General features: G+C 37.3%; 4 protein-coding genes across 9 annotated transcripts; 3 read left to right on the forward strand and 1 right to left on the reverse strand.

Annotated features, from left to right (window-relative positions):
* Positions 1-29,920: 29,920 nt before the first annotated feature.
* IL17RD (interleukin 17 receptor D) lies at positions 29,921-52,486 on the forward strand. Its single transcript, XM_074152185.1, has 12 exons — positions 29,921-29,972; positions 33,356-33,481; positions 37,239-37,357; positions 37,810-37,930; positions 38,713-38,757; positions 38,856-39,007; positions 39,626-39,691; positions 40,285-40,339; positions 41,294-41,404; positions 43,059-43,243; positions 45,962-46,901; positions 49,174-52,486. Exons 3-12 carry the CDS (start codon positions 37,310-37,312, stop codon positions 49,287-49,289), a joined length of 1,839 nt encoding a protein of 612 aa, XP_074008286.1. The 5' UTR covers positions 29,921-29,972; positions 33,356-33,481; positions 37,239-37,309; the 3' UTR covers positions 49,290-52,486.
* A 19,484-nt stretch (positions 52,487-71,970) lies between these two features.
* On the forward strand, positions 71,971-194,102 carry ARHGEF3 (Rho guanine nucleotide exchange factor 3). Of its 3 annotated transcripts, XM_074151445.1 has the most exons (12): positions 71,971-72,059; positions 102,955-103,021; positions 128,110-128,172; positions 174,142-174,249; positions 181,099-181,269; positions 182,836-182,898; positions 183,246-183,342; positions 183,445-183,521; positions 185,073-185,330; positions 187,322-187,492; positions 190,682-190,868; positions 191,824-194,102. In XM_074151445.1, the coding sequence occupies exons 1-12, from the start codon at positions 71,971-71,973 to the stop codon at positions 192,168-192,170; spliced, it is 1,698 nt and encodes a 565-aa protein (XP_074007546.1). In that variant the 3' UTR covers positions 192,171-194,102. The 3 variants fall into 3 exon arrangements, with proteins under 3 accessions (XP_074007546.1, XP_074007547.1, XP_074007548.1); XM_074151446.1 differs by lacking the exons at positions 71,971-72,059; positions 102,955-103,021; positions 128,110-128,172 and adding an exon at positions 161,443-161,770; XM_074151447.1 differs by lacking the exons at positions 71,971-72,059; positions 102,955-103,021; positions 128,110-128,172 and adding an exon at positions 161,675-161,770 and having other exon boundaries at positions 190,682-190,819; positions 191,824-192,827.
* Positions 194,103-202,140: 8,038 nt separating this feature from the next.
* On the forward strand, positions 202,141-235,491 carry TASOR (transcription activation suppressor). Of its 3 annotated transcripts, none has more exons than XM_074151481.1 (23): positions 202,141-202,647; positions 209,994-210,139; positions 211,271-211,363; positions 212,298-212,370; positions 213,716-213,807; positions 214,161-214,319; positions 215,488-215,615; positions 216,283-216,314; positions 217,015-217,120; positions 217,523-217,626; positions 217,739-217,842; positions 218,080-218,152; positions 218,281-218,359; positions 219,946-220,661; positions 222,377-222,780; positions 225,228-225,372; positions 229,609-230,426; positions 231,125-231,247; positions 231,809-231,968; positions 232,684-232,792; positions 232,966-233,144; positions 233,229-233,387; positions 234,033-235,491. In XM_074151481.1, exons 1-23 carry the CDS (start codon positions 202,263-202,265, stop codon positions 234,593-234,595), a joined length of 4,950 nt encoding a protein of 1,649 aa, XP_074007582.1. In that variant the 5' UTR covers positions 202,141-202,262; the 3' UTR covers positions 234,596-235,491. The 3 variants fall into 3 exon arrangements, with proteins under 3 accessions (XP_074007582.1, XP_074007581.1, XP_074007583.1); XM_074151480.1 differs by having other exon boundaries at positions 218,281-218,355; positions 219,936-220,652; positions 222,338-222,780; positions 229,486-230,426; XM_074151482.1 differs by lacking the exon at positions 234,033-235,491 and adding an exon at positions 233,752-233,807.
* A 1,156-nt stretch (positions 235,492-236,647) lies between these two features.
* On the reverse strand, positions 236,648-261,868 carry CCDC66 (coiled-coil domain containing 66). Of its 2 annotated transcripts, XM_074151383.1 has the most exons (19): positions 261,772-261,868; positions 260,142-260,206; positions 257,881-257,903; positions 256,595-257,015; positions 255,590-255,725; positions 255,317-255,420; positions 254,215-254,339; positions 253,280-253,438; positions 252,306-252,437; positions 249,381-249,634; positions 248,938-249,022; positions 248,024-248,185; positions 246,370-246,517; positions 245,789-245,911; positions 243,882-244,360; positions 242,039-242,076; positions 241,498-241,781; positions 240,910-241,037; positions 236,648-237,049 (listed from the first exon to the last, which is right to left on the reverse strand). In XM_074151383.1, exons 1-19 carry the CDS (start codon positions 261,780-261,782, stop codon positions 236,966-236,968), a joined length of 2,961 nt encoding a protein of 986 aa, XP_074007484.1. In that variant the 5' UTR covers positions 261,783-261,868; the 3' UTR covers positions 236,648-236,965. The 2 variants fall into 2 exon arrangements, with proteins under 2 accessions (XP_074007484.1, XP_074007485.1); XM_074151384.1 differs by lacking the exon at positions 253,280-253,438.
* Between the last annotated feature and the right edge of the window lie 1,484 nt (positions 261,869-263,352).

The following is a 263,352-nucleotide window of genomic DNA, read 5'->3' on the forward strand; positions in this document are numbered from 1 at the left end:
ATATAATCCTTTGTTTATATAATCCTTGTAGACTAATGCATCAATAGTACAGATAATGCTAATTTTTCTCTTAGTTCTCACTTAAAAACTTCAGCTTCCCCAGCAGTCTAGAGCTCTGTTAACAGAAAATGCTGGACAGATTTCCCTGTAGCTGAGAAGGAGATCTGTTTGCAGATCAATGGAGATGTGTTCAACGGGGAGTCGTTGCTTGTCGTAGGTGGTTATGGGCAACAGAGACATTGTTGTCCTGTAAATGTTGTACATGTTTTCCTTTCTTTAGCCATGATGTTGTGTCGCTGTATGTCCTTTGTAATGCATTAAAGCATAAAAGGACTTATTTATTTACAGATTTTATACAGCCTGACTTGATTTTAAAAAATAAAAAAAAAAAAAAAAAGGTTTATATAGTTTTCCATCCTGTTTGGTCACTTCTGAGTAATGCAGGGAGAGAGCACAGCAGGAATACCCAGATGGGAGTGCGTGGTGTGCAGTCAAAAAACATGTGCTAGACTTTAATTCTGGTCTGGGATATACTTGACCTTAGCAAACATCATAAAATCAGTAAAATTCCACCTATAGAATGAGTAGTCTTAATTTTCCCTTTGTCCGAATTCCAGCCTGCAGGGGAAATGGAGATCGAAAGTGAGCATCATTTCTTCCCAGAGCCTTAAAAGGACTATGCCCTAATCTCCAATTTGTGCTAAAAAATGTTTAATGGCAAAAATCTAACTCCTGTTCACGTCACAGTGAAGGGCTATGACTGTCCTGAAGTCACAAACCTGTTTTCAAAGGTAGCTGTGAGTGCAGGGACTGTGATTCATCAATTTAAGCAAACAGTTTAAGAGAGTTTTGTTGTATTGTTTTTGCCGATAGTCACAAAGGCTGGAAAGGCCTATTACCGGGGTAAAACCAGCACTAGTTTAAAAACTACCAACTGGTCATAGTTTCCTTTCAACTGACTGGGTTAGTGCTGGTTTTGCATACTATTTTAATCCAAACCATAATGTCTTCTATAATACTGACGGGTTTGTCTATTCCATTAGGATTGTGGTTTTGTCCAATATTAGTCATAGCAACGGAATATACTGAAATCAAAATTTTCAAAAATAATTAAGTGATGCGTGAAAGTGATGTGTGAGAAGGCCCCGAGCTACCTCATCCAAGACTGAGGTTAGGACTCCTTGGAGCAGATCCTTAGACCTAATGACCCCTGAGGTCCCTTCCGAACTCCGTTATACTGCGGTTCTGTGCTTCGGAGGAGCCCTGGGCTTCTGTATCTCTCACAGGATTTTGAGAATTTTGGGCAAGGGGTTTCTAATTGCTATAATTCACTGATATATCAGAGCATCTTGCGTTTGAGATTTATTAGCAACGTGATTTATTTTCTTTTAAAGAAAAATGTTTTGGTCAAAGCACGTCATACCAAAATTAACTGTAGAGACTCCAGTGGAAAAAAGCTGAAATATTTATTGCTACCTACAACTTTTAGTGCATTTTCTGCAGTTGAAGTGCTGTGACAGTCTGTTCCTCCCGCTTGTCTGTCTTAGCGTTTCACGCCTTACTCTTCAATGGGTAACGACGCCTGATTGATTTTTGGCCCGTGGCCCTCATCTTGCAAAGCGGTTCCAGGAGGCTCAGCGCTGTCACCTCACTTCCATTGTTACCGCTCCCGCAGGCGGCCAGTCCCCGCCGCCCGGTGTCGTCCCCCACTTCCCCTCCCCGGCCGGGGCCCGGCCGAGCCCCCTCCCCGCCCGCCCCCGCCCCCGGCCCGGCGGCGCGCATGCACACAGCGGCGGCGGCAGCAGCCCCTCCGCCCCCGGTGCTGCCGGGCTCGCTGCAGACCATGGCACCTGGGCTGAAGCTCGGCTCCCTCCTCTTGGCGCTCGTCGCCTCTTTCGGCGGCCGGCGGCTGGCCGGAGGAGCGGGCGGCAGGAGGGGGGGCGCGGCGGCCGATGCTTGCGGAGGGAGGGTGAGTAGAGCGCGGCGTCGCGGCCGGGCTCCCCTGGCGGGCGTGTGCGGGGAGCGGGGCTTTCTGCGAACGGCAGCCTGTGAGGGGAGATGCCGAGAGGTTCCCAGCCGCGGGTCCGGGGCGCTGGCCCGCGGGCGAGCGGCGGGGCCAGCAGCGCAGGTGGGACGGGAGCTTCCCCGGGGCGGGCTGGCAGCGGGGGGAAGGCGGCTCGTAAGGCTGCTCTACCGCATCTAGGGGTGAATTTGCGGGCGGGAAAGAGGGTGGCATTTCCCGGGAAGGAGTATTTACTAGTTCCTCGCCTGGGGGAGGGAGGCATCTTGTGAGCAGCGAGTGTGAAGAAGTCACTCAACAGGTCTTTCACCGCCAGCGCTCCCCTTCCTGAGCGCGACCTGCGCTGCCAGGAGGATAAAAGCCATCACTTGGGCTTTGTTATTTTAATGATCCGAGGCCGGCTTGGGGTCTTAGCTTCAGGCCTGGTCATTATACAGAGGATGTAGGAAATTTACGGGAGGGGGAAGGGGGGAGGAAGGTGATAAACATTGTGTTACTGCGCTTTGCCTTTTGTTCCTGTTTCTGGTGTGTTTCGCCGTCAGACTTTTCTTGATTGCTTTTCCTTTTTTCCTACTTTTAAAAAACTTTTGAGTTGTGTGGTTTGTTTTGTCTTTTCCCTTTCTCCCGATGTGTAGTTACAGATGTAGTTGAAGCGTGGTGATCCAGGAACACCGCGGGGAACACAACTGACTTTCATTGCTTTTCTTTTTTGTTAGGCTGTCACTAAGGATTTTCTTGGTTTCAGATCAGATCTTTTGAGAACGTTACTGCAACACACAGTGCAGAAGTTTGCAGGGCATAGTTTAGAAAGGTGAAAGCGTTGGAAAATATGTAAAAGACGACTGTGGAAAAACAAACTTCAAACCCTAATGAAGCTTAAGAGCTAAATCTCTATGTTAGATGGAACTGTTGAAGGTTTAAATTCCCCTGTTAGGTCTTTTTAACTGAAAATTAGGAATAAAATGTTTTGGCTCAGTATGTCTATTGTATGTTTCACCAGAAGTAGGCAGGATACTCCACATGCTCATAAAGACCACAGTGTATATTTCTGTCAAGTTTTGCATGTTATTAAGTAAATTATCATTATTAAAAGTCATAACACTTGATTAGTGTATTTTGATATTCATAGAAATACGCAGATGCAGTTTGTATATTGGATTGATTTTTGCTTACGTGATTAATGTCATTCTGTGTATTAAACCTGAATGTACCACAATATAACTCTTTTAATATGATTATTTTGGCTGGCTTTTAGATCAGTAAAAATTACTCTTTCCAATTAGCATAACCCTCCCTTTGTCTTTACTGCTCACAACAAATGTAACATTTTAGCTTATTAAATATTTGTATTAGTTTCTGGTTTCATTGTATTTTCAGCTTCAAGTTCAGACTTCCCTAGCCAATTTATTAGATAGCTTGTCTGACTGCTTAGTTGTAATTTCATAGTCTGGTTTTGTAATACCAGTCTTGCTCATGATTGCTTACAGAATCCAGGCAGGGCAGCATTTATTAGAGTAATGACTGCAGGATGGTACCCATTGTCTCAGTTATGTGGTATTTATCTTGGTCTACATGTAAGTTTTGAGTAGACTTGACATACTATTAAATGACTGATGGCCCCTCTAACACATTGTCTGCTCTGGAGCAGAGCTGCCTTTGAAGTAGTACCCTGTAGGAAGTAAAGAGACTATTTGCTCTATTAAAATTCCTTGGTATTTCCTCTGTTTAACCACAGGCCACTTCCCCTCTGCCACTCTAAACACTGCAGGGACACTGACTGATTGAAAAGACACAAGCCCTGAAGTAATTGTATCCTATTCAAATAGATACTCTTATTGCAGGTTATTTATAAGTAGTGTCTAATTAATGTATGTTAAGGGCATGAATAAATCTTAACATTTGTCCCGGTTTGAAGTAAAATCGAACCAATTTTCTGTTCTGTAACTTTAACGACAACATTCTATATAAAGAAAGTAAAAATGTCTAGTATGCATTAAATGAAGCAGTTGAATTTAGTAATTCTTAATGGCATGAATAAACAATCTAGAAAAATATCAGTTAACTTTTAATAGTTGTTTAAGGAGAAATAAAATGTAGATAGCTGTGTGTTTGTATGTACATTTAGATAAACACACGTGTTGGTTTTTTTCCTCTGCTAAAACTGTGAATGTGTGGTGCACTTCCCACCCCTCATGAATATTTTTTTTTATTGTTTGAGTGTTGGTTTTGAAAATCTGCATTCCATCTTGGTACATTTATACAAGTAATGCTCATTTTCCTTTCACTCTACAAAATATAGTTTTAAGTTTCCTCAATATTTTGTGGCAGTAAAAGCTTGACTTAATGAAAGCATATTACTGGAGTATGGTTAAAAGAATGTGATGAGGAAGTATTTGGTGTTTTGATTCATAGCTCCTGAAACTATTCTTAATAGCTAGTGTTTTCAAAACGAGAGTCTTTAGATGTGATTTTTTTTTTTTTTTTTACAACTTTTATTACAAAATATATGCCTGTATTAATCACCTTCTCTAGTAATACTTTGACATTTGTCTTGCAAGCTCAACATATGTCTGCAGCAGGAAAGCAGTTAATATCAGGACAAGTAACTTAATGTTACTGTTGCTAAGAAGTACCAGTGATTTCAGTGGATCCAGGATTTTAGAATCTGGATTGACTTTACTAAGTCTAGGATTTCTTTCATTGATGTTTAACAAAAATTTTAATGTGTTCCTACACTTAATGTTATTTCAGATTAAGGTAGAACGTTTGCTTAAAGCAGAATAGTATTGCAAAGTAGCTTTCCATATGGATGGCCTTTCCATATGGACTGTCTTACTACATCATATGAATACCTTTATCCAGAAAAAATAAGTCAGGAAAGGGCCTCTTTTGATCTAGAATAAGTATGTCCACATGGGGAGCTATTCTGGAAAAGTAGTCTCTGAATTTATTTCATCCTATAAACAAGCCATGAGGTGTACAGGGAAGACAGGCTTGTGCTCTGATGATGATTAGAATATATTTCAGATTCATTTATTCAGTGTTAAACACATGAGCAACTTTATTCTCAAGTTGTTTTGTAGATTCTAATGGGACTACACACATGAGTAATTTTTTTCATATGTTTAATTCCTCTGAAGTTCCTGGCACTGAACCGTGTTCAGTATAAAGCTTAAATTTAATGAGGCTGTATGATGAGAAAGAATAAATAATACAGCATTTTAGCAAAGCTCTTTTTCTTTTTTTTTTTTTTCCCTCTTGTTAGCAGGGAGTTGTACCTTCCTTTGCTCTGCTAAGCAAAGCTTATCAGACATACTAGAGGTCTCTGTTTCCGTGCATTCTCCCCTGAAACTCTCCCTGTGTCATCTTCTATGGTCTTTATTTAAGGAGTTTTCTATTTCCTTTTCTCTTTCATAGCAGAGACTCTAAAGATCCCCATTTCCTACCGTTCCACTATCAGAAGCTCTGCCTGTCTCATTATTCCTTAGGCTCATGCTGCTATGTCCCTACATTTATCTCCTCAAGCATCCCTCCCAACACACACTCATTCTTCTCTACAGCTAGGATTTTTCTAAGCACAGAGCTAAGTCATACTGAAATAATTTTCCCAGCTAAATACATGTTTTGGGAACTTTATTTAGGAGGAAGAATACCTTGTAAAATGGTAAGAAATAATTTACTGGAGTTTAAATTCACCCTTTATTTCTTATTATTTTCCAACAGTTAAAAGTCAGATTTTCTCTTGCAGAGTATTTAAAAATTTTAAAGGGTATTGGGCGGAAGACAAACCTGAGATGAAGCACCGTGGAAGGTGTTAGTGTTTGCCATTGGGGGGTTCTTTAATCTATAGACGGTTCCAGAGTTGGTGGAAAGCTCTGCAGACCAGATGTCAGATCCTCCATATTTTTTTTTGGGGGGGGTGTGGGGTGTGTGGGGGGGATTTTTAGAATCAATAGATTACTCTCCACTGGCATATAGAACAATGTGGTAGCATTTTAAAATTGATTAGATGTGTCATTTTGTCATTTAAAGCTTAGTGCATGTCTCTGATTAGATATAATGCAACATGTTGAGTGCAAGGCTTTGCAAGCGTGATCAGTCATGCAGGTAGGCATCTGTGTTACTCTTGTTTAGCTTAGAATGTGGCTTCAGGATCACTCCAGGATTTTTTTTGAGTTTCATTTATCAAGTAACGTAGCAGAGAATGTGACCCCATTTTTAGTCCAGTGTCAAAAAGTGTTGATGACCATCTGCCTATTGAAGTTAATTTAAAATGCACAAAGTAGCCGAAGTATGTTAGTGTTTAAATAAACAGATGAATCTTTCTTCAGGAACTATGATGCTGTACACTTTAAATGCTGTGTTTTCAGCAGATGAACATTCAAACACACAACCTAGAGAACAAAATAATGGAAACATCAGCCTGCTTATGTAATTGAAACTAACATTCAGTATTAACATCAAAAAGGTATATTACCTTGTATGTTTGTGTGAAATTGGGAAATTTGAATATGATGCTATTCATAAGCTGTTTACCTAAGGTTTCTGTTAGCTGAAGTCTCGTAGGATTGTTACAGATTTGATGAACTTCCTCTCTAGATCATATCCCTTAGCTTAGATCTTGAACCCCACTCCCTGCCTTATTCCCCCTCAAAACCTGCTTTTGAGTAAGTTGAAGTGCAAGTAACTACTGTATCAGACTTGTTAATGTAAAATCTCGAGACACTTACTTAAGAACAAGTTCTGCTTTAATAGATTAATACTTCGTAGTCCACTGGTGAAAAGATGTTAAGCAGTCATGATTAGACGATACTAGCTTTTCTTTAGTTAATTATTTGGCAACGTTAATATAACATGGATGTTACTTAATTAAAACTGCAACATTTAAGGGGTGTTTAATGAGGACCAGCTGTCTTTTCCAACAGATCAGTCTGAAGATGATGAAACAAAGCTTTGATGTGAGCTTGCCTGCTTAATTCTGCTCAAAGGCTGAATTTTACCCATAAATTTAGTATGCTTTTTAGAAGTAAGCAAGATAAGAGAAGTGTGAATTATTAGCGGACAACTGAGTATATTGCTTTGTTTTTATATATGCTGTTACCACTATAATAGAGTGTATTTGAAATACATCTTTTTTTTTCTGAAACGTTAGGATAATGCTGATGTTTCTAGACCATGTGTTGTTTTTACGTTGAAAAATGAACATTATGCATAAATACATCACACCTAGAAAAACACATACAAATTATATCAAATATATGGATACTTATTTGTTATATCCTTCTCCCTGTATTAATCATGAAAAATTACTTTATGGAAGTGCAAGTTACAGCAACTTAAAATAAGGAACTATGGCTAGATTGGTGCATTTTAAGTACTTAATTTTAGGTTATGATAATGTGAGACTAAGTATCAAAATTTAAGTGCAAACTTGAAAAAGCATTTTTTCCTTTTATGCATATAGTATTTTACTATTGTTACATTGTCCAGCTATTTGTCTTTTCCAGCTCTTCTCAGTAGGAGTCACCCATCTTCACACCCAAAGCTTCTACATGATTTTCCCATAGAGACTTTAACCAGATACATACTTAACAAGGTAGAGAATACAGACTTATGCCAGGAATGGACAGACTAATTTCTATAGTTTTACTGCAGTATTTAACAGAAACATAGATGTTATCGCTTTGATTATCCAAAATTCTGCCATTCAAGCCAGGGTATAAATGTGTATTTTAAGGTGCTTGAACCTATTTTACTTAATAAATTGTACTTTCAAGATCATATCTAAGACATCATTTCTAGGTTTATAAAAAAGTATTGGTGACTTTCATGGATTGGAGAAGATGCCCCTTATCAAATGGGTGTACTGGTATAGAACAAGCAGGTGTAATTTTTGGAAGTGATCAAACTGTGTAGACAATAAATATCAAGGAACAGAGGAAAGTACAATTAAGAAATGTTTCTTAATAAACTTCACTGGCTGTCCAGTTTTCTCTTGGTATATGTATATCAAGTGTTCTATCTTACAAATTGCTTCTTGTTTGCCACCAAAACTCAGAAAACATAGATACTTAATATGGTATTTTCTAAAGCTCGTAGATACTTTATAACTGCAGGTTTTTAACAGGTTTTGTTTTTAGCTGATCAGCAGTGTTTTTACATCTAGTTTAAAAACACTTTGAACACAGACTTTCTTGGTTGGCTGTGTGTTTTGTTTTTGAAAAGGGCTTGAAGTAACCTACTTTACAGTAAAGATGCATCTGATGATTCTGTATCGGTGTTTGAGTTTTGGTAAGTCTTCTAATAACACCAGCTTTCCATGGGTCTCTGCTTGCCAAGTTTTCTGTCTTACAAATTGCTTCTTGTTTGCCACCAACACTCAGAAGGCCAGCTGGTACCCAGTGTGTTAGCCCTTCTGTTTGTGGGGCCTCTTCTGTCTGCTTGTATCAGTTAAATACCCCTATGAGATATTGTCCAATGCACTGTTTCTTGCCTGAAGTATAGCAGTGGCCTTGTGGTTAATTTATATTGTTACTGCAATGAAGAACATGATTCTGAGGAAACAAACTTCCTGTGATCTAACAGTACCTCAGAGAAGTTGTTGAAAGTCAGTTTAGCTGGAGCCCATCAACTAGAAAGAGCACTAAGTGCAACACTTAACGACAAGGTGAATTACAGCAGCTGCCAGTCCAGCAGAAACTATCAGTCTTACCCGTGCACTTTGACTAAATTCTTACCCCTGCCCAAATTGCAGTCTTTAGACTTCCAAACAGAGCAGAGCTAGAGGCAGAAGAGATGGAAGCAGCAACAGAGGAGCCCCTTATGATAAAAACAGAACAGGATGAGGACAGCTGATGGTTCTGGAATAAGTTCTAGAACAAGTCACTTGGACGGGTCAACTAGAGGATGTTCTAAGAACACCTTTCAGAGATTTGCTTTTAAAAATACAACCCACAACAACAAACTTCTGGAACCCACTGAGGAAGCCTCACAGAAGCTGATTCCAGATCAAGATGAAATTGTAGATTAAGAAGAGTGTTTCACATTAATGTCAATGTTTTAAAAGATAGTATAGGCAAGAGTATATGAAGCCAGGTGTACAAGTTACACCATTGTTGTAGTCCTCCTGTCACCTCTCACCACTGTATGGATGGATTACAAGAGTGTGAGGGAAATTAAATGTGCAGGTAGGGATTTGTTCTCTCTAAATCTGAATTATTAGAAATAATTAAAGCTTGGATTAGAGGGCTCACAATCATCAGCACGTGTTTCAGGATATATTGTATTCTTTGGAATTCTGTCTCACTTGAGAGCTGTTACAGTGTTATATCACCATTGGCTTTGAAGAATCATTCCAGACATCCTGTTTTATTATTCCTTGTGCTGATAAAGGTGCAAAAGTCCCCTGGGTATGCCAGGACGCTGCCTCTTGGTGCTCTGTTCTCGGTGCATCATTCAGGTGGTAAGGGGATAGCAAAACGAAGCTAATTCTGTGGCTAAGAAGTGTCTGCATCCTAATTTTGTATCCTGTTCAATGGTCACCCACATTTTTACTCATTTTTTGGCTATTCATGAGGATTTTTCCCATTTCAAACTCAAAATGGACACATAGTAAGTGTCTGTTCCTGTACTTTTTAAGGCCCCTCCGTTCCTCGGTAGGATTTTAGGCAGTAGGTGATGGATGTCTTCGAACAGGTGGATGAATTCCTTCTGTTGGCTTAGAAAAGTAGTTCTCTGTTCCTGCCAGAACTATCCGGTACATTAAACTCCTCTGCTCCTCCTTCAACCTGAGTTAAATAGTCCATTACTGACCCTAAATGATTACCTTAATCTATAATGATGAGGTTAAAAGAGTTAAGTATGAAAATCCTTTTCCTAATATGTTGTCAATAACTAAGGCTGGAATCGTGGCTAGCAAAACCTTCTGAATAGGTTTATGTAGAGATTAATGAAGGAGTACAACAAGATTAATTTAATTTAGGGATTGCTTTCTTTTAGATGACCAAAGAATCTATGCCCCTTTCATTTCACTGGTAGGACACTGCTCCTCTGAATAGCCATCAAGACCTTTTGGGACAGGGCCATGCACTTCTAGGGCAGGTAGGATGAAAAAGCTGGATAGCTCACCTACTGCATGAAAAACACATTGATGATCGATCAGTAGTACATAAAGGGATATTGAACATATGGAATGTGTCATAGCAATCTGTTAAATGCATGTTGTGCTCTTTTTTCACGTTGCCTCTTAAGTTTAAAGCTGTAAATGCATGAGCATCCTTTATTTTTCTTATGGATCTGGTCTTGGCCTGTTATTCAGCAAGACCGTAAACCTGGTTTTGGGGCACATCACTCATGATGCTTATTCTAATCTGCCCAAACAAATGTGACAGGTGGCTGCGTCCTAGGAGATTTCATGCTAGATCAGGTATCATAGCTCTTCTTGCAGGCCAGAAAGCATAAACTCTGAAATGTATGTTCAGAATTTGTAAATACAATAGAATTGAAGTTGTGTGCCCGTGGTGGATCTGAATCAAATTTATACCGCTTGGTGATCTGGCAGGGTGCAGAGGTGGCTGTGAAGTGATGACCTCTGTGTTAATGGACGCACATTCTTGTTGGCAGCATGGAGTCTGCAAGCCAGCAGTCTTTGAGTCTGTACCTGCCCTTTTCCTTTACCAACGTTGTGCAGAGCATAACGTGTCACAGCAATGCGGAGATCATCGTCATGTCTACAAGGGAAGTGCTGCTGAAACGTGCTCTTCTGTTTTCTGTAGCCTTTGTATTCTGATGATCTAACATTGGAAGTACAAGCTCCTTCTGTGCTGGAACCCTGGGTTGGCAGAGACTATGAGGGACAAATGAGGAGCGTGCAGAGTTCAAAGGGCTCTTGCTAAATGTGCTTATCGGGTCGTAAGTTGCTATGAGCTGTGGGTATTACACTACCAACTAGACAGAATCTAAATCTTGAGGCTGCTAAGTGCAGGAGATGATAGGCATGCGGTTCTGCTTGGAACTGCACGTTCTATGCTTAAAGGTTTCTAAATAATGGATTTCTATCTATCTATATGATTCTCTTACCTCACATAATTCTATGTAAAAACGATTTCTGTACCTCCTGTGATATGGCAGTGCTGGATTTTGCTCGTGGTTGGTGGGCACACTTGGATTTTAATTTCTGACCTTCCCAATGTTCTTCGCTCTTATATCAGTGGGAGGGACTAGATATTTCTGATCTTACCTCTGACTACATTCAAATCCAACCAAGCAATCAGTGACTTCTCTGACTTTTTTTGTATACGGCTGTGGGAAAATTCCTGGTTGGCTGGCTATGAATTAATGAAAATCCTTAGAATGCTTCACTAATGATAGCTCCTGTGGCTTTAAAAATGCTATTCCCTTTTTTAATTTGAGGGAGGTCACAGAGGTTTACAGAAACTAAGAAAAGAAAACTTAACATCTGGTTGTGCTCTGTTGATGACTGCTTTTGTGTGAAGAAAAGTTATGGCGGCGCCTCAGCATCAAACGCATTCAAGGTGATCCTTTCTAAGAACGTTTTGCAAGAATACTTTTCACTCAAACTGTGTTTTCTAATTAATTTTGCTTTGTGTTTTCAAATGGAGGATTTTGGTCCTCCATGGGAATCCCAAACATAATATTGACATTTATAATACACCCTACCTTTATAAAATAAACTTACTTTCTTGAGTTTTGTATTTATAACATAAAAATATTTATGTAAGTTTCTAATATTTTCCTTTAAAGTTGTAGAATTCCAAGATTAAAACAAGCTGTTGGGTGAGATTCTGGGGTTCATGAGCTGAAATTTTTTTTGTAGTTTGCATATCCATAGTTTTTCATCTATTTGCATATAAAGTTCCAAAGAATAATCTGATTTGTTAAAGTCCCCTCTTTATAATTTTAATTTTACAGACTAAAAGAGAATGATATCTTTTTTTTTAAATAATGCAGGGTAAAATTATGTGTGAGTTTAATTTAGCTAGTAGGAAGGCATCATATGAGAATATTTAGGTCCGAACAGTAGACCTTCTAAACTGTTAAAACTAGAAGCTATCAGCTGCTCAGTTAAACATATGTATTCCAGGTGTGACCGGCTTGGAATCAGAAAGCATAAAAAAAATACAACTTTAGAGACTTCTAATAGTCACATTATCTTTTTATTTTATACAATGATTTAAACAAACTCTACGCAAGCCTCACCTACTTGTGGAAACAACAACCCAATCTGTTTTCCTTTTAAACACAAATACTGAAGATTTTGTTGAGTGATTTTTTTCTGTTGTTTGTTGGGGTTTTGTTTTGTTTAAAGGCTAAAATCCTACCTGTTAAAATCAGTGGCAAAACTTCTACTTCCATTTTGATAGGATTTTGTCTTTTGTACCTCAAGGGGTTTGATGTTTGAAATTACCTGGCACTAACCAGCTGTGGCTGCCTTCAGTGCCAAAGCTGGGTGCTTTGCACACTTGGAAAACAAGCCTCTCACCTGGCTGCTGGCATGGCCATTTCTGATGCTCAGGCTTTCTTGGTACTAGCCATCTTCAATCTCAGTGAAGGTACATCTTAGTTTATCACACAGTAATAATGTCCTTTACAAACAGGACCTTAGGGATAAATATGTTTGTTTATATGTCCCAGAGTAACTTTGGGTACAGCTGCCCAGACAGTGAAGAATCTGCCCCTTTCCCCTGTCTGAGCTATTCAGGTGTCAGTCTGTACCTTGTCTCAAAGCCCTTGGAAAGCCCATGCGCTCTGCTTCATATTCCTCTAATTTCTGTGGGGATCAATGTTATCTCCTTGTCCGGGCTTGCCCCTAATTATAGGCAGTAGTAACAAAATGAGGATGGAAGCTGGAACTGGTAAATTGTGCAATTTACTCTGAGCATAAAGACTGCTCTGTCTGGGTGAGCTTTAAATATGGTGTGGGAAGGGGGCGTTGCTGAATTTCAAACCTTCTTAGCAAAGTTTTCAAGCTTGTGCTGGACTTCCCTTGAAGTCTTAGAGATATGGGGTATAAACGGGTGATTTAAGCTTCACCCTGTAAGTATGAGCAGATCCTTAGAAGATTGGAGTGGGATTCTGAAAAAGAATAGAGTGCCCGAACTCCTTTTAACTTTCAATGGGATTTGTTCTCTTTTGTGGCTCAGGGTGTAGTTACTTTTTATATTGACTCAGCAGTGAAGCTGGTGAGTGAAATTTTCGCTCCCGTCTGCTTTCTCCCACTTACGTGTTGCCCTTCCCTCCCCACCTGCTTAATGCACCTGTTTGTGCACTACATTGTAAACCATATTATTAAAACGGTTTGAATTGAAAGTATGCCTATGTTTTTCTTCTTCTTCTTTTCACAACTGGGGTCATTTCAATGACATGGATAAAGTGAGGTCCCCATCCAGTTATGTTAAGTGTATGTTCAGAAGTGGTGAGCTACAGCGTGAATGAAGGAAGAGCCAAGGACTGGACAGGGGAGTTGGGAAATCCCTAAGGTAACTTTGTGACTAAAGTCAATGTTCCATGTGACTATTCAGGTACTTTTAAAATTCCCACTCTTGAGGTGTGTTAATTTAGATACATTTAAAAAAGTGTCTCATCAAAGAGTTTGAGGTTAGTTCGTGTACTGAGCATATAAAGTCCAAATTACGTAAAATTTTTCATGTGAACATTTGTTAAACAGTGAATTTTTCACAAGCAAGAAGATGATAATGTTTCAGAAATCACTTTGGTGCTGTTGAAATGCAGCCAGCTCTGGTGGAATACAGCAGTTGCCTGCGAGTGCATGGTGATGCTATACAACCCTTCCTGCCAGGAAATGAAGAGTTCTGTATTCCTTTGTAACCCGGGGGGGGACACTTCGCTGTACAGCCTACATTTTGTGAATGGAATTTGGGCAGTTTACTGCTAAAATTACAGAATGACCCACGAGGTCTTGTATAACTCTATTTCTTACCTTGGTCTGAAGACAGCACCTCTTATTAGTACAGTATCTCTGAGTAAATTTGTGTAGTTATGGAGTACAGTTAAGGATCATTCCTCATTATGAAGAGCTTTGACTTTATTTACTGCATCAGAATGTTATCTGAGGCTTCCTGATACCACTTCACAAGGCAGGTATTAACAGCCCCAAAAGCAGAAAGGGCCAGATGCACAGCCTGATTCTTTTGTTATAAAAGAGTATCTAATGTTTTGCTTTTTCCATTGTATAATACAAAATATTTACTAAGATACTTTTCAAAGAATCAGTAACATAATCTATTCCAAAGTGGTTACAGCTTTGCTTTATTGTTGACATTTTTCTAGCGAATTATGTTGGTGATGTCTGATAATTATCTTTACATTAATTTACCTTCTGGCAAGAGTGATAGGTTAACCACAAAAAAAGTTAAAATAAGAATCAAAAAGACAAAACAAACACCTAACTCAGCCTGACCAGTAACAGGTGAAAAGTTATTATTCCATGCTGCTTCAGAACATCAATGGAAACAAAACCTTTATCTTTTATTCATTAGTTAGGAATAATGCAAGTTGGGATAGCTTAGGTTTCTCCATATAGTTGCATTTGCAAGAGTAATTCACTAATCATGCCATTCACTTTTGGGGTCCTTTTTCAATAAGGATCATTAGCCGTGAAATGTCATGCAGAGGTTTGAAAATGGGACATTCAGCTCACTAAAGAATGAGCTGCAAGGACAGAAGTTTCTTTTTATTACTTTCTGGCAGTAAATGTAGGAATCAAAGCCACAAAATAAGTGATAGAATAATGCCCAGTATCGCTTACCAATGCTGATAGATATGGGTGACCGCTGTTCCATGTCACCACGTTACATTTGGTATATACATTTTAGTTATTGTTTATTATATTCCATTCAACCGCAGAAGTTGGCGATATGTAAACTCCAATAGTTTATTTGCATGCTGTGTGTGGAAAGTTGATTTGTAGTTATAGGTATTATTCCCCTTCCCTCCTCCCCCTCCAATATGGTTAGGTTTTGTTGCAACAGAGAAAATAATTGTTTCCATGTTTATATTTCACAATCACATCCAAGTAGTATTGGAAGTGAAACTTGCTGGTCTTTGGATTTACTTCTCGATTTACTGCAATAACATAATTTTATTTAATAGAGGTGAAGGTTTAAACTGAAAGGGGTTTATATTCTGTATTGTATTTATCTTCCTGTTCAATTTTTTAGGATTAACTATTTAAATATTCAGTTTAACTTAGATAAAAGAAAGTCAAGTAAAAGTGTGACAGAAATACAGGTTCTGTTTAACTTTTTAATCTGTGTATTTAATTGCTTAAGCTCTTAAAACTTACATTGACGTTCTGGCTTCTAAAATAAGATGACTACTAGAAGGAAACTCGTTCATGGTATTGAGTTTCTATACAGAGACTTTTTTGTTAGAAGTGATTGTTTCCGACAGAAAAAAAGATCAGTTAGTTTGCATAGCTCTAAAAACAATAGGTTAAAAATGATTGTAAATGCTTTTTCAAATATTTTTAAATTCAAAAGAGTTTTTTTGATAGTTTGATCAAAGTCACATAACCTGTGGCTCTGTTTTTGTTACACATGCTGATGGTCTGTGGATAACATTACATTTTTTCAGCATGAAACTGAACACTTCAAATCCCTAAAGCAGTCTCAAATTTATGGTTAATAAAAGAATTTATTGTACTGGATGTCATCTGTTATATCACTCTGGGAACAGAAACTGGCAGTGAGTGGACAGGAAATATTTCCATTTCAAATCACTTGAATCTTATGGTTAGGGTGAAAGTGTCTGATTTCAGAAAAATCACTGTGAATATCAATGTAATAGACGTATTTTATTTAAGAAGTGTATCATCTTTTTCAAATACTCCTTCTTGCTTTATAGTATTTTATGTAAAGATACTACTTATATTATTAATGTCTCGTACTTTCTGTATTTCAGTATTGGTCCCTTAATTTTTTCAAGGCAGAAGGAATAGTAGTAATGTATTTTCAGGTAAATATCTATACATGCCAAGGGAATGGCAATTTGATGAGTTACCGTACAGCGGCCAATCTGCTTCAGTCTCAGACCTTTGTATTTGTAATTGGTGGGGTTTTTAAGAGTGTGAGCTCCTATGTGATGATTAGGTTCTTCCAGCTTAATGGATTTCTTCAAGTTGTCTCCTTTTCAAACGTATTATAAAGTGAGGTCTGTGGATTGTAACTTTATTAATGGGAACTTCAAGCAGTCAGATTGAAGTTCTTGGATATTTTTCATGTGTTAAGTAGTATTTGAACAACTCTACATTTTAAAGTATTTAAAGCATTTCAAATAATTATACATATTAAATGGATGTGTTTGTCTAGGGGACATTATAACCAGGGGGAAAAAAGTTTTACATTTTGATCTTCAGCATGTATTAGCATCCTGAAATACTCCACTTTTCATTTTCATACTGTTGTGCATTAATGTGGTTATAAAAGGTTGGAATCAGCTGTGTATTTCCTTCTTTAAAAGATGTGTAGCAGAGGCACGTGTTCATTTTTTTTTACAGATACTGTATGGGACTGGCTAAAGTTAATTTATTGAAAGATGAGTGTTAGTTTAACTTTTTTGGTGCAAACCAGCTTATCTGGCGTTATTTTGAGGAAAATTGTGAGAAGAGCATGTGAAAAGAAAACACTACCATGTAGCAGCCATGTGAACACTAAATCTGATTGATAGTTTTCATACGAGTCCTTTCTCTTTCAACTAATTGATTTGATTTTATGCTTTGACTAAGTTAGAGGTGTAAGGGAAAAGGAATTAATGGTATTGTTCAAAAGAAAGTAATAAAAATCTAGTATGTTTGCTTTCCTTCTGGGAGTGCGTATACCTTGATGTGACATGGGTGTATTTGTAAATAGAGAAATCAGTTCTGAAGGTTTTTATTCATTATTTTACTGAACATGGGTAAGCAGTGAATTTGGTGTGTCTCATGCCTTGGAGGATCTTGGCTGGAGTAATGAAGATCATCAGATTAAGCAGAGATTAAATAGGTTTCAGATAATACTTGCTGTATTTGCTTGGTTGGTTTCTGTCCAATCATGGTAAAATTATTACACAAAGCTAACTATTTACTTAACAATCAAGGGAAAAGTTAATATACCCTGTCACTAAAATCAGAGCTGTTGATTATTTTACCTGACTGGACATCCTGTTTCTGTTAGATTGTAATGTAGTGTCTTCAGCATCACCTTGTGGAAAGCTCAGCATATTGTCATTGAAAATGTGACCTTTGTTCATCCTTATATGTTTTACATATTAACTCAAATTATTCTTGTCAAATTTATGTCAGCACTTATTACCAGTTACCCTGATTATACTATTACAATACCTTAACTTCCCACCTTGTTACTAATCAAAACAATTAAAGCAAATAATCCACAAATTATAATGTGGAAAACTGTGGGTCTAGTTTCTTTTATAGTCAAGCTTTAGCTTCTGTATATCAACTCTGCATCAAGTAAGTTATTTAGGTGAACGGCATTTTTTCTTTTTTACGTTTCTGCAAAGCTGAAAACCAAACCTTAATAGGGTCAAGATTTATTGCTTTACTTGGGCAGTTTGGAAAAGTTTTATTATCTGAGGTGTAGACTAAAAAAAAATAATTACATCTACATGTAAAAAAACCCCAAAGAACTCCCCCTTTCGAGAGAGGAAAAGTTTAAACTACGGATTTGTTGTAAAACTTATTAGCTACTGTGAAAACACCAAAGGACAGGAACTGAAATCTGCGTCTCCTTATGGTGAGTGCACGGGGTGTGTGTACACAGTGTAAATGGAAGTCTTTGCTCCGAGTACTTCACTATCTGAAATTATTTCATACACAACCAGAGGAAAGGAAATTCTGTCATCCCATTTTACAGATGAGAAGCCAAGGCAGAAAAGGTATTAAATGACTTCCTCTAAGTTGTAGGTATAGAGTATGGATAAAGCTGGAAATGAGTCTATGTTTCCCAAGTCTCTGAGCAGGGAGAAATCACAAGGTGATTCTTGTGTTCAAAATACAGTGCAAAAGATGTTTGTGCATTTTTTGTTTTTTGATGGTCAGTGCTTCATGCCTAAGGCATTACATATGAGGTGAGATGGAAAGTGAGACTGAGAATCTTTTTTCAGTCTTAAGGCATAAGGATTGTCCCCATCCTCCTGATGGGTATTTGCAACACCGCAGGAACGTGCTGGTCTGTGAGTGGACACTATAAAATCTGCCACGGTGATAATCAGTTACAGCCCCTTGCAAACAGGCACCGAGCCTACCTTGACCTTATGAGTGTTACCATGATAGAAATGCTATGCAAGGAAACGTGTCTTCGCTGATTTCCTCCCCCACCTCCTTGAACAGCGTACGTGTTTGATGTAGTATTCTGAAATGATTTTTTTATTCCTGGCCATTTTAGTGTGGTAGGTAAAATTAGCTTAGGATACTGAGGATACTTAGGAGCTTAGGGTACCTTCTCATCAGGTTCCTTTTGCTTGTAAGGGCTTAGTGTGGAATGAGTCTGGATCTTATTGGTGGTGCTTATGTGGAAACGAGAGGAATTTCTTTAGAGCAGCACAGCGGTAGTATTTTTCCTGAGGCTACATGCGCTGTGTATGGCTCCTGCCTTTGTCCGAGTAGGCTGGGAGAGAGCAGACCCTTTGGCCAAGCCTGCGTTTGTGCAGCAGGCGTTTGATTTTAGGGTTCTTTCCCAGGGTGTGATTTCATATTATTTATTAGTGAGTTATGTAAATATATCATTTAAAATAAAGCTGCTTTGACAGAAAACCTGAATGTTATCAAGATGTAGATTTTTCTCCACCATTTTTTTTTTTTTAAATGGATAACCAATTTTAACTGATAAGAACAAAAAGTCTTCTAAGGCTCTAGGAACTGGGTAAGAGCAATCTGTCAGGAAAAAGATTTAGAATGAAAATATTGCAAGACCTTAAGTAGTAGTTAAACAAATGGCACCAATGAATTAATAGGTAGGCTGTGATATCGGTTGTGTCAGTGTTCTAGCAGATAGCACTTTTCATGTTAAGTAGTGTATTAATTAGTATGAAAATGGCAGTTATGAACTAACTGTGTACTGTACAGCTAGAACGTGTAACCTTTGCTTTGGACTACTTTCAAAAGCACTTAACATTAAATATGTAGGAAAAATGCATCTCTTAAACTGTTTTACTTCTTCAAGTGTATTATAAAGTGTGACATCCATAGGGTGTGACTTTTATTAGTGGAAACTGAATGCAGTCCGACTGGAGTTTCAATACCCTTCCAAACATTAAATCTCTTTAAAAAATTGTATTTAGGATCCCTTTTTTAGTAGTTAAAAACCTCATGGGACTTGATAGCGCATAATGCCTAAAGAGTTTGCCAGTACAGATATACTTAAAACACACACATTTCCTTGTTTTTTTTTCCAACAGTAAGATTTAGCAATACTTAATGGTTTTCAAATCCAAGTACTGAAGAGAGATGAGCACACAGGAATATTTGAATGTGTTCTGTCTCCTGTTCATCTTTTTTTTTATTTATTTGAGTGGCACAATTAGGGACAAAATATATGTGTTTGCAGAATGTGAAAATCAAAACTCTAGGAGAAGAAAGTGAGCCTTGATGATCAGGTGAATTCTGAGGTATACTTTATTCAAGACTGGCAGTTTGTCTTTAGAATGTCTCCTCAGAAAACTGTGCTTTTTATGGCTTTACTGTGTTGTGTTCAAATTCCTGGTGTTGATCATTTGTCAAAGCTTTTCCTACTTAAATTGCTGTAATAGGGGAAGGTCCACTTTGCTTGTAGAGAGGGGCCAGTATAGTTGGAATATTTTAATACTATTTCCTCCAAGTATCCTTCAGGTGGACCAGAAGTGTTTGTGCAGCTTTGTGTATCATTCTGACACATTCCAAATTTTTGGCTGCATATGTGATGGCTGACTCCATAGAGGGTAACCAGGAGTGTATAAATTCCCTGGCAGCTGAAGCTTTAAATCTGCAGCCACCAAATGTGTCTGCCTGTGTCTGAAGTTCAACCATGTGGATCATCAGTACGTAGTAAGCACTGGACCTTCTAATCCTCACTGCTGATTGTGTTACTGCTTAAGCTGTGGGAGTAATTTTCATCTTCTCTGTGGACCAGGACTAGACAGAGGCTCTAAGAAGAAATTTACTTGCTAAAAGTGCATAGTTCAGCAGTAAGAATCTCTGTTTGCATGCTTGGCTCAGGGAGGTGGAAGTAACAATGCGTAGCAGGGAAGGAACCAAAGCCTGTACCTTTCACATGCTTAGAAGGAAGCAGCGTAGCTGAGGCTTGTTTCTAACTCTGCAGGAAGCCAATTTATGCAGCTTGTCCATTAGCTTTGTGAATGGAAGAAAGGGAGGAATTCTTGATTGCTTTTTAGGGGAAGATTTATAGAGAAAGGTAACTTATTTTATTAGCATAGTTTGATGTAGAAGAACTTTTACTTCTAAGCAAAAAGTATTTTTAGCCACTGTGTTTGACATAATGGTCTGTCCATTTTTGCTGGTGGTGTTTTGTTTTTTTCCATCTAGATTAAAAAAGTCTGATACAGTCATTATGCCAATTTGTTCTGAAACTATATAACATGGCTGTATATGGAATAAACGTGGGGCTTCTTGATATGTTGTTGTTGTTCTTATTGTCCTTCATGATATTGACCTTAATGCCAAAGTTCAAATGCAAAGCATTTGCATTGCTACTGAGTAGATGCCTGTCACATTTAAAGTCCTGGCTTCTCACTGCCTGAGCCTTTTTAAGTTATGTACCTCACAAGGATGGTAACTTTGGGAAGGGATGCCTGTATAATTTTAAAGAAAGTTGTTTGGTTTTTGTTTTTTACTTAGTCTCCTGCAAAACAAGTTTCATGTGAGGTATTAAAAATACTGTTGGGGGAATGGTGAAAGATTCTTTAAAGCTGGAACATGGGATTTTGGCAAGCAAATAATTGATCGTTCCTGGAATTGAACCATACTGCTTAGAAATTCTCAGTTTTAAAATCCTGTGGATGAGTACAGTTGTGTGTTTCTAAATCCCCAAGAATAGGTTTTTATGTCCAAAATAATTGCATTACTTCAAAGGCAGGGATTAAGATGGAACAATCCCAAATCCTATCTACTTTAAAAGTTTTATGAGTTCTATGGCACTCTAATCAGTAAAGTGAAGTTATTGCTAAATTACCTTGCCTCCATATCCTCTTTTTATATGTTTGTCCTACAAAACCTATGTGAATTAATTTTCTTTAAAGTCATGAGCTCCTGTGAATATGTAATACTTTCCTTAGTTGTGCCTGTATGTTTCGTTTGTGTAAATAAGAACTTAAATTGAGTTTCTAAGAATATGCATTTCATATTTTCTGACTGCAAAGCTCTTAAAGAATTTCAGTGACTTTGTCAAATAATATAGAAGAAGGATCGGAACTGGGGAAAGACATTGTGTGAACATACACAAAACAAAATAGATGTGCTATGTCAAATTTTTCACATTGCAGCCTTTATGTGATGTTCTGCTTTAAAGATTTCCTTGCAAGCAGCTGTTCTTATCATTTTCAAAAGTTACAAATCAGATAAACTCACTCTGTACTACACATGGAGTATCTCCAGTCTGCTTGCTCTAAGTTTGTTTGCAATGGAAATATCCAACAATACAGTAAATTTCAGATTTGAATTTTTTAGGTTATGAATAAAGCAGTTAATCCACATTTGATGACAGTTTCCCTCGGAGTTTTTAGGGTTTTTTATGTGCACTCTGGCATTAGATTGAGAAGCAGAGAGCAAAAGAACCCACCCTGAAATAGTCATAATTGTGAATTGTGTTCTGGCTGAAGCTTAAAACTGAATCTATGAAGTCAATCCTAGTTACTTTTACAGATTTTCTATTTCTTTGGATGAAACCTGGGAGCAAACGAAGAGCTCGTGCTAGGAATTTCCAATTTGAAAAGTAAGAATCTGGCAGCTGAATGTTATTAGTGAACCATTTATGATTTTGGAAATAAGTTTCTTTAGTTGTTCTCCGGGTGCCACTACATATGCTCAGCTTTAAAGGAGAAAACTTTCTTTTTGGATCTGGCTGGCTTAGAAATACTTACTGATTTAGGAGAAGCAGCAAACCTTTATGTGCATAAAATCTTAAAAGATACAATTGATCTATTTGCTTTGTAGCTCTGAAGTATTGTTGTTCTTTGCTTTCCTTTTTCCCCTGATGTTCTCTCCTCTGAAAGCTATATAATTTCTTAATGTAGTAAGAAAAATGAATGAATGAACATATCTATATATTATATATACGGATTAATATAAAAAATGCGTATCCATTGTTCTCTCATGCTCCTCAGTCACCTCTTGAAACTTTTTCTTGATTGTATTCTGACTCTTTGAACATCTTCAGGAGAGAAAGACTGTGTCTCAGCTTATGGCTCAGCATGTTTGCATGTTAAATTGAAAGTCAGTTAAATGAATGAAAATATATTGTGTAATTGCTTCCTGAACAGGTTAGCTTAGAAGTGCTTGGGCATAATTGAAAGTTCAGTCCTTATGTAATTGTTTCTCTAAGTGTGAAGGACCCTGTAGGCTTATTGAGATTCTGGCTAACTTCCCACAATAGGAAGAAATATATTCTTTAATTTGAGTGGAATAATTAGCTAGCTTACTTGTTTTATAGTATGCTGTGCTGTATATTAAGCAGTAAGCATGCATAGCAGGCTTCAATAATTTCTCCACCTCCGTTATTTCAGATGTGAGTTATTCTGTGTATTTGTTGTTTATAATCCAAGTCAGAGTTTCTCAAACTAATTTGTCTTGGGTCCCTCTAAAAACTACTTTACCATTTGCACCCCCTTCCTTCCCGGTCACAGTCACCCTGCGAGCACCTGCCTTGGCCTTGCTCTTTCCCCCTCCCCTCCTCTCCCCAAACACCTCCTCTTTTCCCCCAACTCTCCTGCTGGGGGTCGTGTCCCACAGTTAAGAGAACACGGGTTTAACTACAGACTTTTGGCGTTTGTCCAAGTATCCTTAGACTCACACATTTCAGTAATGTTTGTGGGAAATGTGCATTGTTTGAAAATATTTCTTCAGCTGATTTTTTGGGAGAGGTTTTTGTTTGGGTTTTTTTTTAAGGCTTTTAATTTACAAAACATTCACACAACAAAGTTGGAAAAAAATTAGGTGTGACAGGGCAAACTATAGTGAGCTTCTTAGGCAAACTTGCAAATTGCATGAGAGAAATAAGAGCTGGTACCCTTCTTCTGCCATGCTTTGCTGCACTGAATTCCTGGGCTTGACTCAGGAGATTAAAGATTTTCACAGTAGGCGGCAAACAGTATAGATTAAACTTGCTCCTATTGTTGTAAAATTGTGGCTTTGAGAACTGTCTGGTCTTTAAAGTAAACCAGTTGACATACATTGAGCGAACAGCTGCGTGGAGCCCTGTTGCATACTGAAGAGTCGTGCTGTAACGTCTTCTGTGGTGTTTCTTCCTTACGATGATTTCTTACCTCTCTATCAGACTGACTAATGTGTAATGTAACCTTCCATATTGCCTTTTTAAACAGAAGCTCAAATCGCCTGGAATGAGGCATAAAGAAAACACATTCTTATTGTATTTTTTTTTTTAAATTATTATTTTTATTTTTTTTTTGGATAGGGTATGCTGCAATTAGTGACCTTCATTCAGCATGTTTCACCCCCAAAATCCAAGAAGACCCCCATGAAGCTAGCTGGCATAGGAGCACACATGCGGAGGTTTAGGGACCACCTCATCCTCTGACAAGGTTTAAGTCAGCAGCTGTTCAGTTCAATATCCTCCCGTGATAGCAGGAACTTGAGAAAACCGTATCTGGCTGAAATGGCAGAAGAATTTGTTCAGACAAAATGTAATTACCTATGTGGGAAGTCAACCATAAAACCATGGATAATGTCATGGTTCTGTGAAAAATGAGATATTTAATGATCACAAAAGGTCAGGAAAATTCTTATACAAAAGAAATATGAGTTCCTTATGTTTGGTTTAGGAAAATAAGTATTACATGTTACTCTTAAAAGAAAGTTTAATTTCTCAGATTTTTATGTAGCTTCCCTCCTGGTTGTACCTGGATCACAACTCCCAGCGTCGGGGCCATCTACACAGTCCCTGGTTTTGAATTTTTTTACTTCTTAGAGGGTTCTGATAGTTGGTTAAGTTAGCACATTTTAAAAAAAAAGCTACTATGGATGCTTCATAATATTTTTTCCATGCTGAAGGACTTAAATTGGGGTGAAAAGCTGTATTTTGGGAGATGGAGAAGGAATATGCTAAATGTGAATATGCCTGACAGTTTTAAACAAAGGGAGGTGTATTGTGCCTGCCTCAGGTCACCGGGCATCTGCTCCCTGGAAGGCTGAGCTGTGCTGAGAAACTCAAAGCATTAAGTATGTTCACATGAAACACGGGTTCTTCCAGTTCAGAGGAAGGGCCTAATTGATCTACCAGACAACCTAATGCTCTCTCTGAAAGGGACAATTGTGTAAAAGTAATGTGCTAACACCTGGAGATCGACCATTGGGTTTTCACAAGTAACATGGAAGAAAAATCGGGATCTTTGAACATGACAGGCTGTTCTTGACAAGGATGTGTTAGGGAAGAGCCAGCTGAGCAGCCTGGAGAGCAAGAGGATAATCAGGGGTTGGATGGAGCATGAAGTTCCTTCATGCTCAAAAATGATGGTTTTCTTTCTCCTCCAGTACATAGTTTATAATTGAATTAAAAACAATGCTTTGCCTTTCTATATCTCAGGCCAAATTCAAGAGGCGAATGCTGTGGAGACACATTCAGCTTCTCTGCTGCTGGACTCGTGAGCTGTGGCTCTTAAGATGAAGCAGTGAAGCAGTAAATAACTCACCACAAAAAAACAACCAAAATCTGGCAATTTCTTGTAAATCATTATATTGCTTACATAAGAAGAAACACAAAATATGCCAACTTATTAAAAGAAGTTAAAAAAAAAAAAGTTTTGAAGAATCTATGTAATAGATACAGGCACTGAGAAGCCTGTTGCTCCATGAATTCACTTTTAATAAAACTTACTTCTCCAATGTCACTGAGGTGTTTTTTAAAAAGTTGTTCCCACAATGCAATGCAGAACACACGCACACACACAAATATATATTTAAGGCAAATTTGAACAATATTTATGGCTGGAATTGTCAGTTACACCAAGGATATAGTAATAACTGTTCTACTGTTTGTAATAACAGTACAAACCCATCCACCCAGGGCTTTGAATTCATTCTGCAGTCAGGGGAGTACACACAAGTTACACAGCAAACGTGAGCACGGATTATAGATTTTGTTATATTCTGGTGGAAGCAATCCAAAATGCAGACGTATAAATAGTACAGATTATTCATCTTTTTACTGATGACTGTAGAAAATAGCTTAACTTGGTTGAAAGCATCGAGAAAGCTCTAAAAAGAAAAGAGCAGATGTCAAATATAAAGCTTTTAGTTTACTGAGCAATGAGTATGATAAACATTGATTATTCATCTTGATGTTAGAGTTCAAAAACAATTGTCCTTTCAGTTTGCCTCATGGGAGCATGAAATTAGGACCATGTGTGCGTTGATTAACAACATATGAAAGATGAATCGTGATTACTGTTTTGGTCTGGTGCACAAGGCTATGCTTGAGGGGTAGTGATTTCCTACCTCCTTTACCAGATCTCTGTAATTAGTGCTAGCATCTCGCTCTGTTTCCTGGTATTGATGTTGAAGTGGCTGCCTGACAGTGCCTATTCACAGGCGTAAATTGCTCTCACTGAATGAAAGAGTGTTTGCTCAACAAAACTTGAATGTTGCAGTATATTTCAATATTATTTGTAAAAATGGTTAGTCATAGGACAATTCTGAACTCACCAGTGCCATCTCTGGCAGGAGTTGTCAAATATGAAAAATAGATGTTACTTTCAAATATGAAACACTATATGCTCTAGATTAAAAGCAAGAGAGAAAATTCAACAATAAGGATTAAGCAGATTTTTTATTTCTTTCCATTGTATTTAATTTATGCCTCTGATGGCAGACATTAGTTAAATTTAACTTCTTTTGGAGGCACAATTAGTTCCTGTGGTTAAAATTTATTTTAAGCTTTATTTCTGGAAATGTAATTCTAACTGTTCCTCTCTGGCCTAGTAATGGGTGGAAAAAGCTGTCATAAATGCATTTCATTAATAAGATGTTACCATAAATGAGGGGTAGGTATTAGAAAAATATAAACAAATGGAAATACAGGTTAACTTCTTCATTTAATAGTCTTTGGCTCTTGTTAATTAACTTAATTAATTAACTTTTTCCATGTTGAAAGATGGATATTTAAATAAAATCAAATGCGTGCACATCCCTTGAACATCCAAATGAATTATTCATTCTTCAGGAGATGATGTGTATTAGTGTTACTCAGATTTAAGGTATCTTGGGATCTTAACCTTAACTATTGCGGGTGTTCATGTGGACTGAGGAACAGATCCAACACTGATCTCTGTGATTTGAGGTATGTGATAAGTAATGGAAATTCTTTCTGGCTTGCTTGCCCAATACAGATGCATTTGGATCCATAAATATGGATTTGGATCCAAGCTTATAATGGTTTCTGTAGAGTTGTGGATAAACACCACCCATCCACCCACCCCACCCACTTTTTGACAAACAAGATTATTTGTAATTTAATCTGTGTACATTTCAACTTTGATTATCTGTTTGAAGATCAGTTGTCTATAGTTCTTCATAGAAGATGTTTTGGCTGTTTTCTTTCCTATTTATTCCTTCTCAGTCAGCATGTGAAGAAGTTTGTGGACCAAATGGATTTTGTAGACAAAGCTCCAGGCAATGGAGACTTTCTTTCTGGTAAAGTTCAGAATAAATTAAAAGCTGCATGTAAATTCAACAAATGCTAGTGGTTAATTAACTAAGAATGTAGAGCCCTAAGGCCATAGCATTAGTATTTATAGTTTTAAAACAAGATGCTCTAAACAAGTTGTCTTAGCTGTAGGCCATTTAAATAGCACAATTACTTTATGGCTTCACAACAAGGGAATGTTTCCTGGAAGAAGAAATTTTTAAACTCACAGTAATAAGTTCTTGGAGGATTATTAGCAAAGTTTAGCACAGTGAAATTGTCTGTGTGGCTTACATGTTTTAACCTATAACTAATATGGCAGTTATCTAGTTCAATACTTTCAGGTAACCCTAATTCTCTCACAAATTACTGCAGTTTTTTTGCACCTTTTATACACTTGAGAGAAAATTTTTACAACCAGTAAGTCTCATGTGCTGCTGAAGTTCAGCAGTTTGGCTTATGGTTATGTTTACTTTTTGCATCTATTTTATAGTATAGTATATTGATTTATACTTCTACTGTTACATCTTTTGTGATGTCACCATAATCCCAGTGGAAGTGCAATTAAAGGTGACGTGAAAAGAGTTGCTATATTATATTTTTTTAAATATAGGATATAAAAGATCCTATTTAATGAATTAAAATACTTGTGCTAATTTTCTTTGTGGTTTGGTGAAATGTATGTCTCTCAAAACTTCAGCTCTAGGACACAAAAGGAGGACAGGTAACAATTAATGAATTTGGTGGTTTGTCTGCCCTTATTTATAAATATGAAAAGTCAATAGTTTCTTTTTTGTATTTTTTTAATCAAACACATAATGTCTTTATTTTGCTATAGTAGTAAGTTAAATGACATTTTTTATAGTTTAAGAGAAACAGAAAATGAGTCAGAATAGAATAGGTATTAATAGAAAAGTTAAGACTGAAAAAAAATAATTGATGCCTTCCTGTTTCAGGAAACCTTTTTGTATAACAGCTTGTTTAACGCCAACCTATATCAAAGTTAAACAAATAAAAAGCCACCTAAGAAGAAAGTGAGATTGCAAGTTTAACTTCTAACGATGCTATCAAGATCTGATTTGCTTTCATCCTTTATGTAGTATTTTACTTTTTTTCTTTAAAGGTAATTTAACTCATACCTTGTTTTTTCTTTCTAAGCACCTGTGTCTGACTATTAAGTGACACACAGTGAATGCTATGTGTTATCCTGACAACATCTAATTACTGTTGGAGTCCTTTTTTACTGTTAATTTCTGTTCTTTACATTGTAGCCGTAAACCCAGATTAAAAAAACACTGCTCATTTACACAGAATTTTAAGATAATGGTAAACATTATGTTACTTGCTTCTCAGGGAATGATATTACTCCATAACTATCATTGTTCCAATTTTCAACTTTGTGTCTAGTAAGGGTGAGGGTGATGCTACATTTTGTGTTTCAAAAAGAATTTTGGTGCTTTCTGAAGGGAAAGGTGTTGCATCTCTGAAGTTCAAAGTTCTTTTCTGTAAGTGTGGAAGAGACACCTGACTCACCAGCCTGCGCATGTGTCTGGATTCAGGGCAATAGTTCTCTGGTTGGTCCTCACTTTCAGCAAGGATGGTGGTATGGATTTCTACAGTATGCATTTCTACTGGAAAAGTTATGGGATACAATTATCTGTATTATTCCAGTGAGAAGTCCACTGTTTCATTTGTTCTCCTTTAACTTTGTTGATGTTAGCCAATAATCAAAGGGAAGATTGAAATTTAAATTATCCATCTGTGGTTTAGTCTAATTAAGTTCTTCTTAGCAAGAATTTCTTTAAAATGTTTACACTACATGTTAAAATGATTGGGGCCTTTATATGGGAGCCTCTCCCATAAAAAAAGTACAACAGAAAAGTAATCCAGTGCATAAAACACATAAGACTCAAAGCACATGGAAATACAAATTCTGCAAGAATGATGTCAGGCACGGAAGCATAAATTACATACAAATATATCTGTATAAAATAATTTAATGAAGGATAGATTTGGGCACATATCTAGACGCTGGACATTGATACTCCCTCTGTAGTAAGTTTCTCCCGTATACAATTCAGGCACATGGATGAATCAGGCCATGGGTTTTGTGTCCTGGCTTATTATACCTCAGTTTATGTTAAGCTTTGAGTTCTGTGTAGTTTTTGTGAGCATTGAATAATATTAGACTTAAGAAAAAAAGATGACTTGATTATAGGTGGATTCTGAGTGTGCTGAATATTTGGTGGGTTAGTTTGCCCAACTGACAAATAGGTAACAGAGCCCTTCAGGCACCTCTTCTGAGGTAGTTAATGAGATGAGGAACATCTGGGAGGTGATGAGTGCTCTTTAATCAGTTCTTCTGCTGTTTTTCTCCTACCTTTAATTTCTTTCCTGAAAATGGCCTTCACCAAGAAAATAGAGCTGAAGTGCTATGACCGCAGTGCTTAGCGGTGACATTCCTTCTTCTCTCTGTTTGAATTTCTGATACTCTTTTTCATGACTGTGGAGTTGAGATCAGCTTTTTCAGACTCACATTCCTTCTTCTCTTCTGTTACACTTTGTTTGCCCTGGAGAACCCAATTTAATTTGTTATTAAACCTTGATTAAAGGTGTGTATGGGCACGATTACCCTAGATGGTGGAAGCCGAGAACATCAGATAACTTTCTTTCAAAAATAAACTTCTATGATTCACATCTACTGAGCAAGTCATATTACTTGAATCACAATTTCATGTCTTTGTGCAAATATTATATCCAGACTTTCATTTCTCTTTGCTTTCACTTCTTTGAATATTACATTTGGAAAGTGGATGACAGGTGAGCGCACGTAGGTGGATGCAATCTGTTCTGCCATTGCTTGTGTTCAGATTGATGGATGGTGTGCCTAAACAGAAGGAAAAAAATCATGGGTTCTGTTGTCCTCCAACAAACTACTACAAATTAAAAATCTACCTAAGTTCAAAGTAGCTCTCTTTATTAAAATTATTTTCCTGGTATTTCTCTACAGGGGCTGTCATCAGTCACCAAGAACAATGGCCTACTCAATATCACCTTTAAATACGACAGTAAGTTGAAAATTTGCGCTATATTCACAAAACTCAAGGACTCCTTCACAGTTGTGAGTTTATAGCAATATGTCTCTTAAAAACTGCTTGAAGAATAGCATGAGCTCATATATATTGGCATAATTTTAAATTCTAGATTTGTTTCTTCTGGGTCTGGTGGATCTTCTCCTTCCTGTGTTTCACTGATAATAAAACTAATAATTTTTAGTAGTTTCACTTTCAGATTGGCCTACACCATCTGCCCAGTATTTGGCTGGAAAATTGTAGACAATGTTTTTATTCTGTGAAAGAATGTAGTCATTGAAAGGTTCACTACACACAAAGTTGTAGGAAAGGATTATTTCAAGCTTTATACATCTTTTCTCTGATGTGTAATTTTGGGGGAAGATGGCGTGGAGTGTATCTCAAGGTAGAAAACGTGTAGTTTGTATTTGTATACAGGGAAAATATTAAATAGGTGTCTTTGCAAGGATTGATACTGAATATGAACATTGAAGATGAACTTTTCATCTAGTTGAAGTAGTTAGAACTTTTCATCAGCTACAGTGTTAAAGCACCCGGTTGGGGGAAAACTGCTGTCTATATTTTCAGTGAAGACAGATGGTTTTAGTACCGTAGCAGATGTGATCTGTTTTGCAGCTAAACTAAGCAGAAAGTAATCTCTAGCATAACAACAGTAATAAGCAAGTTGCAGCAATAATAATTCAAACCTCTTCAAATGTCTAGGAAATGGCTGTGTCTTATTGTTTTCATTTTTTAAAGGTTTTTGTCATCTGTGTTGTCTAGTCAGTAAAGTATGACTATTGACTACATTGAGAATTTATCCTTATTTGGGCAGTTCGTGGCCATCATCAATATAAACTCAATGTACAATCAAATGAAGCTCCTAATTTACTGCAGTAACGGTTGTATTAATGCCAGTAGAAGTCACAGGTTGGGTTTTTTGCCTACCCCAAAGAAATTACCTCAGATGCTGAATGTGGGTAGAATTTCATCATTGAGAGCGTGCATCAGGTAACCTAACACTGGTGCTTTTGTTTCATTCTGATCGTCCCTTTGTTCCTCTATTTTTATGTTAATTTCTGAATTTTCGATCCTTCACTGTGATTTTTTTAAAATATAATTTGATGTTAATATTTAAAATAAGCAAAATTTATGTATGTCAGATCGTACAAGAGGTAAGTGGTCGCTACAAAAATTATGATTTTATTTTTTATCTGCATAAAGAAAAACAGGAAATAATATCAGTCAGAACAGAGATCCCCACATTTAATTAACACAATGGAGTCTGTTTAAGTTCCAGTATCTGTCATGTTTTTTCCATTAATTCTGGCACTAGGAGCTGTGTTTAACCAATGACAAGTGTTGATTCAAAATTCTGCTGGCACTGTGTGTTTCCTGCACAAAGGAGTTATTTGACTTCTGCAGTACTAGGAAAAGAGTTCCCTGATAGCGAGGCTAAAGAGTTCATACTGTGGAAACATACTTACTGTGAATAAACCAGCACAAAAGAGAATTTGGCGTGCTGGCTGTGATTTAAAGGCTTTTATTTTGCCACACAGCAACTCTAGCAAACTGTGTTTTATGTTGTTAAATTAGTTGGATAGATTATTTATTCGGGTGAAGAACAAATGTTTGTATGTTTTAGTATTTCACTTGTATTCAAGTAAAAGAAGTGGGTTCCTCAAAAGTGCAGTTTTCCCCTGCTGTTTTCTTCCTAAATCTGTTGTTCTTTAAAAACGTAAATCAGTGACTCGCAGTCAAACTTGAGACATTTGTGCTATATTCCATTTTGGCAAATTGTCATTTGACCATAAAATTTTAGTAACCAGGATCCAAAATCTTGGGCTTGCTATTAATTAGATCCAGACAGCAAAAAAACTGTTACTTCAAACTTTCCATTGAAAGAGATACTCTATTCTCCTAAGAGGAAGTTCATGCTGTCATTGAGTTCACTCATAGCAACAGAATTCTACAAACAGCAGAGTAAGTACCAACTGCCTGGCTTTTGTGAAAGGCCATGTTGTACAAACTGTTCTATTCTTATTTGTGTGACAGTTACATAAAAGACTCTTTACCATTGTTATTCATAGTAAAAAGCCATTTTCTAAAAGTGCTTTTCAGTTAATAATTTTTCTTTCCTTGCCTTTAAGATCGCACCTCTGAATTAAATTCAAAATTCTTGCCTTGGCTTATTGATAACACTTGATTTTTCACGTTTCTTTTCTACAAACTCTTTATAGACAAATACGTAGCATATAGATTATCTCAGGTTTTTAGAATTATTCATCAGTCAGTAATATATGGCCTACTGGTCAACTTTTTCTGCGTTTTGTTGGCTTCACTAGTTCAAAAGCAGAATGTTTGTGCATACGTGTCTTCATATATACTGTGCTCCGGAACTATTGAATTGTCTGGCTGCTACTTCTCTTCCTGCCACAAAACATGAGCCTAAACATTGCAAGGCTTTAAAAGTAATAAAATTTGGCATTATTTGTTTTCTTGTTTTGAATGCATAAAGACATGGTCAAGTTCAACAGCAAAGTCAAGAATATTTTTCTTACATTTTCTTTTCGGAATGAAAGCTGAGGTTTCCTATGTTTGCAGAGCTGTAGCTTTAGGGAATACAGTGTATTTTGTGAGGATAACAAGACAAAACCAGTTCTGACTGGATCCAGTGGCAGTAAAATGGTCTACCGGGATGTGGCTACTGAACGGATAACAGAGATGAGCTGGATTTAGGCAGTAGGATCTTTGTGGTCAGGATCAAGCAGTATCGTGGTTAAAAAGCACTTCTTGAGCACCAGTTCTAAAGCTTCCCAGTGTTCATTGTTCTCATACGTGCCTCCTCATCGACCAACATTCTCTTGCTCTAACCGTTGTACATGCACAAAATTAATGTCAGTCCTCATATTGTTTTGGGTGAGGAAAAGTTGTTCTCTTTGGGGAGTCCCAACACGTGTCCTCATACTGTGGTACAGGCTACACTGGTATTATAAACTGGTAATTTCCTTAGGGGTCCTGTGAACTAGGGGTTTACAACTGGTGAAAGTGTTTGAGCTCAATGATCTGTAAAGTTCTGTGTTTTTCAGTGTCCTGAGACAAAAACTTCATCTAGATTTACTATTTATTCTATATTTTGTAGAATAAATACTGCACGTGTATGTTTACTTTGCTCTATCTTGAAGAAATTTTAGGAAAATAACTTAATTCTTTATTGAATTCTTTATGTGGGAAGATGCAGATTATGTTAGAAACTGGCTGCTTGAATAGATCTTTAAGATTAGGTGCTGTTGGCAGATTATGATTTACTCGCTCTGGTATGGCACAAGAACATCAGATAGAATGTTTTTCTTAAAGCGTTTATTTCTCCATATTTTTAGACTGCACGCCTTATCTGAATTCGGTGGGAAAACACGTGATTGGAGATGTGCAGAATATAACTCTCAGTCAGTATGCGTGTTACGAACAGGTTGCAGTGACGATACTTTGGACAGCAAATGCCATCGGTAAGTAGCAGAGGGAAATGCACTAATTCATCATGTCTTTGGCAGTAACTTCTTGGTGATCGGTATTAAGTAAAATAATTAAATTATGCTTGGAATCATTGAAGCAAACTGCTTAAGAAGAAAGGAATTCTTAATGGCTTTGCAAAGCTGCAATTTTTACTAGCTCGCTTGAAATACCATTAAAACTAGGATGCTCTCTGCAGCTATACGCTGCTTTTTCCTATTCCAGTTTGTTGAATTTTTCCTGCTCTTCAGAACTGCAATAGCCCTGATTTTGTTCTCTGCTTCAAGGCATTGGTGCATTTCAGTGGCATTGATTGAGTTTAATTGCCAGTGCACTTAAAGATTCTTTAGGATGCAAATTGTCTTACAGGTGGAAGACATTATTTAATTGTAGCTATACAATTTTAATGTGTTTCCTTGTCAGGTCTGGTCACTAAGAATATTCCTCATTCACTTAAATGTCATTGCAAGTACCTTGTTGCCCACTAGAGCAGTTGTCTCCAAAGTGGGGGGTGCGCAAGATGATCCATTGGGGCATGTGAAGAAAACTTTAGAACTTCTATATACATATTTTTTAGATATTGAAAAGAAAAACTAAGCTTTACTAATATTTAATATATGGATTAACTCTGGCACTCTTACTCAGTCTCTACGTCAGATGTTCGTTTCACATGTGGTACATGAGGTATCCTGAAGGAGGAGCAAGTGTGGAGGGGGTCACAGTGGTGCCCTCGCTCTTTCATTTGCTTCCAGCATATTGCGATGTATTGCAGTGTATGTGTGCCAGGCTAAGTGGACTTACTGACTATATTACCTACTTTTAACTGAACCAACCATCGTGAAATGGACAGGAGGGTTAAGAGAATCAAAGATAATACTAATAATGCGACCACATGCAAACAACAAGAAAATAGTAGAGCTGACAACTCCACTCCTAGTACAGGCTCTTCATCAGCCACATTAGAAGGTAAAAGCAATGACTGTCTAATCAGTTCTGATAAAATGTTGGCCAAAATTATCAAGACCATTTGAAATACAGATTTATACCTGCCATTGTTAACGATGAACCTTGCCCTAAGCATATAGTGTGGCTTGAGATATTAGCTAATACTGTGAAGCCATCACGATTAGCGAGATATTTGAACACTAAGCATCTGGAACATGAAGACAAACCTCTCTAATTTTTTCAGCAAAGTTTGAAGCCATGCAATACTCAATAAAGTGAAAAATTTGTCTAAACATAACAATAAATCTTCAGAAGCCTCTTTTTGTGAAATCTCTTCTGAAATTTCTTACTCAATACTGAAGGACAAAGGCCACATGCTGCTGGGGAAGCACTTGTTCTTCCTGCCACAGTAAAACTGGCTGAACTAATACAGGGAAATACTGGAATGAAAAAAAGGATTCCTAGTGTAAGGTTACAGAGATAGCACCACACATGAAGTTCAGTCATTGCATCATTCATAGGAAAATTATTGCAGCAATGAAGTTGCAGCTAGAAGTACACAGGATGTCATCAAGTGGTTAGTTTTATAAAAGCAAGACATTTAAATAGCAGAATCTTTACAATACTTTGTAATGAGATGGAGAGTGACCATGAAAATCTTTTGTGCCCCACAGAGGTTCACTGGTTGTTTTTTGGCAAAGTTCTTAAGAGTTGTCAAACTCAAATCTTTGAGTTAAGCATTCTTGTTTCACAAAAAGGCAAGTGTTCCAAATTTCCTGACCTTTTCTGTGATGACAAGTGGCTGTCAGTAGTATGCTACACAGGTATTTTAAAAAGACCAAACAAACCAACCCATACTTAATGTGTCTAATCAAGCTAAAGGTGACATTTTAATGAGTGAGAAAGTAACTGCTTTTCGGAAATGGATGTTAGGAAATGTTTCCTTTATTATGTGATTTTGGCCTTTTTAGCAGAGCCTGTTGTGATAGGACAAGGGGTGATGGCTTTAATCTAAAAGAGGGTAGCTTCAGACTAGATATAAGGAAGAAATTTTTTTACAATAAGGGTGGTGAAACAGTGGTCCAGGTTGCCCAGAGAGGTGGGAGATGCCCCATCCCTGGAAGCGTTCAAGGGCAGGTTGGACGGGGCTCTAAGCAACCTGAGCTAGTAAAGATGTCGCAGGGCAGCTGGACTGGGTGACCTTTAAAGATCCCTTCCAACCCAAACTATTCTATGATTTAGTAAGAGCTGGAAGTTCCCATTAATGTGGTAGGATTAGATCCTAAATGATGAGATACGGCTAATAATGCAAATGTGTATTTATTAAACTTGATATAAACTTTTTAGCCTAGATCTGCATTTATTAAATCAAACATTTTAGATAAGAAAAAATTGTGATTTTTTTTTTTGTGGCCCCCCCAGTATTAAATCATGCTTTCATAATTTTTTTGATAAAAAATAATGATTAATTTCTGAGGTTTAAAAGAGTATATGAAAATTACACTTAATTCTGCAAAAATGTGCAGTTGAAAGCATTTGGTAATCTTCAGCTGCAGACTGGATGAACCAAATCTCTCTGGGAAACAAAGCTTGGTTTTCTTTCTTTTTTCTTTCTTGTAATCATCAGAGGTTAATCCTTTGGAAATTGTGAGGACAGAACTGCTGTTGAAACATCTCGGGTAATATGGAGACTGGACACTCTCTCTTTCATGGTCTTCATGTGAGCATAAATAGTGCTTTTATTCCATGAAATATTAAGAACACATTGGGCAACTCATGGTCTTTATCTTCTACAAAATTATAAAACATTAAAAAAACTCCGCAAAACCGTGAAAACAACTGAAATGGAGGAGTCCATGGAAAATCACACATTTGGGATTTTTTTTTTTAATTTGACAAGCATAGCATAAACTCAAATCAGTTTTGATTTATGTAGCATTTAGCTTCCAAAGGCTGTGGCTGTGTCTTTGATAAATATGTATTCTGCCATATGTAATGCTGTTGAAAAGATGCAATTAGATGGAGTAGTGGTAGTTAGTCTTGAAGAACTGTGCAGTGACTTTGATACCCGAGCCACAAAAGTATCACAGGGTAACACTCTGGCATTGCCCTGTGATATTCACATCGCTGTGACTCAATTTAGTCATGTAATGAAGTAATTCCATGATGAGAACATTGCAAAGAAATGTAAAGACACTGTGCTGGGAGTTAGTTTTGTTAGAGTAACTTGAAAAAAAAATGGGTGTAGTTCTGGCATCAGTTATAAATAACTGGAAGTATTCACGCACTGGAATAAATTCCATTCCATTTAAGTCAAGTTCTCTGTCACCCCGTGCTGTACTAGAACTAAAGAAGTTGTAACAACCACTATCACTTTAATCTGGTAATCTCAGAAATGATGGGAAGATGTTATAAAGGAGTATTTCTATAATTTGCTAGCAAAATATTGTTTCATTGCTAATAATGGTAATGTGAAGTTACCGTAAAGTATTCCTGAGGCTGATGAAGGTAACGATAACTTATATTGCAGTGATAGTTTGGAAGCCCCAGCTGAGATGTGGGCCCCTCTGCTCTAAGCATTACACAAGTATGTAGTAATTGCAGCCTTTGCCAAAGATTGAATTCTAAATAGGCAAGATAGAAAATGCAGGAAGAACTGACAACTGCAGGTCTTAAAACACAAACATATTTCATACAACTGGTAAGTTTTATTTTTAAAGACAAATGAAATATATTCAAATTACATAAAATACCACATTATGCATTTTGAAATATCAGTCTTCTATTTAAATGCCCTGCTGTTTGCAGGGATTGAATACCTGAAAGGATTTCGAGTAATACTTGAAGAGTTAAAATCAGAGGGAAGACAATGCCAGCAGATGGTTTTAAAAGATCCAAAGCAGCTCAGCCCCAGTTTTAAACGAACAGTAAGTGCTTTGTTTCAAGAAAAGTTTCATTGTCATTTGATTGTGTGAGTAGTATTGAAAGTGTTTATATGCTGCATATAAATCTAAACATATCTCTAACTAAATATATACACAATGTGCTGTTTACTAGGAGGCAGGTTGCTTTCTGAAAGTATTATTCCTTAAACTAATGATAGTTGTTGCTCTAGAGACAGATCTAGTCCCTTCTATAGAAGCTTTCCTGAAGCTGGAAGCTGTCATTTGGGTGCCTGTGGTACAGGTGCACGTCTGTGCTAGTCCCCATCCAGATCTGTATTGAGATTCCTCATGTCAGTGTATAATGGAGGGGTAGATAAAGGATTCTAAATGTATTAATTTCTGCTTGTATTTGCAAAAGTGTGGGCCTGTTTTGAAAGATAGTTTCAGTTATAATAGTTGATTTTAAAATATATTGCAATCTTGTCTTTTTGTAGGGAATGGAATCCCAGCCCTTTATAAATCTGAAGTTTGAAACAGATTACTTTGTAAAGATTGTTCCTTTTCCTTCCATTAAAAATGAAAGTAATTATCACCCATTTTTCTTCCGAACTAGACGTAAGTATTGCATAAAATACAGTATTGTATATCATCTCTCTTTGCCAATGACTGCACTGCCCCCCCCCGCCCCCTGCCCACAGTTGGCTCGTGAAGACGGTTTGTTCCGTCTCTTCTCCAGACATTGTGAAGAAGTTCAGGTTGTTTTTGGTTTTGAGATCACAGTTTCAAAACCAGATCTAGAGATAGATATGGATGAGTACATATGAAATTAGATAGCAACAAATCCAGCTGAATTTCTCAAAATTACTTAGCGATCCTCATTGGAGTTAGAGACAAGAAACTTGAAGAAGCTCCTCAGTGTATGATGAGAAACTGCAAGTACCCCTTGGGGTGAAATGTTTATATTTGTCTTGCTTAGGTGTTTTTTGCCCTATAAAACTTTCTTAAAATAATTTCAGTTCTGTCTGTTGAAGCAGACAGCAGTAACATTGTCGTTGTAATAGCGCTCAGCATACTTACCTACTCCGCGTAAATGTCTCTAAGTCTAGTTTCAACTTCCTCTCCTGCTGTGCTGCGCCTGGTGCTATCCCTTTTGTCACACTAAGGAATGCTGTTTTCAAACGAATGAACCTGAGTTTCTCATACAAAGATGAGAAGGGACTTGAAACCATAACAAAGAAACATAACAAATTTACTCCAGGCATATTAGAGACTGGGAACGAATTGGGGGTATTGTCTTCAAAATGATGAACTCCCTTCTTTTGCCCTCATTCTCTTTCTATTTAAATAGCATAGCATTTTGATACTGTATCATTAATAACTCTTCTGTGTATTTGTAGCATGTGAATTGTTGCTACAGCCAGAAAACCTTGTCTGCAAACCCTGTAAGTAAAACGTAATACTTTCTGTATATTCATCTTCCAAAAAGCTACTGTACTTGAAGAGTCACTTTTTTCCAATTCATGAATATCTCCTCTGACAGACTGGAAGCCAAGGAATCTGAATGTTACCCAGCAGGGTTTTAACATGCAAGTGTCCTTTGATCATGCACCTCACAACTTTGGGTTTAGATATTACTTTCTTCACTACAAACTTAAGCATGAAGGGCCATTTAAGCAAAAGACCTGCAAACAGGTACGTCGCTGAGTTCTGCAACTCTTAAAAGCACAATGCCTATTAACATTAGATGTTCTATGGTTTAACAGAAACTTTAAAAACTTGATATAATACAGGATACTATCAGTTTTAAAATTTTTAAACCATTTGGTATTATTTATGTAAATAATAATTGTATTGTGATAGTACTTGTTGGTCAAAACCAGGCTTGAGGCCTCCCTTGGAGCTGGATAGTATAAGCAAATGGGAAGAGACTGTTCTCTCTCTTGAAGACTCTACAACTAACTAGTACTTCAAACTGCACTTTTATTATGTTTGTTATACATATTATTTCCTACTTTTTTTTCTCTCACCTTTGCACCAAATTTGCAAAGCTAGGGAGCTTAAGGGCATAATGTGGAATTCATGTATTAGACCAAACTTTTAAGATCTTTTTGGATAATTAATCATATTTTAGTTCTGCAGGCAGAGGGTTGTTGTCCTTGCATATTTGAGTGGAGAGACTTAGCTTTGCTGGTTTAAGGTGTCTTAATACAGGAAGGCACTGCATATTTCTAAATCAATGCAAATGTAATTTTTTATTAGGTTTTAAAAGTGTTTGAATGGCTTGCAAACTATTCTCCTTCTTTGATGTAGGAGCAAAACACAGATACTACAAGTTGTGTTCTTCAGAATGTATCTCCAGGGGATTATATAATTGAGGTAATATTTATAAATAGTCATTTGTACAACAGCTAAATGAGTATGTTAATGGAGAAATTAACTGAAATGAAAGTATTTCAAGTCACACTCTGGTAAAATTGGATTTCGGGCATCCCTACCGAAGTACTTGGGGCAAGTAAAGGTTTTTAGACAGATTGTTATTGACCTTTCCATAGCTTTGCTTCCCTGAATGCATAACAGTTTCATCTGTGCCTTCAAGTAAAGTTGTGGGCCTGCATAATTCTTGGACTTTGATTTTTTTTTTTTTTTTTTTTAATTGGAATCCTGTAGTTTACTGTAGTATTTTTTACTATACTTAATTTCATAGTTTTTACTATAAATAAAGCCTGTGTATTTCTCTTGATGATGACAGTATGTGAACTCTGAAAGTTAATATTACAGTAGTAAACTATGTACCAACAAAGACAAGGGATTTCACTAATTACTACTTTGTGGTGCTCTGTAATTTTAACTTTTTGAACAGTAAGTTTCTTCATGTTTGGTCATGAAAGCTGTTATAGTTGTTTACATATTGCAGAAAATAAATAAAATCAAATTTCCACAAAATAAAATCTATCTTTTACATTTTAAAGCTGGTTGATGACACTAATACAACAAGGAAAACAATGCACTATGCGCTAAAACCAGGTATGAATTTTGTTTTTTAAACAGTATACAGTATTTACCTTATTAAGTTAGATTCAGTCTTAATTATGTTGGAAGTAAATCTTGATTTGACCGGTGTCTGCTATAATCAAGACTCCTGAGGCAATTGTGCTGTGACTTTTTAAATCTTTTTTTACCTAATAAAATGAGTAGACGTGCACAGTTGTACATACACAGCTGCATCTCTGTACATTTATATTTAGTACAGGTTAGGTCAATATATCACTGGTAGTCTTTGTGGGAGAGTAAGTAAATGTATATATACTTTTTTTTTTGTGTATATGGATATGAAGAATCATAGCCTGTGTCTTAATTGCATACAGCTGATGCATGCAGTAGTGTGGAAATAATGTAATTAAACTGTGAGAGCAGCCTAAACACCTTACCTGCCTGTGTACCTCAGCCCTGAAATGAAATCAAGCAGGCTGGGACACCTGGCAGGTGAATGCTTAGCATGTCTATGTGTCAGACCAGTTACTGAGAGGCTAAATTGGGCTTTCAGAATGTAACTGCAGACACAAAACAGCCGCAGATGAAGGCAACGGGGAAAACGGACTGAATCCTAATGCACATTGCTAATGGTGATCTGTGCAGGAAGGCAGTTCTAAGTGGCTACTTCAGCACCCTGGAACAAAATTTGTGGGGTCCAAACGACTATTGTGTATCTTATGTAAAGTTCCTCTCCTGGGGGGAGGTGTGAGTTGGCATGTAGTGCTTGTTACTGATGTTGGTCTCTCTAATGCTGTGGTGATGGGGACCATCAGCATAAAACCTATGTAAAATGGAGCGGAACATGATGTTTGATTCTATTGTATATTTGAGAATTACCTGATAATAGTGTATTGCAGCAGTTTTACATTCCCAGTGTGAAAATTTGATTAGATAATTATAATATAGCTTATTTGCATATGGCTAATTCTGCTTTATTTTTCAAAGTACATTCTCCATGGGCTGGACCGATAAGAGCTATTGCCATTACAGTCCCCTTAGTTGTCATTTCAGCATTTGCAACACTTTTCACAGTGATGTGTCGCAAGAAACAGCAAGGTAAGAGGTTTTATTCAATATAGAGTTCCATGTAAAGGTACACTTTTGCAACCAGAACAGTCTTAACTGGTAGGCTTATTCCAGAAATACCTTTATCTGAAGAGCTTTCTTTTCTTTTCTGTTTCTTTCTCCTTCCTCCCCACAGCTTTTTTGTGTATTGAAACTTGTAGCAAATTCTTAATCAGTGCTTGATGGTTTTTGTTACTATAGAAAGTGTTGTATCACAAATCAAGACTTTGCTGTAGAAAGGAGAGAACAAAATTGCTGTTGGGAAATATTTTTGGGTTTGAATTTCTTCTTATTTCTAAAACTACTCCATGACCATGTAGAATACAAATAGATCTGTAAATTGATATATTGTAAACATTCCCTTATTTCATTCAGAGATGTCTAATTCTTATTTATTTTAAACCAGAAGGAAAGTAAACCCATGTGATACCAGTACAAACTCTCAGCACTGTCTGGAACACTACCTGTATCTATTATTCCAGATTTTCTCACTTTCCTGGAAGTTGCCTTTACCACTTCATCCTAAGCCATCTTCCTAAATATACTCTTTCTAAGACTTACTTGCAGATGTTTCTCTAAATTAGATTCCATCCCTCTCTACTGACTTTTCTTTCCTCTGTGTCCAGGAGCTGGCAAGCCACGCTTGATACATTGAGATGTTAAAAATCAATTGGCATTTTTTGTAGAATCTAGGGAATCATGCGGTTTCGTGAATATGGAAAAAGAGATTATGTCCCCAAACCTCACATATCTGTGTTATCCATCTGAATTTTGGCAGTGAGGTATATTGCAAGTGCTATGTGCCATCTGGGTTAAATCCTTTTACCTTCTGGTCTTCTGTAGCTATCCTTTTGCTCACAGCTAGCATGGTTCCAACAAAAAAACCCAGACAAAATCACAAAGGATTTGTCTACAGAGAGTTGTTCCAGAATAGTTATTCCTGATGAATTGTTCTAAATTAAATCCCTAGATGGATATTTGTATTTTGAAATACTCATGCTTTATTCCAAATTAGCTTAATCAGCTGTAGAACTAGATTGAATGTCTGGCGTAAGACCAGACTTTTATGTTGCAGCATAAAAGCATCTATACAAGGGAAGAAACACTAACAGCTATTTTGCTTTAAATTAATCATATCTTAATTCAAATTAATGTCCAAACATATGTGTGTGTGTATATATATGCAGAGAGATACTGTATGATATTCTGAAGGGATCTGTGTACCTGGAGTTTAATATTATCTGGCTTGTGTTGTGTTTTTTTTTAAAACAAAACACTTGGTTATACAGGAAACTCTTGATGACAATACATCTTTAATGCTTATATTTTCAGCAAGGTGAAGACTGTTGAAACTGGATAGAGGTGAAACAACCTCGTTCTATTTATAAAATAAGCCTTTCTTAAGTTTTCTGAGTTGTACAGTAACGACTGCACATTTCACTTTCCAAGTGTATTCCACGTACATAGCAAGTCATAAGCTGGATAAATAGAGCACATGTAACTTTTCTTTTTCAGGCTGGAAAAGACAGAAATATATTTTGAAAAAAGTCATTACTGTATGCATTAGTAATGAGCCTACAAAAGTTTAAAAAAAAACAAAGCAAAACCAAGCTTTATAGTGTGAACTCTTTCTCTTCCAATTTAGAAAATATATATTCCCATCTAGATGAGGAGAGCTCAGAATCTTCAGCATATGCTGCCGGTCTCCATGTGGAAAGACTTCATCCCCGGCCAAAAGTGTTCATCTGCTATTCCAACAAAGATTGCCAGAAACACATTAACGTCATCCAATGCTTTGCTTATTTTCTTCAGGACTTTTGTGGCTGTGAGGTAAACTCAACATTTCTTCTATAAATGGTTTCCTTAACTGAAACAGCATCCCCAAAACTCATAATAATATATGCTTGAAAATTAGTTATTTCAGTCTCTCCTTTCCACAGAGATAACTTCCATTATTCTTCTAAATATTGGCTATATAGGTTTTCTTTACTTTGGGAAAGGAACAGATTGTAGCCCGTGTGAAAGAACAGAATGGTGGAAAAAGTGTACCGCGTTGATTCCAGGACTTTCATTCAGCCGTGTTTAGCTTGTTTTGTATTAACTGCTTTTCTTTTGGTAGGTCTTGTATCTTTATAGTCGGCAGCCACAAGGATGTATTGGTGTCTACCTGATATACTTCAGTATTCCTGAAGGAGGTTATGTATTGGAATTTTAAAGTAGCAGAATCTATTAGAGCAAAATCTGTGTAATTAGGATAAATTGTTGACACTATGTATTAATTTTTATTGATTTTGATTTTTTTCCTTCCCTTCTGTTCCATTAATGTTGTACGATCAGCATATCTTTTTCTTGGTTTTGATTTAAAGCTATGAGAAAGACATTGTTAATTTGAACGACTAGTGTTAGAATCCCAGACTGCTTGCTAAAATATAATCAATATGTGGCCACACCTTCACTTTTCAACTGTAAAAAGGCAAGACAATAGTGAGTCTCTTTTTGCTGCGTTTTAATGCTGCCGCTGGGATTTGAAATGTATGAAGGGAACTGATTTTTCAACCACGCAACAAGTCTGACCTCTAGTGGGCAAACACAGTAGCGTGATCGATGACTCACGTTTGGAGGGCTTGGTCACAATTTATTAATGTTTAAAATACTTCAGGTAAGGTGTTTTATAAGGAACTTATTTGAATCCTCTTTTTAGAGATGTACTTTAGTCATGCTACACCATACCTCTTTGGAATAACGCTCAGGTGAGCTGTTACTGCTGTAACTATGTACCATGCAACATATGGTATCAGGCATCATTTAAGATTTTTTATAGAATCATAGAATGGTTTAGGTTGGAAGGGACCTTAAAGATCATCGAGTTCCAACCCCCCTGCCATGGGCAGGGACACCTCCCACTGGAGCAGGTTACTCAAAGCCCCATCCAACCTGGCCTGAACACCTCCAGGGATGAGACATCCACAACTTCTCTGGGCAACCTATTCCAGTGTCTCACCACTCTCGGGGTAAAGAATTTCATCCTAATAGCTAATCTAAATTTCCCCTCTTTCAATTTAAAACCATTACCCCTCATCCTATCCCTACAATCCCTGATCCCATCTCTTCCAGGTACTGGAAGGGGCTATAAGGTCTCCCTGGAGCCTTCTCTTCTCCAGGCTGAACAACCCCAACTCTCTCAGCCTGTCTTCATAGGAGAGGTTATATCAGTAACAAAATATTGATAGGATCTATATACAGAAGTAATATGTGTTGTTATTAAAGCTGTGGAAAGTAATATAAAAAGTGATGCTTGATGCATAATGGAACAGTTCCACAAGTATTTTTCATATGTGATCAGAATATTTTCTCATAAAGGACAAAACTAGTGGCATTTAATAGCCATTTAAAATAATAACGACCATATAAAAATTCCTTTCTCTCAGACAGCAGATCAGACACTATTTTGAAGAACAGAAACAAAAAACAGATTCAAGAAAAACTTGCCTGCATTGTGCCTTTCTAAGCTTATCTCCCAAGGAGCTGTAAAATGACTTCTCTTCCCCCTGCGTGGAATGGAGCAGTTCACTTGGAAGTGACCTACAGTGGTCATCTGGTCCAACTGCCTGAGCGTTTCAGTACAAAATAAAACAACTCCTGTGACAAAATTTTCAGAGCTTTCTTATCAGAGATAAGCTGCATCCTAACTGAAAGGATTCAGTGTTACAGGCACTAATTATGTTTGTATCTAGATATGAAAATTCTTGGCATCAGATTTCATTAATATGCAAAGGATGATAAATGAATATGGATTTCCATTACATTCAGCACATTATGGACCCACATATACAATGGTTAAATTGTTTGAGGCAGGCACAACACACTGTTTACACACACAAAACACACATTGTTTATTGTGGATTAATGATATCTAGTTTGATCAGATAAGGAAACAGCAATTTACTTGGTCCAACCACATTTTCTATGTTCTTTTTATTCCCCAAGAATTATTGTGATTTATCAAATCCATAGTGCTTTTATTTTTTAAGGAACTACCCAGTTTACATTCAGCTACTTGGCTTTGCACTCTTACTTGTTGATTCCATACATTTATATGTAATACAGGTATAATTAGGTATGTTTTTCTTTTATAAATAAGCAGCAAAATGGGTTTATATAATAACTAGCATTCTCGTTTAAAAAAATAAAAAAAGTCTGGAAGATTTTCCTCTTTATATTAGCAATTCACCCACTTCCTTCGCCCAGAGAAATATCCAACCCACAAGCAAAGTTTAGAATGAATGTGAGGCCGTGCTTATTTTGGTGAATAACTACTGACATATTTGATACCACTGATTCCAGTCTGTCAATGCTATGTTAATTATTACTCTTTTAAAACAGCTTGCATTTGCCTCAAGAACAAGCTATAGTTAAACTCATCATTAATTCTCAATTGTCAGATAAATACAAGCTGATTCACTGAATGTAACTCACTTATATTTTATTAGCAAATACATCTAATAATCTAATAATGAGTATCAACCAGAATGTTCTTTTCTTTTCCAGGTGGCTCTAGATTTGTGGGAAGATCTAAAAATTTGTAAAGAAGGTCAGAAAGAGTGGCTTATGAAAAAAATAAACGAATCCCAGTTTATCATCATTGTTTGTTCCAAGGGAATGAAATACTTTGTTGAAAAAAAGAACTGGAAACACAGAGGGGTAACCAAAGATGCAGGAAAAGGAGAACTCTTTCTGTTTGCTGTGTTGACTGTTGCCGAGAAGCTTCGTCAAGCAAAGCAGAATTCCAATGACCTCTGCAAGTTCATTGCCGTCTATTTTGATTACTCCTGTGAAGGAGACATCCCTGGTATTCTGGATCTAAGTACAAAATACAAACTCATGGACAATCTTCCCCAGCTGTATTCACATTTACACTCCAGAGATCTTAGTGTACAGGATTCGGAGGTGTTTCCTGTTAACATTAGTAAAAGGAATTATTTCAGGAGCAAATCTGGGAGGTCCCTTTATGTTGCTATTTGCAATATGCATCAGTTCATTGATCAGGAACCAGATTGGTTTGAGAAACAATTTATTCCCTTCCCTCCACCTTCTTTGCATTACTCGGAGCCTGTCATGGAAAAATTTGATTCAGGCTTGGTTTTAAATGACTTAGTGAATAAACAGGTGATGGATGGCGATTTTTACCTGAAAACAGATGTAAATATTATTTCAGCTGGGAATTCAGATTCTCACTGTATAGTTCAGCACTTAAACCTTGGAGAAGATATAGAAACTCAGGACATGCAAGGTGGTGGCAGTTCTGTCCTTCAGCCATTGTTACATGTTGTTAAAGCTTCAAATCTCAAAGATATGCCTCGAGATTCTGGAATCTATGATTCATCTGTTCCTTCATCTGAATTATCTTTGCCTTTAATGGAAGGACTCTTGACAGACCAAATTGAAACATCTTCCATTACAGGAAGTGTTTCTTCATCATCAGGTTTAGGTAAGATACAGCAGTGTTTTAAAAATTATATTCAGTTACTGTAAGTGTATTTCTACCATCTCAAAATACTGAAGATAATATGTTAGAAGCCATATAGAAGGCTGCAGAGGAAGGTAAGCATTGTATAAAGATGGTAAAAAGATAGGTTTCAGTAACTTCAGAAAAATGAATCTTTTCCTTAACTTATTGTCGGGGGGATCCCTAGCTAAGTAAGATTTCACTAAAATTCTATTAATAAGTCACTTGTCATTAATTGACCTATTATTGGAGAGACTGTGTCTGTCTTCCAGAGTCCCCTTGGCAGCTGGGATACTCAGCTGACAGCTGTGTCATTTAATCAAGAGGGTGATATGGTGAAACATTCTTACAGAATGGCCATAAATCTAAAACTGACATCCCATTTTGCTCCAGCACATACTAGAAGCTTTAGGGGTATAGTCTGTACTGTGTCTATACTCAAGTTTCAGAATGACATTAGGCTTCTCGTTGGATTATAGGGCTGAGAGGAATGAACGAACGGGTTTCAGTAGAGGAACTGAAATGCTCAGAAGATGCTATCTGAAATAGATATCCAGCTTAGATGCCTATAGTTAGAAGGTGTAAATATTGCCTCAGGCTACATAAAAAGCTGATCCGACCTTACTAGTTACAGTACATTGCACTGGCATCACAAGTACATGAGTGTGGAATGTTCCAGCAATTGTATTCATAGGATAAAACTGCTGTTTGCTGAGATTTTCCTTAAGCAGCTACAACAGGTGACAGTTTGATGGTGGTATGCTGTTCTGCTTTCTTGAATGAGTGTTGACAGCGAGCTCGTTTGTTAGACGTTTGTCTTGGCTAAATGAATTATTTTTATTATTATTCTTCAGGTCATTCATAACTAATGTCTGATGCCAGAATTATCTTGGGGGAGATAATATTGGTGTTGATTTATAGCTACAACATCTATATCTATAGGCTAGATAGTCTATAGGGCAAAATAACTAAAACATGAAAACTTTTCAGGTGAAAAAAAATACAGATTTACTGATTTAATTGCATAAGCCACAAATACTGTTTCAAAATTAATTTTACATTCTTTAGTTTCCTGACATCTTCTAATATAGCCTTTACTCACATTTGTGGGAAAAATCACTGATGATATCTGTAAAGGTTCTAGCGTTAAACAAAAGTAGGATGCTAGTTCAAAATTTATGGCCTCTTGGTAAGAATGCTTTACCAGTATTCCCCTCCTGATTCAATCACAGAGCCGTCAGCTGGGTATCCCAGCTGCCAAGGAGTCACGGGAAGAAAGAGACAGTCTTTCCAGTAATTAATTCTCAAGTCACATACCTACTTGTTAACATGTTTCAGCTATAGAGGTTAAACATTATAGTACTAGCTGGTAGAGCTGGATCTTAACACTTGTGTTCCAGCATCTTAAGAAACCACAATAACTTCTGCCATTTTCTCATTCTCTGTCCCGGTCCAGAAGCACCACCTTGACTGACTCTTAGCCAAACCTCCCCTCAGCCAAACCCCGGTCCCCATTAGGTACAGGTACAAGGGAGACAGTATCTAGAACTGAGCATCATCTGCCTATTAGAGTGTAACCATTAAATCTTTTTACTGTCCCAGACATACATAATATTTATAGCCCTAATATTTATATGCCTAATAATGAGAGGAGGCGATAGAATTTTTTAGCTTTTATTCTTGTTCTAAGAGTTGGACATTTCCAAATTATTACTCTGAATTCACAGTACCATTTCTGTTCTGGCTATTTTTTTTACCTATTACTCGGTCAGAACAGAAGTGAACAGCTCTGTCATTTAGCATCTTAAGGTAGATCTTTCCTTTCTTCTTTAAAGGATTTATGATTTAATCTTTTGAATTAAAATCAGGAGTCATAATTTGTAATAGTTTCTATCTTTCAGTGCAGTTCATGTGCAGACTACTGATCTGCTAAGAAAAGATTCTCAGAGATCATCGTATTGGGCATCATCAACTGAAGTTCAAAACAGTTAAATTTTGAGGAAGTACCAACAACCAGACCTTTACTAGGTCCATTACCTGTTAAGGTCTTAACTAAGAAGCCCTGCCTGGGGTGAAAATTTGCATTAATTCTTTAGATAAGGAGTTGCTGAACGTGGTAGTTCAGCTTCATGAGTGTATGGCATTATGATCCAGAGGGTTTTCATAAGTTTTCTTTCCATCATTTCTAAAATGTTGGCCAAATACAAAATCAATGTTTCGATTAGTGAACCTCACTTTTTTTTTCCTTTTGTAGGGGAAGAAGAACCTCCTGTAATCACTGCTACAAAATTCTTAGTGCCTGGGATATGTAAAGCAGAACTCCATTGCCATATCCACACTGACGAACTGCAGGCAATTGCTCCTTTATAATACATTACAACATTGTTATGCATTGCCACTTTATCAACAGCCTCTGTTTGTGCTTTAACTACCACACTGTCTCAGCACTAAATCTACTTGAAGGAACAAATACTCCCTGAAGATGATCTGTTATTCCTAAGGCATTTTTTTCATGGCCAGTGAACTTGCATCTGTTGGTCTTTATGTAAAGTCTCTCATGATCTGAAAAATGCAGCATGGAAAAATACATGGGAATACATTCAGAATTATTCTTATTACTAATTTAAATGTCATGATATTACACTGTTTACAGATGTCATAATCAAAACTGACTTTTTTTTGCTAGAAATAATCTTGCAAGTGGACATAAAATAGCTTGGAACATGAAGTCTTAGTAAATTTTGTAGTTCAGCCTCTAGTTTTAAGTGCTGACATACTTGATGGCAGGAGTGTTGTAGTGAATGAGAGCAGGATTTTTTTTCAGAAGCAAGATAAAATGCCAAAGGTGAGATCAAGAAATTCTCCATCAGAAAAAATAATTTTCTTTTAGAAATGTTTGAGCTCCTTTCGTCACAGTCTCCTCTCCCAAATGTTAATGTCTCTTAGCATTTAATTTCAGATAAGTGCCTATCTCCCTTTTCTATATGGTTCTCCTATCTCTTCCCCACAATCTGGCTATGATGACTCACGGATAGTATCATACTGAGTCTGAAGTATCATTTTTATAATAGACAAAAAATATAGACCCTGCATATGCTGAGTGATACCATGGAAACCAAGTTTCCTGTTTTCTTCCTGGAAGGGCTAATATAAAGAACACTTTAAAGAGATGGGGGAAGGAAACCAAATTTTATATTTAAGATACCATTCTGGATTTGTTCAGCCATGAGATGAGTACACTTTATGGGGGATTTCATATTCTCCTTCAAGGACATGCTGCTACAAAATCATCTGGAACAAAACAAGTTCAGAGCAGCAGTTAACAGGCATGAGTATTTTGCTTTGTTTTGAGCCAACCAGTAGACAGAAGCCTATGAGTTATTTTGCAGTTCTCTTTCACACTACTTATCATTACTTAGTTATTAAGATAGTATAATATTACTACTGTTATATTAACAAAAAATGCTTAAACTACAACTGGACATGTTTATCTAAAGACACAGAGCACGCATGTCCTTTCTTTTGCAGTGACCAGGTAGGTGTGCCATCATCCAAAATATCCCTGCAGTTTCCAAAGAGCAATTTTTCATAAGTAAAACCCATCTGTGTAACTGCAGTTCTGGGCAAAATTATAATAAGCATGGTAAGAGCAAATAGTCAAGGACACCGTGTCAATGTACCTTTGCTAATTTTGCTCATGGAGTCAGATTCTGTCTCGTTTAACCGGTCTTCACATTCCACTGACAGGAGGTGACTTTAGGAATACATCAAGGGAGAACTCAAACACCTCAAATATTTTCTCGGTTTTGATAGATGAGAATTAGACATTGCTGACTGTTACATTGTATTGTCCACTTTAATAGCATGAGATGGAACAATTGAAACCAGGGATGATTTAGCGAACTGAGTCGCTTTAAAGCTCCTGGGTTGTTGTTTTGGTTTGTTGGTTGTTTTTTTTTTTTTTTCCATCAGTTTATGTTTAATCATTTGAATTTCCAAACAACAGTTGGAAAATTGTTGTCACAGAGTAAGAAAGTGCTGTAACAAGTATTTGAACCGTCGATGGCAGAACTGCGGCATGCTTTGCAATTGTAATATGGAATTCTGTGATCAATTAGATGTATGTGGCAGATTTGGAGGGCTTTGTCCATTAATGTAATGTTCTTTACTCTTCCTGGTTTCCAAATTTGAAAAAAAAGCCCACTTACTCAAAAACCTCAAACTTGCAATACCGAAGTAAGTTTTAGATAGTTTTAAGTACATAGTGAATCATCTGCACCTTCAGTGATGGTTTTTTTTTAAATGCTGTGCTGAATGCAAAATTCATCATGTTTTCCCATTCTTGGAAGTCAAATAATACCTGGGTCAAACTAGGCAGAATAACCTAGAGGTAAATGCTCCTCTACTAAATCCAGCTGTGAAGGATCTTGATTCAGTGCAATTCTTGCTGTTTTACTACAGAAAGACAGAAAGGTTAGAAAATTTGTGTGCTGGAGAGCTGCTGCACATAGGAATGCCAAAGCTGCAAAACATGAGGAGGCGGCAATTTCTTAGCAGTTACCTGGTGAAGGTAGTGCTGCTTTCCCCCGGGGAAAGTGGCAGCTCACATACTGCAACTAGACTAAAGATTGGGAAGATTTCCTGGTTCTGTTAAATTCAGTAGCAGAATTGGTATTACTTAATGGAATTAGGTTTTCATTTTGAGCTCTAAGAAAGCTCAGTTTCAAAAATGGATAATGACAGTTGCACAAAGAATCACTTGTCATTAATGTTTTATTTTTTATTTCTTCAAAATTTGCTGTACAATCCTGCAAATGTTATTTTTTTAATTATGAAAGGTATATGCAGATGCCAATCAAATCTGTGCGGGTGAGAGTGGGAAGAAAAGAAGAATGTCTTCATTCCTTCTTAGCATAAAGTGGAAACAATGTATTATATGTCCTCAGAAGAAAGAGAATATAATTAATTGAAAATTTAGAGTAGGACAAGCCCACAGCTAAAATATACAGAATTGAGAAAAGTAATACTTAACCTGATTTTAGCATAGCTTTTTTACAAGGCCACAGTGCTTGAAAAAAATTAGAAAAATACTGTGTATATTGAGATGCTGGAAGGACATAGTACTGAATTTGCAAGAATTCTGTATTTTCGCTCCAATAAGAATAACAGTAAAAATACTTGTAAAAAAATATTTTAAAAACAAATATGTTAATACACATATTAGAGGTTAGCTTACTACTATTTTCAAGCATTAGTAAACTCTAAACAGAATGTTATTGGTGAAAGAATCCCTTTAATTTCTACTAGACTCAAGTGTGTGGACATCGTTTGGATGTTTTAAAATGTATTTTCTGGGAGGGTGGAAAAAACATTGGAAAGCTGAAGGTTGAAGATATGGCAGTGTGTTCAACATTTTGAATGATAAGTATAGTTGTTGCCATAATTTGTGCCTGTACATAAACACATGAACTGTGGAAAATAGAATGCAGCTGACATTTGCAGAAATAAAATGTTTATGATACTATAATTTAGAAGTTAAATATCAAAATAAACCATTTTTTTTTCAGTTTCTTTCATTGGGCTTTTCTTAGTAGTATAAAAAGACTTGGCTTAAGAGAACAATTATTTTATCCAAAACGCTTTTAATGCAGTTGTGCACACCACACAAACAACCAGACTCTCTAACTGCTATTCATACTGCATCTGGAAGTGAAACAGATATTTTGATGGGTGTTTCATATAGTCAAGCAACTGTAAGAAACTTTTAGCGTTTTAAAAATTCGGTATTGGACAGACTGGATCTGATTTTTGTTTCTTTTTTGTTTGGTTGGGTTTTTTTGGGTTTGTTTGTTTGTTTGTTTTGTTTTGTTTTTTTTTTAAATCTGCCTTAATATGATTTTATGTAATTTTTTTTCCTATATCCTCCTTGAAGGTCTCCTAAGCAGTACATGGTTCATTTCAGAACCACACCAACTACAAGACCATAATAACCTGGATTGGATTAATTTTGTCAAAGAAAATGTGACAATTACCTAAGATTTATACGCTTTTTGTTTTGATCCAAGTAGATTTCAAAGCACTGTTCCAGTCAATGAACCCTGCAATTTCAAGGATAAGCCTTGAAACTACTCATATTCCTTATGTTGCTCAGGTAAATGAAGGTTTCTATAATGGACTTTTGGTCTGGCACAATCAAACTTAGAATATGATAGAAAAATCTGTAATTAGTCTGTAAAACTTATTATTGAAGACTTGAACTGCTTACTTAATGTCAGATAGTTTGCATACACATTAGCTATGTTGAATTTACAGGATGATGTGTAAAATTGTTGTCTTTGGGCCTCTATCCTACAATTCCTAATTCTGCTTCTATCACCAGGTAAGTCAGAGACATTCTGAAGGATCGCTAAGCATGTGAATAGTTGCGTTAGCAATTCAAAAGGGAATTTGATAAGTTAGTTCTCTGTATCTGAACTGGCCTTATTTCAGACGTATTATCCATATGTATATTCTGCAGTCCTAATCTCTGTACCTTCTGCCTTGGAGCCCTGTACACAAAGGACTTTGTGGTTGAAAGAAAACGGAAAGAAGGGGTTGCTCGAGTTTTTATACCTTCAGTTTGAAACGTGAGAACACTCAGGATGCTTTCCTGATGTTTGGGAACTGTTGGCCAAAATTCTTCCACCTTGAGGATGTGGACATATATGCTTTAATATGAGGATGTCCATGTGGATAATACATCTCAAAAAACTTCAGGAGCTAAGTTCTCATTTTTCTTTTTTTATCTTGCATTTAAATATAGTGGCGACTTGATACTGAAATACCTTCCCCCCCCCAAACCCCCTCACAACCAACAATCACACAACAAACGCTTTCTGAGTTACAGTGAAAAATGTGCGCTGCACACAATATATGCATTCAAACTACAACTGGTCAGACCCGAATTATTTCTAAGAGGTCAGAAGTTAAAGGCTGTGCTATAGATCAGCTGAAGGAATTTTTCCCTCTGTCTGCTATAAATTAGTTTATTTTACTTGTGATATTCTGTTGCTGTTTCTCAGACTCATAAAAACCAAAACAATGGTCAATTTCTATCTTTTATAACAGGATACAATTTCATACTTTATTCTCTTAGAACTAATTTAATAACGTCTGATTTACCTATTATCTTCATTTTTATGGGCAACTGCACTGTTGACAATGATTTCATATTTATAGCAGTCCATGGAAAAAGTAGAGATTGGTCATATTATCCGTTTCATAAAAAGCAGAGGAAAAGGAAATGTTCTTTCCTCAGTGTCAGATGTCACCTAGATGACCAGAAATTGAAGTGCTTGCCCATCCCTACCACAATGCTAAAACCTCAGCTCTTCTTTGGGAAGGCTGGGAGTTTGAAAACATTAATTTGAAAATAAGAAAGATGCTGGGGGTGTGTGGGTAGTTATATATAGTTAGATATAATAGTTTATAATAAACTCTGAATAGACATAACAGTTATAATAGTAAACTTCAGTGCAAGAATAAATTTACGTTTGGAGAATTTTCTTCATCAATTAATAAAAAGACTTCATTTTTAAGGGATAGGGAGCTGTAACATTCAAGGCTGATTTACCACAGAAATCAAACTACCTTTTTTTCCCAGACTCGGCTGGTAGGTTCCCAGGCCTTGACAATAGCTGGAAGATTGAACTAGTTGAGTGAGTGTATGGAATGCTGTCCTGTTGGGCTGCTGATTTAGCTGGAATTCTAACTATTTAGTTGCTACTGGTGTGCAAAAGGATCTACTTGGAGAGAGGCAGTCTTGTTGATTATACGAGTCAGGTAAACTTATTTTATAATAGTCTATAGCATTGGTATTTTTTTTCTCCACTGGGCACCTATGCACCTGTCGTTTCATGTAATTGTAAATGCTCTAACACGTGTATGCTCCCTGTGCAAATTCTGTATTAACCCTTAGACTGCAAATCAACATCAGATTCTTCACATAACTTGCTCTGAATTTCTGTAACAGCCAACTGTGCTGATGATAAGATTTTACTCAACCAATCTGTCTATTGATAATCATAATATAATATCCTAGAGAATATAATGTTTCTCACTAATAGACATGGAACCCAAGATTATACAAAGGGCCTGGGAGACTGATGCAGTGTTTTTCCTATATCGGAGTGAAGCAACCTTTGGAGGCTACACTTTGCCTTTTATTGGAATATTTACTATTGTCAATAACCGCAGATCAAGAGTTCTTTATTACCTTTGACAGAATACTAAAAATACAGATCAAAACTAAAAATAGAAATCATCTCTTCCATGGCTGAGAAAATTCTATTTCTAACCCAATTACAGAGGATTATTAAACTTGTCAGAAGACCGGATGCCTAGTATAGCAAAAGGGAAAATTAAACACTTTGTAAAAAATAAATAAAACAAGTCCATTCCCAAAGTTACTGAACTAAACTGTTTCAAAGAAAAAAGTTCCCAGAAGGTTTTTACATCGAGGAAACGACTGCCAAGAATATTTTCGCTGCAGCTAGCTCCTGCCTGGTGAAAGTAATCTGCAGTGCAAGTTGCAGAACAATAACCATGATATAAAAGTCTTTTTCAGTAACGTTTTCTAAGCCTTTTATGAATGCTGTGGCCACACCCTTTTTAGTAATGCTTTATTTCTCAGATGATTCAACCGATTCCAGTGGGTCTGATTATGAAATCAGATACTAACAATGTGAGTGGGATATACATCGGAGGAGTTGTTTGGTGTGTCACAAGTCAGATTTTTTTTTTCTCACAAGCTCACAACTGGGGTTATAAAGGCTGTAAGCAAGTGGTGTTATCCTCATTTTACACGAGAAATTGATAGGAACTAGGTAGGAAATAGATCCACTTCAGAGCAAAGATGAGGCTGGTGACAGCTGAAGACAGAATACAGGGATTCATGTCTTAGTCTTGAGCCAGTCGTGCTTCTTTCAACAGTCTGTAACCAGTGAGTGTATTTGGCTAGAGATACCATTATTGCAGCTTTTGCCATTTTGCAATAACCAGCATGGTAGAACAATCAACAGGGCACTGGTTTAGGCACCAAAAAAGTTCTGTGTCACCCCTGCAACAAGTCATCTACTGATGGGGCACGGTGGGAAACAGAGGGCTTCACAGCAAGAACTGCAAGAGGAGGAAGTGGTAGATTTGGGGCAGACATTGAGCAACGTGTTTTATTTCCTCTACAGTATCCCACAAAGACCTCTGAAGCGTGAGTTAACTTATGGCAGCCTTGTATGGTCTCCAGGGGCCTGTTTCAGCCCCATAGCACTTCTTGGTACTACTTCTCTAGAAGAGCATTGCTTGATTTGAACCTGGTTTGCAAGAATGACTCCTTTATCATTTTGATGAAAATCAGCAGTGATTTCATTGCTGTCTGTTACATCATACTTATTTCAAAATAATTAAAAGTGAGAATAGAATTAGACCTGCTTGTCTTTAGCAATGTCTAACGTAGAGGACGTACCTATAAAAGTCATTAGTCATCAACAGAAAGGAAACTGTCTACTGTTTATTGTAGCTTTTGCAAACATGCCAAGGTGTGATTTGGGTGTTAGGAAGGAAAGCACCATCTTTTGCAGAATAGTTGGACAATGCTCAGCTACTGAGGGTGGAGTGAGAATAATAGTTACAGTGAATCAGGAAAGCCGGCAGGATTCTTATTTCTAAACTTTACCCTCTTTGCTCAGACTGCCTTAGAGCTGGGAAACACAGGCATATCTATTTGAATATTCGTTCTCTTACCCTTAAATCCTCTTGTTAAAAACAAACACTTTTTTTAAAAGTATAACTGTCCAATATCACTGCTCGTTAAGATTTAAAAATGCTGAACAAACAACAATTGGAAGTTGTGTTATGTAGTTTATCATCTTAAAAACCAGGAATTATTAATCAGTAATTACTCAAAAGTGTTGAATCTCCCTGGATGACATTTGTAGTTGATGTGGATGGGCCGATTCCAGTATGTTATAAAATTACAGAATTTACATCAACTAATCCTTCATTCCCTGTGTACATAAGTGGAAATTTTGAGGACACATGAAATAGACTAAAAGTTAAAGGTCTCTAAACAGCATCTCTTCCCATTTCCGGATAATGATTACCAAATTAAGCTTTAAAATAGAGGTCTAAAACTGTCACTTTTCCTTTACAGGCATGGTAAGTCCTGAATGAAAAATGGACAGGCACTTGCTGCCTGTTGCAGCTCTGCTTTTCTAATAGGCACCACTTCAGTGGCACTACCAAAGCAGGGGGTGGGACGTCTGTTTTCTAGTTTTCTTGGCAGCAGCCATGATAAAGGCTCAAATGTTTCAGAAATCCATCAGAAACAATCAGACCTGAGCATCCTCAAAGACCCCTGCATTCTGCTAATTATGTCAATCCTGATGGGAAGCCAGGTTTTGCCCTTAACATAGTGTTGATTAAAATATAAATCCCTGTGTAGCTAACTGCCATAGGGCTAGAAAAGTGCCGGGTCCCCATATATCTGTCTAATTTATGTGAATTGCTGCTTTAAGAGCAGGAAAAAAAAAGTAGTAGTAAAACTACTATGGCATCTTGATGGCTATTTTCCAGTTGAATTGTCCCTAGTTTAAAAAGAATATTTCTCCTTACGAACCAGTTTCTTTAAATATGACTTTAATTACAGAGTGTTTTCATACTGTGTAAAGTAGAGTTCAGAGATCAGTTTAGTATCCCAAACTGAAGAAATTAAATGGAATTTAAGACATTTACTTAAAAAGAAATAAGGTCTGATGTCCATATGTCTATGTCTATACTGCATTTCTAGCCTCAGCAATTTGAAAAAAACTGAAAGATTAAATCTCACTGCAAGATGTTAGGTTTGAAATGGAAAGCCTAACTGTAGTTGAGGAACACGATTAATTATTCTATTTTAAAATATTTCTGGTGTCTGGGCTACAGTATGTGGTGAGCTACTTTTTGTCTTTTGCTATTGTTTTTGCATTGGCTGTTTTATGTTGGCAATACTATTACTGGAAGAGACCTACCTCCTACATTTCATTTGAATTTGCATTTGTGTTGTTATGTAATTGTTAGTATTTATTATTATACTGAGCTAGTGCCTATAGACTTTGGTCACAGACAATAAGATGATCTTTACCAGACACAGTATAAACACATACCAGAAAGTCCCTCTTCTAAAGAGTTCATCATCTACTTGCTTCCATCTACACCTCCCCATTTTTTTTCTGAGCAATAGGGCTTCATAGTGTATTTCCATACTTCTTTCCTCCACAACAGACGTGCCTGTTACCGTCTGTAAATTACTTGTCACTACTTTCCCCAAGTTGTTGACCTAATGGGACCTACTCCTGGTCCCTTACTGTTTGAGATTTTCAGCGTGGAACTGGTGCCGTCTGCCTTTTTTTGGTAGATCTTCCTCCGTAACTGCTTGGAGCACCAACGTGGCGGCGGGACCCGAGCTTCCAGGGCGGGGCAAGCCGTGCAGAACCCGCGTCCCGGCCACCGGGAAGGGAGCGGCGGCCCCGGTTGCCCCTTCTCACCTCCGGCTTTCCCCAGGTCCCGGCTTTCCCAGCCGGGAGGCGGAGGGCTCCGGGGGAGGCCGGGGAGTTGAAGCCCGGAGCCCTGGGAGACTCAGGCAGGGCCTGGCCGGGCCACCGCTGCTGCGGGGGCAGCTGCCACGGGCCCGAGCGGCGGCATCTCGCCGAGGGGGTTAGTTCAGAGGGGAACCGGAGCGGAAGGGAAGGAGCGGATGGGAGTTGGGATAGGGGAGACCGAGCGGGAGCGGCGCAGAGCTGGGCGGGGCGGGCCGGGGGCCGGCCCACACACCCGTCTCCTCCCTCCGCCTGCCCTGACAGCCGCCGGGCCGGCCCTGGAACCCCCCGCGTCCTCTCCGCTCCCGCCGCCAACGGCTCCCCAGCACAGCCCCCGGCGCCCTTGCTCGCCTCCGCCGGGTCCTCGCTGGGGCGACATCTCTGCGAGCCGCATGCCGGGAGCCGAGGAGGAGCAGGAGGGTGTATTAAGGTAAGGCGCTGTCCCTTGCGTCTGGGCTCTGCCTGGGGCTGGGCTGGGAGGCGGCTGCCTGGCAGGGCTGGCGGGGCTCGGCTCCTCCGGGGCACCGGGAGGCGGGCACGGAGAGAGGCGGCCGTGGCGGGGCGGACCACAGAGGTTGCATTGTGGCTCTGGGGGGGGACCCGGCGGTTCGGGAAGGGGCTCCCGCCGGCTCCTGGTGGGTGTGTGTGGGGACACACCTTCCTCCTCTATCTCCTCACGCCATCGCCTCCCTCCTCGCCCCGCTCTGGCGATGCCCCGGGCAGGGGGAGGCACGGGGGGGGGTCCCTCCGGTCACCGCCCCGGGTCGGTGTAACGCGGGCGCGAGGGAGGCGCCTCGGCGAGCCCCCGGCTGCGCTCGCGCCCGGCCGCCCTCCGAGGGGCCCTGAGGGGGCGGGGGGCGCGTGTCCCGCTTCCCCTCAGGACTCGGCAGCCGCTCCGCTTGCGTTCATTTATTTATTTTAAAGATCTTCGTGCGTTTATTTAGGGACAAATCTGACACGAGCGTCCGGTCAGATGGAAAACCCCGCGAAGGAAGGGCCGAAGTCCCAGGTGCCCGTTGCCTCCTTTGAAGGCCGTAGTTGTTATTACCGATAAGTTACGCCCCCGGCTCCGGTTTGGCTTGGCCAGCGGGAGCGGCCCCGCCGGCCGCTGCTGTTCCGCCCTCCGCTCCCCCCAGCACAGCCCGCACCTTGGCGGGAGGAGGTTTGGAGGCGAAAGTGCAAAAAACAAACAGCCCGCGAGATTACCTGCACTTGTGAAGTCAGTCGCAGCAGACTCTTGTAAAAGAGAGACAGCGTTAATTAGCGCGGCACGGATCGTTGCCTGCATTTACCGTCGTGCGTGCCGTGGAGGCCGGCGCAGGTGAGGCCGCGGTACGGCTGTCGGTGGCAGGCTCCTTCCACCAGCTGCCTCAGTGATGTGGTTGGCGGTGGCCAGAATGTGTGATTTACTGAGGAACCATTTACATTGATGCAAGAAATCCAACCATGGTAGTCGATACCTCTGTTTTTCTATATAGTTCTTAAATCTTGTGAATATATAAATGTTCATGTATATCTTTTCTGTGTATGCATATATACATTAATATAATTTGTAGTTCAATATTTTCCTTTAGTACTGCTTTTTCATAGTGAAAGGGCAGAGAAAATTCCTTTATCCTCAAACACTTGTCATAGAATTAATTTAATTACATACCCAATTTTGTATCATGTACAGAAGTCTGCCAAGTGCAACAAGTTAGGAGACGGATGCTGTATCTGTACAGAATTTGAATTCAGAGTAGGATTTGGAAACAAGTAGAGCGAAAATGTTTATTGCAGAATAATAAGTTTTGCAGAATGTAGGTAGGGGAGTGCGTGAAACGAAGCTGCCCCAGTGCACGTGAAGTGAGGGAATGCACAGGAATATCTTTGGCTTGTCGTTTGGAAGATTTAGCCCTTCAATTTAAAAATTTTATACATATGACTTGCTACCTGTTCTCAGTAAATATTTATTACTCAGTTTTAGTAAACAAGATGCCATACTGTTTTGAATAGAAACCCCTTTTAGTTTCCCATCAGAATCACGCATATCAGTTAGCAGTGTGACAAGGCCTTGTGACCCGTGAAGACACTGTAACATTCAGTATCACTCCCTGCACGTTTCCTCAGACCTCCGCTCTGTTTTGAATAGTGCACTTCTTCTCGGGACCGCTTTTGTGTAGACAGTTGTTCTGGAGTGATTCCAAGTTGTGGGAGTCGTATGTGTGCACGATTTGGAGGTGTATTATGTGGAGTTGTTTCCAGCAAGTGAAGACCACGTGTCCTCAAACAAAAATCTGTTTTGTTTTGCGGTTCATGAATTGAAGTGGGTGATACCTGATTCTGCTGAGGAGTTTATATGTAATGTCTTAATATCGACTCAGGAGCTAGTTTTTCCCATGTTAAATCTTTTGCTTTAGGTGCTGAAGAAATTTAACCTGACCTCTTAAATTCTGGTTTTGCTGGAGTTTTAATCATATGTTTTCAGTATTTTGGGTTTTTGAACAATCTCTTTTGGCGAAATGTAGTTTTTCTGAGTGGTTTTTTTTGTGAAAGCATCTGCCCACTGCTACAAATGCTGTAATAAATGCAATTAAAGTCCTTTTGGAGTACTTTCTGTGTGTGTATTATATTGCAGACACCTTATACTCAGTTAAGTGTGATGTGCATTTTGAGAAGTGATTTGTTAAGAGTTACCATTTTCTTCCTGTGTAATATGTGGGGAAACTGGCAGACAATACACTTACTGGAAGACTAAAATACTTGGGGTGCTCTAAATCATTATTGATTTATTTTAACTTAATTAGTTTCTTAATGTTTAATTTGATCAGTCCCTTCATGTTATTTGTTTATTAAATCTTGAGGATATAAGTGTTGCAAGGGCACATAGGTTTTACAGATAAATTCTAGTACTTATAGATAAATAGATAAATCTAGTACCTTATAGATAAATATTCAACACTACATTAGAATAAAAGGTGGAAACAGATGAAAATACTTGAACTTACTGGACAAAGGAAAGTCTTCAAATGTTCATGTTTGCATCTATACTTCTTGGCTGAAAAATAATGTTATCTCCACATATCGAATATTTTCTATGTCCTGTAAAAGTCCCTTTGATTTTTTTTTTTTTTTTAACCAAACTGTGCCTCTCCGCTTGTGAGGGCATGTTGTGGATTTCAATTGTCCGGGTCATATGAAATCTGGAAGAAACAAATGGCTATGGCCTTGCACAAGTCTCTAAGATCATGTAGAACTACTGTAGTGTAGTAGGTAAATAATTGGAAAATAAAGGACTTGTCCATTACTGGAGCATATTTACTGATTAACTAATACCTTATGCTTTGCTTTTGACTATAATAACTGCAAAGTAACTATTCTGAAATAAATACTTATATAGCATGTTAAATGTGGTGGCCTCCATCCCCAAATGTAACATAGAGGATGTAAAAGCAAACAAACAAACAAAAATGTTGTCCCATGTGGTGTCACTCAGGGTTGAACATGAAGTGATATGCTGTCAGTTATGGAAATATAAACAATGATTAACTTGCAGGTGCTCAACGCTGTACGGAATCCAGCTGAAGTAGTTAGCATGCTAATGGAGCAGGCTGTTAATATCTAAACACAGGGCATATGTGCATGCATATTTATTTACTTCTTCCTAATCACGTGCTGAGTATTCTAAGGATTTCAAATCTGAGTAAGCACGCTGCCATAGGTATTTGAGTTACTTCAAAGTATTATGTGTCTTATGCAGACCGCTGCTGAGGGTGGTACTTGAATCCCTTCCCCAAAAAATTGTTTAAACTGGACAAGAAACAGAAGCTTAATGTTCTTTATAACAAAAGAGCTTTTTTTTTTTTTGCTTTTCTCATTAAATCATTATATATACACAAACAGAAATGGTAACACTGTGACTAGGAAGGTGCCCTCTACTGTTACTGATTTTTCATTTTTTTCTTTCCTCTTCTGTTTAGGATTAATTACCTTCACGATCGTGTAGTTCCCCTCATAACTCTGCAGGTGTAATCAACGTGCGGTACAACTTGTATTCACAAAGGTTTACTGGCTTTTGTACCACTGAAGCTTGCATAAACTTGGAGAGTTGGCAGGAGTTATCTGGACTTGTGTGGTTTCTGTAGAGCAAGAACAGCTGCTCGGCTGGTATCATCTCTCAAACGTTTTAGTTGTTAAATAAAAGTACAGCTTTCATTAGTTTATTTTAAACACTTCAGCATTTTTCCAAAATAAATTTTTGGGATTTTAACTAGGAGAAGAATATGTCCATTACACTGTCTGTATTGTATCAGGAATCCTACTGATTTTATTTTAAATATTGCTGTGTCCAGCTAGTGTTCCCTCAGAAGGTTCTGTCTGGACCATCACCTTTGTCATGAAGACAACAACCAGCTATTTGGGCAGTGTGTGTTTTGGGGGTTGCTGACAGGTTCTCCTTGTGTATGTCCTTAGCTGATGCATCCGGATAGCGGATGGGGGAGGTTAGAGGAGTGTTTGAATTGCAGTACAGTTTGTATGATGAGTGTATCCCAAACTTGGTGGCCCTCTGTAGATAGTGACATTCAGGTGAGTAGGACCCTTAAAATGCTTTGCCTATGGAACTAGATGTGCTGTCAAAATTGGCATTTGTTGATGCTCCACAGATAAGTAATTAATATTCTAGGGAAAATTCTCTCAAGCAAGTCGATTACTCTGTGGAGGAGTGATCTTGCAAACTTTCTGATTTTGGGTTCTGACCGTGCTTAGCAATTGCAGATGAAAAGCTGTAAAGATGGAAAAGAAGATAATTTTAGGAAAAGACACCTTTTTGTCTGTCATTCAAATCTGTTAAGTAACCAAGAAAAATAAATTCAAAACCAACTTGACAAACTTCAGTGTCTTATGGAACAATCGTGATTGTTAAGATAGTAGGCTGAAAGGATCATAATTTTAACGGTAAGGAGAAAATGTGCCACCCTTCTTATCCAGGCAGATAAAATTTTGAACCTGTTACTATTCGCTAATTCTGATAAAGGGGAAAATGGGTTGTGTTTCTCTCAACTGTGGTGCTATTTCTCTTGGTTTTAATTTATTCTTAATGTATTTTTGTTGAGGATAAACCCTTTTATCATGAGGGAGGGAGGAAGGAATATGTTGAAAGGAAGAGAAGAATATGACAAAATGTGGCAGCAGTTGCGTTAATTTTACACTGGGCCTGCATGCTGTATCTTTTTTTTTCTGAGTCTGCCATTACCATGAAAAAGACTTAAATTAAGTGCTAGCTTCAGAAAACTCCTCTTTTTTGTTTAATAAATTGTCCCTTAAATTGGTTTAGCTTTGTATAGTTCTTCTAATGTTCTTTACACAAATAGCACATTGTTATTTCTGGAAATAGTTCTCCCCAAGATAAATCAAGATTAAAAAAATCATAGATAAAATCTTTGTGTTTGTCATTGTTAAAACTTCTGAATAACAGCTTAGTGCTTGCTTTCAAATTCACAAGTTTGAGGAGGATAGAGTTAAATTAGTCTCAGAAATTGCTAGCTGTATGAGTCACTACATTGGGAACATAAATACTCATAATCTTTGGAAGGAACCTCTCAACATTGTTTTGCTGCATAGTGTTAACTGCAAAACACAATACAGTATGTTTAGCTTAAAAGTAGTTGTATTTGCATTGGAAATCATAGTTTATGAAAAAAATCATATAGCTTTTTGCCCTTTTTTGCTTGTTAAACTGACTGAAGGCTAGCACTAAGTCTGCAGTAGATTATTACATTGTTCTGTTTTGTTTGCTTGCTTTGTTGAAAAGACAGAAAAACTTGGAGAGGGGGAAAAGGGAAGAGAAACGGCCAATGCTGGAGAATTATACTTGCAGGCTGATAGAATGGATAGGTTGTTTTGTTTACTGTCTGGTCCTGGAGCCAAATACTTGAAATAGGAACATCTGGATCTTTTAGTCCAGAGAGAAACAGATTTATCTCAGAATGACATATGTAATTATAACATCAGTGACAAAAAATTCCTTTATCTATTTATGTTCAATAGAATATAGTACTTAGTGTTCTCTGTATTCTACTTAAACAGTGTATTTAAATTTGTGTACATTTTACATTTAAACCTTCTGTTTAAAACATTCTGTTCAAGTCTTTGCTAGTGTTTCGCAATGTTAGGTATTTTTTCCTAATCAGATAAAAGAAATTCAGTTGTGTGTTATTATTAAAATACAGAGTACTGAAACATTAAATTCCTTTTTTTTCCTTTGATTGATATGGCAGTCAACTACCATCCCTAAAAGTCACAACAAAGCTCACAAACATTTCCTATTCCCCACCACACTGCTACAGTTTCTGAGTTGAAACCACTAAAAGACTCAAAGCTCCTGGTGACTTTGCGGATTGGACAGTACAGTTGAGTCCTTGCCCTTTTTTATTACAGTGATGTACAATGCTAATACTCAGGCTAGATTAAACCAACAGCCTGGATTCTTTCATAACGCTTATTTTGCACAGCAATAGCCAGCTCAGAAAAATCTGTGTTTGTGAATAAAACCTGTGCATGTACCTGCTTGTGGTTTCCCTTATGCTGGTGTCTTACTATATAAACATATTTAAACTGTTCTGAAAGATGTCGGAACTGTAGCCACATCCGTTCCTGGTAAACTTCTCCATGTCCTTTCTTGAAGGTCATGCAAGATGAATTGTAACATCGTTGGTTGTCTTCCTTTTCTTTTGGTATTTTTTAGGGAAAAGAGCTAAGTCTTGGTAAACTACAGGACTAGTCCTATTGAGGACAGTGTCTCAGTAGGCTATATTTCTCCAGCATTGAACACTATTCCATGTCAGTGCTCTGGCTTCAGCCTGGTATGAACTTTTATTTATTTATTTAACTGCTACATTTTAATCTACTTTGTGCTGAGAATAAATATGACATTTACGCTATTTCAGAAATAAACATTGTCTTTTATATATGGCTGGATAGACTGTCTCACTGTCTGTAGCAAGAGTGTGTGTATGGGAGAGGGAGCCAAACTTGATACTTGCTGTGAGACAGACTCAGTATATCATTTTAAAGCTTCTTCTCTATCATCTTGGAGAGTCCTGATGGAATCACCAAATATGGAGTGAAAAGTTATGTGCAGTGCCTGTGGTTCTCTGAATTACTTCCTCCCAATATCTTTGTATATACACTTGAGTAAAGTACCTATGTAAAACTTATCTGTACTTTTATTTAAGAGGACAGAAGGTGACTATTTTTAATGAAATACCTCATGGACAGAAATAAAACCCCTTTCAAAAATACATATTTAAAAAGGTCCTCCAAAATCTCATTCTTTAGTGCATCAGGTGCATTTATAAAGACTTCAAGAAGTAGGTAGCGGTATGTCACGTGTTCATTGAGGTCAAAACTTACTTGAAATACCCATAGTGTGTGTGACAGAAAGTTTATGGTATGCTAACCTTGGATTGAAGTGATTATGCAATATGAAACTTCTCAGAAGTGCTTGGAGTTGTAGTCAGGAGAAATACTCTTCAAGAGCTTCTTGAGTTTTCACTCTGATTTTGCTGAAGTATGCTTTAGTGGTGTAAAGATGCTTGGCAACTGCAGTATCTGAAAACCTCAGAAAAACAATTTGGGTAAAAGATTGTTTTTGGTATTTGTTGTTATGCAGTTAAATAATGAAGTTTGTTTTAAATTTTCAATCTGCCCTTCAACGAGCTGTTTGCCTAAGGCGGTTGCTGGTTAGGAGCTGAGTGCTATCAAGATGTGAGATATTACGTGCTTGCTAACTTTGTGTGTGGAAGTGAGACTTCTCAGAAAACCATATAGGAGTAAATGTGTTTGTTCACTAGAAATTGCAGACTTCTGTGCAGCTAGGAAGGAAATGGAAAATTGTCTCTTTAAAATTAAAGATGTTACGATGTATGCTTGCTAATTAGTAATCTATTGTTCAAGTTTTGTGATCATAGATACTTCTGCTTGAGAGACTGGCTCTTTAAAATTAAAGACGTTATGATGTATGATTGCTAATTAGTAATCTGTTGTTCAGATTTTGTGAGTGTAAAGACTTCTGCTTGAGAGAATGACGGTGTATAACACTCCTAAATTTTTTTTTGGTTTTACTAGATGCACATTACTGTAGTGATGCTTCTGCTGCTTTTTTTATTAAAAGGAATAATAGTTTCTGCATTGAGGGTTCTTAGGGTTCAGTAAAGCTTTTTTCATAGTTCTCTTATCAACCAAGTATAACAAGGTACTATTTCAACAATGCAAAGCATTTTGGTGAAGGTAAGGAGCTGTGGGAACATGTTTTATCAGAAGATATTGGTTATTTTTACTTTAACTGTAGTGAACAGCTGTTGAATGATAAGTTATTTTTTAGCTACTGCTACTGTGAATGTCTTACTTGTCTAGAGATACAAATAGGGAGTGGAGGGAAAGGCAAAAAAGATTTTTAGCCTGAGGATCAAAGTGTATCTACACATTGTAACACAAGAAAAAAAAAAAAAAGAAAAGAAAATGGGCTTTGTGTAGGGAGTCACTGTTTTAAAAAAGATCAGCTAATACTTTCCTCAGTCTGGTAGATATAAATCACAGCCATTGGGGTGTTGTCGCTTCAACACTTTCATTGAACCTTCTCATTTTCTTTGTTTAAATGATCCTATAATACTGTTCTGTGCAGGTGTTGGGAGGCTTGAGTGCTGTGCTATACTAGATCCTTTTTCCCCCCTTTACTTTTGTCTATTTAAGGGCAATTGCAGAACCCCCAGAATTAAACCTAAATATAAATGAATAAAATGCAGTTAAATGTAAGACATTTTTCAGTTCTTGAGCCAGTGGCTTACCACTACTAGGCTTTTCTCTGCCATTATGGGATGTAAGAATCTAAGGCAGATGGACTGGTAATGCATCAGATAATAAAAATTTATTTTAATGGAAGTATAAATATTAGTGTCTTAAGAGAATTTGGGGGTGCATGCTTCCTTCTGGGAACTCTACTATTAAACAATCTATAGTCGGTCATAGAAGGTTAAGTATACTGAATTTCTGATATCTTTTCAAAACCAGCACGGATGTTTCTTCAACGCTCTTCCCTCAGCAAGATAGTGACAGTAGGTGTTAAGCATAGCTGCTATAAATAAAGTCTTTGACATTGTTTTCCTATGTTTTTGTTCTGGAATTGCCTTTTGCCCGCTTCCTCCTAATACAGCACAGCACGATCTCTAGGACAGCACCTAGTTAAATGAAGTGCATGTTCCTTATCTGGAACAGTCAAGGTTCAGTATATGAACAGAGGATGAGGAACAAAATAGTCTGAAGCAGAGTCTCTTAAATTAACATTCATTGACTTTCCTTGGCATCTGGCTTCATGTTATTAAGAGGGAAGATGATAGATTTATTTTCCTCCTTCAAGTTTCATCACGTATAGCGCCTATGCCATAAAGTTCAAGTCCAAACAAGAGTTGGATGGTGATACAGAAAGAGGCACCTGTGAATAGCATGTTTTTTTCTGAACATTGTTCCTTTCCTTCTTGAATTGCATTTAATTTTCTAAGATGCTATTATGACTCGAGGCTGATTTCTGGGGATAGTGTTAATATTCTGGTTGAATAAATCCTAAACCAGTATATTTCAAACAAAATTTTACTTTGCCAGTTTTAGCTTTAATTTTCTGTGGTTCACTTTGAATATGAACATTTTCAGAAAGTATAAGCCTTACAATAACTTTTCTTCCCACAACAGAACAACTCAATTTTATTTTAGACCTACTGAAGCAGTTTGTGTTCACTAGAAATATTTCCACAAAATATTCTTAATGCTTGAAAAAAAAGATAACACCTTCTACATCTTAAAATATAAAAGCTTTTATTTTAAAAACAGTTAGTTATTCTGAAGAAGGACTCTTAAGAGCAGTCTGTGGCACAGCAGTGAGTCAGGGTAGAATCTACAGGCTGAGAATTTTTCATTGAAAAGACTTTCAAGTCAGAGAAACAGTGGTAGTATTTGGTATCCATGGCTTTGGAAAGTGTAGATGGATACCATTTTTCCATTTGTCGTTTAGAAACTAAAAAACTTCTGGTGTTCTGACAAGGCCATGAAACTTGTCAGTGATGTGGGGATCAGCTGTTTAATTACCTGCTGCTCCTGGTAGAGAGTGAACCAGGACCTGTATAGACCTGTTGTCAGGAATAGGGTGACAAAAGAGTATCCCTGATGATTTTCCAGAAGCTTGTCTGACTCATTGCTGTCCAGCCTCCAAACTGTGAATGAGAAGTGCTGCTGGATGGCAATGTTGAACTGTCACTTAGTCTCAAAACTTTTAGCAATCTCCTCCATCTCAAAAGACAGTAAAGAAGGAGGAGCATGATTTGAAACTGGCTGATATATGCAAAAGTCATTCAGGATGGTTGGAGTTTATGCTGTAGCAGACAGGGATTACATGGTGGGTATTGCTGGAGCATTGTTCGTTCTTTGGCGTGGGTGGAAAGTTAGAGGGATGCTTTGCACTACCTGCTCCCGCCTTGGGGAAGTGTGCTCTTGGCTGTTGCAGTGCAGAGGATGGGACAGGGCCAGGCAGGCGTGGTGGTATGTCTCGTCCTGCTTTTGTCAGTAGTAGCTGAGGAAGGATCCTTGTCCACCATTGTATCAGCTGGCAGTTACGCCTCTCTCCTCCACATGTGTAAGTGAAGAGTGCACTTGTTCAGTTAGTGGTTGACTTGGCAGATCTCTGATATTACTGGAAACTGAGCAGTGGAGGCTGTGAGAGCATGACTGTGTGCCTTGAAAGAATATGACTTACAGTATCCAAAAAGCTTGCTGTCTTATCCAGCATATAGATCTCTTTCTGAAGGTGTGGAGGATGAGATCTTGCTATCAGAATGAATAAATGCTGGCCTCTTTATGCCCTCCTTTTATGTTACAGAAAACACCAGAAGCAGATTTTTGTAAGATTCTGAGGTTGTCGAGGGGAAGGAGTACAATGCGTTAGTGATATTTTCAGATATTAGGCTGGGAATGTGAGGAAGTGGAGAAGTTTGACAAGATGTATTCCTCCCTGTATTACTTTACGTGTTTGGTTTTGGTTTTTTTTTTTATTATTATTTTTTTATTGCAGAACATGTGAGAATATAAATTGGTTTTATGCCTTATTTAATTTATTTTCTGTTGGATATATTTAAGTCTTTATCAATACTTGGTCATAGAAAAGTTTGTAACGCAGTAATTTTTATTACTTCTTCCATCTTCTGCTTTTACTCTAGTTCTGGTGTGGAAGTCTCAATGCAGAGATATGTATGGAGTGTTTGCTTAGATGTTTCCAAGGGCGGGGAGGGGAGTGCCGAAAACACTTTCTTTAGTCATACATCGAAAACTTGTACTGCTGTGGTACTAGTTCACAACTGAACAGTAGAAGTTGTGTTGTTTTGTTTTTCTGGAATGGCAACCTTGTGGTTTTGTAATCTGAGTCTTTCACCTTACAACTTTGAGAATTAATGGACTGCGTTAACCTTCCCCTGAACCTTTGATCTTACTTGTATGAGTGACTGTAAGAGGACATAAAACTCTTGTTGGCATAACTTGCATGGTCATTGAAGCATCTGGGCTTTGCCAATATAGAGTAGAAATTCATTACCAAAAGAAAAGCTTGAATTTGTCCTGTCAGGAAATTGCTTCCTGAAAGAGGGGAACTTCGCAGAAGATGTTTAAGGATGGACTTGTTGCTTCAAAATATATTTAAGAACAACTTCCCTCTTCCTCCACTATTATAGACTAGAGAAGCAAGTAATAGTTTAACTTTCAACACGTGCTGAGCCACTTCTAGAATTACTAGGGTTTTGAGTGAGTTTGGTTTTTGGTGGTTTGTTGTTGTTTTGGTTTGGGTTTTTTGGTTTTTTACTTTTGATTTTTTTTCCAAGTGGTCCAACTTGAGAATGAGGAGTCATTTTGAGGTCAGGCACTGATCCAAAAAGAGGTCAGATGGCTAACAGTCTGTTCCTACCCTCACCGAGGTGAGACTTTTATTCTTCTTCCTTTCAGAATATTTTTTCATATCTTTAAAACAAGATTGAAGAAACAAATTTGCTCAGAAACAGACTATGCAGAATTTTTATTCCATTATATTATGAGGGATGTGAAAAAAATGCAAAATTAAGGACCTATTGTGTTTTCTCTGGGGTGGCAGTGCTGCATGCTCTGTTCACAGCAAAGGGCAGGCAAAAAGAAGACCTCAATTCCAGTCAGGATCAAATTTTGGTTGCCGATTTTGGGACTTCTATCAGATAAACTTGCTTGCTAGGGCTGTTTATCTACTTCTGTATTGACAGAATTTTGAAACAAAGATTGGCATTCTCTTCAAAGTACTTATTTTGTGAAGATTGGCCTAATGTGGCTGTCACTAATGGGACATGTGCATTGTACTCAACTTTTCATGCTGTCCATGACTGCCAAGTCAGATTTTGACCCAGGTTTCACACAGGTTAAACCAGCTTTTTAATGGTTCTCTGTATCTCCTTGCAAAAAGCAAGGGGTTATTATCTTGACAAGCACAGCCTATTTTCTGATTATGTTCTAGTAGATACTAATTAATATGCAGTTGAACCTGTTCTCTGTTAATCAATTAGGCCTTTGTGCTGATCATAATAGAAACCAAGTGTCAAATCAAGTCAAATAAGATTACTTTGATGGCTAAAAATATTTTTTCCCCTCTCTCCCTTTTAAGGGAAAAGGGAAAGAAAAAAGCTATAGGTGTAAGAAGTTCCATGTTAACATTGTGGATCCTGTTACCAAAAAAAAAAATAGTGTTTCATGCTGAAATTAACTTGCCTTATCTAGAGACTTCATTTGTTCTTACAATGCAAATAGTTTACTTGGAAGAGTCTTTGGCCATGTAGACCTTTTGGAAGTGTTGTAACTTGGGAATTGCTATTACCAATATTTAAATGTCTGTGCTGTTTTTGAGGGTAACTTCAGGCATGAATGAATTGTTATTTTCTGCAAATAAGCAAAGTATGACTGTAAGTTATTAAAATATGCTAAAAAGCTTCTGTATCTTTACGTATCAGAAATTGAAATTTTCTCCCCAATGTTGTGTGGATCATTCCATGGCAACACTAGCTGTGACTGCTGCTCTAAATTAACATAACTGACACTATGCATAGCCCTGGATACAGGCTTGCTGACATCAACTCTTTTGGCATGTGTTCAGAAGAGTAAACAAAAGACAATCAGTGTTGAATTTGGCATAAGTAGCAAGTCCACAAAACTGCCAAATCCTTCTCAATGTATTCATCCAATTAATCCCATTGATTTAGGACATTTACTTAAGTGAGTAAAACATACTGTATTTCGTCTTAAAAGTTCTTGTCTTAAAATTTTGTTTTTCTAGTGAATTGGTAAACACATTCTTCACTTTTATTGCATTTTTTCATGTTTTTTTGATGTTGTTGTTTCTTTGTAGAAAAAAAATGAATTCTGAAAGCTCAGCACTTACCATGAGTAGCCCTGCTGTAATAAACCAATGTGCCAGAGGAGGAATGGAAGAAGAAAAAGTTTGGTAAGCTTTACTTGTAATTTTCTAAGATGTTAGTAGACAGCAATCGCAGAATGTTTAGAGTTAGAGGGGACCTTAAAGACCATGTGGTTCCAACCCCCCTGCCATGGGCAGGGACACCTCCCACTAGACCAGGTTGCTCAAAGCCCCATCCAGCTTGGCCTTGAATGCCTCCAGGGATGGGGCACCCACAGCTTCTCTGGGCAACCTGTTCCAGTGCTTCACCACCCTCAGGGTAAAGAATTTCGTCCTAATATCTAGTCTAAATCTCCCCTCTTTCAGTTTAAAACCGTTACCCCTCATCTTACTGCTACACTCCATCCTAAAGAGTCCCTCCCCATCTCTCCTGTAGGCCCCCTTTAGGTACTGGAAGGGGCTATAAGGTCTCCCAGGGATTTTTCTTCTCCAGGCTGAACAGCCCCAGATTTCTCAGCAATATTCTGAGATATAGTTTTAAAACTGAATAAAGGAATTATTTGTTGTAAATGTTTGCATTAATTTTTTGTTATTTAACAACAGATAAGGAAAAAGGGAAATGTTATTTTATTTTAGTTTTGGTTTTTGGTTTCTAGCAGAGGACCGTGGGACAGGGTGTCATGGGGGATGTGTGATGGAAAAACTTGTGTTCACTTCAACAGTGCACCAGTTGTACTCATGGAATCTTTCACGTGGCAAATGTCTTAATCTCCCAGTGCTGTTGCTGTGCTTGTGTGATGCTATTACTGGGACCCTTCAGTATTCTGCAGGCTTGTGGTGTCCTGAGATTTGTGCCTTGGGAGACATTACAAAGTCAATAGTTTCTGCTTTTTATTAAAAGAAAAAATTTACTCTGTACTGGAGAAAAAAAAAATTACACTGTTCAATGGTAGATATGGACAAATGCTTACACTTTAGGAAAATTTTTCTGTGAAAACTGCTGCTGACCATGCAATATTTAGCACCTTTGGTGTTTTTGTGGAGAGGACAGGGTGTTGAGAAGGCATTGAGACTATTTCAGCAGTGTTAACGAGAGCCTATTGAGAGCCTGCTGATTTTTACTTGCTGTTGTTCACTGGGGTTTTGCTAGGGTTTTGTTACCTTGTTTATTTACCATGTAGAAAACAACCAAATAAACTCATGACAGGAAGCATGGCACCCATAGAGACAAAAAGCTACCTTACATTGTTTTTGTAGTCTGAGAAATACTCTTGAAAAGCTAAACAATTCAAGAAATATTAGCAAATGAATGTTCTATTTTGTGCTGGATGCTTGTCAGGGAATCACGTAGAATCTTTTTTTGGTTTTGTTTTTAGGTAGAATTAAAATAACAGCCTCAAAGTACTTGGAAAGTAGTTTCTTTTTAAATTTCTCCCAGTATTCTACTACTATTCCTGGAACATCCTCAAAGCTAGAAACAAAATCTTTGGATAAAGGGGTGGGATGAAGAAGACTGGTGAGCTTCCTTCCTGACTCCCAAATCTAATGAGGGGTGGGGAATTGTCACATACTGTTACTTTGTTTGATATTTTTATTATTTTTTATTCTGGTTGTGGTATTGAGCAATACAATTTCATTTTCGACATGGTATTTCTTTGTAGTGCTTATGGCACTTCTTGGAAATGTTGCCTAAAATAGTGGGAGAGTACAACTTATGTTATCAGGTATTAGAGTATCATGAATAACTGGTATGATTTGTTACAAATGTGTAATTTGTAACCACTTAGGGAAGATGGTGGAAAATAGTGGAATTTACTTGTCTACTAGTCTTTGAGTTGTCTTTGGTTGTGTCTGTCTTACTTGCCCCCCCGCCCCAGGCAAATTGTTCTGTATATTGTTTGTGTACACTAATATACAATTTCTTTGATAAGCATTTAGTCATACTTGCTAATATTTTTAGTCATTGCCTTCCTGGAATTCTTCATTAAATTAGTCAGAGGTTAGAGCAGAGGTTGTTTTCTTCAGGAATTAAATACATTTTTTTATTTAATATCATAGGATTATTAGGAGTTCTAATCAGGAGATAAAACAGATTTATTTTTTCAGTAATTGTAAAATTACCTTGGGATTTGAGCTTGAATAAATACCCACAATTCCAAATACTCATCTGCAGGAGCAGACATACTCTGAAAGTCCTTCCCTTTGTCTCTGTCGGTGCTAGGCCAACTTATTGAGTGTGTCACTGCGATGTAGAGAATCGTTTCACATTGTAGGATTAGTTTGATGCAATTTACATGGCGCTTGGAAATAAATAGTGGTTATAGAAATGTTTTCACTGGCTGGTTGTATAGTTACCGCCGTATATGTGGATGTATGCTTGATAAATATTTTCGATTGGTAAGGTAAATGTGAAATGAAAACTTTAAATTAGAATCTAACCTTGTAGACTTTGTTGGCTCTGAGTAAGTATGTGACAGCTTATGAGAGTGCTAATCAGGGGCAGTAGAAACTTGGACTGACTTGTCTTGACTCTGAAGTGTTTATTACTGAAAGATAAATCGATCAACGCTTCAGTGGTTAAGGATATATTGAGATTTAGCTCTTCTGTCAGCAGAGAATTATAGGTTTTGTGATATCCTTTTATATTTGAGTGCCATGTATTAGGTTATAGAAGTGCTGTAAAGAGCCACGTTATCTCTTAGGGTAAATTGTGGGGTTTGTGCCGAATTATAAGGAGCTAAAAATATTTAACACAGCTTTAGGTGTGCTTTGTATCTTCTTAAATGTGTTTCAACCAGCATCTCAACCAACAATAACACTTTTACTAGCTTCTTATTTTGTAAACCAAAACCTTGTTTGTTAAAAGGGCATCACATTTGAAATCTGCGGAATTTTAGTTTGGTTTTTGATTTGAGAAACTGAATAGCAGTCTGATGTGTGTTTGGTATAATGATTGCAAGATGTGGCCGACAAGTTCTATCTGTGACTCAGCTATTACTTGGTGGGTGCAGTAAATACAATGGTGAATATTTCATCTAGATCTATATGGAATATATTTGAAGTTTTCTAACTTTTTTTTTTTTTGGTTGATATTGAGGGGTTTGGGGAGTATTAATGAGCTGAAGAAACATTATTTTCCTCAGGCTAATAAAGTCCAATGTTGCACTGCATTACTGCATCATGCATTTATTATTGTTTTTTTCATTGTCTGATTCTTGAAACATATTTATGTTCTGATGGGTTCTCAGTTGTTTTATTTTCATGAAAATGTGACTACTAGTAAGGACTGGTATTAGTCATAGCAAGATTAGGAATGTATGCTATTAAAAGTATGCAGTAACACTGTAAATTATTCAATCAAGTCAGAAGTCTCCAAAGAGCAAAGGCCCTGAGCAAGACCTTGGATGGCATTATAACATCACTCACGATGCATGTAAAAGGCTTTGATGTTGCATAAGGCCTTACGTTCAGGCCTCCTAGAAACAGAGGGAAGAGTAAATAATTGACTGGTAGTGATTTTTACTCGCAGCCAGAAGACAAAGTTCTTAATTTTTTGTCTTGAATAAATTATTACTTAAATGTGAACAATGGGTAGATACACTTAATATCAAGAGCATTAATATTATACAACAAGTTGCGATGGAATTATCCACATAATCTTAGTATATTGTGACGTTTTCTCAAGTGCTGTAGCTAAACTTGCATGCTTTGTGTGAATGTTGTTGTGTACTTTGCTCAGTAAAAGCATGGTGCGTTTGTTCAGGTGATAAGTGTAAATTGTTTTGTCCCATTCCTTAAAGTTGGGATCTTGTATATATTTATACTTTGTTTATAAAGCATAAGGGATGTTTGAATGACTACTAGTGAGTATTTTATTCTCATAAATTACCTACTGCATGGTATCTTGTTTTTTAAATAAAGCTGCCATAAGTACTTCTGGCATGATATATTTTTATACTGGGGATAGATTAGAGAATAAATTATAAAATAGAAATAAATAATAGTTCACTAAATTACTTTCTCCCCTTTTATAGAAGATGATAGTGTTACTTTATAGAAGACGAAGTGTACTTACAGTACTAACTAGCTAGAATTTTGAAGTTTATGGAAAGGAGTGCAGCGGGAAGAACTCTTAGTTTCAGTCTCCCAAAAATGCTAATGGGTATTGGGAATTCCACGGTTTAACTACTTTACTGACTATCAAGGGGACATCTGAAACCTTATTTGCTTTCTTTCTCTAGAGCTAATACCGGAAAGGAATACTCTGGTAAGATACGGAAAAGCTTCTGAAAAAAAACCCAACCAAAAATACAAGAATTTTAGTTCTAAAATTCAAACTTCCAGTAGTTGCTGTCTGCTCTGTTCCCAGTTCCATGGTACAGTGATTTACAAATTCTTTCATTCTGTTTCATCAGTGCTTTTTATCTGCATAGTTTGGTACTTCTACGAGTAAACTTGCAATGTTTCACTTGCTTCTATTGCTTTTTTCCACCCAATGTAAATAATCAAGATTACAGCAGCAAAAAAATGCTGGTAGTAGCACTAGTGTGACTTCTGTAAGCGTCTGATAACTAGAGGGCACCACAGCAGAGTTCATGTGTGAACCAAATTAAGATGTTCTTGATAAGCAGGAATATGGAGAAATGTAGATGATACTAATTGACGTTATGACCATTCACTATCTGAGCTATTATGGAACAGCACTTGAACAAATAAAGGCTTGAGAGCCTTGAAATTGTAGAAGCTACCTTTTTGGCAGATTCTCAGTTTCTTAATGTTGAAAATGGCAAGAAAGGAACTAAAGATAAGGGAGCAAGTGGGAACTGTGTCAATTCGTCTATGCTTACTAGGAAAGTAGCTGGCTGGCATGTTGTTTTTCAAAACAAATGTGCAGGGGAATTGGAATTTTTCCAGTTTTCATTATTGTGTGTGGATTTATAATGTGCTTCCTCTAGGCAGGATGAAATCTTGCTAGTCCCTTCTTTATCTTTTTACATAGGATTAAGTCAGGAAGTATTTCAGCTTTTTAAAACTAATAATTGAAATTTAGCATTCTACATCTCTTCTGTGACTGAGTTTGTGGTGCTTTGGCTTTCCATTTGTGTCTCCAAATACTCTGTCATGTTGCTTACTGAGTATACAACACTCTCCTCTTTCTGTGACAGTCACCATCACATTCAGAGCAAATCTCTCTGAAAATTCTCTGTCATGAGGCTCTGAAGAAATAAATCTATACATTTCAAAACTAACCAAACAAGCGTTGTTACATGTGGACTCCAGTGCATTCTGACTGTCTTTGTACTTATTACTTGACTTAAACTGAGTTTGGGGACAGAAACGCCTTTAAATCATTTTTATTTGTTCTTTGTCTTCCGCTGTAACAACTAGGTTGTTTTTGTTTCAGCTTTCCTTTCCAATCTGAGATGAAAATATTTTTGTAATCTATAAAGGCATGTGGGTACTGGTGCTAATCTTGGCTGAGAGAGCAGTGGCGTGCAAATAACAATGTTAAGTATCTTGTGTGAAAACTTTTAATTTGGAAATTTACTTTAATAGTAGAAACTTTAATAGAAGAATAACTTGCTTTTTGATAAATTTACTGTAGAGAAATTGACAATTTTTAACTATTATTTTTAGTGACTTTTTGAAGACGGGCAGCTATCGAAACTCCAGCCTGTAGAGTAAGAAGGAAGATTAACTTAGATACTGAGCTTGGGTATTAATTGCAAAGCTGGCTCCATAATTGCATATATTGAAAGAGAAAAGCTTACTGTCATATCTTGGTGTGCAAAGAGATGGTGTGCATATCTAGGGTGCAGAGAGATTGTTAGGATCTTACTCCTGCCGCTGGCTGGTGTGATGCACAGTCTGCTTCTTGTTCAGCTGTGGCTGGGCAGCCCTTGGGGTAAGGGTGGGTCAGCTGCCTGCCCTACATGTGGCTGTGTCCGTATGCCTACAACACAGTCTCTGCAAGAAGATGTCTCAATGTTTCCTCCCAAAGTTTGAAGGGCCTACTTTTCCTGCTCATTATCGACATAACAGTCTTTCCAGCTCAGCATTTTCTATATGAGAGCCAGATACCGTTACAAAACGTAGCACTGTTCCTATTTAAAGAGATAACCTAGAAAAGGGACACACAGAGGTAAAAATTACCATCTTTCATGGGACTGTCCTCAGGTCAGTCTAGAAGCTTATCCCATAAATTCAATGTGGTTGAGATTTTGAGGCAGGAAAGAAGTACAATATGGAAACCTAGAGATTCGGGGATGCACGCACTACCTAGTTGCTCTTGCACATCTGGCTTTTGCAGTTCTTAAAACTAGACCGGCTCTAAATGGAAGAATGTTAAATGCAGCCGTGAGTTTATGGTTTGTTCCGAAGCATATACTATCTATATAATCATATTCATTCCTTTAGTCAAATATGTGCTGTTACCCCGATAAGAAAACCATAAATATTTGCCAGAAACAAATATTAAGGAGTAAAAAGTTGTGTACTGTTCTGTGTTCCAGAAAGAGATGTACTTTGGGTGTTTTCCACTTCCTTTTCAAATGGTCCAAGTTATTATTAACTTCTCTTGAGTTTTCTATTTAAAAAGGAAAAAAAAAAAATCCAACAATGGTCTTCTGTCTCTGGTTTGAGAAGGTCACTCAAGATTACACCAAGGATTTATTTTTATATTTTTCTTCCAGTAGATTTTTAAGGTGGTGCAGTTATCCACGAAAGCATGGCACTTGCTGTATTTGATCATTAGGATGAGATTTTGAAGCTTTTCTTCAGTCACTAAGGCCTGTCAGAAGATGTGAAAAAAACACTCATCAATAAGAAGCAAATTATTAATTTTAACCAAAATTTTGATTCTTCACCTTGACAATCCAGACTTTATTAAAATTACTCATGGATCCTAGATCCTTATGCTTTTTTATTGAATTTTTGATCCGAGTAATTAGTAATGATTTGCTAACTTCCTGATAGTAACCCAGAAAAGCTTGTGTAACTTAAGATAAATGCAACATTTTGTCAGAAAAAAATATTATTTTTTCTTAATATCATAAGTGATTAAGACAGTAGAATTCATGGGTTTGGGCTTTCTATAAAGTTCATGGTTTAGTCTTCACTGAAGCCTCACACATTGTTTGGTGCTTGGCTGTTCCTTTCCCTAGGCAAGGGATGTGGTATGCTGTGGAGTATAATTAGGAGTAAAGTTGTTACTTTTACTGTTGTAGTCTTTTTTTTTTCTTTTTTTTTTTAATCATGGCCTTAGAAATGTGAACTAGAACGTTCTAAACAGACACAGAAAATAATTAATTGAAACTACCAGAATATTTTTTATCTTTTTTTTTTTTTTTTTAAATCAGGAAAACATTTGTGAGTGAGACTTCACAATAATCTGGCTTTTGCAGTGAAGCTAATTTAAAACACTTTTGCCCCTCAGTTGCCTTTTCCTATTTTCACCGTTACTTGCCGCCACCTCTGTTGTGCCAATACTGTATTGAACCACTTTGTGAGTTAAATGAAAATAATTTTGGTTAAAAATAGCTTTCCCAAAAGGAGATTAGTTTTTATTTCAGTAATTTTATATGTAGCACAGCCCTACAAATAATTGTTTGGTACAACTCGGAGGGGGAAAAAATGCAGTAAGTATGGGGTGGGCACAGTGACCAAGGAAGTGGGGAGTCACAAGATTTGACTACTTTACTAGGACTTCTTTGCCAAAACTAGTGTTTTTTATCCTAAAATGGTGGAGTTATAAAATATATAAAGAAAAGTAATCTCGAGTAAATTGACCCAATTTCATACCTCACTTCTATAGATAATTAATCATTATTTAAAAACATTAGCTTTATGAATAAAAATTTCTTTTTGATCTTTATTTTATCTGTGTCATAACCAGATGCAGTACCTGGTATGTTTGTTTTCTAGGGTTTGTAAGAACTTCATAGCTGAACATTACTATTTTAAATTATTGGAAAAAGATTTCTGGCTTCAAAAAGATACATGTAGTATGTAGGTGTTTGATCAAAGGAAGGAAGTAGGCTCATCTAGTGAGAGTATTGACTTCAGTGGAGCAGTATGAAGCTATAAGAATTTATAGAGCCAGCCCAAGAAAGATATAGGCCTACTTTAAAGACATTTTTGTTAGAATCAAATCCCTGTTGTCAGTTCTTAAGTATTGTATACGTCACCAAAAAAATTTAAAATGGATATAGTGATGTTACCTGGTTTGTTTAATATTATGAACACTGTGCAGTTCTGTTGATTTTACTGGGACTAATTCATTGCAAAATTGTGAGTAAATTATTGTGAAAAGAGTGAAACTTAAAAGTTTTTCCACTGAAAAAATGACTAGAGTGCTGAAGGCACTGACTTATTTTGTTCTCCTGCTTCTAACAGAGCATTTCCTTTAGGAGGCTGGCCTTGTTTTATATCTCAGATGATGATAAAAAAAAAAAAAGAAACAAGAAAGCAAGGAGAAAAGAAAGAAAACCGCTCGGCGGCAAAAAGTCAAGAAATGCACGTTAGCATTTAAAACAAGTGTGCAGGGTGGAAGGTGGGGAAAGGAAGGCAGGTGGAGGAGGGAAAGCCTCAGGCTCCCCTAAATGGTTGTTAGCTGCACACTCATACTTTGCAGAAACTTATGTGCCTGTACATATTTATGTAGCATTTCTATTGCAATACAGTCTGTTCAATCCATAGGGGTTGGGCTTACTATGGCTGAGCTCTCATCTCAGTTGTGAAGCGTTTTCTCACTTTGTAATTCTAGGTTTTTAACAGCTGTTGCTAACCTAAACCTATTTTTAGTCATTCACTTATTTAGGATCCACCATGCGTACAATTACACAGCTAGATTTCAATGTGGTTTTATTTATAGGGAAAAATGGTCCTACAGTGAAGTTCTGTCCAGTGGCTAGATATCAGATCACTCCCTGAACATGTGGGTTATGTTAATGTCTGTTGATTATTGTTTTATCTGAGCTTTAAAATTTGGAAACTCTTTGGTATAGCAAAAGTAGTTATTCTGGGGTATTGTGCAAATTGTATTTGATGCTTTTTTTTTTTTTTTCTTAAATTCATCTGGTATTTAAAAACTAAATAGAAATAAAAGGGTCAACTGAGATTAAAAAGATGATTGAACTGACATGCCCATGACTGCAATGTGAGTAAAAGTAAGACAGGAAAGCAGTGGCGTGCAGCTGAAAATCTGCATTTTCATGATGAGGTAGTATGTAGATACCACGTGGTAGATACTTACCTTAATGCATGTGGTTTTAATCACACAAGCCTTCTTCCTTAATGAGGATCAGAGTAGGGTAGCTAAATTGCTGCATGCTGTAACTCACAGACAGACAAGTACTCAGGCTGACTCCTAACTTGTGTGGGAAGTAAGGTTTCATGACATAAATCATAATTCTGTTGCAGCTCTTGCCAGCTGCTAACTGATGAAGGAAGAATTATATGTCTGGAATTAGAGTGAGAAGAGAAACAAGTTTAACAACTTTCCCTGTTTCTCCTATATCCTTGTTCAATCAGCAGAAATGAGTCATCCTGAAGAACTGAATTAAAATGCCTCTAGTAAAGTGCAGTTTAACTGCAGATGTTTGTGATTACAAAAGGCACATACATGTTTGGAGAATACAAGGTTACAGTGTTTGCAAAAAGGAAGTCCCATAAATTGTGGATTAACACTTTAGATGGATAGATAAAACGAATCTTTTTTGCAACAGGCCTTGAATTAGTTGTTTTCTAGTAATGTGTTATTGCAAAGACAGAAAATAGTCTCCTTGGAAAGCTGAAGAATATTCAGGATAGTTAGTATAACCTAACAATTATGACAGACTATTTTAATAAAGCAGATAAATATTTACAAAATAGATTTTAAAACTCCCATTCTATCTTACCTAACTTTCCTAGTTTATTTAATGTACTTCTCTGCCCATAAAAGGAGTAGTAGAATTGAAAATTGTTATGAAGGAATCATTTGCATTTGGACTTGTGGCCTGGGAGCCAGTCCCTTAAAGGAAGTGGATGAAGATCCAGGAGAGCGACGTAGAACGTGGAGAGGATGACTCATATCAGCTTCTGTAGCACACCCGGAGCCAGGGAGAGATGAGAATGTGCTGAAATGGTTAAAGTAAGAGCAATCGCCAACTGCTGACTTAAGTCTCATGCACACATGAAGTGGGCTTTGTAACTGAAGAAAACATGCCCCAAAGGAAAATACAAGTTTAAACATATGTATGATCATCATGTCTTACAAAACTTGGTATGGATTGCATTTCCTCCTCCTGAATGGGATAAAAAAAAAATAAATCTTGATTGCTGCCTTAAGAAAGGCGTTTGGCCTGCCTGCTGGCCTGAATCTGAATCCCACAAGATGGCAGGCTTGAACTGAAATTGAGAAAGGCTGTTTTTGCAGCTCGGCAGACGAACAAGCTGCTCTCGGTGGTGCACTCACTGGTGTCCCTCTGGTCTCTGGTTGTTCTCCTTCCCCCTTCCCACCCATCCTTTGCTTTGTTCTGGGACTGCATAATGAGATATAAACAGAAGTGAAAGTTATTGATTGCTTCTTTCAAAAGCTGTGTTAGTGGTCTAAGGCTGCTGCTTGTAGCTAATATTTAGTGTTGGGTTTGTTGTTTTGTGGGGTTTTTTTTCTATTTTTTTTTTTCCAGGGGCTTTTTTTCACCAAAAAAGAAGAAATAAAGATCACTCCCTTGCTTCCTGGATAAAGCTGTCACCTACATTCTGTACCTGTGATTATATTGTCTCTATGTCATATTTCAAGTAATTTCTATTGGTATTACATCTCCTGATACATTTGCTATGTGCTTGGTTATGACTCTACTTTTTGACTGTTACGTGTCTCTTCTTTATTATGTCTATTAGCCTAGGGAGTTAGAACAAACATTTCTGAAATACCTACTTGGTTCCAATTCAATGTCAAGAAGGTTTTATCCAAGTAAAAGGTAACACCGTCTAGACTGTGTACAATGGTATTTTGTGTTAGTGAACAGGCTACTGACATGGCTTTTATACTCTGACATACAAGTAAATGGAATGTTCACAAAGAGTGTGTAGAGTGTGTGAAATATGCTTAATTTCTAAAGAGCTGAAGAGTGTTTAAAACCAATAACTTTCAGTTACTTTGTTGTAGGAAGAGAGTATAAAAATTTATCGGTCCACCTGTCATTAAAAGTCTCCTCTTCCTGTTGGGGCATATTGGTGAAATCTAGAAAAGATATTTAATAAAAATGGATGTCACTTTTGACTTTCTGTGGCAGTCACTGTCTTGGTTGGAACAGGAATCATTGGAACTGAGAAGCTGAATCTGTATAACTTTATCTAAAGAACCAGGCTTTCTCTTTTTGGCATGTTAAGATTATTTTTTTTTTCAATTTTTTTTTCTGCCTCTGTGGATGAGAGAAGTGTATGCTGACAGGGTGATAAATAACACAGGCATGGTGATTAGGCTTGGATCACCAATGTAAATAGTACACTGTGGAAAGAAGCCTCAGTATCCCTAACTCATGTTTTGGTCATTTGCAAGTTGAAGTTTTGATTATAGGGGATAAGAACTTCTCCTTCAGTGCAGTCGTGCAAACATAAAATAAATGAATTTGCATAGTTTACAACACGGATGAAATCTGTCTCAGCTGATTTTTTCATGCTGTAGAGCCTCATAATTTCATTCAGATATACTGCATCTTGCTGCATTTTCTTTTCCTTCTCTATTACTTTATGAAAAAAACACAAAAATTGTAGAAATAGTAAAAATTTCTATCTGCAGAATATGAAGGATATTAACAAGCAAAGTAAAGGAAAGTATTTCCTTCCCTCCTTCATAGTCAGTTCCAATAATGGTAAAAATAGCTTGCAGCAATAGCAAATTTACAGCTATAAGAGAGTTCTAATGTTTTTAGGTTGTCTTATTTCCCTTAATTTTCACTTCTCTATTAAAGATGTTTAACTCTGGCTAAATTAAATATATAATAATGTGCTACTTGAATCATAAACAATAAGTATTTAATATATACAGTGTCTTACATGCTGTAGTAGAAGAGCTTTTAGCTGTCTGAGTCAGTGGGTTAATCATCGTCAATATCCCCAAAAATCATCTCCCAAACCCTGTTAGAGCTGCTTTAGCACATCGCCATATTTGATGCACATACTATGTATTTTTTAGGAAACACACATTATTTAAAGATCTCCCTGAGATGAGTTTGATCTCTAAGCACTGTGTATAGTACTACAACATTTGAGCAAGTAACTCTTTTGAGCAAGCAAACAGAACAAGGCAATGTTTTCCTATTTCTGTGTAGGATATGACATTAAACAGATGATATTGGTAGTGCTTCTGGAAGATTTCATCAAATACATGTGAAGTTGACTGTTCTTTCCAGACTATGCCTCTACTGCTAATCAGCCTCGCCCCCATTAACTGCTATCAGTACTTCAGGAACAATGAGCCCTCCAGGGACCCTTGCTCGTTGTGGGCAGCTGCTTACCACTTACTGCAGTTAAGTCTGCCAGTGTGTTTCAAAACACACCATTTCTGTGGTAAGTAAAATTTTCCGGGCCTTTGTAGCAATCATGCATCCTACAGATTTCAATATAGCTATATTAGTGCTATCACCTTTTTCACCATGGAAATTTTCTGATGCTTCTTTCTTTGGGGTGGAAAAAGTTGCCCACAAAGGCAAAAGTTGATACTTGATTAAAATCTAGTTGTCACAATCTCTGCAGTCGTGTGGTTTTGTTTTTGCTTTTTTGTTATCTCTACCTAGGAACCGGTTTAATACTTTCTGGGTTTGTTTTTAAACAATATTTGGCTGATGAGCTCTAACAAACTCTTCTCTGCTCAGTTAACATGGGTTTACATTCCTCCCTCGGCCAGTACCTTTCAATAAAGGCACCCACGTTCAGTGGAGCCTACCAGGTTTTGTTGCATTCCATTGTAGGTGGAGTATGTTTTACTTTTAGGCTGATTTAGAAAAAGCAAGAAGTCTTAACTTAAACCCACTAAACACTTTAAAAGTTAAACAAAAAAGGCCCTCAAAGTAAATTGCAATAAAATACATAAGTAAATACACATAAAACATAGAATAGTGTGAATTTCTGTTAAAAACATCGTGATTCTCTGAGTTGGGTGTATGTGCATGTGCCTATGTGAAGTGTGTCTGTGACTTCTTTTTACATTTAAAAAAAAAATAATCCCAGAGATCCACCATTGCCAGCCATCTGTTTCCTGTATGTTTACCCTGCTTCTCTTTTAGAGATTCTTGTCCTTGTTCATGATTCCTTTTCACTAAGACTCCAGTATATGTTCTTAGAAGCAGTCTGTTATTATTTTATATACTTGTTCAACATGTAGTACACTTGAGCTTCTGGTTAATACCCTAATACTAATAATAAGACACTTAAACTTCTTTTCATGTTTTTCCAAATAATAGGTGTTTATATATTTTGAGTTAATTGTTTTACTGTAGAGGGAGCTGGCGATAAAGTTTTCAAGGTAAACAAACGTGATGTTTCTGTGGGAGCATTTAAACATTGTAGTATTTGGAAAGAAAAGATCAGAAATAAAACGCTGATTTTTAACTTGGTTTTTCCTTCGGGGGACTTGCAGGGGAGAGTAGGCTGGAGAATATGTGAATTGGTTAAATTAACTGCGTTTTCCTGTGGGCCCTGAAAATTTCTATAGATAAGTGTTGTAAGAGAGGATGATTTGAATATGTATCTTTCAAGATGAATACATTTGGTCACCTACAAATCTCTCAGATGTGAAAGATAGCTTTTCTGTAGTAAGGTGTCATTACACTGCCTTAAAACTACACAAGGAAATTCCGCAGGTAAATCTGTAGATTTATTTCTTCTGATGTGGAAAAGAAAACCTGAGCTAATAATAGTAGCTCGTATGAAGGTCATTATGAACAGAAACGCAGTACGAATACATGACTAAGATAAGAGCACTGTAAAGTATTGACAAATACCTGCAAATGTTTCAGAATATCCACTTATATTTGTTAGTATTAAGAATGCTGTGGGTTTTTTCCCCTAACTTTGACTTCAATATCATTGTAAGAAGCATAAATTAAAATTCAGAAAAATTAACCCAATCTGTTGGCAGGAATATAGGTACTCTGTTTCCTACTGTATCGTCATCTTCATTGTGCTTTGCACTCAGTGGTGAAGGCTAGAAGCTATTTATTTTACTAGCTGTCCAGTTAGTTATGTTTTTATTTAAAAAATGGATTCTAAAGCTGTATTTTAAAAAGTTAATTCAATTACTTGAGTAATTGAGTGTGGAGAAGATTTTGTTTCAAAGACTCTCATTTCTTGTAGCAAATTACACCAAAAAGGAGGAGCTCTCAGTTGTTCTTTCTTGGTGTCTTCTCTACCCCACTCTGTACAGAACAGTAACACAAAGATGGCTCTATTTTGAAAGCTATATAATGTGTTCTATTCCACAGATAAAAAGGCAAGTTGTATGTGACTAGCTAGATTAAAAAAAGAACATATTGCATGCAAATTTTGAAAAACTGAGGACTCTTTAATATACTTTTACAACAATTTTATTGCTGCAATTTCTTTAGATACGTTGACAGCCAAAACTTCATATTGTATTATTTGTTACTACAGCAGAAGACCAGGCAAGTTGTAACTGGGCCTGCTTAGGCATGTTTCCCTCACTCTCATATCAGTTATTTGTCTAACTTAAAGCAGTAAGTGAAGTCATAGTAAGTCAACTACAAATCAGTAAGTGATTTGTATCAGACAGGGAAAGTGATGATACGCTTTTATTGTACCTTTGTATATAGCACCTTTTCTGTTCCATCTGTCAAATTTTGTAAGGTTTGTTTTTCTTCCCCCAGATATCTTCCTTTTTCTGAACTAACAGCTGACCCTTATAAGGAGCTCTTTCATCTTTCTCCCCTGTGCTGTGTTGACATGGGGCAACTCCATAATGAAACAGAAAATAGTGGGAAGTGTTTGAAATTAATCATGAAGTTTTCCTTGTTCTGATTTGTGTGTCATTATATTTGGAGGACGTTTTAAACTTTAAACTTAAAAATGATTAAACACAGGGAGAGGAGAATTTAAAGGGAAGGTTCTTGTATGTATTACAAGGCTGCCTTGCATGTATTATAGGCTGCCTAATGCCTGTCCATTCAGAACCTTTTAGTTTTCTGTTTATTGGAGTAGGAGAGTTGTGAGGAAACCGAATTTGTTATTGCTTGCCATCAGGGTTTTGTTTGTAAATGAGAGTGCACAGTAATTTACAGAAAGATCATAGAGCACGGTGACAGAAAGGTAACTGCATTACAGGTTTTATATTTTGCGCAGCAGGGGGCTGTATTTGCCAGCAGTATGTGAATAGGTGTTTATTGTTTTGTTTTTCTGCAGGGACTATGAGTGACTACATAGGGTATTTAATTTAAAAATGTATAGTGTTTTAATTCCATTTAAGGCTTAGCCAAACTTTCTCACTTGCTGGTGTTTGTTCTTTGTTTTGGAGGACTTAATATTACAATACTTGGTTTCATGGTAGCTTTTTACTATGTATATCAAGGTATTGAAAAAGTATATTCTTCTAGCACCTGAACCATTTCTTCTTTCCCTCTTTGAAGGTTATTTCTGTATGGTTTTGTTCATAGTGTGTATGTATGCTGTGTGTGTAGGACTGGACTTTTTTGACCAGCGATGTCCATCAGGTCTGTATGTGTACTTTGCGTAGTTTTCTCCTATCAACCTGTGGAGATCTCTTTTACAGGTCCTAACTAGCCTGTTTACAAGAAGACAACTCTGAAATGTCCCCTTAATGTACACTGTGGTTTACAAAAACTGTATACTGTAATTTTGTGATCATAAACAAAATAGTGGTTTCTTATATTCCTCTGTTACTGTGGCAACTTCATGCAACTGAAGCAGCTCTCTGTGCTTCTTTGAGGAGCACTGTCCATGAATGTTCGTTCTCTTTGTTTTTCTAATAAACAGTACAGATAGGACATGATCAAGTTCTTCTGCTATGGTGCTCCTGCCTCAAGCCTTTCAGCAACTGAGTTCTTCCCACAGAAACATGTAATTGCCACAAAGGGTAGGTAGGAAGATTGGCAAAGGACTCTAGAATTGGTAAAAACTTGTTTTTGATTCTGAATCTATTATTTAAAGGAAAATATTTTGTGTTGTCAAGTTCCATTGAAGATCTTGAGTATTATTGCCTTGCCCATTTCAACTCAAACTGTTTTAATCAACGATCCAAATAATTTTTTGTCCGGCAAGAAATCTGTGACTGTCTCTTTTGCCAAGGTATTAGTAGTCCCAGAACTGTCTCATCCATCATCAGATCACAATTGATTTAGAATTTTGCATCTGCGAGGTGAATGGATGAGGACAGTTAGTAGTCTGCTGAAATGAGCAGTTGTGTTTCCCCTGAGGAAACTGCTAAACCTTTTTCTCAGGCCAATTTAGCAGTTTAGAAATTGCTCAGAAAAAAAAAAACAAACTTTGGTGCTACAGAGCAAATTTTGGGATCAGTATGGACGCCTGTTGTCTTGCTTTGTCAAAAACTTCACAAAGTGGAAATTTTAACAAAGCACATAAATTTCCTTGGTTACTAATACAGTAATATAATATTAATATAATAATATATATTATATTATTATATATAATAATTAATATAATAACTTGTGTAGGAAAACAAACTCAATTATTGAATATACCTGTATTTATTTGAAAGTCAAATATCTAGAATTTTGGGTTCTTTTATGCAGTGACTCGTACACTTTGAGACTTCTGTAAGAATGGAAAGGTTTTTGTGTGAAGCTGTTGTAAAAGTGACATAACACCCACTTTTTTATTATGTGTTATTGTCTAATAGACATTGTAATCTGGTATGCAAAGATTTACACTCATGATATCAGAGCATACGTACAATAAATGTCTTCTACAGTAATTTAATGCCTTAATATCATTTTAGAAATCAGTTAAATCTTGAATACACTATAGGGCAAATTTTTATTTGCTGAAGCTTTTGCTTATGGTAGGACTTACTCATTACAAGTGTACTGCAACTCTGTTTGCATTCTACTAGAGCAAAGATGTAACTTTTTATCAGGTTTCCATTTAAAGATGACTTAAACATACTGTAATGTTTCTTTTCTGCATTTTCTTTTCACAGTGCAGTCCAGTTTAGAATTATCATTTTAAAGCTCTTTATTTACATATCAGACACAGTGTTAATATATATTTTGCTGTGGTTTAGGTTTAACATTAAATATTTTTCACTTGCTAGTAATTTAAAATTTTTCTCTCTTGTGACCAGCCACCTGATTTTTTGAACTTTAGGAAAAATCATTGCACATTTTCCCCCTGAGTAGGATGGTTGATTCATTATGATAATTTAAAGAACAGACTTTTTTTCCCCTTTCCATAGATTTACTTGACACATTTTCTGTTTAAAAAACCAACCAAACCAACCTCCTCAACTTTTATCTCTCTCAGTAGGACGTATGGGGGAGTGGGAGCTGGAAATTATGAAACCATTTACTTTGCTTTTTAAGGTACCTAGAAAAGTCAGATGTGCAGAAAGATGTATGTGTGTGGTTTAAAGAAAGCCTAGTTTCCTCAGGAAATGGCATATGACTGTGCTGTCTCTTGTCAGTAACTTTTCAGCCCATTGTCCAGTTTCATTTTTAAAAAGATATAAAAAATAACAGAGCCAATAAAGATAAACTCAAATTTTAACATCATTGTGTGTGGGTGGAGGTGAGTGACCCCAGTTAGTACCACTGTTGTGAGGAAGGCTGCCAGAGCGTAGCCATTTTACGTTCTTTTGGCAGGATGCTGCCACAGATGTGTTGCTCTGAACTAACCACAGCCTTCTTATGGCAAGAGTGTCACAGAGGTAATGAGGGACAGAAATTCTGCTGAGGTGTGTGACAAACACAGGGCCTGCTTCCACAGGAAACCAATCTTCATCAGCTCTGCCCCTTGCAGAGTGTTTGAGTGCGTGTAGGGGGCTAAGAGGTGGTGCATGCCTGCAGCAGGATGATGCCTCTGCTGTTATCATGTGTACTCAGTGCTATCTCTCATTTCTTTACATTCTGATTCAGATCATGAGGTCACATGCCATGCATAGGATGTGGCTGCTGCTTTGCTTAATTCTGGTGATGCCTTACTCTCTTAGGAATGAGAAAGCAGCATCTTATCATTAATCTTTACCCTTAACAAAGAGCCCGAACTGGAGCATCAGACTTGCAGGGCTGCTCTATACGCTCTTCATTGTTATGCCACTTCTCCCAAGCAATTGACTCATCACATGGCTGCATACCTATTCTTCCTCAGCTTGAAGTTGTCAAGGTTGGGAGATCTGCCTGTGGGGCTAATGGACAAATAATACTGTCAGTGTATCTTGCAGCATCATTAAATCACTAATGTGTTTAATGCGAAAGACCCCATTTTAGTTGGAGGTGGGGAGAGTATTGGAAGAAGCGAACTCTTCATATCAATTTTTCATAGAATCCTGGAACAGCATTTTTGATGTGTTTGGAAATGAAAAATGTTGTACCGAAAGCAAGATGCTATTTTATTAATGAAAAGGTACAGTATAAGTGATTGGAAAAAATCCAACAACTTGGCTTCAGAAACATGTTTCACATAAGCAAAAGAAGTAGGACCATTTACCTTGTGTTCCTGTCACGCTGGTGGCTACCAACAGTAGTTCTAGTATCAGTAAAGGAAACGGCATATAATTTTGCATCATTATTGATCAAATCAACATCTGTTTGATTTCTTCCCTTGTGGTTTATGACTCTCTTACTTCAGCTGCTGTATTAAGCGGAAATATTATACCTGTGTTCTGGTGCTTTCTGTGTTCAACCTGAAAAACCTGTTCTCTTGTTTTTGTAATTAGTGAGCTTTTTGTTTTTTATAATGAAATAGTGCAGTGTATGTCTGCTTCCTAAACCTAATTAATATACCTCTTTGAAACCCAAATACATTAGCTACCAGCAAGAGTAAGAGCAAAGATAAACGTGCCCTAATTTAAAGGCATGGCATTAAAAAAAGTTTCAGAGGGACCATAATAGTGGTGAATGTCTTGGAAAAAAACCTGGTGAAAACACAGAATGAAATGGTGTGCAGTTGTGCAACTGCTAACATTCCACTGCGTAACAAAACCCAGTAACTAGTGAGCCTAAAACTAGTAGTTTCTGCATGTCAGAGCAAATATTCTACCATATACTATAAAGTTGTTACAAATCATGGAATGCTTTCTTGGAGGAGAAAAAAAAAAAGATATGGTACTAGCTTATGTGATGAGAATATGTTGTGTCTGCAAGGGCAAATAGCCTATAAATGTTTATTTCGTTGAAAGCAAGTCACCTCTGGCAAATTTATGTTGGAGATTTTTCTGATGTGTTATTGGAGCAAACTGTATTATTCCTTATAGTTTCATAAATAAATATGGAAAAAGTTTTGTATACAGCTGTGTTTATTTCATAGGGCCTTCTGTCAATCTTTTCAGTAGGTAATGTCAGTTCTGTATTAGCTTTTTTTTTTACTTGGATAGGAAAGTTTTGGTATGTATGGCACACAGATAGCAGAAGTAAATGGATTCTTGTTCATATTTTTTGGAAGAGTGAGGACCAGCAGTGTGATCTTAGCAATATTGATAATAAATAATTATTTGGGCACTTAATTTTTTTCCTACAGCAAAACTACTCTTAAAAATAATGTAAAGGAGCATTTGATACTTATTAGCAGTAATTTTTCTGTGATGGCGTGTACAAGCAATGTTTCTTACAAGATATTTCTGCTTACAGCTTTCATACATGGCTAGGTTTTGACATTTAAGCACTTTTGTTGCATTTATTTTGGGAAGTATCTTAAAACAGGTAACCTGGAGTCATAGGCCTGAAATTTTGGTTTGACTCTGTCTTCTGCCTATGACAACATACACCGATACATTTGAAACGGATAGTGTGAATGCATGCTATGAGGCAAGCAAAATAACAATTATTGCAATTGCTGCTCTGACAGTATACTTCAGGCAGAGATTGTAGAAGGAAAGCAACTAAATACTTGTATTAATTAAAGTAATCGATAACGTATCTCATAAATAAGGTAAAATAAGAAAGATATCGGCCTTCCTGCATGCACAGACAATCTCACTGTGAAAGAGATGAGAAAATTTCATCTATTGGCAGATCAACCCATTGCTGGCCTACTTTACAGCAAAATTACATTTCCTGTCTGATCCACTGGTCTCACTTAACATGTTAATGCCTGTTTTTGCAAGAGTTGTATTAATTTGGAGGGGGTGTGTGTGTGTATTCATCCATACAAATACATTTTATTTTTTATATAGACTTATATGTATGTGTGTATTTCTGAAGAAACTGGCTCCAAATCTCTCCTACCCGTAAATGCACTTTTTAATGAATGTACTTTGACCTGGGACAAAACAAAAAATACACACTTTCAGAGTCATCACTGGTATAATTATAGGATTCTGTACTTGTAACAAAATTATTTTGTCAGACTTTTCTGTGTGCTTTTGTAAAATAGTCTTGGACTGAAATTACTATAATGTAGTTAGTGTATTTATATTGAAGAGACTAGAAAACAAGTTGTTGCTGACAGAACTAGAAATAAGTGAACATTTTCAGTCCTGGGTTGATATTTTGAATTGAGCTTTAATGGAACGATAGTTTCAATGGGTTTTACTCCATTGCATTCAGGGGTTTCTATAGTAATTACTATGGCAACACTGATGCACAAAATGTTCCCACAGGAACCCAGCTGTGAATAATAACTGACAACTGAAAACATTTTGCTTTTGCATCTCAGGTTGAGTATCCCTTCAGAAATGATGGAAATAGTGGAAGCGTGGGGGTTTTGCTTACTTAAGAGGAAGTCATTCTGCTGCATAAAAATCCAGATATTATGAAAGGAGTGTTTTGTTTCAGAGTACCTACACCCTTGGAATACATTGCTGAAGTATCATCCCTCAGACCAATGAACAGTTTTAGGAACATTGAGTGTAAAATTTGGCACTGGCTCAAAAGTTTCATGTTGTAAAGAAACTTCCAATGCCACATCTGTAGTACAAAATCTTCTGCTCAGGAATTATAACTTAGCTTTTATTAACTTTATTATTTGTTATGTAAACGGGTTTACGTAATTCTTGAAGATAAAACTATCTTGGTAGCCTTCTGACCTCACTGTGCAATGAAGATCAAGATCACAAAAGTCACATGGTAGAGGTCAGCATTTGTTGACTTCAGTGTCTATTTATAAATTACCTTCAAAAACTCTTCTGATTTTTGCAGAAATAAATTTGTCAGTGTTTGTATTGTCAGAGGATGCAATATTTATTGAAACTGTTTGTTGTTAAATCTGGCTCTCCTTGTATGTGTAAACTGGCCTTTGTGCATATAGTTGCCTTGTTTGTATTTATTTCGCTTCCATTCAGAACAAAGGGGAAACCAGTCTGGTGTTTATGATACGAATAAACTTTTAAACTTGAAAGCATTTTAGGGCTTGATTTGATAGTTTTTCTATAATGGAGTAAGACAAAATGCTGATGGAGCTTAGAGGACTTATGGCCACAATAAAAAGTCCTAATGAGTTATATCAAACAAAGGAAACTAATCAATATTAAAAGGACACTGCTAGTTCATTTCAAGATCTAAAAAAATATGTTAAAACTGAAAAAGAAATTGTGAAGATCACTTTGTTAAATATGAGAAGAAAAAGATTTTTCTAAGCTCAGGGGGCTGATGGTTGCTCTTACAGTTATTTAAGCAACTTAATTGGCATTACTGTGCAGGGGAAAATGAAGATGAAATGGAGATGAAATCACTATTTGTTGTATTTGGGTTCCTGCAGTGTACAACCTGCTAATAATGTAAGTAAAAGTCTTACAAGTGAAAATGTCTTCATAAATGTAGAAGTTCCGTGGTCTGATCTTGATGACTTGTATGTATATATCATATATTGGTTTAAACTTTGATTCGGGGCCTTTGTAGTTCATTCTGGTGCACATGACATAACTGAGTTCAAAAAAATTAATTATGGCAGCTTATTAAAGAAAACTGGTTGTATTTGGTACGTAACTACTCAAAATGTTTGCTTGTCTACAGATGTTTCAGCTCCAGGTATCCTAAATATTTTGTTAAACATAGTTGTGTACCTATTGATCTTAGTGATCTAATGAACTGAAGGTGTTCTCTCCCAGGTTTCATGTTCCCCTAGAAGAAAAAAGGGTGTTTCATCGGCTGCCTGTCTTTAAAACAGTATCCAAAGGTAAACAAAAAAAAAAATCAAAAAAATCCTAAGTCACGGTACTTCAAATTTCTAAATAAAAAGCTCTAGAAACAGGGAATGGTTGTTTGAAAAAGTTGAAGTTTTTCCTCCAGGCTTGATATAAATGTTGAAACTCATTCCCATGAAATCTTTTGTTATTGATGAATTCCTGACTTTTTCATTTCTTAATACTCTGTTCTTTATTTAACTGACAATGCTTAAAGTGCAGGAAAAGTTCTGTTATGCCATAGACAATACTTGCTTGTGTCCTGAGCAGAGTCCCAGTGTGCTGCGGAATTAAATCTTTGTGGGATTTTTGTGTCCAGGTTATTGAACTGTATGTGACAAAGTAGTTAGTGGAATTTGCCATGACAGCCTGCAATCCTTTAGGCATGGCAGAGGGCAGAACTAGTGTAGACATGAAATTATGTGGTATAATTTGACTTTTTTGGGGTGGTGGTTACTGCATACTGAATATAAGTCATGGGCATGATTGCATACACTTGGAAAAGTTCAGTTTATCTGCTCCAGCAGTGTAACAGGCCTGTTATAATCTCAAGATAAGACGTTCTGGTCTGTCTGCATAGAAATTACTGGAGTGGTTCTTGTCGCTCAATTTAAACCACTTCTTCATGCAAGAATAATCCTTCACAGTGAAACAGTATTCTGAACGTTAGTCCTCTATAACTCATCACACTTAATAAAAGCAGGTTTCCTTCCTTGACTGACTTGCTTAATGCCATATGCTTGAGAGTGAGGTGCTAAAAGTATCACAGCAATCTTTAAAAGGTGTACAGGAGTTTTTCCGCTTTTCAACACAGAGAAGCCTCTAAATTGGCTATAGGCTTAATGACATAACGATCCTACTTGAAGCTTTTGTTACAAACCTACATTTTTGGCCTTTTCAGTTGAAATGCAAGCTATAATGCAGAAAAATATAAAGTTGCAAATGAAAGGATAAGGAAATAGCAGTAAAGGAGTTTTAAAGTCTTGTATTGGATTGACTTGCCCACAAATGTTACTTGTTTTAAATAGCATTGCCCTCTTTATTCAGTCGTTTTGATCTTCCTAAATGCCTGTTAGTGAACCACAGCTCTGCAGAAATTCATGTTTACCTTCAGAGAGAGAGCCAGATGATATGAATCCAAACAAAAAGGATTTTCAGAAAACGCCCATTTCCTTTTCAAGAACATGATGTGATGCCACTTGAATGATCATTCTGAGGGTGTTAGTAGCTTCTCTGTAGGCTGACTGAAAATGCTGTTTGGTTGGATTTCCCAAGCTGCCGGGAAATGCCTTGTCTGCTTTCTCTGAGTGAATGTTTTTCTGTCTAACCAGTCGGTATCCAATCTTGCGAAACTAAGTGGATTTCCCATCCTTACATTTACTTTTATTTTGAAAACAAAATGGAATAGACTTATTCTCTTTCCTTGAGCATGAGTGTTTTGAGGTCTTTGCATGGAGGCTTGCTTTTTCTGACGCTCTCATGATGGGGGCTACCTAAGCATTACTGTCAGATCTTCCTCCCCTTGGACCACAGGATCTTATCTGGATAGCTGACTATAGGGTGGAGATAAGCAAACATTTCTTTTTAATGAGGACTTGTTCTCTTTGTAAAGAATTCAACATGTATCTGTGACAGAGCAGTGGGATGGTGTAATGACTAAAAACTAACAAATGTGTTATTGCCTTTTCTTTTTCCTGGTGTTATTGAAATGCTATAGGAATAATCTTAGGCTATGCATTCAAAGTGAGCCAGTGAATAACCTTTCTAATCTTAACTTTTAAAATATTCATGAAGCAGTGATATTTTATTATAGAAGCATAATGCAGGACTCTCTTCTCATCCTCCCCAGCATTAGTGCAGCCTTGGCTTTGTCAAATAGCCGCAAAGCCTTCATCCTCCTGTTGGCCAGTAGCCAGGGCTTTCTGTTTCAGTTGTGAATGGAGTTCATATATGTCAAGGGGGAGTGCTTTTATAGTGGTATATATCAGACGTAATTTGTTGCATTAACCTGCAGTAGTTGCAGATGAAGAAATAAATTATGTTTAAAGCTTTAAATCAAACCTGCATTTCTTCAGAAGATTAAATGTTACATCATTAGGAATATCTGAGTTTTAGACCAAAATGTAAAACTATACTTGGCCTTCAGATTTTTTTTTTTCCTCTTTCATAAAATTAGTAGTCATTTTTACAGGAAATTAATCAAATGCAGACATGAAAAAATGCATTTTGTAGCTTCTTTGGGTTTTGTTAGCGATGGGTTATTTTATGGTGCTGTGCATTGATTCATAGCATAAACAAACATATTCTGAAGAAAGCATGAGAAAAGCGTAGGTGTGGGACAACTCTCTGGTACGCGTACCTGCTTCGGTGATGCAGGCTCTGTGTGTATCCACATTCACAAGGGCCATTTTTCTTTCTTAAAATGTTTATGACACATCGTTCATGACAGTAGGACAATAAAAGCTTATGTTAGTATTGAGGAAGTCAGCCCAGCTAGTTAAGATCAGTCACCTGGTTTTTCCTTGGTGGATATCTTTAGTTTCTCTCAAGATAGTAAATAGTCAGACTTGCTCATCTAGGTGGCCTTTCCCTCTCTCCCCCTTCTCCCCCTGTTATCTCTCCGTAGATGCTGTGGGAACTTGCAGAGCTCATGTCTGCAGGGTTGGACCTTGGTAAATCAAACATACCCACAGTCTTTATGAGATGCTTTGCTTTTAGGAAGGATAGCATATCAAGTAAACTGCATATGAACTTAAACTTTTCTGAGCCCAATCCTACTGTATTAGATTTGGTTTTTTCCTTCTGGGAAATAAATGAAATTTTCCACAATCTTGTTTTAGTGCCAGAGGCCTAGTGTAGAAGAGAAATAGTATTTGAAATTTTAAGTCAAGGAGTCAGTGTTTTTTATTAAGTAGGTCAAACCATGTTTTTTTTTTCTTCTTTTAAAATGAGTACCAAAGGTACATAAAGTTATTATTATCTGTAACTTAAAACATCTAAGGGAAAATCAGTATTGTTCAAAGCTAAAATGCTCTTGCATATCTCAGGCTTCACCAGGTAAACCACTTTGAATTTTTTTTTTTTTGGTGTAATTTACTATCACAAATATCCCAGTGTGTTAAAACAAATGTGCTTTTATGAACAGTGTATTAGTGTACACTTTTGATAGGTTGAGTAGATGACATTACAAAGAACAGTTCTGAACAGTAAGTAGCATTTATTATTTAACAGTATCTTTGTAAAATATTCACAGCTGTAGTAACAACCTTTATTTTTGCAGATTGAAAAGAAGTTTTACTTAGCACAGCTTGTCTCTAAGTGGTTTGAGCTTTCCTTTTGTTATCTGAATGAGTACGCATGTAGATTTGTGAAATGCACTTTTATCTTCAAACAGATGCAGCAGCTGAGTATTTTAAACAAAAAACACAGCTTGGATATTCGTATCTAAAAAAATACTGTTGTAGTCAGTGATTCTGAGTGCAGAAAGACTGCAGGATCAGATGAAGACGTAAAAGTTATGTGAGCTTAATACAAACTTGCATAAATCCTTCATTTATCTCATCATCATGCTTCAAGACAGATAACACTCTTTTTAGTCAATGTAACAAACTTTAAAAAGTTCAGTGCATGTTGTAGTCTCTAGATTCCTTTATATACTTATCAATTGTCATTATATAATGAACCTACAGCACAGTGAAGGTTGCACAAAAAAACTCCACTGATTTATTCTGGGAGGCATGTTAATTTGGTGTCTAAATAAAGATTTCAATAAGGATATCTTTGTCCAACATATACTTTATTATATGTATTCATAGTAGCTGTGTGAGGGAACCTGAATAGAAAACCCTGCACATCTTAAGGATGAAAGCATTATTTTATGACTTCTAATTCTTTTTCTTATCATTGTCAACAAAGTTCTGGTGAACATAGCTAGGGTTCGTCCTGAGTTTTATGCAGAAAGAAGAGTTATAGGTCATATTCAGTCTTTGCAAAAACTCTACAGTTTCATTGTTTCTGTAAATGTTACTGCTACTGGTGACAGGTGAGAAAAAAAGTTTTAATTCAATTTTTAATTTAAGTTTCATGGCAAAATTGGAGTATGCTAAGTATACACTTATTAAACTCATTTTTGCAAAACCATTTTAAGAAGGATCAATGTTTTGTTTCCAGAAAAGCCTTTATGATGATGCTGGTTTAATATGAAATACTGGATTTTTTTCTGAATGCAAGCAGCAAATGGGACAACATAAACATACTAGAAGACAAATAAATACCTACTTCAGTCTTGACAGATGCGTGTTTATTTTTAATTCAGTGTTCCGCAGTGAAAACCAACTGACTTTTATGCTTAATTCACTTTAATACTTTATTAGTTTCTGGTAATATCTTGTCTTTATTGTATATAAACTTCTGTAGTATGTACTTAGCTGTGAGAAAGAAAACAACACCTCTCTATCTGTAATAGTTTTTTATTTAATGGTTTATCTTGTTCTTTCTCCTTTTTCTTTTCTTTTTTGTTTTTTCTTCTTTTTCCCACCTCGCCACCTCTCCAAGTGGTTTTCTTTTGTAAAGCTTTGCTTTCTGTTGGGTGGTGTGTAATGCAGCCTTGTGTTACAAGAAGCATAGTGTAATAAATAAATAGAAAAATGTAAATAAATAGATTTATTGTAACTAACCTAATAAACAATCTAAATTATCTCAAGTGTGCAAGAAGTTCTAGAACTTCTATTCATGCTGATTTAGGACTTCAAGTGATTCTCATGGGCCACAGAATCTGGGACCTTACAGCTCTTAAGCTGATAATTCACTATGTGTTTAGTTCAGTGTCCATTTACTCTCCAGGCTACAAAATAATGGTAGAAGCACCTTGGTTAAAGATAGACCAACAGCTCAGAGGATATTACCATTGTTAAGAGTTCCTGCAGTAATAAATATTTTGTTCAATAAAATTCCAAATTATCCTTGTTGAACAGCAGAATCACTAGGAAACACACAGGCAAGCAACTCACTATAGTTCAGTCATTCCCTGGTAAATGTTTCAAGGGACCTAAAATGCATCTGAGGTACTGAGATGTGAAGATGCCATTTCCAGGGCTTATTTTGTCAGGGCTGAGCTTAAAGTTCAAATGGAAAATGAACAGTTAAAACTTCTACTAAAGAGGAGGAGTTTGACATACAAACAGATAGACATGGCTGAAGGCTGAGTATCTTCACGGGCTGCCCTTCCAAATGGCAGGCCTCCACTTGCACTTTTCTCAGACTGGATGGACTTGGTTTCAGGCTTTTATTTCCAAGGTAAACTTTCCATAGTGATTTCCAAACCAAGCTCAGATAAAGGTTTGTTGACCCCTTCTCTCCCACAGTTTGAAGAGTTCCTATATAGTCCCACTTTCTAATCTTTCTTTCTTGAATTTGGTGACTTTTAGTTAAGTGAAAAAAGATCTATCTGTAAGAAAGGTCAAGTATTATAAATTACAACTTTGAGATTACTGTTGCAAATAACTGTAGGGAGGAACTCCTCTCTTTCCCCGTGCACTTACGTACTTCCTTTTCTCAGCGATGATTTAGTCTGTGGTCATCTATCCGAAGTATTTCAAGAGCGTTAGTCACAGTGCATGCAGTTATAGGAACCATCCCTGTCTTGTTCATGACATCTGAAAAATCCGTACTAAAGTCTAAAATCATAGAATCATAGAATGGTTAGAGTTGGAAGGGACCTTAAAGATCATCGAGTTCCAACCCCCCTGCCATGGTCCGGGACACCTCCACTAGAGCAGATTGCTCAAGTAAATTACTCAGATACTAAAGTGTCTCTAAAAGTCAGATCTGCCCATCGCTGTTAATGCCTATTAGTTTGCTCCTCTTTCCATCTTTGAGCTAATGTTCTATCTGCTACTGAATTATTCCAGTGATGACTTTTATTATTGGGCTGGTCAGTAAATTACTTTCTTTCCAAACCAAGTGGGTCTAATACATCTATTGATATAGTATCCCTCGTATCAAACATAAAATTTATTGGTTATTTGAAAATTAGAATTCTTGGACAGTTTTGTAGCTTTATGGTTTTGTATTTAAAATATCAAATAGCAATTTAGTATTTTAATTGTTTTATAGTACAGGCTGTTTCTTAATTAGCTTATGCACTGCTGCAATTCAGAAAAGATTTATCCAGTAAACAGAATGTTCACAAGTAATAGTAGTAGTGCCCTGTAGAAAAAAAGAGCAAGAGATTAATTTAAAATGTATTTGAAAAAATCTGAAATACTCTAATTCTGTTTCAGTACAGTTCTCACTGATGCTGATGGTTGGGAAGACCAAGAGATCAAAATAACTTTAAGATAGTGAAGGACCAAACTGAAAACTGTAAATGATGTTTCATTTTTGGTGGAACTGTATTTTGTTACTTGAGGTGCAGTTGGGAACCAGAACTTGTATTTTACTTCATTTTGATTTGTGTGATCAGCTGAAAAATGCTGGTTCAGAATGGCGGTCATAAAGAATTTATGAATATGCTTAGCCTAGATGGTTTCTAGTGAACAGTGAGATTTCTAGAACATTTGCAGTACCATTGTGAATAATAGATTCGTTCTCACCAAAATGGAGTAAGGTTCTTGACTAATAAAGGAGGATAACTATTGTGAAAACTGGCAAAATTGCCAGATTTAATATTGTCTGCTGGCTGTAAAGACTGGCTGTTGTTGTGGAGTCTGGGATGCTTTCAGTGAGTGGGAAAGTTACAGATTGATGATAACAAATGGTTAGTCGTTAGTCGTCTTCTAGTGGATGGCCTTCAGTTTAGTGTAGTTGAATGATACAACAAACATTGCTTATTACAGAGTTCTCAGTTCTTGTTACAGAATTATTGTGGGGAGAGGTAATTTTCAATGAAGTTTTCATTTCCCTTGTAAATGTTGCCTAAACTATCATAAATCCTGGTATCTTGAAGTTGAAATGCCTTTTATTTCCCCTGTATTTAGCTTAAATAAAATAGAACTAGTGCAGTTCTTAATAAACTGGGAAAATAAATAAATGAACAGAATTAAAATATCAAAGAAAAAACACAGAAATGTTAGTTTAAACATGAGATTTTTTTGAAAAGTGACTAAGGAGCACAACTCTAGAAAGCTCACAGTACTTTTTGGAAAATCTGACTCTGGTTCTAGTATGAGATCATCTGTGAATAAAAGGGGTGCAAAACACTGGTAGGACAATTGATAATCTGTGTAACTTGCTCTTGTTGATCACATTTTTCTCTTTTCATAATGCAGTTCCAGTTCCTGTGAGGCTTTTGGGTTAGAAATTCAGTTTCATAGTATTTTAACTTGGAAAGCTGCAGTAGGATTTATTAGTGGGACTAAAGAGATATGCTGCCTTGAGCTTTTTAATGACTTTATCAATGTGCTTCAGATATTGATTTTCTATCTGGTTGGCTGGCTGGTAGAGTGAAAGACTGAGAAGATTTATATCTGAACCTTTCAAGTTACAATAATGACTCTATTGTCCTGATTATAGTTTATTATTTGCATTATGTTGGCACCTAAAAAAGTCTACTGTGATCACAGCTCTATGATGTGTTTTAATGCATGTCATAGGAAAAATGTCTGTACACCAAATATTTTACACCAAAATAGAGAAGACAGAAAAAAGACTGACTTCTCTCAAAAGAGAGAATCATTGCTACCCTGACTCCACAGAAAAGAAACTGGGACGCAGTGGGTTGGAGTCCTTCAGGAACTATAGGCAGCAGGAACGACTCCCAGGTCTTTCATGTGTTAGTCCAGTGCTATAACTGCAAAACATCCATCTTGTTATTGTTGGATGGTGAGGTTTGACAGGCAGTGATTTAATTTGCTATTTTTTAACCGAGTTTTTGTATTCCTGTTATTATTTGTGATAGCTTCTGTCATCTATGTAATTGCATGGCTGGAGTTGCAGTGTGCTCAGCACTTAGGTCCCACCACCAAACTATTTGTTGGTTTGGTCAACTTCAACAGGTCAGTCAAGCTTTGATCTGACTTCATGTGTAAAATCTCAGCAATGTTTGCCTACCTTTGTAAAGTAGTTTAAGATCTTACTGGTGAAAAGCACTCATTAAGAGGGAAGTGAAGAAATGTTATGGATACTTTTCAGAAATAATTGTACAGCCATAATTATAGGGTAGGAGAAAGGTTTTGGAATGAGTAAAAACTGGAGTCAGCTTCTCTAGTTTTTAGCGTCACACAAAGCTATGGCTAGCTTGCTTGACGTTGCTGCTTTGCGTAGCTTCACTATTAGGATTAAAGGCTCTTTAGTGTCCCCGTCTCATACAGCTGGCAGACTGCACCATCTTACATCACCCAACATAATTGCAGCTTCATAGACCCACACTCTTCAGGTCAGGGTTGTCTCTGCTTGTTGAAAATCAGTAGGAGTAATAACTTGCTGTCAGACATGAAGTCAGTGCCTCTCTGAAGGCTTGTAAGGCTGCCATGTCCCTTAGCTCTCAATCTGAACTAAAGCATTTAACTAAACTGAAGAGAGAAGCCTGTCAGAAGTACAGCCAAGGAAATCTAAGGTGTCTCAGTACTTGAAGCCTGTGTTTTTCTTTTCTCCCTCAATTGTCACTCCGTTATTGAGATAGAAAATATGACAGCTGAAAATGTAAACACTTTTCCTTGTCTCATCTTGCAGGCCAAAACAACAGCAGCAGAACAATTTTTCCTTGTTTCCTTCAACCAAGGGCTGGAATTTCAGAGGGGTAAGTTTGGTATAGTTTTGTTTATACTCTGTAACGTTCCATCCTGCTTCATTCTGTTGCAGTGTAACTGTCATTAAAACGTGATCTGTGAGTACTAAAATTATGGCAAAGCAATTATAAAATGGAACTCTTAATTTCATGACCTCCCAAAGGCTTTCTAAAAAAACAGCTTTTGTTTATGTGACTTATTATGAGGGGTGAGGGAGACCATTTGATGTGAGTTAACGTAGAATGTGATTTAAAAAGAAAAAAAAATCAGTGTGTTTTCCTATCTGAAAATAAATCAGCAAAACAGAACTGATATATATTGGCTTTTAAGTGCTCATTTAATATAGATATCTGTAAAATTACTTATTGAAAGCTTTTATATAAGAATTTTGCAGAAGTACAGTTGGAGAATGATAATAAAAATTACATGGATTTCTTAGAAGGTAGAAGGGATTAGGTTTTATTTCCATTTGTTTGGTTGGCTGAGGAAGGAAATACAGAAGCACGTGTGTTCCTACAGTAACTGAGTCAAAAGGTACATGAAAAACCAAAGCAAGTGAAACTGAGAACCTTAATATTTGCTGGTGGTATCAGAAGCTTTTATGCATGTCTGCTTCAGGCTTCAGACATGTACTTCTTATGCAGATGAATGCTTTCAAAGAGTTGTGTAGTCCCCTCTCTGTCCCCTGTGAAGCCACCTATGCCATTTGTTGAAAACTTTAATGTGATGGTGGCTGAGCTGAGATGGCAATGGTGCGTTTGCCATGTGTATAAGTACTGTAGCTTGGGATACAGTCTAGGAGGAGGAATTGCCACTGCATGTTGTATCTTAAGTCATAGTGTTACTGCAACCTTTAGGTCAAAGAAAGGTCTTTTCTGCCTTGCAGACTTCCTTTTGTATAATAAACAGTATGTGACCATTACCCATAATGTGGACTGACTTATACTGAATCTAGAGAGTTCAGTTTTGTATTCAGGAGAGCATGTAAATGTGTTTCCTCTGAGCTTCTTCCAACAAAAGATTTAAGTAGAAAAACATTACTTAAATGCTGTGCTGAAAGGGTAAACGGTATTGATAGGTTTACTGGCCTGTGTTGGTCGTAATATGGTAAACTTCATTAAAATGAAAAATACTTTTCACAGTGTCTGATACTGATTCTTGCATTCTAATTTGATATTTTAAATAGAGCATCCACTATTGTATACTGTGAGCTTTTTGTTTTTATCATTGATTTCTTACATTGCACCACAAAACTACAGGGATGAAGTTGTCAGCGTTACTGAGAAAATAGTCACTCACAACAGCACTGTTGAGAACACAAGGAAAATATCAACAACCTGTAGATTAGTTATAAATTTCAGAGCCAGTTTAAAAGTAAAATTTACTCTAGTATTTCTCCAAATTCTCAACTATGCTGGAAAAGAAATTGAGGAAGAATGTTGTAGGTATGAAAATGGTAAGAAGAGCGTTCTAGGTATGAGTTGTAGCTGAAGAAACAGTGATCCCAAGTTCAGGGCACAATAGCTCAATGGGAGTGAAGGTCTGAGGTTGGTAACTGTGGCAGCATGAAGTCAGTGATCCAAGCTGCATGGCAGGAGTGGACTGGGCTAATAAATGAAGAACAGAGAACTGGAGAATAAAAGACTTTGGAATCAAGAGAAGAAATCAACAACCTGAAAGGAGATAGGAATAGTTATTATTTATAGTCTGATTAGAGAAAGCAGGCAGCAAGTAAAGGGTCTTCAGACTGCTTCTTTTACGTGTGGAAATGAAGATCTGTGGGAGTCGTCTGCTACCTTATTTTTAAGGAACTTAGGAGTCACTAACACAGATGTCTGTACACAGAAGTTCTGTAGTTGTAATATTTCATAGAAAGCAGAGTTGTAAGTTCAAGGCAGTTGGAGTTAATTGTTTGAAATAAACTACTACATCAAGAGAAGAACCTGTATCAGTTGTTCACTTGGTCTGTTTAGATGCTGAAACCATGACAGCTGAGCACTGAACAAGAGATCCAAGTCTCTGCTGATGTTTGCAATATGTGAGAATCAGCTTTATTTTGATGGATGGAAAAATTGTGTTATGAAAAGCCCAGTGAGCAGACTTGAAGTCACAAAGGTTTTCATAGAAATGGCGAATGATGAAAGGTTAACTTTGATGTCTTTTCTCAAACAGGAGTAAAACCTTATTGGGTAAAAGAAAGAAATTAATGTTGACAGTGGAGCAGTGCCCACACTTGAGTATAGCAAACAAAACTCTGGAGGTGACTTACTCATAGCATAGATGTTTTAAAAAAACATAGCTGTTTCTAGATTACAGACTGTAATACAGGATCATTCCAACAGTTGCAAAAAATGAGAGAGATAATGGTTAAGCATCAAATTGCAACATTGTGTTCATCTACCTATTCTCACTTATGCAGTCAGTTCACTGGTTTTAAATGTCTCTGTATCATGCTGATAAAGTGTGCGTGTTAAAGCATCCTTGAACATACACCAACGTAAACCTCAAAGTAAGATAAGGAAAGCCAAGATGCTAAACATTTACCAAAGAAACTCATCTACACTTCCCTTTTCCTCTCCTTGCTTAAATTTATTTTATCAGAGGAAACTTTTTTCCATGTTGAGGAGTTCTTTTGAGCCCCATGGTTAGAGATCATATTTAATTTTCTCAATGGGGATTTCCATGTCAAGATGATATCATTTCTGTGTTTCTACTAACGCTGTCATTTTTAGATAATGGTAGCAGTTACTTCTAGAACTTTGGATAGTGTTTAGGTATCAGTGGGGAGAAGGGAGTTTATTTTGATTTAGAATAATAACAATAACAAATCCTGTTTTAGTGTTTTAGGCTGAAAGTTTACCAAGCTGTGCAATCTCTTTGCTGTATGCTCCTCTTGCATATACATATGAGACATCAGGTTAATTTTGTCTTTGAAGAGATTGCGTAGTCAGGTGTCCAGAGTATTTTATAGGGAAGGTATTTATGGTGAGAATTGTAATTTCGGAGGAAGAAACACAGAGCCTGTGGAGACAAGAATATCACAAACTGGAGGGACAGGGTAGTGGGAAAACCAGAACACAGGAGATAGGTGGTGGATGTGGCGCTTGGAGTAAAAAAGGAATAAAGCAAAGGAAGACACTAAGTATAGGATTGGAGAGGGGGAGAGGAGGAAGCTGCAACTTGGGAAGGGGGATAGTCAGGATGGGGAGAACAAGGAACAGTGAAAGAGGTAGTTACAGAGAGAGAGTGGAGAGGGGTAAAGTATGGAAAAGAAGGAAAGCTAGTGAGTGTGAAAGCAGAGAGGTGGAAGTATGGAGTGGAGGCAGAAGTCTTCTATAAAACACAACGGGTTCAGTTCAGCTTTTGCAAATGTTGACTCCAGGAAGATGAAGACGCCATGTGGGTGGCGAGAAATTTCTGGCCAGGGCTTGGTAAGGAGAAGAGGTGTGAATATCTCATGGGATGGGGCAATTCAGGGGCAGGTCAATAAAGTATGTAAGGAAAAGAACAGCACAGATCTTAGCACAGAGGTTGGTATTAATCCTATTTTTGCCGTCTCTTGTGTTTGCCATTAACTCTTGCTCTTTTTGTTCTTGTCTCTATGCTACCCTTCCCTTGAAACCTTGATGCAGATAGAAGTTTTTCCTCAGTACTGCTGTTTGGTGCTTATACAAGAGACAGCAGTTGAATATTCTGCTCCTAGTGTCTATGGAAATAATGTGTTATTTTTGCCATGCAGGGTGGGAAAAAGTTTTATTTAATAAAGCATCCCATGAGGTTTACCTTTGTACAGTCATGCACATGTAGTTAGAAGATGCCAGGATTAAAGCTTCTGTGGTTGTTTACTGGTTATGATACAGTCTTGAGTTACACACTTGTGTGCCTTTTTTTCCATAATAAGAGTAGTCAGGATTATTTATAAGAAAGTTCTGAATTCAAGAAGACTTAAGAATCTCTCCTGAGGAGTTTCAGACTTCAGCTGCTTTATCTGACTCCTCTCCCGCTCCCTTAAAATCGCCCACTTTCTCTTTTTGCCAACAGGATAATTTGCAGACTGCCTTAGTTATGTGAATAATAGGCACGTGTTACTGAAATTCTTTAAATGATATTTTTTTTTTCTAAAGATTTATTTACATACATTTACCAAAGCAGTGTTACATAGCAGTCTCACTGTTCATACGGTGACACTTCAGATGGCTACAAAGAGACTGCCAGGCAATCAAAAGAAAACCAGTTACCTGATTAATGAAGAGTATTTGGATTGTAGGTGTAACTAAAGAGGATGCTGGTTTTATCTCTTTGTCGTTGATATTTCTCTCTACTGTTACATCAAGAGCTAGCATCATTTCCTGCATATTTTAAACAAACATCTGAAGCATCATGATGGTTTCTCTACTTTTCTTTCCCCTACACACCAAATGTGGCTGACGAGGTTCACTCTAAAAATGTAAATAAATAGGGAAATCTAAACCAACGTTTTCTACTTGAAATATTTCGAGGCATGTGTTTGGTGTGCAGTTGCCTGAAGATTGAAGAGAATTTACTGCAATAGGCTTCTTCCTATTTCCTGCTTTTTTGTTTCCTTTTTAGTTTTGCAGAAGCACTGAAGTAACCAAGCTGCAGATGCGGTCACCTGTGAGGAAGGCTGATCTGATTTATGAGAAGCCTCACATAAAAATGTGCTAAACATGCTGAAAGTCAATTTTAGATGTGTAAGTGGTTTCTGTGCTAGATTTACTGTAAGTGTGTGTGGGAAAAAGGTGTCTTTCATGCCAAATGGGAAGAATTCCATACTTTTCAGACAGTATTTGCAAAACAGTGTGTTTATTTTCTGCAGGCTGGAAGATTTCAGTTATTCCCTTCAGGGTACGTGAATCTAAACAAGATAAAAGTTGCTAAGAGAGAAGTTCTTTTCTAGCTTTAACTTGATGATTAATTACATAAATTACATAATTGCATACTACCACAGAAAGCACTTCTTTACCTTTGCTGAATTCTGACTTGTTTTACTTAATGTCTGTATCCACTGATACTTGTTTGCTTAAGCAATGATGTTACCCGTAACAGGCATGTATTAGAAGTGGTGTCAGGCAGGTCTTTATTCATACTTGTTGAAGCAAAATTACGTGCTAGTGTCTCTAGATTAAATGTGCTTAAATACCTTTATCTCATAGTATGACCAATATGATTTTAAAACACAAGTTATGTACATTAAAAGGCATGTGTGATTTTCTGTTATTTTAATGTTCTTGTATTTTGTGTGCATAATTTAGATAGCATCCTCTGTAGAGGAAAAAAAAGTTTATTTCGCATTATTGAAAGCATAGCTGTGAGTGGGATTATTATACCTGTTATGATTTAACAGTCAGAAACTAGTTCCTTTATGTGTCATAGAAAGACTCCTCCACGTGGGGGAGTCCTGCTGGCATCCCTGCTCTCCCGGGCCTGCCCTGGAACTGTATGTTCATCCATTTCCCTCTGGGAACAGTCCTGCTGTTTCTTCTGACCACCTGCAGTAGGTTAAAGAGATGCTCCGTGGGTCCTTGATCCCTGACCTGTCTCATCCCCCGCTTTCTCTTTGAAAAGAAAAATTATGAATTCCATATTCCTTTTTTCTCCTTTCTAACAGATGATATATTCCTGTGCTCCATTTGCTCCTTTTAGATCTCTTCCTCTTTCTTCTTCCATTGGGTTGCAAGCTCTTCCATTCCAGAGCTTAATTGCCTCAGCACCTCTTCTCTTTTACTGTCTTTGTTCAGGCTCGTCTTTACTCTGCCTTTGTGGAGGTGCTGTTGTGCATCTGGTCAGCCTTGACCTTTCTTGGGTCAGAATGAATGTGATACCTACTATTAGAAGTGGTAAGAAGCAATTTTATAAGTCTTACTGCTTTAATGTATTAAAAAATGGATACTGTAAACATAGAGCCTGTATAATGAGCTTAGTGTAAGCTGAGTTTCCCTATAGCCTTGCAGTTCTTTCTTTGGAACGTTGCAGGGAGCAGGGAAACTTTACTTCAGACTGATGACAGCAGCAGTGTAGGGGTCAATAGGAGTGTTAAAAATTCCCTTCCATGATAAACAATTTTGAGTTCAGTGTACTAGAGCTTATGAACTGTAGTAAGTAGACAGCCTGGACACTGATTTTTATTTGTAAAAGAGTTGGTTTTGATGTTTCCCTGCTTAATCTATGGGCGGAGTTTTAAATGTTTTAGCTTGTTATTGGTTTTGTTTTTGAACAAACCATTGGAACTCTTGTTGATTAGTCACAAGACTAATTCCTCTTGGAACAGCAAGGTTTATGTTGGCAAACAAATAGAGATACTATCAGAAATTCATTGTGTGGCATTTGCGTAACTGGACAATTCCATCTGCAGCTCCAAAACACACATCAGAACTGTTATATTCTTAATGTATACACTGAATTTAAAAAGAAAATCAGTGTGACCAGTTAGACAATTTTGAAGAATTCAAGAATGTATTATTCCAAACTGATGTGCTGACTCAGCATGGTTTAATTGCCATGATAATTTTTATCCACAGTGTGTGATGTTGTTAGTTATGACAGAATGTTTTATTTGAAATTACAGCAAAACATCATGTGTTCATATATTAGCTCTTAGGTCTGCGTATCTTTTTGTAGGATCAATGGATAGTGTAAATTACAAGGTTCTCGGCATACAGTAGTACTTGAATATGTGCTGGATAGACCTTTATGAGGTATTTATAAATGAGTTGTCTATAAAGGAGAATGATGCAGGCTGGCCTTTAGACTTTGCCAGGTTTCTAGTAGTTTGGGACTTAGGTAGAAAAACCTGTGCATGTTTTATGAGCTGTTACTGCTCATGCTATCTAGACAGTGCTGTAATGCTTAGGAATTTGCAGTGTTTTAATTAACTCAATTCAGTAGCTGTTTTATTGAACTTTCACAGTTTTTACATATAAAATAATCTATCTGTTAAGTACATAGCCGTTAAACCTGTCCAATTACCTAGTTTACAGGGCTACTTGCCAGTTAATTACATGCTAGTTATATAAAGTACACCTTAGATTATATGTTTCTTGGGACAAGAATTTTGAGGAATGTTTATAGAGCACTTGGCTAATGCATTCTTGAAATAAAGAAACTGTCTACAGGCTTCTACATCTGTAAAACTTTTCCATCATTATTTGTATTGTGAAGGGTAGATACTCTACTTATTAAAGCTTAGTTATTCAAATAATATTTTGAGTTTTTCTGATAATGAAAATACTGTAATATCCCTATTTGGAAAGATTTCTTATAGTTTCATGTTATCTTTTCACAGAATAGATACTTTCTTGAAAAATACTTTATGCAGTCATTCTGTTAACATTGTAGGGCTTTATTTTATGGGTCTTTGTAACTGCTTTGTAGCAAGATTTATTTTTGTTCCGGGTGTGGTTTGTTATTTAGAGTAGAAATATTCTGTATATGCTATAAACCCATCATGCCAGCTATTTTGCACATACAAACAATACTGAGCTTGAAGCAACATGTGATAAAGCAGATAGATCCAATTGTCATTCTCTTAGGCTAAGTCTGATGTTCTGTTATATAGCAGATTTCCTGTCTTTAATCATAGGGTGGGTGTTACCTTGTACTCCTGCTGTCATTTACTGTTCTTTTCTTTGTTCAACAGCAGATGAACTTGACCCCTCTTCAATTTAACTCAAACCAAACTATGCCTGTTTCTTTGTATTTGTTCCCCCCTCCCCACCCCCCCCAGCGGCTGCTCTTTGAGAACATATGATGTGAAATTACTATTTCCTATGACTTTGTTTCAGAAACTTGTAATGGTTAACGGGATAATTCTGTTGTCCAGCTGAATTTGATGCCACTTGGTCTGAGAAACCGACATCTTTGAAACCGTTTTGATCTACATACTGGCATTTTATTGATGCTGCAATATTTTGGATTAGCAATTCTATTTTAAAATGACTAATGGACACGAGTGATTGTATGCATGGACTTTAATTGCTTTTTTTGTTTTTACTAGTTATGATACTTGCAGTAGAACTCGGTGTTATTGTAACCTGTTACAAAGATATGTTATTAATATCACTCTTTACTTTTTTTACCAAATCATTGTGATGGTCTGTTGTCTAATTTCCTAGCCCTCATATTGTAAAAACTCACTGCTCAGTCTTAGTTGATTGTAGAAATTTCTAATTTGGCAGTGCTTAGATACTTCATAGTTTTAAATAGTACTAAGTTTTAAATGAAAAGTAAATAAAAGGGCTGCAGATCTGGAAAATGTTGCAAAAGCACCATTTGCAGAAAGAGTTGGGAAGTCCTCTGTGCTGTACTAGAGGTTTTACTCAAACATCTGCCTCTCCGTCTCCAGTTCCGTTATAGTAAAGGTGTTTCAAATGCCAACCTTGTAGAGGCTTTCCCCTATTACCAATAGATAAATCGAAGAATGGGTTGACTGCTGCACAAAGTTTGAAGTCAGCCCCCTTGCAACACAGTTTCTAAAAGGAGGGAGGTCGCTGCAGGGTTTTGAATGGACTAGTGGTTGCATGTGAACCTGCATTTAACTTGCTTGGGCATCTGGATGCGAAAAAGGGAATGTTGGGTATCTTTCTACCATAGTACTTCAGGTGTGTATGTTCCCTTTAGTTGTCTGGTTAAAAATCCTAGTTACATCAGCAGGATACTGCCCTGAAAGAATTACTTTATTTACTTAATTTCCATACTTTTAAGGACTTTAGAGAGGAAAGCAACAGTGAAACTGCTTAGGGAGTTTTGCTTGCACTTTGCCTTTATTTTGACAAGATCAGCCAGCAGAAGATACTTGGAAACTGGCTGTATTCTCTCTGAATAAAGGCTTATGTGCTTGTTGTTGTAAACATTTGACAGACTTTACCCCAGTGCTACCCCAGTGCTTTGGGCATTTTACAAGTGAGAATATTAAATCAGGAAAGTTTCTCAAAGTGTTGTCAGATTTTTAAATTTATTATGTAAATCATTTATACCCCGTGTTCATTCTCTGTTCCTCTAAACCAAAGTTATAGTAATATTTAATTCCTTTTACCCAACAACAGACAACAGACTGTTTTAAACGTTTACTAGATTGATGAGAAAAAGACTGGTTGGCCAATCTGATGCCTGGGACTAGGCTGCAATCTGTGCTATCTGTTTCTAGGCTGCTTAAATTCTGATGGTTACTGAGGCAGAAGGTTATAAGTGAACTAAGAAATAGCAGAAGTTTGAATATAAAGAAGCATAGTAAGTTAGGGTTTTTGCATGTTGTGGTCTCCAGGAAACAGAATGCGGAAATCCAAATGTTACCAGGAAATCTGATTGAAAAATGCCTGCCTACCTAACTTCAGCTTTGGTGCACTTGAAGACCTATGAGAACCATAACACTTCAAAAACTTGCACCCCTATATTTGAGCCTGGGTGAGGGATTGACAAATTCTGATAGCAAAGAATTAGGGTTCCCTGTGACAATGTGAAAGACTGTTTAAGTAATAAACAGCCTAATGACAAGTTAATGGAGAGAAAGGAAAGAATAATTGAAAAAAATTCCAGGCATATGTACAGAATTTATATGGATTTCCTTTGAAAAATAAACACTGTTCTGCTGGAAGGGTCTGAAAAGAAGGCGGCTAGATTTGGTTTTAGCTCATCTTTATGCAGGGAACACAGGCCAACAGCATTTACAGTACCCTAAAAGGGAAATACTTGAGTAATTTTTTCAAGTCTTGGCCTAAAATATCTGCTTCCTGAAGATTCTTTCAATTAGTATTTTATACTATGGCTCTTGTTGTCAAAGGAATTGATTGCTGAATGACACTAGTTTCATCTTTTATCTTCCACCAAGCTCAGCAGAAACTTTTTGTTCAAATTGAGTTTTGAACTGATGAAAGATTGCACTAGACCTGTTTTCCTTAAGTCTGTATTGCTGTTAGCTTGCTACCCAAATTCTAATTTGTCTTGATGTTCTCGCCTACTGGAAATATGCAGAATTTTGCACAAGTCAGTGTTGGTAGATCTGAGCAAGTCACAAAAACTTGAACAGTAGAGGGAAGGATCAAGAGTGAGGTGTAAGGATGTAGGATATGTGAAGTAATTGTCTCTGTGTACATGTGTACAAATATATTCAGAATACAAAGTATTCATCTTATGTTTATTATACTGAAAACTTGATTTATTTTTTTTTGTATGTTAAAATGAAACAGTTGACTAATATATTCAGCTGTTTCTCTTTGTCCATTACGGATACTTGCCTGAACTTTTCCATTCACACAATTATTACTTCAGTCTTAAACAAACAAAATAGTCTCTTTGAAATAGTAGTGGAAACATATTCAGTCTTCTGATATGACTAATCAATAAGACTTCTAAAACCAAGCATGCACTATCTTACAATTGTATAGAAAATATTTTAAAAGGCAAGCACTCAAGAAACTTTTTGCTGTGTATTTGCAGTGTGTGTACAAAGGATCAGAAAAGTTCCAGGATTTTACCGTTCTCTGTATTGGCACTTGCACTACGTTAGAGTCCACATGTGCTTTAAAAAGAACCAAATCTCGTATATCTGTCAATAGTTCCTTTTTACCAGTTTCTGAGAATAAGTTTCACTTGCCCAAATAGTTAATTCAGTTTGTGATGCAGGAAAGATGAAGAAAAGCCATTTGAGATCACTTATTTTTACTTGCCATATAAAACCCTGTGTTTCAATCACTTGCAAGGATTATGGATTCCATTTTTTGGGGTCAGTATTCTGCATTGTTTTCTAGCTAACTTTGGCTAAGGGAAGTTGGTATCTATCCATGTCTAGATTTTGAAGAGGGCTGCTCAAATGCACATTGAAACTGGTGTATATGAATCATATGCAAATATACATTTTCATATAATGTGTGGTAAGTTATGTATTTTGATAACTTGCAGATGAGCACCTCATGAAACTTACCTTTTCTTACCTTGAAGTAATGTAACTCGATATGACAGCCAAATGAGGCAATTAACTGAGTATATATTAAAGGAAAATATGTACTAGAAAGTGCTGGTGACCGAGCTGGCAGTTGGAGAGAGACCACTGAAGACTCTCATTACTAGCAGGTGGGTTTCTCTGTTGTGCTTGTCTGAAGAATGATTTGGCAGTCATATATGAGAGCTCTCAAGGAACCGTTCTATTTTGCAGTTTGAATTATGAGTCTGGAACCTAATCCTGTAAGTTTTCTGACTTCAAGTTCTCAGTCACATTGATGACCAGTGTGTAGGTATCTGGGGAGTCCTTGCAGGAGGAGATTCATAGTTTTGAAATTTCAAGTGGGCTGGGAAATTTTATGTCATTGAGATAGTAAACAGTATTATTTGATATTTTTAAGGCAGCAATAACTTTAAGTTGAATGCTTTCTTGATGCTTAAGGTATATAGCTTTCCAAACGCCAGTGAAATGAAGATTCATTGAGTTTCATAGGATGCAGTTGCTAAAGGCTTGCTTATCTAAATTGGTGAAGAAACAGCAAAAATTGAGTTTCTTTCATCAGTTATATCAAAATACCATGTATAAAATGGAACTTTGCACTTTCTTGACGTCTTCTCATATGCAAAATTTGGGTGCTCTGCCAATTTCGTCTTTGGGCCTTGATTCTGGGTTGATTCAAAAACGTTCTTGCCATTATGCCTCTGTTAATTTAAAAACTTTCACTTAGCAGATCTGTTAATTTCTGAAATACGGAAAGTTTTCTCTGATCTAAATGTTTAAAAGTTCTACACAGTGTCTACCAGCTGATTTGTTTTCTGAGGCATCTACATTTGAAGATAGTTGTCTGCCCTTGAATTTAAAGCCCATTGCTGCTGTTTAGGCAGAATTTCACGGGTAGGAGATGGACTGGGTTTCAGTTACTGAGTCTCAAAACCCTCAAACACCAACCTACTACTTTAAAAACATGTTGATGATGTCTTTACCTTTACCATACCCACGCCATTCACCTGTTAGCAACCTTTAAAGTACTTTGGTCTGTTTCAAATATTATTTGAAGCAGTCTATGAGGAAAAGCCACAAGAGAGAGAGAGACGACAATGCTTGTCACTCAGCTTCTGACACTTCTAGTGCACGGCATGACAGGAAGCGAGAGCAAACTGTGTGGCTGCACGGGGAGGAGTTCCTGCCCAAAACTGAAGGAGAGACATAGGGACTCCTTTGTAGCAAAGGCTTTTCACTGTCACGCTGGAGATAGAGAAACCTCCTAAAATCTGAGTATAATACAAAGTACCTGATGGTGTGGTGTTGCTTTTTTGTGCATCATCAGGTAAGTGTAAATTTGAGATTGTGTTAATTTTTATTGTTTGCGTGTGTGGCATTGTAGTAAATTGAAATTGCAGGTATTGCTTCCAAGCATGACAGGATTTAAAGCTGGGTATTAATGAAATCAAAATGTTGCTTAGCAGGAATGTTTCCTTCTGTAAGGGAAGAAATTTGTTGAAAGTTTAGCTAATATACTCTGATATACCCAATGGGATGGATGAGTGTTTATTTTTCTCTATGTGTTGGTACTTTATTGCTGCAGGATAGTGGTTTGTTTTTTTTTTGTTGTTTTGCTTTTTTGTCATACGCATGTAAACATCTCTGCCTCTGGCACCTACTGTGAAAATGAGGACTTTGGCTGATGCTAGGGTTTAAATGGGAACCTTTGTAGCTGTGTGCATAAGTCTATCCATTTTCAAAGTGAAAGCTGTAACAGATCTTATTTACAATATATTTACAGTGCACAGTGATTCTGCTCTGCAGCATGTGTATGTGGTGTCACCTGGAAAGCTGGGTGTGGTTTTAGACTGCACTTTGGAAAGATGTAGACAGAAAAGTAGCAAGATTAATAATAACTGTAGAAAATACAGCCGATGAAGAAAGCTTAAAAGATTTAGTTCATGTCGTGTGTAGAAAAATAAGACTTGATATAAGGTACATTTGTCTCTGATTGTGTGGGAACAATTATAAAGTTGGTACTTGTTCTTGGCATTTGCCAAGGGTAGCACAGGAATAAGTGGGTTTATTTTGTAGCAGGGGAGATCTAGGTTAAATATTTTGGGGGGAAACACGTCCCGATTGTAATGTTAATTAAGGAGTAGAACAGAGTATACAATTATATTATAAAATCTGTCACTTGAAACTTTTCAGCATAATTCAGAAAGAGCTGCATTGTACACATTGACCTGTTTTACATCTTGCAATGGTTAGCGTTTAATACTTGATTGCTCTTAACAGTTTGTGTGGGGATTTTGGTTTTGGCTGTTAATAAGCGAATCAGAGTAGCACATTAGGGTCACAAGCGCACAAATCTGTTCTCTAACTTCGCAGCTCCGGTCCCAGTTTGCAGCATCCTTCTGCTTCTTGGAAAACTAGAGAGCTTTCTCTTATTGAAGAAGCAAAGTTGTTTCAAAATATTTGTGTATATGTTGAATAAAACTGTACTTTGAAGTTCTTAGAAACGTGATAAAGGTGGGGGCCTATAGTGTGATACAAGCAAGTCAGGAATATGTTCAAGGGCCTACATGCTCTTGGATTTGCTCTGGCTAAAGTATACTGAAGCTTAAGAGTGGATTGTTAATTGGGATTTTTTTTTTTTTTTTTTTTTTTTTTTTACTTTTCCAGTGCCAATTTTCAACAGTGAGAGAGATGGTCTGTGATAAATTTATTGCATTGAATATTTTTAATATGTTATCTGGGATGCCTTATGCAGTTCTGACTTAAATAATGTTTAAGAAAAGTAATAAAATTGCAACAGGCTCAGAAAGTTTATTAAGACTGTCAGAGAAATGAAGAGCTATTCAATTAGTGAAAATGAGTTTAATAGGTGTTATTCATTTGAATTCTCAGTTTTTATAAAATAGTTTAAGGAGACTGGTGATTACTAACTGCCATACTGTTAAATTGGTGTAGTCTTTTTGGATGTACTTAATATGCGTGTTTGCTGCGGGGATGTATTTTAGATATAATTCACTTGAAAATTTATAGCAGAAGAACTCTAATAAATGCCACAGTTTTCATGGAACACCAGGAGATGAGTGTTTGGCTGTGACATAAATTAACACAGATTGTTTGGTGTCTACTAATACTGTGGAGCTCACAAGGAAATCTTTTAAGTTTGGTGCAATTTCTGTCTCCTGTTCTATATGCTTTGTCCAGAATGATTGAAGTCTTTATCCCTTTGTCAATTTTTGTTGAAACTTGGCAACAAGTTAAAAAAAAAAAAATAATAACTTAAGAATCAGGAGTCATAGGGATATACACCAAAATACCATATAAGCCTTGTTTCCCGAGAAATGGAGCTAAATTGTGTGTGTGTTTATATATAGTGAACCCAAAAATAGACATGACAACATGTAACGTTAGTAAAAGCGGTATTGTTTTTATCTGCAGAAAAATCCTTTTTGGGTGCAGCCATTTTATCTGTTCTGTGAAGCTGCAGAAGAGCAGTTGAGGTGCTTAGATCAAAAGCCATGTGCAGGAACCTGTCTGTGGTTTTAAAGGTACAGCAGTATAACCATGCTGACTGCAGGAGACTAGGGGAAAGCAGACTAATAGTAGACTATTAGAATAATAAGGGATGACTGCAGTTTATGCAAACGTCAGCCAATTGAATGCCACGTGGAGACCTAGTTTATGGAAATTACTTTGTTCTGCTGCATGTGGTTCCAGTGCTGTGCACAGCATCAGCAGTCCAAGCTCTCTTTTACAATGAGAAGCTCCATTACATTCTGACATTCTTAAAAACAAACAAACAATAAAACCCTCAAACCTAAAAAATAACTAATATAATAACAATAATGATGAAGTATCATTTGAATGAATCTGCTTTTCAAGTGAGAAAATGTCATTGTAGTTTCTGTTCCAAGAAGAAAAGTCATACCCCTTACATGCACAGATGCAGCAGGTTTGGAACCAGAAGTGGTGGTTGGCAGCTGTGATTAAATGGTCACCTGCAGCAAGTACAGGACGTTGGTGTCCAGTCAGAGGAAGTCCCCAGGCCTTCAAGTGCCCAAAACCTTTTAAGGATAGAGTTAGAACATTAAAATAGCCTTACTTTGATTATTCTTGCTTTTACAACTAGACCTATAATAAACTCCCTCAACGCAAGCACACAAGGCTAGGAACTTCAGCTTCATCGCATCAGCTTGCCAGAGGCAAAGGAGTCCAGGGATTATTTGCACACTAACTCGTTAAATTACTTGAGGCCACAAAGAACTGGATCTGACGGATCCCAGCTGAAACATATTTGTGAGAAGAACAGAAGATGAATCTAAATAGTGCATGGACTCTTTTAAACTGAATCTTAGTTTTTATGTATATACTAAGTGAATTTAGAATCCTTAGATATTGATTGTAAGTGTAGTATGTAACTTATTTATCTGAATTTGATTCAGACTTTATAGTAAACTGTGAAAAAGTTCCAGTGTGTTTAACTCTCTGCTAGATTCCAGTGACTGATAATCTCCCCCGTCTTTCGAAAAGGGGAAGGAAGAAGGTTAAATAAAGATAGAATAAATACCAGGCCTCAAACAAAGCTCTGCTGATCCTTGTCCTTACAGCATCCCGTACATGCACACCCATTTCCTGTTGTTAATGTTAAACACATTGAATATAACTTTCATTTCATTGTTCACTTCAGTGCTCATTTTATATTACATTGACCAGAAAATCTCAAATCCATCACAATGAGCGCTGTAGAAGTAAAGCTTGCTCTCTGTGCTTAGAGAAGGGTGAAAAGGAGCTGCCATTTTGTCTGGCAGAGATGGGAGTGACTCCTCAGAAGTGCTTTGATTCTGACATTTCAGTGGCAAAACCTGAAGTGCCATAGATATTCTCGCCTCCCTTTCGGAGTTTCCTGCTGTGTTGTAACAGACTTAGAGCAGAGTCGGTTTTTTCATTTGTTTGGTTTGCTGGGGACATGAAGAGCAAGCAAGTTGTGTTACTAACACCAATACTCAAAGAGCCCGCAGCCAACGTGTGTGAAGTGGGAAACAGAACCGGCAAAGCTTTGTCCCAGCCTCGGTGCAAACTCTGCAATTGGGTCACCTCTGACTGCTGCTCCCGCAAAAGGAATAAAGCTTTTATTTAGAGTTTTGTGGTACTCTTGAGAAAAGAAACCTGTAAGTCTTTGGTATTCTGAACAGTAGAGGGCAGCGGAAATGTATGTGGAAAACAGTTTTATTGTAAAACTAAGGAATTTTTGGTTCTCTTCAGAGCTTAATCAAGTTCTTTTTGCCAACGTAACATAAAGAACTGTTATATTGGAATGCAGGGTAACAACTCCTGTTCGTTGTTTTTAAATTTTGTATTAGAATTTGGTATTCTGAAGTTATGGTCCCCAAAAGGATGTATCATGGATCATTCAGCTGAAAAAAAAAAAGGCCCTGTTCTCTGGGAAAACTTACTCTAAGATGCTGTTGTCTTCCTGTGCCTTCATGCCCTTAGAACGGTCAGTGGTACAGCCACAGAAGGGAGAGATGAGCAGGGAGGAGGGATGGTGCTGGCAGGAAGGTGAGCAGTAGCCTGTGGGAAAGTTAAAAGAGGGCCGGCCTTTAAAGATGACAGGAAATTCATCTCTCTCTGAATGAGCTTAAACTAGGGAAGGAATTATCACTTGTTAGTGAAATTGCAATTGGTTAGCTCTGAACCAAAGTTAGGAGGAACACCATATTCAACAGGAAATTTGGAGGTTTCTGGCTGGTTATTGCAGACAGAGATGTTTATGTGATTAATATGACATGGTCTCCCTCTCTACAGACTTCATTCCAGAACTGTGCATTGTATCAGCCAGGCCAATGTTCTTTTATTTGGCATATGTACCTTTATTTCATCTTAGACACTTGAATGTCAGTGCAGCAGTAACGTGATAAGATGGAAAATGCATAATCCTACGTGAGGCTTATTCTTGTTTCAGTATCATGAGGGTTCTGGCTTGAAGCTGGGAAAAGTGACACCTGTGCTGTCTCTTATAGCTCACTTCTGAAGTCTGCTTTGTTGTGTTATATCCCACCACCTGTGGCAGGAAATGTTAAATTAGTGATTATTCAACTAACCTTAAGATAGCAGGTTATTAATCTCTTGCCTAGTAATTTTATACCCAATTTAAGCTAGATCCAAGGCATATTTTGTTAACTGAGTGATAACAGCAGGTGAGAAAAATGTTGAAGTGTTTTGTCAGAATTTCCTCCTGTTGTATTAGGAAGACCAAAATGCTTACCTTCTAATCTGAAATACTTCAACTTCTTTGTTTTCTGGCTGTGTCATCTGTGAAACTTCTGGAACCATTTTAAATTAGTCTGGAGAACTGAAAGACTTCCCTCCCAGTCCAGTTTGTCATGATTTCTTTCATTCTACCTCACTTCTTGCATACCTTTTAACATCCGTTTTGTGCTATTTGTGCCTCATCACTGGACTCTGTCCTGATTGAATCCTCCGTGCTCTGTGATGTAACTAACTGGGACCTTGATACCTTTGAGATCATTTGACTGTGATTTGAAATACAAACAGTAAGAACTTGAAACAGATCTTGTAACATGGAAGCAATAACAGGTGGAGGTTTTGGAGTCATTAAAGGAATAAATTTGGTCTTGGCAACTGGTACTTTCCAGGGCTTTTTAAGAGAAGGATCAATGTGTTATGGATGAGCGTGGAAGTACTAACAAACTATAAAGGAAAAAAGATGAGAATTGTAGTGTCTGAACATTCTTTTGAATTTACCAGCTTCTGAACATGCTAGATATTTAAGAATTAGAAGGGTGCTTAGAATTGCTAGTATTTTTGAATATATACATGTGGATTTTGCTGATAAAAATGATTTACATATCAAGAGAATTTATTAACTAACTGGATATTTTGAAGGAATGCTGTGTAAAAACAGGACAAGTAGAAATTCACATGAAAGTCCGGATTATTGTTGAGTTTTGATGTCTTTAGAGAAAGAAAGTGATGGTATGTTCCTGCCTGGTATGTCCCAGCTGCTTAAACACCGACTGTGATTCCTATTGCAGAAGGCCATCATCAGGCTTTTGATGTGAAAGTGCCTTGTAGATTGAGAGAGCTCTCAGCTGGCTAAGGAGATATATTGATTGCTTTTTAAAATAAAAAAAAAACAAACAAACCACCAAATCATGTAGTAGATCTGCTTTTCACACAGACAGAATTGACCCTTGTGAATGTGGCTTGAACCTTTTCTGGCTTATGATGTTTCACTTTTTGTTAAGTATTTGGTCTGTTTTCTCCCTTCCTTCCGCACTAATCCCTTTTGGATTTTATTTTTTACTATACCTCATCTCTTCAAATTGTTATTTGTTGGTTGCTTTTGGTTTTTGACTCTGTCTGATGGAGATACTGTCCTTTGGGTTGTCCTTGATAATAGTGTACCGTAAACTGGAGAGGGTCATAAAGTACCCTCTTCAGTTTACGGTACACTATTATCAAGGACACTTTTACTTTATTTACTTACTTTTATAAGTACACTATTATTCAAACAGTGAATCCATTCGTGCCTTTTTCTCAACAGCATAAATGATAAAAAAATTTTGTTGGCTTAAATGGTTTTCCCTGTTCTGTATTATTGCAAATTTTGGTTTTGTTTAGTTTAGGGGGTGTTATTTTTTGATTAAACCTGTATTACATAGGACAGACTTAGCAAAAATGCAGTGTTTATACATTAATGAATGAATGGGTTCATTGGGTCAATGGTTCACGAGTTGATTTTCTTTCATAAAAGCAGGCAATCAATTAGGGAATCATTCACATATAAAATAGAGACATAAAATATGTTTACGCTCGTGCCTTTTCAGATGTTTCCCTTTGAAAATGCAGTGTGTGGAGATGTTCGATTATGAGAATTGGGATTGGGAGTCTGCAATTGCTCTCATTATTGAACTTTGCAAAAAAATATGTTAACTTGCGTTTTTTGCTACCTAGAAATCCTTTTAAAGAAACTTTTAATTATTACTGGTATGGAAAACAGTTTCTTTGACTTAGACCTAACAATGTTTACCCAAATATTTTTTAGTTCATCACATACTTCCCTCTCCCAAAATTTTAATAAGACATTCAAAAGAACCATAGTAGAACATGTGGTTTTTCAAGGCATGTATATATTATATTTTTATGTATAAGTGTGTGTATATACATGCACCTCTACCTACTTACATTTATTTAAATTATATATTAGAACTGTGTTTTTTACAAAGTAGCTTTCTTTTAATTAGTAGTGCGGAACTGTGCCCAGATATATGTTCTGGAAAGACTGAGTTTTTTAGATATTTTCATATGAAAACAATTTGAAATACAGAATGATTAAGTGGTTTGAAATTTTTCTTTATTTTGGACTCTTTTTGTTTTGGGTGGGGGAGAAAATCTGTTTTGGTAGAATAAAAGGATCCTCATTTGTAAAATGAATCTCTGTATGAAAAAGAGCTTAAAAAGTAAGTTGTTTTGTTTTGAAATTAGTCTATGACTTAAAAGGTTTAAGGGTATTATGTGCCCACGCAAATACATTGTCTTGAACTATTATTTATTTTGATGCCAGTCTGTGTGTAGACATATTTCTAAGCAAATTAGTATGGATAGATGATTTAGCAAAAGTCAGCAGTTCTTCTGAAAAGCATTTCCTTCCCCATCACAGGATGTTGGTTTTTTTTGTCAAGCTATTTTTGTACATCTTGGCATTTCATCTCCCAGGTGGTAAAATATAAATCTCTGGTATTGATAACTAAAACCCTGTGATGGAGAGAGGATGTTAATCCAGCCTTCCTATAACAATGTCTTATTGCTCTAATTCCTTTAATTAAATCACTGCTTTAATATATAATTGGATATCTTACTTTCTCATCTCCTGTGAGATAATTATTGAGAACAACTCTTTCCTGCTACGTTAGGACCAGGAAGTGTTCTGTCTCTATAACTATGGATGTAATCACAGCCTTTTAGGCAACAGTATCACAAACATGGATCAAGATTCAAACTTGTTATACACCCAGTCATCATGGTCCAATGACTTAAATTTTTTATGTATTTCAAAAGACAAAAAAAACCTGTCAAATGTCTTTCAGTCTAGAGGTACACATTCCAATGTGTGTAGTGCATCTGTTCCGGTCAGTCAGAAAACACAGACATGTCTCTATTCAGAACAGATACTGTGTTATTGGTGAACTCTTTTCATGCAGATGTTTTCTTAAAGCCTACAAATATTGTGCAGAAAAGGGGAGTTATCAAAGCGTTGCAAGCTATCCTTTTTTCCAGCAAGGTAAACCGCGTCATAACAATTTTCAATTCAGTTTGTTTGAAGTACGTACAAATTCTAATAAAGAATTACTCTGCAGTGAGATAGCAGGTGGCATTTTGTCCATTGCACATAGCGGGATACGGAGTAATCACAGTATTTTGTATTTAATATGCAGCTGCAGTGTGGCATTCCTTATGTAATTAATATACACTGGAGATGAGTGACCATGTCTAGTAAAAGAGTAGCATACTACCTTTTAATTCTTTTTTTTTCATGTTATTACTCTGAATTTAAAATAGGGATGGGTTCTAATTGGATAGTTGAGTTTAAAATTTCAGGAGTATTCACATTAATAGCTTTAATGCGCTTCCTCAATACAAAGACAGGGCACACTAAGGGTCACTTGTCTTACAACTTTATTCCTGTTTTGTAGCATTCACAATATGTTGAGGCTTCTTACTAGATTTTAATTAAAACCTGGTAGAATCTCTAACTGGACATGGTTCTGATAAAACAACATGCGTATGCAGAATATTAGAATGTGATTATATATTCCTACGTGTAAGGAACATAACTTGTGTATATAGTTCAGGCATGCTCAGGGTTCCCTAAGTGCCTCAACTTTTCTGTCCCTTGACACTTTTGTGGTTAAATCTGTTGCAATTTTCTGTAAGATTTCTGCATGGGTAAACTCATGGACTACTTATTAGTGTCTGTCATCTGTCAGTGAGAAGACAAGCACACTTGGAGTGGGCTTGTCTTCTTGCTATTGCATATGCTTCTTCAAGGCTTGTAGTCCTAAAAAAGCTATAAATTTGTACTATGGCTACAGCCATAGGTAATTGTAAGAAATATTAACAAGAACTAGGGATACTTCATGTGCAAGATAATGAAATGGAATTAAGAAATCAGTTCTTTCTCCCTAGTGCTGTGCCTGGGCCAGTGCAGGTGTCGTGTTGAATAAAGATTCACACATAGTGGTTTTTGGCTTAACGTAGTCTTGCGTGACAGTATAAGCTGGCATGAAAAATCTACTGTAACATGACGGAGTTAGGAATTGTTTGATACGTTTATTTGTCATTCAGGCAATACGTGCAATAGATATTTGAACCTCTCAAGAGCTCTGCTTGCTTAAATTCCGCCAGGAAGTTCAACATTTTCATTAATATACTGCTTAACTGATTTCAATATTTGGGCAATAAATGCATTTTATCAAAGATCCTTGGCTTTGTAGTGAAGCTTAAACCCCTCTGAATGTGTGCGATACATACAATGCTTTATCACATCATTCTTCTTCCAGATTCACCCCGAAGCTATTCCACTGTATTCCTAGGATCTTTTGTGAAAAGAATATACATCAAATTGTGGAGAGCAAAGTGGAGCCAAGTTTGTGTTACTTGATGTGCTGTGTGATTTAAAACATAAAGTGAAAAGCAGCATTTAAAGGGTAATTTTCTGGAAGATGAGAGATTCAGAGGTCAGCGGCATTGTGCTATGGCAACCAAGACAGGACTTGTAACTCCTTTGGGTAAAAGATGCTCACAAAGAGCAAGGATTAATTTAATGAGCACCTTATGCTCCCTGCACAATATCTACTGCAATCTTTGCTTCTAATCCACTTATTATGGGCAAAGAAATTTATCCAGTAGCTCAATTATTGGAAATTTCTTTTTTTTTTTTTTTTTTCCTCATGGTCTCCCCCTCCAATAATAGCCCTTGAAACTCTTAGAAAATTAGAACATTATTCTTAACTGCAGTCAATGATATTTAACAATTTCTTTGTGAAATGACTTGTCTTGCATAGCTGCTGGGAGAAATGTACAAAGAATATAAATAGTATAACACTTGCAAACTTCCAGGTAACAAGAATAGTATAATATTCATGCTGTTAGGTAGATTATTTTTGTATGTGTTACTTATCAGTAAGTAGAAGACCTAAATTAAAGTAGGAGTGATCCTTTGATAAGCACAATAAGGTATAAGGTAGAGCAAGCTCCACCTACTTTGTGGGGGCTGTCCCAAACTCATTCAATAGGTAATTGTTTTTCTTACAATTTTTCATCCCTTTTGGTGCGTATGTCACAGTTGATGCTGATTTATTCCTCCTGAGTGTATTGAGATTTAGTTATATAATCAAAGAGGTTGTCTCTAAATCAGATACGAGCATGTTAATATTCACTACTAATGACATTTTGTGCTGTGCTTTCTTTACCTGAGTAGCCTTGCCATAGGCTCTGCTTTGTCCATGATACTTCTATGTTTTGGACCCATATACCCACTCTGAATGTAGTAGTCAAGAGCCCACACGGTGGTTGTTTTATAACTTTCCTTCCACAGTAACAGGAAGTCCTGGCTCCTTCAAGTTCACATTATGCAATTTATAGTCTCAATCTGCTTTCATTAGAGCTTGTCTGTATTGGAAATGCCACTTTCTGTGTTAATCTGTAGCCATGTGACTACCAGTAAGAGTCTTTTAATCAGTTATTTAACAAAGGAGCTACCCCTTTGTTGTCTGTGTGGTCATTTGTCACACTCCACTAACAAAGAAATTGCATTGATTCCATTATAGCAAACATTTGTTATCATTTCAAAATGTATAATATTTAGAGACAATTTTTTTTTTAATTTGACCTGTCTATAGATTATTGGGAACACGTACTCTAATCAAGCACTGAATTTAAATTTTTGTATGTGTGTCTGATGGAGTAATACTTTTTATTGTATTACTATATTGATTGTTTTGGAATTAACCTTTATTCTAATATTTTGCAGACTGAGGCTTAGGGTTACACCATTTTTGTATTTCCATAACTAAAGATGTCAGACTTAAACCAACACAGGCTGTGAATGCAGCTCCATCCTGTCCATCCATACACCAGAATCACCATTACTATAGATTCTGTTGTACCAGATCCCTACACCATATCAATTTATCCTTCTCTTGTAGGAATTTGTATTTCAAATATAAACACCCTTCGTTTTGATTTAACCTGTGTTCACTGTGTGGGAGGGATAGTACCTTTTTGTTTTGTAATTTCTTGTTTACTAAGTAAAGACTTAATGTTGACTTAAGTAGAATCAATATATAATTTTTTGAGGAAAACTAAAGGACACATGCATTTCTATCTACAGAAGTCTAATTAGGCTTGAAGAATAGTCTGCACCATGTTCACTAGGATATTAGGAAATGTTACCCTCTGGGCAAAGTACAGACTTTATAGATCTCATGCCTGTTTTTTGTTTTTCATCATGAATTCACATCGAGTAACTCTAGAATAATAATTCAGATGGGCTTATCCTGTGGGAAAAAGCCCCAACCTTATAAAACAGTGCTACAGGATAAACAAATGCACTCAGTCTTATTTCAGATATTTCTGTGTTGTCTTTTAACTTCTTGCTAAAAATCTGTACTATAACAGTAAGAGGGATTTGATTGTGCATAGTCTGAGAGTAAAGAATTACTTTTCAAAAAACACTTCTCATTGTGTTGGGTGATTAGAGAACTCATGATCCAGTTTCTGTTTCTGAATAATAATGGTGTTAAAACACAGCTGTCCTTGACTTTAAAATTATTATTGCCAGAAAAGTGAGACAAGTTAGTTCCTAAAAAAACCAACCAAAATTGTATTTAAAGATGATTACCCAAGTCAAAGATCTATTGAATGCTAGTGAGTAAATATTAAAAGTTTCAACACTTACAGTTTCATTTTACAACACCGTGAAATAAAAACTTCAGGATTTTATGATAAATAGTTCTTATCTTTATTCATCAGAGAAGGTTCTCAGAAACCATGTGCTTGACCTAGTAGATGCAATTGTTGTTTTACTGGCTTGATGGAATAAAACCTCCAGGCTTCAGAAAAGCTAATGGTGTGGGCACTGGGGAGGCAGGATACAGATTATATATATATTTATTTGTAATATTATCAATTAAAAAAATACCTGCACAATGTGCAGCTCCTGCTTTTAGCTGAACTTTGGTCATCTTGTAAGATAGAAGCTCTGTATGGCATCTCTGTGGGGTTTTTTGTGGTTCTTTAAACTGCTCATCTTTGACTTCTGTAGGCTGGAAACTAAATCCCAGCTATTATTACCTGTGAATGCTTATCTCTAGTTGACAGTGGAAAACAACACAGCTGGATAAATAAGGATCATGTATTCTGTGGCTTCTCTTGTTTCCTAAATCTTCCTGGTCTGGTAGAAAATGCGGAGCTCTGTTAAATGAAATTTCATACTTCTCATTTGAAGGGCGTGAAGATTAATCTTGTGGTGAACGTGTGAAATGACAGCAGGGAGGGCTTGCCATTTTCCAAAACAAAACCTGAATGTATAGCAGAATACAGTGACTGACATCAATATTGAAATCCAAATATATGTTGATTTAAGCCCTGCGGTATGTTTCACCTATTATCCTCACTATGCAATATTGACTGTCTGGGAATAGTACTAGATTGCTGAATTTATGTTTTGAAAAATCTAAGTATAGGCTTTTGACACAAAATACAAGTTTCTCCATCTGACAGTTTCGTTAGTTACAAAAGTTACTATCGAGTGCCAGTGTGTATATACACTATGCAACAATTCCTCCTGCTTTTGGTTAGAAATAAGTTCCTTAATTGCAGCGAACTTAAATCTCTGAGCAGAAAAAGAAACATTAATTTACTCATGTGCTAATAAGTAGCTTCTGAACTTGTGAAAATAGAGCTTATATTCATATGCACGGTGATTATTATGATGATGAGAGAAAATAATTAACTATATATACATACCTATACGTGTATGACTTCACGTATGCCAGTTTCAGTATCAGGCCAGTGGTAGTTGGTATTATTCATTGAAACTGAGCTTTTCATTTTGTTTTCTAGAAGAAACGAAAACAGAGTACTCAAGATGAAGATACAATCAGTATCTGCAGCCTGGATACAAGTGTGAGTAATTTTGTTTTCCTTTTTGCCTTCCCTCCCCATCCCCTAACCACCCCGAACTAGAATATGGCCATTATGGGTACTCCGAAACAAATCTGTTCTTTTCAGCTGTATTGTTTTAATACATAGTATAAATAACTTGTTCTACTTATAAATAAAAATTTAAATATGATATATTACTGCTTTTCATTTTTCTGGACTATAACTTTTAAAGAGAAAAATAAAAAGCCAGAACAACAGTTTATTGTAAAGCAGCAAATCTCCTATTAGTAAATAATTATCGGGATAAAAGGGCATTGTGAATGTAGGACTTAAAAACAGACTTTTTATGCCATTGCACGGCTGTATGAGAGATTTTATTTCAGTTATGTCAGTGGTTAATGCTGGTGTTGTGAAGCCGTGTCATTTGATATTAGTACAACTGTGAGACCTACATGTGTCAGTGCTGAAGTGATGCACCCATCACATACAGCCATGCTGTTCTGTCACACGCTTCAGATGGGAAGAAGCCATCAGAAAATGTTTTATACAAATTGTGCAGTTTCTAATGTGTATACTTTTCTATACAAATAGACTCTGACTTGCGAGTTTTTTAATCGTTTCTGTCAGTAAAGGCGAAATATTGACTTGTCTGAGTTGGTAAAACTGGTTTTATTATTTTTTAAAAAAAAGGTACTACAGTGGTGACTGCTTACTTTAAAAATAAGCTATAAGGACAAAACTTTTCTGTCCACGTTGGTGGATGTTGAAAAAAAAGTATTAATGAGTGTAATTACGCAGTGAACTGCAATGCGTGTTGTTTTTCATGTGAAGTTGTGACATAATGGTACACTTGCATTTATCATTTTGAATCCATGGAACTAAAATAGATGTAGGAAAATTTACCATTCCTTCTTCAGTGTTTGTGTCATCACTTTCAGTGTTTTGTTTACAGTCAGCTGTTGAATCAGTTTTGCCTTTCTGTAGACCACTTGCATAGTACAGACAGGAAAAGTAAGTTAATAGAGAATAAAAGCTGGTTTTTTTTTTAACAGTTTTTTATTTATTAGCAGGTGTGCTAATAACCTAGTGCTGTCATTTCTTTAATGATCAGGTTTTATTTTTGTTTTTGAAGAATACCTGTTCGTTGAAGAAACAATTACATTTAAGCGTTCATCTGCTTGGATGGCTGCAGACAAGTTCAAGCTCTTGTAGGCTCTCCAAGTGGGCTGGGTGGAATCCAGCATGTTTCAGACATCAGAAACCCACAGTAGCCTGACCTTGTCTGTTAGCTAATACTTCAATGTTAGTTAATCGCATTAGACCTTACATCAGGCCCAACTTCAAAGGAATTGTTATCCCTTTAAAGGAATTTTAAAGGAATTGTTATTCTTCAGGGAAAATTCAAAATTGCTGACTATTGTTTCTGGAGAAATTGGTAGCTTTTTTAGGTGCCTGACTCATCTGGGATGGAAAGTGCTGGTTTTAACTATTTTCATGTTTCTGTAAAGAGTATGTATTTTATTCTTGTATAATTAAGACCATTATGTAAAATTCTCTTGTGTAGAAACTGTCAGGCTGCTGTAGAAGTACTTGGATGAGTATAACCTCTGTTTTGACTAATAGCTAAAGATGTAAATACTGCTTAAAAGGTACAGTTTCTGTTAATAAGTGAATTCTTAGAGGAAGGTGATCTTACATGATCGTACCTTTGAATTTGGTCCGCACAAGTACAGAAAAAAAGCACAGGGCGAAGTGGGGTTCATGGTTTACTGATAAGCAATAGAATGTCCTTCATTTCCAGTTATGAAATTCTACCTAAAATTTATAAAATGTTATTTCCTTGATACTGCTTTTCTGCATGACCATTATTATTGACAAGTGACTATAAACATGAATTGGAGAAAAGATAAAGCAATTAACTAAATGTTTCTATGCTGATCTGTGAGACAATGATGATTAAAACTATTGAATTTTGATTTTCATGAAAATATTTGTAAATTCCTACTTTAGAGGGATCTTGCTAATAAAATATGTGAAGGGCTGTTAAGAAAACTATTCCCGCTGTCTTCAATGACTAACTTGGTTATTTAAATTTAAATGCATACTGAAGTCTGTATTCTTAGAAAATTGTAGGGAGAGAAAGGGTAAGAAAGGAAGGGAAGAAGTAGTTTGAATCTTTCCTTACAGGACTTCAGAATTAGTCAGGTCAGCAGGGTGGGGAGTATCCCTTGAGGACAGAATGGGCAGCGGTATGCAACATTCTTGAAGAATGTTACCAGAAAGTACTGATTATCTTATGGTGTACAGCCAGAGTATGTACTATGCCTTGTGTCTTTGAAACTTACTTTGCTTTGAACTCTTCTATGTTATAATACTACAGTTCCCTGTTCAGCATGTGATGCTGTGCTCTCATCACTCATAATAATTGGTGTTAAGGCTAGTTTGCCTCTGGCTGTGACAGAAGACTTAAACTGTCAGGGTGACCTCCTTTGAGAGGCAAAGTGCCTTTGGTTTGGAAAATCAGCGTGGCATGTGCCCTCAGAACAACACCTTCAGCTTTTTTAGCTTTAGTTAATGGTTCAAGTGTGCCCAGAAAAACTTGGTGCTGTTGACATTAAAACAAGTTGGGCAGGAAGAATATGCATTTTCTAATGTTGTGTTCCTGCCAATTGGATTATAATCATTCTGGTAAAGGAGGACTATCACCTTTGTAAGCCTTCTGGATGTTGGGAAATAAACATTTGTTTTTCCTTCCACATCATATTTTGCTAATGGAGAATGATAAAGACAGTGCTGAGTATGCATCTGGATTGAATTACCTGCTCCTTAAGTTCTAGGTGTCTCACATCATTAGAAAATAGAGTCTTTTAGCTGCACTGTGGAATGTTGTAGCGTGACGGCGCAGTTGGAATCCAGCAGTCTATGGCTCAGTACTTACCTGTAGAAGCATTTTGTTCTCTGTGTGTATTTAAAAAGCACAAGAAAAGGGAGACATGCTAGAAGATGCTATTTATATTGAGGAGAGATATGTCTTATCAGCTTGTGTTTTGCTCTTAGAGAGCCATAATTGACATTCCAAACAATTAGAATTCTGTTAGAGTGGAGAGTTCTTCTGTTCTCATGTTTGTGAAGGCAAATTTCAAAAAGAATTGGTTCATACCTCACAGAAACCAGCTGTAGGTGGTATTATGCAAAATCACCTTTCCTTACTGTGTTGCTCTCTACTATTAGTATACTTTGCTTAAAAAAAGAGGGGGGGGGGGGGGAAGGAGAAATATCTAGAATAATTAAAAGTTTGGAACAGTTTCCTTATAAGAAACAATCAAAATGTACTGAAACTTATATAAACTGGGGAAAAAATCATGGGTGATTAGTTCTATGAAATATGATCAGTATAAGGTTATTCCTTCTCTTGTGATTAAGGGCACCAAATGAAACTCTCTGTAGATTCATACCAAACCAAAAGGATTCTTCACCTGACCTGCAGTGGCAGAATTCTGGAACAGGGTGCTCTGTCTACCAGAGGTTTGCAGGAGTTCAAAAAGCAGGTTGGACAAATTCGTGGAAGTAAAATCCATCAAGAGCTATTAGACAAAGTGAAACCATCCATCTGAAGAAATCCTTCAACTTGCATACTTCCGGAGTCTGGGAGAGTAAACTACATGTGTATCACTAGGTGTTTTTTACTCTGCTTTCACACACCTCCCTGGAAAGCTGTTTTTTACCATTGCTGGAGACATGGTACTGGCTTTAGAGATCCATCCTTAGCCTGAGTCACAGCCACTCTGAGATGACTTTAATTAGCCCAGTACACAACCTTTTTTTCTTCCAAGTAATGACAGTTTTGAAATGGCATATTGAGGGCCCTACACTTAGTTGGAGCCTTTAGGTTGTAGCATGATATAAATAACTAAATGGTCAGGTTCCTTTGTCTAGCAACTCTCTTATGTCTTTGAAAAGATGTGCCAAATTGCTTATATGTATGTCCTCGATGAAAGCATTTATTTTCCATGGCAGTGGCTAAGAATATCAAAATTTGAATGCATGTGTTCCCGATTACAAATTGAGATTCTAACTGGGATAATTATATATTATTAAATTTTTACAGATAATAAATCTCTCAGGCTCTGTAATAAAATTGGTTATTTCTTATTAAATAGTGTATGTATTTAACAAATAAGCATATTAGACTTTCCTGTGCAGCATACTTCCTGGTTTACATAATTAGGTGAATGACTCCAGTTCTTCCAGCTCACTTGGCTGCTGATGTGCTGTCAATCGCATGCTGCAGTCACTGCTGCGCAGGCTTCACAGCCATCTCCTCAGGGATATACCTCTTCTTTGTGCTTGCCAGTGGAAAGATCTGGCCATCTTTTACTCTGTCTAAAGTTTCCAATTTGTGTAAATGCATCTGTTCATCACCTTTGTCCAGGGGAGAGTGTGGATGGGAAACAAAGAGAGCATTAACTATTTAAGGACTGGAGTTACATCACACCTTGGAAAGCAACATACATCGGGTCTTCTGCCAATTTACATCATCTGTCTACAATCTTTTTATAAAAATAGATTTTAATTTTTTTTTATGACTGACCATTGCCAGACACACCTGTCTTTTCCAGGAGAATCAGTCATAAAGACAGAATTTCCTTTCACAGGAAATGCTGGTTGGAGCTTTGCTGACTCAGGACAAGGACTGGTAACCTAAGCATGTTAAATGATCTTTGTATTTGCTTAGTGATCTGGACTGGTATTGATGCTTCAGGAGTTGATAAACTGGCTTATTAAACTGACTGGTTGGTCTTGGCTCATTTTATTGCCAGCTTAAAGAAGTGGATTTATAAATCCCTTCAATGTCAAATAGTTTGTGATAACTTGTGACAGCTGTGACCAGCAGACTGTGAAGGCTGAGTGCATGAATACATGACGGCGCAGCAGCCTGACGTCTGTATTTAAATGAAAATGTACATATTATCCAACATGCTTTTGTTCATGTCAGCCTCCACTGGAAGGCTTACCTTGTACTTGGTCTATACAGTTAACTCACCCTGTATTGATCTCATGCTTGTGCTCTTAAAATGGTTATATGTTCTAGAGTGACTTGTATATGCATATTGATTTACAGACATTACATAATTAACATGGCTTACACAAACTTTAGATTTTATAGACGTCCTTTTATAGCTTGGAGAGTTGGGACAGAGAAACTGAGACATCTTTGATGTGATCACAGAGAGCTAAGTACTTCTTTGTGTTTAACCCCCCCCCTAGAACTCTATAATTCTCTGTATTCCTCCTTGTGCAGACACTGTGAGTCTCCTTCCTTAAATTCTGAGCTGCTCGCAGATTTTTTTCTGCCTGTGCTTTCACTCCTTGTTGCTGCTGCCACCTTTGGTTTTTTTTGATACCCAGACTTTGAAACATGAGTCTTCGGTCTGTGCAACCTTCTTCTGAGCCTGGGGGAGTGCTGGAGGAGTGCAAGGCTTCATGCTCAGGTAGCCAATTCTTCCGCTGTGCTCTCTACCTTGCCTGGAAACAGGGTACCCATTTAGTTTCTGTAGGCCAAGTTCTTTTTGGGAATTTTGGACTGTCACGTATATTACTAAGAAAAGTGGTGCTGGACACTGTTATCTGGATTTTTACATAGAGCACTCAGCAAGTTAGATAAAAGCGATGTATTTGTAATGGCTATTGCAAAACAGGTAACTGCAAAGTAGTTGGGATGTGATGTTGTGATGGTGATGATACCATGTGCCTTGTAAGTCTCAACTCTATAAAATCAGAAGTACCTCAGAAGGTATCCAGAGCAAAATCCTGGTAAAACCTACAAAAACTTGCACCTTTCAGGATAAAATTATACTCATTTAAGCAATATCCTGTCCAGAAGAAGAAACAGGGCAATGATGTACAGTTCTTCTCTGCAATCAGTTGTTTACAAAATTTGTTGTAAACTCATGGAAGTTGCTTTTGTGTTCTTGTTGCATTGAGGAGAAGGAACATACAACAAATACATGATGGACTAGACAAGTAAAACACTTTCATAAAGAAGGTAAAATTCCATATGCAAAGCCTCAGAAAAGTTTGTTATTTGGTTATATAGAAGTTGTTATTACTGAAAATAAAACTCTTCCAAATGGGCATTTATGAGTGCATTCTGAACTGGAGAAGTCCTGCTGCTCATCTGTCTACTTGCAAGTTAATAAAATATGCCCCAATATAAAATACAAACAAAAAGTTACCCAGACTTAAGCAACATTTGCATACACTACATCAGAATTCATTAATTTTGATTGCTTTTAGTGCCGAGTGAACATTTGTTATGTATTTGAGAGTCAATATAACTGAAACATTCTTTGACCTAATTAAACTTAATTATAAACTCAATAATATTTGATTGCTAAGGTATAGTGAGCTAGCTTTGAAAAGCTTAGAGAGGATTACTTCTACGTCAGCTTATCAGAGTTGAGGTAATTAAAATATATATTGTATCTGGGTCTTTTTATTTCTATAAATTCTGGTCTGTTGCATGTTCATAGTATAAAAGGCCTTCAGTTTGCCCAGTAATATGTATACAATATGTTTGAATTATGCATGACTTTTTAATATCGCTCTATTGCATAGGCGGTCAGTGCTCCATCTGGATTCAGACTTTATTATAAAGTGACTGTTCTTAATCCATTATTAATCCATCATGTGATTGTTATAGACTAGACACTGTCTGCTGTGGCATATTATTTGGAGTAGTGTAATGTCATTTATCTTAAGGCTATGTTTTGTTATTCTCTTGCTATTCCTCATTAAACAAGGCCTACAAGTGCTCTACTGGAAAAATGTATAAAATACTGGTTATGCTGCATTCTTTTTTTCTGCATTCTGGAATGATCTCAGACTTCCTGTGTAGTGTTGCAATATGATTACTCTTTATTTACGTCAACAGCATCTCAGAATTTGGCTAATTGTTCCAGTAAGTCTCGCAGATTATTTTGGTGAAGATGGTAAATGTGTGATGAAGTTGGACATCTTCAGTACAAATCTGTCTATATAAATATGCCAAATCCTATGGAAATGTGGATCAAGCTGTCTTGAAATATACTTGTGCAGCTGGGAACTGAATAAGAAAATGGTCTTTTGCATGAATTCACCCAGTTTCTACAAATTGAAGCTGATCCATAGATACCTTAAATAAAGTATGGTTGTTAAAACTAACTTTCTTTAAGGTTTAAATCAAGCTATCACAATATCCTGCTGTGACTCACTAGCATCTATTTATCTGCTCCTATTTAAATTTGAATAATTTGAATAGAGCATCTTTTCCTCCAGTATAGAGAATCCACTCACCTCAGGGAAATTGTTCCCTTTTATTTTTCTTTTTCTTTTCAGAAATGGGACATGGAAGAAAAAAATACTTTGACTAATTAACATATATGGCAAATTCAGTACAGCTCTGCCCACATGCAAGATTATTAAGCAATCCTGTATGTGTTAAGGGTTCCGAAAGTGGTTTTTTTTTCCTTAATGTGCAGTGCTCAGGCTTAGTAGTTCTAATGTGCTATGTATTTCATATAAAACAAGGTCTATTTACAGACAAAAAAAAAGGAAGAGTGTCTGAGTAAAGAATACCTGTTATTTAAATGGGGTCTGTAACTGAAAAATGACTGAAAAATTTGGATCAGTGAAGGAAAATGCAGTTTAGAGAGGGTAGGCTACAGTCATCTTGTCTTTGGCAAATTAATAAAGCTTTAGGAAAACAAGTATTATTGCTAGTGGGTCTCTAATTTTATATTTTGTAGAAAAGGAATACTGTACACGAATAAGCAATGTTTAGTAATTATAAATGTATTATGTAAGTAAATATATTTATATAATTAATATTCATTTATACCAGCATACTAAAAAATGATCAACTAAATGAAAAAGAAAAATATCAGTCTTTCTGAATACCATGTTGAAGAAATTATATATTCTTTTTAATGACCTGAGCATTGTGTTCTGGCAGAATCACTGAAACTGCTGATATATCAGCAGTAAGCTTAATAAAGGTAAAGTATTTCCAGACAAAATGGGGGGGCAGGAGATCAGGAGACTTCCATGTATTATTTAAATTGAGTTTATATAGAAGGTATAAATAATATCTGCAAATTATATTTTCTCAGGGAAACAGAGATCTATCAGTGTCTGTACTTGGTCTATTAATGGTTGGTGCTTTGCTGGTAGGATTCATCTTTTCTACCTTTTGGCAACTATAGCTATGAGTTATCTAGATTTCCTTTATACTTCTGAGATTTGGATGTTGTTTTGACAAGAACATGTAAGACAGATCAGCTGAATCTTGCCTTGATACTCTCTGAAATGTGTTTTGTGGCAAAGGGAAGATACTACAGAAGAGACTGGAAATAAAATATAGGTACAGGCTCTAGCAGGGTTGTTGGGACATGTGTGCCTTGTGCAAGAATGCATAAACTGGTGTGCTTCTGAGCTCATGGTACAGCTGCAGGACTGTTTGTATCCTTTCCTAACATTCCCTTTTCTAGTTCTTTTTCTCCTCTCCTTCAGCTTATTGGCATGGATGCTCTTTTGAATAAAATAGAACAGACTATTTCAGTTGAAAGGGACCTACAAGGATCATCTAGTCCAACTGCCTGACCGCTTCAGGGCTGACCAAGGGTTGAAGCATGTTGTTAAGGGCATTGTCCAAGTGCTTCTTAAACACTGACAGGCTTGGGGCTTTGACCACCTCTCTAGGAAGCCTGTTCCAGTGTTTGACCATCCTCTTGGTAAAGAAATGCTTCCTGATGTGAAATCTGAACCTCCCCTGGCACAGCTTTGAACCATTCCCATATGTCTCGTCCCTGGATACCAGGGAGAAGAGCTCAGCGCATCCCTCCCTCCTCAGGAACCTGTGGAGAGCAATGAGGACGCCCCTCATCCTCCTTTTCTCCAAACTAGACAAATCCAAAGTCCTCAGCTGCTCCTCAGAGAACATTCCTTCCAGCTGTTTACCACTTTGTTGCCCTCTTCTGGATGCATTCAAGCACCTGAACCTCATTCTTCAATTGTGGGGCCCAGAGCTGCACACTGTGCTCAAGGTGAGGCCACACCAACACTGAATACAGCAGGATGATAATCAGCTCTTTTGACCACAGGTTCTACTGTTTGGTGCACCCCAGGATGGGGTTTGCCCTCTTGGCTACCAGAGCACACTGCTGGCTCATGCTGAGCCTGCTGTTGGTGAGCACCCCCATATCCCTCTCTGCAGGGCTGCTCTCCAGCCACTCCTGTACCCACCCAGCTGTATGTGTGGTTTCAGCGCAGCTGTACTGAACACAGCTAATAATGGTGGAATCAATCTAGTTGAACACTTGCCTGGTCCTGTTCTGTAGGAGATCAATAAGTAATAGGGAGAGTTATTGAAACCATGTGCAAGATAAGGGAAGACTTTAAGGGTTTCCGTTGTTAAAGTTTGCCTGTAGTTTGACTGGCTTTTAAGTGTTTGAGTAGTCTCATTGAAATAACTACTGGAAGTCAGAGGAACTACTTAAATGCTTGAAGATAAGTCCGTTCAAGTGTGCTTCACTGAATTGCAGTATGATCTGTAAAATTTAAATTCCATGCGTCTTGTAAAATCTTTGAAAGATTAGAGGATGCATTACTAAGGTATCTCTGAAGAGATACATTTGAACAAAAGGAAGCATGTCCACTTGCTATTTATGATCTTAACTAAAAAAGGCAGAGGTAGACTAAACAAGTTACTGTACTGTTAAGATGTGTAACAGTAGAGGAAAAAGCATTAACACAGATTCCAGAGCTAAGGATGATTGATATGAGTGTAAAGATAAAATAAACAGTAAAAAGAAATAGAAATGCCTGAGTGGAAAAAAAAAAAAGATAAATTCAATTTATTGTGTATGCCTTGTCCTCTACTTTGCCAAGAATTGCACAAAGAAAGAATCTCATTCTGCAGTCTTTGAGGAGTAAATAAAGCAAGACTTTGGGGGAACTCATTGATTCCTAGAAAGTAATTTTTCTTCTAAATTTTTTTTGGGTGGGTTTGTTTTTTTTTTTTTTTCTGATGAGGCATGCTCAGTATTACTGTTCCTGAACTGAAAATATGCATAACTGTGGAGCAAGACAGATATTGTGAAACCCCTTACAGGAACTGAGGGATGCTTTTCAGATATTACAAAGCTATCAGTTGTACTTTTGCCATCTGTTTGAATCGTTGATCAAATCTTAAGTTGCGATAGTCTTGGGAGCTGTGGAGGGCTTGTGGTATGGATCTGGAAACACATTATACCAATTCTTAGATTTAGTGTATCTTGGTAAGATTAACCATGGTCATGCAAATTTCATCTTCCCTTGAGTGGAATGACAAAAGAGAAGATGATGAACTAAGGTTTTGCCTCCAAATCAAATGTTTCGTCCAAAAGATCCATTCAGTCTGTATGCTTTGCTCCAAACCACAGCAAATTACCTGGCTGAGATATGTATGAGACAAAAGAGAACTTTAGCTTCAAGAAATACAAAGAAATTGTTATTTTTATGACATTTGCACACTATTTATCTCTCTCTGATTCAGTCAAAACTAGTGTACGTCTGTGTTAGACTGAAAAAAATTGGTTTGGGTAGTAATAGTAGTACGTTAGGTTCAGTTCAGTCTGGCTGCCGGGTTATTCACTGAAGATCCTAAATGAGCCTTCCAACTTGCACTAGGCTCTGAAGCAGCGTATTGTACTGCTTGCGGCAGGTACTTACAAGCCCCCTTGGCCATATCTACATAAACCACAGTCCAGCACTTCTTAAGCTTCAACAGTTGTTTTGTGTATGGTTTACTAAAAGGAAGGTTTTGATTAATTTCCTTTAACATCTTTTCTATCTGATGTTTCTTTAGAACAGTGACTTTATAGGCAGGTGGTGATTAGCAGTGCACTACTTTCCACTGTTCATATCTCCTTGCAGTGTAGTAATTTGATAAATTGAATGTTATTTTCTTGAATGATGCTGTTTTTCTCTACGTTATTCCTCCATAATGGAAAATGAAAATTGAAGTTTGAATTCAGTTTAAATTACTTTTGGGTTACAGAACCAGACTTGACATATGCGTATTTTCAACATGGCAAAATCAGGACCATTTATGAACAGAAATTAGACAGATGTTATTGACAGCTATGAAGTTGGATATCCATTAAGAAATATGTGTGTGATTGGCTTGATGAAGATTTGCAGAGGAGGAGTAGTTACATTTTCATTGTAAAATTGAATCAAGAAACAAGAGTTATTGTAGTTTGGCTGGTTTATTTGGAAGTCAAAATAAAAACTCATATTAGTTCTATAGCGATAAATATTATATAATTCAATACATTTTCTACAATTAAATTTTATTCATCATCACTGGTAACTGTATTTTATATTGAATCTATAATATGGACCATGCAGACAGAATTTGTAAGAAAAATTAAGGCTCCTTGTAAACAATGTGCTGTATGTGCCTTTAGTCAGAGAACTAAATTTCTCCAGGTTGAGTTACACTTTTGATTAGAACTGTCTACCTATAATTATTCCGTTGAAGAGGGAAAGGATGGCCCATTCATCTTCAAGTAGCTGCTGGGAGTGTTTGAAATTGTGACATAGTCCAGTGCTTATTGAAGTCTTGAGTGGAAGTCAGGGCAGGATTTCATTGAATTAGCATGGCTTTATGTTTTAAAGTCCATAAATTTCTGTAATGCCAGCTACATTTTGGCTATGCCTCTAGGAGTGACCAACCGTTAACAGGAAATTAAGTTTGTACATAAATGCACTGGTATGCCTCTCTAATAGCATAGGGTTAGGATAGGCCTCATGAGGGCATTTGTCCCATCCATCTCTCTCCATGGTTGAATTAAATGATAATGAAGTTATTCATTACAGCTATTTCCACAAAGTTATTTTAGAAGCCTGTATTGCTTCTGCAGGCAATCTAGTCTAGAGCTTCTGTGTGTCTATTGGTAACAAGATTTTTCTAGTCCCAGACCAGCTTAAGGCACTGCCTCATACCATACATGATAGTTCAGGTCAATGTAAGACTATAAAATCCATTGAATACATATGGACAGGGGATCCTATGCTTTTCACTGTAGCCAGAACCTACTGATAAGCAAAATTTCAGATGATGCCTTTTGCTTTACAAGAGTTAAAGATGATCATTTTAATGAAGCAAGAGTTGATCTTTTGGTTAGGCAAATCAGAGGAGGTACTATTTGTTTCAGCAAAAGAGAAGTTAAAGTCATTTTTTCAGTACATTGGCCTGATTTTCCTTAAAAATTAGATTGTCTGCCCATATCTTTTGAAGAAGCAATTGTACTAGGGTGGGTTTTTTTGTTTTTTTCTAAACTGGCCACATTTTAGCAGGAAAATTATTATCAAATAACTTATTGAGCAAGAACTTAGCAACAAGAAAAAACAAAGACAAGCCTCATAACTATAAATCTTAGGAGTATTTTGTTGATAGTAGCATTACAGTACAAAATTTTCTCTTAGGTACTTTCTACTTTTGACTGGTAAGAGTAGGTCAAAAAAAAGAAGATAGTTTCACACAGGTTTTTGAGGCTACATGGTCTACTTGGCTTGTATTTATTCCAGCATGAGCCTTAAGTTTTCTGTGTAACCGTCAATGAACCATCCAACCTCTCGATCAGATTCTTATCTGCAAAATACAAATAATTATGCTTGCTTGTTTTCCTAAATACAAATAATAATACTTGCTTGTTTTCCTAAGCTGCTTTGTGACCAAAGTGCAAAAAGTGTTCTGCACTGCCATTGCCAATGCCTACAATTGGAAGGGGTATGTACCACTGCAGGCTGTCAGCCAAGGTCACGTCAGTGCAGAATAGTGTAGGAAGACATAAGCAGGTGAATCTTAAAAGTTTATTGTGACAGAGAAGTGTAACATGCTTTTTCATAAAGTTTCACTAGTTTGCTCTGGGGGCAGCTTTCAACGCCATGGTAATCTTAGAATATTACCTCTGCATAGCAGTGATTTCCCAATTCATTTGGTAGCCCTTAGATCCCCTTTCTCTTGCAGAAAATACATTTTTATTGCTTCTACCATTCCGTTATTAGTGTAACTGCACAGTCTGGGTAGCTGAAGGGTATCGCTAACAGATCCTGACTCACTCTGTTACGAAACTGCACCCTGTTTTCCCGGTCCGGTGTGGAAAGCAGCAAGGAGGGGGGAAAACCCCCAGCAAATAGAAGCCCAAAAAGTCTTTGGAAATGCTCCAAGGGTATTTTACAAAAAATAATATGCTATTGTTTACAAGTGTGTGAATGCGTTTCTCAACAGAATATTAGGGTGAGCTCTGTTGATGAACAAAAATGCAAAAAAAGAGATAATTATAACTTGCAGAGCATTACACTTGGTGGTGAAGCTACAACCACTAACATACAGGAGGCCGAGCAAGATAATTTAGTCGCTTTTAGATCTACGGACAACGAACCTGTAATGCACATGGCATCACAGGACACTACAAGTCCGCCTTACAAAAATCAGTTTTTAATATTAGACCTAGAATTTTCAGGTTTATTTTGAGCACTGTTCTGTCATAAAATCATCCTGCCTCTATGAAGACAGAACATCTTCAGTGGTAACATTAGACATCTTTACAGTTATTTGAACTTGTTCATTTAGAGAAGTACAAAAATTACTCAGTAGAAAATACAATAATTTTGCTGTGAACCTGGAAGGTTTGTACATATAGTCTTCATTCACTCAGTTCTAAATTTGCAGGGTCAAATCCAAATCTGCTGCTATATTGGAGGATTGTTTCATCTACTTCCTCTGTATTCTCTCCTGTTTTATCTGCTAAATCAGTCATTAGTTGGATTAAAAGGTCTGTTCTTTTAAATGATCTGTTAATTCTTAAGGCGATGGTTGTATAAAAACCTAGCTGGTATTTTTCACCACTATTCTCAAGGAAACCAATACTGCTAGGATTTCACTGTGTCTTAGGAAATACTGAGACTTTCAGCTGCTATTTTTATACATAGAATATATTATTTAAACTATATATATTTGCTTTGTACTGGTGATAGTTTGCCCTTTGAGTTTTGTTTGCCCCTTAGAGCTTAATCTGTTTATGAAGAAGGAATTGGCTTGATTTATGTCAGTAATCTGGCTTCTGTAGTGAACATTGGATAGAATTGGAAACTGAACTGCAATCTTTCTAAAGCTCTTCTTCCCAGAATGTGAGCAGTTTAGCTGCCAAAGGTGTTCCTTTTCACTACTTAGAACAGTATGCCAATTTTTTTTAAAGATGCTTAGGTAGTGATAGATGCATATATCTGCATAGAATTGTCAGAGGTGATGAAGCATTTAATTTCCAAACTTGACTGTATGTAATGTAATGCATTTAAATATCTGCTGCTGTGTGTTTAATGATTCTACTCAATTTTAACTCACTGTGAGAATGTAATTGACTTTTGATTTTCTAAAAATGTAATTCAGAAGATGGCAATATTCCACTAGTCTGCGTTTTCTTTAGCATGTTGATTATAAACACGTAATGGATTTTTGTGCATTTCCTCATAAAACTGTTATAACTTGAGATTTTTCCTGTCCAAATTAACTGACCGTACTTCATTATGTTTGTAAAGAAATGTAAATTTGTCATCCTTACGTGTTTAGAACAACTTGATTTTAATATATGTAGGGCACAAACCTGATGTTGTAGCATAGGTGACTTACCTACTTGATAAAGTAGAATAAAGTGTTAAGGTGGTGTTTTGAATATTAAGTTTATTCTATCCCAGCTGCATATTACTGAAAATTTGATGCAACTTATAATGGCTTAGTTTTACTATTACGTGGATACATAACTGATTAGTAAAGCTTTAAAGAATTCTTAAACCAAGAATGTGTTCTTACTGGTGTAACTGTAAACTATGTATATGCTCTGGTAATTACAAAGAGTATCCATAGCATTACTGGAATTACAGTTTACCCGTTTAAACCCAAAGATCTCATTCTGTGATTTTGCTTTTCTGTGTTATAAGCTTATTCTTCAAGAAAGTGTAAAAACTGGCAGTCTGTTGTTTGACCTTTTCTGAATACATCATCTTTCAAGAGATCTCACTCACTTCTCTTAGTTTTGAATTATGGGACATGCAAATGCAAATGTATGGTAGTTGAGGCTTAAATAGATAACCTTGGTAAAGAGCTCTGGTGTTCTTTGTGTAGTTCTCACTCTTCTGTAAACATTAGTGAAAAGCTTAGAAAGTAAATGAAACTAATTGCAGACTTGCAGAAGTGCAATAATTAATGAAACGGAGTACAAGCCCTTAGCTGGGGGGGAGAAGCTGGCAGTGACTTTCTTCTTCTTGTGAAGTTAATGGAATTTCTTCCCAAAACCTTTGATTTCAGCCAAAGAATAGGGACCCTGATTGTGTGAAAATATTAACAAGGTGTGAGTTTTAATGGGCATACACTCTTATTTATTACTTATGAATAGCTGTATCAGATCTGTCAGCATCCAAATTGGATATCTTTGTCTAATGTGCATCTAAAAGATGGTCAGTGATGTGTACGTGATGGGATGTGAACAGGATGGGACTTGGGAAGGGGCAAACTGTGAGACTAGATTGATCATCAGAGCAGAAGCATTCTTTGAGCATCTGCACTAGTGTTTGTTATACCTATTAATTATTTACTAATTAACTATTAAGTAAAGTTTTGAAGGTATTTATAGGTAGCACAGAGTGGTTGGATAAGGTTTTTCTTACCTTTTATGAAAGTTCCATTGTAGCTTCTTAATTAAGCCAAATGAGTCAGTTCTGGGGCATAAAGCTGAGACTTCTTTGAGTGTTGCCATATTGGAATATATGTTGTATACATTATGTTCTTTATTGTATGCATTGTGGTATTTCTGGGACAGTTGTTTTCATATTCCGTTGTTTCTTGCTTACATCTGAAGCATGTTAATTGTCCTCCTTTTGTGACGTTTTTTTTTCTTTTGTACCATCACTTCTTAGAATAGCACAATGACTTCCTGCGCACTCTGAAAATTGCTCTGAATTCAAGCAGCTCGTGTATTTTGCTGTTTGGAGACATTTTTATTATTAGAGTAGAACCTCTTACCAGAAAAAAAGCGGCTTTTTCTGCTGTTTTCTGCTCACGTGAAATTTTTAACAGTTTATAGATAACCAGTTTTCTTCCCATGTCTATGTGGAACTGACCAGAGAACCGATGGTGAGGGTGGGTTTGTGCCTGTCTGGAGTTATGAGACTGTTTGTGGTTATGGTACACATTTCTCATATGAACTTCATGTACCACTTACCCGTTCTGCAGCTTTTTTTCACTGGTTATAAAATGCTGATGAGCTTGTTTTTCCTTAGTGATACGAAGAAAAGTCATTCATCAAATTTAAGGGACTATACAAAATTTTATTAAAATGGAGACTATTAATCTGTTGTTATTTTATTATGTGATTGGGATTGAGCTTGCTTTGCTTGCAGAATTTCAGAACCTGCTGTGGTTGAGACAGTCGTTTGATGTTGGATGTATCGCTGGGACAGAAGGAAATTAAAAGCAGTACCAGGAAGTACTTCAGTACAAATTTGTTAAAATCAGTTTACTGCATGAAGTCAAGATAGTGGCATTCTGTTATCTAGTAAGAAAAGAAAAAAAATAAATAAAAAGAAAAGGTTAAGAGCTATTACAGCATGGCTGAGAGAACAGCGACTACTGATCTCTGCCTGCCAGGACATTTTCTACCCAGTACCTGCATCAAATTCTCACCTGATTTTTCTGCATGCGGGCTTTAAAATGTCATGTTAAATGGGCACTTTATTTTAAATTTGCAGAAGTTCCAAAATACGTGAAATAGCCAAAGAGACAGCTGAGGATAATATGACCCCTTTGTTGCCACTGGTCATCCATCATTCCTCTACTTTGTATTTTTTAATTGAGTGGGGTTTTTTGTTGTGTTTTGTTTGTGAGTTTTTGGTTAGTTGTTTGTTTGGTTGGTTTTTTTTAATGGTGGGGTGGGGAGAGAAAGACCAGTAAAATAGGATACCCCCTGCAGCTGTGGTCATGAATGGAATTAGATGCATAACTGGCAGCTTTTGCCTAACTCCTCAGGGAGCTAAGATGATATGCCTCAGAAAATAATTTTCCCCACGGCTTCCTGGGAGGGAGACATTTCTTTTATTTTTTTCCTGTGTCTGGAAATAGGAAGAATGAATGTTCCCTTCCATTAAATTAGATGCCTTTTTTCCAAAAAATTTCTTTCATAGCACTAGTGCAGCTATACTGTGATTCTTACTGTTGTCATCTGTCTTAGTAGTCTTTATTTACATTAGCAGAAAACAAATAGTGTCAACATATTAAAAATTTTTTATCCATTATTTAAGCAATGATGTATCTCTTACTACATGTATTTGCTCACATTTGTCACTTCTAGTGCACTTTAAAAATACCTTCCTCTTTGTGGTGTTCACTGTTTTAAGTAGGCTAAAAAACCTCTACAAATGAGAGATACAGATGAGGATATCTTAAAAAGCAGTTTTTAACATTAACCAGACCACAAAGCTTTAAATACACAAGCACTAGATGGATTTACTGGTAAACCTCTCATCCTCTAGTTTCCTCTTAGTGACCTTAGTTTAAGAAGAAAAGAATTGGTGCATTCAGCAGTGTTTAGGTTTTTTCTTTTAATCCGATGTGTGAGGTCATTCCAAAATGCAAACCAATATGCAAGTAAGAAAGGAAGGATTGATAGAGCCTTTGTAAAACAGTTCCTGTGGTATATGTAGGTACTGCTACACAGGTAATGAAGCTATGCCATATTCTATTATAGCTTGCATAACTTCCCACTTCTTAAAACTAACTCAAAAAAAGTGAGTCAAAATTTCCCATTGAGTAAAGAAATAGGAAATGGAAGTGGGAAGAACTCATTAATGGCAACATTAATCTTTCTTCTGTTAAAGGATTGTCAGAAAAGCTAAAATGTTATAGCTCTTCCATGTGGAAGCTTCTATATGGAAAAAAAGTAGGACTTATCCTTGGGGATTATAAAAGCTAATGAAGGAACCATTTATTGTTCTCAGGTTACTGTCATTTCCTAATACGGAAAAGGTTTGAGCCAGCCAAGCTTCCACTTGTGATTTTGGAGTGGCATCACCTGAAAAATACTTGAATGGCTTCTTTCTCCGTAATAGAATTATTATTAATAACTGCTTGAATTGGTGTGTATAATAGCAAAACTGAACCAGTGACAACTCTGTGAAGCTCTAAATCAGTGTGAGTTCCACTGTGAGCAGCGATCTCTGGCACTCTTAGGTTTTGGTAACTATTTATGTGGTGTAGCTATAAATTTACAGAAGTAATTTCTGCTGATTTTATGTACATTGTCTGTGAAGGAATTATCTGCTGCTTTGCAGAAACTCTGTAAGAGCAATTTAAGCAAAACCCAACCCTGTGTTTTTACTGAAGAAACATTTTTAAGATATTTTTCACTAAGAGTGTCTCTGAATCTTGACTGAGTTGCTTAAAGAAGTGCTGTTCATTACCAAAAATTGACTGGGGAGAAGAAAGAATGGTGAAAAAAGACAAGGTACTGGACACACTTTGCTCATAAGCTTTTAAGTATTCAATCTGTTTAGAAGTATACTTAAGGGCTCCCAGACAGAGAGGCATAGGATCCCAGGCCGGATTAGAAGAACAGGAGCCGTTAGGATACTGTTCATGATGGACATCTCATTAAGCTGCTGCTAAGGTAAATCTTCTAGTGAGATTTTTACGAAGAAAAAACACTCAAACGTCTGGAACACAAGATACAGAATCAGGAACTCCCGAATTCTAAAATCTATTCCAGGTACGACTTCCATCCTGATCTCTCACATCATTTTTCACCTGGTTTGAAATTCTCCTTGCTGAAGTAGTAGGCACTGCTACTACTATTTACAGGAATAGCATAAGAAATTTGTAGGGTATTTTAAAGGGGAAAATTATTTTGGTAGAGGTGTTTGCTCAGAACTTTAGAAGGGGAGCTTCATTCAAGAGAAATAATCCAAAACATACATACTAGAAATATTCTTATAAGATCTGCTGTTACTTAAGAACAAAAAGAAGTTGAAGGCAACATTCCAAAAATAACTGGGTATTTTTTTACTCTATACCCCTCCGAAGATTTTTCTTTAAAATGCAGCAGTTAAACATCTCTGGGAAGGTGGCATGCGCTGAACGCTAAGAGCTGATCAAGAAGAAAGGTTAGAGAAATGACATTCCTGTCATGAGTGAATGAGCACATGGAGCTGACGGCGTTCCTGACCCTGCCTTTCCAGCTGAATTAGTAGTTGAAATGTTGATTCTGGGCACTGAGAGGTTCCAGCTGAGACTGTTTGTTAGAGCCACATGAATTATATGGCTTTAGACAGATTATTTAAAATAATTGTAAGACAAAAAAGACTAAAAAAAGTCAACAGCTATTGTTTATTAGGTAGGATAACTATTCTTACTGTACCTGTTTGTTCAGGTAGTAGCTCAGCAGCTGACCGAGAGACCTACATGGTAAAAATGAGAGGCACTGTCATCTGCTGGGGAATTTGATTTCAGCTTTACTCTTTATACCTTTCCACGTTTTGTAGCAATAAAAGAGTGTTAAAGAAAGCAGCAGTGTTTTTCTATGCTGCTTGCCGTGTTTAATTTTATGCTGCATTCAAGCATGTGCTGGTTCCACTTCATTAATTAATTCCAGGCTGCCAATTACAGGAGGCAGCTGAAATATGAACCTATTCTGGATGTTGACACATCCCCTCCCCCAGGCAGGTGTGAGGTGCTGAAGCTGTACGGGACTCAGTTGGACAGGACAAAGTAACACTTTTAGATTTAATTAAGACAAGGTGTCTTTAAAGTTTCTTCCCCCCTCCCCCTCATCCTCCAGTCATTTCCTGATATATTTTTGGGCCAACTTTAGCAAGTTTAGGAAGGAACAGGTTTAAAAAACAGATGCATGCTTCCTGAAAAGGACCATTAAAAACTTCCACCCAGTCTCACAAACAAGACATAATCCTCATTTTATAAGAAGTGAATAAAGAGGAAAAGAAACTGTGATTTTAGATGTTGGAATTTGTTCACATATGGAAAAATATTTAACAGTATTATCATATTAGAATCTTAAAAACTGTAAGCAATTATGTTATCTCTTAAGAGTGTTTCTTTAGTATTCTTGCCTTTTTTCACTGGTGAGTACCAGGGGGGATATTGAGTTTCATTTGATTTTTTAGTGGGTTTTTTAGTGAAACAGTTCATGCGAACTGTTCAATTACTGTGCTGGTATTGGTCACCTCACAAGCACAGCTGTTATTAATTACTAGAGGAAAGAGGTCTAAAACAGTGGTCCTGAGATTATGGATGGCAGGCAGCACTGTCTCTGAGATCACCTTAATATATTTCTTGTGGCAATATGAAATTTAGAAAAAAATTCCCAATTCCAAGCCTGAAGTTGTTGGTAAGCACACCATTTGCTTAATATTGTTGCCCACGATCCCTAAAATTTGGGGATTACCAGTGTAAAGTCTGTGTAACTTTTATTTCCAAAGAATGTCTGACCACTTGCGAGCAAAATGTCCTTACGGAGATATCTGTCCATTTGAATATCATGGTCAGAAGGCAAAACTGGATTCGTACTGTATAATTCTGTAAGGTTAGAGGATGAGAAACACTGTACAGTATTTCTGATGGCATTTTTCAGCATGGTATTTGGTGACATTTTCCTACTGAGTTGGACATGAAGTCCTAATGAAAGCTGCTCATCTCTAAATACCAGAGGATGGAATCAAGGTGGATTTGTCAGGGTTAAAGATTTTCCTCTTTCTGTTTTCTCTTTTTGCAAGAAATATGTCTCTTTGTAGTAATTTGTTAATTGAGTTTCTCTCTGTTACCCTTATTTTGAAAAACTGGCAATATCTCTTTCAAATTGCTTTCTCATAGTCTGTATACAAACATAAAAAATTGGCTAACGTGATTTTTTGATTGCATTGCACCTTGCAAAGGGTGTGGAGAGCTTGCAATTCTGACAGAAATGTTAGATCAGAAGCTGATTTATTGAGAGGATTTTGCAGCTCAAGTATTGCCAATGTTGAGAAAGAGAGTGTGAGGGCAGGCAATGATTAAAAAAGCCCCAAACACCCCAAACCAACCAACCTCCCCTCTACCCCCTGAGCTGTTGTATCTTGGGGAAATAAGATCTGAAATGCATAATGGCATTGTAGATACACTGTAGATATCTAAATGCATGACTCAGGGGTAAAAAAAAGTGCTAGCAGAGTAGGTAGCAGTTGAGAAACAAGTGTAGTGTGGCAAGGCATAAGGCTGTGCCTTACATAAGATCTATTGCCTGGTTGTTGTATCTTTCCCATATGTGTGAGTAATATCAGACAGGTGATTTAGTTTCATAGAGATCAGGGAGGCTGCTCATGTTCAAAAAGGTCTTTGTAGCTTCTTATTTCAGCTGTTTGGCCTGTTCATGGGATGTGGTTAATATATCCTGCAATGACACATTTTAATGCACATCTGCTGTTAGATAGCACGTACTAAAATAAATGTAACTTCCTGAACTAACAAAATAGATAGATTCTTATTGTGATAAAACTGCAATCATTTTTGGAGGATAGATATCCTTTATTTTAATACAAATACCAGATTGAGAGGAAGCAATTATGAACAGAAGCAACAGAAGCAGGTATTCTCTAAATGTTTGTATAAAAACAAACCCACTGAATTCCAGAGAACAGTATGTAATAACATACCTGCTTTTCTATTCCAGATATGAAGTGCATTCCGATCTTTATTATACAGGTATCCTTTTATGAAGCTGTCCTTTCAGCTTTTCAATTTTGATTCATCAGTGCAGTGGCTGGACACTTCATAGGATTTAAACACTTATATTTTTTCTTTGTGGATTATCATTGTAACTCCCTTAGGTCATCTTGAATATCCAGTCTGTGTTATCTTCCCCTGTCCTGTTTTGTTTTGGGGAGGAATGGAGTAGTGAACTCAAGGAAAGCTTACAGAACACACCGAGAGCACCTGTACCAGACATTGTGCTTGAAGTACAACATAAGGATTAACATTTTTCCGTCTACTTTATTGCAGTATGTTCGCATGCCAGCACTCTGTTTGCTTTTGCTTTTTCTCCTAATTGTTTTGTACTTCGATTATACTTTTCTATTTATTATTTAATTATCATATCTGGAATAAGCTAAGTATACAGGCACTGGAATGTATCATGCTTCTAATCGATCATTATTACTGCAAATCAAAATGAATGCCCTGTATCTTCCAGCCTGGAAGAACATGGGTTTTGCCCCTCTTGCACCTTTTATTTCCCTTTTTCTCTTTCAACTTCTATATGCGACAGATTTTTTTTTTCCTTCAGCCTACGTTAGCAGTTCTGGGCAGTTGCAAGTTTGGTTTTGGTTTCTTTGACTTTTTCTCCCTCACAGTGATTTTTATTTTTTTTAATTCACTTTTTTCCTAAGAGGAATTTAGGACATTGCTAAATCAGTAAGATGGTTTCATTGATACCTTCTTCTGGTATCAGTATCTCTAAATTAGTTTAAGTTGCTGATACTCAAATCACATGCAATTATACCAGTGCAGTGCTTGTTGATATGGATGAACTATAACATGCTCGGAGTTCTGGCAAAACTTCCTCTGATTTCAGTTTGGCCAGGGTTTCTCTTTCATGTGTTACCCCCTCTCTTTAGGTCTAAAAGATGTAACAAAACCAAAATAAAAGGGTTTTTTCTTTGGTTTGAGCATAAAAAGACTTTGTTCATACTGTCCTTCAAGGTAACAAAAATCAGAAAGCAGTTCTTAGTTGAAGCGCTTGCAAGCCATTACACCTATAACAAATCTAGTTGCAGAGAAGTATGTGATCTTGTTCTCTTCTGTAGTAGCCCAGAACTTACACACAAACTGACATTTTGAGACTTGAAGAGTGAAATAAGATTTTTTGGGGGGAGAATTTTTTTTAATTCAAGATCACCTGCATCTCTACTTAAATTGCTGCTTTTGTGCAAGATCGAAGATTCAGTTAAGTAAAAGCAATGTCTGGGAATTCCACAGTGTGCGGTATTGTGTATAGTTTGCTAGTGGGATATTCATAGTATTCGTTGCTGTGTTCTTCAATGGCATCAGACTCACCTCAGTAGTAGGTCCTTTTATATGCCCTATGTCTTATTTTGTGTATTATTTACACATCATTATTCGTTTCTGGTCTTTTCTATTTGCTAAATTTCTCCTTCAAGATCTTACTAAGTTGTGTTCTGATTATTGCAACAACCTTTTTTTTTTTTTTCCTGACTTTAACAAAACCAGTTTTGCCTTCCATGTCTGTAGCCAAATGTTATTACAAAAGCCATTTTCTTGGGTGATCGCTTTGATCATGCCGTGCTGCTCTTTGCATTGCTCTAACGACTTCTATTTTGCATCAAACAGAAACTACAAAGGCTTTTGAAAGGATAGATAAATTATTTATCCCAATCCCACAAATCATTCTGCCATTGAAGTGGTTCACTCCTGTTTCTGTCTGGTCTAGAATAACAGCCTTCATCCTTAACTTCATTTTTTTTTGTATTATTTTTATTTTTAATATGTGTGCTTTTTGTCATGTACAGCCCCGTGTTTTCAGAAGAACTCTCCCCAAAAGTTACATGATGGTCAGAATAAACCTGACAGCTGTTAATCGTCTTGGGCACTGAAACCAATGCCTGGTATTAAAAGCATATGGCCTCTATTTTTTTTATTTATTTGGGGGGGGGGGAGGGAGCTGTATTTTCTGTTTAACATGCATCATTAGAACAAAATAATTTTATGGCTATGAGTTCGTGTTTAAGTCTCCTCACATTGTTCTAAATTCTCTTATGTTAACACTTCACTAGGATCTTAAGAGGACAGTATGCTCGTGTTTTTGCAGGGATTTGAAGATACAGTATTTGACATTCATGTAATTTAAGACCAAACCCAATTATATAATAAAATTAGAATGTTTGCAAAAACATGAATATATCATCTTACTTTTTTTTTCAGTCAGTTTTGTTTTGAAGATTAATAGAAGCAAAAATTCTGTTCTGGTGCAACTTTGAGTTGTTTCTTAGCTTTTAAAATAATAACCATTATTTTATCTGTGGTGGTTTTAAGACTTTAAATTTCATTTTCAGTTGTTGACTGTCTCAGAAAGCAAAGATCACAGAATCACAGTGATTCTCTACTATTTGGGGAACAAAGTTAAGGGTGGTTGTTAGGGACCTGTCCAAAATTCATAGTTGTTGGGAGAAGGAACACTTATGGTGGATCACGGTTGCAGATTTGATAATGGAGATCACATAGAAACAGGACGTACTTGATCTTTTTGCCAGATAGCAGTTTGTTGCTAACAACTTGACCAGAGCGAAGGCAGTCTTCAGAAATCATAACATTCTTGAAATAAGAAAGAAGTGTTCAGGAAAACTGTTTCTTATTTATATTTGTACGTTTCAATTAAAACTTGTTATGGTAACTTCTGTGCCATAAGGGATTACTTCATTATATTTACACTTGGGAAGATAGTTATTTTGTAACTTGAAATAAAACTTTTTTGTAACCTGAAGTAAAACATAGGAATGGCTTCTGGATTCCCTGATTCAAAGGGTTATGAATAAACAAGTTCTGTCCTCCTGTGCGTTGTTGGTGTCTGTTTGAAGATGTCATGTCCCGTTTCAGCTGCCTATTAAAGATTAGTCACATTGTTGCTAATGACACATCATCTTTAAGGCCGTACATCTACAATACAGTTGGTACTGGGAGTAGGTTAGTTCTATCACTTCTTGACGCGTTGTCAGTTTTTGCAAGGACACATCTTTTTGAAATTATACCATGGTTTTCCTCCCCCTTCATAGGGAGAGGATGTGGGTAAGCGAAAGATGATTTATTTTTTTTGAGTTCATTTTTGTCTGATTTTTTTGTACAGTATGTCATAGCACGTGGGAATTGAACAACATTTCTAAAAAGATTAATGGACCACAATAGTGGAATATTGCAATTTGAATAACCACTGCAGTAATTTGGATTGTAAGGCATTGTGTGATCTGCAAAACCCTATTCACAGCCAAATGTGGAGGTTTTCTGCCTTGGGTTGTCAGTGAGTGTTGTAGTGTTAAAGGCAGCATCTCAGGTTCAAGATTGCTCTACTGTAGTTGAGATATTAGAATGTTCTTACTGGTTGTAAAGCACTTAATAGTTTCACTGTTTTGCTTGATTGTCATCAGTCTTTCCCATGGATGTCTTGTAATCTGTGTCAAAGAAATGTTAAGTTGCTTAGCTTTGGGTCTAGAAACACTGCTGGCACCTCCTTGGCTGTGATCTAGAAAAGGGTACATCATGTTCAGGAGAATATGAAATCAGTCTCGAGGTTTATGTGCTAAATATTTATTCAAGAAGCACAGATGTTCTCTTAATTTCAAGATATTCAAATTGGCAAAAATAGCTGACTAGAAGATGAGTAACAGTGCACAGTTGTTATGGAAATTAATAGGTGTGTCTGTTTTAAAAAATGAATAAATAAATAAAGCTTCTGATCCAAAAAACTGAAAAGCTGACAGTATTCTTTGGGTATGACTTCATGAAACAACTGAAGCTGAGCTAACAGTTTATAGCTATTAGGAGAACAAAAATTAGCCTTTTCCCTGTGCTGTCCTTATTCATACCTATGTGCTTCTCTGCCATTTACCTTCAGTGAGTTCTGGTGCTTTTCTCGTGGCGCAATAACCTATTGATCTCACAAACCAGCAGATGAAGAAACCTGGCAAAAGAAACTATTTTTGTGGTTTTGGACCTGCTGAGTTACCTGTGGGACAAGATGAGTGCTAGAGTTGGTGTAAGGTGGCAGGGAAGGACTACACAGAGCGAGGTTCAGTGCCAGTGCAAGAGCATGAAAAGAGGGAGGAGGAGGAGTAGTTTGGATAGAGGAGAAGGAAATGAGGTTTATACTTTTATGAGTGGCAAATTGTTAAATAACCTCAGCCATACTGTGAAATCTTTTGTTAGCACTTTGAGACTTTATTTGCATCTTGAGTACAGCACTTCCCAAAGTAAAAACTAATTCCAAAATCAATGAAAATAATAAAATATTAGTGAAGGGTAGAATGTGATTAACTGAGATAACTTCTCAGGGATGGGGAGAATCATACTAACAGATAAATGTAGTAAAACATGTTAAACTGAACACAGTGAAATGTATATCAAGTTTGAAAATCGTATAAGTAAGTAAATAAATGAATAGGAAAAGGAGACTCAAAAGGTCCAAGTCTTATTTTTTTGCTGCTGTTATTTCTGACCTGAAGAAGGACCTATGTACCTGAAAGCTCTTCTGCTGTTCATTTGGTTTGGGGTTTGGTTTTGTTTTTTCTGGGTTTTTTTGTTGTTTAGTTCGTTGTTTTTTTTGTTAGTCCCCACAGTTATATAATTTGGTCTAATAAACTGTATTAGCCCCAAACTTTGCTTTACATTTTGCAGATGGAGGGGATGGTTGGAAGAAAGAACTAAGTGGCATTTTGCCAGTATTACATGTCAGATCAGTTACAGAATGGGGAAAATTCCTGTTATTACTTAACAGAATAGAATTTTCTTTCGTATCTAAGCATATACACTATCTCTAAGCATACAGCAAAAAATTACAAAATATTGTCCTCTGAGGATAAATATTATGGAGTTACTCATGTAATATAAATAATAATAAAACTTAATCAAAACAAAAATTAGACCACTACTGTGATGTCTTGGTAAACACTTTGCATTACAGAGAATGATTTCTTGCAAAGAAACTTGTTACTTAATTCTCCAGTCAGCAGGAGTGCTCTGGAGAGACATTCCTGCTCCCACACTGCCTGTAGTATTTTAATTACATTTTACAAAATTTAATTACAAAACCAAAAGTATTTTAGTTACATTTAATCTTATTTAAACATCATACAAGTGGTTCCAGTAATTTCTGCCCTAGAATGCCTCTCTTTCAATGTAAAGTTTCAGGAAAGGATGGTGCATTTTGGGTCGTCATTTCATCATCTACAGAACTTGCTCGGCTGTTTAAAATCCACATTGATAAGTCAGCACAATCCTTCCCATCTCCTCCTTTCTGCTCTCCCCAGAGACGTAAATACTCAGACGAGCTCAAGAACTTCTTTGTTACAAGTGTAAGTCGTGAAGGGTCATTTTATCCAGCGGCGGCACACCCTGTGCCTTCCCTCGCAAGGGACCACCGAAGTTCGTAATTAGTTTGCACTGCTGGGTGTGGTAGAGGGGTGGGGAAGCGTGAATCCATCCTGATTCTTCTAGGCGGGCCATCGTTAGTCTGGAGCTACAGACCCATCACTGTAACAGTTTCATAAATGAATCTGAGGCAGCTTTAAAAATGGGTTGTTATTGTCTTCCTAAGGGAAGCTCATGAAGGGAGCGCTTCTGTCTCAGAGCAAATGCAATTGCTAGAGGACATCCTTCAACTGCACAGTACTTTCTGTAGTATTCGAAAGTTACATGAATATAGCAAAATGAAAACAAACAAACCAAAACAACTTGGCAGGTTGTTTCATCTGTTTGTCTCCCAGTGCATAATTGTTTCACAGGCTCTATTTATACTAAGAAACAATGTATGCACGTCTGTTTCTGAAAGCCTGCAGACAGCTTTACAAGCTGGATGTTTGTTTATACAATAAAACATTCATGATGATTTGTATGAGAATCATGTCTCTCCATCAGTTCAACAGGAATGTACTTTAATATAAAGATGGTATTTTGAAATAGCCATCACTCACAGTGGAAGACAATGGAGGCTCCTGCTATTTATTAACTGTACTGGGAAAAAACTTAGGGGAATAGTTGAGGGCATCTTGGCTGCAAATCCCAAAGCATGGCCTGTTGCACCAGTAAGAAGATGTAACATCCTCCTCCTCTTGTTACTCCATAAGCTGCAGAAATAAGGGTCATGTGAAAGGTAGTCTTCAAATGGGGAATCTAGACAGAACAGAAATTTGTGTTTCAGTTTAGTAATGTCAGTTGCTCCCCAGAGCTGTGTTTCTTTGTTCTGCAGCTATCTTTCCAGGATTAGACTACCTGGAAAAATTACTGCTGTGGTTTTCGAGAGAGCATTTTTAATGGCAATCACTTACTCTGTAATCATATTTTTATTGGAATTTCTCAGCACCAATGTATTTAATCAAGTGGTCTCTTCCTAATATTTATTACCTACTAAATTGTAACTCTTATTACCATACGTACAATCCGTATTTACAATGAGGAAATTGCAGTTTCTTGAGCAGCTGTGTAACTGCCCGATAAATACCCTTTATCTAGCAGTTTATATGCATTTTAGCTACTCACCTATCACTGTCAGTGTTTCTGCATTCTAGCTCCTGAGCAGATTCAAACTTATAATGTTAGGTTGAAGTGAGTGCTTTAAAAGTTTTCTTTTGGCTGTTTGCATGGGTTTTTGGTTTTGGTGTTTGGTTTTTGTTTGTTTGTTCTGTTTTTGTTTTTCTGAAAGGAAAGCTTCCTAATGATGCATAGGGTGGGTGCATATATGAGAGAACACTCCGTAAAGTTCAAGCTACTGAGATTTACTTTTTTTCCTTGAAATATGTATGCAATATGTCTACTTAATTTCAGGGTTTTGTGGTGGGTAAAATTTCCAGAAACATCATATGCCAAGTACTCTCCGCACACTTAGCAAAATTGTATGGGAGATTCTGGTCCTCTGCAACACACTTTATGTTAAATCTTTTACTCCATCCATAAACGTGGAGTAACTTAGCCAGACAACAGAGCTGCTCTACGCAGGATGACTCAAAGACTCAAGCCAAGGGCTGTTTTACATTGGGTGAGGGAAGAAAAGCAGAGGCAGGGAGACAGACATTCAGAGTCTTTAACTTCTTGGCATACCACTATTTTACCAAAAATTAATTGTATTTATCTGTTTTTACTCTTTTTAACAGCTTGACAAAACATATTTTTACTTTTAATAGGGAAAGCAGTCACATTAGCATATCTGGAGGAAGGTAATTGAGATCTGGGTGTAGACATCTCAAAATATTTCTGTTTAATCACAGATTTTACATTTCTGCCCAAAGGCAGTTAAAATATGTTGGCAAAGATCATGTTAAAAAAAAAATACACAAAACAACAAAAACACCAGCTCAAATCTTTAAACAATCTATTTGTGGGGTTTCTCTGTGAGGCAGAGTTCAGCTTTAATTGATGATTTTCTGTTCCACTGAACTCCTTTAAAGCCCATGACTTTGATGGTTGAAGATTCTTCACTCCATTGGGCTTTTCCTTATTTAAATGTTTAGATTAAATGTTTCAGTTCCTTTTGCTACTGCTTAGCATAATGGCTTCTTAACTAGTCTTTAAATGGAAACAGGTTTTTTCATTGTTGTTTTTTATTCTTTTGCCCATCATATTTTGGATCCCTTGAGAAATCTTTAATCAACTGTATTTTAATTTTACAATTACTCTGATCAAAGCTATATGAATCTCAAAGATTAGCATAAGATGAAAGGGAATTCTAGCCTCATAGGAAGATATTTTTAAGGTTCAAACCCTAAATATTTCAAAGGTCTTTGCCATGCAGACAGATGCTTTTGCAATAGTTACTTCAGTACTAATTTTGAATGTGTGAGGAAACTAACTAAAGGCATTGGAGTGAACAATCACAGAACAACTGGCAGTGAAGTTCAGTCCTGAACCAGGTCAGTGTTGGTAGGCACCTTTCTTGAGCAGGGCTTTCCAGAGTTGCCAAATAGTTTACTTACTTCTCCCTGACAGGTGAGTAACTGTCAGACTAAATTGTGCCTTTGGCCTAAGTAAATAAAAAAAAAAAAAAGCACAACCAAAACCAAAAAAACAACCAAACACAAAAAACCTGCTCCAGAAATGGCAAAACTGATGGATTGGTCTGCTGTGCAATCTAGTCACTAGCATTGTTTGTTCTTAAATATTAGTTTCTTTTTTGAAAGTAGCTTGCAATTCAGATCTGATTTTTATAGTGTTGGGTAGATTGTAGTCTAAGTATGATTTTTTTGAATGAGTGGACTCTCTGGATCTAGTCTTTCAGGATTCCTTAGTGGTATCACTGAAACCTTTATTTCTCCAACTCTGGAGTTCACTAGGGAGTCTTTCAGCCACAAGCTCATCTTTCAGAATGGACTCCAAATGTTGTATTTGATAGGTGATACAGAAGGGCCTCAATACGGTGACTAAACTGGCATAATTTTGATTATGAATGCACATAGCATTCTGCAGACAAATTCGGTTCTCTGGAAGAGAGAATTGTTTGAAATTGTATCATTGTGTTATTTCATCAGATAATATAATAAAGTTAGGTGCTATTCATCAATGAACTTTGGGTCCAAATTTCAGTTCTAAAACCATATTTGCACTCTTCTGGTGAAGTAAGTGAACGTCTGGAGAGTCTAATGAATCCTGTTTTAGGTGTTCATTGAAGTCTATCTTGTAGGTGCAAGATGCTCCAAAACTTATTGATCTAAAGGTCCTGCCTATTTTTAAGAATCGTATTCTTCTTAAGACAATTTTTTCTCTTGTTTCTCAAGAATGCTTAGTCAAGCTGAAGTGCACTGGCCTGATTAATGGAGAAATGACAAAATCCTTCTCTTGGCCTGTTTTTTTACGTGTATAAACCAAAGTTCATTATTTCAGTCTCCAAACTGGTGTGCTCTTGTCCTGTGCGAAGTGCTCTTTATGCTGTGAAGCATATTACAGGATTAGAATGCTTTGGGGAGAAGCCCTGAAGGCAATTTGTCTGACTGATTTAAGTGAAGCTGATTTTTAAACTGGTGTTAGCATACACATTCATAAACAAACATATGATACACAGATGGTATTTGAAATCAAGGCTTCTTGGGCTTAAATGGTTATGCAGCAGCTGCAGTGTCCTCAGGAGGTTCTTAGCCATTTTATACAACCTGTGTGTATTGGTCTTTTGATGTGCCTGGAATGTGAGAAGAAACTGTCCAACATTATCAGGTTGTTCTCAAAGGTACGGCCTCTGAGTGTCACACTGAAGACTTGCAAAAATGAACGCACATTCAGGCGTATGAAATAATTGTTCACAGCTTCAGAAATCCTCAGGTAAGACAGTGTTGTGGTTTAGCCCCAGCTGGCACCAAAGAACTCTGTGGCTGTTTGCTCACCCCCCAACCCCGGTGGGATCGGGGGAGAATCGGAAGAAAAAGGCAAAACTCACGGGTTGAGATAAAGGCAGTTTAACAGAATAGCAAAGGAAAGGGGAAAACAACAATAATGCTGATAAACACAATTAAATCAAATGCTATGTTCTTTTCATATTTTTTGAAATGTGGAAAAGAAGGGGGCTGCAGCAAAGATTAATCTAACCACCAAATCCCCAGCGGTGGTCAGCAGTAGATGCTTAGGGAAAAGTATAAACCAGAAATAGCCTGTCATGATGTTTCCCCAAAATACTGTCCCAGTAGCCAAGAACTTGTGTCTGAGAAGCTTTCTTAGCAGCAGTATCTTGTGACAAGTATTTCCACTGTATATAATACAAAAATTGAACATAATGGGAAGAATTAGCTCCTGTTTCATTGCTCTGAATCTGCCATAATCTGGTTTAATCTGATCCGCCCTTTTTTCTGCTCTAGTTGAATGCAGTGAAAAATCATTCCCTATTTGCTTTCTCTGTCACTCGTGGTTTGTAGATCTTTATCACACCGGCTCTGTTTTCTCTCTTTTCTTCTCTGAAATGTCCTGTCTGCTTAGCTGTTCTCTACGTGAAAGCTGTTCCATGCCTCTTGTCCACACCTGTGCTTTCAGTCAACCTTGTCCCACCCTATGATGATGGAGATGAGGGGAGTGGTACTGCACATCACACTCAAAATGTTTAAATGTCACGTTTTCTTCTAGAATAATCAAAACATCTGGAAGTACTGATAACTTTGTTCTAGCAATTTTCCAGGAATTGTGGTGTTGGGAAACTAGTGGTTTTTGTTTTTTTTTTTGTTTGTTTAATGAGCAGACTACTACAAATTAGAGAGGTCTGCGTAACAGCAGCAGGATAGCGTCTCTGCTCTACTGCGGTGGCTCCTGAAAAGGCCTAGGAGGGTAAGTGTGAGAGACACTGTATGTGTGGGATATTGATGAAGTCAGAGGAAAGCGTCCAAATGAGGACTATGCCTGCCATTTGACTGAGCTTATTCTAAAAACATCGTTATCTGATTAACAACCTTTAGGAAAGCAAATGCTTGTAAAGCAACATCCATCATACAGTCTGCCTTTAAAACCAGTTAATTCTTTCAGACTCCGTGTAAAGTTATTCTTGGTTGTGCTGCTTCCCTTTGGCTGAAAATATCCTTCCCTCCTCCCCCCCTCCAGTTTCCTACTCAGTTTCCTTTTCCTTGTCTCCCATATACTCTTTTTGTCGGATCAATCCCATGTTGCAGACAGGGCCCCTTACACTCTCTTTTCAGGAATTTTTCCCTGCCTTTGTCCTAAGGTAGGCATCAAACAGAATTTGCCTGGCTGCAGAGACACTCAGATGCCCTATGAGATACGTTAGGCTAAGGTGGTTTCCCACTTTCTCAGCCTGTTACAGTGAGGGGTGCGGGCAGGGGAGCTCTTGGACTAAACAATAGCAACAAAAGTGGAACTTTGAAAACACAAGAAACAAACTCCTGCTTGCCAGACAGGAAAAAGCAACAATATGGGTCAACAAAATTTAAAAAAAAAAAAAAAAACAAACAAAAAAACCAACCGAAAACAAAACAAAAAAAATCAGCCAAAAAGGAAAGGGAAAAAAAAAAAAAAAAGCAATGCTGTATGTTGAGGCAGCGTAAGAAGATGCGGCATTCCTTCTCTGATCAGCAGGAGCGTTGCACACAGAATGTAAATGCCACTGCCGTCCACAGGACTGCAGCCTGGATTTGGGACTGCTGTTAGTTGCCTGGAAGCCCCGCGCTTCTCTCAGATACTCGGCTGTCTGAAAGCCCAACAATAATTGCATCGCGGTTACCCTGCGAGAAGCGAACGGGAACGCCGGGTTAGATTTGCCGTTTATCACGGATGTTGTTAGTGCTGCCTGGTCAATAACGGAGTTATTAAGCCCCAGCCGAGGGGCAGGATGCCTGGGTGGGTGCCTGGGCCGCTGCCGCGCAGAGCCGGGGCGGGCCCGGGGGCGGGCCGGGGCGGGCCCGGGGGCGGGCCGGGGCGGGCCCGGGGGCGGGCCGGGGCGGGCCCGGGGGCGGGCCGGGGCGGGCCCGGCGGGGCAGCGCAGCGCATCGCTGCGGGCCGCCGGCCTGAGGCTCGGCGCCGGTGCCTTTCCTGCCTCATTCGGTCGCAGGAGCTCTGGCGGGCCATGCCCTCCGCAGCCTGAGGCAGGACGTCTCGGTTACAGAAGTGCCGGGGAGGGGAGGCTCCGCTTTGTCTTCACGTTTCGTAGGCGGACCAGGGTCAGCTGTGACCCCCGAAACGGCTCCTCCTGCAGCCACGATGGTGGCCAAGGATTATCCTTTTTACCTTTCCGTCAAGAGGGCAAATTGTGCCTTGGAAGTGCAGACAGCGACCAGCCTGGCTAAAGAAACGGAGGTACTTAATCTACTGGTGATATTGCTGCAACTTTATTTTTCTTTATAGTGTGATTTGTATTGCCTTGGGGAAGAATAATGTGCTTTAAAAATAGGCTGATATGTATAGATACCTGGTTTGTTTAGGCATCCTTTCCTGCTATCTCTAGATGTTGAACTTTCCTTTGGAATAAGGCAAGAAACAAAGAATCTAGATTTTTGTCATTTGTCATTTTAGAGAATTAAAATTAATCTTTTAAGTAGCTAACTGAGAAATGCCTGGTTTAGACATGTAGTTTAAAGTCACTTCTATTCCAGCGCTAACCATTACTTACAAATTGTTAAACTTGTTATATGGTTTGTTGAGTGAAGGGAAGGTAGAAAATGGTGTCTTAAAGCATTATCTGTCTTTTCCTTGTCAGTAATAAACCAAGAAATTAATATGATAATGCTAACTGAAAACTCTGCCCTATCAGCAGGTTGACTACTTTGTTTATTTAAAAAGTTAAAATCCTTTTAGGTGACATAAGAAACCTTACTCATTCACCCAAATTCAACATACTCACTTGCAAAATTCTCATAAACAGTGAAACTTTTCAGGAACAATGTTTATGAAAGACATAAATATCTAATACTTTAGGTTAACGTTGCTTTGTGTACTTGTTTGAAAAGAAAACAGTGACCTTAAAGATTCTGTCTAGCTCCACCGGAGGAAGGATACAATTTCTCTCTAGAAGTTTTTATAACTTAAATATATAGCTTCTTCATTAGTCTTGTTTGCTGAGTAACTTGAAGACAACTTACTAAATTGGGTGCATTTAATACTACATCAAAGATTAATTATCTCCAGCAGTTGAATAGGTCTAAAGTAAAAGTAACATAAGCCAAGTTACCATTTAATCATGATACTTAAGCTAAGAACTAATAAGAAGGTGCTGCACTCTTGCTTTTCAGCATACTTTTACATAAAGGGATATATTTATTTCAGTTAACAAAGGTAGAATTTTTTTCAACTGTGTGTTTTTGAAAACTAACACCCTGAGAGTGTGTGTGTGTACATATGCATCTATGCTAAACACAAATTGTTAAGTACCAAATGGTTCTCTTAAGGGTACTTATTTTACTAACTATAATATTAAAGAAATATGTTTTTAACCTTTACTGCATGAAGGGGTTTTTGTGAATGAATAGAATTGTCAAATCTGAAGGGTCGGAGTATTCCCCTCTTACAGTTAGGAAGAGTAGCTTGATTATAGTCAAATTTCAAAGAAAAAGTCTCAATGAAAGCTTAGAGCATAAGGAATTATCTAATAACAGATGTGATCAATCAAAATTACAATGTGCAAACAGTTGTTTTGTATTTATAGTCTTTCAGTTTGTGTTTTATACAAATAAAATGCAACCTGTGCTTTCAGGCTGTTTTCTGAGGGTATGATGGACTTTCAGCATTCTGCAAAATAAGCTTTTAAACACTCTCCTGATTGTTTTAGGAGGGTATGGAAAGACCACCTGCCACTCCAAAAAATTGCTTAAGGAAACAGAAATAAAAACTGCTCTTTGAGAAAGGCATTATAAGGATAGATGTATGCAGCCTGTTTCTTTGGAGTCTGTCAGTATTGGCTGGGGGGAAAATCCACGTTTCTTCTCGAGCTCAAATGTTAGTCTGTTCTTCTACCCTTTAGTATTTACGAGTCTAAAAAAAGCTATTGGGCGCCTTCTACCACAATTTTGTGTTACTGCAGCAGAATGCTAACTTGTGTGGGGGTTATGAATTTGCGTCTTTGAAAACCTGCATTTCATTTTAATTATTAACATGTGAAGTTAGTTGATTTATTTAATAACGTGACTTGTGCATAAATGTTGATACGTGTGGAACAGAACAGATTCTCTGCGATATAGATGTTGTGTTGTGGCTTTAAATCAGATTATAAAATATTTCCTCTGACTTTATTAAACAATAATCTTCTGGTGTTTGTTTTGAACAAATACAAAATATATTCTGGAAGTTCAAATACAAAAGTACTTGGATGGGATGAAATACAGCAAAAAATTTGAGCGTACGCCAAACTGTTAAAATTTCCCTAAATTTCCATCTGGGCCTCTGGGCCACAAGCTGAAGATTATGGGCAATGGATTAGTTCTTCCTTATTCTTGGACTTCATGTGGGCCTGCAGAGCAGCAGTGGAAAACCAGGAATGTTTTTGAGGAACAAGTCAGTGGTGCAAAACAGAAAGGAGGATTTCTACTTAACAGTTCTTTCTTTAAGCCACACTGGCTTCCTTGGCGTAAACTCCATAGAAGTAGCACCATCACAAAATAATGACAAATAAAATGTCCGAAATGTATGTGAATGGTAAAAATCTGGATTCTGAGAAAAGGCTAGTGTACCTCTTAGTCGAAGTACAATTATCATTATTCTTTCTAAATGCAGTTTAAGGGCAACAAAACACTTCAATGTCTTAGGAATGAGTTGATATAGGACATACTATAGGGCTTTTACATACATACCCCACATAAAATAATGTAGTACAATTCTAGCTGTAAACAGTACGGAGGTGTTAGGCTGTTTCCAGTTTTTTCATAATACAAAAATAGAGATAGTAAAACTTGAATTTTCCTTGCTTGAAGGTATAAAAAGCCCCATTTTTTCCCAATGATACATATATACACACCATTTGCTATTTTTCACTGGTTAAAGCAACTCCCTTATCACCTCCTCTAAAAGAAACAAAGTGAAGCAGAGCCAGTGGATGGGCAGCAGATACGAAAGAGCTCACACAGTCACAGAATGAGGTTTGAAGGTCTGAAGTCATGGGAAGACATAAATTCCTCAGAGTAAGGATGTTCTGTTCTGCTACAGGAACTAATACAGTGCCTGGGCTGAGGCTCCAAAAACTACAACGGTGGCATAGAATTCCTTTGTGGCTCCAGTTTGTTGTGTGTCTGCTTACATCTCTTACGCTGCAAAAATCTGAGACCTAAGAATCAGGCCTGTTTGCAATCTCTCTTTTGTTGTCTCCTGATCTCCTCGCTGTTTTGATGTGCGGGACCACGTTTAATTTGGCGTGGGTAGTGCAGGAAAGCTAACCTGAAGGGTAATCCACAGGCCTCTGGGCCATGGCACATCATTAACTTGAGAACCAGGCATGGAGCCAGTGGGAGAAGGGCCAAAAGACTGAGATAAACTGAAAGTCATGAATTTTCTTTGATCTTCATAAATGTATGTATTTCATTTTTAATGAAATATTAGCAAGCTGCAGTTTTGATATATTTCAGGTAAGTTCATGTGCAGTGTAACTGCAGTGAGCTAAACGTGGAAACACATCAAACCCCCACACTTGGAATTGCTGATCTCTTCTGCTTAATGGCAATTTGAAACAAACAGCTTGCCTTTATTTTTCCATTCAGCAACTCGCTGTATGATGTCTGCTTGATAATTGGCAGTCCAGCTTCACATCTAGTTTGCTCCAGAATGGAAAAGGTCGGTCTTAGGTAGTCTGTAGAAGCAGCTTCTAATGAGAGGAAATGCAGAATTTAATCAACTCTACATCAGTTGTCTGGGGTTTTTGGAGTTTCTGTTACTTGTGCTAATTCACCTCAGTGTGAGGTTTTTCTGTTAATTGGCCTTCATTTCCTAACTGCTGGTAGAGGTAGTGATTTCTGGATATTGCAGACAAATGATCAGTCAAGATAGCTGGATGCAACTTGTCCTTATGCTGCTGACACTTGAGAGGTTCTGTCTTGCATATGGCAAATTAAATCTGAGGTCTTAAGAGTGGGGATTAATGAGAGCAGCCTATTTGCAGCAAGGAACCAATCTTTGATCAACACATGATGCGACAGCGTGTTGTAAACTTCAGCTGATTTTCTTCAACTGAGAATACTTCTCTATATGGCTTTTCATTGTACCCTGACTATCGTTTCAGGTCCTCTTCTTTCTAACACTGTAATTAAAACAAAATATCTCTGGATTTTCCTTAATTTGCTTGCTGGTTTTGTGGAGACTGGCAGAGAATGAATAACAAACCTCCTGCTGCTCCCATCAGAGAGTGCAGGTGGTAGATAGAACCTTGTGGATTTGAAGGAAAGTTGTATCATTGATACACACAATTTACTGGCTGATTAAGTTCCCTTTATGTATCAATTTACTTAAATTGCGTAATAAATTCTGCTTGCAGTTTTGCTAATGGGATGCTTCTCCCAGGTTTTAGGATGGATTTGCGTGGATGTTACCTTTGTTGCCTTTGTGCAACACTGACCTATACTTAGGACTGCTTTAGAGTCACCTTGTTTCTCTTGACCATCAACCTCAGCTCTGGAAGACTGAATGTTCTAGAATTTCCCAAGTAGAATATTTCTAAGATACTGTAAAGCAAAGGCAAATTATCTGCTGTTTCAAGTATTACAAAAATACAGTTAATATTTTAGTTTATAATAGTTTATTAGCACCAATAACAATTGAAAGGGTTCTAGTTTTAGATTTGCTTCTCTCTGACGATGCAAAAAGCCTGAGATGCCAGCTTAATTTATTTTTAAAATGTTTGCTGTGTTAAGAGACTCTGTTGTAACATAGGTTGCTTTTTCTATTTTAACCTTTATTATGTGGTGTTTTAGTTTGGGGTTTTTTGTTGTTGGTTTTTTGTTGGTTTTTTTTTTATCCTGCTGAAGGTTAAATACTGATAACATCCTGTGGAACAGAGCTTGAATATGGGTCTTTTTTTATATTAAGCTCCAAGTTTTGTGCACATTTATTAGAACTGTTTAATCTTAGGCCAGTTTAACTAGTAGCAGACTAATAAAAATAATAATGTTGGGCTTGCTGCCATGACAAATGTTGACTTACCCTTATAAAGTTGACTAAAAACTAATAACCTTTAAAGTGTAGGAGTATGGAAATTTAGCGAGTTACATGAAGTATGAAACAGAGTGGTTCTGTTTTAGTTTGCTGGCACTGCTTGTGAATTATGTTTGAAACAAAGGTTACTATACTGTTTCAATTTATAGTGTCTTCCATTTATTACACTCTTAATTCTTTTGGAACTGATTTTAAGTTAAAACATTTTGCACTAATGAATGCTCCCATAGCACAGAATGAATACTTTGGATATCTATTTGTCTTGGTTCACAAATAGAAAGTATATCAAAAGAGGGAAAAATAATAACCACCATATTTTTTTATAAAATGTCAAGAAAGTTAGCAGCCCTAAATCCAGAATTACTGCAGTAAATAATTATCTCAGAACTTGTTGAACTCCAGTGAGGATGTTTTTAACAAGCATTGACAATTTCAGTGGTTTCAGATGTGAATTGAGAGAAGGTTAGTTTGCCTTTGAAGGTGAACAGGGTAAATTCTAATATTCTGAAATGCCCATTTCCTGTATCAGTTTTCACATAGCACTTATTTTCTGGGTTACCTTAAAAAAATATCTGTAAGTTCCTTTTGTTGAGTTTGTTTTTAAATACAGTCAGAAAAAATGTGGCCGCAGTGGTGCTGCACGTGGGCTGAAGACACAAATGTAATGACCCCTCAGGGAAATATTTTCCCTTGTTTGTCAGATTCAGCACCGGTTCTCCGACACGGAGACTGTTGTTGAACTTGCTGATAAGAGATGGGAGAGTCGGCTGGAAAAACAATCATACCAGCAGTGAACCTACGTTTGCTTTTACTGTTCACTGGGAGGAAATCAGTGGCTAAGCTGGTCAGGAGCAGAGGGTGAAACAATTTTGAGGTGAGGTACTGAGGCAAATGAAGACCTTTTATATGGCACCTTGACTAGTACTCTGTGCTCTTAAGCATGTGTTATCCAGGTCATTGGTTTTGCTGTTCTGCGGGCAATAGAAAGGGAACCTGGCCTAGTTCTTTTTGTTTCCTTTCCTGCTGTTTGTTAGAAAACGAAAACCAATCTTTTGCTAGAGTAGTTTATCCATCAAAGTGTGATAATTAAGCTGTGGGTGGCCTTGCTGAATGACAATGTATAGAAAACTAATCGATATTAAACGAATTTAACTCTCTCTGACACTCTGCTTTACACTTTGGGAAAATTCCATTCTTTACATATATTAGTAAAAGAATTATTTTATTTTGTGGATGAAGAGCATGAGGAGTGTTGGCTTCTTCCTGTAAATAGCCTTCTAGAAGCTTTTCATATCTGTGTAATGTGTTGGATCCAATATATCCAATTATTAGGTTCCAGTTTCACTAATGAAGAAATAAAAATAAGATCAATTTAGCTGTCTGTACATTGCAGCTAATGTAGGTCCCTAATTCTTCAAAGGATCTTCTGCTTTAATTCTGTGGCTGTTGAATGTTTAGCTTGTCCCAGGAGTGGGCACTGTATGCTAAGATTCAGGCTTTTAAATCACAATTTGTATGTATTAGAACCAAAAATAATGATACAAATTTGCATCATTATTTTGCCCAGGTGTTGCGGTTTTGAAATGGCCATGTCACAGTTTTATAGAGCAACACCTCATTCAGTTATGCAAGGCAAAAAGACTTAAATTTTACTGAAGAGGTAGTTGGCAGAAGTTACTCAGAAGAGGATGGCTTCTGGTAGCACTACAGCTGAAGTTGCTTGCTGTACGCATTTCTCAGCTGTCCAACAGCAGAAGACTAACTTTTGGAGAGTTATACATTAAAAGCTAGAGCTTTCCTTTCTTAATCAGCAGTCTAAACCATTAGGTTAGAGTTTAATATGTAGAAGATACTAGAAATACTGTTGTACATATATATAGGATCTACAGAATAAATTACAATGAAGAAACAATCTAGAGCACTATGTCCTTCATGCCAAATTAGAATGGTGAGGCATGGCATCTTTGAAACTTACCTGACAAGTTACCTCTTGTTACCTTTTACCTCTAAAATCAGTGGTAATCAGTGATTATGCCATTGTGATTACTCTTTCTTCCTATGAACTCCCCCCCTCAAAAAAATGATAAAAATACACTGTCTCAGAAGGACACAGTATTTGTTTGAAATGTCCACAGTGTGGTTCCCGGAACCATCCAGATTTTGGACACAGATTTACTTGTTTTATCAGTTTGTTCACAGTTTCAAGAGTTCTCTTTGAGGCTGCATATATACACAGTATTTCCTGCTTTAATTTTTTGGTCTCTCAATTTAACTGTTACCAAAGTCATCTTGAGTTCAAATATACAGCTCCCTCCAAAAGCCATCTGCTCTTTGTTCTAGCCTAGTCAGGTATTAATTTGACTTCACTTGACTGTTCAGCCTTTGAAGTTCCTGCACTCATGTTTCCCTCAGCTTTATTTAGCCTTATATCAAATTTAAAGCCTGTCAGATTAACATTACTTGTTCACATATACCAGCTCTACATTTTGGAAACTCTGCCAAACTGTACTCTGGATCTTTTGTTTTCTAACTTACTTCACGTATTGTTTCCTCAAGTCTTCGTGACTCTGAAAATGCAGTCTAACATTTTGTTTTATTTCAAAACTCTGAAATTATTTTTTTTAATACCAATAATAACAACTTTAAAAGGTCAGGCAAAACGTTCTAACTCTTTAATTTTTTGTGTCATAATTTGGCCCGGTTCCCAGGCCGGACAGGTGATGGTTGTTGCAAGTGGATCCTGCCACTAAATCCCATCTCTCAATCCCGTCTGCTTCTAAGTTCCTGAACTAGGAGGGGGGAGCAGGAGGAGCGATGACTTTGGGTAGCCCTGAGTCACCAGGGCACACTCAGAGGTACAGACCTGATGGAATCAGGTCTGGAATCAGACCTGGAATCTGATGTTCATTCTGCCTGAACAATCTGTCCTTACCAGAGCCTCTTCATGCTGGACAGACACTGGAACCGCACAGTTCTGCATTCCCATGTGCTTAGATTTTATGATTGCAGGACCCCTGGTTAACTGGAAAACCAGAGATTTTTCAGAGACAAATTGGTGAATAATGGACAAATGTACTGGGAATTCCTAACTGTAAGTGGTTTATTCTTAAAAAAAAAAATTAAGAAAAAAAAAGGAAGAGGCTTGGGAAACAGCATCTGGAGTGCAGCTCCCTGATCTTACTGGACTAATGTGCAAGTGCAGATTCTGGTTGGTATCTCTGGGTAAAGCAGAACAGTTCACACACTCTCCTCATTCCATTTGATCTGTTGGTTCTGAAGAACAGAGCCCTTGGTGAGAAAAACAACCATCTGTTTAAAACTTTTTTTTTTTTTTTTTAATGCACTTGGCTGTGGAATTTTTTCCCCGTCCAGTTCATTGGCCTCAATAGTTTGTTCAGCTTCTCTGTGGTGCTGGTGTAGGGAGGCAACACAGCTTGAGAATGAGGGTATTGATGAAAGGGGAGGTAGAGGCAGAATGGATGTAGACCATGCAACAGAAATACTGTGATCAAAAGTTTCAGTATTGCTATCTTACGGTTTCAGAATTGCGCCAGTAGTGCTACATTTTCATTGCATAGTCAAAGCCTTATCTGTACAAACTTTATTATTCCACAATGGAGGGGGTGACTCAGTGCTGATTGTGGTTGTTGTTAGATCTCTCTGAGGGAGAGATGACACTTGGAACATTAAGGTTTGAGTTTTCACTTCCAGCTGGCTATCTTAACCTAACAGACTGTTTCTAATGCAGTGTGGAAATCACATTAGAAGTATTCAGAAAGCTTTCACCATAATTAAGAACTTGTGATTAACAGGATTTACTTTCAGTCCTAATTGGTAAAGATGTAAAGTCTTAGACTTCTGAAATTATTGTTTCATTATCTCAAATACTTCTATTGGAGAGAATCCTGTAATAATGCTCATCTCTTTTAATAAGATCAAATTCCTAATTTGAACTATATATTTTAGCTGGTTTGAGTTCTCATCAGATTTTTCAGTGTGAGATCAGAATATGATACGCTACATGAGAAAGACAGAATGAGATGCTGAGACAGAAGGAGTAGGACCTCTGCAGGCATACCTTCGCAACCCATTATCTACCTTTCCTTTCACTGCTGGGAGAAGTGCTGACCTCTGGTGGCTTACAAGAAGCAGGTGTGGAAGAGCCTAATGTTTTTTGATGGCTGAAACTCTACTGTGTTCCCTCGGGAACTGTAGGTATCCTTAGCTAGGAGACAGCACAGGTTTTGAAGAGCCTTTGGGCTGTCTGGCATGAAGAAAGAGAAATCATATTTATTTTTTTCACTTCCTCTCAATTTCCCGGGGAAAGAAGGCATCAGGCTGATTTTCTTTAAGGTTATTTGATGCTGTGCATCAATTTTCACAGCTGCCTGAAGTTTATGTGCCCCACATGGCAGAGCAAATTAGGTCTGGGTCTGAGTGCTTAGCCTGCAGGCTTTGAGTAGTAATTAATAAACTTCAGCTGCAGTGACACACACAGTATTTGGAAGTATTCAAATAAGAATAGACTGACTTGCTGTTCCTTACTTAGTTTTAAATACTACTCGGGAAGTTTTTTGCAATGCACTCAAATGAAATGCTGCAGAGATACAGTGAAATACAGATTTACTACTTTTGTGATTTCACTTGCTGTCAGTAGACTCCTCAGAAAATTATCCAAGGAATTCCAGACTTAGTTTTGTTCTAAGTTAAGACTGGAAGACTGTGTAAAATTGTGAATAGATCACAGCGTGTGTGGAAAAGGTCTGTATGAGTATCGGGGGCATTTAACTTTCAAGCAAGGTATGGCTATGATGTTGTATGGATCAAATTTGGGCTTTTTTGCATGAGTTTTGTCTTTTGACTGTAGAACATACAAATAGCACCAAAGTTGTAAGATAATAGAAAGGGTACAGCAGTAAAGAATCACAGAATGGTATGGGTTGGAAGGGACCTTTGGAGATCATCCAGTCCAACCTCCCTGCCAAAGCAGGGTCACCCAGAGCAGGTTGCACAGGAATGCATGCAGGCGGGTTTTGAATATCTCCAGAGAAGGAGATTCCACAGTCTCTCTGGGCAGCCTGTTACAGTGCTCTCTCACCCTCAAAGTAACGATGTTTTTCCTCATGTTCAGACACAAGGAAATTCCTTGTGGAGATTCCTGTGTTCCAGTTTGTGCCCATTGCCTCTTGTCCTGTCACTGGGTACTACTAAAAGGAGTCTTGTCCAATCCTCTTGACGCCCATCCTTTAGATATTGATAAGATCCCTTCTTAGTCTTCTCTTCTCCAGGCTAAACAGACCCAGGTCTCTCAGCCTTTCCTCATAAGAGAGATGCTCCAGTCCCTTGATCGTCTTCGTAGCCCTCCACTGGACTCTCTCCAGTAGTTCCCTGACCTTCTTGAACCAGGGTGCCCAGAACTGGACATAGTACTCCAGATGTGGCCTCACCAGGGCAAAGTAGAGGGGGAGGATAACCTCCTCGGACCTGCTGGGAATGCTCTTTTCAATGCAACCCAGAATACCATTGGCCTTCTTGGTGGTTCGTGGTTAACTTGTTCACCAGGACTTCCAGGTCACTCTGTGCAGAGGTGCTTTCCAGCAGGTCCACCCCTAACCTGTACTGGTGCATGGGGTTATTCCTCCCCAGGTACAGGACCCTACACTTGAAGGAGAAATCTTTTTGATTAATCCTAATTCCCCTCTCCCTGTCTTCTGGAAAGTCCATACAGTCATGATTTCCAGATTTTGCTTTCAGGGTGTGATATTCATGCCTAAGTAACCTTTGCTGCTAAGGTAGAGCTGGTAGCAAAGCTGTGCTGCTGGCGTAGCACTGCCCGACTCTGTCTGGGACTTCATGTCCTTTCACTGCAGTGCAGCATAATTCGTAACAAGCAGGCTCTGCCGTGGGATGTTATCTGTGCACCAGGACTGGCATTCTAAATAATAATAATAAAGAAGAAACAGCTGATGGCTGAGCCACCAGTTAGAGAAGAATTAGTGTGGAATCTCAAAGATTTATCATCTTTTTTGGGGGGATGGTGATGGTGATGCTGTAGATAAGTATGCTAGTGCTGCTGCAATGACGTAAAAAAATACTCTTTCAAAAACCTGTGTCAAAGACATGGTTGCTGAAAAGGAAGGAATATGAATAGCAGTGCAACAGTGAAGATAAGGATGTAACTTGATTTAGGCTGTTAAAATTCTTTAATGCCAGGTTTCATGTGTGATCGAATACATTATTTTTGCTAGAGGGTTAAACACTTTGTCCTTCATCTCAGCCGGCATTTATGGATTTCCAGGTCTGCCTGCTGAGAAGTAAATTAAATATGTAGCTGCTTCTCACCTTTCCTCTGTTGCTGTACTAATGGAAGAGAATTTTTCTTGCCAGTAACACAGATGATGATCATCGTTGCTGAGATTTACTATTTTTTGGTATCAGGAAGGATGACAAATCCGCATTATTTCCAGAAGGATTCGGATTTCTGAACAAAAGGACAATAAGCATGCTTCATTTTCTTAAAGCCGTGTCTAGGAAATTGGAGGCACAGCAAGCCTACGCAAACTTTATAAGCATGGCTGAAAAAGAAAGATGAACTGCTTTAGGATGTCCTTGAAATATGATGTTGGATGGGTTTTTTAACTTCACTTGGAAGGTTTGGCTCTTTTTCTGTCAAAAGTTGCGTTTTGCGTGTGCTGTTCAAGATCCATTAAATGTCAGATGGAGGTTAGGAAGCCAAGGGTAACTGTTCTATTTTTCTGTATTTATAATTGCTTTTTCCTTGTGTTACAATTTCTGTTAATGCTTTTTTTTTTTTTAATCTGCAGGTCAATTGGCATATTATATTGAAGTGGTTATGTATTACTATAAGTGCTGTTAAAAGTATATATTAAAAGAAAAGCATTTTATTGAATACTTTTTGCTAGATTTTTGCTTAATTTTCCTTTTTAATGCAAAATTTAAAAATACGTAAACATGTTATTAATGTGTTTGTATATGTAAGTATTTCCATGGGAACGTGCACTCAAAGGACAATTACGGTTAGAGATTTCTGTCTCTAAAATTATGTTTTCTGGAATAAAATACATTTAACTGAATAGTCACATGCTGACAGTGCCAAAGGCAACGAAACAAACAGAATTGTTCTTATTTGAAAGTATTCCTTTCAGTGACAAGATTATCAGAACATGCATTAGCTGCAGAGCACTGCTGAAAATGTCTCTTTTAAGAATGAGTTAATATAATAAAATGATTTTGCCTTTCTTTACCTTTCTCCCTTCCCCTGCTCCCAGCCATGCCAACTTCTGTGGGATTACATTTTTCAGCTGTTTCCAGGATCTGTGTGTACCAGCCAAGAGTAATCTGTCATTGTCAGCTTTTAAAACTGCTATTTTTTTTTTAACCCTAATTATGTATCAGGTTTACAAACTTTCTTTTTACAAGTGCTTTCTTAGGAAAATCAGCAAAACTGGTAGCAATGTTTATCTGATTATGGTCCCCCCGTTTTTTTCCCTTCCCCTTGTCCTCCTCCCCTACTACAGGAGCCCAGTAACAAACGGGTCAAGCCGCTTTCCAGAGTCACATCACTAGCGAGTCTCATTCCTCCGGTACGGGCCACTCCATTGAAGCGGTTCAGCCAGACACTTCAGGTAATGACAATAAGTGCATTGCTGCATTAAACTGCGTTGCTAAAAGGGGAATGCACACATACTTGCAATTTCTCCTGGGGTTAGCATGGGAACGGGAACTGCACACTGCACGTGCGTGTGCACACACCCACCATTGTAATGCACCAAACAGGTTTAGGCAATTTAGGACTACAGAGTCACTCAATTTAAAACCTCAAAACTCTCACCTCAAAAACCCCACTTCTTTGTACAGATAATTGATGTTTTTAAACTACCAGTAAGAAAACTATTGCACCTGTAGCATATAAAACTTGCTATACTAAAGGATTATGGTTTCTTTTTAAATTTGATGAACAGAATTTTCCATGACACTTTCTATTAATTTTGGTTGGTTTCTTTGAAAATGTTATTTTTGGTATATTTAGTCATGTAGGACTGTAGAATTTCCTTCTGTGTAGTGAACTTTGACCTTGCCTAAACAAAAGGTTTAGTGAACAATTGGAAAAATGTCATTTTCCAAAGCTGATGATGAAAATTAATAAAGGGTAAGCAAATTGTAAATGCATTTTAGAAATGAAATAATTTTGTAATTGTAGTTTCTATATTATAGATTAGATGCGTAATATTTAACGTACCTAGAGACTAATGAAACTTTAATTTATAAAGTACTTGTGCCTTCAGACCCAGAAACTGCAAAACAGTTGGGTGCTCAACTGCTAATGGTTATCTGAGGGGCGAACAGTCGGGAGCTGCGGTGCGGCTGTGGGTCTGGCCTAGAAGGCCAGACTCTTTCCTCTTGAAAAGAGCTCATGTAAGAAGGCAGTAATGACATCTAAAGAAAATTATTTAACAAGCCTAATTTCTTTGCTGAGAGGAAATAAAAAAATATTTTAAATGTGTTAAAAATGTTACTTAAAATTAGCTTAATTAGAGAATTACTGAAGTTATCTGTTAATCTCAAGGAGGAAAGAAAGAAAACCTTAGAGCTAGGAGTCTTTTGGCAAATAAATGACAAGTCATGGGAAAGACCCTATTTTTCTGTAGTGGTAGTTACCTAGAAAACAGATATTACAGGGTTTCTTTAGCATTGGTTTTCCTGTGTTTGGTTCCTATGATTTTGAAAGTGCAGACATCTGTGTAGAAAAGCCACACGTGTGGGTTGGAGGAATGGCAAAATGGTTGAGCTTGGGTTTGATCCAGGAGGTGTATTATAGCGTGACTAGAGCTGAGATGCCTGTATTCCCTGGGGTGTATAAATCTCCTCCATAGTCTGCATCCAGGAAAAAATTGGCCTGACTCTGAAAGGACTACATTAGTTCCAGTTGTGAGGAGTGTGGAAAGTGAATTAATTTTTGGCTAAACTGCTTCTGAGCACGGCACTTCCCTTTTCACAGCCTTCGACAGCTGTTGTCCTCATTTACGTACCTACGCTGTCCTCCTGTAGGGAATGCCTCTGAGACTGGGTTGTCCAGTACAATATTGTGTTTAATAAAGTTTGAGTTAGACTATCCGAAACAAACTATCCTTTCATGCATGTAGTAGCAACTTCCTGAGATGAGAGCTACATATATGTGTTTCAGGGCAAATTTTGACAAAAATAGGAGAGAAAACAGTGGCTTTGTTGCAAGTCCTACTGTTGTGAGCATTCCTGTCTTGCTCTGTTTATACTGATTATAAGAATATATTTTAATGAACTGTCTGCTTCTAAGCAGATTAAACAGTGATGTTATTCATACCACCTCCTCTAAGTAACCACATTCTTGAAGGAGCTGCGATGAGAAATCAACCTGTATGTTCTCCAAATCCTAGGTCTGAATCCATTTGCAAGTGATGAATGCTGGTGATGTCTCTCATAGCTTCATGAAACTGCCTTCATGGCTGGCTGTAAATTGACTTGTTATCTGATTTTGTCAGCAACAATAGAACAGGATAAAAAAAGACTAACCTTCTTGTGCTGGGGTGCCCCATTCGGAATTATTTAGAAACATTCTGGGAGGCAACATGAAGCTGCTTTTTTATTATGTATTGACATAGCTGTTGCTGTGCCTTGTGGAATAGTATAGAGCAGGATTTTTTTTCATGGTGTGATACCTGTAAAAAGAAAAAAGGGTTGATTTTTCTCAGTGGATAAACTTATGTGTGTCTTTATTGTTAAGATATTTCAGTCAAAACCCATGTTTCTTCTTGCATTGCTGCTGGATATTCTGTATCTGTAAAATGAAGAAAACTGCTATCATCACCACAACATCCAAAACCAACAACTTCTTCCCCTGGAAGAAAACAAAACAAAGCCCCCAGAACATCCATCCAAAAAGACCACTCCAATAGCATCAGTAAAAGGAATTAGAAAATTCTGAGTTTCCTGTATGGCATTTCAAAGAAACCTTCTTACATATTTTTTCTGAATGGAAGATACATGTAAGAGGAAAAAAAATAAATTATTGTGCATAATTTTCCTTACCTCTGTACATGTAACTTCCACTTTATATTAATGGACTTTCTGCATGCAGGTTGAAGAAAAACACCTCTGTGTCTGAGATCTGTGTTGTGTCTTTAAGCTATATTCTTAGCAACTTTTCATGTTTTCCATATTCTATTGATTATAGAGGTATTTGATTTTTTTTGTGTGTGTGTGTATCTTCTTAACCTTATTATAATTTTCCGCATTATTGTCAATACTTTTCCACAAGGATTCCAAGTAACAAAACACGCAGAGTCTTTCCAGCTTGCTTTCTGGTTTTCTTGACTGTTTTTAGTCACTGTTTCTGTCACATAGAGCACTGTAGACTAACTGACTAATATAATGCTGTTAGCTTCATCTCTGACAGAGTCTGTATGCACATCTGCAGGATACCAGATGCTAAGCAGGTATTCTTATTTGTTTATCCACCTGGAAAACCACTTTATTTCATAGCTGTATTTTCAGTCTGCATCAAGCTATACTAATGATTATGATGATCTGTTTGTTTCTGCTTGGTCTTATTCACAGCTGTGCTATTCGGCTTAAAAACTGAAAATAGGATTAGAAAAAGAACTCCAGCTCATGCTGAAGAGAGAAATTAAAGTCTGGCTAGCTTCCTCTGCAACTTCAGTTTTCATCAGTGTGTCTTAAATTTAAGTCGGGAGTCCAAATTATTTTTATCTATCTCAGGACACCAGAAATTTCTAAAAATCCTTAAGAACAAAACTCTTCTTAACATCGGTTCTGAATGCTAGGACTCTGATCTGTAGTTCCTGTTTCCCAGTACATGAAGCTGTTTGCTTTACTGCAGCTGAAATTGTTTGTTAATTGCATGAATTAACATCAGTAACACATTGACCCTTCATAGTAACAGTCCTGTAACAGCCAGTGAAAGCTATTGCAGTCAGATAAATACAGTAAACAAAATTAGTGGTTGTGGCTGGATTCTTCCCCAGATCCTTGGAATTATATCAAAATTTTAATAATCCCAGATGGGCATAATTTTTAACCAGTGTGCTGGACATGTTTTTTAAGGAAGCCAGAAACTAGGAAAATATTTATAAAAGAAGAGATGTAGAAATGTTGTTTTGACATTCCTACAGTCCTTTCATGGGATTCTATCACATGACTGACTTTTTTTATTTATTTTTTTTTTCCCCTTTATGGAAAGTACCAACCAAAGATACTAACTTTAAACTTCATTTTAAATACCTTTAAAAATTTCCGGTAGAACTTCAGTTTAGGGCTCTGTTCCACTAAATTGAAATGGGTCTGTTTATTTGCCAAAAAAAAAAAAAGAAAAAAAGAAAGCGGTAGAACTGAGATGGTTAAACTGATGTTGTACATTTATCTTAAACTATGAGAGAGTTTTATTAAAATAATGTATTGTTTATTTGGGGATTTCTTTAATTAGACTTATATGTCAGGTTAACATCTCATTTCTATTGTCTCTTACAGCATTAATGATTCAAGTATGCTTGTGACGAAGTATTAGTTTTAGCATTAAATAGTATTTCCCTGGCGATATGTTAGTTTGTCTCATTGTAGATATACAAGCCAATTTCTGCAATGTGTATGCAAAGGAGAAGATAATATGTTAAAATAAGCTTGGATTCCACACTGGAGTATGTGATTCCCAGCCTAACTAGACTTCAGGGCACCAGGATAAGTCAGTCAGTGGTTTTGCCTTTGCTGTGTTAGTGTATAAAAGAAGGAAATGTTCCAGGCAAAGAAACCACCTGCACTTGAATTGAAATGTGTCCTCATTGATAAATAACACTGCAAAACATTTCTTTCCCTTTCCACTAATAAATACCCTCAATCCAATGTTCCTTATTAATATTAAGCAAGGTACATTTTGTAGGGTTAATTAAAAGGCTGATCCGTGAGAGAAATCAATTAAATATATACTTACTGTGTCCAGGTAGCAAAGATGCTAAACAAGCCAGCAGGATTTTGGGGAGTTTGGTTTCCTTTTGAGTCTCTCAGCCTTTTTGTGCCCCTTCCGCCCAACAGAGGACAGTGTAGGGCTGTAGAGAATAGCATCAAGCATCCTCATGCAGCATAAAGAAACATTACTGTCAGTGGATGTGAAAGCTTACTTTTCCCAAACCACTGTGTGTACTTTGAGTTCGCTGTTACAGGTGCATGCCATTTTATAACACAATAGATGACTTTTGGCTAAAAGGTTTAAAGATCAAGGCATTTACTTCAATGTCAGACAGTCTGTCTGATGCTATTCATTGTAAGTACCTTCTTCATTCAACATAAAACATTCCTTTAAGAAAGCACCACCACAAACAAGCTATATACCAGAGGATGCACATGGGAATGCATGGAAAGGGGCATTCCACCTTGGGTCATGGAATGACAACTGTTCTGCTTGGCTGCATTCTCATGGTTGGTGATGTGTGGATGCAACACACCTGCCTCTTTTCCTAATCTTTCCATTTGCATGTGAAAATGATGGGTTCCATGATTCATCATTATAAACAAGTGTAAATTAAGCATGTAATTTCACATGTGTTTCTTTATCTTCTTAACTCTTGAAGGAAGACTAGCACCTGACTTGCAAAGTTTTGGAAGGTTGGTATATGTGTATGTGTGTGTGTTTATTTTTAGGGGTTTTGTCAATTCCAAGTAGGGCTCTGTTAAAAAGCACAGTTTTTATTTCTATAATATGTCTTCTGAGATTTTAAAAACATACTATATTCACAGGCACTGCTTGCATTTCATGGGCTCTTATCTTCAGAGGGGAATTTCAAATATTGCACTTTGTATATGCTGATTTCAACCTGGAAATGAAGAGATTTTATTTTGTTTTAAATATTCTTACCCAAGGCAATTGAAAGATGATTGTGTTATGTAAGGCAGGTTTTAAGTAACAACAAAAATGTAGAGTATTTCAACGATGTGAAATACTTGAGGCATATCAGAGATAGGACCTCAAAAAGAAGCCTTTAATTTTAAAGAAGCAGGAAAGGAATTTTTTTCAAAATAGGACAGTGAGAGCATAAAGTATCCATCTTTAGCCCGAACTCTTTCTAGGAGTCTACAGGCAAATAGAGCTCTCAAGTCTCACTTAAATTTGGACTTGTTTTTATTGAAGTTTAAGACCAGACCACATAATAGATAACAGAGATGCAGGTACACATCGTCACAATTCAGAGGCTCCAGAAATACTAATAAAGATTCTCCAGCAGTAGAACACAACACTGGTATTTTACAATTTGCTATCTGCTGGCACCAATTGTTTAACACGTTTCTTCAAATGCTAAGAAATAAGTAGGAGCAAGTGGTGTGAAAAGAATCTGGTTTGTTGCTTGTCATAAACATTAGTATCTGAATATTGACATACCTTTTTCTTAAAGATAATGCGATTGTTCTTCTCTTTTCAGTCAGATATCCATTTCATACCTTTCTGTGGGAATTAGTTTCATGATCTCATTATACGTCTGAACAGGCAGGACGTTACCAGTTGAAAGGATTTCTTCATGTATCAAAACCAGTTTGTTCAGTTAGAGCACTATAGCACTAATTATTTAATCCTGCTTATGGATATATCTGGAATGATTATACCAATAAAATCTTTCATGATTCTGACAGATTACCAAAAAAAAGATAAATTACCATCAGGTAGCAAAACAGTTATTAAGGTAAGAGGGAAGGTTTTGAAGAGCAGTCTCACTTTATGAATCCTGTTACTGCCTAACTGAGAACTTTTTTTTCCTAAACCGTTAATATGCGTTTGATATAATGCACCTTTTAATCTGATATCCTTGAGGTACAGTACAGACATCTTTGAACAAACCCGCCCTCCCCCAAAATAAATAAAAACACAATTCTGTTGAATTTCAGTTGATACACAAGATGAGTTTATCTACCAGATTTTGCTGTCCTATCTTTCCAGAGTTCCTGTGTAACAACTGAATCTTTCTTCTAAAATGAACCAAAAAAGTATTCATACTAGTTTTGTCTCTAAAATTTGCATTGTTTCTATATTTTTAAGTATTAGGGATCTAATGCGTCAGATGTGTAATGCATGAGTAATTCCAGTCTGTTTACTGAATTGAAACTTTGTATTTTATCAGTTAGTGTGTTGTATCATTCTGGAATTATCTCTGTAGTTCATTCTTGTTGCATGGTATATGAATGAATTGCATAGGTTTAAACGTGTTGAGAACCAGACATGGACATAGTTCACTGCAGAAATGGAAGTACTGGCCTTCCATAAGGGTGCATTAGAATAATTTCTCTTGAATTCCCAGTACTAAACATTGTTATTAAGTCACAGTAAAAACTAATTAGATAACGTTTGTTTGTTGTACTTAACTACGTATTTCTTTGAAAAAAAACGTGTAAAGTGAAACTCTGCTAACAATAAAAACTATTCTTCTATCTATTTCTAGCGTTCCATCAGTTTCCGCAGTGAGAGTCGCCCAGATCTGCTCAGTGCACGACCATGGTCTCGAAACATGCCCCCTGCTAACACAAAGCGGAGAGACAGTAAGCTATGGAGTGAGACCTTTGATGTTTGTGTCAATCACATGCTTACATCAAAAGAAATCAAGCGTCAAGAGGTATAATTATTTATTTTTTAACCATAAATTTCATGTTCAAAAGCCATTTTAAAGCACGGAGTTGAGGAACGCTAGTAGGTATTAGCGTAGCACTCAAAGCTTTCCTGAAATTAAACAGAACATTGCCTCCTCCACTAGAAGCAGAATTCCATCTCTAGTCTTTGTAATTCAGGCTATATTAGATGAATATATTCTTTTTTAAAATCTTCATGTTTCCTTAATAAATGTGAAGTTACCGAGGTATATTATACTGTGATTGGCTGCATGTGTGTACATGTTCTGTATGACAGTTTCTGTAGTGATGGTTGGTATTTTGATGTTTCATTTTGTTGTTCTAGTAATGATAGGTGAGCGTGCTATTTCAGGAACAGGTGATATATATGCACAGAAATACATAATCATTTCCCTTGTTGGAAAAGAGTGTCTTTCAGGAAGCTTTCAGCACTAGAAAGATGAAATATTGATCAAAAGATGTATGTTCCAAAGCAAAAGGAAAAAAAGAGTACATCAGTGGTTTTAATGTGTCGTACATGACAAATTCTAAATAGTTTATGTTACAGCCAATGACAGAGTTCCTACAGAATCAAGAATACTTTTTTTCTACAGAAATTTCTAGCTGTATCAACAGTTTATAACAATCTCTCTGAGAATATTTCAGAGACTAAGTCATAAATCAAAAAACAGTAACATCAAGCATTTCTTGTGCAGATTTTAACATTGTACAAGAATTAATAGGAAATAACTTTTAAAATTGAGAAATTCCAAGGCAGCTTATTGAAAAATAAACTGTAGAAACTGTTTGTGCAGCCTAACAGTCATTACTGCCTTGAGGCAGAAACCAGGACCCTTCATAAAGCCCAAATAAATGAGCTGTATTCCAGGAAGTTTTGCACGAGGGTTCTGCTTTATATTGGTTCCTACACTGCACGGCTCAACAGGGCATCTGAACCACTTCCATGTGTGTGCTGTCACTTAACTCACACTATGGTGAGCCTTCCGTGCGTGCATATTATCAAGCGAGGAGAGTCTGCACGAGCTGAAAATGTTGTTCCATGATTTATGCAGGTTGAAAGCCTTGAGTGTAAAGTTAGGAATCCCAACTGACCAAAACATTGTTAACTTCTGTTATGCCCCAGTTTAGAATGAAATCATGCAATAAGTAAATACAATATTATTTTGATAAGCCAGTGTATTAGGGTGGTGATTATTTTTAATCTATTAGCTTTAAAGTCTCAAATCTGCTTCAAGAGAAGTAACTTAACATCAGCTGACAGTTAAGTAGAGCTCAGCCTTCATAACAAAAAAACAACCTGGTATTGAAATGAAAATGCTATCTGTGGCTATTTCAGATAAGCATTTTATGAGTAATCTGATAGAGCTCTCCTTTAAAAAGACTGCACGTGATTCTGTAGCGATGGAATAAAGCCCTATTTTATTTCTGTAATTAGATTTAGCAGAGAAATTCTGCTATGTTGTATTAAGACAGCTATTCAGAATATATCAACTCAACAAGTTGAGTACAGATTAAATAAAGATATTTTATAATATTTGTGTCTCTTTTTACAGGCTATCTTTGAACTTTCCCAGGGAGAAGAAGACTTGATAGAAGATCTGAAGTTAGCAAAAAAGGTATGTTTAAAAAAAAAAAAAAAAACAACAACCCAACACAACTAACAATATGCATTGGTTCATGTCACTTTTAAAATAATCCTTGCTTTTTATAATTGCTACGGCAGTAAGAGGGGCAACGGAACAAAAACATATTTCTATTTTTCCATTCTTTCTGAAACGTGTAAATGTGCTGGTTTTTTTTTTTTTTTTAAGACATGAACTTGGTAATTTAAGACATGGTAATGAAACTTTAAAATATTCTCAGCAATTAGTCTGGTTTTATTTACGGGGAGCTTTAAACGCTATCACTATTTTTCAACTACCAATGATATATGATTTACAGAGCTCCCTTTTTTTCTTTTCAGGCTTATCATGACCCAATGCTTAAACTTTCCATAATGACAGAGCAAGAATTGAACCAAATTTTTGGAACGTTGGACTCTCTAATTCCTCTACATGAAGGTAAAACTCAAATAGTCTTTGTCTGCGTTACTATTGCACATAAATTTATAGTCGTCTGGTTCATGAAGTGAAGTTTCTCCTCTTCTTTTTAATCATGATCAGATCTTCTTAGGCGACTTCAAGAAGTCAGGAAACCTGATGGATCAACAGAACATGTTGGCCATATCCTTGTGGGTTGGGTAAGGCAGAGTTTTTAATCAATTTTGGGACTTCACTTTGGAGCTGCAACATAGTTTTTATCAGACTATTTCATTTCCACGTCTAGCATAACATGTCAGAAATATATTCTCAAAGCCTTTTTAAAAGGCAAGGCAACTATTTAGAGACATAATGGAATATTTTATCTTTCCAGGTATTTTCCATGAAAAGATTTAGACTAGGATGTTGTATTTAAAGCTTCTGCTATTCAGTAGATGAGCAGTATTTAATATGCTTTAAATAAAAATCAAAAGTCAGACTAGAGTTTTTCTGATGTAGATAATTTAAAAATCTGCTCACTTTTGTACTCTGGTTTCCTAGGGGAGTGAAGCTTGAACAGTCACATTGTATAAGGGCACCCTACCATTATTTTTGAATGTCAGCCTGTTCCAGTCAAGGTAATAGGTAGTTGTTAGTGCTGTCAAAGATACCAATTTCCTAAAAGTTTGTTAAAATAAAGCAGACAGGGATACAAGTGAGATGTTATTGCTACCCCACAAAAGAAGTAGTCAGTAAGTTCACTTCCACTAGCATCCAACAACATAAATACTGAAAATACCTTTTGTTAGCTTTGTTGATAACATTGCTATCATTATATTAAAAAAGAGCTGTTTTTAAAAGGATTTAGATATGTGAAAAGTGTATCTGTAAGTATCTGTAAGGAGTGAAATTCATCAGGAAAAAAAGGGCTTGATGTTTTTAAGAGATTAGGTAATAACAGACGTTTAGCAGCTCTGTGTAAAACAGTGGCCTATTGTAAACATGAGAAACATGATTTTACTAGTACATAATGCAAATAGTTAATGATAATCTTTTAAGTGTCAAAAATTATCTGTTTTTCTTTGCATAAAGTAATTTTAAATATATTTATTTTCTGGTGTGTTTGAACACCAGTGAACTTCCTTTGGTCCAAATATTTCCGAGTTTAATTTCCTTTGTTGAAGTTTTTACATATATTGTTAATATATTGTTACATATATTGTTAATGTAGTTTTTGTAAATGGATATATTGTTCTAATCAACACATAAGCTAGGTTTTTTCAGATTTAAGACACAATTCTGTCATCTTAGTTTGGTCAACGTTCTTGAGAGCAATATAGAAGTGTGACTATAGAAATTTGCTTATCTAAAAAGGCCAGATCTGGGAGTACTCATTCCTAGGCATTTATTTCCATTCATAATTAAAATAGTTTTCAACTATTGTCTGCGCTAAGTAGTGCTTAATCGTAAGTCATGGTGTTTTTAATGCTTTGGAATAATATTGGGTATGTCTAGGAATGGAGAGATGAGCTAGTGCTTCTAAATGAGTTAAATGATGAACAAGGTATCAGAGGACCCTTGTAAACCTCATCTTTGTTGGAAATATCATCATCGATAAATTGTGGATAAATCTCCAGGGAAAAAGATTCTCGGCATGAATTCTGACCTGAATCACTTGGAGCTTTCTATATAGCAAGCTGTGCTTTGTTTCAGCATTTTATTTCAGCAATATTTTCAGCAATATTTCAGCAATAATTTATTCCTTTCCTCAGCTTCCATGCTTGAACTCCTATGACAGCTACTGCAGCAACCAAGTAGCAGCCAAAGCGTTACTGGATCACAAGAAACAAGATCACAGAGTGCAAGATTTCCTACAGCGCTGCTTAGAGTCTCCTTTTAGTCGCAAACTGGACCTTTGGAATTTCCTTGACATCCCAAGAAGCCGTTTGGTTAAATACCCGTTACTGCTCAGAGAAATTTTGAGGCACACACCAAATGATCATCCAGATCAGCAGCATCTTGAAGAAGCTGTGAGTTACTGTTGGGCTTGGGGTTTTTTAGGAGATTTAGCTTATTAATGAATTAAGGGACACTTCATAAAATACGGAAATGCTAGAACTTACATGAACAGCCAAAACCAACACATGAAATATCTAACCGCGCTCCCCCACTTAAATCCTATTTCAGTAGCAAAGTGACACAGGAAAAAAAAAAAAAGATAAAAGAGGGGAGAGTAAGAGGTGTTTTCCACAGCTCTTGTCTGATCCTTGTCCACTTTGTATTTACCTTTCAAAGTCGTTTTCCATTCCAATCTAAGTTGGTAATAGATTTCTTTTGAGGTTTTAGATCATTAGGTAAGTTTTACTCTCTGGTTCCAGACCTTAGATTAATTACCATCTGCGAGAATGCTGCTGAAATTTGCCTTCATTCTGTTTTTTCTTTGGAATAGCACTCTGCTTTCTGAATTAAAACCAGAGGGATAAATCCAAGGCTTTAAAACTTCCTTATTTATAGAAAGGGCCCCGATTCAGATACTCTGAAAAGTTTCTAAGATTTCTGTTCTTTCCCATATATGTATATATAGATGTAAAAATAAAAAAATCCAATGAAAAGTGCACACACTTCTAAATTAATAAATAAATATGATCAGTATCCTACTGGTTTTGAATAGTATCTAAGTAAATTTCATTAATATTTTGAGGACAAAATTTATGATTTGCCTAGACTTCAATATTTTGTACATTTTAGTATTTCTTTGCTGAAAAATGACAGCACTTCTCTGATATTGAATTGGACAACCGTGGTTTAAATTCAAAGCTTGGATACTTGCATTTAGATATAATGTATAAAGTACATTTTCCCCTTGTGCATATTCTTTTAAATCCAAACAAAAAATCATAAATATCTCAAAGAATTCTGTTTATTTCGAAGGTTTGCTTTTCTACATAATGTCTGGTAATATTTTAATGTTTTCTTCCAGTACTTGTATTTGGTAGTTTTTTAATAAAATCAGGATTTTTTTCTTGGTATATCAATAGCCTTATATAGCGTTGTGGTATTCTGCTTCAGCACAACACTGTCTTTGAAGTGATGAATTTCATAAATTGTATATTTGCCAAGTTAAATTAGGAAACAGAAATGAATCTGTGTGGTTGGCTCTTAACGCTGTTTTAGGCTTATGAAGTACATTTGTCTTCCTGTCTGGCAATCTGCTATAAGCACATTGGGCCAAGGTGATCCCTGATAAATTTCCTGGGATCAGTGAATTCTTGAATTATTATCTTGAATTATCCATATTATTATGGATGTCTCAACCCATTCCCCTGCTCCACCTCCAGTTATTTAGCAGAGGAATTTAATCAGTCTAAGCAACCTGTGATCACTATTACACTTGACTCAAATCAACAGAACTTCACATCCACATGCACAATTAAGGAGACATATTTAATTTTTGGATAAATTGATCTCAAAAAGTGTGCATAATATAATTCAAGGTGGTGAGTGCAATTTTATAGAAAAGGCAAAGCTTTCTTTTAAATATTTTTTTTAAAGTAAAAAGGCAAAATAATTATTACTTTCAATTGTGAAATTGCAGGTATATGCAAGTAGTTGCATTGTAAAATCAAATTACCAGAGGGTAACTTTCATAGTGAACAGAAGTTGAGAATTTAGTGTTTTGGGCTAGTTGCATATTTTTCATGATGAGGATCCTGATAGTTTTTGTGTTTCTTGTTCTCTGATACAATGCAGCAGTTTTCAGATAATCTATTTTAAATAAATATTTTTAAGGGTGGTTATTTGTCCTCTGTTAGAAACAATGATAAAGCCAAACTAAAGTGCATTTTTACACTGTAGTCTAATTTTGTTGCTAATACTCTTATAGACTTGTCTACATAAATTCTTTAAAAATATACTGTAAACCAAAAGGTATTTTCTTGTAGCTATCGTTCACGTTATTAAGAGATAGCTCAGAATATTGGACTGTCTATTTAAAGTTCATGTGGTTTTTTTTCTTCTGTAGATAAATATAATTCAGGGCATAGTGGCTGAAATCAACATAAAGACTGGTGAATCTGAGTGCCGTTATTACAAGGAGAGACTTATTTATCTTGAAGAAGGCCAAAGGGATTCATTGATTGATAACTCACGTGCTGTATGTTGTCATGGTGAACTGAAGAACAACAGAGGAGTGGTAAGGAACAAATATTTTGTCATTAATAGCTTTTAAAGATACTTTCATTTTGCATGACAGCTAAAAGAGCTGTGAGTATACGTACAGAAAGTATACATACTCTCATATATAGGAAGCTGATAATATTAACTACTATATATAACACTCATCTTTGGGTTAGCAGTCAAATATCTGCATATGGAGATAATAAGCTTATATGTGTCTCTATCTCTTAAGGGGACCTAACGATACGCTGGCTAAGTTGTAAACTGATACATTTCAGTAAAACTTAAAGGAAAAAAACCCCAACAAATAAGAAAAATATTTCTGGTCTCAGAGATTTTGATAGTAATGACTATAATGACACACAAGATGTACTAACAGACTTAAAATCTGTCAAAGGCTGTGGTTATTAACAATGTTTTGCTTCATTATTTGTTGAATTTCAAAGAGAATTTGTTGACCAGAAAAGCTTGGTATTTGATACTGCAAATTCCAGTCTCCAGGAGTCTGCAGTATTGATAAGTGTCATAAGCTGAGCTTTCCAGTTTAAAAAATAAAGAATATGTAGATTAGTAGAGATAGTAACAGAATAGAAACCAGTCATTCTTAGGTATTTTTTTTTCCTAGGTCAACTAGAGACAACATGAAATTTTGAATGGACAAACAATGGGAAAAGATCTTTTTCACATTAACTGAGCTTATAAAAGTTTTATTTAAAAAAAGTTTATTTAAAAAAAAAAAACCAACAAAGAAAGTAGAATTCTAAATGCCTTTCTCAACATTGGGAGTGCTTCTACATAGCGTGTTTATATATACAATAGAAGGATCATGTTTTCCCTTGCGGCTGAGATGAAAAGATTAAACGGAGGCTGTTTTCTGGTTCCCCTGATAAGGATCAGGCAGGCAGTTAGTGTATAGCAAACTAGCAGCAACAAACTGGCAATTTTCATCTTTCTAGTGAGCTTTATTTACTCCAACCACACGACCCTTGCCTTTCTTTGGTAGCATAATATTAAGGATATAACTAATTCTTTTCAATTTATGAACAGTATTTAAAATTCCTTAGTGCTTTTGGGAGGTTTCCACACTGATGTATTCCTTGAATACAATTGACAGTGTGGGATATTTTTGGTTTTGCTTTTCTTTGATTTGGGCTGAAAAACAGGTCAAACTATTTCTACTTTAATGTTATCAGTCTCTTTTTCACACCTGCTATTACAAAGTATTAGCTTTTGCAGCAAATAAGAGATCTCACCATTGAAGAGAGTTTCATATGGTTTTTAGACTCCCACTAAAAATAGTTTTTTACCAGACTCTGCATAGGGTCGCTGTTAATCCAAAAGATGACAGCACTGCAGAATAAGGAACAAACAAAAAGTTCAGGTGTGTGTCCTGCAAAGACTTAGAGAGGAACATGGGGAAGAAATTCGGACTATTCATGGGTATAAAATGAGGCGTCTGAGGTGGAAAAATAGAATGACGATGGACTTTTTCAATATCAGAAGACTGCCAAGGCATACTGGACAAGGTTTTTGCTATAATTTCCTGTTTCATTATACATTTCTGGAAGCATGAGCTACCACTGAGCTACTAAGCATGAGCTACTAGGCTTGGGGAAGAGTGGCTGGAAAGCTGCCCAGCAGAAAAGGACCTGGGGGTGTTGGTGGACAGCCGGCTTGACATCAGCCAGCAGTGTGCCCAGGTGGCCAAGAAGGCCAACGGCATCCTGGCCTGTATCAGGAATAGCGTGGCCAGCAGGAGTAGGGAAGTGATGGTGCCTCTGTACTCGGCGCTGGTGAGGCCTCACCTTGAGTACTGTGTTCAGTTCTGGGCCCCTCACTACAGGAAGGACATGGAGCTGCTGGAGCATGTCCAGAGGAGAGCCACCAAGCTGATGAGGGGTCTAGAGAACAAGTCATATGAGGAGAGGCCAAGGGAACTGGGCATGTTTAGATTGGAGGAGGCTGAGGGAGGACCTCATTGCCCTCTACAACTACCTGAAAGGAGGTTGTAGAGAGGTGGGTGTTGGCCTCTTCTCCCAAGGGAATAATGACAGGACCAGAGGAAATGGTCTGAAGCTGCGGCAGGGGAGGATTAGATTAGATTTTAGGAAGAATTACTTTACTGAGAGAGTGGTCAGACACTGGAACAGCCTGCCCAGGGAGGTGGTGGAGTCGCCATCCCTGGAGGTATTTAAGAAATGTGTAGACATGGCACTTCAGGGCATGCTCTAGTGCCTGAGATTGTTGGTTTGTGTCTCGTTGTGGGTGGGGTGGTGTGTGGTTGTGGGCGTTTGTTTTGTGTGGTTTTTGTTTTTGTTGTTTTTGGTGTTTGGTGGTTTGCTTTGGTTTGTTGTGGGTTTGGTTTTTTTTTTGTGTGTGTGATTGGACTCAATTATCTCAAAGGTCCCTTCCAACCAAGAAGATTCTGTGATTCTGGAAGAGGGGACAGTGAGCTGAATGGACGTGAAGATCTATCTTGTGTTAAAACTGCAAAAAATTCATCTACTTAGATTTAGAGTCAGGTCAATTTCAGAAGCAAAGAACAGTTACTTGTGATTGGGAAGAAAATTTTGGCAAGGATAAACAAAAAATTAAATAGGATGTATCATGTCAAGTAAAATGAGTTTAGAATTTCAGTCGGTTTATTATTGGAAGACACTGAAGTTTGCAAAATGGGAGGAGCAATGTAATTTAAAGATGGTAGCAGGTGACTTGTCCCACCTAGGAGCAAAAGTAATTTTCTGAGCTTCAAAGAGTTGTGGTGAAGCTGAATCTGAGCAGCGTGTGAATTGTAAAAAGATTGCTCATAATTGCTCATTGAAAATATTTGAATGAATAAGATGGCCTGTTTCTTAGTAGCACAGGCAGAAGGGAAAAATAAAGTGGGTGTCAGAAAGAGGAATGTGTATAAGCATGCTGCTGTAGGGAGAGCTTTGAAATGTCATGCACACCATTTCAAAGCCTCAACACAAAGATTCATTAGGATTGAGGCATAATAAACTGAGAAAAGGACAGGAAAAACAATTTGAAAAGTTTTTAAATCGTTATATTTACATACTTATGATGATGCACCATAAGACTTTTAAATAGTGGGAAGAGATGAATCTTTATTTATTTTAACTGTTGAAAACAAGGGTTTTTTGTTGAAAACACAATGATTTTCTGACAAAAGAATAATGCATTATTAATTATTACTTTTTAACAGAAACTGCATGTCTTCCTCTTTGAAGAAGTGTTGGTGATTACTCGAGCTATCACCCATAATGAACAGCTCTGCTACCAGCTGTATCGGCAGCCAATCCCAGTGAGGGACCTTGTGCTAGAAGACTTGCAAGATGGAGAGGTGCGATTGGGTGGATCCATACGTGGTGCATTCAGCAACAACGAGAGAAGTATGACTACCTCTTTATTTTTTATTTGCTTCTATAGGGTCATTATAACTTAAGACACCTGCCAATGAGACATCAGGTTATTTTCTCTAAAATGCCCATTATCTACATACAATATCTTGATTTTTATTTCAGACTGGTTTGTTATATTATAACTTGTTTCTTTTAGATTGTTTTCAAGGTTCATTATATTGATACTGGGATTTCTCCACACACCTGCTTCTGTACTGAATTGAGAAGGGGAGAATATGTAGAATGTCATGGCAAAACTACCAAATTATAAGCAAGTGTATTTTGAAAGCTTCAGATAAGCTTTAGCTGCTATGACTTTTCTTGTATTGTGGAGACATTGATTGCTATTCCATAACTCTTTCAGCTGACAGATAATTAATGTAGTACTTAGTGTTAAGACTGCAGCTGTTCATGTTAATGTCAAGAGGTAAGAGTTAACGTCCTTCTAATGAAGCATATTATAAAGATGCTTGTTTCTATTACAAGGGTCCTTTGAATCTCGCCTATCTTGTGAAAACTTTCAGGTTTTTTTGTATTTATTAGCTTTATTAGTGAAGTGAATGGAAGAGATGAGGCAATCTCCAGCTGACATAGGGCACAGTATTCAGTGAAGGTACTGGAGATCTGATTTACAGAAAAGCAGGAGACGTGTTGAAGTGTGGGAGAGGCCTTAATCCTGCTGATTCACTTAAAGCTTTAGAGGTAGCTCACGTGTGGCAGAACCAAAATTGTTTAATCCAGCAATAAGAAATTATTAGAAGTGTTTGTGGTGTTGTGTTCTTGCCCCCCAGAACATAACCACTCTTCTCTCTGGTTTGACGTGGTATTGGCAGGGAAACTTCATAAGTCAAAGATTTTACAGATTCTGTTATTTTAATATACTCATTTATTATAAAATCCATTGTGGCCAAGCATTCAGTGTTTTGATATGTATTGTTTCTTTCAGTCAAAAACTTCTTTAGAGTCAGCTTCAAAAATGGATCTCAAAGCCAGTCTCACTCACTCCAAGCCAATGACTCATTCAACAAACAACAGTGGCTTAACTGTATCCGCCAGGCTAAGGAAAAGGTTACGTGTGCAGGCAAAGCTGGCGGGCTGACCTCAGAAGCACATTTCCTTTTGTCACCCAATGGAAGCAGAGTACCCCAGCCAGAAACCACGCTGGAGCAAATGGACCATTCGGACTGTGAGTCAGACTGTAGCATGGACACCAGCGAGATCAGCATCGACTGTGAACGTATGGAACAGACAAACCCTTGTGAAAATGAGAAGCAAATAGAAACCAATGTTTGACAAAAACTTAGAGTTCACGGAAGAAAATCTGTCTCTTACCTGTACAGTATTTGCATTCCATACGTGGAACCATTTGGAGAAGCACTTTTAAAATCTTTTTTGTGACAATGTCAATGCAGTCCTCCTTGTATTCGTACCTATGAGTGTAGTACTGTAACTGCCGATCTGTATAAGCTGGAAGCAATTCATGTCCTGTGATTATATTCCATAATCATCTAAGGTGGATGAAAGAGGTACTTGACCAGTTATTCTCAATGTCCTGCTGTAAACAGAATCTATGAACTACTGTTTATATGTGCATTACGTAAAGAATCTTTTCTTAATTTTTAAAATACTTTATTTGCCCTTTAATGGGGCAGCTGAAGATGAGGACTTAATATGGAATTTCAGAATGGGTATCAAGATAATAAGTTTTCATAAAGGCATGGAAGGTAAAAATAATTTATTGGAAAAAAACACCTCTTGCAATAATCTCTCTGAACTCTTGCGGTGTTAAATCAACAAGAACTATAGACAGCAGGCCATGTAACCAGTGACACTTCTAGGGATTAAGTTTTAAAAATGAAGCACTGTCCTGAGATCCAGTAACCGAACTTATTGAAATCTGGACAGTTAGTGCTATGGTTTATTTATCAAAGCATGTAATGCTAAAAATAATCAACTAAAGAAAAAAAAAAAAAACAACCCAAAAACCAAAACAAAAAACTCAAACCCAACCAGACCTCTACAGCCAGCACTGAATTAAATGAAATGCTGAGAATACTGGGTGTTTGTACATAAGCTGGTAGTTTGCTTTCAGTGCCATATATATATTTTATCCCAAACAGGATAAGAATGGAAAAAAGCTTTTGCTTGTGAATAGGCCCTCTTCAGCATTTTGCACTCCACTGACCTCCACTGTTGGTTTTAAACACCACTAAACTAATGTTAAAACATTTAATTTTCTGTAAATGTCTGTTTACAATTACGTGTAGTTGGTTTTTAACTAAGTGACAATTTTCTATAAATAGTGCTCTACAAATACCCTGTGGGATTATGTAGAGAAAGTTTAAACAAAAAGGGAATTGCTTTTCCTTTAGGATGTATTACATCCTTTATATTTTTCTCAAGTTTTGTTTTATAAGTTTTTGTTACATTTACTCTCATGCTGTAATTGGAAATGTTACTGTGTTTTCTGGTGGCTGATTTAATCTACTCATTATGATGAGAAGCAGATGAGTCACTTAAATGCAGTCTAAAACAGTTCAACATTCTGTTACTTTTCAGGAACCCTTGGGTAATGTTTTATTTCTTAGTGTAAAAAATAATGCCAGTGCTTTATGGCAAGCTACGAAAATGATATATTAATAAATTTAAATGATCCTTGATATTACACAAGATAACCTGTGCAAAGTACTCATACCAACAAAAGTAGAAAACCTGCTAAGTTATTGCCAAAAACATTTTTCTTGTGTTCTACAAGTTTACAGAAAACAGTAAATGTCAAGCATCGTACAATATATATATGCTGATGTGCATTACAGAAATCAGTGTGACAAGATGATAAACATTATAAAACAAGGTATTTTTATTTTTTAAAAAATGCCATTTTTACGCTATAGAACATATTTCTGTATTTATAGTTTTACAAAAAAGTCAATTTTCTTTTCTGTTTCAGGCTTTGTAATTTATTTCAACTGCTTCATTTTTAGAGCTGAATGAGTACGGCAGTGAAGATGAGAGAAAAAATTTGCAGAAGAAAAGGCATAGGAAAGCATATTAGATGATGAGAGATTTTCACAAAACCTGTTCAGCAAAATGTTTAAAAAGAGCGAAAAGCATGTAAAGTGTTCAGGTAGAGAAGAAAGAATGAATGTGTGTATTGACTTTTTTTTTTTTAAATTAATAGCCTTAAACTTTTCTGGAAGCATTTCAAATAAATTACATTAAACCATTGTGATTTTGGTTTGGTTGTTTGTGCAAGACTACAAACAGATTTCAGTGGTGCACACAGCGAGTCTTAACAAATGTGACCAACGCTTACATTTTGGTTCTCGTGGAAGTGTTACACATTTGGATCAAATTTGCTAGATACAAAATATGAATGAAGAAACAAGTCACTGTGCTCAATTCAGCACATTCCTCAAAGTTTTGTATTATATAATCAACTTAGTAAGTAGGTGGAACAAACAATTAATAGCCTGCCATCAGTTTCTCTCTCCTGATTCCTTGTGGGTCATGTCTCTACTAAATATATATTATTCCAAAAAATTGAGATGATGAATTTTGGGGCATGTGAAAAGCCACCAACCAGTCTGTGAATCTCAGAAGATGAACTTACATTTGTGTATTACCACTTAGCATCATGTTCGACACTCTGCAGTGCACCTGTTTCGGTTTTGCTTTGTAGCTGACATGCGCTTAGCAACTGATTTGATCTAATAAAGCTTAATGATGTTTTTTTTAAATCATCTTGAGGAATAAGACTTCCACTTTAAGAATCCTAATACTGGATTTGGTTAGCTTGTTTTGCTTCTAGCACTTTCAAAATGCCACTGCTTTTGAAAGAATTACTTTTGATTTGCGGGGGAGGGGCAGGGCATGGACAATAAAATGTACCAAAAAAGATGGGTAAAATGCTGAATGCAAAGTAAAGAGGAAATGTAATATAAATAAGTATGTCAAAGTGATCATCATGGTTAGTAATCCTGGTGTCAGCGGAGTGGAGTCTGAGAAGTTGGAGAAGTGAGCTGGCATCCATACTGCAGCCATGCAGTACGTATAGGCCTCTGCGTGATTCTTACGCAGAAAATTGCTTCCGATTTCTCAGGTCACCCACTGTTGCATGTATTGTGCTTCCACGAATGAGACAGTTCAAAGGCGTGCGATCTTCATGTTGGATCTCCAAGGGATCTTAGATCATTCGTGTCTCAGATGAAGAATAGTGAGAAGGTGAATGAGAACAGGTGGAGTGTGTAAAAAACACAAGAGGTAGTGGAAGAGCCTGAGGTGTTGAGGGCTTCAAAGATCACCATGAGGGGATGGTAAAATAAGGAGAGGACTGCAGATGGTGGATAAGTTCCAGCTCCTCCAAATATGAAGTATGAGTACTCTGGATCTCAGGATCTGGGAGACGAGTGAGTGATAAGGCATCTTGCTCTCAAGAGCAGGAACTCGGTAGTCTGATGTGACAATTTCATGCCTTTTTGACAAATCTTATCAACCTGTTGGTTCTTTTATTCCTGGTAAGAACAGAGAGATAGCGTAGTCTTGGCGTGTGGAAAGATCTGATGAACCATAAGGTAAAAGCATAGATTTTCTTGCCGGAGAAAGAAAGGTAAGCAAAGAAAATGCCCTTGAAGTCTTTGAAATATATGGGTCCTCTGAGACTACAAAAGCAAATTTAACTGCCTGTGGTGTTTGGTTCCCTAGATTTCATCTGCAGCACTGAAAAGGACAACGCGTGGATGAAGATTTATCTCCTAGAACACAAAGGTCTGCTATGAGACAGCAGGAGCACTTAGTTTAAAGTCTGTGAAGCTCAGTACCGGGGAATCAATTGCCAGAATCTGGGTAAAAGATAGGCCCAAAGTTGAACTCCAAGGAAGAGAAGGTATTTCTCAGAAGGTATTTCTTATTCAGCATGACCCACCCGAACCAGGGATACTGCCTTAGGAATGCCTCTGCAATAGCAGGAAGTGGGTTTCTTGAGGCTTCACAGAAATTTCTAGAGTTTGAAAGATATATCAGAATGTTTACGTGTCAGTTTAATCAACTGCTGTTTTTGAAAAAGTTGATGTCTTATGGTGACACTGTCTGGCACTCGGATCCTGGGAATTAAGACTGTCTGCTAACAGAGCCAGAAACTGAGTTATACATAAATGGAAGATTTGTTTCCTTTGAATATGGGGTTCCAGTTGCAGAATGGACAGTTCTTCCAGATTTAATGCTACTCAAGAATACTGATTTTAAATAATACTGTAATCTGTTCTACAGGTTGATGCTGCCATCTACTGGAAATAATAGTGTATTTTTAGAGCTGATTTGATTACTTAAAATTTTAAATATTTTAAGATTTTAGATGTGTTAAGAATTATAAAATGAAAGTCAGTATTTTAAAAAATACAAGTAGATTGTTTCAGACTTTCACCTGTGGATCACAAATTTCTTAGAGAAAAGTACTAGTTGAATTTCACTAATCCATGGCTTCACAGAGACAAGTTGAGACGACTTCCCCTGTTTGTCTCACCTTTCACTATCATGGGCATATTTTCTCCCTTGCTAGTAAATGATACTAAAGCTCTTTCCAAGTGTATAAATTAGGTTTTATCTCTGAATTTTCTGAAGGTGTCTCTCTGCATGGTCTATGAAGAAAGTTTAATTATACAGTTCTCCTGTCTTTGATCTCCTGGCACCTAAAATTCAGACAGCATGAATACCATTGCTCAAAATAAGCACTGAAACGTTTGAAGAAATGAGATGTGTTTTGCATCACTAGAGTAATTTCTGGAAAGTAAAACAGTAATTTTTAGTTACTTAAACTGCAACGCTATGCTCAGACTAAATAATATTTTGTATTTCAACATTTGCTGTCATAAAAGAATACTGAGGTAATGACTGGAGCAAGCACCCGAGTTTGTTCCTTGAGCACAGAGCCTTATGCAACCCTCCCTTATAAATGTCTTTTATTTTGTGGCAATTAGTCTGATCTAAATCTCTATTACTAATGTGTTACATATCATCTGATTTCAGAATCAAAGGGATCTGCAGCTGCTTTGTACTTGGGTGGGAAACCACTTGGTGCAAGCCAGGGAGTCGTGGTTGAATGCTTGGCAAATACCAGAAACCACAAAACCAGAAACTAGAAAGACACTAAGGTGACAGATTTTAAAAACTTTTTTTTTTTTTTACTTCAGAGTATTCGAGTAATCTCTTCCTATGGTGATTTTTTGCTAAACCTTTGTTTTGCGAACTGGGATTCTTGCTACCTTTTTTATATCTATCAGGATTTAGGATTCATAGTGGTACAGTGATCCAGAATTGTTACATCATTTATTAAGCTGTACTTAGTAATTTTTGTGATGGTCTCTCCCAGTCTTATGTTAATTAATACATAAAATAATTTTGTTCAGCTGCAAAGACATATCTTTTTAAAGTAAGTTGTACATTAGGAAAACATCTTTGTATGTTTCATAAATGAACAAGACTTTAATGCATTGTTTGTATTTTTAATGATACCTGCTTATGATATTTATATTTTCTCAGTACTGAACATTTCTAAATACATTATAAACATATGCTTTAGCATATTTTCCAGTATGGAAGTTGTGGATGCCCCTTCCCTGGAAGTGTTCAAGGCCAGGTTGGATGGGGCTTTGAGCAACCTGGTCTAGTGGGAGGTGTCCCTGCCTGTGGCAGGGGGCTTGGAACTACATGATCTTCAAGGTCCCTTCCAACCCAAACCATTCTGTGATTCATTGTGAGACAGAACGTGGTAGAAAGCACACTTCTCACAGTTACGGGGTAGTTTTAGTACACAGTCATATCCCTACCCTGTTAACTTTTTTTTTGTAGTTGTTTCTTTAGTGCTTGTTGAATTTATTGGAATGGCTCTACAGTTGATCCATACAAAATGACTCGGTTCCAGAATTATTGGAATACAGTGAAGATACACAATTTAGACCCAATGTTTCTTCTGAAGTCTTTGAAATTTTACTGTCATATGGTTATTCACTGTCTGTGGATAGGTCTTAATCTAATGTGAACAGTATGTCAGTAGAACTATGATAATTCAAACAAGCAAGAAAGTAAATGTCATGTGTGTATACATACATATATATACAGACACATGCTAAAATTATGTTTTCCTAAAGAAAAAAAAAAATCATACATACGTACTATATCTATACATATTAACTTAATGGCTACTAGAAGACCTCATTTGCTTTTGAAAATTCTTTCACCCTGCCCAAAATGTAGATACATTTTCCAGTAATTCTTTAGGAATGAGAATAGACAATATGGTTGGAAGGGCCTACCTTAAGTAATTGTGAACCTATTTCTGGAAGAAATCTGTCTTCCCTAACTTTAAAACACCAGTTAAAGAAATCCCCCAGTGTCCCCAAAGAATTTCTTCCTGTACTTAACTTCTATTGCTAGAAAGTTTTTTTCTAACATTTAACCTAAATCTCATTTGGTACAACTTAAACCTCATCCCAGTCACCAAGGCCATAGAGAATATTTCCTCGTCTGCAGCAGCATTTTCCTTATTTGATAACTGCTATTATTTATCCTCTCCCTTCTAGTCAAAATGACACTATTTTCCCACTCTTTCATACCATGGTTTAGATTCATGCAGCACAAAAGAATCATTCAATATGTTCCCTGAAGTTACAGCAAAGAAGAGTATGTGTAAAATGGGAGTGGTGACACTAGCTTAGCTCTGTAGTGTTACTGCTCATTGGTGAACATGGGCAAGCCAGCTATAATCAAATCCAAACACCCATCGGCTGAACTAGTTGTATATTGAATACATACACAGCTTGGAAGTGATTTTAACAGCTATGCCAACTCAAACTTAATAAAACAGGTTGACATGTTTGGCGATGTATAATGTATCAACACAGACTTAAATAACACTAGATTGGTATTTCCATTTTTCCCCTTGTATATGGAAATTCTATTTGAACGAGGTAAAATACAGCAAAACCATTCTGATAATATATCAACAACTTTGTAATATTCTCTCTACCACCACTGAATCTTCACAGAGGCATCAAATTCTCAGGGAGACAGTCTTAATTTATCTGTAGATTGAACACTGCATATATGGGTTTTATTACCTCTGGATAATTAACACCATGTTTCTGCGATTACATAGATGTTTGGTGTTATGTTTCTGTAATTTATGTAAATTATAGTTATAGATACTAATTATCCTATTTAAAATTGGCTGGCTCCCCAAAGACTTCCAAGAAGAAACTAATAATTATTAGCTTATCTGCTTTTAACACCCTGGAGGCTACCAGTAACAACAGACCTTTTGTAAGTTGGAAGGTTACTTATATTTTCTGACTTACAGATAATCTAAAAAGAGATCAATGTAATAAAAAGCCTGGGTTAAAATATTTGTTCCTTGCATAGGAAAAGCTTTGCATTTAAGCTTGGTAGCTGCTTTTGAGATAATGAATAGCTGCAGTTATCAGGATTTAAGATATTCAGTATAAGTAACTAATGTAAATATATATTTGTTCAAAACTACAGCACTAGTATACTTTTAACAAAGAAAACAAATTGTGGGCTTTTAATGTTTTGCTAGTTGCTTGTAAAACTAAACATCCGGTATTTGTATTTCCTAGGCACTGCAAGAATGGGTTATTTTCAGCAGGAACTTTTCAATTTCGTGCATTCCTCAGAGCTGCCAAAGAAAGGTCTTTGCTATCCTTAGTAAAGAGCTCAAATTTCACCATTATATTTCAAATGTAAAATACCAATGTGGCTTTACTCTGAGTTATGCAGCCACTGCACTTGTGACTGCTGATAATTTACACAGCAAAGAGTTCAGCCTCACATGTGAAGATGGCAACAAATCTAAACTCCCAGCTACCCAGTAAGCACACAGGGGATTCAAAAAACTCTGTAGCTGAGTTTTCCTTAGGCAACACTGTTTGCAGTTTCTACAACTGAAATTATAGACGTGGGATTTCAAACCCATGAATTACTGTGCCAGTTTAGGGAAGTAATGGACTGAGTGTGCACAGAAGATTCCATGATGATGAGCAAAGAAGCTGTGATGTTTTGCTCTCTCCCAGCATAGCAAGAAGCTGCCTGACCTGCTGAGATAGAAAGTGCGAGGCACTAGGGTTTTTTAAAATTAGGCAACTAACCATTTTAATGCTCTGTGATGATCTTCATTCTGCCCCCTGTCAGCAACTACATCAAATCGTTCAGGTGAGTTGGGTTTCACATATTCACACCTTTCTTTTACCAGAAGGTATAAGCCTCGCAGCAGGGGTGGCAGAGGTGAACGATGTTAACCCGATTCCATACTGGCCTCCGATATGGGTGTAGGACAGACAGCATGAGGTAGCAACGCCTTATAGTACTGCAGAGGCATCCAGCAAGGCTCATCTGTGGATACCAGACCACTGCTTAGATGTGATGCTGTGCTGGTTTTGGCTCAGGTAGAGTTAATTTTCTTCACAGTAGCTAGTGTGAGCCTGTGTTTTGGATTTGTGCTGAAAACGGTGTTGACAATGCAGGGATGTTTTTGTTACTGTTGAGCAGCAGCATCATACCACCTCATTAGTTTCCTTGGCAAATCTGCTGGAAAACCAGTCTCTGACTTAGCATCAATAACACCAAAGCCATTCGTAGCATTTGGTTTCACTGCATTTGAAAACTGGTGCTCTGTGGTATATGAATAATGGATTTTGTTGCTTTCAGTTAATCTGTAATTCTTTATCCTACTGATAAGACTTTTTTATTTTTGACAAAGGTCAAATAGTTCATTACTTGCACATGCAGTTTTTCTTCTTGAAGCTTGCAATTTTTAGTTTTACGAGTCGTGGAACACAAATAACTATTGTCACTTAAGTACCCTTACTATAGAAACTGGCTTTTGTCACCATCCTAGAAGGGCATGTACATACGCTTGATTAAACATGTAAAAGAGGATTAAATTCAATGAAGTCAAACAATTAAACACGTAAGTCTTTGCAATAATACATTTTCTTTGCAGTTTAAGAGTCTGTCCCAAGAAAGTGTAACAAACCACATTGTTCATATTTTTAACTGATTCGGTAAGAACTGTCCCTCTTACGCTGTCTTTGTACAAAGCTGTCATTACTGTTCTAATTGGGAAGACGTTAGTCCAAAGACAGAAGTTTGGCAGTGTTTGTACACACACCCACCCCCCCAATACAGAGGGGAAGATGCTAATGGGGGGAAGGAAAGCTTGTGTGGTGCTGTTTTAATTCACCATTAGACTATCCAAGAATTCTATCAAAGTCTATTAAGACTTTTGCCTGTCCTTCATGGTTAATAATTTATTTTTATTCTTCAAAGGGAAAATTTTGTCGTTTTGGCTGATGTCTTGAAAACAACTTTAAATCTGAGCGGAAGAAGTAAGAGCTGGCACTCGTAGCGCACCGCTGCTTTTTGTTCTTGGCCGTTTGCGGAGATGACTTCGCGGGCACCCTGGCTGCTCTGTCAGGACGGGACGGCATGCCCGCCGTGCAGCTGGATCTTCACCTGCCCGGTCCACCACCCGCACCGTGCCCACGGACAAGCCTTCCTTGACCTGCGTGTGGGGTTCCTGCCTGGACGCGGGTAAGCCGGCAAAGCGCACCTCCAGGGAAGGTGCTCTGAACGGGCGCAGCCATTGCTGCCCAGCAGGGATGGCGGGCCGTTGGCTGGCCCCAGATCGAAGCCTGCGCCGTTACTTTGACGCGAAAGGCTCCGTCCCCTCCTCCTCCCCAGCGCCACAGCCGGCGGGACGGGGACGTGGACCGAGCGGCGGCCCCGCTCCCCGCCAAAAGCGGCGACGGACACCGAGACCTGCCCAGCCCCGAGCTCCCCTCGGCCGCTCCGGGCCTTTCCCCGGAGCCGGAGGAAGGGGCTGCCGCGTCGCCGCGCCCATAGGGCTGGTAGGAGGGACGCGGCAAACGAAGCGAGCTGCCTCTTCCGCCCTATCCTGGCAGATTGCGGGCGGAGGGACCTTTGTCAGGCGCTTGCCCGATAGCCCGGGGCCTCGCCCGGTCGGCGGCAGCGGGGGTTGCCACCATTTTAAACGTGGCTCCGCAGACTGAGCCGCCACCTCCCGCTCGCGGAGACACCGTCCGCAACGCGAGAAGGCCTGCGCCTGCCCCTCTACTTATAACTTATGCCGCGAGCGGATTGGCTAAACCGGGCCGGCTCCAGCCCCGCCCCCTCTGTGTGCGCGGCCGCCATGTTAGAGAGCGGGGAGGGGGCGGTGGGGCTGCCATAAAGCGACCGGACGGAGGGGGAGCAATAGCGGTAGCGGGCGGTGCATGGCGGTGGGGAAGGGGTAGTTCGGTGGGGGAGGAAGAGAAGGCGCGGGCTATCGTTCTCGCTTGTCGGCGATAGGAGTGAATGGCGGATGTCGTGATCCCCAGTGGTGGCGAGATGGAGCCGGAGCAGCATCAGCGGACGGAGAAGACCAGCGCGGGCCTCCTCCGGGTGGAGAGTAATAGAGCAGGAGCCGCTGAGGACACCACACAAAATGGCGGACGCTCTGAGAACAGTAGCACTGGGGAGGCGCTGCTGGTGGCTGCTGTTGCTGCAGAGGACAAGGTCCCCTCAAACCTCAGCATCACTAGCAGCAGCCAGCGCAGGAGCAGCATCTCAACGGCAAATGAACAACAACAGCAGCCGCCCAGCGGTGTGTTGGGGGGGCCACCCCCTCTCCCTAAGCCCCCAGAAGACCTGCCTGTTAGGAGGAACTTTCAGATCCCCAGGAAGAGCAGAGAAAAGAAAGGTTGTTCCTTCCCTTTCCTTCCCTTCTCTCCCTCACTCCTCTCTTCATCTTATTCATTAGGCAGGCTCTTTATGCACCTCACACAACTGCATGCAAAATCCTGCGGGTGTGGAGGAGGCTGTGGCATGGCTCGGACTAGCGAGGCTGCTGGGGATAAGATTTTTAGCGTCAGACAGGCTTTTACATTCTTCCCCTATCCCTCCCTCTTTTCTCTTTCGTTTTTATTTTGTCACAAGGAGGAGAAAAAAACGAAAGCAAAACTTGGCTTGAATTTCAGACCGTTGCTTTAAAAGGACAGAAAGTTGGATGCAATCAGGGTGGGCTTGAGTGTTGATCCTTGCTTCTGGAGATGCAATCGCATGCAGAGAAGATGGTTCTCTGAGACATGGACACGCAGAGAAGATGCTTCACTTTTCTCTTCCCCGTGACTTCCTCTGTGCAGGACGGGGCTGTAATCCTGTTTAGGGTAGACTAGCAAACACTGAGCAGAGTTGTCCTTCGTTGATGATACGCAGAAGAATGTTCTTATCTTGTGAAAGTTCCTTACTTTGCAGGGAGGAGGCGAGCATCCCACGTTCACGTGCCTTGCCTTGGAAGTGTTCCACTTCCAAGAGTCCAGGGCTTGTTTTTTCGCTTTCAAGTAATTCTTCCTCTAAAAGCCAGTGGTATTTCTTGCTTTTCGTGAGACTCCATTGGCTTCTGCTTATCTTTGATATTGTTAAGTGGCATCGAAGACATTTCTTGTTCCCTCCCTGAAACTTACCTCAGTTCTTGACCTTTTACAGTGTGGGGTCAGTAACTTAGCACATATCACAAACTGTTTACATAGGCTTCTAGTTCTTCAGAGAAGAGTCTAACATCTAACTTCTTGAAAGGCTTTCTTCTGTAAGGAAGAGATGAAGGTAGGTTTATTTCATTATCCAGTCTTTTCCTCCTTCCATTTTTGGCAGTAATGTCCCCTTTTTCCTTTTCTTCCCTTTCTTTTCCATTGCCACACCCCCTCCCTGAGGGGGGATGCAAGTTGGGCAGAGATTCATTGTAAAAAGGACCGGGTTGATTGGGAGGAAAAAAAAGTCTCTTACTCATCTGACAGAAAAATGTCTGGATAAAGTACGTTGCCTCTTGCACTTCCGTATGCCAGACCCAAGTGTGGTAACATTTGAGTATCTTTAAATATATCTCAGAAATGTTTATTATTTAACCACAGACATTTGAAGTTCCTCTCTAGCATTTAGTTCAAATGTGAATGAAAACCTGCAAAATACGTTTTTGGATCATCTGATTCATCATTTGCCTGTGTAGAACTATCTCCTACAGTGTGTAAAAAGTTTTAGATAATGTTTGAAACATCAGGCTTCTGTGGCTTCGAGGGTAGAAGGGGAAGCCATTCTTACTCTCCCATCTGATACTCACTTCCTTGTGTCAAGGTCATTTGGCCCATTCTTAAGGCCTTATGTTTTAGTGTACTTGTCTTTTTCCTTTCCCTTGCAGCTTGCAGAGTGCTTCTTGGACATTTTAGTCATTCTGGCCATTTGCAGTTTCCAACCTTCTCAGACCTTTCTCCATCTTGTGCATGGTGCTTGCGGTCATGTCGCTCGTGGCTGCTGACTGTTGGGCGTACACCATGTGATGCCAGAATGCAAAGTGCTTTGAGAGAGCATGTTGTAGGCAAGAGCAGCAGAGGTGGGCTCACATGAATGCTGCCAGCGTGATCTTTGAGGGCAAACAAATTGCTATTGAAATTAGTACTGGCATTTGAGAAATGATGCAATTAAATCAGCTCTGGAATTAAACTAGAAGATTAGCAGTGCATTGATTATCTGGTAATGTAGTGGCATACGCTTACAACGTGCTTAGTACCAGTGTTCAAATGAATCTTGTTGAATTATAAAATAATCAGACTATCATCTGTCCCTCTCAACAGAGCTCTCTTGGCTAGATTCTAAATTCCAGCATGAAACAACACACGTGGAATACACTTCTTCCATCCTTCCTTGCATTGGAATTGTCCTTGTTTTACTTTTTAAACCTCCATTTTATTCCTGGACATACCATCCTGTTAAATGCCTGCTGTCTTCATTATGACAACTAATCTGTCATGTACAAACTATACAATCTGTACAGGGTGACTTTGTTATTCGTGTGGGGTGGTTTGGGGTTTTTTTGGTGGTTTGTTTTTCTTTTTTAAAGCACCAAAATGTCTTTTGGGAACAATTTTTGATTGTGAAGCAATTAAAAATTGAATCTACAAAACAAAAAGGGAAAAATCCTAGAAAACTTAGGATTTAGCTGCTTATTTGGCCTTTCTGCAATTTCTCTCCACCTCTATTGGAGACTAACAAGGGACTGAAAGTCAACAGAAGGAACCTTGTTAATGTGGAGACGTGCATCTGCAGGAAACATACTTCTTGAAACTAACTGGTTAGTTGGCACAGGGCATCTTTCTTCTGACTTCCTTTTTTTTTTCCTAGTGGAAGAATTCAGGAAACCAAACTAAAAAAAGATTGGCGGTGAGATTTTTTTTTTTTTTTTTTGGTAATGTGTGTGCGCATTTGTTTTCCTACTTGAAACTGCCTTGAAATTTTCTGTTTTCTTGGTAAATACAGCTTAGTGACAGTTTTATGCTCTCTTGAGTGGCTTATCTCTTTTTAATCTTAGTACTCTAGCCAGTTGTCATGGCCTCTTCTGATTAGATTACCAGATCTTCTCCAGTGTCCAAAACTTGAAAGATCCTTGTTTAATAGGATGAGGAAAACAAATTTTCAAGATAAAGCACTGGAAGGGCATTTTTTGAATCACTGAACTCTGAGTGGTCCTTACACCAAAAGGCAATTCCATAAAACACACTCAAGTAGCCACCAATGGCTTAAGGGGTTACTTGTTGGTAAAAGTTGGGCAAAAATGACTGTTCTTTCTCAGGCTGAGTGGGAGCAAAAAGGTCTTGCTTTGGTCCATGAAAGTCTTGGCAGTACTTTCTTGGAAGTCTAGGTTGTCCCTTTTCTGCCTGATAGTACTTCATGTTTCATTTTGCCTTTTGTCTTAAAATTTTCCACATCTTTGGTAGAGATACGTATCTGCTATTTGCTATTCTACATGGGGATTTCGTTAAGCAATTCTTGAATTTAATAACTACTTAGACCTTTTGAGAGACCGCAAGACATTTGGGGCTGGAAAAATCATAAGTAACAACATTATGGTTCATTAGCAAAACATATTTTTGGTCTTAGTCTTAAAAAATGAAGACTTAAAGAAAATCGTGTTTCTCAATGGAGTTTTCATAGCAGGAGCACTTGTTTGGGAAGAGTGCTAGCATTCTGCCAACTTACCTGATAATAAAATAAGTAATTTACTTATCTTCACTTGAAAGTTAGTTCAGGATTCCTTAAATAGAATGGCTCTGTCTTCCACTTCTTCACATTCTGACTTAAAAACAGAAGGAAAAAAAAATATGAAAATACCACAAACCCCTTAACTTCAAACTCGGTTTTCTCAAGTTGAAGCACTGGACTGCTGTGAAAGAGAGAGCCTCTGGGGAATTACATGCAGCCAAACATCCTGTCTAGTGTCTGTCCCTAGGCTACCTACTATATTAGCTAATCTGTGTTTCCACCTAAAAATACTTACATATGTGCCAATACACTGGATAGAAACTAAACAAAACTAGTATTTATGTATTGGTTTTTACTTCTGCAGAACAAGCCAGCAAAATCCACTATAATTGACTTGTATGTGTTATAAGGATACTGCAAGTTAGTCCTTACGTAGATGACTTTAATTTACACAGGCCCAATAAAGGTGCAGCATACCCATACCAGGTTTGTATAGTGAGCCTGAAAAATACATTCGCACACAGTACTGGTGTCTGAGTTGAGGTAGGACTGGAGATAAGCTTAATAGTCTCATCCGTTGCCTGTGAACATAGGATTTGGTGACTGCTATAGAAAATCTAGTTTAGTACTGTTCAGGTTCTTCTCTTGCTTCTGAACTTCTTTGTTAAGTGAAGTACAGGCCCTTCTGTGGTGACCTCAATCTTTCAGAAACTAGCTGTCCTTCATCACCAGTGCTTAGATGACAAAATGAACAGTATTACCTTGCTAGTTACCTCAGTAGGTAATGTTTCAGGTTTTTAGAAATAACTTGAAGGCCGCAGTGCCTCAGTTCTGGAATGACTGTGGAAGTAGCTTTGAGCCTGTCATGAAGCGTATGGTTAGTGTGTCTAACTTGCTTGAAAAAGGGTAAAAAAGCTTATGCCATGCACCTCTTAATTTTTGGACTGCTGTATATGGTAACTTACTTGAAGTTCAAAAGTAAGTGACTTACTTTTTTTACTTTATGATTACAATGCTGTCCTCCAGTCAGTTTGTCAGATTTTCTTTGCTCCGTCCATCATTTGGCAACTCAGAAACAGAATGCAATAGGTAGAAAATTAGCAGAGACTGCCCCGGAATAAGAACTGCTTAGTGGGTGCTGTCTAGTTCACAAACCAAGTGTGCATTGTCTTCCACTACTATATCTGAAAAGGCATTAGGCAGACAGGATGAAATTTAGTGTTTATAAGTACTGTTCAAAACATAACTAGTGTGTTCTGTAAGGATTATACAGTCAAGAATTTCATTCACGTTCCTTTTCTCTCAGCCAGTAGCTGATCATTAAGTCAATCACTCTTAATTTATGCATGAAGTAAACTAAGGCAAGATTGTATGTGTAGTTCCTGTTCACTTTGTACACTGCCCACTCAATACATCAAAGGAATAGAATTTCCTTTACTGTGATGGGTTTTTTTTATTATTATTAAGCATTTTCCTACTGAAAGGTGGATGTAGGATCTTGTTCTTGGACTGATGCGGTCAGCTACGTGGAATCAGTCTTGTTTTCATGTTCTGTATGTTCTCAGATAGAAAAATTGAAATCTCAAAAGTGACTTTTATGCCCAAGTACTTAAAAATATCTCAATTTTGATGTGTCTTTACTACAAAGGTAGCAACAGCCCTTCTAGCTTCAGTAGCATCTCTGATAAACTTAAGTGGTGTTTTTTTGGGGTGTAAATTTGGTGATGTACAAGAAAGTATATATATTATTGAATCATAAGTAACAATAGTAGTAACACTTTCAGTCCTCTGCTAAGAAATCAAAGAAAAAAACCAACAATCTTAAAGAAAAAATTCTCTCTAATTTTCTGTATTCCATAACTGAAGGCATTAAGTAGAGCTCTTCCATAAATTTGCTGAGAGCTACTTGTATAGTAGTTTATGTAGGTTCTCAGTAGCTGAAGAACAGGGGGACTCGCTCTTCTTGGGCAGCTCTGTCAGCTTGTCAGAACTCTCCACAAAGCAGGAAATGTTTAACACACAGATGGGAATGTAGTTGACAATATTTGAATGAATGACAGGATCTTAACTGATGTAATAATATGCCTCTTCCTAGGTTTGCATCTGGGAGGCAGGCAAGACATTGTGTATGGTTTGTGGTCACTCTTTCTAGCTAGTGCTGCAGAGTTTCCTACTTGCCTGGACTCAAGACAGAAGAAATTGGCTGGGTTTGAGTGTGCATTTCTAGGGAGAAGGAAGGAAAAGGGGTGGGTACAGTAATCACTGTTCAGGAAACGGGAAATTTGGACAATTAGCTGACGTTGGTGATTGTCTGCCTTAACGGGCCCTTTTAGACAGAAGGGGAACAGCCAATATAGGAGACTCATGCACTACCACACCGGGCTTTTATAGCTCCTTGTCAGAAAGATCTAAGAGGTGTTTAGGGATGGGAGGTGCTTTTCCAGTGTGTGTGTATCTATAGTATGCTTGGTTTATATTTTACTAATAAGTGTTGCTCTCTTCAGTACAAGCACATTCAATCTTAGTAATCCTAAATTGAGAATTTCATTTGCTTCCAATTATCTTTCCTCCCATATTGCTGTCAGCCTTTCAAGAATGAAGGCATTGTTACTGAAAAGAATGTTACATAGTAACTTTTTTTTTAAATCACTTTTATAAATTCCACTCTTAAAAAATCATTTATTCATTGTTGCTTGTGTTGGAGTCATTGCTTTAGTTTGCAAACGTGGTATTACATTTTAAAGTGTGTGTGTAAATGCAGCTTTTACTAGATAACACAAGACAGTTCAGTTTTCATTTAGAACAATTGTTTTATTTTAAGGCTAATGTAGTAAATATTTCCTGCAAATGAGGACAAGATTACTATCTAAGTCTACTACCATATTATTTAATGAAGTTGGAGATACACTCTAAAGATGTAATTAAATTTAATTTGCTGTTAGAACAATGGTAGATTGTCTTTTATGTGAGAATAGTATTATTGTAGTTCATTCCTAACTATTGTAACTTCCAGCAATTTCAGGTGGTGGTGGTTTGGGGGTTTATTTTGGTAAAGGAAAAAGAGGCCCTCCTACAAAAAGAGCAAAAGCAGTCCCAGAAATATCTATTGGGAATACTTTCTGTCTGAAGTTTGCAAATACTACAAAAATACTGCACTTCTTGTGAGTATTTTGGAAGTTGCCCTGGGGAGAAAAAACGCTTGCCGTAGTGAACTAGTTCAGTTCTCCCAGGAGTATTATTTTCCTAGACATTACTCTCAAAATCTGCACTCAGAGTCTCTGCTGGCCCACTCTCCAGTTGCTCTTCTGATCAGTTTGAAACTTTCAGTTCCCAAATGCAAATAGAGAAGCTTGGGGAGGTCAACACTTCACTGTGCAAGCTTAGGCAAAGGTTTGCCCAGAAGGTGAATTTTTACAACAAACAACAAATGAAGGGCTTTCCTTTTAAAGCAGTTATCATACGGGATAAGATCATAAAGCATAAGCACGGGCAGTGTGGGTTTTAGTAACAGGAGGTTATTGAACTTCTTAAGACAGTATTGAATTTACTCATATTCAGCCTAATTACCATAAGCAAACAAATAAAAAACCCTGTAACGGTTCTAAAGTGAGGCTAAGCTATGAAACTACTGTTGAGGTTTTTATTAGAACAATTTGTTCCTGGTTCTTAATTAAAAGATCTAATTAGTTTAATTAAAATCATAAAAGTTTAATTACAGTGTTTTGTGATACATATCAGATGTTTTCAAAGGGTAGATTCAGATTTGAGGTACTTCCCTTGCTAATTTCTGAGAACTAGCTGTTCAAAAGTAATACTAACAAAGCATAAAGAAATGTGATTTTGGTTTTTGTTTTCTGTTTTGCTATAATTTTAGGCAACTTTAATTTAGGCTAGAAACTTTAAATTCCATCTTTTTCAAATATTTTAGATGTTTTGTATTCTAAGTTGAATCATGAACCATTAGTCTATTATGCATAACCTGTCAATGAATTTTATTTTATTTCTTTTCTTTTATAGCACTCTTTCAGCCAGTAGCTGTAGGCTCTCGAGAATTTGAGGATGTTGTGAAGATTCTGCATTCATCTTACTTGGAACCTAGTTCAGTGTCCAATTTTCATTATAAGAGAGCCAGCTTAGTTCATAGTGAACTGTTGGAAAAGGAAGTGAGTACATTTGTGGCTTCTCTTTATGAATAAGGTACTAGTCAAATGAAGTTTAATGTTTTCTCTGAGTCTAGAGGCAAAGACAGGGGAATTATTTTCTACTTATGTGCTTGATATTTAATTGCAAACTCACATCAGCAGCTATTTTTCAGGCAATTTTATGCATAGGCAAAAAATCTTGCCTGCCAGATGCTCGAAAAAACCTAAAATAAAAAATTGTATTTGGCACCACTTGCCTCTTTGCATTTTTAGTTTTCAAAAGTTTTTTTAATATATTTTTAATAACCTGGAAGGATGCTATAGTGTCTTATTTGAAAGGCCTGATGCTTCCTGTGAGACTTAAGATTAAAATATTTTTCTGATACTAAGTTTGCATAGAGTCTGTAATGTTGTTGTTTTCCAAGAAGTACCTCAAAGAGGTCATTACTTGGACTAGTAAGTGGAGCGGCTCAGTTGAAGCACTTCTGCTGTGCAGTATCTGGTGTCTCTTAAATCCAGCCTCAGCTTTCTTTCATAATTGTGAAATAAGTTTTCAGTTGCTGTGCCAAAAGCTTTGTGTATGGAGTAATAGGTAATATAATTGTTTTGCTCTAATTTTTATCTTGAAACTATAAGGTAAACTCTGAAGTTTGTTTGTTTGTTTGTTTGTTTTTACTACTGTAATGTTTATGACTCATGGTTACTGCTAAGGAGCTGATGAAAACCACCTCAGTAGCAGTGAGGTGCAGCTCCAAAAGTACATGCATAACGTAAGAGATAATGGTCTGTCTCCTAAGATGAGAGAGAGGCTTATTTCTGTAATTTCAAAGATGATACGGAAGGCATTGAGCTGGATGCTTCTAGATAGTTGTGCTACTAAGATAACACTAAAACATCACTGCACAGGTTTGTTTGAAGAGTTTCTCTTCCTCAAAAAAACCAAAGTCGTCTTTGGGCAGATTAAGCCAATGATATTTCCCACGTGTATAACGTTTTTGAAATTTAATTTTAGTTTACTATAATCTCGTTCAGATTATTTTTAGATTATTTTTGTGCACTTGGATCTGCTAATGTAGATGAGGCCTTAAAAGACTGACATTTGAATGTGACAGCAGTAATCAGTCTACATGTGTTAAGAATTTTCTGTAATAGTTCACAGAAAAACGCAGAGAGCTGAAATTTGATGGTCGCCTAGAAAAAGAGCTTTCTGAAAGCTACGCATTTCTGATGGTTGATCGACCTCAGGTAAGAAAATAAAACTGTATGTAAAATGCATTCTCTTCTTTCTCCATTAAGAGGTTTTGGTTGTTTTTTTTTTAAACCGAGTTTTTTTACTGACACAGTTATTAATCTCTAAGTTATTTTTGCAAAATTCAGCACTGGAAAGTGTAGAAGGATGGAAGAGAGATATGATGTCACTGTTTAAATCCTTTATTCCTGCTGTTTAAGGTACTCCATTTACATGTCTCTGTAAAGTAGCTCCTCTGATTTAGGCTCTGTTTTATAAATAAAAGGATAGACTTTTCTGGATGGCATATGGGTTTTTATTGGTTTTGTGGGTTGTGGTTTTTTACTTGAAAAGGAATGTCATGAGTTCTCATGGCAGCTGGGTTTTGGTGGTGTGTTTTTTTCTTTGTTTTGTTTTGTTTTTGTTTTTTGAGTCAAGAAGAGGTTACCTTATAGGAGAAGGTAACCTGTAATATTAGAAAGTGGAACTTACCTTCTGTGTCTCCTCTTTGGTCATATGTTTTTAATTAAAGTGATGGAAAGGGAACTTCTGTGCTTTTTCTGCTATCGTAGAGCAGGATTTCTTAAGTATTCAATCATTTGGCAGGCTTACTTCGGCTTGGTTTATTAAAAGCGGGTAACATTCGTAAAGTGTGTTTAAGGTATAGGGAGGCTGGTTTTGTTTTGTTTTTTTTTTTTTTTTAAGATGGGGTGGGTCTATGTAACTGCTTCATACTGACAGTTGGACTTGCACAGATTAACAGTTCATAAGGCAATTTAGACTAGTCTTACCTCTTGGTGGTTTTGTTTGTAAGGGTTTTTTGGGGGGTTTGCTTTTTTTTTTTCTCTTTTTTAGCTCAATCAAAATTCTGTAATTGTTGTATCTCATTGTTCTGTTCATATTTTGACTTTCCTGATAGTATTGTTTAAAAAAAAAGTCTGTTCTTTTCAGATCCAAAACATATGCGAAAAGGGCCTGCAGGTGGGACACTCCAAAATTACAATTCTGGGCAGCCCTTCCATGGGTAACTATCTTTTGATTATATGTGTTGGTGTTATTCAGTGTGAGTTGGCAGATAATGTGATGCAGTTGTGTAAACTTCCAGTCCTTTTTTTTGTCACTTATTGTAGGAACATCACACCCAGGTATTTTTAGCAACGTAGATTGTCATCAGAACATTATCTCATAACTCTGTTTTTGACTAGTTCATTTAAATTATTTTCCCAAAGGGAAGACCTAATTCTCATTTTGGCTTAAGTCAAACCAATATATTGTGTCTTCCCAGTATAACTAGGAAGCCAAAGAACTAATGCAGTCTATGGCTGTGTGCCCCTCTGTATTTGTACATGCACATAGACATGTTTATGCATTCAGAAATAACCTAATGGAAATAGTAGCTCAGCTTAGTATTGATGTAGATAGAACCAAAGTTCTTGAATCCACAAATCCAAGAAGAGCACAGATAAATTGGAGACTTGAAAGAGTCATAAGGTGTTAAGAGATTTGAAAGAGCAAGATGCAAAGTTCCTTTTGCAAAGCTTTTCAAATTGAAAATTGAGAAATAATTTTGTCACCCTCTGTGAGAGCAGAGGTGCTAAAATAAATATTGAAAGCAGAACGGATGAGAGGGGGGAGGAAGAAAGGTATATGAGCATATATAATTTTTTATGGGTTTAGCCGTTAAAGGTTCTGGAGCAATTTATTAAAGCAGTTAAATACAGACTTGGAATGAGTGGAAGCTAAGCAAAATGGATGCTTTTCTGAGTACCTGAGTTGAGTTACAGTTATTTTATCTGAGGCAGTCAGCTAGACCAACAAATGACAGTGTGTGCTTGAGGCTTTCAAATCTATGAAATTATGGTTGAAATGTTGAAGAGAAAGAAATTATTTTACCTTTCCCTGGGAGTGTCGATTCACAGTTCCAAATTCCAGTGTATTTTTGTCAATGCTGTTAAGATGAAAGGTTGCGGAGATGCCTTATTTCTCAACCATACCCTCACTGCTTATCTCCCCATTGCACAATGGGACATTGTACAGAAGGAGTTCAGTTTTTTAAAAAACCACCTGAAAGCAGTATCTGTACAGCCTTTGGGCAGGGTTTGTCCTCTTGGTCACAGCAACGCTTTCGGGAATGTGGGTGTGCTCCTTTCAGACTGAGCTTGTGTCCATATTCTGCTGTGGTCTATTGTCTTGAAGTTGGAAATGGTGAACATGCCCTTCCACCTTTCCCTGATCATACTCCAAACAGATTGTTGTATTTTTATCATTTGGTATACATTGAGCTTTACTCCTATTTAATGCTGCTTAAACTTGTAATAATGTTTTAACATTCAGTATAATGTGTTGGGTTTTTTTTATACTCCTCTCAGGTGTATATGTCTCCAGGTATGCTGATTTATTGCAGCCTAATCCCCTAGAAGCTGGAGCAACTGGAGATGTGATTGTTTTTAAAATAATAAAGGTAAGTTTATGTAGCTTATTCATGAAGAATTATATTGCTTACTGATAAAATAAAGGTGGTTTTAATCTAAGTTATTGAACTCCATTGACACAATTATCTGCTTATAGAGAAACTAGAACCCTACCAGGTTTAAAATCCATTGTTGACAGATGAGCTTAAATAAAGCATAATAATTTTTTATACAAGGCGAAAATGCCGTGTTTTCTTTGAATGAATGAAAATAACGTACTTCTATAAATGGCTTTTTTAATGGCCTGTTTTCATTTCCCTGCTCTTAATTACTTTGGTACTTGAACAAGTTTGCCAGTTTTCAGGAAAAAGCTTATGCTTACAATTCTTCTGCTTTATTACAGGGAAAAATGAAAAGCATATATGACCACATTGGTATGAAAGCAATGGAATCAACAGCAAAGAGTGTGTTAGATCCAACACCAAAGCACGAGTGTCATGTTTCAAAGAATGCAAATAAAGTAACCTCCTTGTTGGCTTATCGAGCCTATGAACTTACTCAGGTAGAGGAAAGCTGAGCGTGCGTTAAATTCTTATATGTAACTTTGTAAACAACTTTTGAAATGGTGGAGGTATAGTAACTGAAGATATAACAAAAACTGAGCATGTCCCGTAAAGCTGCAGTCTGCTGTACATTTAGCAGTAGCCCACAGATGCCTGTATTAGAAATTACAGAGCAACATGTCAGCCTCTCCTGATTTCCTTTCCTATACCTGGACCTGATGGAGAAGATCTTCTTCAGATTAGGATGCAGGGGAACAGGAAATCGCTAGGGAATGTACATGGGGACTGGAATGTTGGCTAGGGAGGAGATCTGTGGAGTTTGAAGTGTAGAAGTAGAACTGGCTAGTGGGCATTAAGTGAGACTCCTAAAAGGGAGAACATTGGCTAGAGAAGAACAGCAGTTTTCTTTTTTTTCTTTTGTTTCCGTTACCAAATTCTCAGGTTTGGAGATAGTGAGGGAGGAGAGAATGGAATCAGTTCCAAGCATCTCTGTTCTTCCAGCTGTTGCATCTCTGCTATTGCAGTAATCTCTTGCAGTCAGATTATGCCATCAAGTCCATAGATTTTGAGATACTTACTTGAAGGCATTCTCTTCAGTATTACGACTTTTGACTTCTGTAAATCAGAGCTGGGCACTGAATCAGATGGCTAGGAAATTAATGTATGTTTTCATTTTTCATTACAAACTTGCCTTAATTTATATTTTTCTTTAACATTAGAATTTTGGGACTGAACTAAGGATGGACTCCAAAACTCATAGCCATATTCACTATTCTCAGTGAAATATTTTTGGTTTTGTTAATTGCCCCTTACCTCGTCAAGAATATACTTTCAAGTAAATGTTGCAAAATTATTTTTTCATTCTTGATTAGCTCTTGAAGTAGTGTCCATCCTGTCAGTGTTTGGTAAAGGAGGGAGAAGGTGAAAAAAACCACCTTAATTGGTTGTGTTATAAACTACATATGAGAATAGCATTTAAAAGCTTCCTTATTTTAAGTATCAGCTTTTGAAGAAATAGGGTGTTGGTCAAAGGGACATAAATGTTCCTTTTTGTGGTTTATTACTATTTGCTATTTATTACTATTTATTATAGTAACTTATAACTTGCTTTATATACCAGTTAATGTTTGGCTTCTAATTTAACATTGTGTTCACTTCTTTTTCTAGTACTATTTTTATGAATATGGCTTTGATGAGATAAGGCGAAGACCAAGACATGTTTGTCCTTATGCTGTGGTTTCATTCACTTACAAAGATGAAATGGTGCAAGCACCAAAATTCTTGCCCCCATCAAGGTAAGCTGGGAAAGGAGTTTGGAACTGCAAGCAGCATGAAGAATTCATTGCTTTTGGCAGTAGCTTAGAATTGATTTAGATGAGCAGTGCTGAAATGAATGGACGTGTCACAGGGACTTAGCGTAATAAATACTTCTAATGCAAAGCAAGAGGTGACAAAATCGGTTTTATGCAGCTGCCTGGCCCCTGTAGGAAGCAGTTCTACTGCTCTTTTCACCTACTTGCCTTCTGTCCAGGTGGAATCCCTGTATAAAGTAGTTTTTTTATATAACTGAGGAAATTCACAGACATAAAAGTGTTCACAGCACTTTCTTGCTTAGTATTCTAAAAAAGTGTTCTGTATCCTTTGTCACTGAACTCTTCACTGGTGTCGTCTCAATGCTCGTGGAGAGGTCATCTATATGGGAAGCTGATTACCAGTACAATGCAATACCTGTGCTGGTAGGAAGGCATCCAGATGTGGGGACTGTACTATGTAGTGCTAAAAATAGTTATCAGGATATCTAAAATAGAACAAGATAGTGCAGCAGTGATAGCTTAGAGTTAGAGAGCAAATGATCAGTGTTGTTATTTTGTTAGACTGATAAAATATCCTTAATGTAAAATTTACTAGCCAGAAGTTTCTGTCTCAACCTAGTAGTCATTCTATCTTTTTTCTTTTTGTTAGATCGAACAGCTTCAACACAGATAGGAGTACAGGTAAGAATGAATTGAAACTTACTGCTTTTATGGTATAGACATGGAAGATTTTGGACATTTTTCCCCATGTAGTTTTATTTGTCTGTAACTGGAATGATTGCTTAGTTATATAGACTGGATACCTGAGTGTTATCCTGTACCATCCTGACTGGAGGCATCTCCTCCTGGCACTGGATGATTGAACAGACACCTCAGCGTGTATCTTCTTTTACCAGAACAAACCAGAACCTAACAAAATCAAGAGTTTTTTCCCCTCCTTTTATACTTACTGCGTAGTAAAAGCTTATCTTCTGTTCCCAAATCTGCTGTTGATGGCACTTCAAATAATACAATTTTCTGTCCTGCTTTCCTTTTGAACCTCATTCGAGCTAAATATTAGTATGTATGGAAGGGGTTGACGGTTGTGGTAAGGAACCACATCATTCCATAGATGTTGGCATTAAGGACATGCTTATATATACAGGTACAGGTAACGTACCAACCTCTTTACTCTGCTCAGAGCAGGTCAGCACAAGATTGGATTGTAAACACCCTTTCCGTTACCTTTTAACTTATTATTTAACATACTATTGTCTGGTCTGGTATTAGTATGAATTTTTACCTAATCTGCTTTTGGAGATTCCACAGCCTCTTTACTGCCATTTCCTTCCAGTCCCACCTAGCAAGTCATTTCACTTAGTCTTTCTCCATCTTAATTTAGATAGATCAAACTTTACATTATGGAGGGGACAGCTTTGGAATAGAGGCAAACTTTTGTGCCACGTTTCCTTGAAATCAGCAGCACGTCCTTTCCTTCCATGCAAGCTGTGAGTATTACCATTTAAAGAATAAGTTCAAAATATTGCTGTGTTAAATAAAACTCTTGCTAGTAGAGACTGGCGAATTCGGGATATATTCAGAAGAAAATCTAAAATACACATTGACTAGAGGCTTTAAATGTGTCAAACTAGACTCCCGAGTCATGCGCATCCAGAGCTTCTTTTAGTTCACGCATATAACTGTCAGCATCTCTGTTCGTTTGGTTTTCCTTTGAAGTGACACACACTCCTCAGCAGGAATAAACACCACTGGCTCACAAGATAGTCCAAGGAACTGATTTTTAAGACCATGTATTTGATAGTTCTTATTTAGTCAATGAGGGTAGGACTATGAGGGGAAAGAAGAGGTCTTTATTTTTTTTTCTCCCTCCCCCCACCCTTCGTCTCCAGTCCTGAGAAGCTTGAGGTTGAAAAAGTTGTCAGCATTGATCAGTTGAAGAAAAAAGTTTCACCAGCGTTATTCTATAAAGAAACTTACCTAGGAGCAAAAGAAGGTAAATAGTTCTAGTTTAATTTTTTTTTTTAATTCAGAATTTTAAAAAGTTCTGAATTATAATTTTGTTTCTGTTTTTCTTACCTTCTCTTTCTACCCTTGTATCATGTCAGTGTTGAAGAATGGCATGTACTGTAGCCTTTATGAAGTTGTGGAGAAGTCCCGTTCTGGTAGTCACTTGGAGGGTTTACTTCAGAAACTAGAGAAAGAGAAACTTGTGAGTGCAACAGATTTGACTCTTCCTGTTTTTAAAAATAATTTTACTAACTAGTAATGGAGGCGTTTTGCAAGATCCATGATCTCACTGGAATTACTTAGCTGGCATATTCTTATGTATTGTATCAGGCCACTTCTCTACCCATGGTGGAATGTAGCCTGCAGAAAGTAAGAGTATTCCTAGTGAGCAAATGTCTTTGATTGTTTGAAATGGTATACTTTTTTTGCTTGAAAACAGGTTCTTGTGAAACCACTTCTGGACAGAGGATTTCTTTTTCTTCTTTCTCCTTGGCAAATGATATCTCCTTATGGTATGCATACTCTGGGTTTTTTGGTTTTGAGTTCGTTTTGGATTTTATTTTTTTTTTAGGGTTTTTGAAGACTTTTGAAGCATAGTGGTCTTCTCCTTCTCAGTTGATTTTATTTTCTTTTGTTCTAGACCACCAAACTGGACGGTCCCGCATGCTACATGCATTGTTTCTGTTTCCAGAGCCTAGAGGTGTAGTGAACTCAAGTAAGTTTGTTTATATTCTGTTGCAGACTTTGTAGTGTTAGTGTAAACTAAGAACAACTGTTTGCATTGGCTGTGGTCATGGTGACGGTGTTCAAAAAGTGTTTATTTCTTCACAAAAGTAATTATCACACTACATATTTTAGATTCATTTGTTCATATTTTAGAAAGTAAAACTTTATTTAAATTTCTTGATTGTACGTTTTAGTAGAACTGAGCATCTGTATTCCGAGAGATCTGTACCCTAGTAATAACATTGCACTTCAGAGGTTTGAGGGCTTTCTTTAATCATCAAAAAATCTGGAAGTCTTTAGTGTAACCTGTAATTAATTTTTTGCATTGGGATATGCACCAAAAACTGAGTAAATGAGCAAAGAAAATACTGATACAACCAGGTAATAAAAGAGGACTGAAAAAGACGTGGCTTTAGTAGAACTTTAGTGCTTTGGGATGAGACTTTAAAGTTAATCTTTTACAGTTAAAATTTGCAATAAAGTAGCACTAGTAGCAGAATGCAGTCCTTTTTGGCCAGATGTAGTTAGAAGTGAGATTGTCAAAACATAGCTCTTTCCAGGCATTTCACTTTTACAAAGGAGTTCTTGTCTTGGCAACTGCCTGCAGAGATTCTTATCTCTATATTTCTTATTTTAATAAACCTATTAGTTCTTTCTTATTTAAGTAACAGTTGTGAAAATTCACTCAGTTATAGATCGGGTAAGAGGAGATAGGACATAAGATGACATTTAAAGTATGTGTATGCCAGTTCCTTAAAAATACTCCAGTTCTTGCTGCTGTGACATTTCAAAACTTGTGAGCTCCGATTTCTGTCAAATACAAGGTTAATCACTGGTTTGAGTCTTCAGAAGTGCTTAAATAGTTGAATGGAGAAGAGTTTCAGTCTGTGATTGGAAGGAGGGAAGAGTGGGAATAGGTCAATAAAATAAAAGAAGGATATAACTTAGAGCTTCCTTGAGCTGCTGATTTAAGGATGTGGTAAAAGGGATCTAAGCTTCCCAGGACGGGGAAATCCTGCTCTTCGCACATGCTCCTGTTGCGTCTCTGTGATTTAGTGAGTTGTATTGCCTTGCAAAGGAATCGAAAAAGCCGCATAGGTTTCTCCTGGGTTACTAAACTGAATCATTTTATAAGAGCCCAGGGATCTTAGAAGCAGCGCAATGAATGGGTGGGGATTGCATAGGAAGGAGTAATGCTTCCCCTGCTACTTGCACGGAGCTCTCAGGCTGCCGCTTAGTAAAACCTTAGTAAGCCTTTGAAGTGGCCGCCTTCTAGAAGGGTCAGTGAAGTGGTTTAAATTGGAAATTATACGTGTATATAGGATACAGGTTACCACAAAATTGTGAAGATGTTCATCGTAACTATGAGCAGGTTGACTTTCAAGTAGGCTTTAAAGCTAGTTACTTCACAAAAAAATTCCTTTCCTGTCTTTTGAGTTACTTCTCCACAGTCATTCCAAACTGTGTTTCACCAAATATGTATAATACAGAATATTGCTAACTAGTCATCATTTGTTTATAGCTTTATGATATGATTTTAATTGTGAATTCCCTTTTCTCCTATGGCAGCACAAAAAAGTGTTCCATTTGGAACACAGAAAAATTCAACTACCATGGTGTTGCACGAAAATCAGGAAATCATTCCAGAATTCACAAAGTTTATTCAGTCTCTACATTTTGCTTTAATCCAGTCTCGTAAAGACACTACTGCAGATTTCAATGCTGTTGTGGAAAGGTATATAAATGAGTATTTGAAAAGATGCTGTAGTGGCTCTGGAAAATATAGAGAATTTGTGTTATATCGGTATGAATCACGGTTGGATGACAAAAAATTTCTTTATTCTGCTCCAAAAAATAAATCTCATATTGACAGCTCCTTGCAAAACTATATTTTTGGTTGTGAGGCATATCAACTACCTGTTTCTAGAGCTAAGGAATTGATGGAGGGAAATCGGAAACTTCAACAGTTCAGTCCCATCTCAGACTATGAAGCCACAGAAGAAGACTCTGATTTTGCCAATGCAAAAAGTGGGAAAAGAATCCGTGCAAAATATGAAGCCACTGCTGCCAAGCAAAAACTGCCTCATTCTGGAGATTATGATCCCGATAGACTCAAAGAACTTATTAACTTAATCCAGTGTAGGAAAAAAAATGTAGGTGGAGACTCTGATTCTGAAGACCTTAGAAATAAAAGTGGTCTGAAAAGGAAGCTGGAAAAACAGTCTGAAAATTTGCGGAAATACTTAAAAATAAGTGAATCTTCAGAGAATAGTTGTCAGTATGAAGGTAAGAAAAGTCTTTGTTTACTCCTCTTTACATCTTGTAATTCAAAGCATGCTTAACATTTAATCTCTATAGATTGAATATTTTTGCATACTGTGGATATTTTAATGCATGGTAGGTCATTTAAGCATTGGCCTGACATCGATCAGTGGAGATGTAGTTTATTTTTATGTAGGTTGTCTCTTTCTAGAAGACAAGTTAACGGGACTTGTCATCGTTCAGTCCCTTCAGAAAGAAGGCAGACTTCCAGAGTTCCCTCAGCTGTGGAACTGTCCACAGACTTTCCAATATAGAGTACTTGATACTGTAATGCCTTTAGCAGAGTTTGACTTTAGGCATTGCTATAATTCTTTGTGGCTCAAATACTCCTTATAATACCTAATAAATTTACATTGAAGGGGAGAATTAAACTTCTAAGCATGAGCACAGTTTTGAAATAGCCGGTAATGTGTGTAGTGGGACAAAGGAAACATCCTAATAGTAAAATTATTCTGGACATGAAATTATCCACATCCAAACCTCACATAATTATTGCAGATGTTATGATGCTTACTTATGATCTGCCAAAAAACCCCCTTTGATTTCTGTTTCCCTGACCCTTTTCTCAAGGCAATGAAGAGGGAAAATTGGGGAGGTGGGTGGCACAAAGAAGGGGGGGAATTAACATCAAGCACCAGTCATTCTCATGTGTAGATGAATCACTTTGGAAGATGAAGTGGAATTTTTTTTTTTTTTTTGAAGCTGCTCTTAGGAATAAATTTCCCTTTTGAGAGGGACAAAAGGTACTGGTATGTGTGGATGGTGGAGACAGAGGGTAGGCTACATGCTGGATCTTGGGATTCCTGCTTGGAAGTTCATGAGTCTTCAGGATCTTTTTACATTGATTGTTAATGTAAAATATGTGAATTCATTTCTACCTGGCTGTCATCACAAGAGTATCTGTTTAAATTTTGCCTTAACTCCTTCCAGGATATCAAAATAGCAACATCTATCTATGTTTTTATATTACCTTAAAGTAATTTGTTTGTCTTGCAAAAAATCTTACCTATAATATTTTGAGCTTAAGTATCTAAACATGATTATATTTCTATATATGATAAATGAGTTAGGAGTTCTTTATATACTTAAATTAGTCTCTTTCCAAGAAGAATAAGTACCTATGGTATTTACTCATCCAAGAGGATAACAACCCTGTTCTAAAGTTACATTTAGTGTAAATAGGCATGGTAATGTTTTATGGCTTATGCTTAGTTGGTTTATGCTTAGTCTAAAATAATTTGTGAGGTTAGGGATTAAGATACTCATCAGCCTCTGGAGCAACAGTGATAAGGCTGGACACGAGTAAATATTTTGCTCACTATCAACAAGTGCTGGAGAATTTTACAAGGTTTCCATAAAATACATAGATCTTCGTATGTGACTTCTATTAAAACATAAAATATTGTGATACTGAGTGACCTAAAAAACTATGATTATTTATCTGTGCGGAAACTATTGGCTTTAGAAACCACCCTTTTATCAACATCTACCTGTTTAAAATTTTTTTGTTAAGAAAATAAATGTATGTGTACAGTATGAATTGATGCTAAAGAGTGAGACTGTGGGTAGGTGGTGGGGGTGGTGTCTGGTTTTGCTTTTATTTTAACACTTAGTAATGGATTACTTTTCCCTCCTCCCCCTGTTCTAAGGGGGCAGAACCTCGGATTCGCCACACTCTGTTTTCTCAGTTAATTCTGGTCTTGGTGGACATGATACTGACTTGAGGCAGCAAGATGTATCTGACCCTGCTGTTAATGACACACATGGCCTCGTTAAACTGGTTTTAGAAAGACTAACTAGTGCAGGACACTTGGATTCATCGTTGGCGCAGTCTGTAAATCAAGCTTTAGGATTAAGCACTGATGAAATTGAAGAGGATATGAGACAAAAATATGAATATGAATCCATTCCAGCACAGGACAAAGATGATCATGAGCTTCCTAATACTGCTAAGGCTGAAAATATTAACTTTAAGGACCCACAGAGCCCAGTGGTACTGGAAACTGATGTGGCATGCTTACCCTACCCAGTTGATGTTGATCTCCGGCTTTCAGCTAATGAAGTAAGCCTTGAACACACACTACGTTTAAAAGTAAGTGAAACTGCCACGTAGGTAGATGCTGATAATGAATGTACTATTTTCATTAATGGTATGAGACTGAATGAAAAAGATATTATGGTTTTTTTACATAGGAAATACAGATGAGCACTAAATTTCCTGTGAAGAAGCTTTCCTGTTTGGTAGGAGTGGATGTGGAAATTTTCTTAAATCTTAAGATGTGTGTTCCTGGTTCTTTATGTCTACTCTTTCTGTAATAAAACTATGATTAAAATAACCTGAAAGATGGAAGAAACCCCATGGTCAGTGTTCCTCCCTAGTTTTACAGTAAGTGTCATATGCAGCTGCTCCAGCAATAGACAGCAAAACTTGTCACTCTGTTGCTGAGTACTGTGTATGACCGTGTTTTTCATGTCTGCTGAGACCAAAGCCTTGCCGTTGTCTTCTGTCTCTTGTAGAAAAAAGATACTCAATTCTGGCTCTCACCTTGCTTATGGTGGTGAGGTTTTTTAGCAATCTATGCAGTTATTGCATGGAACAGGTATAGTGTTACTGTAACAGCTTGCATACCGCCTTCCATCTTCCTCCTCCTTTGGGAGTGGTTCTTGGTCTGGCAAGAGTAATGAGGTTTGTTGAACCTGAAACACAGTAAGGAGAGATTTGAGAGTTCCTCATCATAGTTACTGCCTAGCTGTTGCTCTTCCAGAAAATAGCTTATAAGGCAGTAGTTGCAGTTCCATGTGGACACTCTCAGCAATGGTTGCAGGGGAGGCCATTAATGATTGTGTACTGCTTAGTCTTTAACCTTATATACCTGATAGGTGGTTTGGATATGACAACTTGTCATAATTATGAAATTCCATTTTGGGCACAGAAACGAGCCTATTTTTTTGACCAGGCTGCTCCCAGATCTAAATTGAGACAATCTACTTCAAAGCTTATGCATCCAGAGTTCTTCCCTCTTCTCTCCCCAAGTGCAAACCAAAAATAAATATATCAGTTGTAGGCTGTATCATTCTGAGACTTTTTTTCACCTGTTGCTTTCTAGTCATAAGCAAGACAGTAAAAGAAGCCGAATGGCAATCTGGGTTTGATATTTAGAGTTGGTTGGGGGTATCTTAAACAAGAATGTTTATCCACAGGTGGTCAATAGTTACTCTAGAGAAGCAAAATGAGAGCTGTTTCCTTTTTAATGACAGCTCTCTCTCTTGCCTTGATTGGCAAAACTAAGTTGATTGTCTTTGGAAACAAAATATGCTTTATGGGTTCTGGATTGTTACCTTAACAGCAAAAATTCACAGCTTACCTCAGCTGACTGTTTCTGTGTGTGTTAACGACCTTTTCTAGTGACAGTACCTCAGGGTTAATAAAGTGATTCTTACTGCTTTACAATCATCAAGCACCTTTTTGCTCTAATTGTAGTTATTGCTCCAGTTTTGGATATTGGTTTTGGTCCAGCCTCTTCAAAGTGTATTCTCTATCCTACTTAATAGTAGCAGGGATTTTATAGGGCAGGAAAATGCCCTCCTTGTGCACACAAGTGTGGATCCTGCAATCCTTATCTTTTGCTCTTCTACTGTGGGAAAGACAAAGGGCTTGTGTCTGTCCCTCTAGCAGAGTCTGAGTGAGAAGCATTAAGAAACATGTGTAGTGGAAGGTCTTAAATGCTCTATGGGTATTAAAGATGGTTGGGGAATTGGTTTTATTTCATTTTTGGCAGGAGCAGAGTTGAAAAATTCTGAGCACTTCAATGCCTGCCTAGCTCTCTTGATGTGCCCTCTTGGTGCAGTGGTGTATATGTGTTCCATGCATACTTTTCATGACAGCATATAACTGGCAGAACACCATTTGAAGAAGGCTCTTGGGCTTAGGGTTCAGAGGGCCCCGGCTGCTTGCTCAATCACGTTACTCTACAGAGTGGTTGCTCTATGATGTGTGGTATTGATGCTTATACACAAAGCCTGCTTTCTAAGTCATGGAGCAGGAAGGAGTTTGTCCTACCTTTAATCTCCGTGCTGTTTTGCATCTAACTGTCTGGGACGTGGGATGAAATTGGATTGTTCAAGGGTTTGATACTAGTTGCCGGCAGTTCCTTATTAATGCCAACATCTCTTGGCTTTCGTCAGCTGTCAAGACAACAGCCTGGAAAAAGGCTAAGGAGACAGATTTCCTAATTCTTTTTTCCTCTTTGCCTGCCCCACTCAGTTTCTGTACTCTAAGGCATGTGCTCAGGACTGCCTTATTTACTTAATGATAGAACATCAGCAAAGATATCTGTCTCAGAAATTATCAAACAGGTAAATAAAATATATAAGTACCTCATGTAAACATTTCCAAGTTCGACTTGCCTTGATTGGTGGCGAAATTGCCAATATGCAGGTGAAGTCAGGTGCGTTCTTACTGTCAGCTGCTGAGAATGTAAAAGCTTAATAGCTACCAAAAGAAAAAGTTTTGAGCTGAGAATTTTTATTGTCTTTTAGGAAGCAAGCACTGGAAGTGTAAGTAGTTTTGAAGACTACAGTCCTTGTCCTAGCACACCTATAGAACATGTTTATCGCAGGCAACATTCCAACTCAAATAATATAGGAGAAGTTGGAATGCACTGGAAACTTATTCCAATTACAGGTAAGATGGGTTTAACTCTTATGTTGCTACAAATAGTGAATGAAAACAAGTTCTAAAGGTTTCTGTCTTTCATAGATCCCATTCTTGGGTCACGTGTTGGTACGCAAGCATATTTATAGCCTATGGAGTTGTTTCTGATACTTGTTTAACACAGAAATCTGCTGAAAACAGATACTGGTGGAGAATATTGCTTTGGGTACATACTGACATAATGTAGAAATGTGAATGCTTGACTGTTTGTCTGGTGAGGTACATAACTTTTGAATTCAGTGTTTGAACTTGCTCGGTTCTACTGAAAGGTTGGATGGGCAGATAATTGCAACTGGGGCTCCAGAAAAGCCATGAGAGATGTGTTCTTAATGAAAGTGGTCTACTTCTTTCTGTATCAAGCTCTTCTACTGGAAGTGCTTCAAAGTCTTGTCCTTATCTAATCATTTACATCTTAAATAATCTTATAGAAAAAGCTTCTTGTTCTATTTCTTGATAGTGTCAAGTCTTGGGAGAGCATAAAAGCATGGATTTGAAGGATGTGGAAACTGGGCTGTAGGAATAGTCATCAGGAGCTCTAAATTCAAGGCTACAAATCAAGTTGTCTTATGACTAAATCCAGATAGAATTTATTAACTGCATTCTCTGAATAAAAACTTTGTGATTTCTGATGGTGTTCCAGGAATGCTGGAATCTGTCTCTTGGAAGCTTCTGATATTCATCCAGTTGGGTAGTTAGCAGCTTTTTGTTTGTTTGGCTGAGAAGGGAGAATGTCAGGGAAAACAGGTTTCTCTTCACAGTGTTCATAGGCCTTTTAACGAAATTGCAGGGTAGTTCTGGATAAAGTTTTCTGTACTTTCTTTAAGGGCCAAACATCAAAAGCCTGCTCGATTATTTTCCTAAGTTAGAGAGTATGGAGACTGTAGAGTGGTTTGGACAGTGGCTTATTCCTGGAGGAAATGGCCAGTGTGCATATAGATGTCTTATTTTTACTAGGCATATCTTCCTCTATAGTATCTTCTAGATGGCTTTGAATTTTGGTTCTAATTAAGATGGATTCGGTTCATTAATTAAGATGGATTCAGTAATATAATTTAAAGGAAGCTTTGTTCTTTTCTGAAACTGCTTTCTAAATCCAGTGGCTTCCCATGTCACTCATCTTTGTAGCAAGTACAGAAAGGAATTCAGAGAACATCAATCTCTTTCATCTCTGATGAAAGACTTCCTTCAACTGCAGGAAGGCAAATGAGCAATCTCTTGTTTGTTTTTTTTTTTTTTTCTTTTTAAGCAAAAATATGTTTTACTTTTGATACAGGGGTCATGTTCAGCTAAAGTTACTTTAAGAATCTTCATAGTTTCATAGTCTTCATCGTCACTCTTCATAGTTTGTGATTTGAGGAGTGGGGGGTTTGTCTTGCTTCTTCCCCAACAACAGCAGAAGGTGTTGGAGGAGGCAGTTGTTCATAGGTCTTCAACTCGTCTGGACGACTTTTGTATCGTCAGATTGTTCATTTCTTCATGATCACAGTCTAAACTTCTGGCAACAGTAAGCAAACCCGAGTCTTATTTTTGAAAGCTAACCTGGGCACAGGCGGGTGTTAACAAACCCATCCTAACTTGGTTTTGGTTTGAATTAGAGATTCTTCTTTGGCTTCAGACATAAAGCACAAAAATGGTGTTTGTTGTTACTTACTCTTCTCTTGTAAGAGAAGATTAATGCATTAGCATTCTTAAAAGTGATGGCTTTTGATTATGTTAATCTTGGATGTGAAGAAACAGAACGTTCTAAGCTTTCTTTGTCATTTTGTCATGATTTCAAAATCTGCCCAAGAATCCTCTTTTTGGAGTCACTGTATAAGGATCTCTCTTAAGCAGTGAAGAATTTGACTCTTGGTCTGCGAGGATAAACTACTTCAGCAGCTCTTCAGCAGCTGTGCTTTCTAAGATTGTTTTCAGGCAGTTCTCTTTTTGGTTTCTTTGACGTAGCCAGTGACAAGACATTAGCAACAGAGTATGTTTGAAATCATAAATCATACTTTAACAGTTGTTGAAGTGAGCGTTTGTTTATTTGGGGTTTGCTCCTTGTTCATGTATTCGTTTTTTAGGGAAGGCTTGTGACCCAAAGGTATAGATCTATGAAGGATGCCACCTTTAGAGAATTCTGTTTAAATAAGGGTACCTGGAGTTTAAATAGTCCTTTTGATTTTTTAAATCCTGTTCTTTATGTTAGAAAATATTTTTGATTTATGTTCATATTCAGTGGTATGTCTTTCTGTTTACATTCTGTTTAACGTTTTTTTAAGAAAACCCCTAGTAAAAACAAAGGCTTTTGTTTTTAAAGCAAAGTTTCTTTCTTTCTGGAAAGCTTTAAATAATCACCTTTGAAGAATAACCTAATGAGTTCTTAATCATATATATCTTGAAAACTTTTTTCCTGATATAATTGCTGTAGAAACTTTCCATCAAATTGGGATGAGTGGATTGTAGATTAATTTTTTCAATAACCTTGGGATTTGAAATTTTACCTGTACTGGGGATGCAGGCAGGAGAGCCACAGAACAAAATGTCATGGCTAAAAATTGGTATGCAACTGATTAGCTGGATTAAAGTGTAAGAAGTTATAAAAACAGCCCCAAATTTAAAGCTGTAGTATAGCTTTTAATCTTCTTACAAAGACTTGCTTATAGCATAATGTTTCTTGGTTACAATAGTGATGTAGCTTGTAAGTGCGGAGCAGCTCAAGAATGAGATACATAATATGTTTTAAGTGCCTCATCTCTCAAATGAGCTTAAACTAAGCTTACTCATTAACATTATGATTTGGTACTGAGTTTTTCAAAGTCATTAAAAATTAATATACTTGTGTATGCAAAAGGTGTGGATCTACACTGAAGGTACAGGGCAACAGAAATAAAAGGTTCAAATAAAATAGAATGGAACTACTTGGAATAACCTGATTTACATCTGTGTTTAGTGATTTTTAAAGAAAACTTGAAATTTGGGCAGACTCAAAGAATGCGCTTTGAAGGATGAAGAAATAATATCTAGTTTCATTAAAAAGGAAAATAAAATGGACCACATATCTCGTTTCTCTGTGTAACTCTTGTGGCATGAAGTAACTATGAGGCGACACTGTCACCATGAAAAAGGGATCCTGCTAGTGGCAGATCTTTTCCTTTTGGACCCGAATGGACATGATTAAATTAGGGGCTGAATATAACTTTTTTAACTGGCTACAAAAATGACTGCATTCCAAAAGAACACTAACTTTTAGCAACTGTCTGTACTATTTTGGTTATTGCTTCTGTTCCAGAAATCTGGTTTTCTGCTTATAACTGTATTAGCTTTAACACTTAAACCCCCCCAAAAAAACCTCATAGAAAAACAAAAAAAAAGCTTCCTTTGAAGTATTTATGGAACACATATATACTGAAATACCTATGTGTGTATATATATATCATTAATTGCCACAAAGTGTTAAATTTGGTTTAAAAACAAACAAAACCATAGTTTTGAATGTGGATGGTGAATAAACTGTATGCCGTGGAAACGAGCTGAGGTTTGGATTATGAGAGGCTTTCAGCGCTCCTTGCAGCGTTACTGGTTCTGGATATCAATAATTACCATAACTTATGTCCTAACTTTTTAAGCAAAAAAAAATTTTGTTTCTCAGTTGTGAGACCAGACATGCAGTTTGCAGTCTAACTCCACAAGGTAACATGCAGCTAAAATAAGCCTCTTGAAAGTCTGAGGATTATAACCTAGTAGCAAATGAAAATATTTGAATAATTTGTCACCCTGTTTGATTTCTAATTTGATTTTTTTTTTTTTTTAAATAAGGCAGTTCTGTTATGCCTAAATCAGATATTATTTCTGGGAAAATTACTTGTGTTTTGCTTTTCTGAGCAAACTTTGACTTTATTGTCCTACAGTCTTAGGAGCTATTACGTTTTCTGGGCTTCTGTACCTCAGCAGACAGTAACACTTGAGTCTTTGGATTTAAACTGATTGGAGGGGGGAGGCACAATAGTAATGCTGTTTTAAACTGTGCTTTGGAGGTTTTAGTATATCAGTTGTGCATGACTTTCAAACATGAGATGATGATGATGAACTCTTCCTATATAGGTCTGAAATCAACAGAAGAACCCCTGCTGTATTTACCACCAACGGATGCCTTTCCTAATGACCCCCGAGTAATAAGTAGACAGAGAAGTTCTGATTATCAGTTTCCATACTCTCCATTTTCAGACACACAAAAAGGGACAGCAGAAGATGGACTTTATCCGAGGCAAGTGGAGAAAGTTGAAGATCAGTGTGGGCTAGCAGATCACCCTCTGACAACTAAGCATTCCATTAGTGCAATAATAGAGACTACGCTATTAGAAGAATATAATCTCTTTGCAAGAAAGGTTCAGGAAATTTTGCAGCAGAAGAATGTCGCGTATGTCAGTGGTATGTCCACTCCGGTCTTCTCTGCCCGAGAGAGGATAATGAGACTTTCTGAATACATATGTTTACAGGCATCAGAGACTTCTGTCCAAGAATATATAGAGACACTGAGTGAAAAGTTGAATAGTGTTATTTTGTCCTCCTGCGTTCGGCAGACTCCACCAGCTTATTCCAGTCCTGAATCAGCAGAAGTGGTTGGAAACGCTGTACTGAATCCTCCACCCAACACGTTACCCGTGTGCAGGGACTCGGACACCACATTGTTATCGGAGCCATTGTGTAATAACGTGGTGGAAGATCTGGATTCTAATGAGCAGCATTTGTCAAGCTTACCCGTAGTGAAGGAAGAAATAGATCGTGTGAATGCTAAAAGAGAGGATGTGTTGACGTCTGATCAGACCTCTTCCAGTGGTGATCTGACGGAGCCACCAGAAAAGACACAGAAATCCCCAGACAACTTAAACATTTCAACCCAACCAGCCTTTTCTGATTTTATAAGCCAGTTAAAACCTGAAGTATTTAACAGTTTGGTCAAAATTATTAAAGATGTACAGAAAAACACTGTGAAATTTTATATTCATGAAGAGGAAGAAAGCGTTCTCTGCAAAGAAATCAAGGTAAGTATGTTCTAGTTCAACCTCTCTTTAGTGTTAAATTAGAATAGAGTGCCTTTCAAATCAGAATGTATAAAACTGGACTTGCAAACATAAGGTAGTCTGAAATTTGTTTCAAAAAAGGTTGAATTGTGAAAGTAGGCTGTCCTGTCCCATTTGTCATTTGAGGCTCTGAGGGAGTCTTGCTTCTATTTAGCTTTTACGTCAGTCTCTTTCTCATAGTTGGAAAGCAGAACAGGCTGTAGTTTGATTCTTTCTGAAGATACTGCCAGGGGGTGGCCTTACAGAAAAAAGATAACAAAGGCAATAATGGGATAGCTTGCCATTTTAGAGAGAGGATATGAAGTGTCAGCGTGTGTGGTTTCGGGGGTTTTTCCCCTCCCCCTCCAGTTAATGGTACAGGTAACTTTCGGAGATTACTGTTCTTCTGTATTTAAATGTGTTAGATGAAAGTGAAATGATAAAAAATTCTAGCTTTACTTGAAAACTCCTGCAGTTTCGATAGACGGGAGGTTGGCCGTTTATGCGCGGTTCTGTAAGAATGACTGACGTTTCTGTGTTGGTGCATCCTTCCAAATAATGTATCGGAAAGACAAGGAAACCTGTCTCTCTCAGATTCATTTTAACAGGAAACTTAACATGGTCATCGTGTGGGGATTCACTCACTTTTTCTTCACCGTCTTCTCTTTTTGTGGTGTTAGGAATATCTTACAAAGTTAGGTAATACAGAGTGCCATCCAGAACAGTTCCTTAAAAGAAGAGCTGCTTTAGATAAACTGTTGATAATTATCCAAAATGAAGACATCGCCAACCTCATCCATAAGGTATTTCACATAAGTAAATGTGTACTATAGAAAGCTACTGTTAAAACATAGTGTGATGAGCTCATTTTGAGCAAGGCCACTTTCTCGTAACAATATAGTGCTTAAACCATGTCCTGTGTTTAGTTGCTGCTTGAAGAAACAAAAATGGTTGTGGTAAATGCCTGGTCTTGTTGCATCATATACCTGTAACTATATGTACTAATGCATATTTAGTCTTAGTAGCTGTAAAGCTGTACAGAGGCCTGAGTAGTTCCCCTTCTAGTTCTGTGATGCTCTAACAGCAGGTGAAGGCAGCTGGCAGATGACCTCCCGCAGGTGTTCCCACCAGCCAGGGTCTATAAACCTCTGCTGGACGGAAAGTCAAAATAATCGAAGTGCGCAACTTCCACGGTCTCATTCCTGTAATGTTTTTGAGAGAGCTCCTCCCCAGGCATGAGAAAAAATAATAAATCTTTGCGTTTTGAAGTTTGACATTTGGTATTAATAAGTAGGAAGGTTCTCTAGTTTCTTTTTTCGTATGGCCTTTGGTATACATCTCTGATTTCTAACATTTTTAAACAGATACCTGGCTTGGTGACTTTGAAAAGACTTTCTTGTGTCAGCTTTGCGGGTGTCGACAGTTTGGATGATGTGAAAAATCACACTTACAATGAATTGTTTGTGTCTGGTGGTTTTGTTGTGTCAGATGAATCTGTCCTTAATCCGGAGTCCCTCACTATAGGTAAGTGGGATGTTTTCTAAAGCTTTAAAACAGACAGAAAAAGCCTAACGTTTTAGTATATGAGAGATGCCGTTCCCATCGCAGTGAGGAATCAAGTCTTGTCATTTCCAAGTCTTCTACCTATTTTTGGTGAGGGTGTTTGGGGTTGTTTTTGGGGGATTTTTTTTTTTTTTTTTTTTTTTTTTTTTGAGAACTTCAGCTAATTCGGTCTCTTTCTTACCTCAGTGGGCTTTTTGGAGAACATGTTTCTGGGGAACGAGGTCTTGGAGATCTTGGCTTCTCTTTTTAAGTTGGTGTTAGATTGTGTAGTTATGTACATGGAACCTTCTATTCCTTAGTACTCATTCCACAAATATGCTAGAAAAAAAAATTGAAAAACTAGATTCTTTCACTCTTTCTTTATTTGAAATGGAATAGTTAATGAAGTTACCAGTTTTTAAAATATATTTTAGCAAGGCAGATCACATATGACTGAATTCAGCTTTTACGTAAGCGGATACCCCTGCTCGGCATCTGACCTACAAACAAGCAGCTCAGATTTGGAACGCTGTTGTTGGCTGATCTGCTGGGAAGAAAACCTGCAGTACCGGGGCTGGTGTTCATAGTTGTGTAACTGCTTTGATGAAAACTGAAAGAAGCTTTATGTATAAACTGAAGCATTATTTTCAGTTTGCATACCACAATGTTTAACTTCTATTCAATATCTCCGAAACAGATAAACTAAAACAGTTCTTAAAGTTTCTGGAGGATCTCAATACCCCAGATGGGAAATGGCAGTGGAAAGTCCACTGCAAAATACAAAAAAAACTTAAAGAGCTGGGGAGGTAAGTAGTGTTACTCAAATACCAGTTGTTAAAACACTTCAGCTTTAATTATGCTCTCGAAAACCTGATTAAGTAGAACTTGCTGGTATGTTTGTCTTTTGACTTTAATTTTAATATTTAGATTGACCTCCAGTCAAGTATCTTTCTAATAGTGTGCTTTTCCCCCGTTACAGAATGAACGCTAACGCCCTGAGCCTGCTGACCCTTCTGAACACCTATCAAAAGCAGCACTTGGTTGAGATTCTCTCTTACCATCATTGTGATTCCCAAACCCGAAATGCTCCAGAATTAGAGTGTCTTATCAGGCTTCAGGCTCAAAACATACAGCAGAGACATGTTGTCTTCTTAACAGGTAAACCCCAAATTTATGATTATTTCTCCCTCTTTTGATAATAGGTGCTAAATATTAATGCAAAATCTCTTTTTATGTATTTAGAAAAGAATCTCAAAACCCTTTCAAATTACGTTGATAACGGAATAGTGGTTGCTACTGTTGATGACTTTATGCAAAATTTTAAAAGTCTCGTTGGCTATCACAACTCTGTTACTGAAGAAAACAGCCTTCCTCCCCCTGATGCTCACACCAGACAATCAGGTAATATTAAACACACTTCGCTTTCTTTAGCTAAATAGATGTGTGGGGTGGAGGTCCTTGAGATAGCGTGCCTTTACTCTTGTCAACGAACAGGACAGATGGCAAGGAAAACCCAACTCTCAAGCTACTCTTTTTCTATTTTAAATGATGGGGGAAAAGCAGCTGGGATGGAGCACCAAAGGAGATCTCTAATTAATAGAGAGTTGTAGGCTAAGGTGGTGGTGGAGACAGTAGCCATAGTCTGTTTTCAGGAAAAGGATAGACTTAATGATAGCTTTTAGAAACCGTAACAAAAGGACTGGGATGTCAGTAATTGTACTCCTTTAATTGTCTGATCAAATACTCACCTACTGTGTAACTTTAGATGCTGTTTTGACATTAACCCCTTTGGAGCTGGGAGTTGGGATTTCCCAACACTAAACATGAACACAATGCGCAGAAGCTTTTAGCATCGGAATAACTGGACACTCACACAGAGGGTTAAGTGTGGTTGTTGAGTAAGTGAACAAGAGTGGCAGAAGACCAAGACTTAAGTGATATTGGACTTGCAGACCTGAAGCGTAACACTCTGTGAGTAGTGTATAGCTTTTCTAACAAAAGCTTGTATTTCAATAGAATAGGACTTTCTCTTTTTTTTTAATGTAGTTCTTGTAGAAACCGATGAAAAGGATGAGGAGGACATGTCTCTGGATTCAGGGGATGAAACATCACAAATAGAAATCTGCAACGATGCCTCCAAGTATGATACTCATTTGGAAGCTTTGCAGGCAGAGGCCAAGGGCTCACATGGAGCAGACACAAAAGAAAGCTGCTTATCAGTGACAGAGTTATCTCCCAAAGCACAAATTGGCTCGATAGAAAAGACTTCTAAAATTGACTTGGAAGAGATACAACCAATTACACCAGTTTCTACAACGTGCTCTGCTGAAGGAGAAAAACACAATTCGGTTGAACAAGCTCCTTTCAATAACTTCCAAGTTTATAGCAGACAATTAAACATGTCCCATCAGTTCAGCCACTTTAATGTACTCACTCATCAGACTTTTCTGGGAACAACGTACCAAATTTCTTCTGCAAATCAGAACCAAGAAGGGGGCAATTATTTTCTATCTGCTTACAGTCAGAGCATGGATACAGACAAGTCGTCTTCGTCTGGTGGCTGGGATATAAATTGTGATTCTTCCAGGCCATATTCAAAACAGAAATAAACTCCTAAGTCTCTTTTTTATAAGTTGCTGTGGACTTTTCTGTTTCTAAAATGGTGGATTAACAATTTCTATTTTATTCTGGAACAAAATGTTTCTTGTCCTTTATCTCAAATGTTTTCTTGTCTTATTTAAATCCTGATGACCTGTACCTGTTGGAAGCATCTGAAAATTGAAATAAATATATATTTTTTTTAACAGTTACTGTACTTGAATTATCTTGTTTGTTGGCACTTTTAAGTTTATACATTTGTATTTGACCTGTACCTGGGCTTCAGTTTGAGGTCTCTTTTAATGTAAAACTGAATGTTTGCCTAAAATATGTGAAACGGCGAGGGTTTTTTTTTAACTGTAAGAGTATCTAAATCACTTTTTTCTTTACATAAATATCAAAACTTATGTATTTATTTGACATTTGACACAAATTTTGTACAAATGTTTTTACATAGCTCTAAGGCAGTGTAGTTATTTTAATGACTATATACTGGATTTTGGCTAAATACCTCAAGTAGAGTAACCAATGGTGGAGTTCCATCACAAAAATAAAATAAACTTAGTGCACAAGGGACTTGCTGACACATGGCCTTGTCTGTGGTTTTTATATTGTTTTCAAAGTATGTGAGAAATACCCACATTTTATTTTGTGAATAGCAAGTGTTTTTGTGTCTGACTGGTACTCCAAGCTCATTCAGCACCGTCAGAGCCCTCTTACAGCTTTTATCTTGCCATTGTAATGACTGTAATGAGAGAAGGGCAGACCTGGTTTTAATGACTGTGGTAGTTCAATTTGCATTAGAAAAACCTCAATCTTAGCATTGTTCTAAGTACAGAGTTTTATCTGTTCTTAATCTTGTCCTTTTTAATTTCATATCCGCCCAGTTATAAACTTACTTTTCCCCAGTGGTTCTCTCGTAATTGTCTCATTTTGTATGTCATCTTCTGACTCCGGCTTCTGGAAAACAGCAGCTGATGGTAAATAGCCGGGGAGCCTCAAGCCTGCCCTGGTTATTCCACAGCTGGGTTCACACACTAGTGCTCTGGACTCGTGTTTACTGCTCTGGTCTTCAGGTTGTCCAAAGTCGTAATGTTTGGGGTTTTGGTTTTGTTTTGGTTTTTTTTTCTGCTTGCAATTTGATTGTACTGCTTTTATGTAGGACCTGTGGTTTAGTACCAGATGATGTATTTGAAACTACATGATTTGAAATTCACAAAATTAGTTAGGGAAAAATATACTGGTTAAAAAAGGTTAGCTTTTGAAACAAACCAACCTACCCCACAGAACTACCCCTCACGTTGAATGTCTTTCCTCCCATTAACAGCTGTTTGATTTATTTGTTTAGATTAAGAACAGGCCAGTACTAGACTAGTGTAGCAGTTGTTACCCTCCCACCGAACGTGGCAAATAGATAATCTGTTTTCAAAAAAAGAACTCACTTGCAGAATCAAGAAACCGTAATGGATGGGTGAAGAGCTGTTCTACCTCCTCTCACGCCAAGTGCGGATTCTCACCCAGTGCGTGCCCTGGCCCACAACCCAGAGGGCGCCTTTATTCCCTTCGCTATCGGGTACCTGCACCCTCGGGTCACGGCTCAGAAGAGCTGCTGCCGGGAGCCTCAGGCTGGAGGTTCTGTGCCAGTTATCACATGGAACCACACAACAACTACCATCAACTCAGGGTACGCGTCTTCGGCAGACATCTAGAAGAGAAACGGTTTTATCCCAGATTATCCTGTCTTTTGAAGACTAAAAGCAAATTAATCAGAATTAAACATTTAATTCTGACTGGAAGCATTAAATATTGTCTGTTGAGACCTTGATGGTAATAAAACTTCTTAAATTGAGTCCTACTGCCTTGGGCCCAGCTCACTGTCACGTTAAGCGCTGCTCTCCTGTTTGACTGAGAGGGGAGGAAAGGTTTAGTCAGCACTTTTGTGGTTTTAAAATTTGAGATCACTTGGGTTAATACATATTAACTATCCAGACAGCTTTTAGTTTTAGACAAGTGCAAGCAATTTCATATGGTTAAAAATACCAACAAAGTCTACCCAAGCCATTCAGAATACATTTTAATCTTTTTATTTATCAAAATACATACACCGAGTTCTACAAAAAGCCATGTAACATTTTTATACTATGTTTTGGTGATTTGTATTAAATGGACATAAGTCTTCAGGCAGCATGAAGACCATTCTAAACAGACACTCCATCATTAGCTAAATGTATCTTCAATATGAAAAATGACCCTGTAATTATCAAAATTCACATAATTTAAATCTTTCATAAAAAAATACAGATGGTTTGTAATTAATTACAATAGCAAACAAAGTGCTGTGCATTTACATTTTAAGAATTCTGAACATTCCTATGTACCTCTCAAAATGGCGAAATGAAGTTCTCTTCCGGAGCTATAGCAGGAATCAGAGCAGTCTCCAACTCCTTCTGCTTCTGCAGGAGGCCCTGAAATAACGGAATATAAATGTGAATGTTCTGTCTTCCTCATGCAGCCTGAGCTAATAAAGTGTCACGGGGTCGTATTTTAGAACGATTCACTTGTTATGGCTCAATGCTTTTTAAATATACAACTTAAAAAAAAAAAAAAAGGCAGTACAATGTAATACACTCAGCAGAGAGGGAACTCAAGATTTCCTGTCTTCAGCAAAGATGTGGTGGGACTGAGGTGGAAGCCAGTCCAGTTTCCAGGGATGACTTTGCAGAGGAAAAAGGACTTTTACATTGCACTAAATTTAACTTGCTCGCTCCTCTGTGCATTGTGTCTGCGTTTGTGGTGTTCCAATGTATTCTTGTATGAGGCTGAACTTAAAACCTTGAAGGACACCAGCTTCTAGTCTTAACGTAAATTACACTCTAAGATACAGGACATCGTTACCATTTGCACTAGAGCAGTGTCAGACGTTTTGGGATTTGCGTATTCACTCTCAAAAGGTGTGAGTTCCTGCTTTGTTAATGGCTCTCCTAAGTACCCCACCAGGAGAAAACCCGTAATAAAAAAACCTCCTGGAAGTGTATCCTTGGCTGAGCCATAACTAATACCTGATCCAGCTAGGGCAGGTACAGTCCTAAATTTGAGCTCTTTACTGAAATTAATAGAATTGTATATATTGATACACCTGGCCCCTTGGTCTCTATCCATTTTAGACCTTTCAGAAGTAATTTGGCACCAAGTAAGTTTGGTTAAAAAAAAAAAAGATAAGTGACAATGGTCTTTTTCCTCAGTTACAAGACCTTTCTTGAAGAGAAGGTGACAGGCTGCTGGCACAGCTCAGTATAGACCTAGCGCAGGCCAGCAGGTCCTACCGGAATTTAGACGAGATATTCCTGGTGGCACAGAAGGGGAGAGAGGGCCTGGAGAACTGGCTTCGGTTAGCAAAGGAGCCTGTTGGACTTCACTTTGCATCCCTCCAAAAGCAGCAGCTGCCTGCTTTCAATCCCTCCATGAATTGCTTTCTAATGATCAACGGTTATCTGCTGTTTCTGTTAATGGGTCAGTGGACTTCTCCAAGTCTCTTTATCAAGAATTACTTTTATTATAGAGCGTTTTCCGTGTTTAATAGCCTGTTACAAAACAAAGTCATGCAATAAATTGCCCTAAATCAACCCAGAGCTGAGGTGAGAAACAAGTAACATTGAGAACTGGAACGAAGTCTATCATGTGGTTTGCAAAAGTAATAAAAAGGGCCTGGAGAAAAAGTAATGTGAAATATCCACCCAGGGACAAGTCGTGAGGGCCTGCTTTGCATGTCCTTGGGCAGCCTGCTGGTGGCCGGCAAGATCCCTCAGCCACTGTAGGCTCCAGTGGTTTTGCCTTAGTAAAAATAAGCTGTTCCGGTACGTACTGACTGTTGCTGGGGTTTTTGTCCTTTTTGCTAAACTTTGGCCCTTCTTTTTCACAAAGTTTCAGTTCAAAGTTTGGTTTTCAGCGAGGAAGTCTGTTGATAGTTCCTATTACTGCTGTCACCTGGAATGTAGGAAGAGACCTGCTGCCTTGTACCAAATGCAATGAGGGACTCTCCCTCCCATTGGTGGAGGAAGGCCCTCAGCTGCCAGGTTTGCACTGGTGTCTTCTGTGGTCCAGCCAGTTCAGCCGGGCTGTTACGGACACAGCCCCATTGTATTCATCTATCACTCTAGCTGGGTGTGTATTTCAAAGCCTAAAGACTGGTCAAACTACCTGTGAATTCCCCCAGACAAAAGAAGGCTAAAGAACCGCCAACTATTTAGTGAAAAAAAAAAATATTCTGAAACTATCAATCCAATGTATATATATATGCATGTATATGTAATTTAAAAAAAAAAAAAATATTATCTTCTGAAATAGAAAAGTAAACTCTGCTCTTTGTCTAAATTGTATTTCACACAAAATACTGCATTACTTTTCCTTTCTCATTGAATTAACTGATGCAGAAGAGGTGTCATCTGCAGGACCATTCAATACTTAAGTACAGAGGCTACACCGACGTTCACCCAGTAATGCCTCCATGCGTTCTGCAGCTGGTAGGATACTTAAAAAAGAACTCTACGTGTTTTAAGTTAACTCTTTTTCAGAACCAAGTCCTATTGAGAAACTAATCTTAACGTTAGTTTTTAGCCACTGTTAAGACCTGATTATATACTATGCATCAAAAGCGTCCTAAAGCTCCTGTCTCTTAAGTTTGCCAACATGGATATTATCCCCTTAAATCTCTTCAAATATCCATGGCTTTTGTTCACCTCTGCAAGGACAAGGATCAAATTGTGCTTTGAAGCTGGCTTTGCTCTTAACCAAAATACCATTGGCAAATAAATGAAGCCTGAATACAAAATATTTAAAAGTTGTAGATATTTAACAAAAAACGTTAATGAGCTCTTGGGAAGACCTGATCCAGCCAAACCTATCTGGAAGCCATTAGAAACTGGCAACCTTGCAGTGTTCTCGGCTCACAACTTTTCTTAATAACTTGCAGAGAGCCACGACCCTTCATTTGCACAAGGAATTTACCTACTCCTGAAGCAGGGTGCATGCATGGCAGCACTTCTGTCTTTCTAAAGCACAGCAGGTAATTAATAATTCAGTGTTAACTACTGGTCGCTTTGTTTACTGAAGTCTGTCAGATTTTCTTCCCTTTATTTGTATTTTTTCTCCCTTAAGGCAAAGAAAACTAAACAGCGCTGCAAGCAATAAAGTACTTTTAGTACAGAACCATTCAAACCAAGGGAAGATACTGATTCATCTTTATCTTTAGTGTTCTAAGAGAACAAAATGCAAACCTATAAGTAAATGTAGTTGTTTTTTTTTTTTTTGTCTTGCAGTCCCCTGTCAGGCCATTTAGAAGCAGGAAACTGTGTGACTCTGCAGAGCTGCGGTTTGAACCTGCCGTGGGTGACACCTCGCTGCCAACAGGTGAGTGTCACGTTCCCTCATGTTTTCATAACTAGATGCCTGATGGTATTTTTTCTGGTATTCTGACTCCAATCAGGAAAATATGTAACTTCACAGTTACCAGCTGTAATCTTTTGTGCTTCTTTAATTTACTGCCACATGGATCCTTACAATCCGTCTGGCCATATTCAGCATCCTTCTGGCAATCCTGTAGATCTAATCATTACCAGCTACTTACTACGAATAGACCCGTGTTTACAAACATATACAGGCTTTTGTCTCAGCAGCTCTTGTGTGTGTATTATTAAACTAAATTTAATTTTATATTCACTCACTAAATCTGGCTGACTGATAAATCCTGAATTTTACTTTTACGTGTTAACAAAAGAAGAGCTATCTTGGAGGGATTTTATAACTTCAAATTTGCAATTTACAGTGTATTTCCAGTACTGACACGATTACCACCACACTGACTCTTCTGAACCAGTCACACTGCTGTGTCACGACTGGCTTTCCCATGAAAAAGGCAGAATTGTCATTTTATTAATAAGGGGCCTAGTGTTTTGTTAAAATACTGTTCTTTTTTTCCCTTAAAATTGAAACATTCTTACTATAAGCAACCCTAACTATCAAAACCTGGAGACCAAATAAAGCCATTCCTCTTGGTTCCAAGTCTCCTCAGATATTCCAGTGTTTCACAGCTCATCTAAGGACTATGGAGTCCATAGTCTCTCTCAGGGACTCCAAAGGTAGAAGTCATGCATGAAAAGCAAAATTAGTAATAGAGAACAGAAGTAGAGGACAAGGCTGAAAACTTATCATATATGGTGGAAAAATGAATTAAGGACTACTGCTTCTGACTATGTAATAGTTTGCAATGTTCATTTTTACTTTAGTGTATATATATGCATACATGTTTATCCAATAACTTTTTGCTTACCTGGCGTAATTCTGACAATCCTTTGAGAATTGCTTGTTGTCTCTCTCTGATTTTAACTACATCAGGATTTAGAAGAGGATCTCTAACGTGATCAGAGCTAAAAATCTGTCGTGGCGTTTGGTAGGAATCTAAAAGTAAATGTATACCAAATCAGTTGACAATACTCTTTTATCAATTTTGTTTTAATTCTGAAGCTGTAGATCTTCACAGTTTGTGAGAATCAGATTTTGGTTGCTACTAGATTACGATCACTATTTTTAAGTCAAATAACACTTAGATTCTTAAAGCCAAATCTATATACAATAATACCAGAGAAGTACAATCATACTTCACTAAACAGACAAAATAGATAAAAGAATAATAAATTTTGTTGCTTCTTTGATTTTTTTTAAACTTTTCTGTGGTGTTTTTTTTTTTTTAATATTAGTATCATTTGGTTGCACAGGCTTTCTGTACAGTGCTGTGACACACATGGGTAACAGCAAAATTCAGTAAAAACAAATACCAAATTAAATAAATCGCAGTACGTCAACCTAAATCAGTGTAACATCTCTTCTACATTAATCAGTTCACAATACATTTTGGTACCGTTAAACTGTTGATACTGCGGGTCATGTGTTGAAGGTCTTGTCACTGGTGCCTCTGGGTCAAGACAATAGACTTCATTAGTTCGAACATAGGGAACGAACTGTGAAGAGGGAGGTCTGGTGGCCTCTGCAGCGGAAGGAGGGGAGCTCCTCTGCTCTGCAGCTCTCCTGCTATTTCTCTCTCTTCTGCTGTTGTTATGCACCAGGAAATTAGAAGCATGTATCTGTTTTTGTTGTGCTTGGTGTAATCTGTTCTTAACTGCTGGAACAGGTGGTGATTCAGATCTGTATGAAACAATTTCAGTTAAAAAAAACCCAAAACCAAACAACACTTAATAATGTGATTTATTTTCTCAAATAGTGAGACAAAGAATCCTCAGAGGACGGGACTTTAGCTCATTTACTGTCTGGTCTTGTGTATTTTTAATAGTAGACAATTAGATGCATCTAAATTCTTTTAAAAAACATTAAAAATCAGGAAAGCATATATATTTCAATATTAATGTATTTATACCTTTCATTAATGCAGAGTATTGACGTACCTTTCTGCATTCAAATGATTCTTACGTAATTGTTCTTCCTAGGAGAAAACCAAAAAACACAAAATTAAAATAAAAAGCTCCATGTTTTTTATACTAAAAGCTGTCATTTTTCAAGACAAGTTTGTTCTGAAATTCCAAAAGGACTGTTTGCCCTGAGTTCAAGAGAAAGGTATTTATCAAAGACTTGCATTAAAGAGACTTGTAGTGTCTATGAACTGAAATAAACAAATTACAGGAGGATATGCCTCAATTTTCTGTCTTTGACAGCTCTAAGCACTATCAGAAATACTGTGTATGTTTTCCAATGACCTTGGAAAGCTGCATTTATAAACATGAAAGGTTCAACCCAAGATAATTATTATTAAAATGAATTAAAGAATAAGGCTAGGTATGGCTTGAAGGTTTGCTTACCTAAGTATGAGTTAGCAAATATAACTTGGCTGACCACAAATAGGGGCCTACACCCCTGCAGAGCTACGATAAGTAACAAGACAGGAAGGTACCTATGTAGATAGCAATTGTGAGGCCAGCACAATGTTATCTTATCTCTGACAAATGGGGGGCTCCAAGAGGGAGGTAGCATATGGTAATGAGTTACTGGAAACTAATGAATACGTTAAAACTCCTTGCATGAATATGTATGTATGGTGTGCATATATGTTGTTAAACTGACTCTGTCGGGCACGCACATTTGGAGGAGCTATCCCCTGTGCGTCCAGCGCTGCAATAAAGGATACCTGCTTAATAGTCATCCCGACTATTGAGTCCTGATTTCGTCTTTCACGGCATCAAAAAGAAAGGTCATGTTTCTAGATACAGTCAGTAGTAGTTTTCTATTTAAACAAAAAATATTAACACATCCCCTGCCTCTTATGGTATCAGACAGCACTTACTTATCTTAAAATTCACTGCCCCATTTATCAGGTACAAAATTCTCAAATATTTACCCTTCAATAATATAAGCAAAAAACTTAGATTTACCATTAACCTCAAATGAACCAATAAACTCAGTTTAACAAATTAATAAATCTTCAAAGATACCTATGCAAACAGTTACATATTGTCACATTTATTTATTTTTTTAAATATCCACAGCTCCTAAAATATGTGTATGTTACCACAGTAAACGCATGGCTAAACCAGAATTAAGTAGCCAACTTTTTTAGACCAGAGTTTTTTCTACTGGAAGGTGTGAGAAAGTGAGGTATTCAGGCAAACATATATATCTACAAACACGCAGACAGCGAGCAAGCAAGAGAGAGAGGGAGAGAGAGAAAAGGCACAAATATATTTGATAGTATTTTCCTTAGAAGAAAATTGTTTTTTTTCCCCCAGACACAAGCTATACCAATACACACTTACTGCAAATGGAGAAGAAATTACTCCACTAAGAAGGACGCGTTTTTATGACAACCGAGTACATCCTCAGTAATCCATATTCTTTGCAGAAATAAAAATTGTTTTATTGAACAGGTACTCCTGTACCCCAACCACCACCACAACATAATGACTGGGCAAAAAAGAGCACGTCAGTCTTGTTCTGTCCTGCACACTGCTTTCCATCAGGCTCCCTCTTTACAAAATAAATCGATTGTAGTGAATAAATGAAAGAGAATAAACACTTTGGAAGACTGAAATAACAGTAAAGCTAAGTCACAAAATCTGAATATATTCTCCTGATCATGAAGAACGAAACAGCACGGTAATACCATGCTTTACACAAAGTGTAGTCATAGGAAAATTCTCAATGCTTGAGTTACATTACTGATTCCCATCCAGGCAAACCGTGTAGAACAAGAGTCTTAAAAATACACATCATCATTGTTAAAGAGCAAATAGTTACCTTTCTCATTCTGTGCCCCCTGTTCTTCAAGTTTATTTCTTCACGAGGTGAAGGAGACCTGTCTAAATAACCACCCTTTTTTAGGCAGAGATTCCCAGGGGTGTTTCTTTCTACCAACTGAAGCAGCTCCATTTGTCGTCTTATTTTGTTTTCTTCCCTTTGTCTTTGTAGCTGTTTAGGGTATCTTTCTGATGCTGGAATGTATCTTTTCCCAGGCTTGTTTATGTTCCAGTCAGGTCTTTTGCTGTACTTTTCTGAAGGCTTAATTTGTCTTTCTCTTCTTGCGTATTGTTCATATAGATCATCGGAAATGCCACCATTCTCTTTTCCTGAAATTTTATTCTTATCTATATACTGCATTTCCTTCTGGTATGCTTTGCTGCTAGAGGTTTCTTTATATTCTATGGAGATATCAGGTGACCCGCAACACACAGTTCTTTCCTCGGCTGACTCGGTGTATGCTGAAGTATTAAAGTCATCTAAAAAAAAAAAAATTATATTTTAACTCCAAGTCTAAGCTATTCAAATTACTTGTTTGACTTTTGTATGCCTGTCAATCTACCATTATTGATTTTATTCAAAAATTGGTTGTTACAGTTTTATAAGGTTTTTTATTCTTTTTGATGTGGAAGATAGATAGGACCAGTACAAGCAAACTCAATAAGAAGGAAAAAAAGACTGGAGAATGAAACCAAGTGATTGTAAAAGCAAAATTTAAGTAAAATGAAACTACATTATTTTAAAATGTAGAATTCTGTTTCTGTCATGGTAAAGTGCAAAACGCAGCTTCTGTTTAGTTTTTCAGCATGCTGGTGGTTTGATCATATTCATAGCACTACTGGGAATAACTTACTTTCCTAATCCTTGTCTTCCAATGGAAATATTTTGTTCAATTTTTATATTACTAGCAATCCAGTTTGTTTCTTTACATACACGAAAACACTGTTTAATTTGTCAACTCTCCAAATTCACAGTAAAAATTCTACCAGCACTGTCAAAACCAGAAATAGTAATTGTTGCTTAAGCAAATGAAAATAAAATAAAGCTTCCACTTCACAAGGGATAGGAAGCTGATAAATTTCTAAATAGAAGGCATAAAGTGACTGTGAGTTTCCAGTGAATCTGCTCATTCACACCTCATCTACAACATCAATAAATGCAGACCAAGTTTGATCTGGGTTTTTAATGGTGTGACACAATATCCAGATAAAGACTGGGAAGTGTTCTATCTAGATGGACCCGCAATTCTGTCTGGCTGTTTAGCAAGAATTGACGAATGCTCTCCTAAGCATCTGCATGCAAGCTCTCATTTTCTAATGAGTCTAGTTTTCTAATTCAAGAATTATTGACAATGTTTCTGCCACTATTTTCAAGGATTCATTAGGAACCCAACCCTGCTTGATGCAAAACCACATTACATAAACCTGTGAACACTCACACTGAAGACTATTACAAATACGTGTTTAAACGCCTTAATAAATGTAGTCCTACACAGCTTGTGACCATGACTCTAAGTCAACACTGTATTTCAGTCTGGGTGATTTGAATCTGTAACTGGTAAGTAACAACTATACAGACATATCATTTATTTAGAAGAATACTGTGGTATTTAAAAGCCGGGCAGACGTGGTGCTGAGGGACATGGGTTAGTGATGGGTTTTGTCAGTGTTGGGTTGATGGTTGGACTCGATGATCTGAAAGGTCCCTTCCAACCTGGACAATTCTGTGATTCTGTGATTCTGTATATTGTAATATTCCAGCATACCTCTGTCTGTCCAAGTATTTCTTTCTAACTTTATTCCACTCTGAATGACAGTGATTTGACCCTAGAGCTCAGTGTCACAAACATGCTGTTCTATAGTCTTTCTTGAGGTACAACAGAGTAATTATATTGACGGGCTGCATACCTGTCTGTACAGCAGTGTCTTTCCGAGGAGAAGTCTGCTGATTAACATGACTCTTAATGTCATCAGAAAAATTACACCTTTGATATGAAATGTCAGCACTACAATTTTCAAATTCTGTATCACCTAGAAAAAAGTAAGTAAAATTGTTCAACTTAGTAATGTATGTTCCATTTAAATCATGCTATGAAGTTATCAGACTATTGTGGTTTAGAACTCAAAGCAAAACTGAGAACTATGGTTCGGATTCTAATACTTTCCCTTTTTCACTGGAAATCTAATCGACAGCACATCGGTCTGAAGGTGCCCTATGCATTCCTGATAATATCTTTATATTTATTCCTTTATGTAATATAGTATTGGAAGCTTACTAAAATACAGTGTTCTCTGTATTAGTTAACACTGATGTTTTTTTGTAAGGTAAATAAGCTGAAATGAAATTTGGCTTGTGAAGCAAGGGAGCAATTTCTGACCCAAATACAGATGGGGAAAAAAACAAAACAAAACAAAACAAAAACTACCACCAACTTATACACGAACACCAAAGGAATAGGCAAAGTGAATATGAAAAGACTTGTACTTGCCACCACAAAGATTCTTCTGAAGTTTTGAAATGTCATGTCCCTTCTGAGCCAACTCTCGAATGCGCTGTTCTTGTTTTAATCTCTGTGCTAATTCTTGAGCTTTCTGCATTGTCTGATAAAGCTCATTTGTTTTTACAGTGACAAGTTCCTTAAAAAAAAAAAAAAAGATAAGGTAAATATACACGATAATTTCTTTTGAGAATAATTACAATTATTTAATCCCCATATAATCTTCAAGGTTTAGATATATCCTTATTTTGGGTAATGCATTTTTTCTAAAAAACAAAAACAAAACTAGTTGAATAGATGCAATATGTAACATACATCTTTTCCGATTATAAAGATAAATTCAGAACCTCTCCTGTGCTAATGAAAGATGTTCAGTCCTGGCATTAAAAAGCAAACATCTAGATCCCCAAAGTTATATGGATATTTCTCTCCTTTGTAATAAATTCATCTTTTCCTAAATGACATCTGATTTCAGCCATCTATGACTTCCTATACCATGTGGTTTAATGAACTAAAAGAAGCCTAAATAAAAATAATTTAAAAAAATCTTCCTCCTACTTCTACAGAAAGGAGACAGTAGAAGTCTCCATAACAAAAGCAGAACATCCCTAAATACGAGGGTTAATTTCCAGACTCAGCAGGTTCAAGGTACAGGAGACTAGCCCAATGCAAGTCTCCTTTCCAAACAGCTATTGCCATTTCATCCCCAATTCCTACTGCATCTGCAGACGCAAAGAAGAACAACTGATAGCACGACATGTTTTGAAGGAGCTGAGCTATTAGAGAAAGATGACTTTACCAGTATTTTACCAGTTTGTTCTAGCATCTACAGTTGTTTGCTAAATGTTTCTGTCTAGAAAATGCAGAGAAACCGTGGAGCCATATTTCTGCAGGTTTTAGAGGAGGATGTGTTTTTGGAATCACCCTGTCTTATGGCATCATGGAATTCTGCTACTGTTCCAAATATGAAGCAAACAGTAATAGCTGCTACTGTGCCAAAAGGAAGAATAAAGCATCAGACAAAGCTATTAACCTTCTACAGACTCTTCTGTAACAGGTAAGAATGTATACAAATGCAAAATTAGTACTTACCAAAGGGCAAAATGTTACTTTTGACTTAACTTTTATATGAAAGGAGTATGTGAAGCTCAGCAATAGTTACAGAGGAGAGTGCTCTAGAATATGAATGACTTTTAAAGCGACTTCTCCAGAATATATTATGAAAAATCTTTAATCCAGAGCAAAAGCACTGGATCCAGTCAGATAAAGTTCATGGTACTGAAGCATCTTAAAGGCATCAAGTTACCAACAATAATAATTGGATCACATACTCGGATGAATTTTTTTTAAATGTGCATTTAAAAGCGCCTGTTTCTGCATTATTTAAAACTACTATTCCATTTTTGCCATTTTTTATCCATTTCTCTTCCTGAAAAGGCCCTAGTCCAAAAGAAGAAACCTGCCTTAAATTTGTATGGTGGTGTAAGTTTATTGAGGAAACAGATTTTGGTTTCAAACAGCTAAATTTCAGATAGTTTTAATTTTCCAGATGATGAGTCAACACCATTTTGAAGGTGAAGAACAAGAACCATTTTTCTCAAAACCCAGTATTATTATCTGCACTAAAGAAAATGCAACCCCCCACCTCCTTTTGTTTTTGTTTCAGCATATCTTCTTCAAACTGTTTCTGCATTTGTTCTTTTTCTTGCGCTAGGCGCTGTTCTTCTTCTCGTTCTTCCCATCTTCTCTGCTCTTCTTCCAGTTGTTTCTTCTTCCGTTTTTCTTCTACTTGAGCCATTATTGCTTTCTAGTAATATCAGAAAAAAAAGGAAAATTAAAAGATATAACATTAAAGGTATATAAACTATACATTCATGTACTTCCATATACATGTATAATAATTGGATTTGGACAAATGAAAAAAAATAATCAACTACCAGCCCAATAAAGCAGTTTGAAATACTCAGAGACAAAAAATGCTTTTGATTTTCTTGTGAGGAAACGGTGGTCTGATTTTTACCTTCATACTGTAAGCTAGTATTTCCATCTAGCAGAATAACAGTTTGACCGGAACAGGCTTGTTACATTTATATTAAGACTTCTTTACGCTGTGCTAGAGACACACAGATATATGTTCAGTTTGAGTGCCACAGAAGTAATGTAAATGACAGGAAAGTAGATAAAAGATTAGTGGAGATTAAAGAGAGAAAGTAGATTAAAGATTTGCGGAGTGGGTACCTGTAAGTATCAGTCCTCCTGATGACAGTAGAGACTGAAGAAAAATGCAGACAAACCTACTAGAAGTCTAAAGACTGCACTGTACATTTTCTGAGGCAAGGATTCAGTTACAGAAATACAATCATCTCTGTACAAATATTAAAGGAAAACAGTACGGTCTAACTGAATGAAATACCATTAAACAACTGTAAACATGTAATCTGAAGCATGAAAGTCAAGTACCTCACTGGATTCTGGTATTAAATCTCATGCTTTATTCATGTGACAACACTACCTTTCATCCTTTCTTATTAAAATAGTGTTAGTGAAACAGAAGTCTACCTGATGTTCTAACTGTTTTTGCCGCCGCCTGTCTCTCTCTTCAATCTGTGCAGGGTCCAGGAGAGCTGTCATTGAACGGAGAAAGCTATGAACACAGAAACATGTAAATATTTTTAATCATAAGAAAATAATCCTAAAGTCTTTCTTAATTAGAATCAATTCGATTTCAAGTAATATTTTCGTACTATTAATTTACAATTATGAAATTCATTTTAGTAAGGAGCAAAGTAAGGTTATTTGCAGTAAATTTTGTTATGAACAATGGAAGCACTTGTGTCTTTCAAAAGTGAAACAACAGGTATTTCTGGAAAAAGCAAAAAGCAAATAAGATCCAAAGATGAGACTTAAAGAAAGTTGGGGGTTTGGGTTTGTTTTTTTTTTCTGAGGAGGTTATCAGAAATGTACTGGCTGGGAAGACAATTATCCTTACAAAGCTCACTCACCTGACTTTCTGACTGTGTTCCAAAGCACTGTTTTTAGCAGCTTTTTCTGCGTTTCCCACCTTTGAGGGCATGTGGTTGCCTAAAGCTGCAGGTGAAAAAGGGTGAATAAAAGCAGTCAGCTCCTGGGGGTCAGGTGACAGGCAAAGACTTTCAGGCTGCTTTTTGTACATTCCACTTAAGGGGTGTTGTGCATTAGCATTAAGGTGGTTCTTTAAAGAATCAAAATGCATTGCCCATCTGTCATGCTCTTCAGCCTAAATAAATATGAAGCAACAAAAAAATGGAAATGTGCTCAATTACACTGTTTCTATAAAGTATGGTTAACAAAACAGACAATACACAGTTTGTAAAACAGAAACATTTGGAAAGCTCTGTTACGGGGCTACAATACAGACAGTAGTTAATTCCCTAAATGGGAAAACAGAAGTCTCTCTGTTGCTTAAATGCCAGGTCAGATCAGAAATTATACTGCTGATCTGTATACTTGGTCAGCAAAAACATAGTGCTACTGTATTTTCCGGAAAAAAAACTTCCACTATTGCTACTATATTTTCAGGGGAAAAAAAAAACAAAAATTAGAAACTGAAAAAAAAAAAAAGAAAAAGAAAAAGGTAAGTTAACATGGATTTAGGCTTTTTGGTACTCCTTTTTCAATTCATATTACTATTCCATTCCGTAATTTTTCTAATAGTACTGGGAACTGCTTGGTTGGGAGGTCAGCACCCTGTCTGCCCTGCCATACTCTCCTCCTGTTGTGTACATAGTCTCCCGCTAATAAAAAAAGTGGCATCTTTTACACTGTCCTGTATTTACCCCCTCCATTTCAATTCTAGCAGAATTAATGTGCTTTGTGCAGAGAGATGAATCTCTAACTTCCTATTTTCAGATAGACAAGCCCATTATAAAACAAGCGTTCTTTCAAAATTTCTTCCACCCGCAGCAGCCACCACTGCTATCCCAGCAAAGTCTGCTGTAGATGTGACATACTGGGTTTAAGCCTCTCTTCTGTGCCAACCCGGCTTATCTTTTTGGTTCAGTGTTGGCAACTGAGACATTCCAATATATCACTAATAAAAGATTTTTACCTAAAGGGGCTTTGTTTTTGCTGTAGGTACTGAGAAGGTTTTCTCTTCTGACAAAAAGCAGAACCGTTTCCCTCAGAATGGCTGCCTCAAAACTTGCATTCAGCAGGAAAAAAACTAACATAACCTAATCTAATAAAATTTCTGGGAATCATTTCCTTAAACAAAAATTCTCTTCTGTCAGGAAAATTTCACACCTATTTTAAATGAAGCAAGAAAATCATAGTCCAAATAATGAGAATCCAAATTATTCTTCCTCCTGTTCCCTGAGTTTTGTTCCCTTTGAATACTCTGTGATGTAGAAGCAGATCAGAGTAGTTGGAAAATCTATTTTATTCTTATGCAAGTCTGTGGTGCAATATGCAGAAGGGTTGAGAGTATAACACAAGACCTGAAAAAAAAGATGTTGAAGAAAACGAGATTAAGTGCACGTTAACTTCCTTTCAAAAAGAGGCTGGAAGTGAGATTACTGTTAGGTTACTCACTGGTGACTGCAACCATCTTCCCATGGCACAAATTAAAAACCAAGGCAGCTAATAAAGAACCGTTCACAGCTGTGTTCCCTTCACAGTTAAAAAGCTCAATTTGCAAAGGAAATTTGATTCCTTCAACAACTCAGGAAATGAAGAGACTTGTGTTGTGTGTAGGTATGTAACCAACCTTGGCAACAAGGGTTTTTTTTGGAGGGTGGGTAGGAAAGCTCTCTCCTAGTACTACAAACTGTAGAATTAAAATGAAGAATTGCTGTCTAGGAATTGTGTAATTGCTGTAAATGCTTCAGTTGAGAGTAAAAACTGTAGCCTTTTAATCTAAAAGGCCACAGACTATGAATATTCATATCAATCATGTTTTGGTAACTAAGATTCTTGTTCAGCTCGTTATATGAAAAACTCTCATGCATAGTGAAAAAAATAATCCTGGGATTGAAGCTGCGTACAGTAATTTGGAAAACTGGATTCTAGCAATAGTACAATTTCACTGCATGTTTCTTCAAAAGACAAGAGTCTTTGGAAGACTGTGTCAGTATCAGGCTGTATAAGAATGCAGAGTATTCCACTGGCCTTAAAACTACTAATATAGTACAAATAGTACCATGTAAAGGAGAGAAGTCAGCTTCTATATGAAGAATCTTCAGGGTAAAAGATATATTGACCACATTTGCCAATAGTGATAGTATTAAAAGTCTCTTTAGGTACTCCACCTGCAAAGCAATTATATTGGCCACAGTTTCTGTCTAGATCCAGTGTAAGAGACCTACATTCAACAGCCTAGAAAAACCAAAGGGTAAAAAAGATAAGGCTATTTTTTTCAATACTTTTTGGTGTACAGGTGTTTAAAAAAAAGTTTCAGAGGAGCATAAGTGTATGCGTATATATGTGTATCAAAATAATATTTCTAGAAACAGGATTTGAACACCCCTGTGACACACTGTCTAAAACTCTCCTTCTCTTTTCTAATCTCCTTTGGTAGTCTACAGAAAATGTCTTTTTACTGTCTGGCCAGTGTCCCTACAACACCTTCCAAATCCTCGTGCTTTCACACAACGGCGGGAAAGAAAAAAATGTATAGTAATATCACTGTTTTCATCTCTGCAGCAAGCACTCTAAACATGACACCAGACACATGGTAGTCTGTTCTCTGCCACTGAAATGCTGGAACAGCTACTGGCTGAATCTTCAATTAGACTGTCCTATGGACTTACAGTGAAAGCCTGGATGTGCTGCAGGTAATTACATCCTTGTCTCTACTTCATTAGGTCTACAATTTCATTTTTTATTTCTTAGAACAAAAGTGGAGAGAAAAACTTCTCTTATTCCAAAAAGTCCCTCTAGACCACAGATACCTTTGATAAATTAAGTTTTTCTTCTATTTTTCGTAGCTTAGTTTCTTCCTTCTGTTTGTCCAGCTCTTCAAGCCACTTCTTCTGTTGCTCATGCTTCAAAGCACTAAAAGGTCGTTCCTGTGGCAAAGCCTCCTGAAATAAGAGAAGTGCCAGTCTCTTCCCTGTACAAAAAATTCAGTACTTTGTCTAGCCACATAATAATGGCTTGGCAGAAAACTTTGCCTTCAGTTGCCAGGCATAACTGGGCTGTTCTCTTGCACAAAAAATGAATGTAAGTTTGTAACTGTAAGTAAGTGTCTGCTCCATGAAAATGCTTCAGTTGTTACAAAGATGCTAAATAAGCCAGTCCTTGAATACTATTCTAACTTTTACCATCAGCCTCTCGCTTCAAAAAACCTTACTTTACATGTATCATGAATAAAAATCCCTTCCTTTTTCTTGTGGTTCACTGCTCAGTCTGTGTTCCAGGTAGATTCTGTACCATGATCTAACTAGTACTCATATGTCTCAAATAAATTCTAGATACCATCTTCTGTTCCTGCTTCTTTATGGATAACTGTATTATTTAACGAACTCCCGTGGCATTGAGAACTTTCAATGCTCCCTGACAAAACCCACTCTTCAATCAGTGCCTACTAGCAATAACTCAAAAACTACTTCCTGAACCTTCTGCCAGAAATATATTTTTTGAAGTCTTCTATTTCTGAGAGGTTCCCATTTCTCTATTTCTTTAATGCATACTTAAAAGCTAAGCAACACTTCAGCTCACACCTCTAGTACTGTTCCTCACATCAGTCTTGAAAATGTTCAGTCTTCAAAGAATCAATAGTTTGATAAACGTTCATTCAGCCACAATTCTCTAGATAGAGCACAAAAGGTCTACTGAATTCTTCTGGTTTGAAAGAACTACTGCAGATACACACCTGTTGTCAATAAATATGTAAAGACACCTGGCATGCAATTTAAAATCTTACCCCTACAAAAAATGCTGTGCAATAAGAACTGAAATCGGAAGACTGCCCAGCTGGAGCACTTGAAACATTCAGTGGAACTTGATTAGCCTCGGTGGTTAAAGCAGTTGTACAGACACAGTTCTCCTCAGTGGTAACAACTGAGTCAGCTGGAAACACTGTCTGCAAATAAAGTGACCACTGTTGTTTAAGACTTATTTAGCTCACCTGTTTTGTTTGTATTAAATGGCCTTTAACATATAATAAACAAGTAAATTGTACTTCTAGAAGCTGCTAGTCATTAAAACTTCAGCCAAAACTTGTAACTAAGCATCTCATATCCAGTATTTCTTAATTATGTAGATTGAAACAAATTCTTATGGGGCAGACTCGTAACTTTTCTAGGAATGACAAATATGCCACAAAAAAAAGCAATTATGATCCTAACTTCTGTTTAACAGACATCAGTTTCACTGGAGAAGCAGTCTCATCTGAGCATAATGTATTTATCTGACACAGCATTTTCAGAGTGACAGCTGACTTTTAAAAAGACAGGCTAGAGTAAAAGTCAAATTGCTATGTTTATTATGTAAGCAATCAAATATATGTGAGAGTTCATGAACAATGTAAATAATTATATAACCAGGAATTAAATTCCTCAAAACAGAACTGGAAAAGATTTATACCTTTTAGTTAGGAACCAACACGGAAGGGCAGGAGTGGGTTGCTCATGCTACAAAGATCTTTATTTGCTTTATTTATGAAGTTACAAATTGGAGCAATAGGTAAGTGTGAAACAGTTGCAGCAATTCATTCTATGCAATATCTTAAAGTGAGCACTGAGACTGGGTTCTACTGGATACATTAGAAAAGAAAATCTTGCATGAAGTAAAAGTTGAACAGTTCTGGAACAGTGCTGTGGAAACCGTGTGCTCTTTAGTGTTTACTGATAGCCTTACCTTATCTGGGTCAGTTGTTTCCACTTTCTCTTTATGGGCTTTATTATTGCCAGGTTTTGCCCAGAAATAACCCAGCTCTCCCTCCAAAGTTTCTTTCAGTTTCTTCTTCAGTGCTACCTGTTCGTCTTCAAAAAAAAAAACCAAACTCTAGTAAGAATTCCTAATACAGACATGTAGCAGTTGTTTGTTTGTTTGTTTGTTAATTTAAAAAAAAAAAAAAAAAGCAGCAATGCAAGCCTACCCTGTAATTTCGATTGTAAAATGGACTACAAGAGTAAGTCACCATTGTCTGACCAATCAGTCTAAACATGACTTTGCTCTTAAGACAATGGTGGATGAGTCTGTGCCCAGAGATGTAGAGGTAATTGGGGAATCTCTGAGAAAACTACAAGATTTTGCAGGGGAAAAGGAAAAACTAACAGAAATAAATATATAAATTTTCCCCATTTTATTATACCAGTCTTGGACTACTGTAATATTATTGAAACCAATGGAGCTATACATGGAAGCTACTGACAATGCAAAATAGAACCCTGAAACCAGATGGTCTACACCCCAGTTCAAAACAAAACACAACACTCCTGCATGTGAATCCTAAAAAGCTTAATTTGTCAGAATTTACTACTGCATTAAACATTTTTATTTTGCTACAGAGATTCCCTTTGGTGATGGGGCAGGACTGCAAACTGTTTCAAGTTCAAATTCCAATTTGATATATTCAGCCAGGCTTGTAGATTAGGGTGATGCTTTTCCCATTAAAAAAGAAAAGAATTTGTTAACGATAATAGCTATCAACTACTGGCAGAAAGTGACAAAATCGGTGGCAAGTAATTCCTAAAATATGAAGCATAACTGAATATATTTATTTGTGATAATGTTTAATTGCATAAGAAGCGTTCTTGCAAGAAGTTACAGATAATCTTTGCATAAGATTTTGAAATTCAAGAATCTTAATCTGTCTTGGAGACTAATAAAACTATGTATTTTGCAATTTGTAGCAACTGTACTGATAGAAGTAAATTTAGAAGTGCATAAGGAACAGTTTCTTGGCATTCTGAGTGTAATAAATTGATCAGACATATATGCTGTATAACATAAGTACCTAATTCCTTCTTCCATTGGGTCTTTCTAAATTCTAATAAGGCTTTCTCCCCTTCTCTTTCACCCAAGGTACTAAACATGTCAGCAGGTTTCCATGAATCCTTTCTAGAGAAAAAGAGGGGAAAAAAATAATTTTACCTAAAAAACTAGTGTGTTAATTTTAGAGGTAACTTTTTAATTAACATTTATAAATATTCTTACTGTGATTAAAAATTACAATACGAATCTTTATAGGAGATACAATTTTTGTAGACAACACCACAGATCTACGTACATAACTTTCTGTCCTGGCTGTGGATGTGCTGCTTGTTTCCTGCTTGAATCGGAGTTAACTTCCTCTGGAACAGGTGAAACTTCACAAGCTTTTTGGAGCAACACTATAATGTTTTCCTCTGACACCTCATTAGTAGCTATGATAAAATATAAAAATATACACATATATATATATGACCATTAAACTTTATTCAGCATTGAGTAAATGGTTTAAGAACAGCAGAAATCTGCAAATTCCCCGCTATTTAACAAAACTGTTTTCAGCCCTGCTTGCATAGTTAAGGCACGTTAAGTTTTAGCGTTAAAGGTTATTTTAGAATGCTAGACTTGCAGTAAACGCTATTCTTAGCTAAGAGCTCAGACTTTGGGACTCTAAGTACTGAACTGCAGTGTGTCTTGTTCTTGGTGGCAAAGAGCTGACCACCTCCATAGGCCCACAAACAGGAGTAAGGATGTAATATAAGAATATATGCAATAGTTCTTATGCTTCTTAGTAGGATTGAAAAAAAATACTACTCAACAGTAATATTACAGTCAGGCAAAAAGATACATGTACTTCTTAGGCCAGAGGAAAATGGCATTACTGCTCTTGAGACACATAGCAAGAAATAAGCTCTTCACAAAACCAGAAAGGCCTATCTCTTTGAGGTATTGCTTTTTTTCAGACTCCTAATGGTAATGGTACAGTGCAGTTCTATGGGTTTTTTCCCCAGTGTAAAATGGTTCCTTTTTGCATGAAATACTCGCAGAATTGCTTGCTGTTTTGCTCTTCAAAGTACTGGAATACTCACAAGCATTCCTTAGTTTTTACTGTTAAAATTATCAAATGCTTGATTCCTAACAGTAACAGGCAATTTCACATCCATAATAGCAAACAGTATTTTCTCTGAGACCATTCAACATGAGTAACATCCCTTCACTGCAAATAGACTTAAATTATGAACTCAAAGCTTAACGTTTGGCTCTGTTTCCATGAAACTAACTTATTCAACTATTAGTATCTTACCCATTTCCTCTTGCTTTTCATTATGAGTCTCAGAGATATTTCTAGTTCCTTCTTTTACAGTCATCAAAATCTGTTGAAGCTGTTCTTGTGTTAAACACACCAAACTTCTTAGGTCTTCAGCTGATACACGTGGGTTTTGAGGTTTCTGTTTACATTTTTTAACAACATTAGGATTCTCTGAATCAGGATATCTGTTTGTGCTATCTCTTTGGAAAATCAAAGAGTGATCTTTAGTTGCGGCTTCGTGTGAGGAGTGTTTAGTAACTTGCAGTTTTTCGCCTTTTGCCATTGACAAGCTTGATTCACTCCTTGGTTTTGTTAAGTCTTCCTGCTTGATACAAGCATTTTGTGCTGACCTCAGAACATGCCCAGTGTGTCTTATTCTCAATGCCTGTTTAGGTGCTCTGGCTTTATTACCCATCTGTTAAAGCATAAAGATTTCACCATATATTAAATAAGGAAATAAATTTGCATGGGTAACAAGCAGAAACAAGATTGAAGCAACAAGTGTCATTTTTCTGCTCTATTACATCCATAGACACTAACTCAGTATAAACTAATGAAATATCTTCATAAGTACTAGGAATACCTTAGAAGAGAATACAGCACCTAAATTTGACTATTTAAAAATAACAGTATGAAAAATAACTTTATGTAGCATGACATTTAAAAGAATTAATAAACATTATTTCTGCTTTTCTGTAGTGTTTCTGCAGCCTAGCTTTAAACAGGTATATGTTTTCACCGTACAGCCAGTATTGTTTCAATCTTGATTTTTCCATTCTGTACTGAAGTTTTATCATTTTCAAGGTCCTCGATGTACACTCGTAATTATCTCCCATGTATTGAGACCATTTTCTGCTCTTTCCTTCCCCAACCCAGTGCATTCCAGTTTACTTGAGACAGAGGCAACCTATATCACTGAACTGGAACTTAAACACACTTCAGATCCCTATTTTAGCAGAATCCCTTTAAGGTCTCTGAAAGTTCTGATTTAGATGATTCCCTGTGCTGCTGTAACTTCTTAGCAAAGTAAACTAAAGCGTTTTGCAAAAGTAAAAGTAGTCATTAAACTTGGAATTCATCCTTTTTAACAGCTATTATGAACCTGAGAAATCAGAATCATAGAATATCCCAAGTTGTAAGGGTCTCATATGTACACATTTATCTTTCATAAATATCGATTACAAGAATTTAGACAGTTCAAATGTGTTCTTAAATTTCTGTATTAAAAATTAACTAATTAATTTGTGTGCTCTAACCAAAAAAGCAATTTTTCCACTCACCTTCATTGCAGGCTTTGATTTATCTTTTGGAAAACAAACACAAACATATGAGAGCAGTATTTAATAACAACTTCCTCCTGAAAAACAATCTTGAGAAATTAGTAAACTGTAAGGTAGGGGGAACTTTCCCTGTAACATCTGCCCCAACTGTATTATTTTACTTTTTTTTTTTTTTTTTTAAATTTCAGTATACACACTTCAAAAGCATGTTGGAAAAAAAGCAAATATATTCTAGTAACTATTTCTAGTTTTACATAGATCTAATAAAATTATTGTGCCAGTCTGATCCTCCTTTGCTATTCATTCTGTTTCCTACAGCCCTGAGGTAATGGCTTATTTTTAGTTGTATATTTATCATGATTTTTCAGTTTACTTTGTGTGTCACATCCTTCCAGGATAGTCCCTGCATCTTACTACATGACGTTATCTGTCTCTATCGCTGACAGCCTAAAGAAACAATACTGGCATAATCACACCATCCATTACCGTGCCCCTTACCTATGCCCTGAAATACTCAGTTTTTTAACCCAAATCCTAGAGGATGCATAGAGGTCTCAAAAATAATAGTAAGTACTATGTTTATTATAATACTTATTAAGAATATTATAATATTGATTAATAGAGGGAATGTGGTACTCGACATAAGAAATCCTGTACATATGGCTAATGGAAAAGGGAGAAAATATAGTAGGAATGATATTTTAGTGGAACACATCTGTTGGAAACAAGGCTTCTTCAGCTGCAGTATGCAATTACAGCTCTGGCAGTGGTTGTTGCACTGGTAACACCTATTCCTTTTTTTTGCATTTTCAATTAAAGACACTGTTAATAGTATGGTTTTGCAGACTTTAAGAATAGCTTCCAACCTAGATGAACATTTTAAAACTTGGGAGTATGCTGAATTGTTGTCCTGCAGAGACAAGCATTAAAGCCTGAACCATCTTCAGAGTGATCCAGTAGTAAGGGTGTTCTGTGGCTGTTTATCACTGGGTTCTCATCTGAATAGGTAAAAGTTTCTTTTTGAGTTCTTTCTGGGCATTCAGAAATTAAATAAAGTGGGATTCTACATGCTATGCAAACCCAACTTCTTGATGGAAAGGAGAAAGAAACATAAATAGGGTCTTTGCAATCACAGTAAGGAGATACATAATGTAGAACTCCAAAATGCTGCTCATGGGTTGTTTGAAAAAACCATCTAGAGTAGCAGTTTAAGCTACTACAGAAGTCCTTAAGACTGTGAGCAGTATTTGACAGTGCAGAAAACTGAAATTCAGAAGTAATTTAATTTGATGCAATTTTTGAAACAATGCAATCCAAGGATGTGCTGTTTATATCAGTTGCATAAACATGTTAATTCCTAGAGAAGACTGCTTGTTTCAGGCTAGTTCAAAGTCAAAGGTAATGCTTTATCTTGGAGCACTCTGGAATGGACACTGGCCCTATCTAGCCAATGATGCCAACTATGGTTGTAAAAAGTGAAAGCTGTAGCATTGCTGTGTCAGAGGTTTGGCAAGGTTTTGTTTCCAGTAGACTGGTATTCCTTACTGACTCAAAATACCCTGTAACGCCTCATTAGAGAGCTGTCTGGTAAATGCAGTAAATGAAATATAATTTAGAGGGCATTAAACAGAGAATTTCTGTACCCTGACTGCTATGTAGAACGTTAGGGAAAGTGGACTTATGCTTGTATAGAAACATATGTCTGACAAATCACAAAACCAGAATTTATTAATGCTTAATTATAAACATATACTGGAAAAGTCTATCTCAGATGGTAGTAATGAGATCTGGCCTAAATAAACTGCTTATTGAAAATTATAACCGTCAACTGCCAAATACTAAAGCTGCTTTGAAGTCAGAAATGTAAGTGTAATTATGTAATTCTGTGTAAAGTAAGCAGAAAGTTATGAGGCTTCTTTTTACTTCGTAAGTAAGGTGCTATAAAATTACAGAAATTATCAGGTTGTGCCAGCCAATATATAACAGTACTTAATTTTTTTTAACGAATTAGAGAGGCAAGCTGTCAGGAGTCAAGGTTATTTCCCAGCTGTTCACCAGTGGACAGACTATTCAGAAGATTATTATCAAACTGCTGTTCAGAATTGAGCTGGTGAGTAAGAGGACTTGTAAATAACAATGCAAAAATATTGTTCCTTATCTGGAAAACATTTCAATAAAGCTGTGCTTCCTGTTGCTTAGATCTTAGGTTTAACTTCCAGAAGCTTTAAAGATTCCTTGAGATGAATGATTGAAGAAATTACCAGAAGTGGCTAAAATTAGCCTAGGCTTTCCATCCAGCACTTCAGTTTCAAGCTTCAGTCCATCACTGCAAAATGAGAGAGAGGGGAATCTGAATTATTAAGTAATCTGATAATGGTAAGATTTTTACATTAATAACAAAGACAATTGTACTTAATTATAAAACTATACTTATGAGAAGTTACTTAATAATAAGAAATCAACAGGTCTAGAAGAGGATATATTTTTGACACTTGAAAATTTGGATTTGCATGCTACAAAGTACATCTTCACACTGAAGGTGCCATGTATATTGTTATGTGCCATGAGTATTGCTATGTATATTGTTATACGTAGCAACATGCCTGCCTCAAGAATTTAATAATCCAGCAATATAAACTGTGTGCTACAGAAAATGTTAAACAAGTCTCCCTGAAGGCCAGAGAGGGGCTGTATTCAGAAAACAATCTTTAATTGTGCTTCCATACAAAACAGTCCACATTAGATATTAGGAAAAATTTCTTCACTGAGAGGGTTGTCACACATTGGAACTGGCTGTCCAGGGAAGCAGTGGAATTGCCATCCCTGGAGGTATTTATAAGATAGGTAGGTGTGGTGCTGAAGGACATGATTTAGTGGTGGTTTTGTCAGTGTTTAGTTTGATGGCTGGACTCGATCTGAAAGGTCCCTTCCAACCTAGACTATTCCGATTTTATGATTCTATTGTAAGGGTTTAAAAGAAGAAAAAAAAGTTGGCAATATTTAGGTGTGTGAGTGCAGAGTACCCAAACACTTTTCCTTCTTCCGTGCATTAATTTGAGAAAATCTAATATGAAGACTGATGTCCAAAATCACACTTGTCTTCAAAAGAAAAAATTACAAAAAACCTAACACAGCTGAAGCTCGTACACAAATTTCTAATTAACACAGCAGCAGAGTGTAGCTTATGAAGAGCACGGACTCAGGTTGGGGCTGCAATTTATATAGTTCCTCAATCTCAGTACTCTTCCACTGAGACAGTCAGTGTTATTGTTGTTGCCCAATCAACGTCTTTTTGCAAATCTCAGGCTCTAGGCAAGCAGATTCTTCTTCACCCCGCTGGGTAACCACAAGTTGACCACGCGCCGTCTTCTGTCAGTATTTTTGTTCGTCTCGGTTTTCGCTCTCTGCCATCTGGGTTCTTGCTCTTTCATAACCTGTCTAGTCATCCTGCTAACCCACAGCAGAGAAGTGCCGAAGCTGCAATTCTAGACGCTCAAGCAGCATACGGCAGCTAAGCCGAGCCCAGCGCTTATTCCTCTTTTGTGTGGCAGCGCGGCAGCAGGCGATGCCGGGGCCGCGGCTGGGGTTGCGGGGCGGTGGTGTGACCCCGGAGCCGCGCTGGGGGAGCTCCCCTGGCTGGCGGGACCGCGACCGGCCGGGTCGGAAAGCCGCACGCCTCGGCTGGGTCACCCCCATCGCTCCCGTTACTGCGCCTCGGCGGCGAGGCGCTAAGCGCCTTAACTCCCCTCAGAGCCGCGGGACCGGCCCGCTGCGCAGGGGGAGGCCGGGCTGGCTCCCGGGCCGTGAAGGGACCGGGCAGAGCCGCGTTCCAGCCGGTGTAGGTGGCTTTCACTGGAGCCCAGCGAGTCCCTTCCTCCGCTCCCTCCTTACCCCAGATTCATGGTTCTGCCCGGCTGCCAGCGGCGCGGCTGAGGAGAGGGATGGGAGCGGCGCGCATCGCCCGCCCGCTCGCTGTGTACGGCAGTTGCCAGCCCCGGACAAAGAGGCGGCAGGCGATAGGCTTCCGGCCGGGCGGCGGCTTTGCCAATGGGTTCCTCGCACACTGTGGGGTGGGCCGCAGCGAGGCGTTGTGGGGGATGGAGTCCCAGGCTCGGGAGGTTCAGCGCGAACACCCTCCGCTGCTGCCGGCGGCTTCGCCGAGGGTGGCGAGCTGTGATGGGGGGATTACAGCGGATTCCCCTTCTCACTCCGCAGCCGCTCTTCGGCGCTTAAGCGGCTGCGGAGGGAGGAGGGGAAAGGGGGACGAGCGGGGAGGGAAGGCGGGGGCTCGGCTCTGCCGCCTCCGGACCGGCCGCGTTTCCGCTGAAGGTGCGGGGAAGAAATGGCTGCCGGCGGCAGGCGGGCGGCCTGATCGAGCCGTGAGGGGTTTCACCTGCCCGCCGGCGCCGCGTGGGGAGCGGCGATCCCCGAACCGCGTCCGGGGAGGAGAGGTGGAACGCGGAGGGCAGCTGAGGAGCCGGCCGGGACAGCCTGCCCAGCAGCAGCGCGTCCTGTGCGGGCGGAAGCGGGGGGTCCCGGCAGCGAACCTCTCCGGGCGTCCGCTGCTGGGGGCGCCGGGTGAGAGCCGCTCTCCTCGCAGGATGTTTTTCATCCTTAACTTTTGCTGTCTCTAACGGGTAGTTTTATTCAGTAGACTCTTTCGGGCATGCTTTACTTCGGGCCATTGAAGTGGTTTCTGCGTGACGGTCCTGTGGCCTTTGCGGTCGTCGCTGTGTTTGGTGGGTTCCCCAGACCCTGCTCTGGGTGGTGGTTATTTGTGGTCCGTTTGCGATGGTCTTTGAGAAGCGTTTTAGGAGCTGAATGTCAAGCACCATCCAGTCTGTTGTTCTGTTGGTATAGTTTCTTGAATAACAGGACATGCATATGTGCAAATTAAATGAATCCACGTTTTTGCCTCTTTTTTCAGGAAAAGCATCTTCGACTTACATAAGGAGGATTTGGCTGTGTTAAAGAGTATGGTCAGATTCAATAAAATGCTCCAGAGCGCATTTATGTATTTTAGTATTCAAGACAGCATTTAAGCTTATGCTTAAAGCCAGATGCTTACTGAAATCCTTTATTTCAAAGGCGGTTAAGACCTTAAGACTTGTCTTGAATAGTGTTGCTTCTAGGTGTAGTTGATTTTGTCTGGCAAAAGGTACCATATACATAGGGGTAGATCCTATAGTGCTCAGTCCAGCTGACAGTAATAGAAGTTTTGCCTGTTTGAGATCACAAAAGAAACCAAATAAGCAATAACAGAGAAACAGACAACGAGGCTGAGGTTAACATATACACAAAATCTGCTCTCTGCCAAACTATGGGAACTGCTTTGTTTGTCTTTATATAAAATTAGCATGTCAGTCATCAGACAAAATTATGACTTTTTTCACATATTGCTTCATAGCTGTTTATATGGCTTTTATTGATTGATACATAAGCTAACGAGTCTTTGAAACTTTCATTTTGGGG

This window comes from Numenius arquata, chromosome 8 (assembly GCF_964106895.1).
Source record: "Numenius arquata chromosome 8, bNumArq3.hap1.1, whole genome shotgun sequence".
In the NCBI taxonomy this organism is placed as follows: Eukaryota; Metazoa; Chordata; class Aves; order Charadriiformes; family Scolopacidae; genus Numenius; species Numenius arquata.

What these genes read in the sequence shown, in the direction of transcription:
- ARHGEF3 (XM_074151445.1), top strand. Translation starts at nt 71,971, where the DNA reads ATGAATTCTGAAAGCTCAGCACTTACCATGAGTAGCCCTGCTGTAATA. An exon ending in AAGAAATCAAGCGTCAAGAG is followed by an intron (nt 181,270 to 182,835) that starts GTATAATTATTT and finishes CTCTTTTTACAG; the next exon opens with GCTATCTTTGAACTTTCCCA. An exon ending in GCCATATCCTTGTGGGTTGG is followed by an intron (nt 183,522 to 185,072) that starts GTAAGGCAGAGT and finishes TCCTTTCCTCAG; the next exon opens with CTTCCATGCTTGAACTCCTA.
- IL17RD (XM_074152185.1), top strand. Translation starts at nt 37,310, where the DNA reads ATGGTTTTAAAAGATCCAAAGCAGCTCAGCCCCAGTTTTAAACGAACA. An exon ending in CAGGGGATTATATAATTGAG is followed by an intron (nt 39,692 to 40,284) that starts GTAATATTTATA and finishes TACATTTTAAAG; the next exon opens with CTGGTTGATGACACTAATAC. An exon ending in GTGTCGCAAGAAACAGCAAG is followed by an intron (nt 41,405 to 43,058) that starts GTAAGAGGTTTT and finishes CTTCCAATTTAG; the next exon opens with AAAATATATATTCCCATCTA.
- TASOR (XM_074151480.1), top strand. Translation starts at nt 202,263, where the DNA reads ATGGCGGATGTCGTGATCCCCAGTGGTGGCGAGATGGAGCCGGAGCAG. An exon ending in TTGTTTTTAAAATAATAAAG is followed by an intron (nt 213,808 to 214,160) that starts GTAAGTTTATGT and finishes GCTTTATTACAG; the next exon opens with GGAAAAATGAAAAGCATATA. An exon ending in AAACTTAAAGAGCTGGGGAG is followed by an intron (nt 232,793 to 232,965) that starts GTAAGTAGTGTT and finishes CCCCCGTTACAG; the next exon opens with AATGAACGCTAACGCCCTGA.
- CCDC66 (XM_074151383.1), bottom strand. An exon ending in AGACACTGCTGTACAGACAG is followed by an intron (nt 244,361 to 245,788) that starts GTATGCAGCCCG and finishes TTTTTTTTTTAG; the next exon opens with ATGACTTTAATACTTCAGCA. An exon ending in GCAGTATCAACAGTTTAACG is followed by an intron (nt 241,038 to 241,497) that starts GTACCAAAATGT and finishes ATTTACTTTTAG; the next exon opens with ATTCCTACCAAACGCCACGA.